The following is a 250,405-nucleotide window of genomic DNA, read 5'->3' as shown; positions in this document are numbered from 1 at the left end:
AAAGTAACGTGCGAAAGTTACTTCATACTATGATTACTAAATATAAAGAAAAACAAGTGGAGCGGGAAGGTGTTTGCAAGCAGAAAAAAACATATTTACATACGTATTAATTAAATTTTTATTGAATTGATATTCAATTATTTTTTGTGAAATTACTCCACTAGTTTGTTATAATTATTAATACAAAGATCGAACACTCAGAAAAAATTCCTTCGGAAAATCCGACCGGATCGAAGGAATTTTTTCTGAGTGTTTTTTCTGAGTGTTCGATCTTTGTATTAATAATTATATTTACATACATACGGTTTTGGACTTTTTAGGTTAGTATGACGGGTTATTTTGATACTTTGTTGGTTGTGTAATTTGGATAACGGAGCATATAAAGATTTTACAGTTTTTGATAACCTTGTAATATTTTCTTTTAGTGCAAAACATGGAACATGTGCCAGGAGTTGCTGAAATTGTACAAACTGTGGAAAAGCTTAAGGAACTGGAACAACACATGTTATTAATGACCCAAAATGAATAACTGGAAGAAATTGCATCACTTACTGGTATGCGACGTGTTCACACCGTTTTAAAACTTTAGTTGGTTGATTTTGAGAATATTTTGCTCACTAAGATTTTAAAACATATTTAATGTTCCTATTTTGATTTGCAGAAGTTAGTGTCTCCACACTTAAAAGGATTAAACACGGCGGGACAGTTAATGCAGGTGTATGGAACACTCCAGGGACAAAGCGTCCACATAAGGCCACAGTTTCAAATCTGGATAGGTTTGATTTTGATGCAATTCGCAACAAAACTATTTCTTTGTGATACACAGGTTATAAAGTTGTTACAAGAATGAATTTTGAACCACTGTGATCCGCCTTATGGCATACAAAGTTTTCTTAGTTTTAGTGATTCTCATGCAATAATTTGTAATATTATTATAAACATGCATTCCAATTAATGCAACCTAATACTAATGAATCATAATAATTAATGAAAAATTAATTTTACATTGTAAAAAAAGAAGTTCCAACACTGCATAGCCTGTTAGTTGACTTGCAAGCAAGTATTGGATTTACTGGTTGCCGAGAAACTCTTAGACATATCCTATTGTCTAATGGATACGAGTTCAAAAAAAAATAAAAATGAACGTTAATTGAGCGTCATGAAATTGCTGCATGGAGGCATAGATATCTTCGAGAAATTGCAGCGAAACGTGCTGCGGGAAAACAAATTGTCTATTTAGATGAGACATATGTTCACAAGAACTACAAACTCAAAAAATCTTGGCAGGGGCCATCAACCAGCGATGCAATTGAAAGTATATCATTTGGAAAAAGGTATATAATTGTGCATGCTGGACACGAGAATGGTTTTGTGCCAAATGCTCTTCTGGTTTTTAGTACGAAATCAAAATCAGCGGACTATCATCATGATATGAATTCACAGAATTTTAACTTTTAAATTTAATTTTTTTTAATTACCCAAAAACTTCTACCCAATTGACTGTTCGCAAGAATAAAGCCCCAACAACTGCTAATGTTAAGACTGAATTAAAAGAGTGGCTCAATTCGCACAACATTCACTTTGAGTAGTATTATACGAAAGCAGAACTTTTGTGCTTAGTACATAAGCACAGTCTATGAAGCTGATGAACTTCTCAGGACAAAATGGTCACGAAGTTCTGTGTCTACCTCCATATCATTGCGAGTTAAACCCCATTGAGCTCATATGGATTTTAGCTAAAAGAAAGGTGGCAAAGAAGAACATCAATCTTTCTGCAGCTGACACAGAAAAGCTTATTAGTGAATGCTTTACAAGCATAACGGCTGAGGACTGGAAAAAAATGACAAATGATGTTGTTCACATAGAAAATTAATACAAAGAAAGGGATCACATAACAGAAAATGAGATGGAAAGAATGTGGGAGAAAGTGAAACAAATGATTCTGAAGAATCGTTACTGACTGAATTTTTGAACAGTGACTTCGATTATGTTTCTTAAATAAATAAATGAATGTTTCTTCACAAATTTATTTTATTTATATGCCTAGATATGTCTCAAGGTTATTGTCATACACGTGGGATTACAAATTTCAGTCGAAGTATTGTAATTGCACGGACATCAGTGAATTGTCTCCATTTTATTTAAAATCAGAACATTGCAATTTCACTAAGCACATTCAGTGACATTGTAACTACTCTGATTAAATTGATAATTTAACTAGGGCAGTTAGCAAGGGTAATTATAATGTCACTAAATATTACCTTTTCAATACTCTAACTTTTATCGTTTTACAAATAAACGGCGTTATCGTTTAATGAAATCTCTAATCCTTATTTGTCCACAATGTCACTGAATACATCTAGGGAAATTATGGTGTAACTAAGATTGTCCCGTTATAGTATGAAAGGCAGACGATTGACAAAAGTCCGTGCAATTTAAAAAAAATCACTAGTGAAATTACAATATCACGGTTTTTACAATGCACCGGAAATTACTACAGTAGTATCAATTTATAAAAATATAACGATACCTCATACGTAATTTGTTGTAAGTCAAAATACCATTTTCTGCTTTTTAACTTAAATATTATAACCATCTTTTTTATGTATATTACAGGTACCATATTTGAAAGTAAACATAACACTAAGTGATTTTCTACTTTTAAATAAGGAACTTATAATTTACATAAGAAAGGATATATATAAGTTAAAAAGCAAAAAAAATATTTTGACTTGCAACAACTTACGAGCGAGGTATCGATAAATTTCATCGATAAGCACCGTCGATGATTCCGCCTGTGTAGTTTTGTCCGCGTTTTCATTTTTGGCAAGAAAATATTACCACAGGAAGCATCAAAGCATGTTCCTTTTACATAATATTAAGAGGGATAGTAAAAATCTGTTCAAGTATCAAGTGAGTTTTTTCACAGTTCAAATTGAGTTGTAACACGCAGATTTTTTTGAATTTGCCGCTATTTCTCAGTCTCAACTTTCGTTTGCTAGACTCTATCGTTTTTAATGGCCATTTCCCGAAAGTTGAGTTTATCTTTTAGTGATGGTATTGGTTTACTTTAACAAATTTAATAGCACAACCAGGGTTCGAAATGATAATAATGATTACCACGATAATTATCTTGATAATTTATCTTGATATTTATATAATTAATTGTAACAACAAAATTGTACCGCTAGCAATGCCCTGGTATGTGTTTGTATGAGAGATGTTTCCAAACGATCTCAAAAGTACGTGCAATTACATCTATTTGCCAAGTTTTATTGACATATCCCCTAGTTCGCCACGTATACAGGACTTGACACAGGAGATAATAAAAATCGGTTCTCACTGCTCAAAGTATATTGAGAGAGAAAAACGCCTTGAAAGGAGAATAGCCAAACCAACCAATAAAATAATTGCTCCTTAAGTAAAATTTAGGCGCTATTTATAAAAATAATTGTACATGCGTGATCAGCCACTCTTAGAGGTGGATGATTTTCTTCAAAACGAAATTCAAAACCACCATGGAGCTACCCTCTTTCCAACAAAAAAAGAATCATGAAAATCGGTTCACAAATTCCGGAGTTATCGCGTAACATACATAAACATACAGTCGAATTAAGAACTTCCTCCTTTTTTTGAAGTGGGTTAAAAAAGTCACAAACCATATCGTTTTCCCGAAGATTTGCCTTCATATTTGTTTAGTTTTCTCACAGTTTGTTAATTAAAGAGACAAAAGTATGCACGGCTAATTATCAAAGATAATTAGATAGATATTTCCGGTTTTGAAGGGTAAGGGCGTTGGTGAAATTGCAATCAGTTGGGACTTGTCAAGTAACGTCTCAGGGTGACAGGGGCAGTGGCAGTGCTCCACGCATCTTTGCGATTTGAAGCTCTAACTAGCCCTGCAACTGTTATGGCCAGGCGTGGAGCTTACCATCAGGCACAACACAACTTGTGCGACCCGCAAGTGGATATTATAAAAATAAAATAAAAATTAGAATACAACATAGATACGAATGAACGGCAGGCTTGAATATCATTTCATAATATAATATTTTAAACATACGCTAAACATTAAACAATAATACAAACGTAATGATAACGTTTACTTCTTTGAGAAGGAAAAAATTCAGGCAAATAATAATACGACGTAGTAAGGAAATGAATGAAAGGATAGAGAGGAAATACGATAGTTAGGAGTTGAGGAAGTGATCCTTCACAAATCGTTTCAGGGAATCGTGAAAAGGGTTCTTTATAGCAGGATGGTACCGATTTACTTTGCAATTGTTTTTATGATCTATATTCGGACATAGTTATGCAAACTAGAACCAACCCACAAAATGTCACTTTCGAGATGACGAACTAGACTTTTGTAAAAACAGTGTGAAGAAATAAATAGGCAAGTTGGTAAGTTATTTGAGACAAACAACGGGAGTTATGTGTAGCATTGAGAATGATATAAGGAAACTATTTTATATTATATAGCAATAGATAGAAAACATTATGTATCTTTTTATTTAGTTAACGCTAAAACAACTAAAACGCTGAAGATCTACAGTACTTCAGTACATGTGACATGGATCCACTTAACATATTTAAAAAAATACGTTATATGAAGTTAATCAGCATGGGTCTTTTTAACTATTAAAAAGTTACTTATTTGGGTTGGTACCCTGAAGGACTTTTATTTTCTCCGTTTTGATATATTGTCAGGATCTTTTGTGAGCGGGTAAAGGACACGTCTGGTGTTCTGCTTAAATACATAATACTATTTCACTCGAGGTGTGGGTTGGTTCTTGTTTGCATAACTATGTCCATTTGTATTAGGAAGCAAGTTTTTTCAACATGTAGTGTGTATAGCCTTTTGTCTACTGACGTTCTATTCTTCGCTTAAATTTATACATTTTTTTCTATTCTCTTCCAATAAATAAAATAAGTCACAGCCCTGGATCTTAAAATTTGATCGTAAACTTTGATGGCTTTAAATATATGTTACATCTTTGGACGATATACGACAGGTGTAAAATAAAGCACCTAAAGAGGAATTAATTTATACCCACGGCCATTTTTAAGGTATAAACTACTTCCAGGCTATCGATAAGCGCCTTCTAGATATAAAACGCCATTTTGACCATTTTCAGAGTTACGATCGTTAGTTATTGGTACCTACTTAACAATAGTGTTTCTTAATATCAAATTTTTTTTTTGAGAGATGCTTATTAAGCAAATTTTAGTTTATATTTTGAATTTGGAATAAAGTAGGTACTGATAACTATGTAACAAATTTTTATGAGGTTTTGTTTCTGGTTTGACGGTAACCTATCACAAACTAGATTTTTTTTCCGAATAACGTTTGTTCGAATTTTCATTACACCGAAAACCGAATTATAACGAAACCGTTGTTCTTTCAAGATACGTTGGGTGTTTATCGCAAAGACGCGATTAGGTTCGGTTAGGTTAGGTTTAAAAGAAAAAACGTTTTCCTCTCAAAATTACTTTCGAGCTTAAGAAAATTCGAGCAATTATTTCTGGAAAATGTTATTTCGGACTACTGATAGGTAAGTAAGGTAGACATAAAGTGCGAGATATTAACTACATTCGTGGCCAAACGGTTACCATGCCGGACTGCCACGCAGAGGTCCCAGGTTCGATTCCAGGGCCGGGAGAAATATTTTTATGGCCTACATTTATTTCTCTCGTGAATTTGGGTGTAATTTGTGGTTGTCTATGTGTGTGTCCATGGCACCCGCGACACAGGGTTTCCTTAGTGCGGGGCTATGCGAGAACAGCAGTATTTCGCGTTTTATGTCGCTCTCGACAAAACATTTTGGTTAAAAAGTATATTACTGAATTGAAAAATAATGTCACTTTTTGTCTTTAAAGAAAGAGTGTGTGGTACACAAATTACAACTTTTGATTTTTATCACCATAAAAGTAAGGGTTTTCAAGGTAATAAAGTTTTTTCAACCAATTGAAAATGATAAATGGACCACTCAGAAACAAAAATCGTATTACATAAGTGCTCTTAATCTTTTTAACACTAAGTGTACTAAACAGTAACAAAAACTGTTTACTTTATATTTAATAAGCAGTAAACATCTTATCCTAAAAAAATTCGCACGAAAATAAACACTTAATACTGGGAGTACATAAAAAATCCATTCTACTTTCCCAAGTTCAGAAAAGTTAAATTTAAAATCAACTGGCAACATCCCTCGAAGAAAATCAAATTATATACGCCACCGTGAAAAATGGGAAAACATTTTTTTCCTTTGATCTTTGAAAACAACTTGCCCTCTATGTTTTGGGTAAACATCAATTTTGCGTAATGACTTGTATCAGGAAATGGTTTGGTACTTCCTCTAATCAGTTAAGTGCTTTAGATGGAAATTTCAAATGTATTAAGATACTTTACTCTGCAAATCTCAATGCTTCTTCAATTTAAACATCTATCTTTTCGCAAACAGAAAGAGAGCTCACATACACGTGTTTCACGTTCGTTCCTAGTTGCTTGTAACAAAGATACGCCTTCAGACGCATTACATTACAAAGAGCGCAAAACGCTTTCTGTTTGCGAAGTCATTTATTTCAGGGATTATAAAAACCGAGTTCATATAGTAATCGGGACAAATGAACGTCAAGAAAATGTCGGATACGATTTTTTTTACAATACCACGTGATGAACCGAACAAGTGCATAGCAGCTGCACTGCGCTGTGTCACTCAGAGCTTTAAAACGCAAAGATCTAATGGGTACTGCGCCCGTCACCGTAATACATAAGCTGACAAGGTCCGTGTGCCTGTAGTTTCACCAGCACCCTTCAAAATTTACGCACTAATGCTCACATTACTGCTTGGCGGCAGAAACAGGTAAGCTGGCAGTACTTCCCTAGACGAACACTTTCACTAGGAGCTGTACTGCTACTTATCTTGTCTATTAAACTAGGTAAAATTGTTGAGTCAATCTAATGTAGTTATTGTTGTTTCGATTATGTAGCAAAATAGTGCACTGTATGAAACGCAATAATATACAGAAAGGAGAGAATTTTCACCCAAAGTTTAAGTATTAAGTATTCGAATGTATAACTGCGAGTATATGAGGTGGGGTGTGTGTCGCTTACTACTTGTTCGTCTGATCTACTTGGGTAAATTTTAAACAGTGGAAGTTTTTAATTTCAAAAGGCTCATATTATGTTCTACGTTTAGAAATATCTTTTGTAGTTTTATTTAGCGTGAATTATAAAATAAATGTGCATAGCTATAAGCCACTTAGAGAAAAACGAGTTTTGAACTGATTTCACAACAGCGAAAAAATTTTAATGGCTCCATCGTTTTCGTTCAGTAACTTCAACTTTTGACAGGTGTCAACGTTAAATGTGGAAAATTAAAGGAAAAATATGCTGAAAAATATGTTTTTTTCCAAAATAGAAATTTTTCCATGACCTGATGTGACTAGTCACGTATAATATCTCGTCTAATCTCTTTCTGTATGTCTATAATTTGTAAAAATAAATAAATTATAATTAATAAGAATGTGTGTATTCAAATTATATCGGCTTGCATGAACAGGCTTTTCAATTAGGTTTGCCTCAATTGAATAATAAACAGTATACTATCAGTCAATCGTGCATATGTAGTAACTGGAGTTTCATTAGAGTAATACACAGTACCGCAGTGGCATTAGTATTCTATAAATACCCTATTCAGATTAGTAAAATTGTAAAAGTGCTTGTGTTGCCAGTAGGCAGACACAGCTATTTTGTTTGACCACATTCTTACCTAACGGTGACTTTGTCATCAAGGACAGAACTTGCTTACTTGGAAGGTGCCTATTCACACTTCCCTTAAACAGGCCTATGACATAACACTTAAATTAAAGTTTAAAAAACATTCCATACAGTACAGTATACTTCAAAAAGTCAATAAACTCATCATCTGTAAGCTGGCAACTCGTAGCGATTAATTTAGTAAATTAATTAAATATTGGACTAAAAAAATGTGGTTGTTTGAATAAATAACTACTTTGGATATCTGTTTTAGACTCGCTTATCCCATGGTCTAAAAATTAATTAACAATTTTTGAATGGGAGAGGCGTTATTCCCCGGCAGTGACACAGTCGGCCGGGGTCAGGAACTCAGGTTCCAAAAACGGCGAACAATACGTGCCGTATCAAGTACAATGGATTTCTGCGTTTATGCTGGAAGCGAAACGCCACAGAAATGTAACCGCCTCAAGCTACTAACGAGACTGATTGGAATTAATCCGCTTGCGGATAAAATAATTGGGATTATTTCAGTAGAAGCCGCTATCATTATTATTATTATTAATGGTCCAAAACTAGATAATTCTTCTGTATACTAGTTTGTATTTATACAAGATCGAACAAACTCCCAAGAAAAATTCCTTCGATCTGACTGGACTGCAACCAGCGACATTTTAGCCTAACACGGGCTATTGATCTTCTAACTGAGCTACGGAACGAATCAGTAGACCTTCCGAATTTCTCTATTTGCTTGGAGTAGATCTTTGTTTTTACTTTTAAAAGTTTTTTTTTAATAGCGCCACCTGTGAGATGACTATGAAAGTTTTTTTTTTCACTCTGGTACTTTTACAGCTACCAGCGCTTGACTATTGTACGGAGTAAAAGGGAGTTAGGTACTCTGCAGACAATCCTGGTTGCAGAATCAATTCAAGATTACCTATTGTTATTATAATGTCATAGGATTTACTGTATGAAATTTCAAGTCTATCGGACATTTTATGACTGAGATCCCTATATTTTAGTAGCAATAGAGCTCCTTGTGAAAGAGTTCGTCCAGGGCAGTAATGCCACCTTACCTATTTCTGCCGCCAAGCAGTAGTGTGAGCATTACTGCGTTCCGGTTTCGAAGGATTAAGAGTGCTGGTGAAATTACAGGCACATGGGACTTGTCAACTTATGTTTCAAGGTGTCGAGCGCAGTGGAAGTGCCCCTCGGGTCTTTGTGATCTAAAGCTCTGAGAGGTACTGCTACTGTTACAGATAGGAGTGTCGCTTACCATCAGGCGCACGACTTGTTCGTCCCGTCACTTAGTTATCATAAAAAATAAAAATTCTGGCACAAGAATCGATGATATTGAAATAGCTGAATAGTTAGTGAGAACCATCCGGATTAAATAAGCCTCCAAATAAAAAACGCTTTGAGATCAGTATATCTGTATGGAAACTATGCCACAGACAGGCACACAAGCACACACGCATGCACAGAAGGAAGCAAGCACACGCACACACATACACCCACACCCACAAACCCAACACACACACACACACACACACACACACACACACACACACACACACAAACACACTCCCGCGTACACGCGCGCACACACACACACACACACACACACACACACAAAGCTTCAACCTTGTAACTGCCCTCATTTGCGTCGGAGGTTAACAAGTACATATTATTGATGGAACGCGATGGCAGGCTAATAATAGGTTTAAAATTAAACAAGGTTCTATCAATCCGTAAACATAATTTTGTAGACCTACTTCAAAATGTCGATGTTTTCTTATCAAAACCCCACCTCGGAAATTAAAAAGGATGAGTAATATTAAAATTCGTAAATTGACTTCTTATACAAAAGTGATCATGTAAACGTAAATAGATCAACTGTATACACACAGGAAGAAAAACGTAAATACACACAAGAAGATGAATAATCGAGATCTACAGTATATCAATACAAAAAAACAGGATCCGATGACGCTGAATTTGGCAATAAACTGCGTTAAACTATATATCCCAAACTATATAGGTACCTTTCTATGGCTTTAATTATCAACGTGGCTACACGGGCGAATCTTTAGAAGTACAAAGTCAAAGTCAAATAAGCTTTATTTCATAGGTAAGCAAGTTATATTTGAAATTGTCATATTGATTAAAACTTTACTGCTCGTTCGTAAGGCAAATTCCCTTGAGAAGAATGAACAAGAAACTCTAGGAGCTGCTCTTTGTAAATAAACATATTTATACATTTATAATTTAGAATATTTATATGAAACATCATAGAACGCCCTTTTTTTTTTTTTTAACCCGCAAGAGTTAACACCTGTTTAGCTACCACGGACCCGCAAGAGTTAACACCTGTTTAGCTACCACGGATTTGTGAAAACGACTGTCAAGAACAAGTTGGTTATTTTTATGCCTCGTATTAATGCTATATCTGTCACTATTTTTTATAAAAAAATCTCTATTCTTCTAGACATAAATTACATTTTCAGAAATGTATGGATGCAAATACATGCCGTACTAGCTCCGCGCTTTTCCTAGCACGCACTTTCTGTATTTTCTAGATTTTTTCAGAGAACATTCTTCCGTGTTGTGTGTTGCCCAAGAGGTGGACTAGTAATGCGTTCAGTCCCAGTCCTCTGTCTGCTATCTTCTTTCTCTTCCTTAGCTACTGAATATAAATTGCATTGATGACGGACTTATGTACGCATGTTTCAATACAATGCGGTGAACACACTTTTATTCCAATTTATTAATCCTGTGCGTCAGTGTGCGACAGTAAAAACTATTATCAGTTTAGCCTATTAAAATGAAACCCTAGAGGCAGTCATCTACGTCACGTTTCATATTATTAAATTATAAATCCAAAGTTAAAAGCTATAATTTTCTACCTGTACTTATTTTAAAAAAAGGCATAACCATTAGCAATCACGTCTTGCTTGATTATTCTGAAGTGTTACTAACCACTTTAATACGAGAATTTCTGTTCTACTCTTTTATTCAACTAGAATTCTAGTGCTCATTTATAAAGCTCACTTTACAGTGGTAGAATATATATATACGATGATATAGAAACGATGACGGTTATAGCGGGCAGCTATTTCATTTTCCACGCCAGTGGAACCATGCGAACCCGCGTTATTTGCATGCTCATAATGGAGCAATAAAAGAATTTTTTTATCAGCAAGCTTATTTTAGAGTATGTTTCGAAAAATGTAGTATCACAAGGCGAGAAGTTTCTTTTTGTAGTAATACAGAAAACAGAAGTAAAGAAAACACATATTATGTGAGAATGGCTGCAGATATATAGTTTTGTACATTCTGTCTACTCGTACAAGCATGATCATTAAATTTTTCGCTGCTGTGGTGCAGTGCTGCATGCCGCAGATGATGCGTGGGACGGGATTACCCGAGATACCACTTTCCTTTTCTTTCTTGCACTAGCTATGCACTCTCCATAACAAAACAAAAAACAAAAAAAACGAATTCTAAAGCAGCAGATGATTTATAAACAAAACAGAAGACGACAACTGATGAAACATTTATAAAACAACTTGGAACGTAAAGGTTCAAAAAGTTGAATTTTATGCGAAAGGAGGCTGAAACGAGGTTGCGGTAAATATGTGGCAACTGCCACAGTGAATAATGAATGCACAGGAATCCTCCGCAGGTTTCTGCTTTTGTTAAGAATCGTCCGAATCTAGACTGTCTTAAAGACAGTGCGTTAACTCTTGATATATGAGCTAAGTACACTTAATGAAATTAAAAGAAGTAGGATCAACTTGTGTGGTTTGTCGTTTCATCATTGTTTCTTATACTTTTGTTATTGAAATCTACTGGTATCATAATCTACATATTTTAGTTTTGTTTGGGAATTAAGATCTTCATGCAAGAAAGTGATTTTATCACGAATTTATTAACGAAACCTAGGGCTGATCTCTAGGTTGTAACTTGGTGAATTTTTTATATCTTTTTTTATGATAAGGTGACGGGACGAACTGCGCCTGGTGGTAAGCGACACGCCAGTCCATATCAATTGCAGTGCCACTCAGTGCTTTAAATCTCAAAGATCTGAGAGCACTGCCACAACACCGGTCACCCTGAGACAAAGTTGACAAGTCCCATGTGCCTGTAATTTCACCAGCATCCTCACCCTTCCAAACGGACACACAATAATGTTCACAGTACTGCTTGGCGGCAGAAATAGGTAAGGTGTAATCTGTTTTTATTCATAAAACTTTATAATTACACTTCAAACACAACATTGTGTACTTTTGTGTATAATTTAATACTAAACTTCTGGAAAAGATCTTGCTACTTTGCTTTTTTGTGATGATCCTAACACAGTTGCTAAACAATTGACAGGAAAACTAGCTGAAACACTACAAGAAAGTAAATTGATAATAAATGTATCAAAAAGTAAGCGTGTGATTAAGCCGTGGATCGCTCCAGGTATTCTTCGCTGTATCAGAAACAGGAATAATATGCAAAGTAAGTTACGATTCGATTCTAAAAATAAAATTCTTAAAATTACATACAAAAGATACCGCAATTATAGTAATAATTTATAAAAGAAATTAAAACACAAATACGAAAGAGAACAATTGGATAAAACTACGAAAAATTCCATAAATACTTTGGAAAACAATAACCAATTTAAGATCTAGCAAAACACCCGGTACTGATTTGTTAAATGTAACTCCGCTCCATACTACTCAATTAACTATGTAAATGACTTTTTTGCAAATATTGGAAGCAGACTCGCCGAAGTTTGTTGCTAGTATATCACTAGCAAAAAATATCACTCCCCGGGTTGACAATATCTCGCCTCTGCCAAGCACACAACTATCATCTTTTGTTCTGTTGGGGACTGATCCTATAGAAGTAGATAATGTTCTCACTGGCCTTACATCTGAGGGTGCGCCTGAGTGGGACAATATCTCAACAAATTTTCTAAGAATCTCGAGATCCATTGTGGTTCCTATAATTTTAAAAAACTACTAATAAAACAACTAATTTTAAAAACTTTTCCTGCATTCCTCAAAAAATCTTTAATCACGCCGGTGTCCAAGAATGGGCAGTGCAGAAGTGACGTCAATAATTACAGCCCTATTTCAGTATTGCCTGTCATATCAAAAAATATTGAAAAATTAATAAACACTCGACTCATTTCTTACCTAGAGGACTACAATATTCTTTCACATTCTCAGTTCGGTTTTAGACGCGGAAAATCTACAGAGTATGCGGTATCCGCTTTACCATAGTCCAACATAACTGAAGAACTAGATAAAGGACGAAAATGTTTATCCGCTTTTCTTGATCTCTAAAAGGCCTTTGATACGTTTCACATCCCATTCTTGTACAAAAGCTAGAATCAATTGGTAAAAGAGATGTTCCATTAAACTTACTGAAGGGCTTATGTGACTTATGTGACCGAAGACAGAGAGTAAAAATTGATAGTTACATTAGCAAAGACTCAAGGATCTCTTTGGTATCCCTCAAGATACCGTGCTGGGCCCTACATTGTTCTTAATTTATATTAACGATTTAACGAACTTACATATAGAAGGTGGCCGCCTTTTCTCATATGCTGACGATACTGCAATCATGTTTGCGAGCTCAACGTGGAATATAGTTTTTAGAGATGCCAAATCTGCACTTACAAAAGTAGCAACTTGGCTTTAATATAATCTGCTCACATTGAACACCGCAAAATCAAACAACATATGTTCCACCGTCACTATTGTAATACTGATCATAGTAATTGTGAATGTCCTGCTATTAATAGAGTTATATCTACCAAGTATTGTCATGTATTGGCGTTTGAGTTGGCATTCTCAGGTGGAATTTATGTGTGATAAAATAAGAAAATTAATGTAGATATTTAGGAAATTGCAACATGTTACCAGTAAAGAATTAATTAATCAAATATATATCGCCCTCGCTCTATCGGTAATGGGACATTGTATTACTGTTTGGGGAGGTTCAAATAAAACAAAATTTCTAGAAATTGAAAGAAGTCAGCGATGTTTGCTGAAAATAATGCATTTCAAACCTTTTAGGTTCCCCACAGACGAACTTTACAAATCCTGTGATCTTGTGTCAGAAAGCTGTATGTAATGTCAACAGTTCTTCGACTTCACAAGTATTCGCTTTTTTTCCCCTGAAGTAATGACTAGAAGGAGGAAAGACAGAGTTGTGAAAATATCACAAACAAAAACGAAATTTGCCCAAAGACAATACACATCACAATCCACATATATCTAAAAGAAATTGAATAAAAAATTAGAAATATACCACCTAACTTCCCGTAAAAAGAAAAGTGGCTAGTAACCATAAATTACAACGATACGGAAGTACACTTACAAGAAGCATCATGCTTTGAAATAGGACAGAAAATTATGAAAATAATAATAATTACAAAAATAAATAAAACAATAATAAGATTGATATTAGATTATAACCACAGTAGAAATAATCTCAGAATTAGAATATAACCACATTAAAAATACTATTAGAATCAGAACATAGTTATCATACGACACACACACACAATTCTTTTAGACGTAAGGTAAAAATTAATTAGAAATCTTTTGTTTTATTGTTTACCGTCGTTACTAAAATATGTTTTAGTTAGGGAAGAGCGGGACCTCTTGACACAAGTATTCAATGACATAATAGGATGGTCTCAACCTCTGTTTTCTTTGTTATGTCGATTGTACTTCAATAAAAACTTTTAGAATTTTTTTATTTAATAACTGAAGTACGACTTACGGTGACAGCAAAAATCGTTACAAAAGTCATATGTCAAGAAAGGTTAGAACTTATCGACGACGTGTGAAGTCCCCGAGCACTAAGTATTAAAGAATACTGCAATAATAGGCAATGAGACAAATATGGTTTGACATAAGTACATACTATACATTTACTGTTTAGTAATTTTGAAATGCTGTATATAAAAAAAGGCTTACTGTTATTCTATAACATCTATAGAATCGTGACACTACTCTAGCAAACCATAAATATTTTAATGTCTGGGTCTGTCATTTAAAAAAAATAAACAACTTCAAAAATACGTCACGACAATCGTGTGTGTTATTGTTTGGGCTGGTGATGTTGGTGTTTATTTATTGAAAACATACCGTAAGTTACGTTTTTTAAGTTTACCCTGAATATAAATGTTTATAAACTATACTTTAAGGAGTAATTTCATGGTAAACATTAGAACCACTCAAACGGAATATTGTCATATTTACCCAAGTACACCAAAAATTTCATTAGTACTTTTTAAGTGCAGGATTTGCGGTGTATTACTGCATTTTATTTGAGATGTTTTTGTTGTAGTACGGAGGGTATTTATTTAGCAATGGAGAAAAATAATTTTTATTTTTAAAAACTTGTATTTAAACTGAATCTTTTTCTAATTTGCGAAACCAAATAGCCGCCATTTTGCGGTAGAATGAGCGCATCGCGTGAGCGGTTAGAGTGGTATGTAATGTTTAGTACAGTTATATTAATAGATTTAATAATAATAATAAGTTTATTTTCTCCATATAATATAACCATAGATTGGCCTTGAAGTATTGGAGACGAGACAAAAACAAAAATACATCTGTGTGCGTATAATGTGCATGTGTGCAAGATAAATAGTGTTGCGCCATCCACTGATTTAACTTTAATATCGATTAACATATTACACCGGCATTTCACTTCGTCGTATTCACCAAAATGTCTTATCGTAAAACGCCGAAACGTAAATTAATTAATGATTCAATACAAAATTAAGAAACCTACTATCACCTTCTGGCAGTGCCATAGGATGGTAGGTAAACAATGGGGACTTTCACCCTAGATAACACTATGGCTCTATGAAACGATGATAAGACCCATGATCAGTTATGGTACGATAGTATGGTGGCCACGAACCTAGCTGACGACCGCAACCGACAAGCTGGACAAATTCCAAAGACTAACCTGCATGGCGACGATTGGCTGCATGAGGACAACTCCAACTGCGGCTCTCGAAGCGATGCTGGACATGCGACCCCTCGCACTGTGCATTAGACAGGAAATAAATAATGAATAATGAATAATATGGGTACAGAACCAGAACGTAGCTAAAGCTACGAAAGAGTGAACTCTTTGCTTGCCTCTAAAGGAAAAGCATTTTTCCTCAAAGTGTTTGATGCATATTTTTGAAAACTTTTTGGGAACCCAGTTTTCTCTCTTTAGCATTATAAGCCATTTCTGTCGTACTTCAATGTTTTGAGGAAATCCGAATCAACAACAATAATTAACATTAAAAAAATGGGTGCCTCAACTACGCTATTAAAAGAAATTTTCGTTTTAATGTAGACAAAAAATAATGCACTAATGCAATATCAATTAAATATAAAGTACTAAAACCAGAAATATCTGATTCAATAATATTAGGTAATATTAGATGATTTCGACTGTATGTAAGCCACGCTTTTGCCTTTCTCTTTTTCAGTTAATGAAATCACGATAACATATTATCGATTGCGTCAATCTCTATGAAAGTGTGGTTATGAAATTATTTCAGAAATTCACGTATTTGATATATTTTTTAATTGAATTCGTATACATTTGGGTTATTAATGCACTTGCATAGTATAATTTTACGGATATATTTATGTACAAAACTTTTGTGGTAGTGCGTTTAGACAGCTAAAAATTTAAATAGTACTTACATGTGAAATGTACAATTCTGCGAGTTTTCCTTTTTAGGTGAGTTACATCCGGGCACTGAACACGCTATCATGACTAATAAAAGTCCGTTTAACAGTATTTCACAATTTTATACCAATTATTTTACGAAAATAAACGAAATTTGTTTCGTTGTCAGCTGACCCTTCAGGTTCATACAGGCTCATAGCGTATAATGAAGTGGTCTCGTCTACCCATCTCGCTCTAACATACGTGTATACTAACGCTCTTTCACTTGCATTGCCAATCTATGGGTTACCTATATACTAAATGTATGGTTATATTGTTATGTAACAAAATTTAATGTTATTTAGTAACATCTACAAAATCACGGTCTTGTCTATACCTGCCGGCTATAGAAATATGAAGTGACATAGATGTAAATACTTACTGTTTAGTGATTTTGTATTGTTGTGTAACAAAAAATAGCTTACATTATTTTGTAACATCTGTAGAATCACGACCTAGTCTGCACCACCATATCCTTAGAGGATGCACGGTTATGAGAATATGTGTTGACACAGATGTAAATACTCTTAAGGCTGGTGTTACAGCTGTGCGTACGATCCGTACGGACTGTCCACCTGCGGGTCATCCGCATGCGTAAAATCCGCAGTGCTCCGATCGAGTATTTAATTTAGTGCGGATATTCACGGAAAACAGTCGCCTACAATGAACGCGCGCGTGACTTGTGCGATGTTCACTCGGAGCGTGTTCCGTACGGAGTAATCCGCTGTAAAACAATGTTCTAACGCCACATGTGTTACTCCGCTCCGGTGCTCCGAGCGGACGGACCGCAGATAAATCCGCACTGCTCTCAAACCGGCCTTAGTGATGTTGTGTTGCTGCGTAACAGAAAATAGCTTACATTACATTGTAAAATCTGCAGAATTACGGACTTGTCTACACCACCGTGCTCTCAGAGGACACTCGGCTATAAATATGAATACAGTGTAGTAATTTTGTATTGATGTGTAAAAAATAGCTTACTGTTATTTTGTAACATCTGTAAAATCTCAGTTTTGTTCGCGCTACCGTGGTCTTAGAGGATACCAGGCAAACAAAACATGGGTCGACATTGATGTATATGCTGTTAAGTATTTTTTATTGCTCAGTAACAAAGAATGGCTTACTGTTATTCTATAACATCTGTAGAATCACGATCTTGTCTGCGCCACCGTGCTCAGGGGATATTCCGTAAATTCAAAATGCCATTCCGTAGAAATGTAGACATTGCTTTGTTCAAAGCCAACGTATGTTTGTTATGCTAAGAAAATCCACAAATGAAGCACATTTCAAATTACTGCGTTATTTGATAACAATAATGCAAGTTATCTTTAGACAATTAAAATCTGTATAAATGGAGCGGCCAAGACATGTCTTGTGTGAAGACACCTTGCACATTCAGGATTGAGTTATAATCACAGTTTTGTTTTTAAGTTCACAAATATTTATATACTTTTGAATTAGGAATGTGATTTTAAGCTGGGTTTTGGTAGTACTAATGTTGGGTCATGGAAAAATTTCCACTGTGAAAGAATCATATTTTTCAGAAAAAATAATATTTTTCCAATGTTTTTCTTTTTATTTTCCACATTTGACGTTGACACCTATCAAAAGTTGAAGTTACTGAACGAAAACGACACCAAGTATTGGTGGTGTAGTTGTTGGAGGTTTTTTCGCTATTGAGAAATCATTTTAAATGTTGTTTTTCATTTAGTTTACACAAGTTTATTATATATTTCACGTTAAATAAAACTTCAAATATATTTATAAACTTAGAACATAATATCAGCCTTCCAAATTATATTTTTTGAATTTTTCAACTTTTTCGGAATATTTTTCCGGAAACATTTCCATTGTTTAAATTTTTCGGAAAATTACGCAACAGTAGGTAGCATTGAAAGAGTTTTCCATATAATCTAAGATTATTTTAAATATCACTCGCGTAGAGATGGCAGGAAGTGGGGAAAGTCTTCTTCTTAATACATCTTCATTAGGCCATCTACTAGCAACAAGCTATGCACGTTGAAGGCAGGACGATACACTGGTCGTCCTAAGTTTTTGATTGTTGTGTTTTTTTTTTTCATTCTGTCCGTAATGGAAAAGCTAAAGTTTTGAAATCATACAGTCAAGTCTTGGTGAATTTTCCTTTTGTTATTTTTATATAAAAGCAAAGGCAAACGCCAAGACTTCAGAACATCAATTATTTTATAGGCATTAAGCGTCGTTTTCGGTATATTCGGTATATTTCGGTTGGGGTCGATTCAGGGTATAATGTAGCAACTCCGGTTGATGTTAAATGGCACAGGACTCGCACTATCACTCACATGTCACTCATCCCAGTCGGTTGTGTTCCAGGTACCTGCTCCGCTCTGCTCGTCCGACCGCTCGCCTAGTCGTGTCCCGCCTTTCGTCCATCCCGCCGCTGCCGCGGTCTACCTGCGCTCACCTGGTCGCACGTGTTCTTTTCAGAACGCCGGCCCGGTGTTCCATTACTAAGTATTTCTTCACTTATTTCATTTTCCGTATTTGTTTTATCGACATTTACTAATTTCAAAAGTCTATTTTCTCTTCCAGTTTACCTAGCCGCGTGTTCTTTTCAGAACGCCGACTCTAAGTTTCATAGATAGTGTGTAAGTTTCATAGAGTGTTTCGCATCTCGGTTCACTTTCCGATGGATACGTAATGGTACCGTCGCCTGCGTCCCCCGACGACTCTAGGCCCCCTTGCCCCTTCCTTTAGGAGATGGACATTGTTCCTCAGTCCTCTGAGAAATCCGACTCACTGACCATCCAATCATCGTCGGACCATCGCCGCCTTACCCGTCTACTAAACGCACTTACGCGCGTCCCGAAGAACGCGTCCTCCGCGTTGTTATCCGCGGGCACCCGAAGGACCTAGATACAATGTCATCGCCGCGGACCTCAAATCTCAGAACCTCTCCGTACATAAGGTCCACAGAACTATACGACATGGTGCTCGCCGTCCTCCACCTTACGCCCGAAGGTAAGAAGGTCTTCAACCTGACTACCTGTTGCCAACTCACCGGCCTAACCGCGATGGTCCAGGCCATGGCGGAGTGGGGGGTTGCGGTGGCTGCTGTGGCGGAGCCCTACTTTATCCCCCCGCGGGGGAACTGGGGGGGTTCGGGAGGAGACGGTGGCCATAGTGGCGTCGACTGCCGGAAACTCCCCCCCCTCTAGTGGTGAAGGAACGCGGGTCAGGATTCGTGGCAGCGAGGTGGGGAGAAATCACCCTGATTGGGGGGTACTTCTCTCCAAAACGCTCCCTGGCCCAATTTCAGGCGTTTCTGGAGACCCTAGGGCGGTGAGGAGGGCAGCTCCGGCGCCGGTGTTGATGATGGGGGACCTCAACATCAAGAGCGCTGCGTGGGGTTCCCCGGTCAGCAATGCCAGGGGGCCAGAGTTGGAGAATTGGGCGGCAGTCTTAGGGCTAGCCATCCTCAACCGGGGCCATGCCAACACGTGCGTTCGGCGAAATGGGGGGTCAATCGTGGACGTCAGGTTTGCGACCCATAACCCCTGAGTCTGCCTGGGCTCAGGGATATCCATAACGAATTCCCCCCCGTCAAAAAAAAAGGCCTAAAGATAGACCCCAGTGCACCGAGCCTCCTCAGTGTGTTCTGTGCGGGTAGTCCCACACCGCGATCTATCGCGGCTATGTTAAGGTCCCCCGCCCTAACCACATGGCCCATAAGAAGGCTAGGGCACTACCGCAGCCGCTTATGTTCATTCGCGACTTCCCGGCCATTAGTCCTGCTCACGTAGCCCCACAATCGCCCCAATCGCCATGGGTAATCCCTGGCGCCAACGCCCCTGCGCCCGTCGCTCCGAAGCTGGCAAGCCCCATCACCGCCGCGGCCCCTTAGGCAAAATTACCGCCAGCGCCTTCTGCGCAACCACCTCTCGCGAACGCTTCACGCGCCCCCGCGCCGGTACCACCTCCGACTCACTCCCTTAAGGAAGACACTTTGTTAGCATTTTCGACGTTTTCGAAGTTTAAAATCTAGGCAATCTCCTCCGGGCCACCGACAGAAACGGCACCGCGTGTCTTCAAGGTATGTGGCGTTTCAGCTCGCTCGTAGAGTCCCTGAGCAAATTTTCCGTCTCTTCCTTCTCCCTCTAAAAGGATTTTTGTTGACCAGTAGGAGTAGAGTCAAGACGCGATCATAAAAACTAGGCTTTTTCAACGCGGATGGCTTATCGAACCAACGCGAGGAAGTTCAAACCTTCCTCACAGACCACCATCTCGATGTCTTATTAATTCAAGAAACCTTTTTAAAACCCTCCTCTCGAACCCCCATGTTTGCCAACTATTACGCGGTCCGCAACAATAGATTAAACTCGCCGGTACCATTATATACTACAAACGTTCACTTCACTGCATCCCTCTCAACCCACCCCCTACAACGTACATCGAGGCATAGGCGAGTCGACTCGGCTTCACTGGCCACCCACTGATCACCCTCATTTCGGCCTACCCGTCCCCTGATATTTCCCGATCGCTAATTCATGAAGATCTTCAAGCCCTCTTATCCCTAGGAGATTCTGTAATTCTGACTGGCGACCTTAACGCCAGAAATACTGTATGGAATTGTAATTTCCTCGAGTCTGAACACCTAGCTCAGATTTCGAACGAGATTTCTTCAGTCGTAGACGCCAAGCGCTATTGACCGTCTAAAGGAACACATACGAACCGCTGTTTGTAACAGCTCCCGGCCGACACCGGCGACAGACTAACATTGCTGGAGCCTACCGGAGGATATGCGTGCCCTTCTAACGGAAAAGAACGCAGCTACACGTGCTTACGACTCTTACCCTACCGACGAAAACCGCCGTTTCCTGCGGGCCTTACAGAGGGCCAAAAAAATGCGTATGGACGAGGTACGTCAAAGTCGATGGAAAAAGCTCCTAGAAGGGCTCAAACCCACCCACTAAGCCTTCTGGCAACTAACCCGTTCTCTCAAGTGTTGCGCAAATGCCTCCCCTCAACCGACCCAACCGCACCCCAGCATTTGACGACGAGGAAAAGGAGGAATGCGTGGCCGACTGCCCCGAAACCCAGTGCTCCCCCAGTTTAGAGCCGATCGACCCAACCCACCTCCTCCATGTGGACTCCAAGGTCGAATTCAGAGCAACCCTCTCGCCCTCCGACCCTCCTCTGCGCCGGTCACCTCAAAGGAAGTAGAATCGCTCATAAAGGGCTTTAAGCCCCGCAAAGCCGTGTCAGGCCCTGACGGTATATCCAACAAGGTGTTTAAACAGCTTTCTGCACCCTTCATCTGTCTCCTGGCTGCAATTTTTAACGCCGCTCTGACCAATTGCATCATTCCGCAAAAGTGGAAAAACTGCACAATCTCGTAGTGCCTGATTGTCTCGTGCACATCATTCGAGACTTTTTATCGAATCGCTCTTTCCTCTACCAAGTCGTGGGCGCACTCTCCTTCCCTCACCCCGTAAGAGCTGGAGTCCCGCAAGGCTCTGTCCTCTCGCCCCACCTATTCTCCCTATACACTAGCGATATCCCGAAGTATCAGTCAGTAAATCTCGCCCATTTTTGCCGACGATACTGCGCTGTATTATTCGGCACGTAGCTCTCCCATCTACCACAACACGTTTAGGCAAGTGGTTTCGCAGATGGAGAATCGAAGTCAATCCCTTTTATTTTACGGGTTATGAGCCTTCATCTCGCCCTTTGTTAGATGGCATTAACTGCGTCCAACCCCATCGGGTTGGTGGCGCAGTTAAGGCCATCAGCGGCCAACTGTAAAATATCCTTGACAAAAAAAGTTAAATGGTAAAGTACGTCAATTACAAGGATCGCCAATTCCGAGTATTTCGTCAATTCCGATTATATCCAAATCCATTCTAAGGATGTTTTATAGTAGAACAAATAAAATTTTAAATATGTATGCAAGTTTCAGTGTTCTTGAGAAGCTCTTGAGTACCGGGATCGACTCGAAGATTGGTAAATATAGATATAAGCTTGTCAATTAAAGCTGAGCGCTGAATATTACAATTGGAGTAAACAAATAAATGTGGTCCAGTGTTTGATCCGACATTGAAGTGTGTTGATAAGACAACATTTTCTCCCTGTATATTACTGAGGTTTGCAGAACCAAGTTTTTTCCCAATAACTTGATTAATTGAAGCATACCAGGAGCCTTTGTGTATTTTAGTTTTGTCCCAAAGAGCAGACCACACAAAGAGAATTTTTGACCATAGAAAACTCACAGGCTGATTTTTTTATCAATAGCCAAATTTTTACATTATGATCGTTGATGAAAATATGACTTAAGTGTTTTTTTTTTTATTTTAGTATCACCCAGTACTGAAGTGTTAAAATGTAACCTCACAAACTTATCCAAAAAAAAAAACGGCCACACTTTAGACACTCTAACGGACAACACTTCGGCCAATGCAATTGTAACATAACCCCGCGCCTCAGCTCCGCCGATCGCCCGCCCGCCACTCGCTACGTACTCGAGGTCAGTGCGGCAAGGGATCAATAGCGCGTGCTAATTATTCTTAATTAAAAACTTAATAACCTATAACATAACACCTTCAATTGTTTAAAAAAGAAATACGTAAATAACATCTGCATTACGTATTTGTTTTTCAAGACTTAGGAAAGAAATTAAAATAGCCAAATCGACTTACTTTTATTTCTACACCACAGCAATTAGAACTTATTTTCGATCTTTGAGATACGTGAGACAAAAGTACAATTTGACGACCTCGGCGGCCAAACGATTCTCGATAGGACCAATTTGAGAAAACTTCTCTGGTACATTATTATTATTTAATCTGTCTTCCGTCAATAAATTCGAAAAGGTTTTCGTATTCACCGCCATTCCCCTAATAACCTATGATGCCCTTGACCTGAGTTGACCCCTCGCTTCAGCACGGCTTACCAATTTCTTGTTTTGATTTCGCGTAATTAGTAAGTAGTCTTGTACCGCCCGCCACCACGTACCGTTGTTGATAAGAAACATAAGTTGCAAATTTTCCCTTCATAATTTTACGAACTTAGGCCCGTCGTATTGTTTTTAATTTGACGGCTAACAGAACAGGACATGCTTGTGCTTTTTTAAAAAATATAATCCGTTATTAACCGAGTATAAGTCAATGGATGGACAAGTTATTTGGTTTTTAACGTGTGAAGATGTTACAAATTAGGGATAGCCTAGCCGTTGCATAACATTTAAATTCGTTTGAATATTGAGTGTCCTTGCGTTTTCGACTCCCAAATTGTGAAGGTGTGGAACACTTTCTACTCGGTAGTCTCTGGGCTCCTCGTAGACATCACTACTTAAAATGTAACATTGTATTGAACACGTGAGACGGAAATAGAGAGAGATGACACGCGAGCGTGACGTCTGAGCTCGCGACTGAAAATGAATGCGGTTGCGCTGCGGGATTCTCTCCTCGGGTGAAGCGGGGAGAATATTTCTATTCATCTGCCTGACTAACGTGTTGTATTGACTAGGTAATCAAACATTATCGATTACTATTTAAAAAAATAACTTTAATGTGAAAATTTGCCCCATATTTTTTTTTAAACATTTTTCAGTCTTTTTTTGAGTCTTTGAATGATATATGATGCGTATAAAAAGAATTTAGCTACTGATAAAAACACATCCTGTATAATGGACGCCATATGAGACAGATGTCCCCTCAACTCGTGACCATAGTTTTGAGGTAGCGAGAGAGGGCGGAAGGGAAGCTAGTATTGCCAGAATGTAAAAATGAAAGCGTTTTTAGTTGCGTTTTGTGTGCGTTGAAAAATAATTGAGATAAATGTTATTACATAAATAAATATAGACCTCTATATTTATTTATATAATAACATTTATTTCAATTACCTTTCCAGTTAACTAACTTGTATAATGAATAATAGCGCAACCAATTTAAAACGTTAATCCCTGTTTTCGCTTTATCTGATAAAAATTTATATGCCTATTGTCAACGTAAAAAACCAAATACCTAATTTTCGCTGTCGTTCTTTCTACATTTTTGTTTCAATCATTTGACAGAAAAAGAAAACAGAAAATCATTAGTATTTCATCGCGGTGTTCCTCTATTCATTTTTCTTCACAAAAAGGAACAAAAGTTTCGTATCAAACAATCCGTAACAAAAGGGGCCGTTTCTAATTACCCCCATTTTTAGATAAAATTTTTCGTGTGACCACTTGACTATATTAACTTTTACAGACACACCAGAGGTATATCTACTGTTAATATGATCGTAATTGCGATTATTTTTACCCCGACGGATTTTCTTTCTCAAATTTCGGCTATAAGCAAAAAAAAAAGAAAATCAGGTTTGTTATATTTCAGGCACGTACAGTTTAGGCTGTATTTGTAGAACCTTTAACAAATACCATCGAAGTTGCGCTAAAACAACATTTCTATAAAAAAAAGAGTTATATGTGTTATATGAAATCATTACGATATTTCAAATGTGATTGATTTTGAATAATTACTTACGAGTTTGCCTCACAAGCAACATGCAACCCTATGTGAAGAACCATAGAACTCTATACCCATGCTCGCAACAACGATTGCAAAAAAAATATAGTGAAACTTTTTAGTTTTTTATTGATAGATCAGAGAAATAAACAATAAAGATAACGATAGAAGAGCCAAATTTTTTTTTTTTCTAAAAGTTAGATCGTATAATCTGACTGATTTTTCAACACAGTCATGAGGAAAAATAGGTTTACTGCTGATAAGAAAAGGTTTTTTAAGACAATTTCACCGGTGAAGGTTTGAAGAAAACTTTTCCTTGAGTCTTGAACTAAATTAGGCCAATGTGCTTAGTTTTTTTAAGGATTGTGTTTTTAAAGCGAAAAAAATGTTCATCGCATTTTTTGTGCACAGGCAAATTAAGGTATGCTTGAAGTTGATGAGTCTTAAAAATGTTTTTTTTGTAATAATATCTTTGCTTTCATGATTATAACCACCAGTTTTATCTCTAGAAGTAAGATTATTTGTGCAGAACTCACCATTGTGGTAACCATGGATCTTCAAAACGGTTATCATTTTTAAGAGTCTATACAACTGGCTTTGGTTGATTCCGCATAACAATGAAAGTATTGAATCAATCAATTTAAAAAAAATATATAGTAAAATTGAGAATGTACACTGATTACTATATGGTGTGAAAATTGGATTCCTAAAAGTTTTCACGGTAAAAAAAAACACAAATTTACATCGAAATTTTACAGGAAAACCGCTATATTCAATACATGCTTTACCTATACCAATGATTTTTTTAATGTCACTTGAAGTAAATAGAGCACATACTGTATATAATATACATTTCGAGCTATTATCATTGACATACCTAATTATACAGAATGATGGTAACTTTTTAATTCCACATATTAAGTAAACACAGGAATCAAAGGTGACAATAATAATGTGCCAGACAACATTATTGCCTGGTCTCAAACTAGGGAATCCCCGTACCATGATGCTGCTCATGATGAGCAACGGAATTCACTCTGATGTACTTCCCAGTAGACTCAGACCAGAATCAATTTAGGAAAGTCCATTTCCCAAATTGATGCTACCGGGAAGCAAATCCGCAACCTCTGCATCCAGCGCCCACAGTGTAAACCATTTTGCCACCTAGAGCGTGAAAGATTCGTAAAGGTTTATAAAACGTCCTGTTATTTAAAAAAGTGTGACAAATCTCAGAAATTTCACCCATTTTGCACTGAAAGCACAACACAAGAAGATGAAACGTTAGAACATGTCATTTTCTTTTCATGTCCTCCATTTAACATTCAGCGACTGCTACTAATAGAGCGGCTCTTGAAAAAATATCAGACTATCCCGCTTTATTACAGGATATCTTTGCTTGACTAGGAAATTTGTATCCGAAATGAGTATATTTTTTGAAATCTTAAGTCCTTTTAGTATTTGTTATTACTATTTAATCCGTATCGTCGGTACGGTACTTGTTGTTTAGTAGCATAGTTTTGTTTTCTGTATATTTTCTTTCGTAATGACTGTTTGTACCAAATCAATAGAAAATAAAAACAGAACTGTTCACTGTTACTCACAAAGGTAGACACCGCATATTACGTACAATTATGTGCACGTACACGTAGCAAAATTGCAATAGACTGATTTTATTGATGTTATTTCACAGCACACCGCGTCTCATCTTGAGTAACTTGTGTAGCAGGCCATGTGGGCTGCCGGTGGGACACCTCCAAGCTTTACCAATAGACTGCTTGGTACGCCGTAATCCGACCAAAAATCAGACGGTTGTCACCACTAGGGACGAGATTTCGATTACGACCTGGATCAGTTGTTAGCAGAAGAGCCAAACAATTCGCTGTGTTCGCCGAACGCATTACTTATACTGTAGGCCTGCTGATGCAACCTTTGACTGGTCAGTAGTGCGATTCATGTAAGTTCAAGCTATCAAAGTATCGTTGAAGTTACGTAGTCGTTCGATCGAAGTCCTATCCAAAATGGGTATTCCCGTATCACTAGAACGAACGTTGATATGAGTAGAATCGAAACGTAACGACCAATGAACGACATCTTGGATTGTAAAATTTTACATTTAGTCGTCGAAAGTCTATTGAAGGAATTGTCAAAATTTTAGCAGAATACGTATGACTTGTGGATAAAAATATATAACAAAATACCTACTGACATAAAAAATGAACCAAATGACGATCTGTTCTTTAAAAGTTTAAAAAAATATTTAATGGATAAAAATTATTATACAATTGACTACTACATAAAGTATTAAATAATATAAATAATGTGTGTGACATTCACATACTAATTTAACGTAACGAATCAAGCTAGAAATGCTTACCTAATAATTAATTGATATTGAGTTTACTTTACATGAGTTTAATTACATGTCATTTCTGAAAAATCCTTGACTTATATGCATATTATATCCTCTCGACCTGCTAAATAAATTGACAAGTTTGTTTTCTCGTTTATCAATACTACTTTAAAATGTTTTTTACTATATAAATTAACTTGCAGTGCCCTATTCAGGGTCATGTACTACTCTAGTCGTAATGCCTGTAAACATTGTAACACCTGACTATGTACATGAGTCAATAAATGAATACAATACAATACAAATTCATATACCAAAATACGCTTTAACGACATTTGGATCGAACGACTTTAAATTTTGACTCGTTGACGTTCACAGTCACACATGAATACGAAAAAGCAGTTCAACAACTAAATCGCTACGATATAGTAACGGTTTCATTACGTGAATCACCCCCCAGGACTAGAAAAATCGATAATAAATTTTGATTCATACTTTTGGTACGCTGGCAATTCACATGGCCTGCTAGGTAAAATTCGATAATACATGGTGGCCTGCTGCACTTGGATTTTTATTGCCGGCGACCCATATGGTGCTGAGAGTGTAAATATTCTTATTTTTGTATGAAAGTAAAATGTGATGAATTATTAGAAATCATGAAACAAAAGTTGCTGTATATTAGTAATAAGGTCCTGCAAGTTTGTCAATATTTTACGAATAACCCTGTACCTATACATATTGTAACACTAGTCGAAGTGAAGAGAGTAAAGCTTTCTTGGCACCGACACGAATTGCAATCTAAGAACAAAATTACTCGATCCTTCCTCGACCGGTATACATGAAATTTGAAACTAGCTTAAAAATAATAACGCACACACTAACGTAACGTACTAGGGAACCCTGTGTCGTGGGTGTCACGGACACACGCATAGACAACAACTCACGAGAGACACAAATGTAGGCCATACAACTATTTCTCCCGGCCCGGGAATCGAACCCGGAACCCCTGCGCGGCAGTCCGGCGTGGCAACCGTTCGGCCACTGAGGCAGTTAACTGTACAGGTCATTTTAATTCATATTTTTAATTTCGACCTGTGTATTGAAATAATTGAGGTCAAATGTCACTAGTCCCATGTGCCTGTAATTCCATCAGCACCCTTAACCTTAAATACCGGAACGCAGTAATGCTCACATTACAACTTGGCGGCAGAAATAGGTAAGGTGGCAGTATTTCCCTAGACGAACTCTTTTACAAGGAGCTCTAGCGCTACTGAAATATCTGTTATATAAATAACTATAATATGTGTAAATAAATGCAGATCTATGATAAAAAATAAGCTAAATAAGAATAACTGCTGCGCTTCGGCAAAGAATCGATATTCCGCCCTGTATTATTATTAAGATTGCATATTGTATATCATTCTATCTAATATATACTAATTTATGTAGTGTTCGCTTGAGCAGGTGTTAAGATTATCCGATATACCTATGAGCGAACAGGGATCTAGTTCCCATTGCAATACGATTCTGCGTCAGCCCATTATATGTTTGGGTATAAGTCCCTAAGGGTTTAGACCACGTTGCTCCAAGGAAGGTTGTAGAATTACAAGCGATTGAATACGAACAATAGGAACTTGATAGAGTTGAAGCCAAAGCCAAACTGTAATGTAAGTAAGTATCACTGCTAATCATCTTGTAATCCTAAAAAAACAAAGGGCTGAGCGCCTTTGCTTGATATACTGGCAATCGCACTTTAGTGGCGAATTGCTTATCACTTAAGACAGGCGTTTATTTTTAATCATACATGTGAAAGATCATTCAAAAGTGTTTTCTTGATGTACTTTTTTTATAACGGGGCTGACATGTTCAATAACGATCAAAGCACCTAAATAAATAAAGATTAAGAAAAAAAAATAGAATTCTCTAATATTAGGTATGGAGGTTAGTTTTTTCTTGTAATATTATTCAGATATTTTCTGAACTTTGACAAATATGGGTGTCAATAAATAGCATTGTATATTACAACTAATTTATAAATGATATATATTTAATATGGGTAGTTGGCGCCTATCCTAAATAAAATAAGAGAAAAGTCGGCACTATCCATGCAGTATCCATAAAAATCTGTGTAGTAAGCGCCATCTAGTTGGTTTGTTTGTTATCACTTGAAATTAGAGTAGCTTTGATAAATTGCAGCTTGTTAAAAATAAATTAGTTATAAATTAGATTTTTTTTCCATTCCTCTAAGGTTATTTTGTACTCGTCGCGACATCGCCATCGGGCGTACCAAAAGCAGAAAACAAATAAGTAATGAGAATAGACACTCGCCTCCCCTCCCTAGCTTTATATACCGCACCACGCCCCGCACATTGACAGAACGAGAACAAGGCTATCGACGAGCCGTTTTCGCTCTAAGACGGCTTTGATATTTGAATATAGTTTTCATTTTTTCATTACGAAATTTGTACGTTAATATATAACATCATTTTACGTTACTATTTATAATAGTCGTGAATTGTGCAATGTACGGCTGTTTATAATATAATCATCTAAACGGGATAAAGAGAGGGTTTCTTTAGTTTTTTGAAAGATGAAACAAAGTAAGTAAAAAAAACTTATGTCTGAGATTCATTCAGTTATTGTTTTCTTTAATGCAGATATATAATACAGATTTATTTTATCAATATAATAAGACGCCATAACTTGACTAGACGTGAGCTAGAGAAGGGTTCTCGAATTTTCAATTTGTATTGCCGATAAAATATTACGTAGTGAATATACCTAATTATTAACTAGATAATGATAAACTAGGACGTGCAATTTCATATACTTTGGTTACCTTATTTAAAGGTACCTGTCCAAAATATAACATTTTAAGTACTTTAAATTTTTAAAATAAATCTTCAATATTATTCCAGTTAGTGAATTAATGAAAAATATAATATTATATCGATATGAATACGTAATGAACATGTGTAATTGTTAGGATTCTATAATTGAATTTTAGATAACTATTGCCGCCCGGACCACGTAACGTAAATAAATAGTACTAGCAAGTGATGGGTAACCCTACCACTTCACGCACACATTTGCGCGTGTGCAGATAGCGCCTTGCTGTATGTGGTAGTAGTAGGTAAATAATTTTTGACTGTTGTATGGAGTGTCCGGGGTGTGCCAATAGATGCTAAATACCCGATTATGCTGTCTTATATCGCGATTAGCAGTCGTCTTGAGTTATTGCCTCGAACTGCCTCCGTAGCAGAACGTGACTACCACGCAGAGGTCCCAGGTTCGATTCCTATCCCATCGAATATTTGTATGGCCTACATTTATTTCTCTCGTGAGTTTGGTTGTGATTTGTGGTTGTCTATGTGTGTGTCCATGTCACCCGCGATACAGGGTCTCCCTAGTGTGGAGCTATATTGAGTGTGTGCGTTATTATTATTTTTCAGAGTCTACATCGCACATATTTGGTTTTTTTTTCAAACAAATCAACGTTTAGGGACGCGTAGAGTTGCTTGCATTAATATTAGATATAACTGTTTGATGTCTTTATTATCTCAGGCAGCCTTGTAATGACATGTAAATTATCATGTATATAAATTGCAATGTCAATTATGAAAAAAACATCAATTTATACCTTAGACTATGGAATTTTTTTTTCCATCCTCTAAGATTTACACACATAAAAACATCATTGTCTTATACAATTGATTTTTCGATATTCTCAATACTAGAGCTGTGAAGGAAATTCTTAAAAATCGAAACACAATTTTTCTTCAAACAAGGAATAAATGGGTTTTTTCAATTCGCTTGCTTCGTGTGTGCGTTTTTTTTATTCTTCCATCCCGGTAGTATGATTGTTCAATCCCAAAACACTATCATAAAATCTATTCATAATCATTCCAATTCTATTGATTACAGTTAGAATTTTATAGAACAATGTAACAAGACAATAGTGTCTATCTCATCTCAATCTCAGTAGTACTTGAACAAGTACGAATCTGATAGTTCGATTGCAATCTAAAACTTGATATCGTATCTGAATCTATTAGATAACAATTGTTGAACATGAACAATTTTGTAACAATTACAAACAATGGATTACTATACTAAAAGTATTCATAATGTCGTACCCTTTGGTATTATAAATCACATGACTGTGATCATACATTAAAAGCTTTTATCACATGAAAGTCATAAAAAATAATATGAACTTTATGAAACATATTATTATATATAATTATGTTTTGACACTGCTCGAATACTCACTCATTATGGTCTTCAGAAAGTCTTAGTCTCAAGATGCCATCGCACTTCACTTCGTTTTACGATTCTTCTTTCTCTGTGCACGCTGTTCGTCTCTGGAACTCTCTCCCAGTTACGATTGGACAAGCGCAATCGTTAAACATATTTAAAAACCAAGTTAAGAAGTAAATATAATGTGTTATTTAACAATTTCTATGTATAAATGTGTAAATGTAAATGTGTATGTGTAAATGTTTAGCGCTTTTATTCATTAGTCTCTCTCCATCCGAAGGCTGCCTGGAAGAAATCGCTGTAAGCGATAAGAACGCTAATTGTTACCCTGCTAATGTGTTTAATGTTTGTCCTATAATCTCTCTTTGCCTGTGGTGCTAACAATGAAGAATGTTCTATCTATCTATGTCAAATTTTATAACTGCCCTCTTTAAGCATAAAAACAATTATTGACTAATTTCGCTCAAAGAATCTTTAAACCTCTTTCCTGAAAAGTTGTCATTTTGCAGATGTGACCTAATTACATAAAGGGATATTAAAAAGCTATTGTTATTGTTATTGTTGACTTCAAAAAAGGAGGAGGTTCATAATTCGTCTGCAATTTTTTTTTGTTTGTGTGTTATGCGATTACTCCGATATTTGTGAACCTCAGTATTGATCCCATTCAAATTTAACAAATATTCCACCTCTAAGGGCGAAAAATTAGGGGATGAATCCGGTTTATACCCACTTTTCGTTAACCGATTCGATAAAAATTTGGCACATAAATGTAATTCCAATGAAAATAAAAGACAGCAGACTTTTGAGATCCGATTTTTTTTAAGTTATAAATATTTGTAATCAAGTAATTAATAAATGAGGCAGATCAATACAGCCGCTTTGTTATATCATTTCTAAATACTGGTTTAGTTTTGAAATATGTTTTGTTTACTGTATTTTTTTTACGATAAAGTGACGAGCCGAACAAGTCGTGCGCGTGGTGGTAAGCGACACGCCTGAGACGATGTGACCTTTTACATCGTCATCCCACCTTTTTATCGCCTTTTCTCAGATTCGTGGCCACTTCATTTTTAAATTTTGAATCGCTCTTTAGTAATTAATTTTGCCTCGCCATTCTAATTTTGTTTCGTTCCATCGTCACTCTCTGCTCGAACGCGGCAGCGTACAGTGTTGTTTAAATTTCAATTGCATCTAATTTTGATTCCTTTACCAGACTTGTAATAGGTACTACTGATCATGTGTCAATTGTAATATTAATTTTAATTCAGTATAACTCGGTACTTTTGGGGTAAGTGTCTACTTTATATTCATCCATAAGCATATCCGTATGTAATTAAGTTAGGGTGTGTTTTGTAGAATTGTACCTGTTTTTATATTCCTTTTTTGTTACAGCCTTTTTTCTCTTTACCAACAACTTAATAAACTTCCATGGACATGAAGTTTTCTTATTTTATTGGCGTGAGCTTGGTCACGGCTTATTAAAACCGGAAGGCATTAACGCTCACATTATTGTGTACTGACGGAAAATTTAGGTAAGGTGGCAGTGCTACTGCTAGTGTTTTACTTCTTGTATCGTACAGTATATCGACGTGAGAAGAAACCTCTTAGTAAACGATGTTTTGATAGACACCACGTCATATATCATAATAATTCCGCCTCATGGAAAGTACGTGTTCTGAAATAAAAACCATCTCTGTCCGCCGTCGCATGACGTAAAAAAGAACATACCCTGGTAATCCGTTACCGTTAGGATAAGCGAGATTAATATATTATGAATAAAATGTTAAAAGAAGCCATCCCATTGTACATGTTTAACGCTTTTAAGCACGTCTCTATGAATCCAGTGTCATTTTATATATTTCTGTGAAAGACAAAAGTTCAGGTACAATCCTTTTGATAATAATCCATTACCCAGACAATTTAAAGGATTACGTGAAGTTTGTTAAAAATACAAATTTCATTCATCCCTGGATTTATAATGAATGGCTAACAGCTTTTATTTCATATTTTAAACTTTAATAATGACTTCGGTGTATTATGGAGTTTACAAATAATACTTTTTCCGACTGTCTGTATAAATCTGAATCAAAAGTGTATTGGTTCCTATTGCAAATCACAAACAAATCTCCAAAAGTAATAAAACTAAAACCGTGTTAAGAGGCTTCGGAGTTATAATAGTATTTTATCAACATACATATCATAAACCCTCTATGATGCGTTCAAAAACTGCAAATTACGACCAGGGTAAAGTTAAACTGTTTTGTTAAAAAAAATCTTATCTGTGAAAATGTTATTGTTGTACAAATTCGATTTTATTATTATATTCAAATTTGGAACCTCTGAAAGACAAAACAATTTGATTTGACCTCAATTCTAATATCAGTCGAGATAAAGTTGTATTCGAAATGTAATGTCTACAGCAAACAATTTTGACAAATTTCAGTTACTTGACATCGAACGATATGATAGTTGGGCCGACTCTAGTTTGTCTATGAATTAAAAAAAAACTACGGTTGCGTGACACACGTGAGAAAACTTTTTATAAGCCGCCATTTCGCCAGTCGTAACATGCGGTTCCCGAACACATCATAGAGATCTTATACTGGCTTATAATATGTGTATAGATAAAACAGTACATAATTAGGCATTAAAACACTCGTGTGATGTTTTTATAACCCACACTCGTATTTTAATGTCTTTCATTATGTAACAGTCACATAAACTACTATTATGCAATCTTTTCATAATAAGGGTCCTTAAAGTCGATTACCGTGTTAACCTAAGTAAGAGATACGAGATTTTAAGACCTAATTATGTAATGATTGCATACAATACTTTGTAACGAGTAAATTAAAATAATGAAATAAAACCAATATTAAAGATTATTTTGTTAACAATTCACGACATCAAATTCAAACGCAAGCCAAACAAACGCTACAAAGCAAAACCAAAAAGATTTTATTCTATCTCTTTGGTTTTTAATCAATCAGTAGAGCATTTGAGTAGCGTCATAATTGATATTTTATATTGTTTTAAAAGAATTCTTTTATGCCAAATGGTTACGCCTTTGTAGCTTTTAAGTAATATTTTGAGATATCATTTAATAAAATAATTTGAATTTTAATAATTTCTCAAATATAATGATGTGATTCTGTTCACTAACACAATGACTCGTTTATGGATACTCTTTTAATTCATGTTTAATGTGCAAAAATACGACGTTCTTTTTTTGAAATTTATTATAGTTCTATGTACAGAACAAGAATGAAATTTTTCACTTCAATAGCGAGTAAATAGACAATTTTGGTTCAGAACTAAAAAGAGGTCCTTTGTGATATGGTATATTAAATCATAATTAAAAGTCAACCGTGACCATGGGACCTGTAAAGGGCCCGAAACGTCGGTTTGTTTGAAAAAACAAATATACGCGATTTAAATCCGGAAAAATAGTTTCATTTCATAATTAAAAGATTAAAGTACAGGAGTAGAAAAAAACATTTTCTCAAATAAGCTCGGTAATGTTTGCATTAATGTCAAAAAAAGAACAGGGAAAGTTTGCAAAGTATGTATGAAAATCCATTACTGGGCATTTCTCTAAACTTTTAAATATATCTACTAATAAATGAACTATGTAAATAAGCAAAAGGAAAACTCATACAGCCAACTGCTAAGTGTTTGTAATTGCATCGTAAATTTATCGCATTTTTTTAAAAAGGCGGTAAAATAAACTAAAATGCTTTTGTATTCCTTTCTGTTTTTTGGATTGTTTTCCATGTTGATCGCAAAAATAAATTCTAGTGAGAAGAGCGCTAACGAAAATACCTACAAATGCTATGTCCAATATTACTTGTAATTTTAATTAATATATATTTATATAATATACTTCTATTATTTTCTCACAACGTTTGAGAAAATCGGAAGCTTCGGCGGGAACGGGGATTGCTTGACTCGTATAAAACACGGCCTCGCTGGCGCTCGGCCTTGTTACTTATACCTACTCGTCCAGCAATCCCTTATTTTCCGGCCTCTGCAATAATGTACTATTATGCTACTTACATTACGCGAGTAGAAATCGAAGATTTCACTTTGAACTTTTACGTCAAATATACAAAAATTAATAATAATTTACAGTACCACTTACGTAGTCACAAAAAGTTAATGAAAAGAAATAAAAGCAATTACGTAGCAGAGTTCATTTCGGCCCAGGGTTGCCTCATATTTTTTAATTTATTCGATACATCCAGCGCTGTGGGCGGCCGATAGGCCCCACTGGGGTGGTTTATTTATCACTACACAAAATGCTACGCTTTATTCTTAAATTAAAGAATCCATAGGTAGTTGTGCACGATGGTGACAAGCGGTTAACTACAAGTATTATGGATAAATTTTCCGAGCGACTCCCGGATAAACCAAGTTAGGAAACGCTTGTTTTTAGTTTATTTTTGGCCTGTGTGTTCTGAGTGATGCTCTTAAATTTTAATTTCGTGACTCTAGCTACCTACTCAAAATATTTGGCTATTGCTTTTTATGACCGTAAGTAATGGGACGAACAAGCTGTGCGCCTGGTGATAAAAGACACGCTTGTCCATAGCAGTTGCAGTGCCACTCAGAGCAGAAAGTCGCAAAGAACTAAGGGACACTACCACTGTGCCTGTCATTCTGAGAAATACGTTGACAAGTTTCATGTGCGTCACTCCGAGTCTATACAAATATAAAAAACTCGGACCCATTTCGGATGTCGCTTGTGCACTAAGCCCGATTCGAATCCGAGAAAATGCGAATATCGTTTGTACGCCAATAGATACAATAATCCCTGTGACATTTCGGACCGTCATTTCTCGGATTTGGAACTAGATACGAATTGGACGTACTGCGCAATCGCTCTGGGGCATTACCATGAACTGTTATTACGATTCAGTTTAGGACCTAAAATGAATCGTTGTGAGACAGCGCTACATGAAGTGTATATCACTATCCCGCTTTTTTGCCGTTACGAACCTATAGGTACTGAAATTTTAATAAGAGTTCGTGGTAAGGCCCCTGTTTATCCTTCAAAACCGGAACGCAATAATGCTTATATTACTGCTTAGTGGCAAGAATAGGTAAGGTTTATTTATTTATTTATTGCTCGAAATCAAATAATCAATGTGTTTAGCTAATACGAAATTTTTATTGTAAACTTTTGCACTCTTTTTGCTAAATCGACGCGTTTCTGGTAAATTATTGTTAGCACTCAAAGAAAGTGATATTTCTCGGGGAAGACGTAACAAATCTCCAACCTTAAACCCTTATGCATTCTAGACGAATAACTTAAACGCAAATGGTGAAGAAAAAAAAGATCCTCAACTTTACAAGGTCGTATTTTTGTTACAGTACTCTACCGTGTGGTAATTCCCACACTTTACACGCATACTTGAGAAAGCTTGAGGTGTGTAAATAAAATAAAACCTGGTAATGGCGTCGTTACATTTACTTATTTATTGTCGACTATGAAGACAGGACGTAACGTGGCGGTGAAGGGATGGAATTATTTTTTGTTTAGAATTTGAATATTGCTTATATATGTTGTGGGTGTGGAACAAGTTCTAGCTGACGTCTCAGCAAAAATCGCTGACATATTGTTAAATGACTTCAAAAAAAGAGGAGGGTATCAATTCGCATGTATATTTATGTGTGTATGTTAGGCGATTACTTTGACATTTGTGATTTCAATAATTCTTTGTTTGTTGGAAAGGGGAGACCTAAGTAGTGGTTCCATTCAAATTTGGAGAAAATATTCCACCACACTTTCCGTTAATCGATTTCAATAAAATTCCACGAACTTTTGTGGTTTGTTCTTTTATGACAAAGTTATAATAATTTCTCATCATTCTATGTAATCAAAGTTGATGACCCTGGAAATGGTCCTATCGGTTTCTAATTTATTAATTAACTTCCGAAACTTTTAAAATACTTATAAATTTATGACATGCGTAAAACGGTCATTATCGAGTAAGTGTTTACTGCCTAAGCCATTCCAGGTTTTATTATTTCAGTATTCAATTCATGAAATATTTTATTTTATGATACCTTGGTATAGCGACGGGACGAACAAGTCGTGTGCCTAGTGGTAAGCGACATACCTGTCCGTAACAGTTGCAGTGCCACTCAAAGCTTTAAAGATCTAGCTCTAAAGATCTGAGGGGCACTACCACTGCGTCCGTCACCTTAAAACATAAGTTGTCATGTCCCAAATGCCTGTAATTTCCCCAGCAACCTTGCCCATTAAAATCGGATCGCACATTACTGCTTGACGGTAGAAATAGGTAAGGTGGCAGTACTTCACTGGACGTAATCTCACAAGGAGCTCTACTGCTACTAAACTACAATTCAAGCATTTTCATTGTGTGATATTTATTTTATTATTATTATAAAACACTAAACACATAAGTAGGTACATAAATAATCATAGCCATAAATAATGTAATTGTCAACATTTATCTCAGAATAAATCATGTCTCAAAACAAAACGATACCTGGAATCCATTTCATATCGAATACTATCATATTACCATTCGAACCGATCAGTAATCTACAATCAATATGAATCATTGAACATGACTGAATCTCTTATGAGTCCAATCATTCCGTACGTGCTCACACATTGCGTCCAAGGGAATGATTTTGTAATGGACGTTATGTGCCTAGACTCCCCTGCCAATTGCGCCTGAGGCGTCGGAATCCCTATTCTGATATTATTCGTCATACATTGACGAGTTTTTTAAAATTTAGATGCATATTAAGTATAAAGATTTAGTAATGTGCAATAATATTTAGATCGCATAATAATAAAGACAGATTAGTAGGTATGTGAATTGTATATATTATGTGCTGCTATGGAGTTCTTAGGTTTTTGCGATTGTTACTTAAAGGACATAAATCTATTTTATCAAATCTTAATCGCGTTTATTTGTTTTTTTTTAAACATGACTGACATGGTGAAGCAGTTAGCCATGATCTTGGGACCTGCGAAATTGAGTTATTAACATATCTGAGATCATTGAAGCGAGATTTACAACCTCCTCTATGACTTTTTTTAAATATCTTATTTAGTTAGTTATAATTATTAATACAAAAATCGAATACTTAGAAAAAATTCCTACGATCCGGCCGGATTCCAACCGACGTTTTCTAGCGAAGCGTGTCATACGCTATGCCAACTAAGCCACGGAACGAACTAGCGGATCTCACGAATTTTTCCATGGGTTTGTTTGTTGGATATTTTGTATTTGGTTTTCAACGGCTTTTTAGCCGTAGCGCCACCTATGAGAAAATATTTCGTCACTCACTTAGATACCTTTACAGCTACCAGCCCTGGCTAGAGATGTCGCTATTAACTTCTTATTATATCGCTATTATCTTATTTACTTTGTTTTATTTAAAAATCAGCGTAATTGACTTTTACCAGCAAAACACTTTAGGTGCCAATATCTCGAAAATTACCGACATACAAATGCGTTAGTTATGATAAGGAAAACAGTATAGCCACAGATTACTTATGGTATAGCCGACGATGTGGTCATGCGTACTTGATTTTTTTTCAAATCACCAAAAACATCAAAAGCATTAAAATTCTCCGATAGTCGAATGTTAACCAACGAGCGGATATTTGGCAGGAGAATAGGAGCCATCGATTCGAACATCGAGGTCGAGTGGTTCTGAATCGGGCAGGACGGTACGAGACAGGACGCGACAGACGTGCCCTGAGTGCGATACTGCGCAGATCGCATTTATTCGATGACGTGCCATCAGGGAACTGGACACGTGGCCCGAGAGACTAAATTTATTAGTCTAATAGACACTAGGTACATTTATTTTCTTTCTAATTATATATTAGTCAGATAGTTTCCCAATAATAATAAATAAAAATCGTAACATAACACCTACGAGTTCAAGTTATTTTAAGACACAAAAGAACATTGATTTACCACATAATTCATCATCAGCTTACACGCATCCACATAAGCCTCTCCTTGAGCACGCTAATTCCCCCGGACCTGTGCCTCCCGCATCCAGCTGCTGCCAGCCACCTTTCTCGGGTTGTCAGTCCATTTCGCCGCAGGGCGTCCTACATTACGTTTCCTTTGACATGGTCGCCACTCTACAACAAGTTTGCTCCATGGGCCATCAGCCCTCGTGCAAGTATAAAGCGCTGTATCCGACCAAACATTAAAGCATACATAGGAAATGAAACTATTTTTCCGGATTTAAATCGCGTATATTTGCTTTTTCAAACAAACCGACGTTTCGGGCCCTTTACAGGTCCCATGGTCACGGTTGACTGAGGTGGTACAGTCTTCAACCAGTTATGTCTAATATTAATGCAAACCACCCTATTTTTTCACTATAGTTACAATAGTTATTAATTAAATACCTTATTTTTAATTTTACAACGAAAACATTCCAATTTACGCTACATTAAGTTTTACAAATTATTTTATTGAATGAATTTTTATTAAGTTTAATTTATTATTAATTATTAATAGAAATTAGAATAAACTAAAACATATTAATTAGTACTGCAGTCTTATGTCTGTTTGGGATTTTTCATTAGAGGAAATACTGGATCCCAAACTGGTGGTACGGAGAAACCATCTTCCCTGTTGAAATTTAGGATGTTTTTTAATTTCAATGGCCTCTCGCAGCATCCTGGGTAGATAACGGACTTCTTTTGCAAGGACCTGGGGTTTGTCAAACTTCATTGAATGTCTAGGTTTATCCATGACAAGCTCGCAGACTGCAGACTTGTTTACGCGACGGTGTTTGATATCAGCTATATGTTCTATGACGCGGGTACAAATACTTCGCTTGGGAACATGACCATGACCATGGGACATGTAAATGGCCCGAAACGTCGGTTTGTTTGAAAAAACAAATATACGCGATTTAAATCCGGAAAAATAGTTTCATTTCCTATGTGTAACAATCGGGAAAACCCAAGAACTCGATATTAAAGCATACAATTATATTGAAGATATATTATACATTTACTCATATGCGGCTTAACGAATTAAACTAAGTGGAAGTTTTTTGATAATATCGTGCACACATGAGTTTAATAAGTCTGTTATTTCTTTTCTTTCTTCCGTGGCTATAGTCAATTTCATTGACAATAATTGTCAAATGTAACTAGATGTCAAGACACTGGCGACCATCGCCATTATTTTTATATTATTCTTACGAAATTGACACTGGCATAAGCCTAATGACCGCCTTTACAGAAATAATAATATTAATTTGAATAATGTCAGTACTGTACACTATGCATGTTATATTATTATTATGGCAAATAAATTTATTATTTATTTATTTAAAATAAAGACAAATATCAAATATAAGATGAAGTTAGGGATTATTGAATTCGAATACTGTACAGTATATTTTGCCTTCAATTTGTTCAATTGTTATATTTGTATCTCCAATATGTGCCCCTTTATATTTTACGTTTATTTTATTAGCTGTTTTTATCAACCTAAAATTCATGACTTTTGTTTTAGCTAATTTGATTTTTAAAATTATTTTCTTCAAGCCATTCTATTAATGATTTTACGCTGCTATTTATTTCGTTTTATTTCTTCCATTGGGTGATGGGGTGCTATAGGCATTAATATGCATACATTAAGAAAAGCAATGGTCCCAAAATACTGCCTTGCAGTACTCCATACAATATGACAACAGTACGCTTTACCCTTTTATCAGATATAATACATCCATTGTGCACCTTAAAGCTCATAAATCTTTTTTCCAAAATCACAACGTTATGTACGATAAACCGTCGTTAAAAACAGCTCCCAAAAATTTTGTGCTCAGCTTTTCGTTTGTATTTTTTGTACAACTATACAATTGTTTGTCATGTATCCGGTTACAGATTTATGGCAGTGGAGCCGTGACCGCCGAAACGCAGTCGGAAACGATTCCTACGTAAATAAGGGCAAAACGGCAGCAATCTCGTAAAAAATATTATCTCTGTTATAGTTTGAATATTGAAAAGAAAAGGCCAATAGTTGGAAATATTTGATTCTGTTCCGAAATGAAACAGTGTTGTTTTAAAACGTGGCTTTGTTGAATTGTTGGAAAATATTGTTCGATTTTTGGATACTAATCGGATAAAAACAACAATGTTAAAAAAGATAAAGCTAATCATAAGACTGATTGTGTAAGAGTAGTTTTATAAAAAAAGCCGAGTAAGATATTCGATCAATTAGAGTTAGAAGCACTTTAAACAGCTTTAATCAGAGACTCGGGAAAAGAACAGTTTTATTTAAAGAAACAAAAAAGAAATGCTTATTGATCTCTTTTCTACCCGTTCAAACCGCGTTTTGTTATACAAACTAAAAGAAACCGATCTCCGGTAAGAGAGCAAACCCAATAAAGTTCGGTTTTGTCGGAGGCGGCACACAAACCAAACCAGACTTATTTCACCATTTCGCCGTAACGTGAAAATCGAGTTTCAAGTGTTCGCATCTACGTCAGCATATTGCAGGTTCGCCTTTTATTATGAAGTCCTATTTTGCACTGACATTTTTCGAACGAACGTCGTCGATTGGATTTTTGAAATGTGTAAATTCGATAACAGTGACCCCGTGTGATGTGAATGTTCTATATTGGGAACTGGATTTTCGAGATTTAAATGCTGTTTATTTATTATCTGTTTCAATTATTGCACGTTTGATTACTCTTTATGTCGCTAGAAAAATTTTAAAGGGTCATCCTACTTATTTTTCTAAATTCAAAATGGATTCATTAGTTTTTGCGCTCAATTTTGTGAATGCGCTGAACCGATTTTATAACGATGTTTTAGAAAAATAACAAGTCCGAGTAAGTATTTTATTTACTGATTATTTTCTTTCAATTTTAAAATTTTATAGCTCTATAAATATAAAGCACCTATTTATATGTACTTTTTGAGTTTTTTTGATTTTTGAGTTTATGTAATTAGTTAAACTGAACGAGTCGTAGTATTAAACATTTAACAATTTTATCTATTTTATCCTTTTATGAAAGTACTCTATTCGTTTGTTGTTATAATTGACACAAAGATTGAATAAACTCAATGGAAAATTGGATTTGAAACAGCGATTTTTTTCGCCTAACGCGCTAATCGCTCTCCCATCTGAACTACGGAGCGAGTCAGCAGACCTTAAGAATTTCTCTATGTGCTTGTTTCAGATCCTTGTTTTGGTTTTAATGGCTTTGCAGTAGACCCACTTAAATTATCTAATTCAAGCTGAGCCGGTTCGAAGGATTTTTTAGTTTGTTCGATCTTTGTATCAATGATTGCCTCCGCATCCGAACGGTTATCACGCTGGTTTACACGATACACGGTTTCCCTAGTGCGGGCCTATGAGTATGTGCGTCATTATTATTAATTATAATTTATCTGTATTATTTCTTAGAAAACTCTGTAATGAGAATTGAGGTACAGTAAAAAAAGTTACACCTTTCAAGAGATATATAGCTGTGTTTATATACACTTATCTACTTGAATGGCTAGTTCACACTTTGCTTATCAATAAATATTGTACGGCTCATGTCCACTTGGTAAAAATGTGTATTAATTGAAATATACTATAAATATTGTTGTTGTTTCCTTTTTAAAAATAACTATATTTTTGGATTCATCGCTGACTGACCAGGAGACATTCTCTTGATTTAAAAATATGTCTTCACAAAATATCACTAAAATATCTACGTCGAAAAAAGAACATTCTCGTCATTTGTACAGTTGCCACGTTTTTAAGTCTCAATTCGATTCTTTCATAATTTCGAAGTCGGTTAAAAACATAGTCGAAAAAAATTATTACACTTGTCTAGCGCTGTCAAATATGTTCGATTTGATGATTAAATGAACCTAATGAAACTTATAGTTGTATCATCGTATTATCAAAATTCAGTTTTCGTCAAAAATCTAATTCGTCGCATTAATGTCGAATATCATAACGTGCGTGGATATTGCTTTTGAGATAATATGCTTGTAAGTATTGGACAAAATTATACCATTTAATGTCAGTTACTTGTAATATTAATTGTGACAAAAAATAGTATATAGCATCATAAAACTATATAACATTTCATTTATTGGTTCTAGAGATATCAGTGGAATAAGCTACTCAGAAGTAATTTTGTCCTTTTGTAGATAGCGTTTGTTATCAAAGTGACGAATTTAGTCCACATTAGGCCACACTGCCTCGTTTTCACCCGATTTCGTAAGCGACATTCTGATCTCTACTGCTTCTGACCCCTCGTTGCTTGTTAAGTGCTTAAAGTTTATGCCGATCTTGAGTTACTGAGAATAACAAAAACCGTGCGCTATTTTCATCCGCCATGATTTTTCGAGATTACCATTACTTTATCTATATTGCAGTCGCTATAGTGTACTGGTTTCCATCCCATGTCAAGCTATCGATGTATTTTAAGCATTTATATTTCCGTTGTTTGGTTTGCTGGTGAGTAAACTATACTGAAGAAGGAGTATATAAAGTTAATTTTCTCTGATAGAACCCGGGTACTACTGTTATCAAAATATATTAATACATACATTTACGTATTTCACGGTTTCTTCCCGTTGCGGTTAGCTGAGACACGCCTTTCAATAGCTATGATCCTAACACACATCTTTCGTCTCATTAACACGCATCAATGCTTTCATATATGCTTGTCTGTCCCTTGTACTCTTGACCTGGCCTTTCTTTAGGACGTCATCGAATTTCGTCATGGTAAGTTCGCCTTAGTTGTTAAGCGACTTACCGTCTCACTATCACCTTTTAAATCTGTTTCGTCAATATTTTTTAATTTATTCTCTCTACATGTTCGAACCATCTAAGCATCCCTTTCTTTATCTTTGTCACTGCATCTTTTTCCAAATACACATAGTAAAAATTGAGTTCCATTTGAATTAATTAGACGAGTATGAAACAAAATATCGTCGTTGTAAACCAAATTTATCATGTATCTTTCAGAAACATGTTCTTTCGCTATAGGAGAAATTGCAAAGTAATAACTTTGATTTGGTACGGTACATCGCTTACCAACTTGCCGTCTCACTCTCGCCTTATAAATCTGTTTCGTCAATATTGTTGAATTTATTCTCGTCGTCAATATTCTTTAATGTATTGTCTCTACATTTCGAAGCATCTAAGCATCCCTTTCTCTATCTTTGTCACTACGTCTTCCAAATAAACATAGTGAAATTAGAGCTTCATTTTCATTAATTAGACGGATACAAAACAAAATATCGTCTTTGTAATCTAATTTTATCATATATTTCAAAAACATGTTCTAAGGTGCTACTTTCGCCATGGGAGAAATTGCAAAGTAATAACTTTGATTTAGTACAGCGCATCGCATTGTGTATTTAAAATTTAAATTCAACTGTATGTCACTATCGAAAGACGGTCCACAATCTAAATTATAAAGCCCATCGTTCTATTGACTGCACTTCTCGAACTAAAATCTAATACGGGAACCCTTTTTTCAGATCTACTGTACCAAAGTTTATGCATGAAGTAGCTGATTTTATTCTTTATTTGAAATGGGTTGTTTATTGTAATGTCAGTACTATTACCACTTAAATTTATTCAGAGACCATAGAAATGTTCTTTATTAAAAAATAAAGCGAGTTGAAATGTTTACCCAAAAATTCCCCTTGACAAAACACAACGCATTACGGTTATACGGTATTACACGGTTCGTAAAACGTAATCTATCAGGTGTCGCCGTACAAGATACACAATATCGTTGCGAAAATGAAATTGCACGGGACCGAAAGCATCATCAGCGGTAAATGCAACGAGCGAATTCCGCAGGACACGTGAGATTTTCTTACGTTGAACTAAGAAAACTGTAGAGATGATATTTTTATTATCGGTTGTATTTTATTTTAGAAACATAGTGCATGGGATAATGTACACTAAAACATAAACACTAAGGTTAAATTTATATTACTTGTCTCGTTCGACTCAAAAAGACTCACGTAGTCTCCCCAGTGAAATTTATATTGATCATTGAAAATAAATTACCTGAGGTGGGAAATTGGAATGTATCTCCATAGGGAAATCCAACTATTTTCTTACTTTGAACAAGGAAAGATATGGAGTTTCTTATTTTGTTCTATAATAAGGAAATTTTAATTGGGCGTCATTGATAAATATATACGACTAATCTTATTAAAATTAATAAAATGCATATGAGCGGTTTCTAAGATAATATTGTAAGCATCTCCATTTCTTTCATAGTTCTCAACAATGCTACGGTAATACATTTGAAAATTTTCCAGTTATATGAAAACGTTACGTGATCTCGAGTCTGGTTTCCGTCTGAAGAGAAACAACCTCCTTTTTATGACAGTGCCAACTGTACATCGATTTTAAAATGAAAATCGGTGTTTGTTTTAATAATGACTCTGCTGAACATACTTTTTCATTGTTTGAAATGTATCTATCTTATAAAGTACCAACCTATCAGGAAAAATTGTTTTTAATAGTTTGTACTATTACCCAATAAACTACTACTCAATATGATTTGTAACTTCTTCACAAAATAATGACATAATAGACACAGCTTTGAGAGTATATTTATTTCTACAATTTTTAGGCAATTGTTTAAGTTAACTGAGCAATGACTTAATTATGTAGATATATTTACTATGTACATATAATACGTTTGAAAAAGGAAACTGAAATTAAGTTGAGCGAAACGTGAAAGGTTCAAAAATTGCATTCTAAAATTAAAAACCTTGCATCAACATTCAACGAAACAGACCGACCCCAGATATTAAATATAACCACAATGAATTTTACAGCTATTCTACGTAAAGTGGCATTAAAGCTCGTAATTTACTTGATATATTAGTCTATTTAAATTTTAAATGTCACTTTCTAGTATATTAAATAAAAGGGGACCGCTTTTTAGAACATTTCCAGTTATATTACCACTTAATTTTGATTTGCGTTGCGCTTAAAGTGGAAAAGGAATATTTGCAGACGCTATTTTAAGACCGAAGTCTTTTCCATAGAAGTGATGTATGTTAACATAATATCTTCGCTAGCATAAATCTCCAACACAATAATCCTGTTTCTCCTAATTTTTATCACATTAACTTTAATATTATATCAAATCCCCATCACCCTGAAACATTTCTATTGTTTGTTTATTAAAATAATACGTCCTTTTCTATAACTAGATCTATCTATCTATGCCTATTCCTATAACTAGAATGTGCCAACCTTACAATGATTATTTACGTCAAGGCGTGTTTACAGTGGGTCGACTGTCGCCTTTGGCAGACTGCGTCGCCTTGTCGACATAACATTTCTTAAAGTTCGTAATCTCACTTTTTTATTTAGTCCCTACACCAAGATGTTTACGCTTTGCATAATAGTTTTAGGTTTACGTTCTAGATTAAGAACATAAATTTAAAATATGTACCACTGATTGTAAAATTGTATGTAATTGTATGTACATCTAATAAAAAAAAATAATTTGGAAGTACATTATGGCGGAGTCTTAAGTTCTTGCACTAAACGAATGAGTACAAGTCCATATGCTAGAAGTGCTTCACCTCGCTAACCAATCACAAACTCGAATTAACGCGAAACGGGAAATCCGCACTAGAGAGATCCTGCGTCGCGAGTGACATAGACACTCACATAGACAACCACAAATTACACCCAAACTCACGAGAAACTATTTACAGTATTTTTCATCACTTATATTTTTCACCATTCTAAGTAGAAAATGTCACTTTGACATTATAGTTTTAAACTAATTAGCAAATTATTTAAAATCCAATAGACACAAAAGTAACAGAACAGAATTTAGCAGATATTGTAAATAGTAAATATAGAGATAGGTTTTTAGAATACTGTAGCAAAATAATTACGTCGTAATAAAAAGAAATAAATAGCCTAAGTAATCGTGATGAAAAACAGATAAATCAACTAATGCTAGTTAGACTACAATATATAACACAAAATATAACAATCGTAGAATATATTCAGTGGCAGTAGAGCTCCTTGTGAAAGCGTTCGTCCAGGGAAGTACTGCCACCTTGTCTATTTCTGCCGCTAAGCAGTAATGTCAGCATTACTGTATTCCGGTTTTGAAGGGTAAGGGTGCTGGTGAAATTAAAGGCACATTGGACTTGTCAACTTATGTCTCAGGGTGACGGGCGCTGTAGCAGGACCCCTCAAATCTTTGGGATTTAAAGCTCTAAGTGGCACTGCAACTGTTATGGACAGGCATGTAGCTTACCATCAGGTGCACGACTTGTTCGTTTCGTCACTTGATATTATAAAAAAAAAAACTAAAAAAAAAACATTAAATGGTGTATAAAAAAAACCGTATCGTGTTTTTGGACGTATGAAACAAATCTATAAAAGTCATAGCTTTTTGGAGAAACAAAATTCTGTAAATCATGTTTGTAGCTTCTGATAGTTAACCCTTTTAACATATTATATGGTAGAGAACAAATAACTTGCTAACAAATTTAAATGAGTACGGACAATTTTAGAGTAGTCAATTCGCATCAGAAGGATCAATTTAAAATACACAATAAAAGGTCTTTTTAGGCGATTTTAAAATTTTACTTGCCCTAACAAAAAACAATTTATAATTCTGTCCAAACCTGTGCATTAAGAAAGAAATTACATTTTTTTGATACTTAAAAGATTTCAAATGATTATGTTAAAAAGGTTATCGCCGTTAAATAGGAATGTTATTATATTAATAGACTTTATGTAGTATTTTACTTATTTTCATAAATTTCTCGATATAGCGACATAACACTTCAATGTTGTTATTATAAGGTCAATAATTTTCTTTAAAATTATCCGTGCATAATTAGAACCCTAACTATAAAGAACGGGGTCTCCTAGCGCAATTATTTTGCTTAAGAGGGTATTCTTAGCCAACTCGCTGTATACTAGGTTTAAGTGAACTCAAATAAATACCTTTTATTATTATAATAACCTATTTTAGACTCTCGCGTCTCCCAAAGCCTAAAAGATTAATTTTGAATTTTTAAATGGGTAGCGTAGCGTAGTGAAGCGGTATATCCCGGCAATGGCACAGTCGGCCGGGGTCACGGACTCAGGTTCAAGAATCGCCGAACAATACGTGCCGTGTTGAGCAGGACCGCCTTCTGCTTTTTGTGTTGGAAGCAACACGCTACAGAAATCGAAGCGCTTCAAGCTGTTAGCAAGGCTGATTGGCATTAACCCGTGTGTGGACAAAACAATTGGGATTATTTCAGTGGAGGCCACATATCGGTGATCTTGTGCGCCAGGTCGAGATACTTCACAATTTTTAATCTTGTATTAACCTTAAGTTCCTTACTCTTAACTCTGTTTTGTGATTGAGAAATAAATAAAACATCATTCATTCATTCATTCACTTCCCGGCGTTTCTCGGTTTCGGCTTTCACGGGACCCTCGTCATGCGGGATGGTAACGTCCACAAGAAATGCTCTCGACTGCGATCGATCCAATATCACAATATCAGGCTCATTCGTAATAATAGTCCTGTCCGTGATAATGGATCGATCCCAATAGATTTTGGTGCGGTCATCTTCGAGTATTGGCTCCGGTGAATATTTGTAATAAGGTATCCTCCTAAGGCATCCATATTGCACGAGTCCGTACTTCAGAGCGAGCTCTTGGTGTAATATTTTGGCTGCCTGGTTGTGTCTGTGCAAGTACTCAGTGTTAGCAAGAGCGGAACACCAGGAAACAATATGCCTGACTCTCCGGGACGGCCACATGCCCGACAAATGTCTACTGTACCGTTCTTTGGTATAATTTCCGATAGTTCCGCATCTTGATAACCTGTTCCTGTATTGGACAGACAAAACCTTCGGTTTCCCCAAAAATCTCTCCGAAATGCAGCTAATGGAAGGAGGCTTTACGGTCCACAAAGGACGTGGAAAACCTTGAAGAAATATTATTATTATGTATATAAGCACCCTGCATATTATTACGTTAATAAGCCCGCATGTACACGGAACATTTTATTTTAGTAGCAGTAGAGTTCCTTGTGAAAAAGTTCGTCGAGCGAAGCACTACCGCCTTGTCTATTTTTGCCTCCAAGTAGTAGTATGAGCATTACTGCGTTCCTGTTTTGAAGGGTATGGGTACTAGTGAAATTACAGGCTCATGGGACTGTCTCAAGTTTGTCTCATGTCTCAAGGTGAAAGATGAAGTGACGGTGGCCCTCAGATCTTTGTGATTTAAAATTTCGAAAGGCATTGCCACAGTTATCAATAGGCATTTTAACCACTTTTCGTTCGTCCCATTACTTTACATGATAAACTTTTTTTTATGATACTGAGTGATGAGACAGAAAAGTCGTGCGCCGGATGGTAAACGACACGCCTGTCCATAATAGTCACTCTGAGCTTTATATTGCAAAGGTCGAAGGTGCCTCTGTGTCCATCATACTGAGACATAAGTTAAAAAGTCCCATGTGCCTGTAATTTCACCAGCACCTTCAAAACTTCAAAAAAACGCATTAATGTTCACATTACTTCTTCGCGCCATAAATAGGTAACATATAGGGTCTTCAAATGTTAAATATAGCAAACATCACTACTTGACCGTTCAAATTTTGGCCTGAGAATAGTAATAATATTAGACCTGAAGATAATTCTCATTTACTCGAGTATGCTATACATGCTATATGTCCAGACTCTGACTGTAGCTAATTACAACGCAAATACTGCAGAAGCTATTAACAGGGAAGTTTTATATTTACATGCATTAACATTTATTCACTTCAAACACTGAATAATTTATATCATAAAATAAAATAAAAAAATGTTTTCAAATAAGTAAAAAATCTTCACGATGAAAACGTGAGGTTACGTGTCATTATTTATTTCGTATAAATTTTCTGTTCCTGATTCATATTTGTTTATCTTTTGGCTTTCACTCATAAAATTTACTTTATATCCGCTCACGCGATGCGCTACCCTTACCTACTCGGCCCTTAAAGGATACCTACTGTGCAATTTAAACCAACCGCAAAATGGCGGCTATCTGATTTCGCAAGTTAGAAAAGCATTCAGTTTTAATACAAGTTTTTATAAATAAAAATTACTATTCTGCATTGCTAAAAAATACCCTCCGTACTACCAACAAAAACATCTCAAATAAAATGCAGTAATACACCGCAAATCCTGCACTTAAAAACACTAATGAAATTTTTGGTGTACTTGGATAAATATGATAATATTCCGTTTGAGTGGTTCTAACGTTTACCATGAAATTACTCCTTAAAGTATAGTTTATAAACAATTATACTCAAGGTAAACTTAAAAACCGCTACTTATGGTATGTTTTCAATAAATAAACACCGAAATCACCAGCCCAAACAATAACACACACGATAGTCGTGACGTATTTTTGAAGTTGTTTATTTTTTTTAAATGACAGACCCAGGCATTAAAAACTTTATGCTTTGCTAGAGTAGTTACCGAAATAGCAATTAATATTAGTTCTTTTACCTGTTATAACTTCGATATCCGATAAATCGGTATAAAATCATCACCGGCACCTCTAGGTGTGGTATCGCGTGAGCGGTTAATATAGAACATACTGTCTACTAAATAAAGTATATATTGCTTCTATCGAAAGAGATTTTGGTTGGCTTGCAAAGAAATATCAACTTTGTTTAGTATATTATGTATATAATATTATATACTACTACGCAATCTGCCTTTCAAACAAATATACCTTATTGTAGAGCAGCTAAGTTACACTTTGTGTTGTCAGAGAGGCGAGTCAAGTGTGCGTAGTCGTGACGCACGACGCCGCGCGGCTTTACTCTTTTGTTTTTTGTTGTTTGAAGAAATGTATACCTTATTAAATAAAGAATATTATGTTCTATAGTATATTGCATTTTATAAAGTGCGCCCGCCACACCTCTCTGCAGCCCGCTGCCGCTTGAAGCAGCTTCGTTTTTATGTGTTTGTTTAATGAAATGTTGCCTTATTTTGTTGAGGATACAATTTATGTTGCATTGCTCGCTTGAATGCAACGCCGCGCCCCGCCGCGCCGCGCCGCGCCGCGTCGCGTAGCGTCTCCACTGTGTGAATCAACGCTTAGGAGCGTGGAAATTATAGTTAAGTAAGACAGATTGGAAAATAAAGTGTGATTTATTCCTGATCGAGAGTATCACTACAAAGAACACCAACCACTAAAAACAAATAATTTTTTTTACGTAAAGCTCATATTAACTAGCATTTTGAGTGTAGTTTTAGTTACATGCTTTTATATACGAAGTATGAACTTTTATTTTACACACAAAATTAATCACCCATTTCACATAAAATATAAAAATTATCAAATACAAATGGGTTTGTAACCGGCCTTATTTCCAAAAATGGCCGTCACGTTTTTTCATACAAAATGACGAAACTCGGAAACATCAATGGAACCTGCTTGTAATGAAAACGTAATGTGTTATTCTAGTGTATAATTGATTTAAAATTTGTAATATAATTTTATTTTGTACAAAATGAAATTAATATTTATATAATGTAATCATGAACAGGACCGGCAATGGCCTGATTGAGTAGCATCAAGTTTCGAAGCTGCTTTCTTTTCGAAATATTTATGTTAGATTATGTCTTATTCTACGACGCATTATTATATTATCAACGAATTAATCAAATTCATAAAAAAACGCTACTTATGGTATGTTTTCAATAAAGAAACACCGAAATCACCAGCCCAAACAATAACACTCACACGGTTGGGAATTGGCATTGGGAATTTTGGGAATTTTTTTTTAAATGACAGACCCAGGCATTAAAAACTTTATGGTTGGCTAGAGTAGTTACCGAAATAGCAATTAATATTAGTTTTTTACCTGTTATAACTTCGATATCCGATAAATCGGTATAAAATCATCACCTCATCACGGCACCTCTAGGTGTGCTACGCTTCCAGAAACACTCTGTGGCAGCATGCGTCCACGACTGCATGTATCGCGTGAGCGGATTATGTACAGATGCAAATTTTGCTGTAATGACTATCAATACTGGTACTGGTAGCCTATAATATATTAATAGCCTGTACGACCTGAATGCTTTTGCATCTCTCCCATACCTACCTAAATCCTTATTTACAATCAACTAGCCGTACCCGGTATGCATTGAAATACCACTGAAAACGTGTTAAGTTTTCCCTTTCCTTTCCATCAGCGGACCACCCGTGCCGGACTGCGTTGCCACAGTTGGACGGTCAGTTCAATACCGTCCTGCACTAAAAAGTTTGGCAATTCGTTTTTATGCCGAACCATCAAATTGTGGAACCAACTCCCGGCGCATGTATTCCCTCCCCTCTATAACATCGGGTCCTTCAAACGTAGTGTGAAGAAGCATTTGGCCAGACCGGCAAAATGATAGTGACGGAGTGAAGATATTTGTGTTTTCCATCCGTTACTCTCATCTCTGGACTGTATTCGCACTTTCCATCAGGCGCGGTGCAGTCATTTTGCCGAGTCACAATAAAAAAAAAAAATAAAAAAAAAAAAAAAGTTCCGCATTAGGTCAGCGTGGTGTATTATGACCATAATAGAAGACCCGTGCACAGCAGTGGTATCTAATAGTTTAGAAACGTTGACGGAGATTTTCAGGGTATATAACTCACGAAAGTTTTATCAAAATAGAATAAATCATAATGGGATCCATACGCGACAAACAGAGATTCATTTTTTATAATCCATTGTGACTCTCACTACTACACGTTTCGATCACGAGCTTCCGATCGAAGAACTATTATTGTTCCGAAAGCTTCGGAGTACGCTGTTGTATTTTGAAGTTTGAAGGAATACTTCCACCGTGTACTGAAACTGCAAAAGACGTAGCAGTTTGGTTTTGCAGCTTGCAAGTACTTCACATGTTGAGGTAAGCTTCTTTGTTTGAAAGGAATCTAGAACTACTTACAAGAGTGTGTTCGTACATAGACTAATCTACAACAGATGATTAAATTTGCTAAGCTTTCAAATATTTGGCTTTGATTTTGCCTAGTCACTCACTGCTGAGTATAGGCCTCCTCATTTACTTTCCTTCTGACCTTGGCTTATTTGCGTCTAAGTTTTTCCGGTTACTTTATCTGTATCACCCATTTATCTCGTCTTCTGGTCGTCAACGCTTCTAGTATCGATCCATTCTAGCACTCTTCTACCCACTATAATTCTAAAAAATGATATGGTGTTCTATAATCTCTAATTAAAGATCTTAATAATATCGTTTATTTAAAAGCCACGCAAAGATGCAAACTGTATTTGGACTAAAAGTAGTTGTCGTATAAATATACATAAATTTCAAGTGTTACATAAATATGTAACACTTGATCCTTTACAATTGTTGTCCACATTATGAACTACTGGGCGGAAGTTATATTATTAAGTTATATATTAAGTTAGATTTTAGGCCTCCTCTGACTGTAACTGCGTTGGTATTTTGTATCCCGAAACCTGTGATACACCACTGCTATTTTGCGGTAAACGTAGCTAGGGGGACATCTAGAAAGGCGGATTCTACACAAAGAATCAGAAAAAAATGTTTTAGCATACTGTTTTCAATGCAACTGTGTGTATATCGATTCAGGTAAACAGGCACTACCCCGTTCCACTGTCTATTTGCATAATAAACAAGTGTTTCAGGGCTCATCAAAGCGACTTTAATCAATAGAAACAAGCCAAAATGCATTTTATTGTATGAATAGGTAGGTATATTATCGAAAAACGATTGTATCCCCTAATTTCCGATTAATTAATTATAATATTGAGTTCGTAGGTTTTTGGAAACGACTGATAAAGGTGTACATATGAAGTATTGTATGATAGTGAGACATGGACAATAACGCAGGGAGATAGAGAACGATTCGAAGCATTTGAGATGTGGTGCTGGAAAAGAATGAGGAGGATAGGGAGGAGTACTGAGACGAAGTGATTTAGAAAAGATAAGGAAAAAAGCTAACGTCGTGTCAGGAAATCAAAGTTAGGGCGTTGAACAGAGAAGGTTGGCGATTACTCCATCAACAAGAGCCTTTTAAATAAGAAGAAGAAGGCACAATGGAAATGAAACTATATTTTTTCGGATTTAAAATTGCGTATATTTGGTACTCTGTGTATGTTTCATGGTCATAGCTAACATCCATCATTTCTGTATAAGGTGAGATCGTTCATGATAAACAAAAAGTTTTGACCAAAAATAAAATATTCAGCTCTCAGTCCTGTATACAATACAATTTCAGACGTCAAACTGACGTCACCATTCTAGCGTACATATTGAAATTCTATTTATAATTAACTACTTACATAACAAGGAACCAAAGTTTACTATTCAAAAGGATACAATAGCCATCGTATAAACGAGCTCGAACATTGTGAGGCAATAAATGCTTCTCGTAGTGATAGAATTTGTATTGTGAGCCGACGCACAATTGTTGCTGGTAACGACTCTTATGGCTAAGTATGGAGTTAAATAGACAATGGAATAAACCATATAGTTAAAAATTATAACCTTGTAAATGAGGTGGTATAATATGAAACTTTGGATATAACATTGCATGGCTAATTCCTTGTTCGGACAAATTCAGGATTCTGCTTTAAATTCTTTCTGGTCTGGATTTTGTGGATACCTCCCCCTAAAGTTTTTTTAAGTTTAAGTTTTTGGGGTTCCCTGTGTCCCCGTTATTATAGTGATTAGCTGTCGCATTCACAATTTATTCAACCTCAAACTCGAATTATCTTTATTTATATGAAATAATCAAAAAACTTTAAATTGCCACATTGATTAAACTCTACTACTAATGAGTAGTCATTCGCAAGGCATATTCCCCTGAAGTGAATGAGTAAGAAACTTTAGAAGTTGCTCTTTGTAAATAAACATTTATACACGTTGACTATTTTCATTTTAAATATCATACATAGAGACAACCTGAAAGAGCTAAATGTATGCTTACAAGCAATATCGTGTCACCCAATATGATCATAGTTTTGCGAAAATGGCACCTTAGCGCCCATTTACACGACGCAATAGATTTCTACCTTTTTTTATTTTTGATTTGCCACCCCCAGTTACCACGCTTTCATGTACATTAATAGCGAACCTGAATTTATTTATTAGGCAACAATATTAAATTTTTTCTGAGTAATACAACCGCGCGGCCGCCTCGAAGTTCAAATTCAAGGCAGCCTCGCCCGCGTCCGGGACGCTCATTTAAGTTAAAACGTAAAAGCTAAACAAATGGAGCGTATTTTAACCGACTTCAAAAAAGGAGGAGGTTCTCAATTCGACTGTATGTTCTTTTTTTCTTTTTTTTTTTGTATGTATGTTACGCGATAACTCCGGTATTTGTGAACCGATTTTCATGATTCTTTTTTTGATGGAAAGGGGGTACTTCCACAGTGGTCCCATTTCATTTTGAAGAAAATCATCCACCTCGAAGGGTGGCTGCTCACGCATGAAGATTCATTTTTATAAATAGCGCCTAACTTTAATTTAGGAGCAATTACTTTAATGGTTGATTTTGCTATTTCTCCAATTCAAGGCGTTTTTCTCTCAATATACTTTGAGTAGTGAGAACCGATTTTTATTATCTCCAGTGTCAGAACTAGGGGATATTTCAATAAAACTTAGCCAATAGACGTAATTCCACGTAGTTTTGAGGTCGGTTTTTTTAGTTCTCTGTACTGAGATTATGCCATGATAGTTAGATTCACGCGGTCGCTGCGCGGTGGCAACGCCGTCTCCGGCCGCGCGAGGTGAGCGCGATAAAATTCGTGTGGAATAAATGCTCCCTTAAGGCGCCGGGTATGTTATTCAGAGGAATTTAAACATTGTTGCCTAGTAAATAGAATTCAGATTCGCCATTAATGTACATGAAAGCTTGGTAACTGGGCGCACTAGAGTTTTTCGTTGTTTTTGATAATTTTTAAAAGTTTTAAAATTTACTTACAAAATGAAAATTTTTGCTGTTGTGCTTGTTGTTGTTGGGGAATGATAATAATGAATCACAACAATTCGTTATTTCTTAAGTGACAACAGCAAAAGTTTTCATTTTACAAGTAAATTTTAGAACAACCAAAAACAACGAAAAAATCTTTAGGTGCCATTTTCGCAAAAATATAATTATGTTGTTATGGTGGTTGGTTGGTTGGTTGGTTAGCATCTAACTATCCTTAGTAATGATCACTGACCCACCAAGGATATTTGTCATTTAAGTACGCAGACTCACTATTTTTCATCAAAAAATATTAACGTAGATTCACATAAATGTACTGGTGACGCTAATGTTAAGAATGTTAATTTCTTTAAACTTCCTTTTCAAAATTACTCTTGGGCCCATATTGTAAATTCATTATTTATATTATGTGCTGGTTCTTAATTTCCTAATTTTAATGATTAATAAAACCAACTTAGGTCGTTTCAAATGTTTGTTGATTGTGTTTGCCTTAGCTTCGTTAAGCCATTCAAATCCCGACAAATAAACTCAGGGGTCGGATATAAAGTTTTGTTCTACGTTTGTATTGTTTTGGATTTGTCTTGTCAATAATTCGACATTGTTATTGTCTACGAATGAATTAGAGGAACTCATTAGAATTTGAAGAACTTCTTTACTAACTATAGAAGTACAATTATATGTATGTTCTTTTATTATAGAAAAATCGATATCACTTTATTAGAACAAAGAGTCATAAAAATTTGTGCCACACAACCACACTAATAACCTGGCCTTAAACTAAGTACCCTGTATTATGAGTACTAGAGCAATAAAATTAATACCGAGGCATTTACTGGAACCTAATCTAGCCTGTAGACTACAGAGGATGAAGAAAATTATCTTTCGTTCTATTTACTGAGATTTTTTCTGAAATATTCCACTAGTTTTGTTATGATTATGAATACAAAAATCCAACACACGGAAAAAAAATTCTCTACCCAGTGGTACTTGAACTCACGTCCATACCTCGTAGCATTGCTCTTTATCAACTGAGCTACGGGTCCAGTTACCGAGCCGACGAAATTCTCCTAAGTGTTTTTGGTATAGATCTTTGTACTGGCATTCGGCATTCGTCTCAAGAGATTCTTGAATAATCTTCGCACCGCAGCCGATACCTTTACAGGTATCACAACTGACGTAGATGTCGCCTTTCGACCAAATGTATTTATTGAAATTTTTGTGAAATACTCCACTAGTTTTGTTATGATTATGTATACTACTATGATTATGAATGCTACGGTGCAGCAATAGACGTGGGTTCAAGTCCCACTGGATCGACAAAAAAATATTCTGGGTTTTCGATCGTTGTATCGATTATCTCTCGTTCTTTTCTTTCTTTTTCTTAAATGGCGCCAGACAAACCTGTTCCATTCACAGATTTTTAATTACCACAGACTTTTATCCGACAATAGTTAGTCGGGTTGGGCTGTATCACACACTCTGGGCCAATTAAACAGTCTAGCAGGAGCACACACCGCCAATGGAATGGTGAGTGCTCCTGCCAGCAAACAGTCGGTCGAGTTTGGTCGGACGAACAAAAAATTTTTGCTAGTTTGTAAAACTGCTCTTGAAGATCGATTTCTCAATGAAAACTGAATTATCGGGAAATATTATTATTGCTTTTGTACAACGGAGGAAAAGCATTTTATACTAAAGACTTTTAATTGCCTAATGGGAGAAGGCTATACCTTTAACATCGAGTATATAACCAGAAATAGAGACGAAATGTTGTTTAATTTGGTTGAAAAATATTCTGCCATATCATTACTGTGACAACTGCGCTCCGATTGGCCAGCCCGAATTCAAAACAATTGACGGGTGTCGTGAATGGGTGTAGTCAATTGTTTCACTTCAAATCGACCAGTTAACTTGAACTTTGCTATAATGGACGAAAATTGCAAAATTACATATTTAATATTTAATTTCCGAAGAAATGTGATTCCGTTTGTTTTGTAATTAGATGTTTTGCTGTTTTTCCCACACCACCTAATAGAACAGCACGGCATTGCTAGAGATAGAGCAGATATTATCTTTATTACAATAAATACATAATATTTTTTGGAATATGCGGAGACGTACACACAGGTCATTAGTTGGTCTGTCTATATTTCAGTGCAAACGGGAGTTGATATTTATAAGAGCTGTATCGCTAATGTGTTACCAGGAATATATGGCCCTTATTTCATCTCTATTTCTGGTTATATACTCGATGACCTTTAATTTCTAAGTTACGTACATTTAAAAAAAAACACAGTGTTTACTTCTCGTTATTACTGAAGAGTAACATCGTGGCGAAATATATACGCCGAAGAAGGGCCCCTCATTCCTGGACAACATCTGAAGTCCTAAACTCGCATATGGACACTAAAAAACAAAATATAATTTAATCAAGATAACCTGTCCAGTGGTAGTTGAAGGAAGATGCTCTTTTTACAATGTTTTTGATTTTGACATATTCTCTTGTTTTGTGGTCTCAGCTAGGAACTCAGTAAGAAAATGTTTTATGTGCTGATTGCAAAATGGGCTTTAATTGTCTGTTTTTTTTACAGCTAGTGGATGTAAATTTTAAGTTACTACTTACAATTTCGTTTAAGCATTTTTTTGTTTGTTTAGATACAAAATGTACACACACATACACTCCTCTCGCCTTATAATGTTAACCGATCACTTGTATTTTACTTAAGAATTTGTATCCAGTTTTGTGAACCAATAATAAAAATAAAAATAAAATAAACATATTTCTAGACAAAAACATAAATTTTATTCTAGTCATACCTATTAACAACAATCAGCATAAATATTGTATACAAAAGTCAAACAGCGCTGATGTTCTGCTAGTAATAACCATATGGTCGTCGCTCCATACGATCATTCCAGTACATCATGCCACCAAAGTGCATCAGATGCTGAAATTATACATATGTATCAAGTATGTTAAATACGGTTGAAAGTGGTAATATAGCAGATCGTATTGCTATACTCATTTTCACAGCAGGTTTTCCTGGTACTATGCAGTTCCCTCCACTCAACTCTAATGAGCCCGTTCCATCCATTAAGCTATTTAGTAATTAGGTGAGAGCGCGAGATGCGAATGGACCGCAATGTGGAACAACACGGCTTTGCTATTTCTCTGGCAGCATTTCAAATGTGGAGAAATTCAACTGCCCCATTTCCATTTCTCGTTTAATAAGCGACGTATAACTGAAATGTGCTATAAATACTGCAATGCATGGCGATGTAAACAATGGTACCTTTGTTATAAGTAGTACTAGAGGGTTTAATGAACAAATCAATATTTACGGATATGCGTAATCAGAAGCCAAAATGACGATAACGCTGCCTATTTGCAACACATTTGTTTTAGGTTATACACTGGTAAGTATACTAATTTTAGATCTAATATTTTGAGGGGTTCTACTACTGAAAAGTTACTCACCGCGCCACATTGACTTTTCTCGGAGTTCTATAAATAGTGGTGAAAAGAGGTTTAAGTGAGTTACATGAGTCAGGCGTGACCATGGGACCTATAAAGAACTCATTGGTGTGCTTGAAAAAACAATAATATTTCATTTTACATCCGACAAAATGGTTTTAATTCCAATGTGTAGCAATCATAAAAACCAAATAACTCGATGATTATGATGTTAACCCGTTCCTTGCCAGTACTTTTAAATGGTACCACATCGAAAAATGTCGTAGTGCTCATATTGATTCAATTTAAAATGTTTAATGTAAATCATTAAATTATGTCAGTACGTTATTAATACTTCTCTATGAAGAAGCAGTAAGTGGCAACTACACAGAAAGCACTTAGGAATCGCACTGTAAAACCAGTAGTTGGAAGCAAGCTTGTAAAATAAGAAGTCTACGGTTCAAATCACACTGGTGGCATGTAACCTATGACTTTAAATTACATTTGTGAATGTTAATACCTCTCGATGAACCTGACACGGCACAGAAGGTTCACGACCTTTCGAGAATGTGTGAAAACCGCTGCCCCCATTAAGCATGTGTTCGGGACTAAGGCCTAAATCGTCACTCTCTTCTTAGATGAAACCCGTGCTAGCAGTGGGTGAGTTATAATGAGTTAATGGTGGATATACAGGTTGATGGGTGACTTTTGGATATTGAAATGATACATAAGACTCAGCATGCTATAACGGGAATGGCATACACTCCCAATGTACATTAAAATGTATTAAATAATTCAAGCGCTTGAAGCTATATTAAAGAGAAGAAGCTGTATATGTCCTCAGTTTTGTATGAAATATGTATGTTTCTAGATATCTTATGATCATATAGAATATACAGCGATTAATTTTAATGCGATATTTTCATTGTAATGTACACTAAGGCAGCTTGTATACATTTAGATGTACAGGGGGGCCTTAGGAGGATAATAAAAATAAAAATGTCTGTCAATCTTTTCAATTAAGGTATATTCTGCTCTATGGGTACCAGATAATTTAATTTCGGGGGTATTACCATGAACCCCATACAAAAAACCAATTAAGGAAAGTTCATTTCATAACATAAGTCCTGTCGGGTACAGCACTTGTAACCTGAGTATATAGCACTTGTAACAAGGTTCAAGAGTATTAATCGCTAAGCTACCGAAACGTCAATTTACTTTCTAATTTTGCTGCAGTTCGAGTCAGCGGACACAAATAATTTTTCTATGTGTTTGTTACAGATCTTTGCCTTTGTATTTTAACGGATTTTACTTCTAGTACTACTTTTAGTAGCAGTAGAGCTCCTTGGGAAAGAGTTTGTCCAGGGAAGTACTGCCACCCTACGTATTTCTGCCGCCAAGCAGCAATGTGAGCATTACTGCGTTCTGAAGGGTTAGGGTGAAATTGAAACTACAGGCACATGGGACTTATCAACTTATGTCTCAAGTTGTCAGGCGCAGTGGCAGTGCCCCTTAGATCTTTATAATTTAAAGCTCTGATTGGTACTGCAACTGTTATGGACAGGCGTGTCGCTTACCACCAAGAGTACAATTTGTTCGTCCCGTCACTTGGTATTATAAAAAAAAATCTGTGAAAACTCTATGAAACATTTTCTTCACTCAATTAGGTACCTTTACAGCTACCAAAGGCTAACAAAAGATGTCGCTTTATAAATTGTAATATTGATTGTAATTTTATGACGTATTACTACCAATGATATTACGAAAATCTGCTATATGATATTCATTTTTTTAATTACTCCACTAGTGCTTGTACCCTCGTAGCACAAATATTCCATTTAACTATAGCTTTACAAAAAACATGAAATCCAAGACTTTCTCGTATCTAAATCAAAAGGGATAAATTATAAGGGTAGGATATACGAATATACATATAGGGGCCGCGGCATAACATCAAAACCCCATCATGACCAACATGGTTGATCGGAATTCGATTGGCCAGCTTTACTACAATTCACGTGCACGAAGATGATGTGTGATATATACAAACACAGTAAGGTACATGTAAACGATGACTTAAAATAGAAGAATGTTCATACATTCATTTAGTTTTAGAGATAAAATAAAATGTTGATTTTTGAGACCGAAGTAACTGAAGGAACGGATATAAGATAGTCCATGTAATTTCTACAGTTCTTAAAAAAAGATTCAGTAGCAGTAGAGTTCCTTGTGAAAGAGTTCGTCCAGGAAAGTACTGCTACCGTACCTGTTTCTGCCGCCAAGCAGTCATATCAGTATTACTGTGTTCCGGTTTTGAAGGGTAAAGGTGCTGGTGAAATTACAGGCACATGGGACTTGCCACTCAGAGTGACGGGCGCAGTGGAAATGTCCATCATATCTTTGCGAAGTAAAACTCCGAGTGGCACTGCAATTGTTACGAACACACGTGTAGCTTACCATCAGGCGCACGACTTGTCCCGTCACTAGATGTTTAAAAAAAAGAGTAGTTTTACTTAATGAAAAATTAACAACATTAAACGCGTATACCTCGCTTCGAGTTAAAGAACAACCTATGAATAATAAAAAACCCGCCAAGTGCAAGTAGACCTTTCCTTTCTAATGAACACTGTTAAACTTTGACTTTCAGTAAGGAACGATGAGCTAAGCAAGCTTTTCGTATTTAAAAAACGAACTTTGCCATTTTTAACCCGCTCATTGACAGTAACGGCGTTTATCGTAAAATTGAAAATCAGAATATGATGTACGAGTTGTTCCGTTCCGCTACATGGATCTCAAAAAACCAATTATGACGGGCTTTACTTTCTGTGTAGTTGCCGCCTACTGCTTCTTCAAAGAGAAGTATCAACAAAGCACTGACAAAATTCAATGATTCACGTGGAATATTTTATATTAAATTATTGTAAGCTGCGGCACAAAGAAAAATAGTGTAATTTTTGTGTGCGATACTATTTAAGTACTGTCCATGAACGGGTTAAGCAAGAAATTAAATTAAAGTTTGAGTTTACTCCATAATTTCTTGCTCAAACTTAGGCAAGTTCGTTTTGTAAATACGAAGAACTTGCTTAGCTCGTTATTTTTGCTTAGTCAACGTCAAAGTTTATTTTAAAAATATGTCACGTTATGACTTTCTCAATGAGTAAGTAAGTATTTTTTAATCAAAAGCTTCCAAAATTAGGCACATCACTTTATTTTGCCAGTAACAGATACTTTAACAAACTGGTGACACCTCAAAATTTAAGCAAGCAGAATCTCAAATTCGGTTGATAAATAAATTAGATTTAGAGTGTTATATACTTTTAATATACGGAACTATACGTTTTTTTCTTTAGTATAAAGTATTTTATTCATTTATTATTGTTTTTAAATTTTTTCACTAGTGCAACATGTGTGTTAAATACGCATTCTGTTGCGTCCTCAATTACTTATTATATTATTATTTATTCCTGTAATCCGAAGGTTGTCCAGAAGTGATTGCTATCTTGCTAGATATTGCTATAAGGCTGCCTATTGTACCTGTCTTTATTTTGTATTATTGTGTATTTGTTTTAGTGTGCAATAAAGAATATTTTTATTGTGTTGTATTTGTAACGGAATATTAAGAAAACCCATTACTGGTCTGGACTGACGATACGAGAATTAATGTCAAAGGTCACATGCCAGCGTCAATGTTTCGTAGACCAAAGGTGAAGTCACTATTTGGGTGAAATGTCAGCTTAATATATGTTCAGCTAGATTTCCATGTAGACGAATTCGACTATGACGAACTGGTGATACACAAACTCCATCAAGGAGCACGAAGTCCTGCTTAACATTCTACCAGCGTATTGCCTTTCCGGTATAGTATATACAGATACTCTGGCTGTTTTCCACGAATATCTACCATATATCAATCGGGAGGAAATAAATAACTGTCGCTCCATCGTTGGTACGGTAAATGTACATTTGATAGGTTTTTCTTATATATTGACTGAGTTCTGGTTTATGTTGGAATTCTTTTGCTAGGTTCCATTTGCCCTGTTCTTTCAAGTTATTACTAAAAATAGAATAAACAAGCATCTACTATGTAAAAGTGCAAATAAATAATACATAATAAAATCTCATTAAAAAATAAATAATAAATGAAAAATAAAAATAAATAATAAATTGTCGTCCATTTCACTTTCTAGAAGCAAGATTGTCGAAAAACGTGAGATACCATTAAAAGTACTATTTCAATTTGTTTATGAGTAACTATTTGTTTAAAATTCTTATAATTACATCAGCCTATGTATGAAATAAAAAACGATCATGGCTCCTTTTTTTCAATAATTATGAAATGTTTAAAGGAACCGTAAACAGGAAATGTACTTATTATGTATTTGTTAGAAAAGGACAAAAAGTTGTTAATTTTTAAACTTGCCTTTTCTTTCCGTAAAAATAATAAACAACGAATGCGTTACGATAGTTACTTGTATTATTTTTAAATTAATAATCTCAGTACAGAGTACTAAAAAAACCGACCTCAAAAGTACATGGAATTACATCTATTTGCCAACTTTTTTTGAAATCGGTTACCGAAAAGTGCGCTAATCCGGATTCATCCCCTAGTTCGCCACTATACGGAACTTGACACAGGAGATAATAAAAATCGGTTCTCACTACTCAAAGTATATTGAGAGAAAAACGCCTTGAATTAGAGAGTAGCAAAATCAACCATTAAAATAATTGCTCCTTATAAAAAATTTAGGCGCTATTTATAAAAGTGAATCTTCATGCGTAAACAGCCACCCTTAGAGGTGGATAATTTTCTTCAAAATTAAATGGGACCACTATGGAGGTACCCTCTTTCCAACAATAAAAGAATCATGAAAATCTGTGCCCGAATACCGAAGTTATCACGTAACATACATACAAAAAAACATAAAGTAGATTTGAGAACCTCCTCTTTTTTTGAAGTCGGTTAAAAATAGTTAAAAGATGTTCCTTTTCAGCCGCCGGTCGTATTTACTCGTAAATTAATTTAAATTTTTTTCAAGAAATTAATAGCTATGATAATGACGAAAGCAGTTTCAGTTTTATTTTGATTTTAGTCAAGCTTAGGACTTACACTGCTGGATACAGGACTTTGGTGTAATGGTAATATGTCAAGGCCTTGTTTTGTAGGTACAAAAGTTTTTTCACGTTCGTGTTCAACGTCAGTAATTCGTACTAAAGTATTAATTTCCTTTGATCAGTCACGTGGCTTATTTTCCTGGAATATAAAAATAATAATACAATTTGAACCAAATAGACGGCTTCTCTGAACAAAATTATATTTTTAGAAAATTTTATACTCCGTATAATTTTTTTATGATATCAAGTGACTGGATGAACAAGTCGTGGACCTAAGTAAGGGACATGCCTATCCATAGCTGTTGCAGTGCCATTCGATGCTTTAAATCGCAAAGATTTGAGGGGTACTGCCACTGCGTCGGTCACTTTGAGACATACAATTAATAATATAATAATAATAATAACGCACACACTCAACATAGCCCCGCACTAGGGAAACCCTGTGTCGCGGGTGCCATGGACACACACATAGACAACCACAAATTACACCCAAACTCACGAGAGAAATAAATGTAGGCCATACAAACATTTCTCCCGACCCGGGAATCGAACCTGGGACCTCTGCGTGGCAGTCCGGCATGGTAACCGTTCGGCCACGGAGGCAGTTAATTGACAAGTCCTACCTACCTGTAGTTTCACTAGCAACTTTATTACCCTTCAAAATGGAAACACAGTAATGCTCACATGTTTGGAAATAGATAAGGTAGCAGTACTTTCCCTGGACGAATTCTTGCATAAGAAGCTCTACTGCTACTAACATAATAATCATATCATATTCATACCACGTTAATATTTTATAAAGACTAGCTTGCGGAACAGGTTCCATATTCCAAATTCTTTATTTGTATTCCACAATGGTGTACAAGGTGTTACATAGTAAAAGAATCACATCGTGAACACTTTCGTGCAACAAAATAGTAGAAAAGAGAGTAGAGTAGACCTTTTCCAATTGTTCCTTTGGGTTAAAAGCTTTCGTTTCAAAAAATTATTAATATTATTAAAACTTTTTTATTGAAAACACTTTTTGTTTTTTTTTATCATTTGTTTAATATTTTAACAGATCAGGCAATTTGTTGTACATTTTTGTGGGCATGAGTCAAACATTCGTCTAATTTTGTTTGACATTTGTAGAGCAAATTTAGGTCTAGATAGAATTAATCAATTTTTTCAATTAATTGATTTTACAATTAATTAATTATCTCGTAATACATATTTTGCTTGGATGTCCTGACGGCAGTCAAGTCAAGACAAGTCACAAAGAGTATATTGAAGGTAGCGTGAGAACATTGTGGTTTTGGAAATGAAGTTTGCAGCTATCGGTTTGTTTAGGGTATAACTCGGTTTTTTTTCCATTACAAAGAGATGATACATCGGTGCGGTTTAGACAAGAATGAGCAAAAAAATTTGAAATGAAAACAGAACGGTACTCTTAGGAGCCACCTTGAGATTTTTTAGGTTGACAAGCAATTTTAGACCCTGAATTAGCATCTTCATAAGAGAAAATTCCCAATTTTTATAGTGACAATAGAAAAAAATCTTAAGGATATAGGCTTCTATTCTGACCTTAGAGGGTGGAAAAAATAAAGGATTCTGACCAAGCATTACATTTAAAACCATAATGGTATCTAATACTTACGAAAAAAAAACTTAGGAAAAAGATGGACACATAAATAAGGCAAATGGGAAATGGAAAAAGTGTGTTTACAGAAATGGCAACATCAAAAGGCCCTACATTATTCAATGCATTTCCCTTCAGTTTATATTTTCAAAGTTTAAACTTTCTAATCTAGAGGTCTTTCTTTATATTGCTGCTGCCATAAAAAGCCGTGAGCCAACAAATTATGAGTGAATGCAACTTCTGAAAGGAATTTTTATTTGCTCCTTCGAAACTGAAGTTCTTTGTAGGGTTTCTCTGAACTTCGCAGTCGGTAGCTGTTATTTTTTTCTTTAAAAACATTTTTATTTTAGCCTGCTAATAATTTTTATTTACAGAGAATAGAAGTTACGTCTAAAGAGCGGTAGCTATATTTCAATAAGTTTAATTCCCACTTCATTGTATAATGCTCTTTGAAATGTGCGTGGGAGTGATTGATGGATCGTATCTATGGGCTGACGATGACGTGTTATTAAAACTAAGGACTGATAACGACATTTGCGTCTTAGGACTCAGAACTGACTATAACACGTGTGTCTCAGGACTACCACCTCTATGCCCCTAGCCGTTGCCTTTTTGCGGATTTTAAAACCAACCCATATCCCCAATAGCAGTCCTCAAAGCCAAAAACCAAAATCCCCGACGTAATATTTAAAAAAAACAACTAAAAAATATAAAGAAATAACTAAAAGATATCACCCTACGTCACTGTTGGTGGTTTGTTAAGTTTTATAACGTCCCCTCCAATATTGCATTATTTTTACTTATGAACGGAATTCGACAAATGAGGATGTGTTACAGTACTTTTTATACCGCACTATTTTCAATTAGAGCAATATAGATGATTTGAAACAAAAATTAAACTTGTTGTATTTCTTGTTACTACACTATTATTGAATCATGCAAATGGAAATGAAAAAAAAAAAGATATTTAATACATTTTTCTTTATTTACTTAGGATTTTTAGACTTGATATAGTTTTGTTGAAGTATTGTTTTTTTTTCGGTTTCGTAGTATTTGAAATTGTAAATTTGATCACGTGTAAATAAAAAATAAACAATTCAATTCAATTACAGAATGTTCAGTTAAAGCATTCTAGTTGACTAGTCTAGTTTTTAAATTTTTATTGAAAAGATATTATTATATTATTTTTATGTGAAATTACTCCACTAGTTTCTTATAATTATTAATACAAAGATCGAACACTCAGAAAAAATTCCTTTGATCCGCTGGTTCGTTCCGTGACTCGGTTGGTATAGCGTCTGGCACGGTATGCTAGAAGACGTCGGTTCGAATCCGGCCGGATCGATGAAATTTTTTCTGAGTGTTCGATCTTTGTATTAATAATGATAACAAAGTGGTAGTCTAGTTTTGACTAGGAAATTTTTTTGTACAAAAACTATGAACCGTGGGCGATTGTTTATGGAGATGGCCACGGAAATTTATGTGATCTGTGGAGATGGCGACGCGTGTTATCAATAAATAATACTCATAATTATCAGCCAGAGAAGGAAAACAAAGAAAATTTTTTACAGAAGCGTCGGCTTCCGCTTAACTTTTAATTAATTCATTACTTCAAGAAATTAATATTAACAGTGTATTAGTTCGAATAGCGAGAAAAAGCAAATCAAACACTATATTTCGCCTATGCAAACCGACTTTGAGGAGTAATTTTAATATATTTTTTGGTATTATGATAAGAAGTACATAATTACTGGGAGAAAATCTGTGTTTTGTGATAAATTATTAATTCTTTGATGGTTGTATTTATTTATTTTCTGTTTTAACTCCCGCCGTGGCGGAACGGTTAAGACCCGGGACCTCTGCCACGCAGAGGTCCCGGGTTCGATTCCCGGGCCGGGAGAAATATTTGTATGGCCTACATTTATGTCTCTCGCGAATAATTGGGAGTAATTTGTGGTTGTTTATGTGTGTGTCCATGACACGCGCAACACAGGGTTTCCCTGGTGCGGGGCTATGAATGTGAATTATTATATATATATATATAGCGTTAGACGGCTTTTACACAAATTCGTTATATTGAAAATAGTGTAAGACTCAACATTACAATGTTCTTAATTATTATCAGAACATAATAATTATGTTAGTATAATTTAATCCCGAAGTACTTTTTATTTACTTGTAGTAAATTTACTATTACTTTGAATAGTAACGGCTGCTGTTATTAATGCAGTTTTATAAATTTAATTATCTGCTTGTTGAAAATTATTTTATTTCTGCATTGAAGATTACGTCAATTGACATTTTAGACGAATTTATTGACGAATTTTAGATTTACTTTGCAATTTTTATCCGCCTTATGTCCACTTGCACTAAACTTAGATACGTCATAAACAAATGTATAAATTGATAAGATCTTATCGCAATGCGTTAAGAGTGTTTTTTGCATTACAAGCATTGATTTGTGGTTGTCTATGTGTATGTCTATGGTAACTGCAACACAGGGTGTCCCTGGTGCAGGGCTATGTTGAGTGTGTGCGTCGTTTATTAAGTTCAACAGTGGACATTTATAAGTGTATTAATATTGAAGCTAGTTAATAAAATACTCTTTCACCTCACTTGTTTGGAAAGGATTTCTTTCTCATTAGAAATCTGCGCACAAAAGCGTTTTTGAAATTCGAACTTGACGTTGGATTGTGGAGCACCTAACTTTTTCTTTCGATGAAAAAAATACATATCACGTCCAACTTCGCGATTTGTCGTACATTAATTATGTAATATAAATCCTTTAGTATATTTTAGTCTTATTATTGTTGATATTAAATTGACAACGTAACTAATTTTGTTTCTTAAAACTGCTTAGTTCAACTGTTTTTCTTTCACCCACCATTTTCCTCGCTATGGTGAGTTGAAAAGTTGTGTTTCGCTCGACAGCAAAGTTGTTTCGCGTCTCGTACCTTGAAACCCTCGCTGCACTCAGGATTCTATTTTTGAACCATTCGCTTCCCTCGGTTTAATTTTAGGTTCCTTCGAATGCTTTCAATATAAGCATTTGCGTCAAACAACACCTTTGCAGCCTTGCATAACAAACAACTATTATAGTTGACACTATCCATCATCTCCTTTATCTCGTCCGACCTCTTCTCTTATTGTTATCCCTAATAAAGGGCTCATATGTGTAGCATTATTTTAATTTAAAGATATGTATGTACCATATGAATGCAGTAAATATCGAGTATTATGTATTAAGTACTGCCACCTTAACTACATCTGCTGACAAGCAGTAATGTGAGCATTACTGCGTTTCGGTTTTGATGGCTAAGAGTTCTGATGAAATTACAGGCACATGGGACTCGTCAACTTATGTTTCAGGGTGACGGGCGCAGTGGCAATGCCCCTCAGATATTTGCGCTTAAAACTCTGAGTGGCACTGCGACTGTTATGGACAGACGTGTTACTCAACAACAGGCGCACGACTTGTTCGTCCTGTCACTTGATGTTATGAAAAAAGAAACATATTTCTCTAAACATTGTAAATTATATCCATTCGTGCCAAAGCAGACGATGTTAATGTCAAGGGAGCCTTACTTTTGAATATATATGCTAAATATTATTCAAAATGTAGCGGTACCTAAAGCTTTAGAAAACATGAGCTTTTTTAATAAGCATCTTTCAAAACTTTAAATCTATTTTACAAAAGAAAAGCAATACAGTGTCCCGTAAAAGTTTCCCGCCAGAAAAATGGTCTCATTTATTTTACCTAGTTGCCACAATAAGGCAAAGGCAGTGGAACAGAAATGAAGTTGAAACTTGGTCTGTTGGAAACTTTTGGATTTCCCATCGCTATTATTTTCTCAATTGCGCAGTTTATTTTGTATTTTTGTAAGCTGAAATTCCACTATTGCGAGGAAATTGGTATTTTTTTATAAAAAAAAAGTCGTACGTACGTAATTAACGTACATAAAACATCGATCAGAAAAAACAGACTTGGAGTTCCACAACCATAAACAAGGTTTAGTAGGTCAATACGGTGTTCGCAGTTGTATGTTCAAATGTTCAATGTTCACTATGGAAAGATAAACACAAGGTAAGGCTCACGTGTCACAATTTACAGTATTTATAAAATGGCATCTCAAATACTACAGTTATTGTACGCACATAAACTTTAATAGCAGTAGAGCTCCTTGTGAAAGAGTTCGTCCAGGGAAGTACTGCCTCCTTATCTATTTCTGCCAGTAATGTGAGCATTAGTGCTGGTGAAATTACAAGCACATGGGACTTGTCAACTTATGTCTCAGGGTGATGGGCGCAATAGCAGTGCCCCTAAGATCTTTGAAATTTAACTTAGCTCTGAGTGGCATTGCAACTGTTATGGATAGGCGTGTCGCTTACCAGCAGGTGTACAACTTGTTCATCCCGTCACTTGGTATTTAAAAAAAATAAACACACTCGATGTATCGAGTACTTATATGCTAGTTATGTCAAATGTAATATTAATATTTGACATAATGGATTGATGACTTTACCATCTCCATGCCCAGAACATTGGTTTGTTTGAAAAAACAAATAATACGCGATTTAGATCCGAAAAAAGTTACATATCCTATACTTGTTGTACTTCTCTTACTGTATTCTTTATAAAAAAATACAAGTGTCTGTACCAAGCTCACCTTGTAGTATGTGCAGCACCAAGATTGAACCCCATTATATCATTGAAGCCATCAATAGCTTTTCATTTTGAATATGCTGCGTAAAGATGTCAAAATAAAGTCGGTCCGCTACGGAAAATAATGGATTTGAGAAAATGATATTAATGTCAAATACAAAATAACTTTATAGTTTTTTTAAATATACAAGGGGGACTTGAAGGAAACCCTAAAAGAGATCTCTCTATTGATTAATCCATAGGTTCCCGTACGTATTAGTATTGTAATTGCATATACATATAGTGGTGTGTCGCTCGCATAAAAATCACAAATACTACAGAACAATAAATACGAAGAAGTGGGTGGACGTCTGACTCGTGCCAACTATAGACCTCGAAAGACCTATGTGAGCTCAGTCAGTCAGTCAGCAATAGTATGGTTCTGTCACTCTTTCGTGCAAATTCATTAAAATCCTAGAAAAATGCCTAATTGTGCTGTTTTAGAGCGCAAAAATGATAGGCGCGCCAAAAATATTACCCGTGGTGGTATTTCATAACATCGGAAAGTCTTATTTAAATACATTTTCGTTTATCGAAATATTTATTTTGTTACAAGAAACGAAAGTAAAGCTTACACCCCTGCAATATGGTCGCTTCTTTTTGGAGAACTAAATGAATAACTCCAATTCGTCGTCGCTCAGCAATTAACCGATAGATGGCAGCATATTATAATATTAAAACGTCGTAACTTGCAATAATAGGTATTGATGGTATCGAAATTTCAACGATATGCCAACAAGGTAAAGTTGAAATAATATTAACGATCCAGAATTTGTTATTTCTTTTTAAATTTGAAACTACAACCAATCAATGTTTTTGTAGTGTTTCAAATTAAGAATGTGTGAGTTTTGGCGTCATCGGTTCTGATAATAATCGAGGCATATGGCACTTCCATTGTTTTTTTTCTCCTGGGACAAACACAACTACAAATTCTTCTGTAAATACATATCACTATATAATGCAATTCCAAGCTCTCGCTAATATCACTATAGTAGTAGCTTGTGTATTAGTAAGCTAAGGGAGCCCGTTTTATTAATGTACCAAGCGGCGTGTCTTGAACGATATAAGTATAGATATCGTTCAAGACACGTCACACATCAGTTCCAAACAAAACACGAAATATACAAAAGGTTAGGTTGATTTAGTTATCAGTGAAACAGCTCCAACATTAGTTTATGCGGTCAAAGTTTCATAATTATGTATGGGAAGAAAGGGCGTAAAAATCAACCACTAAACTATAAACTAGCATAGTTAAAATTTTTTTTGTATTAATTCATATTGTAATACAGTTTGTACCAAAAGAAAAAAAAAGAAAAAATGACTTTTTTGCTAATGACAAATCTAGTACACAGATACAGCACCAATATTTTATCGTTTACCTACAATAATACTTCAATTTTGATAAATTTACCATTATGCTCTATGTTTCTTAAACTGTCGGTATGTTAAATTTAAAAACTCTTCTATTATAAGGAGTGAAATTCTAGCCGTGTATTCAAGCTGTTTTCTGAATTTCCTGAGCTACAGTATCTGGATTACGATCCGATTCACCAGGTACCGTCTAGTTGAGAATGTGCTATCCTTGTCCAAATCTCCACTTACCATTAGGCGAGATAATGGCCAAATGTAAGTATATCGACCTTAATAATAATGTAAGAAAGTTCAAATTAAATTTGGAGTCTGTTTTAGTTTTAATTAAATTTCTTTGTTCTAGTAATTACAAACCTCTAACTCTATAATTTTGACGTCCTAATCTCTTATAGTTGTAGCATTATTTAGAGAAATCCCACTTTATGAATATATAGTAGTTTATAATAAAATACCAGATCCACTTAAGAAAGAAGAAAGTAACAACATAATATTCAAAACCAAATTAAAGTCACTCTGGATAAATGAATGCTACTACAGTGTGAGACTTCATAACTCTCCTTTATGATGATGTGAAAGAGCTGGTAAAACTTTTCAACTCTTCCATAATGTAATAATATATTTTCCTGTTAATTTTGTGTGCATTTTAAGTACTTTAAAGTCTATGTTTCTTTTTCTTAGTTATTAACGCGTACACACTCATAACCTCGCACTATGAAAACCTTGTATCGCGGGGCCATGGACACACACATAGACAACCATAAATTACACCCAACCTCACGAGAGAAATAAATTTAGGCCATACAAATATATCCACCGGCCCGAGAATCGAACCCTGGATCTCTGCGTAGCAGTCCAGCATGGTAACCGATCGGCCACAGAGGCAGCTAAAACTAGAGTTTAAATTAGAGGGAACTGATTATTTGCTATTATACCCCAACGGGGTATGTTCGTACTTGGCAATTACTTGTCAATAACTGTATTAACATTGTTTGCAATAAATAAATAAACACAACTCTTTAAAAAACAACGTACCTTTTGTGATTGTTTTCCTTTAACAAAGCTTTTGTTATTGTTAGAGAGCTTATTTAATTGTACGCAACGTTATTTTTAGATTATTTCTTTCTTTACTCGCTTACAAAGTAATAAATATTATTAACAATCAATGAATTGGCAACACATAGTGTAATATATATGAAAGGGAATTCAAATCCTGTAATTGTAAGAGTTCGTAAATTAATAAACAATCAACTAGAATTCTGTTACCTGCAATATATTATTAAATAAATAATACGTAATTTACTGCTTTCCCAAGAAGTCTACTGTGCCCCAAGGAAAGATTAGGGTCTCGGTAGCAAATGAGTTTATGGCGTGATAATAATTTACCCCCATTGTATCATTAGGGATCAAACTTAAGCTTCACTGTTTGTATAATTCTTTTGTAAAAAAGTAAATAAAAGATGTTTTATGTTCGCCTTACCGTATTTTAGCCGTACACGTCATTATTTTCATGCCATAATAAAATCGTCCGGGGAAATATAGTGAAGGCTAATTTTCTTAAAAATTACCTTGTCACTGGTATAATGACATGACAGAATTAAGCCCCGAAAATGCTTTACCTTATTAACTACTTTGCCTTAATCTACGATGAAAGCATTCTCAACAGAATTTTATATACTTAACCTTAAAATGTATGTAGCATTGCTGATATCTTTATATCACAAGAATAATTTAAGTCGTTGTCAGCTATGATCCCAATTTCTTACCATTATATAGGTATAAGTATATATACTCAAATGAGGTCGACTCTTGTGTAATCAATGTTTTGCAAAGTAAGTGTGGTGTAAATTCTATTTTGTAAAGTGACGCTTATAATATTTTCACACTAAAATAATGAAAAGAGTTTTTAATTAAAATTGTCAATTTGAATTTTTATTACAATTTAAAAAAGGTCTTGCAAACTAAGTTTCACAGGAAATTGTTTAACGGAAAAAGGAAATTAATCTTTCCCTTAATTAGCAAAGTTGGACGTTACGCTGGGGAATTCAAGGTCGATAAATCAAGGTGTTCCCTTCAAACGGTTCTTTTGGATTTTAAGACTTCAATATTTTACGTCAACCTGGCCGATATTTCAAGCACCTTTGGCAAAGGATTCATACCGACGCCGCCTACACAGAAATTGAGTGGGCTGAATTCAGAAGTACCAGACTATTAGGAATTCGTGTACATATCAAGTTCATAGGTTTTTGTGAATTCTATAAGTTGGAAATGAAACTAGTCAGCTGTGACTATAGAACCTCCAAGGAACCCAAAATCATAAATTTAGTTGATAAAACAAATATAAGGTCACATGGAGTAAGAGGATCATACTTTAATGCTTTGAATAAAATATTTTGAGCTCCAAGAAGAACAGATAGTCTTAAGAATTATGAAATACACTATACTTGTCGTTGTTTATCAGTTTTAACTACATGTTTAAACAATCATTACGCTAAACTATTTTTTTATGACACCAAGTGACGACGAGCAAGTCGCCAAACTGGTGATAAGTGACACTGGTCTATCCATATCAGTTCTAGTACCACTTAGTGCTTTAAATCACAAAGATCTGAAAGGCACTGCCACTGCGCCCGTCACCATAAGACTTATGTTGACAAGTCACATGTGTCTGTAATTTCACCACAACCCTTACTGTTAACATTACTGCTTGACGGCAGAAATCGGTAAGGTGTCCTACTGGCACTAAAATATATATTATGTATACAATACAATTTGATAAGAACTTACAAATTCTGCTAACATTTCTCTTTTCCCAAAAGATGGCAGAAATAATATATCGTATTTCTTATAAAGATAATAAATAACTCGTTTTCTTAACATTTCATAACTGTCAAATTTGTTTTTTCCGCCATTTGGATTTGGAGCATCATAGCGACATCTGTTTAAAATCGTTTGAACTAATTTGTTTGACTGTTTTATCTACTGAAAGACTATAATGTTAAACTCCTCTCTTCCTCCGGTGTTCTTATCATCAGAATATTTTTACAAATATTGCTTTGTAGGACCATGCACTTAAGCATCAAATATCAGGATAATTGATCCAGCATTTGATTTGGGATCCAGCCCTTTAAGCAATTTTTCGTAAATTCAGTTTTACTATTTTCCATCCCATTTCAAGATTATAATCGGATTATGAGCAAATCATTAGCGCTACACAATATCACGTTGACGTTCAGAATTGCGATATGCGCTCGAGCAGACAATTATGTAATTGGAAAGTGACCCTTCGGTTTTAACGGATTACTGGTTAGGACTGTCAAGGGTCCCGGCCCAACTTTAGCAAGAGCCCCTGTATTCGGGTATACAAAGATATGGTATTGTCACATGATGTGTCAGGTATAGAAGTGGTATGTTGAAAATCTGTTTGAGTTCATTAAAAAAATCGACTAGTGGATAACTCCATACAATGGTCGACAGCATCTTCTTTTGTCTCAAATACAGCAGGCACATGCGATCAGGCGATTACCAACCCACTTGAGTGTTGATCGTGACAAGTATTTCTTATTTGGGAAGACGTACGTCCAGCAGTTATAATAATGATAACCATCTTATATTATACAATGTAGTGATAAGAAGCAACGTATGAAAACCATGTATATTTAGACGCCATTAAATGTAATATACTACCTTGAACTCTTTTTTCTATTTTATTTTCCATACGAGCAACTACATTATTTTGATTATTTAATATCAGTAAATAGTCAGTAATGCTATAATTATAAACTCCTTTTTGGATGAAATCATTAATAATATATGTACTACATACCACGATACAAGCTTATTGTTAAAAACAAAACGCTTACATGCGCTTTATTTCACTATTTACTTACAGATTTCAAGAATAAAATTTGATAGTATCGTGGTTTTTCCATACTCACAGACTAGCTTTATATCGTTGGCCCCAAGTACAGTGTACGTCTCACACATTTGACATTTCGCAAGGGGAGGTGAAATTAATTTTACGGTTATAAGGGAGCTTTTGTGCGGACGCATTAGTGTTTTAACGGATCATATTGGGGAGTCTTATAAAATTCAATTCTGTTAACGACGCGTGTTACAGATAGTTGATGGGGAAAGGGTCTCCTTTAGTGAATGTCATTGATACGACACCGGCTTAGTTTGGATTTAATGATGAGTTTTGTAGTTGAAAACTGATAGAGATTTGAATGTTTGTAAGGGTGCTGATCCAGCTGAGACCTAGGTTAGTGATATAATAATACCAATTTATAATTTAAAGAAAGTTTGGAGCATTGTAATATGTTTTAAAAGCGTAAGGCTCCTGACTTTGCCTGATACCGGAGTCTCCTCAGAGAAGATCGTTTACATAATGAAAATGGAAGTAAATTCATTTACTACTCCGCTTCTAGTGAATGTTGTATTTGTTTGAATTGTGCAAAATAGCTGCGCTTGTGTTGAAGATTTTTTCATAAACTTTGTCGCCCTTCCTCCGCATAAAATTTATAAAGTAAAATAATACAAGCGCAACTACATTCACAACCACTAGCACCAAAAATATATTTGACACGTGTTTCGCCTCTTTACGAGGCATCCTCAGGAGTTTTAGATTATTCTACGTTCGGCCCAAGAATGAGCTCGCTCAGAACGGTTGGTCATATGTATACCAAATTACCACTACCACAGATATAATGTAAAAATACCCTCAACTAAACGTGACTGTTACGGACACCGAGCTACATACTCAGCGCCCCGCGCCGAACAAGAGCTAGAACACCAACAGTGACGATGTAACATTAAATTTTATTATACATGCCATTTTTGTACCAAACCATTTTTATCTGTTCTAAAATAATATACGTAATGAGTAAAAAGTGAAAGTAAGTATGTATTTATAGATCGATACGTACCTCCTGTAATTAAATGTTTGCTATCAAGTACCTGTAATAGTAAATAAAGTACCTAAAACGAAATAACAAAATCTAACTCCACATTATCCTGACTCTTATAAAAAAGAAATTCTAAAAACCACAATTTGCAAAAAGAAATCTTTTAAAAATCAGACCCTCTTTCATTAAGTTAAAAATAAGAGACATGACGAAGATGGGAAGTGAAAAGGATCGGCAAGAAGTAATTGGGGTGGAATAGATAATTATAATTCCGTTTCGGGGTCCGACATTTCCCGAGGGCTAATGTTAAAATAGATAATTGAAAATGTGATAGTGCTCGCTAAGTAATCCGCTAGTTGAAAGACTTTCGGGGGCAAGAATTTATTTATGTGTGAAATTGTGTGGTTTGAGTACAAACATAGTAAACTCTCCCTTCGTAATAAGGTGAGATTGAACACGACCTGCATTATGACTGCAGGACGGGTACCAGATTAACGGCTCCCCACAATACCCCAATTCTTGAAGTAGGCATCGAGGAAGTACTTCGACCCTTCTCCTCAGCACCCCAACCCCCGTATAGTGACTGCATCCAAGTACTTTCCTCTCAGGAACATCGGCACAGAGTACGTAGAACTCGTCGGCGAAGGGAAGCCTTCAACGACCCTGATGACCCTGTCACTCTCGCCACTTTAAGGGCCAACAAAACGGCTCCTTGTGAAAGAGTTCGTCCAGGTTAGTACTGCCACCTTACCTATTTCTGCCGCCAAGCAGTAATGTCAGCATTACTGTGTTCCGGTTTTGAAGGATAAGGGTACTGGTGAAATTACTGGCACATGGAATTTGTCAACTTATGTCTCAGGATGACAAGCGCAGTGGTAGTGCCCCTCAGATCTTTGCAATTTAAAGTTCTGAGTGGCATTGTAACTGTTATGGACAGGCATGTAGCTTACCATCAGGCGCATGACTTGTTCGTCCCGTCATTTGACGTTATACAAAAAAACCAGATCGCTAGTAAGTCACACTCCACATATAACAATCGTCCTGGCCGGCGAGGTCGTAGAGCCCCCTATTTCAGCACGTACACTAGTAGATTAACTCCTACAGCACGCTCTTCTGGCGGAAGTCCTCAGTAGCGCCATAAGCCGAGCTTAGGCGAACACTTGGGCGCCCTCAGGCCCGCTACTTAGTTTTAAGTTTAGTTTTATTTTATTTTCAATGGGTTAAGAGCCTTCAGTTCGCCCTCTTATCCGGTGGCGTAGTCAAGGCCATCAGCGGCCAACTGCAAAGTGTTCTTTAGATAAAAAAATAGTGTGATTTATGCAAATGAATATAATTATTAATACAAAGATAGAAAACTCAGAAAAAATCCTTCGATCCGGCTGGAAACCGTGTCTAGACACTATGCCAACTAAGCCACGGAACGAACCACCAGATCTCTCGAATTTTTCTATGTGTGTTGTCGGACTTTGTATTTGCTTTTTTAACGACGTTTTTGGACTTATTTCGTCACCCAGTTAAGTTACTTTACAGCTACTTTATCTGCAAAAACTTTATTCGATCCGGCCGGATTCCAACCGACGTCTTCTAGCAAACCGAACCGTACCAGACGCTATGCCAACAACGAATCTGGCCGGATCTAAGAAAAGTTTTCTGAGTGTTCGATCTTTGTATTAATAATTATAGCAAACTAGTGGAGTAATATCACAAAAAAAATTGAGTATTAATTCAATATAAATTGAATAGAGTAGTTGTTAATTTTTTTATGTAAAAAGCTCTGGACACGGTCACCTGATTCTTCAGTCATCAGATCTCTATATATTCGACCGTGTTCGGTCATGGCGACCACTTTATAACTAATGTAGCCAATCTTCGCGGCGATCCCTCGTGCACATTGAGGGCACGTGAGTATACTGCCAACGTAATAAAGAAATAGCCTCGAATAGCACTGGTTTGTAGCTTCTGGAAACACAGATGCCGTGTATTAAATCATTGCTGGTGTAGCCTCCTCCACTCTTCATAACCAGCTAGTTGACGTCTTTATAGCTACTTACTTTGTTGTTCTTGTTTATTTTTCCACTGTTTGCTATTCTTGATCTTCCTCTCTATCTTTTTATTTCCATTATCCCCTGAATTGGTATTATCGCCTTAATTGTCACAAATTTGTCATCACGTAACAAATGTCGAAAAATTTTCCCCAAGTCCCATGAGCCTGTAATTTCACCAGCACCATTACCATTTATAACCGGAACGCAGTAATGTTCATATTACTACTTGATGGCAGAAATTGGTAAGGTGGTAGTACTTAACGGGATAAACTCTTTCACAAGGAGCTCTACTAGTATCAAAATGTATCTATGTGTGCATGCATCGTAGAAATAGACTAAAATGTAAAAATTTGGCAGCGTTTGTGCATTAGATTGCAGCTAGCTAGCTATATATTACTATTCTCCGTCTATCGTCTATCGTAACGAAGCAATGGCAGGAACATATGCGTCTAGTGTAAAGGGGTCAGGTTTTCCAAACAGTTTCCATTTTATTGCAATTTATATCTTATTACCGTTGAAAGTTATTACGTGAAATCGTAAAACGATGTCAAAGCAACTAATTAATAATAATTATAACAACTAAATAATATAAAAAATTCTTAAACACAACTCTTCCTCGCTCTGGATTGCTAAATATATTATATATAGGCTTAAGTAATTTCTAATTTAAGGCACCTCGTCGGAGGGACCTAATATTATCCACATAATCTAACCCTTCCCCTGTATTAACTTGTTAATTTATCTTATTAGTTTGTCTCGACAAACATGTTTTAACTCGCGTAAGACAGTGTACGTAACAACGGTGTCATTAATTTCTGTTAATTATTCGAAATTTCAAAAAAGCCAAATGAAGTCCTATACATTCTTTCCAACCTTGACGAGAGCGAGAGATACTATATGCTTAAAAAAGATACCAAAATGACGGGACAAACAAGCCGTGCACCTTACGGTAAGCGTCACTCCTGTCCATAACAGTTGTAGTGCCATTCAGAGCTTTAAATCGCAAAGATCTGAGGGGAGCAACGACTGCGCCGGTCACCCTGAGAAGTCGTTAAAAGTCCCATGTGCCTGTAATTTCACCAGCACCCTCCCCCTTTAAAACCGAAACTTAGTAATGCTCACATTATTGCTTGGCGGCAAAATAGGCAAGGTAACAATATTTCCCTGGATGAACTTTTTTACAAGGAGCTCTACTGCTACTAAAATATGAGGTAACGCAGTTTGCATTACTAACGATAAAATCTGTTATCAAATAGGATTCGTATAGTCTTTGTAATATGGTCACCATCCCCAGATACCTTTCTATAGTTACATCAAAATTCGACCGGAGTGGTCACCTCACAGTCTTAACAATTAGTGTTTAGCGTTAAATCGATCAACCCTATCTAGGCGTCTTTTGAGAGCACAGCATAAACGCGTATTGTTGGATATCTATCGCATTAAGGTGTTGTATTACTGCACATCATTTTACACACGCACCCTGTAGGTCAAGTATACGCAGAGGACATATAGCCATCAATAAGACAACGCCTTCAGGTTTCAATTAGGGCCGTTGTGGCGTTGTTGTGCGTCCGGGATATAAGCGGACGTCCGGTTCCTCCCTAGCGCCAACCGACTCCTGAGGGTTTTTTATAGTACCAAGTAATTGGACGAATAAGTCGTGCGCCTGGTGATAAGCAACAGCCTGTCCATAGCAGTTGCAGTGCCATTTTGAGCTTTAAATCGCAAAGATCTGAGGGACACTGCCACTGCACCTTTCATCCTGAGATATAAGTATACATGTGTCTATAATTTCACCAGCACCCTTCAAGACCGGAACCGGACCGAAAATAGTATGTAGTGACGTGTTACACTGCGGATACATGCGGGATCGTTGGGTTAGTTATTATTGTATAAAAGTTGTAGTGCATCTATACTCCCTCCTCTCTGCCTCATCTCAACTGCCTCGGTGGCCGAACGGTTACCATGCCGTACTGCCATGCAGAGGTCACAGGTTCGATTCCCGGGTCGGGAGAAATATTTGTGTAGCCTACATTTATTTATCTCGTGAGTTTGGGTGCAACTTGTGGCTGTCTACGTGTGTGTCCATGACACCTGCGACACAGGGTTTCCCTAGTCTATGTTGAGTGTGTTGTTGTCGTTGCCGTTGCCGTTGCCGTTGCCGTTGCCGTTGCCGTTGCCGTTGCCGTTGTCGTAGCCGTTGTCGTAAAAAGAATTTATTTCAGACCTTGTTCATATCATGTTAGTTACAGAAAACGTACAGCCTATGTTAGTAAAATAGATTGTCAGAGAAAAAAATAAAATTACATTAGGTTATACACCAAGCCTCTGGAACCCATGTGCGCAGTTCTAGTGCTTAAATATATCACAGATCTGATACTCCCAGACCAACCGCATGAGGCTGCTGAAACTGTCACACACACGCCACTGGTCTGAAATGCAGTGGTCCCGGGGTCCATTCGCGGGCCGGGAGAAATATTTGGCCTACATTCATTTCTCTCGTGAGTTTGGGCGTAATTTGTGGTTTCCTATGTGTGTGTTCATGGCATCTGCGACACAGGATTTCCCTAATGCGGGGCATTGGGGAATGAATGTGTTGATTATTTATTTAGTTGTTTTTTAATAATATCACATGGGCGGTGACAGTTTTACTTTTAACGATAAAGCGATTGAGAAACCAATAGATAGTCCTCGTATCATATACAATCGATCCGCGAGCCTTATGATTTGAAACATATACTAACAGTTGATTACCTCAAACATTTACATCAAATCCCCCACTGAAGTTTGAAATTGAATCTCTCTCAGTTAGTTCCTACACGGTTTGTATTTTAGCGTTCAACTGCTAATAAAAGCAATTTAACATTTGGATCCCATTTGGCACTGTATTTCATGGCTTTGTTTACATCTATCTTGATAAGTTAAATGAAGTTTGGATTTAAAAGGAAATAGCAACACCAAGTCTGCGGATATTGTGGAGTACAGTATTGTGGAGTGCGAGTGAAGGCCAACGCAAACCTGATGACGCGACAATGTGAATTTTAATTCATTTGTGGTGAGAGTACCAACTCAACACCTGTCGACCTTCATGAGAGAAGACTTTTGGCCGAAGGGTGTCATGTACCGGCGTTTCCGAGGACGGCTACCGGACACCCACGTTGCGTCACACGTCGAAGTACATACGTGTAAATAAATAGTGTTATATGTATATTATCATGTTATATTGTATTTATGATTAGTCCGTAAGGTATTTATTTAATACTTCTGTGATTGTTTTATTATGTTATATGTATGTTAGTCTGTAAGGTATGTATCTATGGGTCCTAATTGCCTGAAATAAATTAAAAAAATATATAAAAAAATACAGACACTTTTACCGCTTATTCCTTACTTTGGACTGTGAATTGGAGGAATTTCTAAATTGTATCGACTACGCACACGTGCCATTGAAATTCCAAGAAATTGCAACACATAACCTTTTTTCGGCACATAGTAAAAGTGATTATTATGAACAAGAACAATAATCAAGAATTTTAATCTTTCTTAGAAATGGTACCAATATTTTTGGCGCCTAGTTTTATTAAAGTATTATACCATTTTGGAATCTTGGTTAGTTGCGTCAATTTTTAAAAAAACTTGCCGCAGTGGTGTCCATACTTTTTTTTTACAAAACGATGAGTGAAAGTCGACTGAAGGTAAAAATATTTCAAAATTTTAAGGAAAAAAATATTTTGATGGATTTTTGTGTAAAACTGCAGGCATTCTAGGGTTTTTAAGAGTTGTGGTAGACAGCAGTACTACTTAGGTGGCCGTTAAAATTAAAACATCAGAAATATCTGAAAAAATGTGGTCGTGGTGATTCAAAATATCATTAAGGGAGTAAATTTTCGTAGAATAACAATTTTTTTATCGTAATTGAAAAAAAAAAATGAGATAGATTTTTTTTCTTATTTTTCCTCAAGTAGTCATGCGCAGGTCCACCCTCCAGCGCCCGCTTATCGTTGAATTTTGGGACACGCTGTATATATTAATAATTATTTTATTTCTATATATATATTAATTTACACATATAATTTAGTTTTAAAATAAACGTGCAACGTTACAATCACGTGACGGGAGGTACAAGTTGTGATTCTGGTGGTAAGCGACTTGTCTACCCATAACAATTGCAGTGTTACTCACAGCTTTAACTTGCAAAGTTTTGAAGGGCCTCTGCCACTGCGCCCGTCAGCCTAAAACATAGATTGCAAGTCCCAAGTGCTTTAAACAAGAAGATCCGAGGGGCACTACCACTGCATTATTACACCGTCACAATAAGTTGACAAGTCCCGTATGCCTGTAATTTCACCAGCACCCTTATCCTTCAAAACCGGAACGCAGTAATAGGTGAGCTGGCAGAACTTCTCTAAACGAACTCTTTCACAAGGAACTCTACTGGTACTAAAATATTAAAAAAATGCAAACACATTGTTTTATTTACGATTAAAAAATATCTAACAAAATTTGAGTAAAAGTAAAATAACGAAAAAGCATATATTTTTATACAGATCGGCGTTCACGCGCTTTCTTCCGTGAAGTTGAAATAGAGGTTCACATTACAACAGATGTTTCTCTTTAACCTACTTGTAAATACAAGTGCTACAAACTGTATCAGATAGCATGCATCGTCTACTTTAAATAAATGAACACTAATTACTAAGTCACCCACAACAAAGACATACCTTGTTTAGTTGCTACCTATAAATCAGCACCTAATCCACACGCAATAGCGTTCGGAACATAAATCCCTTCTAACTATAGCGCATTCATTAAAATTTCTTCCAACGTGCGTGCGATAAACCGTGGAAATACCTTCCATGCCGAAACTTCGACTTATCTCTCTCACGTAGAAGGTCGTTACCCTGAAATTATGGCCGTGGTTAAACACATGCTACATTTACTCGAAAGTTCATGTTACGCCCGAACAAACTTCTGGTTAGTCGAAAAGGGTTGCAAAAACTTGATAGCGTTGATGTCGATTTTGCGAGATTCTGATTAGCGTGTTGCAAAGGGATAAAGGTTTTTTTATAAGGACTGTTTTTGTGTATTTTTTACAACACTATATTCCCTGCTTTTTGCTGGCATCTGTTCTCGTGTTGTCGTCGTATCGGTAATGAAGGGTACTTTATATTTGTAGTCAAAGATCACAATTTTACATACTCTTCGGACCAATCCGTTATTATGGAGCGTGTAATTGTCATGAAATACCGAGAAAATGAAAAGAAATCATACCGCAGCAAGAAACCTAGTATCGTGAAAGAGTTCGTCCAAGGAAGTACTGCCAGCTTAACTTTTTTCCTTGCCAAGCAGAAATTTTAGTACTACGTTCCGATTTCGAAGGGTAGCGGTGCTGGTGAAATTACAGGCACATTGGACTTGTCAACTTATGTCTCAGAGAGGCGGACGCGATGGCATGACCCTTCGATTTAAAGCTCTGCATGGAACTTCAACACTGGTCACTTGGCATCATAAAAAATACAATCCAGAAAAAACGTATTCACATAATTTTAGCATATGATAGAATTCTCAGGTTTTTATGATTGTTACACGTTGAAAATGAACTATTTCATTGGATCTCAATCGTATATATTTGTTTTTTCATACAAACCAACAGTAGACAGCCGTGACCACGGGATCTCCAAAGGATTCCAAAACCTGGTTCGTAATAGGTCCGAAAAAGGTCTTTTTATCTATTAAATTAAACTTAAAATGTTCAATGTTATGATAATAATTCATTTTTTCCGAATTCATTTCTGGCTCAGTTATAACAGTACGGTTCTGTAGATTTACCAAGCCCATAACATTACTATAAATTAAAATAGAGGTTACCCATCGTACACATATATGTACGGAGTAATGAAGACAAATTATAAATGTATAACGAATGTCATCAAATAACTGAAAACATGAAAACACTAGTATACTAATTTCGTGAATGCTATTTAGATCATAACTTTAAAGGTGGGTCCACATTAACGACATTTCAACGCACTGACTTCGTAACCGTAACAGTTACACGTGATAAAAACTGCAGTGCGAACGGTTTCATCTTGTGGACAAAAGGTACGATTCAATGTAACGCAGCAATTTACGAGTCGGAGCTTTTGAGAGGATACGTACATTTTGCCGTATCATAACATTTATGGGGTGACAAGAACCTACGACACCGCGTAACATTGTTGCAAGTATGGCCGGTGATTTTATACTGTCACGCTCCGATGTCATGTCACGATTTAATCCGTCAGAGGGCCGTTTATTCAAAGGATTTTCTGTCTTTGTCCATTTGTGAGCAACCCTTCAGACTTTTTGTCTTTGCCACACGTAACAGACATGCCACAATTTTGTTCCGCAAGCGTAGCAAATACAAACAACACACAGAGACGTGAGACGTCACAGAGTCTCGGTGTGTTGAAATGTCACAAATGTATACCCACCATAAGGCTCCATTTACATTGCCACAGAACAGAATGCAGGCATATTTTTGTAGTGAAATTGTACATAGCATAATAACTTTATAATAATGTTACACGATTGACGTTAGGTACATTAGGCAATGATTATAAAAATTCACTTTTATTATGCAGAGTGTTAAATTAAGCCTAAAATGCAAATGCATTTAAAAACGCTACATGCACCTTATTAGAAGAATGAATAAAAATCATTATAATTGCCAATTATTTTTTAATGAAAGCACGAAACTGCGGCATTAAAAATATCATTATGACACGCGCTGACTAACGGAAATTAACAGACCGCAGTTGGATCGCATCGTTTGTAATTAACGGAATATGCATTTAACAGCGATATCAAAGAGAAATATTATTCAATTTTGTTGAGCCATGGTACGCAATGAAAGGATTCGTACTTAATATGGAGTTTAATATGAACATAATATGTTTACATATTCTGTTTCTGAGGAATTCAATATGCATTGAATTTATTTTTTATTAAAATTTGCAAGTAAATAAGAAAAGATAGGAAAAAATACACATCCATTTAATTTTTTTCACAATAATCTCAAAACACAATACAAAAAAAACCGACCTCAAAATTTCGTGGAATTATATTTACTTGCCAAGTTTTATTGAAATCGGTTACCAGAAAGTACGCGAAACCAAATTCATCCCCTAGTTTGCCACCCTTAGAGGTGGAATATTTTCTTAAAATTTATTTGAAACCACATCACATGAGGCACCCTCTTTCCAACAAAATAAGAATCATCAAAATCGATTCACAAAGTTATCGCGTAACATACATACAAAAAAAAACATACAGTGGAATTGAGAACCCATTCCTTTTTTTAAAGTCGGTTAAAAAAATGAGTGCGCATTTGACCTCCATTATACCAAATGGAAAGTAACGATGAGGTCGACGATGTAGCATGCACACCTAAATAATGCCTATTCACTCTCGCCTTGAAATGAACTCAAGTTATAGCGTTCAAGGAATAAGTCTGCAGACAGGGAATTCTTCTCCTTACGGCGTTTGTCATATAAATGTGGAAGCGAAACGCTACGTGTGAATCGTTGGAATATCTACAACATAGGGGTGAGGCCCCCACCCTACGTCTAGTCCCCCGACGCCAACGATGGAACGGGGAAGGCAAAATGAAATCCTTTTAAAAAGTTCATAATTATTTAATGAAAACAATAAGGACGTGTCAGACAACTGCCTCCGTTACCGAACGGTTACGGAGGCAGTTGTACGGTACTGCCACGTAGAGGTCCCGGGTTTGAATCTATTCGCGGAGATGGGTATATCAGCAGCAGACCTATATCCAAATATATAAGATATCTAATAGAATTTATTTCGATTGAATATTTTAAGAGTTCACATTCCATCAAGATGTCTCGAAGAAGGTTTCTAGAAAATTTAAAGTAAAAGTGGGCACAACTTTATTAGTAGATCACAAGAGTGCTTCGAGAAATTATCTGTAAGTAGTGTTAAGAATGGTTCTTACCTTTCTTCTCAAGTAACCCTTCTAGAATGTTACAAGACCATTTGTAGAACAGGATTATTATGAAGATAGTCTTGTAGACAGTTTTTAGATAATTTATAGTCTATGATAGTTTTCTTGGTAATGCTATTTTAAAACCAAAATAACTAAAGCGTTACAAACATAAGAGGCAATTCTCTTAATACTAATAGATTTCAAGTTTAATGGCTTACAAAATACAAACTATCAAAATTGTAACATGGCGAAATGAAATATAATATTTCTGACTTTTTCGCGCATTGTTTAATCGTTTAGAAAGCGCGAATTGACGTGCGACTTTAAATACATTGTGAAAAGTAATGAAAAACCTGTCATAAAACTAATGCACTCGCTGAATTTTAAATATTTATGTCTAAATATAAACTTAATAAAAATACAGTTATCGATTTTCGGTTTTAAATATTTATAGAAAGCTTAAATATACAAAATAACTCGCAAAAAAAACCATTTCCAAGAAGTTCTAGGCTTCTTCAAGCTAATTTCAAATTAGATTTACTTTTTGAAAAGAAAAGAAATTTTTCTCGGCTACTTCATAGTCATTCTTTGAAAATAAAAATGGCGATGGGAATTTAAAGCTTTTTTCAAAACACTGCTGCGAGCATTTTGTCTATAGCTTTATCTATAGAAAAACTTTAAAATACGAAAAGACTATTTTTACTTGCTTTAGTGTAGTTGATCTTGTAGAAGAATATTCACTCCTATGAAGCTTTGATGATTGAGCTTTAGACAGTATTACAAAACCTTTATAAGGAGTAAAAGTTGTAGAGAATGGTGAGCGTTTTATGCAATAAATAACCTTTCACACGTCACCCAAGGTCAAAAGAACAATTGAAAAAATCCAATTTGTCACATTAAACATTACTATATATAATAATATGGAATAATTATATGGAATGTGTTATATATGACTAGAAAGGTATAGATAAATACCCTATCAGATAAGGTATATTTCAATGACATACCTATGTTGGAAGAAATAAAATTTTCATTACAAAATTGAAGTTATTTCTTCACGCCAACCACATTTCACACAATGATTTCACTGTATTCTATTGATAGACGGCACAATACACATGCACAACATGGAAGTATAGTAGTTTACGCGCACATTTCAATTGTTTTTATCACTTCAGAACACGGAATTACTTAACAATGTTTATTTATTTGTCAACAAACTAAAATGCCGGCTCGCGCGCGAATTACCGACTAATGTATTGAATGATGTGACATAATTAGAGATGGTTAATATAATTTATAGCTTAAATTATAACGTTAAATTAAAAAATAGTTGTAGCAATTATAATTTGAAAGAAATAAAGGTGCTAAAATTATAATGTACTTTTTTCACTTTGGATTGAAGTACGTTAATAAAATTAAACTAAATGCCATCTAGCGACATAATTTTACAATATTTCAATGCGTCGATTTACTTACACAGCTAACAAACAAAATCCTTCTTCGTCCTGAGTTATCTCCTTTAATATTTCAAAGATGGCACTATATTCTATGTGAAAATGGGGAGCTAATTAATATCAAATTGCGGCTCTTGTCATATTGGTTAAAACAATTATAACGTGAAATACTTTCACATAGTACAAATACAAATACAAATTATTATTTACAACACAATACAAAATATTAATTATGTTAAATGCTACATAGTATTTGTAGCATTTAACATTTGGTGCGAAACGCGAAATAGCTGATTGGTTTATTGATCTTAAATTTCACGTCTAGCGTGACGCGTACACGTACGCTAAATGCTAATGCTATATTTAGCACTTAGCAAGTATTATAGTTGTAGTTATGTTATAAATTATAATTTTGGTTACGTTTTAATACTATTTTGAGCTAATGGTGGAACGTTAGCAAAATTTTGTCTGGTGAAGCGATTTAAATTAAGATATAATTACTTGGATTTATTTAGTTAGTTTAGCGTTTGTTTAATTAATAAGTTGTTGTAATATTTATATATAAAAGTAGAAGAAATAATTATTATAAGTGTAATTTACTGTAAATAACCAGTGTAAAGTTTTATGCAAATTGTATATAGTAAATTGTTTAACCGCTCACGGGATGCGCTCCTCCTACCGCAAAATGGCGGCTATTTGGTTTCGCAAATTAGAAAAGCATTCAGTTTAAATACAAGTTTTTATAAATAAAAATTATTATTCTGCATTGCTAAATAAGTACCCTCCGTAATACCAACAAAAACATCTCAAATAAAATGCAGAAATACACCGCAATTCCTGCACTTAAAAAGCACTAATTAAATTTTTGGTGTACTTGGATAAATATGATAATATTCCGTTTGAGTGGTTCTAACGTTTATCATGAAATTACTCCTTAAAGTATAGTTTATAAACATTTATATTCAGGGTAAACTTAAAAAACGCTACTTACGGTATGTTTTCAATAAATAAGCACCGAAATCACCAGCCCAAACAATAACACACACGATTGTCGTGACGTATTTTTGAAGTTGTTTACTTTTTTGAAATGACAGACCCAGGCATTAAAAACTTTATGGTTTGCTAGAGTAGTTACCGAAACAGCAATTAATATTAGTTCTTTAACCTGTTGTAACTTCGATATCCGATAAATCGGTTTAAAATCATCACCGGCACCTCGAGGTGTGGTATGCGTCTACGGCTGCATGTATCGCGTGAGCGGTGCGGTGAAGTATGAAGGGAAGCTCATTGATTTAACTTCTATAACCTGTAACCACCATATGTAATAGTTACAAAACAAATGAAGCCAGTCGTCATTAACCATAAAAAACTGTAGACTATTCTATAGATAGTTAGCAAGTTAGCACGCGCCAATTATTTCGCGTTTCTTTCCATTCGTTACATTATCACACGACCTTGAGTTGCTAAAAATTATAATTTTAGCACTTTAAATAGCGTGCTATAAAAACTTAGCATTTAGCGCGCTATGCGAAAATAGCAGTTAATCTCATCTCTAGACATAATATCCAAGGTTCACCATCTACACCAGATCTTTTAATATTCTTTATTGTTTGTTACTAAGTATAAACACTACGGAATGTCTATAAATGAATATCTAGAATAAACTTAACAACACTAGTTTTTAGAGTATTAATAGACTTTACTGGATGTGTACAGAACAATTTTACTTAAAGTAATCAGTTGATCTACAAATGAACTTAAAATAAGTACTCTAAGAGTAAATCTTAAGAGAGATCGCACTTAATTAAATTGTTTGGATTAAGGAAGGTTTTAAAATTTTGACTTGATTGAAATAAGTCTACAAGAACATTTTCTTTTTTCTAAAACAATTTATAGAGAACTATTATCTAGACCTATATCATATTAAGACTGTTTATAGATATAATAGTTTTGAGGCGTATAAAGTGTGCTCCTTGGGTATTTGCATGCCTACGTTTATTTCTCTCGTGAGTTGGGGTGTAATTTTTGGTTGTCTATGTATGTATCCATGGCACCCACTATACGGAGTTCCCACAGTGCGGAACTGTGTGTTAGTGCGTTAAAAAACACGATATTTATAGAAAAAGTAAGTTCTGAAATTGCTCCTACCGGGAATTGATCGATTGGGTCACGGAGATTATCAAATGTCTCATATTTCCAGGTAAATAGGTAAAAATCATATTACATTCGAAAATTCTTAAGAATAACTTGAGTACACAAAAGTGTTTGAAAGTGACAGGTGCTCGTTCTGAAACATTGAAAGTAATTTCATTTTCCTTCAGCCTTTGTCACGAGAGGAAAATACGGACCTAGTTCCCCGATTATTATTCACAAAACATTTTCTGAATGAGCTCGAATCCAGAAAGGACTTTATTAAATTTTGACAAGGAAAAAAATTAAAGGCATTCTACTGAAATTTTTGTTTTCCAACCGAATTGAGATGAGAAAATATTAATTTTCGAAATGAAACACGGCCTACCCTCAGTAACGAGGCTAGCTCCTTATTTCTTTAGAATCAAAATGTTTTCAATTTCTTCTTCTTCTATTGATATTATCATAATTACAGATATGTTACTTATGTCAGTTCGAAGATTTAAAATACTCCATAAGAATCACATTAAATTACTATACTTACATTTACACTCACACCAGCACCGACATTACCTAATAGGTTATTTTAGGTTCACTATTAACTTTTGTAACTGTAGTGTAACATACCACTCTAAACAAACAAACAATATCAAACACGTTATTCCGATCTCAAATTAAGTAGCTGAAATGAGAAGAAACCTTTTAATAAAGCCGCCAAGAAGTGCAAAAGAGTGTTACGCAGGCAAGTTCGACCATTTGCGCCGCATAGAAGCCAAACTTGCCTCTTTTCCAGTAGGCAGCAAGTCTTTTTGGTCCCTTGCCAAAGCAGTCGAATCAAATTTTAGCCTCTCTATTTTACCACCTCTGCTGAGGCCGGATGGCTCGCTGGCTCATACTGCGGAAGAGTTCACAGTTCACATACGCCAAAAAGAGGTACTTAGAACGCTGCGAAGTTTAGACGTGAATAAAGCCAGCGGGCCAGATGGGATTCCAGCTATAGTCCTGCGTAACTGTGCGCCAGAGTTGTCTCCTGTTCACACACGCTTGTATTGCCTCTCACTTGAGACTGGTGTGGTTCGCAGGTAGTGGAAGCTTGCGAACGTGCAACCTGTGCCCAAAATAGGATGCAGAGCTGACTCTGTCAACTATCTCAGTCACCTCCATACTCTGCAAGACTATGGAACGTGTACTTAACAACCGTATCCTGTCGTACCTTGAATACAACGACCTCCTTTGTGATCGCCAGTACGGATTCCGACGAGGGCGATCTAATGGGGATCTTCTTGTGTACGCATCTCATGTATGGAGCGAGGTTATAGAAAGATATGGCGAAGCCCTTGCGGTGTCTTTAGATATTTCTAAAGTCTTTGACAGGGTCTAGCACGCAAGCCTTTTAAGCAAGCTTCCCTCTTATGGACTTCCCACTGACCTTTGCAATTGGTTTTAGGATTTCGTGAGTGAACGTTTGATTCGAGTGGTCTTAGAAAGCCTCTCTTCGGAACATCGGGCGATAGAAAGGAACTCCGTGCTGTCCGCAAATCTCTTTCTGCTGCATACCAATATGTTAATTCCAGGTGCCTTTGGGTATGCTGATGACAGCACAGTTGTGGACAGGTACTTGACCAATGCAAGGGTCAGTGGAGAAGAAATCCAGTCTTAGTCGTTTGAATTTGACACTTAAGGCAGTCTCCGATTGGGGCAATGCTAATCTTGTCAAATTTAATGCTACCAAAATGCAAGCGTGTCTATTCTCCACAAAACGGAGTCCCTTTCACCTGACTCCGACTTTTCGTGATATATCCATAACAATAGCCGACCGTCTCCAGCTCCTTGGAATGGACCTGTCGTCCAATCTGAACTTCGGTAGATACATTGAATCCATGGCCAAAAATGCAGCCAGGAAGCTTGGCATCCTTTCCAAGGTGAGTCGTTACTTCACACCGGGATAGTTGCTTTAGCTGTACCAAGCACAAGTACAGTCGTCTATGGAGTACTGCTGCCACTTATGGGATGGCTCTACTAAATACCAACTAGCTACCTTGGATTCAATTGACAAGCGTGTCACGAGGCTTAATTATAGGTGACTCGAAAATAGTGGAGGCGAAGCTGCAGGGCCTTGAACACCGCCGTAAAGTTGCCTGCTTATCGGTATTCTACAGGATATATCACAGAGAGTGTGCGAAGGAATTGTATAATTTGATTCCGCGTTCCCCTTTCCATCATCGGGGGACTAGACATGGGCTGGGGTTCCACTCCTATATTGTGGATATTCCCAGGATTCGCACGAAGCGTTTCGTTTTCACATTTATATGGCGAGCGGCTAGAGGGTGGAATTCCCTGCTTGCGGACATTCGGTATGTATTTCTCGAACACTATAACTTGGACCTTTTCAAGGCTAGAGTGAATAGGCACTTTCCATCGGGTGAGATGGAGGTAAAATACGCACTTATTTTTTATAAAAAAGAAAGCACTTGTGTTATGAAAATCGGAAACAACGATGGGTACCACATAAACCGAGACCCCAGACTGTATAGAAAAGTTACTTTTCTACATTGACCCGGTTGAGAATCGAACCCGGGACCCAGGAGGATGGCAACACCATGAAAACCGGTGTGCAAGCCACTCGACCACGGAGGCCGTCCAATGGATATAATTAGTTGATGACTTTACCATCTCAGCCGGGACCATACACGGTAAAAATAGATTACTTAGAAAAAGACAAAATTCTTTTAATGGAGACAAATTTATTAAATACAACAAAACGATCCTCTCCCTATAGACACTAGAGAATAATTACTTGATAATAGTAAAAAAACATCTCAAAAGTGTATTTTAGTTATAAGAGAGAAATATTTAATCCAAGAGCAAATTAATTTACTTCACAATACCACTCTAGATTCAACAAAATATTTATTAGTTATTAGAAATGTCCGATTTTGACTTGAAAAAAAAAAGAATGAAAAATTGAGAGGTACTTAATTATTTGACTGAAGATTCATGTTTTCTAATATCACAAAGGGTAAATTTACAGGGTTATGGACCCAACAGTACAGTTCAGTGCCAAACCTTAAAGTAGCAGAAATAGAACGGAATCTTCTCAACTACTTGAGTACCGTTCAGTGCCATATAAATGCTATAGCGGCAGAAAGCACTAACAATAACAATTTAAAATATATGAGATGATTTATACTATTGAAGTTAACAAAACGATAGCGTGTTTCAGTGTACAACTAATGCCATCTAGCAGTGGCGTGATGGAACTAATTGCATTCGTTACAAGTATAGTTTGATTTCATGCTGAAACCAAATTTCTTAAATTATGACTACAAATAACACCTTAACAAACTAGAGATACTACGTATTGTTTCTTTGGATAAATGACAGTTTCTGATTTTTATGATTACAAGCGCAAGTAAAAGTAACTGCCTCCGTGGCCGAACGGTTACCATGCCGGACTGCCACGCAGAGGTCCCAGGTTCGATTCCCAGGGGAGAAATATTTGTATGGCCTACATTTATTTCTCTCCTGAGTTTGGGTGTAATTTGTGGTTGTCCATGGCACCCGCGACACAGGGTTTCCCTAGTGCGGGGCTATGTTGAATGTGAGCGTTATTATTTAAAAAAAAAGTAATCATTACCGCGTGCGCCTTCGGCGACATGTCACGACAAGATTGACTATGAAAACGCAACGAAATGTTGGTTTAAGAATGTACTCGAGAATTTAGAATATTAATCTGAATAGCAAACTACTTCCTTCTATTGTTTAAGAATATATTTTCTTAAAATACACCCAAGAAATTTTGAATTCGTTTAAGATTATTTAAATTTGATGTAAGAGGTAAAAATTTCTTGATGTAAGTAATGTCCAATTAATCGATTAGAAACATTGACTTACAAATAAATGGACGACGGGTCTAATACAAAAACCACGAAAAAAATGTCCCAAGTCAACCTATTTAAACGTAGTGACATGTAAAGGAATATGAAAAAGCTAAAACGTTGAATTGAAGTTGTAGTGTCATCGCAGTACTGTCTAATTTTGCTTGCTTCGCTGTCAGTCGAACAAACGAAGACTAAAGCGTGAATGACGCTCTGTATACGATTTTAACGCCCTATAAGTTCGGACACTTTTTAGCGCGGACCCGACGTCCATATAATTGTAAGTCTATGATTAGAAATGAAATAAAATCTTGAAGTGAACGTATTTGTCTACAAGTTAGAATAAAGTTAAGAGTAAAATTGTATCAGAAAAAGATAAGCAGTATTTTTGTAATGACAATATTTTATAACTTTTAATTAATATTTTTTCAGAATTAGCAAATATACTGAGAAATTGCTCTTTATTATTAATAAAAATCCTTTTTTTCTGTGTAGGACCTGTGAAGGGCCCCAAACGTTGATTTATTCGAAAATAACATGTGTATATGTACGCGATTTAGATTTGAAATCAATTAAATAATAAACGCTCTTAATTTTGAATTCAGTACGAATATAATGTACATGGACTGGAACGTAATTCAATTTAATTTTGTGAAAATATTGTACTGAAATATAGTATTTTTTTTATAACAAGTGACGGGACGAATAAGTCGTGCGCGTGATAGTAAGCTACACACCTATCCATAACAGTTGCAGTGTCACTCAGTGCTTTAAATCGCAAATATCTGACGGGCATTGCCATTGCGCCTGTCACCCTGAGATGTAAGTTGACAAGTCCCATGTGTCTGTAATGTGACCAGCACCTTTACTCTTCAAAACCGAAACGAAGCAAGGGTCACATTACTGCTTCGCGGCTGAAATAGGTAATGTGGCAGTACTTCCCTGGACGAACTCTTTCGCAAGGAGCTCTACTGCCACTAAAGTTTATAATTAACAAAGAAATTGATACTTCATTAAAATAAAACAAATTTTCACTACGTCGAATTTACGGCAAATACATCGGTGGCGGTGACGCAGCGTACATATCTAGTCCTTAGTGAAAACCAGTGCCACAACGCCCATTCACTGCTAGGATAAAAATTGTATATTTATACTATACAGTTATTGAATATATATTCTGTATTTAATAACCGTGCTATTTTAATGAGTAAAGTGTTTATCTGTTTCTCTACAATGGGTATTTGATTAAACCTAAAAACAATTTTGTATCCAAACATATTCCAAGACCACTATAAATCAACACAATAAACCATTCTGAACCTTCCATTTCTATCTTCAATCCATATTGAATCGACGAACCACTTGCTTGATTAAGTTCTATACCCGTATCTACCCCACGATCGTTAGTGAAATTGTAAAAACATGATGTCAGTGACTAAGTTTCGTGTACAGATACGTCACCTATAGACTGTATTTAAATGTGTATAATTTTAAATGTTGTGTCGTAATCTTGGTGTGTTAAGGCCACACCCGCAAAATGACAATCTATCAGGAAAGAGGTTTAAAGATTTTATGGACAAAGTTAGTTCATAACTTGTATGCTTACATAAGAGAGTTATAAAATTTCACATATACATAGTTTGTTTCGCGTAGTTAATATTATTATCATGACATTCATGTGATAAAAGCAGTTTTGTCATATAATCAACGTATGGATTTATAATATACTACAGGTACAATATGTCGGGTTCTTGGATGTGAATTAAAGAACACTGATCTCATAGTAATTTGTATATTCACTAAAAAAGACGCAAGATTGTTTTACAAGTTTGAAACCAAGTTTTTCACACACAGAGCCGCCATGACATTCTCTCTTTTTCACCTCTCTTCTCTTATTGGTCAGCGGTGATCGCAGGCGCCGTCCCACAGTGGAATGAACTTGAGGGAATGAACGTGCGAATTTAAATGTGGTTCGCTACAAATATATTATTTGCTATTTAGGATCAATTTCGACGACCTCTGTGGCCCAATAAAAAAAATTAGGAGGGCGCAGGTTCTGGATGATGCTTCACGTGGAATTCCGTTGGTAGTACTCGTAGAATTCTCTAGTTTAAGACCAGGAAATTGGAATGGTCCTCTGGCACATTGTTATCACATTCTTAATTTAGAATTAGTTAACTTAAATGGAATAATTTGTAATTTGAAAAAGCTACCGTTGTCGTAAACTGATAAACCGTTTGTTTTTTATGAATAAAGAGTTACGCCAGCGAATTTTAGTTTAATTTAAAACCGTAAACTCTTTAGTTAATACCCGTGTAATTTTACTGGTTTTATGAGATAAAATAGTCCTTGAAAGTTCTGCACTATTGCAAACTTTAAAACTTAAGTGCCCTTACGAATCCTGTAGCAAATCTATAAACTGTTAAAAGTTGCTGCCTAAAACTAAGTGGATAGGCTTCGAAGAATGCTATGATAGCAATAAAATTTAGCCTGTAGCCGTTTTAGTTTCGATTATAATAATGAATTTTGTTGGACTGTGATTTTCAGTCAATTGAAATTATTTCATTGTGAACAAAACGGCGTATTTAAATACTTTTCATATTTATCATCTGAATTGCCTGAGTAGACTTTGAAAGAACGATATTGATTCAGCAACAGAAACTCAAAAAGGACTATGTATAATGTATAATGCGTTATTTTTAATCACAGAAATATCAATGGCCCAGCGGTTAGCACTTTGAGCGCTGGAAAGGTTCCGGGTTCGATTCTCTACCAATTTAGGAAACAGATTTTTCTGTATTAGTACTAGTCTCGGTGATCTAAGTAGTGCTAAAAAGTAATTTCATTACTCTGGTGCTCGTAATATAGCAAATTTTAAGAGTAATTGGTTTGGTTGTCCCGCACATCATATTTATTCTAAACAAATCTAAGTATAAAATGAAATAACGGTTTGTTCTCTATACTCAACATTATGTGTGATGTTCAGCATTCATAAGATTATGTATGCTGAACATATGATAATAATAAATAATAAAGATAAATATTAGACAACATCACGTACTTTGCTCCGAAGCCAAAGTAAGTAAGTAACTAAAGCACTTGTGTTATGGAAATTAGAAACCACGACAGTACCATAAACATCTAAACCCGAGACAATATTAGGAATATTTTTCTACATTGTCTCGATTATAATAATGAATAACAAAAAAGTAAAATAACATTGATCGAACCCGAGAAGTCAGAGATAAATAAATAACGCACACACTCGTAGACCCTCACTAGGAAGACGAACGGTCACCATGTTGGACTGACACGCAGAGGTCCCGGGTTCGATTTCCGGGCCGGGAGATATATTTGTGTGGCTTACATTTATTTCTCTCCTGAGTTTGGATGTAATTTGTGGTTGTCTGTGTATGTGTACATGGCACCCACGATACAGGGTTTCCCTAATGCGGGGTCATGAGTATGTGCGTTATTATTATTACAATTATTATTATTATACCAAGTTAACAATATAGGGATTGAGTAACAATAATTTTGAATTTTCGAGGATTTTCGGTTGAGAACCTCCTTTCGAATCGACGAATTCGATTGTATTATTATTATTTTCGTATGTATGTTACGCGATAACTCCGATATATGTGAAACGATTTTGATGTTTCTTTTTTGTTGGATAGAGCGTACCTCAGTATTGGTTCCATTTCAATTTGAAGAAAGTATTCCACCTCTAAGGGTGGCAAACTACGGATGAATTCGGTTTCGCGCACTTTCCGGTAACCGATTTCAATAAAACTTGGCAAATAGATGTAATTCCACGAACTTTTGAGGACGGCTTTTTTAGTAATCTATACCGGGATTATAATTAAGTATACTCTATAAATAGCTGACTATAGAATATTGCCGCATGGTTTATTATATACAGCAAAATATAACAGCGTAAAGATTACGCATCGATTAATATATTGAACAACAAGTAATAAATTATGACACAATTTATTAATATACACAGGGTAATGAAATAAGAAGAATATTTTTGAAAATCGTTGAAATACGATACAGAAAAAATCTCTACTTAAGAGATAATCGTATTAATTAACAGTAATCCAAAGTAACAATGTGAGAACTGAATTTTTATCTGAATTAAAAGAAAAACAAACAAAGTACCAGAACTATTAACCGAACATTTCTCTTCAATGAAAATGGCGGACAAAACAAAGAAACCTACTCTCTATACAGGTGCACCCACTTCAAATGGAATGTGGGTACAAAATTGATTGTCGAGGGCCGTTTTCCATTTAGATATGGAAATTTTGGCGGTGTGTACGACACCGCTTCATGTCATGCCACTAAAATATTCCAAAGCGCTTCTGCTTTTTTTGCACTATTATTCTGATCGTAGGTTTCATTTTATCTTAGTTCTACGTAATTTCAAAGGTTGAGGACCTTGCTACAGATATTCGACTTTCATTGTTTTTTTTTTCTTGAGACTGTTAACTTCGATAACCTGAACTCAATTTAAAAAAACTTTTTTTTATGATAACAAGTGACAGGTCGAAAAGTTCGAGCACACCAGTCCATAGTATGTCCATAGTCACTCAGACTTTAAATTGCAAATATCTGCGCCCGCCACCCTGAGACATAAGCTGACAAGTCCCAGGTGCCTGTGGTTTCACCAGTACCCTTATCTTTTAAAACCGGAACGCAATAATGCTCACAGTACTGCTTGGCGGCAGAAATACGTGGTATATATTTCCCTGGACCAACTCTTTCTCGAGGAGATCTACTGCTACTATTTTTGGTAATAAGCACAGACATCAGTTATTTTCGTTAAAATAAGAGATTTTAATAATACATTTTTAAATTTTAGTGTATATATTTTTATCTATATAATATATATTCTGGTATTTTATTATAAGTGTTTAGCACCATTACAAAGGAATCAGAGTGAATTAACGCTCCCTGTATGTGACCAGAGAAAATTTGGGATCGCAACCCGTAACTGAAATTATATACAATAAGATTGTTTCCTAAATTGACCCTAGTTAGTACCTCTGCTAACCATTGGGTCGCCAAGGTCGTCAAAGTTAATGTTTATGTTGTCAGTAGCAAATATTAGTTCTTTAATATTTTGCAATCTTACCCATATTATCATCCGTATTAAGTATACGGAGTGCTCAACTGTATTAAAAAGGTGCTTTTGAATGAACTTCGGGTTTGAAACCAAATTAATTACGGGTATCTATATGGATTCATAACTGTGTAAGAGCGTGCTCGCCACATATCACATAAGTGCTCGCCAACAAACTGGTTCCAGTATGTCGTGAGACTTTTGTAAAATACATAGTTTTTGAAAAAATAAATTTTAAAAAGGTGGTTATTCTCTTTCGTATCTTCTTCATTTGTTGTGAGTTCTGCAAGCTCTCCAGTTACTCGATATACCTGGAATTAACTAAAGTAGAGGTGACTTTAGTTACTTCCAGGCATCGCGTATAACCAGAAATAGAGACGAAATGTCATTTAATTTGTTTGAAAACTATTCTGCCATATCATTACGGTGACTACTGCGCTCCGATTGGCCAACCCGAATTCGAAGCAATTGACGGGTGTCGTCAATTGTTTCATTTCAAAACGACTAGTTTAACTTGAGCTTTGCTATAATGGACGTAAATTGAAAAATTACATATTTAATATTTAATTACCGATGAAATGTGATTCCGTTCGATTTGTAATTATATGTTTTGCTGTTTTTCCCACACCACCGAACGGAACAGCCCCCCATAGTTGTATTTTCTTTATTGCAATAAATACGGAATATTTTTGGAATATACGGAGGAATATACACAGATCAGTTCTTGGCGCTGTACTATTTCAGCTTTCTAATTTGTGATTTCAGTGCAAATCAAAAAAAGTTGATATTTAAAAGTGATATAAGGCCCATTTGCCTGATGAGTTTCCAGGGATGGATGGCCCTTATTGCGTCTCGATTTCTGGTTAAATACTCGATACTTCCCGGTATGTAGATGACTTACAGTGACACTCAATATTTTCTACATACACATATGAAAACATTTTACACCCAACATACTTATGTATTTGTACATTACAGTACCTAATTAAGTTTACTCATAGTCCAATGACAAGGTACGGCCATCAATGCACTGTGTTAATCTTATGCAAATTACATATACTGCAATTAAGGCAAACGTTCTCAAACAAATGTTATAGATATTGTGTTAGTTTACTCATATAATAATAGTGTTGTCGAATGTTCTAACTCATAATGCGCGCGGCATTTTTTGGATGTGCACGGACAATTTTTGATCTCGTATTTCATTTAATTTAATTTGGTTAAAAGGTTTATAAACATAATATCAGACAATGCCGTCATAAGCAACAAATAAACATTTACATGTTAATATACATGCATGAGACAATTAGTCCTGACAGACGCATTTTATGCAAAAATAAGTGCGCATTTGACTTCTATCTCTCCTGATGGAAAGTGACGATGAGGTCGTCGATGTAGCATGCACAGTTAAATAATGCCTATTGACTGTCGCCTTCCAAATTATAGTTTTCGGGGAATAAGTTCGCAGGCAGGGAATTCCACTCCCAAGCCGCTCGCCATATAAATGTCGAGGCAAAACGCTTTGTGCCAATCCTGGGAATATCCACAACATAAGGGTGGACCCCAGCCTACGTCTTGTCCCCCAATGATGGAAAGGGGAAGGCGGAATTAAATCATGCAATTCCGTCGCACACTCTTCGTGATATACATAGAATACTGATAAACAGACAACTTTACGACGATGTTCAAGGCTCTGCAGCTTCGCCTCTACTAAATCCGAGTCATCTATACGCAACTTGGCACACTTTTCAACTGAATCCATGGTGGCCAGTTGGTATTTAACAAAGCCACCCCGTATGTGGCATCAGTACTCTATATACGACCGGACTTGTGGTTGGTACCGCTGAAGTATTAATGCACGATTCAAATTGCTGAAGCTAAAATATGAAATATGCGCTATTGGTTGCTTTTAATGACGTCGATTACTCGACGGTAAAATCACTTCTTAAGAAAGTATTTTACCAAATATATAATAAGAGACACAAAAACATGTATTTGTACTCAATCCCTTAATTAGAGTTGAAATTTTGTATGAGACTGTCGTAATTTTGCAAACTAGGATCAAATAAATTATTCGTTAAACTCTGTGTTGAAAATAATTAAATATTTAATTGTTGTTATTTAATCAACGTGAACTAAAGAGTGTGAAATTTGGGGATGAAAGATTATGTAGACAGATTTGCTCTCCAAAATCAAAATATTTTATCATAAATTTCTAATTATAATTATTAACAAAATCACACCTGATACATTCAGGCTGATAGAATAGTCGAACACATAAATTCTTAAGATTGAGATGTGTCTCTTAAGATTGACAATTTCTTTCTGTAATAGACTGGGTAGGCTGTATATGTTTGTGTTGTCTGTGGTTGTGGGCAAATTCTGAATAATAAACGCTTGTCTTCCTTAATTTGACGTTGGCGGAATCATCTATTGTATCGATGAAGCTATAACACTTTAAAAAAGAAGAAAGTGGTCTTCGAGGTAGCGTAAAATTGAGAAACATGGTAGACATTCCCAAATTAGAGCAAAGAAAGACAGTTAGGTGGAGCTTTACTAACATCATTGTAACGAACATTTGAATACATTAGAAGTCATGACATTTGCGTAAGTTGAGGAACGTAATAAACGTCTTTAGTGTTGTTCTCATTCTTTTATATGAATTGTGCTGCACTAAAAAATGGCATAATATACTATATTTAAATAAAAGGTACGAAGAATAACGGAAACACAAATTTCAAATATTATGACGTCAGCTTTTCGCTTGTTGTCCAACCCGACGCTTTAATTAGTTCATCAGATAACTGAGTTTGCTAGCGCTCGTTAGCCAAGGAAGTGTACAGGCTAATGCAGCTTGAGCCTATAATCTACTTATTCGACGAGACAAATACAATACAATTAGTGACGATGCGATTAAGTAACTGCTTTGTGTTCTGTTATTTACACTCTTTTAAACATGACACTAACTACTTTATACACTACTTAATACGAAATAGAGAATATCGATTCAAGAACAATGACTCAATTTTAAATTGACCTTTTTATGATACCAAGTGACGGGACGAACATGTCGGGCGCCTGGTGGAAAGCGAGACGCCTGTCCATAACAGTTGCATTGCCACGTCGTAATCTGAGCGGCACTGACACTGCGCCCGTGATCCTGTGACGTAAGTTGACAAATCCCATGTATCTATAATTTCACCAGCACATTTACCCTTCCAATCCGGAACGCAGCACACATTACTGTTTGGCGACAGAAATAGATAAGGTAATAAGTATTGCCATACTTCCCTGGACGTACGGATACTGGACTTCCCTTGACTTATTACTTACATTTATAAAGGTAACGCTAAATTTTGTTGTAATTGTCATTCAAATCTTTTCATTCGTTAAAATAATCACATTATAACATTTTGAGCCATCGTCCTGATTAACTAGACCATTTTGAGGTAGGCCACTGTTCTAGAAAGCCATAGATAGAAATTTTGTTAAATTACATTTACTTGTTATTCATTAGTGTAGAGCCAAACAAATTTGAGTTTTAACTTTTAATAAAACTCTAGGTTTAACAAAATCTATCGTTTAGTATATTTCCAGTTCACAACTAAAAAGTACCAGTCATTTTCTCTATTTTACTTAGTACTACAGAATAATTACCTTTATAAAAACTAAATTAAAACGCTACATGTAGAAAAATGTTGACAATATTTAAGGTATATAGATAACTTGAATTTATATAATATGGATAAATAATAACTTACCTGTTCAATTACATCCAGTGTTGTTATCCTGCTATATTCAAAGGGAAATTTCTCATCTCTACCTCTTCATACTTATCTCTTAATTTTTATTCGTATAAATCATAATTCGCTTTATATATTTTTCAACGTGCACATAACAGTCTCGTTAAGCTCGAACAATTATTTATACTTATTCACACCTGAGGTAATAACAAACAGGCGGCTCATTCTTTAATTTAAAAACACGACAAGAAGCGTTCCAAGTTTGCCACCCCTGAATGGCGACCTCGCGGAAATGGGCCTCATTTTTTGTATACTAAATAAAAATATTTCAGTGTCGTGAACGAACTTTCTTTTCACATTAGTCTCTTTTTATGTTTTATTGCCCAAGCCGCACAGTATGAAGGTTTAATTGCGGAAAGCTAAAGTAGCAAGTTCTGTTTTGGCTCTTATTCTCAACTTTATAAGGTAGCGGGGGAGTCAGTAATTTTGTATCATTATGACTAGATTTACGCGAAGAATTTTTGTTTTTCTTTAAGATCTAAGTTTGTAACGACTGTTTAAAACTTTAGAATGTTTATAAATGCCTTAGATTTTTTTTATTCTGAGAATTATTACTTAATTTCTGCGAAAGTTACAACTGTTTTATAAAAAAAAAATTAGTCTGATTTTAATAAAATTTACACATTTTATATTTTGTTATTCTTTCTTTTATATGATTTAATAATGTCATATTAATTTTTTATTGTTTTTTCCCAACACATGTTTTAATTTATGTGGTTTGCGAAACTACATACTTTTTATATTTGTGTCAATATTTTATAGTCATGTACTGAATAATTAATATTTCATAGAATAGTTTAATATCGAACGAAAAAAAGGTGTTCGAAAAGGCATGTAGCCTGAGTAACATAACTCATTATGTTAGTTCATGTGTTTCTTAACTGTAAGTTTTAAAGAAAGAAATCTTAAATTAAATGAATAAAATTAACACTGTGATTTTTAGAAATGAAATTTAATTTTCCTTTTACCCGGAAATAATTACAGACTTTAAAAATCTTATTCTATAATTTATGTACAACCAATAATTATTAGTTACATTTACTGCAATATTATACACAAATGAAATTACTTTACCTAATCAAGTTACGAGTTATACAGTTAGTGAACGCTTAAATACTTTTTTTACATTCTATATCACATTTCATTTTATATCTATATTGCATTAAATTTGTGATTATCCATAATAAATACTTGATGTATTGCCAAGTTTTAAAAGCACCCATATGAATAAGGGCTTTCCAAGTATTCCGGTTTTATACAACATTAAATTGTTATTCAGACGAAATTCCGTACAATTAAGTCGTTCCAGCAACACATGTCGATAATGATGTTTATTTGTATTTTAAAATCGTATTGTCAAGCCTTTTATATACATTTTAGATATGTTATTTGATGAGACAATGTTAACCCAAGAAGTTGTAACAGATTCTGATATAACTTGAGCAGTAACTGTAGTTTTAGTATTGTTCTATTTACAAATTACCTACAATGCGGAGGACGATATTTTCAACAAAGTGTAGGTATGTATATAATATAAAAGCCAACTACTATTGAGAGCAAATCTGTAACGTTCTGGCTGAACACAGTCGTTAAAACAGCTTATTTTTTTTACAATTTCTACTTGATCTAACCAAAAATATTAGGGAGGCACTTTTGCCAAATTCAGTCTTCACTCTAATATTTCACATTAAACACAAATCATTAGATAATAACGATTATTTCCGGAATGTCTCCGAAATTCCCAAATTGCTAGACGGTCGTTTCTAAAAGATCCGGAGAGGGTCAACAAAAGCCATCTTTGAGGTCCGGATATCCTAGATCGGGCATAGCTCTCCGAGATCCGTTCGCTCTATTATTTTCAACTCGTAAACCTCGACCGCCTCGACCTAAACTAGCGTACCTTGTATCCGCAAGCTTATCCCTTTGTGCAACCTCATCGTAGTACCTAGCGTCATTCAATCCAGCACTATACTTTTGACTTAAGCTGTACTTATCTATAGTAGCGTACTTTTGCACTGTAGCGTATTGTTGAGCAGCTTCAGGCACAGCGGTTCCATTTGCTTTAGCACGATCATAAGGTCTTTCCTCTGGAGGCAATGCTCCATCTAACCTCGCTTTAAACTCTTTGTCTTTTCTTCGATGTCTTCGGCAAGCACACAAAGCTACGGAGATAGCGCATATCAGAAGACCAGCTCCAGCTGCTGCAGCGACGTATGGCGGTGGCAATGATATCCTGAATGAACAGTTAGCGTCGTCTTCGTCATAGCCCGACGGGCAATGGGGGCTACCATCGCACCACAATGCAAGTGGTATGCAGGCGTTGAGTTCAGGACAGCTAAGTAAAAGAACAAATACGTTATTTTCCGGAAAATATAAATAAACTTTAATTAACTTGTTTTGTTTGTGTAATAAAATATACATACCTCTGATGACATTCTAAGCTGAACGACGCTGGTAGAAGGTTTGCATCTGGATCGTGTTCAAAAATAGGTTTCTTCATAATTTCTATCCATTTTATAGAATAATCTGCTTGTTCATGTTGCAAGAAATCAATCACGTAACTTCTGGCATTTGGTTTTAAGGACGACTCAATAGGGGTTTGAGGAGATTTCCATCCAGGAGAGAACAGTTCTATAATGTTTGATCCTTCTGGACAGATTTCCCGAAGTTTAGAAGTGTCTCGAGCTTCATAAATAAACAGTCTATTTGGTGTCGAGCAAAATGGTGACGAAGAGGTTACTTCATATCCAGGAACTTTTATGTATAAATATCGCCCTTGAACTGGTGTTACATCGTCACCTCCTGGCTCTATTAACCATGGTCTATGAACACAGGCAACCTCTGCTCTGACACTTTCCGATATAACATTCCTATCTCCAACAATTTCCGGTGATATTGGTGTATGCCTTTTATCAAAAAGTCTAATTTCTCCACTACTACCTCTTAGTTTACGATCGCCCCACCCCGATGAGCAAACACTTTCGTCACCCGGTCCGGTTGGAATAAATTTATATTCACCCTCAAAAGCAAAGTCGTCGTAATCTTCTGTTATATTCATCATTGTTATCGTAAAATTAACTTCAACAACGGGAGCTGTTAAAGTGTGTATATTCAATGGTTCGGATCTGTTAGTACAAAGACAGTCTCTTTGTATTGGTACCCCTTCCCACGGATACTCAGTAATGATAATTTGAGCAAAGCCTTCGCCACCAACGGTGGTTCGTTTCGCAAGCCTATCGCATTTCCAACGTCCCATTCGAGAGTCTTTGTGTGTACTACAATGTTTGTTCCCAAAATAGCTATTTGTGAACGTCAGTTGCACCCTTTCGCCTTGTTTCGCTTCGAATCTGCAGAAAACGGAAAACATACTTTAGTTTGAATGCATCTCGGTAAACGAAATGCCTTAATTGAATTTTCTTGTAATCCTTACCTCAGAATGCACGTTAGATTCTGTGCACCGCCTCTTCCGTAGTAAAATATTGCTCTAGGTGCTTGGAATCTACCAGAGTAAGTTTGAGCAGACTTGAAAACTCTATCACAAGCTGATTGCGAGCCCGCGAGTGGTTGTCCTTGCTCGCTCACGTCCACAAACTCATAGCGCAGAACGAACGAAACGGGGTATAGAGCTGAGCCTTGACGCAACTCCTGCGGGAAAAGAAAAATCTTATTTTGACCGTCCTGGTTACATAAATATTGGAATAAGATCGGGTCAATATAACTTAGAAAACATACAATAATATCTCAATTTGTTCACGTTTGTATTGTACAGATGTACAGAGTTGTTTTTTTAAGTACGTATATTAGTTTAAAAAATTCCTATAGTCTACATCTTGAGTAAATCATTTAAATTTCAACAAAATCTTGACTATGACTTGTTAAAACATTGTTAGTCAGGTTAAATACTTATAACAAAATAATATGGTATACTGCGAAATTCTCAACTTTCCAAGGTCGTTTGAACACAGCGAGTCCGCGCGGTGTAGTAAAACTTGAAATATTTAGTTAGGAAACTTGCTTCAGTTCGTTCTCTGCTGAATTTAATATTTAATAATAAAGCAGTACTCAACTTGTGACTTTAACAACTTGATGAATACCAGGTTTACCTTTATTAACAAGAACGCTTACTAGGGATACGCTTTCAGAATATTGATCATAGTAATAAATTTATAACCTATATCATTATCCTTTATTATATCCATATCCATAGTAAAATATGAAATGACCCAGTGCACTTTTAATTGCTATCAAAGTACCTACTTTACCAGTACTATCCACTGTCGTGTACTGGTCTCCTGTTTGATAGGATCTGAGAAGCTGTCAAAAGTATTTGCTATTTAATTACATTTCAAGATAAATATGACCATGAAATATCGTCCTGAGTAATTAAGCAGTACTTAACTTTTTAAATGCAAAGTCTCGTGTCTCAAAGACTTTTTATAACCAAGTTTATTAATAAAGATTCTGTAAATGCCTATGCATAAACAAGTTATTGTTCGTCCTCGTATACAAAATTTATTAATAGATACAACGTACCACTTAAACCTTACGTTACCATCAGTTTTAAACTTTGAAACTTTTTATCTTTATTGTTCATTCGTTTATTTATGAAATCACCGTCTATAGAAGCGCTGAAAAGAGCTCTAGTAATTCTGAAAATTTGACGCATCAACTCAAAACAAATTGTAAAAAAAAGAAGTACATAATCGTTATACACAATATTTCTTCATCACGCTACGTCATCCTTCAGTAAAAAATCATAACCACAAACAAAAGTAAAAAGTACAAACTTATTATTCTGTAGTTACAGTTTCTTAAAAGTTATTATCAGTATAATCATGTCAGTACTTGTCAGTATAATTACGTTAGTAATTACCAGTATATTTTCTAAAGTAAGTATCAGTATAATTATGAAAGTAATTATCATAAAGGAAATTAAACTATTTTTCTGGATTTAAATAACATATATTTGTTTTTTCATATAAACCGATGTTTTGTGCCCTATACAGGTCCCATGGTCACGTTTGAATAAAATTCGGAAAAATAGTTTCATTTCCTATGTGTAACAATCGCGAAAACCTAAGAACTCGATAATTATCATAAAGTTACTAGCACAGTCCTTTCGGTGAAATTGGCAGCTTCCCACTGATAATGTTTTATGCAAATTTTCAAAATGTATTATGTGTAATTTATGCTTATAGTTAAAGAACTGAAAATATTAAAATAGCAATAAAATGACTTGTCGTAAACTGAAAACGTGAAATAACAAGTCATCTGATGTAACTGAAATTAAAAGAACAAAATTATACTACAGTGTGTTTTAATTCTTGGGTTTGTTCTAAAATCATTATGTGTTATCAAACTTGTATTACCTACGTACTTTGTTTTTTTAAAATAGTGTTCAGGGAAAAGCGTTTTATTAGTTATTTTTTAGAATTCTACGACACATTTATTACACCACAAGTATTGGGAAAATTGCTAACAATTTTAATTAAACTGATTTGTTATAAACTTTAGCATAACAAGACATAATCCATAAGTTTGAATGTAAGCCTAACTATCCAATTCGTGTAAAAAGCAGGTTGTTCAAAATGCTTATGGAATCTGTGTCACTCTGTCACTATTTGGGTCGCGAAGCTAATAAATCCGTGTTAAATTTTCATAGCTATGTCACATTGAGTGCCAGCCATACAGGTCGCGATAAGGGCCCTCTTACACTTGTTCATCCGGTGAACGACAGAAAGGGCTCGAACGAAACATACGGCCAATGCTTTTTTAAACTGAGGTTGAATACAGTGAAAATAAATAACTAAGACTACAAACTTACTTTTAACGCGAAAGTGTATAATTACATAAACTTAAAAAGCCACAGCTTAGATTATTTTAGTAAAAACTTTTCTAAGTGCCAGACGGGTATACGATTTAAAAGATTTGAATAAATCTGTACACTTACTTCAACTTACTAACTTTGAGTTTAGTTATTACTTGTTATATGTAAAAAGTAAGTAAGTAAAGGTATTCGTGAATATTAAATTGAAAGAATGATGAAATAGGATGTTAATACGTTGTTTAGAATTTAGAAATTGAAGAAACATTGGCCGCCAATTGTTAACTGACCACATTAAAAATTTGTGGTCACTAGCCGAAACGTGGTGGTTGACTAAATGTAAACGAGTCCTAACGCGACACTAAAGCATTCCATCATGGCTGGCGTGGAGTGGAGTTGAGCGCACGTACTCTTTGCATTATTCACTATGGCAAATGCAATGTTCTGAGAGCACGTGACTTATCTCTCTGGACGACCGATGTTTCACTGGGCAGAAAAAGCATGTAACTGAGCGGGGAACTAGGAAGGCTATTCTACACTGCTGATTGTGTTTGGTTTCTATGAATAGTGCGATCACAAAGTAGTAGGTAAATAGGTAATTCGTGTAATAAAATGGCTCTTGTCTGTGCGGGAATCGAGTAGCAATTGGTCCTTGGTAAAACACTAGGCAACACTAAATAAATAAATTTTTACAACTTTTATATATAGTTCCGCCTGGTGCAGCAAGTGAATAGCTATAGAATAGAATAGAATAAACATTTATTGCATAGGTGAATACTGAAAATATAGGTGAATACTGAAAATCAGCAATGCTGAGTTTTCGTCCTTTTGTCCACATTACAGTTTATTTGTGGTTGTCTATGTGTGTGCCCATGGCTATATTGAGTGTGTACGTTATTATTGTTATTGTTTTATTTTCAAATTGTTCGCCTATATTATATAGTTTGTTTTTGGAGGATAAATAAATGTTTTTTTTATTTATTTTATTTTGAAATGTAACAAATGGGAAATTTTGTGTTTAAAACTTGTTCTTAGTATCACTTAATTGGAATTAAATATCGTACTACATTACTAGTAATTACGTATTAATTTAATTTATTCTACATTGTATAACTTATTACAGTATGATAATAACTTTCAACACAAATCTTTAAATAGCAAATTTGGTAATACGTATTTAATATAACGTATCTAATAAAATATAGTTACCTGTAAGATAGTCAACGCGGGTCCACTAGTGATGTAGCTCTCAGACGGAGCGCAGGGTCTTGTGGCCCTTGTTGCGTTGGATAGAAGTGCGTGGTCACACAGTTTCGGCGATTCTTCACGGCAGAAAGAACCGAGAAGTGACTTTTTGTCACTCATATCCAACTGTGAAAGAAATATTGAAATTAGAAAAAATATTGAACACGGTTATTTCAAATTAATCCCTAAACATCACGGGTCAGGCGTTATTAATCCAATATATCTTAAACACGTCAATTTTGTCACTAGAAAAAATAAAATTTTGTTGTATGACTTTTGTGAGTTTACATATTTATTTACTTTCCATACAAGTCAGGTTTGCATAGGAAAAAATGTTGTAACGTCATAATTTCTAAAACACACAACAAAAGTTGTTAGGTTTAATGGTCGAAATGCTGTGTTATGAGGTTTCGGGTTAATTTGAAATTATAACTCAATTGTATGGGGTATTCGGGTTACTGAGCCTCGAAAGTTGGTTAACCTTAAGTACACTGCTAGACATAATCAAAAAAGGAAGCGTCTCAACAGTGATGGTTTTGCCATAAACGTTACGCTAACAAAAACGTTATAAAATAAGTTGGATAAATCCGTTGAATTCAAATCATACAATTTATACAACTACTATATACTATTACAATTTATATCGTCAATACAATTTATTAATAAATGGAACACATTAATTGAGTCTATGGTTCAAGTACATAGCCTTATCTGATATTCTTCCATAGTCCACCACGATTAGGAATTTACCAAATATACCAAAATTCAACGTAACCATGGGATATACAAAGGGCCTGTAACGCTGGTTTTTTTGCAAACTCCAATATATGCGATATAGATTCGAAAGAATAGTATTATATCCTATGTGTAACAATTGCAAAAATCTAAGAGCTCTATATAAGCTATACGCCTATCAATAACAGTTGCAGTGCCACTCAGAGCTTCAAATCGCAAAGATCTGAGGGGCACTGCCACTGCGCCGTCACCCTGAGACATAAGTTGACAAGTCCCATGTGCCAGTAACTTCACCAGCACCTTTACCCTTCAAAATCGGAAGGTAGTAATGCTCACATGCTCGCTTGGTGGCAGAAATACGTAAGGTAGAAGTAGGTAACGCAGAACTTCCCTGGACGAACTCTTTAACAAGGAACTCTACTGCTACTAAACTCGTTGTTGTTATAAGTTGACGAAAAAGTTTACATTGGCTATTTGACAGGCAATCCCAGGATTCTTGTAATTTGTGTCTTATGCATTGTTTAGTTCTTGAATATTATTATAATAAATTTTACTTTATATCGAGTATAAAAGTTCCATACTTTTCAACTCATGTCTCAGGCTGACGGGCGCAGAAGCAGTGCACCTCAGATCTTTGAGATTTAAAGCTCTGAGTGGCACTGCACCTGTTAATGACAGGCGTGTCGTTTACCATCAGGCACACTTGTTCGTCCCATAACTTAGTATTATAAAAAAAACGATTGAATCGCTGCCTCTCTTATAGAAGACAGGAAATGGTTCCACGACATAAACCCGCACAAGAAGTGTAGGTAATAGGAGTAAATATAATCATATGAGTTATTTCCAAGAATAACATTATAACGGAGGAAATTACAACGTAATGTTTCAAGCACATTCCGGTACTAGTATTTGCTTTTACGGTGGTATTGCTTTACAATGTATATCAAGTAATGCAAACAATGGTAGTGTTTCCCCCAATTAGTTTGAATAGGCCGTTTACATTTTGCCATGTGGCCGTCGGTTACACGCGAAAGAGGCACCTAGACGTCCAGTAACAGACACTAGGCCATTACACCATATCACATCATTTCATGGTTTTCGGTTAGGACCTACATCTATAAGCACAGTCGGCGCCAAAGTGATCTCTACAATTATATTGACCAAAAATATGTAATGCCTATTCCATTCAAATAAAAATCAACATTATATTTATGAATATAAGGTGTAAGTTTTCAATTTACGTTTCTATCTGTAGATACGGCGACATTTAGCAGTATTTAAACGCGCGATTGCATCGCCTATAAATCCCAAGTGTAGCGTTGCAATCGCGCGTTTATATCGATGCAGTCGCGCGTTTATATCGATGCAGACGCGCGATTGCATCGCTGCTTAAAATCGCGCGCTTATGATAAAGGTAGACTAACGACTGCATCGCGTGTGCATCGTTGCTAAAAGTCGCGTTGTGTAACCGCTCTTAACTACATATTAAAAGTCGTTTACATTGTAGATTTACTAAGACAGTCAAATTTCGTTTCAAGCTTGTTGACAACCTCTGGTAAAGTTACCATTTGTGAAAATAGCTTTATTGGATTCTGTCAGTGTGGTTTTGTACCTAAAATTAATGAAAACAAAGAAGTCAGTTAGACTGATTTTGCAAAAACACTCTTTAGTCGGCTTATATTATGTCGTTGAGGGAAACAACCTCGTAACGCGACGGGAATTATTTGACAATTGGCCTATTCGTTATCAGTTCTTTCAGCCGGCGGTGAAATAATAACGTTAGTTGATTGCAATTAATTCGTTTATACACTTTTCACAGTAATTAGTTCGAAAGTACAAAAGATCAGGTTCAAACGAATTTTAAATGCCATGCGGCAAGTTCACAGGAATAGCCCAGCCTCGGATGTTCACTTTCTAAGCAAAGGTGTATTTCCACTGGCGTGACGGGGCGAGGGGAGACGAGGACAATATCAATTCTCTCCTGGCGCATCTTCGGTGGAAATGGTCTGGATTGACGAGGATGGGCGAGGCTAAAATTGAAATATTCATTTTGTATGAAAAAATAGTTTATGAAATTTTACCAACTTCTGCAGTCTCGATTTTTTTCTTTCCATACAATGAAATAATCCCTTCAAAAAAGTTAGTCGATCAACACAAAAAAATGTTGATAAATTTATTCACTTTTATTGATAACTCACGCTTGACCAAAAAACTGACTGTGCCAAAATTGTTTACACAAAAAAAAAACAATGGTTCCTAAGACAGTTTCCTTATACCTTGTATGGTTTCGGAATTCCCCATATTGTCCCATTGAAAACAAAAAAAAAACACTGTTTAAATATGCATTCAATGTGTCTTTTTAACTCATTTATTTTATTTATTTTTTGTTAACGCAAGTTTGGCATAGTCAATTTTGTCAAGCGTGAGTTGTCCATAAATATGAATTAAAACCATTATTTTTTTAGTGCAGATCGACTCAGTTTCATGTAAAAATCTATTCATTGTATTGGAAGAAAAAAATCGGGCGGGCGGGATAGAAGTTGGATAAATTTAATAATTTTTTCTTCATTCAAAATCGTTTTCACAAAAAAAAAAGACTTAATGGTTCCTAAGACAGTTTTCCTGTACCTCCTTTAGTTTGGAATTTCCCCATACTGTCCCAATTAAAACTAACACATTGTATATATGCTTAATTGACTAAAAACGGATGACGTGTATTGCTAAAATACAAAGCCAATTTACAAGCGGACTATTTAAAAAGAACATTCCCAAGAACTTTTCTTATTAAAGTGCCAGCAAAAAATAACAAGTTGAAAACGCTTATCCATTCTTAATGCAAGCGGAGGAATGCCGAATGAATGAAACGAAACACCGCACTGCAGTTGGATAGAAGTCAGTAAGAGTGCTCAGACACATTAAAGAAAATTAATGTTTGGCTCCCGCCGTCAAGAGGGAGGTAGGTAGGAGGCAACGGTAGTTGCCAGTATAGAATAGCAGAGGTAGACGTTGGCAAAGTGAAATGGTACAGAATATAGGCGAAAACGCCACCCAATTTTATATCGCTTCTGTATTTGTATTATCACATTAGTTTCCCGCACTGCGAAAGTTTTACATACTACGCTTAAGTTAATCCACAATTCATTACTCTACTCGGTTCACGCGGAACTTTTTGCCATTTAAATTTCTGTGCTAAAGTTTTACTTGCAATTTCTGTCATAAAACTGTGCTGTTCCGAGGCAAACAACGGTAATATAGAGAATCTGAACAACATTATGGTTTGTGCTGCTTCCTATCTTATTTTAGTTGAAAAAGCACCTTTTAAATGCAACAAGGCATTTTAAAATTTTATGGAAGACATAATTTTTTAGCATTATTTTCTTTACTTCGAAAGGTGTTTTTTGTTCTCAAACAGTTTTCCATTCCTAAGTCACCATTTTGCTGATTGGTTTGGTACAAATTTCCGCAAACACAAGACTATCGGTTAAACGTTTTATTGGTAGTAAAATATACCTTTTTGTCGAGGTCGGCATCGGGTGCCGCGCCGTCCCATATGGTGAGCTGGGAGGAGCAGTCCTTCTGTTGATCGAAACCAGCTGGCTCCGTCCCTGCTGAGTGGTACTTCACGAATGACACCCATACTATTTCGTTGGGACGGCCCTGAGAAACCATAAATCATTTTTAATAGAACTAAAAGGTCGTTATCACACGCCATCGCGTTTCAAGTTTGAAACGACAGCTACTTATTAATTTAGGCTGAAATGCAATTCGCGTGCTTGCTCCGGGGTTGTTTGTTCCGGTTTTGTTTTAACCGCTTAGAAATCTTTTCGTTACTTGATAATTGCTTGATACTGGTAATTAGATAGTCCAGTTGAAGAAATATAAAGCAGTTAAGGTTTAATTACGTGCAAATACCTACGGTATCGTTTTTACAAAGTCGAAAGTATTATTGTTGTAAACTAAAATGTTGTTTTTAAATAACACAGTCTTGGATACAATAAGATTTATTTATTTATTTCCACTTTGTAAATAGTGAAAACAATACAACACAGAACAAATGGTGTAAATAATGCCACAAAGCATTCTCTGCCAGCAGCATAACACTCTATCATTCTCATTCTATTAATTATCGTGATTTTTTGTTACATATTTTTATTATTTATATTAGATATTAAAATAATAGCGTAGAATATATAATAAAACAAACGGATTTATAAAAGACGCGCCTTTGGTGTAATAAGACCACATTTGCAAAAATGTCAACTGGTAGATACAATCAATCTTAGTAATAAAGAAGACAAAAACACATTAAATTCTAAATGAACTACCTGTTTGTGCCGCAGCATATAATGAAAACACAAAAAAAAATGGCAGGGCCTAGAAAAAAAAGTTTTTAGTTTATATTAAATAAGGAAAAACAAAAATTATGAGTTACGATTATTATTATTACTTACGTTATTATTGATTGTTATTATATTGATATGATTGTTATTAATTACGTTAGAAGGCGAAATTGAACATAAAGATTCGTATTATTTTCAAGTCTCATGTATTATCACATGTGGCTTTATTATACCAAAAGCACGAAGTGCTTCAAAACAGTTATCGGTTCTCTAGTAGTTTCAGAAATAAGCATTTCTCTCATATTTTAGCTTGCAAAAGACCTTACTGCATTCTTACCTGAAAGTAGTATACACACGAGGTATTTGGGGGTAGAGAGTGCCTAGGATTTCTGAGCACACCGCTCGTTTTGTCTGAGGAGCGCAGCACAAAGCGGCAACGTCCGTCGGAGCGCACGTACGAGTGAGATTCTTTGTCCACGTACAGCACCTGCCAAGCGAAATATTTACTGCTAATATCAAAGAAAACGTCTTAATCTGTAACGTGCCATGCGGAAAGAATAGCGAGTCGGGTTCTGTATATTAGATTACATGCTTTCTAGCGGATTAAGATTGCAAGAATTTATTTGTGCTATAAATTCACATGTGGAATCTAGAATTTATTTCTGTTTGTCTAACTGGTAGCGTTAGTTCGTTTCTCACAGAAGCGCACTTGAAACTATTTATTGCGGTACCTCAATGATGAAAACAAAATCCTTTTGCCTTATCATACATATATGTATATCTTAATTTAATCTCGTTTGTAATATTTCAAACCTTGCCTCTTTTTAGTACCAATGCCCAAAATATCTGTCAATGTAATTTTTACTCCAATAGCTCAATTTATGTGGCCGGACATTGATTTCCAAGATACAGGCATGTGCCTAGTTTGGATGATCAGAGTTTGAACAAATCACTCTGTACAACTAGTATTTAATTACCGTTTATCTCAATTTTGTGATACAATCTTTTTAGGAATAAATTATTATTATTATTATATCATGACTCATGCCTCCCACCGGAGTAGACTCCTGACAATTCCCTTTCACCTCCACATCCCATCAGTATCTTCATATATGCCCGTTTATTCTTAGTACTTTTAATCCGGACTTACTTAAGGACATCCCCAATCTCATTGAGATATGTACGCCGAGGCCTACCTGTCCCCACGCATCCATCCACAATCGCTCTGTAAATTTGTGCAGTTAATCTACCAATATTCATTCTTTCTACATGACCGAAACATAGAAGAATCCCACTCTCAGCCTCTATAGCCAAACAGTTACCATCCTGGTCTGCCCCACAAAGGTATCGGATTGGATTTCCGGGCCGGGAGAAATACGTAAGGCCTACATTCATTTCTCTCGTGAGCTTGGATGTATTTTGTGGTTGTCTATGTGTGTGTCAATGGCACCAACGATACAGGGTTTCCCTTGTGCAGGGCTTCGAGTGTGTGTTTTTGTCTCTATCCTGTAGGGTAAGCACGATAAAGCGCGACTTGCGTGACAGCGTCATAAAGCACGAGATATTGCTATACTTCCATAGATAACAGCAATATCTCACGCTTTAATGTCGCTCTCGCGCTCTATCATGCTAGCCCTGCGGTGACCACCCCACATCATCTTTCATACTACCACAACGTATGAACAAAAAAGTTAATCTTTTATACTACGATAAGGCACGACTTGCGCGAGAGGGATATAAAGCGCAAGAACTCTGTGCGAGAATAGAAGTATATCGCGCTTTATGTCGCTCTTGTGCTAGTAGCACCTTGTTATGCTAGCCTTACTAGTCTCAAAATAAAGAATTCCCTGCACCTATCCAGAACAACCAGACCAGTTTAGAAAAGCTCCCCGTAAAGAGTCGAAATAAATATAACTAAAAACATATCTACGTCAAATAATATTACATGTTTCTCACCTGAACTTCCAACTCAAAACCAGGCAAATAGCTCAATGGCACCGGATGGAAAGGGTTGTCGTACGGTGAAGTGTGAAACTCGAGCAGCATGTTAGGCCCTCTACTGACAATATCAGGAACAGCGTCACCACCACACAATCGGACTAACACAGGCGAGTCTCGTGTAGGTCCATCCCATACGGTTAGATAGTCTTGCACCACGTTACATTGGTCCCATATCCTGAAAAATAAGGTTTTATTACCCTCAAAAATAAGGCTAAATTGAGGCTACATCGCCACACGTTTTCTTTCAAATTAAAATTAATTAATGTATGTGTGCTGTTGTTATTGTTCGTGCCTTTATTTCAGTTTTTATTGAAAATAAAGCCAGGAAGTTTAAGTACAGTTTTACATCAGATGGAATGGAGTTATCTGCCTGTCATGTATAAAAAAAAGTAATTTTAATAATAAAAGACAATAGAAATCCATAAAGTCACAAATTCAGCTAATGCTAAATTTATGAAAACATGAATGATTCGTTTTGATTTTTTTTTAATTGAAATCAAGGGGACGAATAAGTCTTGCGCCTAGTGGTACGCGTCACGCCTGTCCATAACCGTTGCTATGCCACTCAGAGCTTTAAATCGCAAAGATCTAACTGCCACTGCACCCGTCACCCTGATATATAAATTGAAAAGGGCCATGTACCTGTATTTTACCATCTTTAAATCCAAAACGCAATATAATATAATAATACTCAAGTTACGAGCTCTTTCACAAGAAACTCTACCGCTACAAACAATTGATATTGTAAACTGCCTCTGTGGCCGAACGGTTACCATGCCGGAGTGCCACGCAGAGGTCCGAGGGAGAAATATTTGTATGGCCTACATTTATTTGTCTTGTGAGTTTGGGTGTAATTTGTGATTGCCTATATGTGTGTCCATGGCACCCGTGACACAGAGTTTCCCTAGTGCGGTGCTATGTTGAGTGTGTGCGTTATTATTATTATTATACTCAATAGTTTTTTTTTATTAGCACGTTAACCATAGACTACTACAGATATCCATAGAATGTAACTCATATTTTGCATTCATTGTTATACAATCCCTATAATATTCGCCAACATAGTTGAAATTTGAAGCTAGGGCTTAGCGCACGTATAAAATTTACTAACAAAATTTGTTCTACGACTATATACTATATTTTTTTGTATGTACATTCGATACGTTTAAATTCGCTCGTTACACTGTACTACTCAACGTTTCATATGTAGAGAAAAACTTTGTAATAAAAGTTCACCCATTTGGGAAATAAAAAAGATACTCGCTCTTAAAGCAATGTAAAAAACATTTACTATATCACAATGGTTTTCTTTTATTCCTTTTAGAAACAAACATTTCTAAAATTCGTTTCGGGTACACAAAAGCACTTCAAAACTTTTGTAGTGTAACAGAAAGCATCTCATATAGTAGACGTAGTAAACTAATATGAAAGTACATATAAACATTCTAAAACGTAGAACTCCGTCAACAATATTGCCCTTCGTTGAATGGTCTCGTATTTTGACTAATATAGTTTGTAGACAGGATACATAGTCGTAAAAAGTATGTGGTAAAAGAAGCTGTCACTTTTGCATTATACAATTAAGGCCAAAATTTGGCATACACGAAAGAAGCCTCCTAGTATTGACGTACTACTAAAAAAAAGAAAGAAAAATTGTTTCTTCCGTTAATAAATTACAGCACAGTACACACATATTTTATGATTTAACACACTATACAAGACTTATTAATAAATAATTCGAATAATTCACTTGTAGGGGCCAATACTACGCTATAGTATTGACGCCTAATTGTTTAAATTGATAGATGATAAAAGTATAAAGTTTATTAATAAAGTAAGAAGATACAAGGCTCGTTGAGGATGTGTATCTCTTACGCTGTTGTTACGTTAAGACATCTGAATGTTCGTTAAACACTCAAGATGTCTAGATGAAGTGAATGCTCGTTTAACACTAAAATTACTTGCCTACTTATGTGCCCATGTAATGTATGTAAGCCACGGACAGTAGGCCACGGACAGTAGGGCACAAAGTAGAGTGCAAGGTAAGCGGAAGAAAAATGTGCGGTTGTAAACCGTACATCACTAAAATTATTTAATTATCAAAATGAGAATAATAGAGTATGCGCTGTGCTATTACGGAATCCGCCATCTACTCAGCACACTGTCGTTTTACTGAAAATACTATTACGCGGATTTTCAATGGACCTGGTAACAGCATTCATAATATCCTTTGCAAGCCAGGTGCATTCTTTGACACGATTGGCAAGTACGTTACGCCAATTATCGCCTAATTAAGTAATTATTGCCGTCGTGATAAAATCCCTTTATTTCATTAATAGTCTGAGGCTTAAGGTGCACGGTTATATTCTATCAGATTGTTTGAAACGCATCAAACAAAAACCACAGCACTATCTACAAATTTAAAACATCATTGTTCACGGATGAGATTTGCAATTACAAATAAGTATAATAGCGAAATATTTTATTTATTATTACAAATTTACAATACCATCACTTTTATTGTCGATTATAATTATATATTCTATAGAATGTTCAAACGGCAATACGAAATATAATATGTATGTTACGGAAAAGGAAAATATATATGATTTGTATATAGAGAATATTAAAATATATCAAATATAAAATATATTAACGTCACAATGTAGACGGAGATTGCTATCAAAGTAAGTTATTGGTATTTTACTACGGTGTTCTTATAACAAATAATGCTTAAAAATGTAAGCATACAACGTTGGCCTATTCGGCCGCCCATAGTACTCCGGTTTTCTCCTTCTCCGGTTTCTTATGTGCTTGTACTTCATGTAATAATGAGTATTTGTATTGTAATGTAAGTAATGTACGTACATTTTATAGCTTGATAAATGCGATTTGGTACTTCGTAATTTTGCAATGTTTTTATACTGACATCATGACCGTCAACGAATGTCGTTTGTAACATTTTCGGGATTCAAAATTAATGATAACATTCTGCTTCATCATCATCATCATCATTTCAGCCGGAAGATATCTAATACTGGACATTGACCTTCCCTAAAGATCGCCACAATGACAGCTCAAGAGCTGTGGTCGATTTCCGCAACCATCACCAGGTCTTTGGTTGCATTGTGGGTGGTCTGCTCACGTTGCGTCTTCCGGTACGAAAACCCATTCAAATAATAATGTTAATTCATTATAATTGTATTTTTTCATAAAATTACTACAAATTGCATTATATATTGCAATTTCAATTATTAATAATTATTATTACAATTACAGAAAACGAAATGACCAAAAGGGGTAACATTTCTTATCTGTACGCGCAACCTAGGCAATAATCGACGAGTGCCATAAGCCAATTGGTATATCCTTTAACCACAATGACAAGCATTTTAGTGTATACGATAAGAAGAATTTCAGCAGGAGGCTAAAATAAGGTAAGCAGCGAAATCAAATACTGAAATGTACTCAGAACAAGTCCTGAAGGATAAAATAATCTATACTATTAAAATTTACTTACTTCAAAACACGTTGACTTCTGTCGTACTTGACTATTTGGTCTTTGATATGTATTTTATGACTGTTCGTCTGCCGTACGGCGAGAAGCACGTGTTTATCTGCTGGTATCTGAAAAAAGAACGTTTAGTGAAATAAACTGAAAGAAACAGACAAAGTTCAATCAAATGGAAGCAAACCGAAATACCACAAAACCAAACATTCGGCAAAACACGCGTGAATGTTGAATTTAAACTCGATTTATAAAACGTCTTCATATCGAAATTAAATACACGAAATGCGTCAAAAATAATATTAATTTTATGATACAAAGTGACGGGACAAAATAGTAGTGTACCTGTCGCTGTTGCAGTGCCACTCAGAGCTTTAAAAAGTTAGCAACAGCAGATGAGAATAATGATTTTTTAAATCACATTGTTATGTCGAGCTTTTATTTAAAAGTGTTATAAACTGTTAAAATTTTATCACTATAATAGCACGATTATCATTTAATTTTTATCCACATCTTCTGATTTATTTTATTTATTAACTAGATGGTGCATGCAAAGACGTGTACCATGAGGCGCCGCGCAAACGTGTCTTGTGTTGGATTCAAGCATCCTCGTTCTTTTTTACATAAGTTTTGAATCTAGTGATCCTTCTTACCGACCCTTAGGCACAGATTACTTAACCATTGGCCATTGGGTATTTTTTTATGATGCTAAGTCGTCGCCTGATGGTAAGCGACACGCCTGTTCATAATTGTAGTGCCACTTAGAGCTTTAAATCGCAAAGATCTGATGTGCACTGCTTGTGCGCCCATCACCCTGAGACATGTTGAAAAGTCTTATGTGCCTGTAATTTCACCAGCACCCTTACCCTTCACAACCGGAATGCAGTAATGCTCACATCACACTTGGCGGCAGAAATAGGTCAGGTGGCAGTACTTCTCTGGACGAACTCTTTCACAAGGAGATCTACTGCTATTGAAATATACGAGAAGGGTACTATAATCAGTGCAAGCAAGCCCACGCAGCGACCTTCTCAGTCAGACCCTGACCCCAGGTCAGTCAGTTTGCACTGGCAGATAGGTACTGGCTGTTGGCACGTCCACTTCGCGTTATTTATCATATTATTATGTTTTTAGGTTGCCACCACTAAGCCGTTGACTGTAAAGTCCAGTACCAAATCTCCTCTTTGGTGATGGAGCTGTAGGTATGCTCACCTACCGACACCGAAGCGTCTCTCCAGTTTCCAAACACTTACGCGGCTGTAGGGATCAGAGGATGTCTAGCTTATATACAATTGATATGAAATCGACACGGACATAGGCGGCGTCGTCGGTGTTCGACGCCGGTTGCGGCAGTCGGACACTGATGAGTCGCCGGTTGCCGTAACAGCAATTAGAATGAAAATAGAATATTTGCTTGCCGGTTGCTTGTATTCAACACAAGATACACGTTTACGCGGCTCCTAAACCAAAACAGGTTTTTTATTCACATTTGGCAGTCTCGATTTAAGTTTTCTTTGTACCTGTTTTGAAATAAATAAATATCTCGTCAATAAGTAAATAATTCGTAAATTTCTTAGAAAGTAATAATTCAAGAACCTAAACAAAAATCAAGTCACTTTTCTGAACAAACTAAATACAATTTACAAAACGGAGATAGTCCCTCCTCTAAGGTCCTGAGAACCAAACTAAGTTGAAAAGATAATTCTGCATCAAAATGTCCACAGACTGTGTAAACAAACAAACAAGCCCTAAGCTTTGACCCTTAACCAGGAATAACAAAAAGGGACAAAACTGTTCCTCATTGTAAAAAATTATACACTTAACAAACGCAGTACGGTATGAATTTTAATTTAAAAATTAACCAGATACCTACATAGGTTAACCTGAAATTTAAATACTAGAAATTTATCGTTTTAAAAATGTGGCCGTGTAAATAAAATCAGATCTCAATGTCACTTCACTTTATTTGATGACGTATTCAAACTGACAAATTCACAAGTATTCTCTAAAGGTTACTTCACTAGTATACAGCTGGATCAAGACCAAACTGCTCCGCCCATATCGCGGCTCTTTTATAACTTCCGTTGAGGTGGTAGTACTAACTTCACAAAGTTAGGCGTGAATATCATTGGGCGGTCCAAAATGGTACTAAAGTAGTCAATACAACAACTAAATAGTAGTGCGTGAAGTTAGGTGCGAATACCATAGAGGGATCCATAGTGGTACTAAAATAGTCAACAGACGAGCTAAATGGATAAAATGTAACAAAAAGGGTACATCAAACAGTATACTATAGCAGACCTTCGCATATTTATATATTATGACTACATATCTTATTACATAAATAGAACAGAATTTTCTTCAAGTGATGCTCTCAACGTATATGTTACGCGATTACTTTGTCACGATTACAGCCGGTTTCGATGATTCTTTTTTTTTTTGTTGGAAAGAGGGTACCTCAGAAGTTGTTCCATTCAAAATTGAAGAAGATATTCCACCTTTAAGGTTGGCAAATTAGGGGATGAATCCAGTAATTGAATAAAAGTGAAACGTAATGGTGACCTAGAGCTGATAAACAAATCATATATACATAATTAGTTTTATGCACTTTGTATTATTTCATAATTTTCATGTGATAAAAATACTTTTAGTGTAAGAAAACATGTGGTTTCATTGTACCAAAGGTACGATATATTTTAAGTCTGAAGACGTACTTGTAGTCATTAACGTTTGTAACATGCAGTTGTCAAAGTGATACTTAAAACTCATTTTATCAGTAGTTTTAGGGCAAACGTGGAAGCTATTAGTAGACTCAGTACTTCGAAAGTCATTGCAAGTGGTCTCCAATTTCAGGTATTCGTAATTAAATTACAAAACTTAGTACAAGGTAGGTGCTTCTCCTTCAAGTTACCTCAGTTTAACAATAATTAAATTACTCGAAACCTTCAATATTAATTCTTCTGTGGAAGAACACTTCAAAATTTGAGAGCTTGTTTAGTAAAATATGTTTTTAAGTGAATGGACTTGCTCTTGACCACTACCTAGACCTGGAGCAAAAATAGGATCTACGACGGAACTAGCTCGTCCAAAAGATGCCTATTTAGTCGCACTTTTTAGATGCTTAGGTTGTATATGATCGGAAAGGCAGCCGTAGGCAGGGAATTCTAATTAATATAATTAATACCTGGGCTGTAAGCATAACAAAAGATGATGATAAACGCCTAGTATGTTTGAAGGTAATATCAACCAAGTAAGGATGATAATCCCGCCATATGTTTGGATATCCGATGGTAAAAGAGGGCGGGCGGGATAAACAGATGGAACTCATGGGCTCTCACACTCGCTGAAATATATTCTGTAGAAAACTGACAGTTAGGCAATTTTGAGCTGGTGGGCTGATCCATGAAGTTTAGATTCGAGTTTATCGTCGCCAATAAGTCTCCTGGCTCTGCAAGAATCAAGAGCATAAAGTTGATATTTCGTTGAGCCATCACACAGGTGACTGCAATACTCCATGCAAGATCGGATTTGTGGTTCGTACAGAGTAAGAGTCCAGTCATGAAATATCGCTTCACTTTATTAACAATATTCAGTTTTTGGTTGCAGTTTGTGCTTTAGATTTTATTGTAGATTAATAATCGGTTTCTATAGTGAGACACATACTAAGTGCATTATTAATTGTACAAGATATTTTAACCTCCAAAATGCACGTACTATGTGAAGTGGTTCAGACCCAGACAATATTATTCCTATGGTTACGAGTGTTTAGCTCAATTGTGATATCGCATTCTAATTTGGTGTTACATATTCTATATCACCATAGAGTATCTAAAATACGTTTTTTTTTCATTCCAAACCGAAGGGCCTACTTCCCCGGACCTGAAGCAATTAATTATATTTTGTACATTTTAGTGTATATTGTAGTTTGTTGGGTTTTAAGAAATTAGTGAATTAATAGGATATAATTATTATTGTAAATGACGATGCTAGTGATCTATTTCAAATTCATTAGTTTCATAACTTCTAAAAACTCTAATCAAATTTTTAATCATATGATCTCATTAATTAAAAAAGTACATTTTATTTTATCTGATATTATTGCTATCTTAGTTTGTATACAAACTAAGATTGTGAGACTAAGACTTGTAACTTGTAGCTGATACAATTACAAAGCAGAATCTTACCTTAGTATGTTCAATGCGGTAAGTACACGTCGCGTTTCGAGGATAGACACCAGGAAAGTTCGGCGACTGAATGCGACAAGCGCGTAAATCGCAGTCGCTGAGGATGCGGTCGCAGTACGTCCCAGGCACCCTGTCCCCCCTCCAAGCCCCCACAGTGGCGTTCCCATACCGCAGCCGAGCTTCACTCCGTCTTAGAAACTTGTAAGCCAACTTGAAGTCGAAATTGTATCCCACACCCTGAAACCAAACGGAGCTGTCAACTAACTTGGGTTATTGCATTCAGTTTATTATTACAGATTAATGGACTATTATAATAACCGATACTACAGAGTTATTTGTAAAATACGAAAGTATTAGTGTTTCTATAATTTACATTTGATATCTAATCAATTTATATGTGTATTTATTGATTACGTAACATAATTTTTTTATTGCCACCCTAGAACACAATTTTCCTCTCAGTTTTTCAAAGGCTAGCTGGAAGAAATCTATTTATGGGATAAGTTCACCTCATAAAATTTGTAATTTGTTTTGTAGTACAATCATGTGTTTGCATACTTACGTACTTACAATTTTGCAAGACTATAATTACTGACATCATAAACAAAAACTGTTATTCCACGACTTTAATAATTCATCAGATTTCACTTTCTTACAAAAATAAAAATATTTAAATAGGTCTGTCTAAACGATGATAACTCTGTGCGGTAACAAAAGAAAGCGCAGTGTAAATACATTTACTACCAAATAGAGATCTAAAAAGATCAGATAGTACAAAAAAATTAAGTCCATTGTTGGTAAATGTATTATGTTTTGTAAAAAGCTATGGGAACAAAAGTTGTGGTTTCTGATATTAGTAATATAGTCCTGTGAGGTTGTTAGTTTTTTACAAATAACCCTGTATATAAAAACGCAGTCAATTAATTCCACAATCTGTGGATGGCTTTATTAATATTGAACAGGGAAATTCATATTCAATTTATTTGTGAAAACACAGGTTGTACAGAAGTGTGTAACAAAATAAATGTAGTTTCACTGTGTCCGACCAAACATTAGGCACACAAAAATATTTAAAGGAACATACGACTCATCCGAAGAACAGAGTCCGATGTGATTATATAGCGAAAAGAGAAATAACGTTACGAGAATAATTTCGTTATTCAAACTAAGGCCTATGTAAAGATGTTTTGAGAATGTATATACCTTATTTCGTTTCGGAAATATAAAATCGAACAACAGTCGATCTGACATCCACAGCGAAGAAGGAACGAACGAAATGTACTATGTCCTGAGAACAAGTAGTCTTGCACATAGATCTTTGTTCTACGGATGAGTCGATACATGATTCTATTGAGACTTATGGTATGAGAGCTCACGTAACTTGAAATGAATCGTCATGTTTACGGTGAAATATAACAAAACATTTTAAATGTAACAAAGCCTGTATCATTCAGGGCCATTCTAAATATATTTTGCACATTCAACGTTTTGTAGCTGTAGAGCTCTAATTGTGAAAGAGTTCATCTTAGGAAGTACTGCCACCAAGCAGTAATGTGAGCATTACTGTGTTCCGGTTTTGAAGGGTAAGGATGCTGGTGAAATTACAGGCTCATGGGAGTTGTCAACTTATGTCCCAGGGTGACGGGCGCAGTGGCAGTGTCTGTCAAATCTTTGCGATTTAAAGCTCTGAGTGGGTTGAAACTATTATGGACAGGTATGTTGCTTACTACTAGGTGCACTACTTGTTCGTCCCGTCACTTAGTATTATAAAAAGAATGCAAATATTCACACTTCATGGTACTAAACTAAGGGTAGCATGACACACGGATTTCATAGTCAGTCACTAACTTAAATGCGGTGGTAGTAGTTCGGGTCAATTGTAATGATAAAATCATTGTAAAATGTAACGTAACAATAATAAATATTTCACAAGGAAAAAACAATACTAAGATTTATAATAAACACATAGAGGACTTTGTAAGATCTGTAGCTCTGTTGACAGAGCACGGTCCTGGTCTAGCATGATCACAATTTCGAATCCTGTCAGATCGAAGGAATTTTTCTTTACGTTCGATCTTTGTATTAATAATTGTAACTAAATGTCAATCTACGTTCATAAATTTTTTATTATCTGGGCCCGAAAGTGTCTTTGAGAGGTAAGTTTAAAGAGATTAACATTCCTACACTAACGTCACAGTACATTTGTGAGAATGTCATTTATGTTAAAAAAAATATTAATTTTTTCATGAAAAATAGTGACAGACATAATATTAATACGAGGAATAAAAATAAACTAGCTGTTCTTGACAGTCGTCTTTATAAAGTATCAAATTCATTTAAGTGGGAAATTTATATGCTTCTATAATAAGATTCCGATTGACATTCAAAATTTGCCATTTACGAGGCTTAAAACTATTGTGAAGCAAAACTTTATATTAAAAGGTTATTATACAACTTCTGAGTACTTGGAACTCAAAAATTCGTGGTAGTGACCCCTTTAGCTCTCTTCAGATGTTTAAATTAAATATTGTAATGATAAATGTAATCAAATGAATATTTACAAAGAGCAATCCCTAGAGTTTGTTGTTCATCGTCTCAGGGGAAACTGCAATACGAACAAGCAGTAGAGTTTAATCAATACGACTATTTCAAGTCTAATTTGCTTACCTATGAAATAAAGATTATTTGACAATTGAAAATTCGGACACTATAATATATTATATAAAATTATGTAAGGTAATAAATAATTTAATTACAGTTTTAAATAACATAAGGTTTGGTTTAGTAAGGAACTGATAGTAATTAATCAACGAACATTTCTATCTTGACGACTGTGCTGTGGTCACCCTCCAAACAAAACAAAGGAAGCTTGTCCTCTAATAAAATTTTAGTAGGTGCAATTCAAAACCGAATTGTAGTGATTAGACAGTTCTCTTCAGACTATATAAAATAACTTCGACTTTCGGCCAAAAGATCAAAGATTTAAATAATTACAAGTTGAACTAACAGGATGAATTTGCTCCAATAAGTTCAATTTTTTGAAAAGTTGTACCTAGTTGAACTTATTGGAATATTTGTGTCCGATTAGTTCAACTAATTGAACTTATAGTTGAACTTAGTGGAATAGACCAAAAAAAAGATCGATCCAACTTAAATTTTTTAAGACGATAGAAAATTTTCTTAAGGTTCTGAAGGTTGGAAAAATTATGAAATACTAATACTGAAAAATTATAACTACACGTTTACTATATTATCATCATATTACATCATGGCGTGGTATTGCTTAAACTTCATTACCTAATCATTGAGAGATCCCAGCGATCAGTTCTAAAGGTTTCTACTTACCGCCCTTTCCTTTACCCCACTGACCTTCTGTATAAGTCATGTAAGGTACTAACTGTAAAACAAATATTTATTAAGTCCACTGTCCTCAAACAGTATGTTGCACTCCCATATAAATAGTACTGAAAACACTAACAAAAGACGGAAAGATATTGTCTGCCCCTTTGTATCATCAAAACATGTGTTTATTTCTAGATTTGTGTTTCTTGGACCATTTTCGTACAAAAATTAAACGCCAAATTGGCATATATAATTTTTGTTATCTAAAGGTTAAGAATTCTCCAAGAATTCCTTCAAAATATGTCCTATGACGATACAGAGAATTTATTAATAATTCCAAAATAAATGTTGTCTATATCGAGTTCTTAGGTTTTCGCGATTGTTACACATAGGAAATGAAACTATGTATTTTACCGGATTTGAAATCGCGTATATTTCAAACAAACCGACGTACGACGTCAACCGTGACCATGAGACCTGTAAAGGACCCGAAACGTCTATAATATAAATATAATATTTATATTTTATTGTTTAATTATTCTTTTTTCTTTCCTTTTTTTAAATTTAATAATGTTATATCCACCCGTAAAATTAGTATTTTGTACATCAAATACAGGATTCTCCTAGTTCTGGTATATGTGATATATTTTATATTGATTCGCATAATTAGTCCTTAGTCATTCATTTGTACAATAAATTATTTAATAAACAATTTTATTATTATTTATGATTATTATTATTTGGACGAATATCAAATTACGAAAGTTTATAATGTAAAAGTGTTTTTAAACATTTCAAAACAGGGATAAACGCGATTAAACAATTTAATAGGTATAGGGTCCTATATGCTCTAAGGGTATAGGTATAGGTATATCTCACAGATAGCGCTACGGCAAAAACAGTCATTAAAAACCGTAAACAAAGATCTGCAATAAGCACATAGAAAAATTCGTAAGGTCTGCTAGTTCGTTCCGTGGCTTACTTGGCGTAGCGTCTGAGACGGTAAACTAGTGGAGTGATTTCACAAATATCATGGTGGTCAAACATCATGGCATTCAATAAAAACTTTAAAATGTACCATTTCAATTATTTAATCGCGTTTGTTTCCATTTCGAAATGTTAATATAACGCAACGCGAAAATTCAAAAGTGTATAATTATCATCAACCTATTTATACGTCCACTTTTGCTTAGGCCACAGTAAGCCACGCTCGCCCAATATGGGATCGGGACTTCCCACGTTTTCAGAGGGTTGTGAAGCTTCTTCGACATGCAGAAACCCTCGATGATTCCCTTCACCAAAAAGTTCATAGTAAATTTCAAATTTAATTTCGCATATAAATTCCGAAACTATGTGAGAGTCCGGATTCGAACCTACGACCTCTGCCTGAAAGGCGGCAGATCAAACCATTAGACTACCACGGCTGTTTAAATTGTGATTTGTGCAAAAGTGTATATATTTTGAATTAGTTATGTATTTCAAGTTTTGATTAATATCCTCGATATAACAGCGAATAATATACGTAATGTCCAATAAAACAACTTATAGCCGGTTAAATCCTAATAATTAATCGCAAAATTTCCTATCTAAGACGACAATGGCGCTGAATAAAATTTCCGTAACGATATAATAACATTAATTACGATAATTGCAAGGTAAGACCTCATCCTGCGGCACCCGAGGGCGCGGGCATCCCTAATCGTCGACTAATTAATTGATTGAAACTTCAACCCTTGGTGTACGTAATATGTCTGCTAACACCAGATAAAGGAAAGTCGGCGAGCCGTTAAAAGCGGGGACGATGTGAAATATTAGCTAAGTCACAGGCGCAAACATGTAGTCAAGTTACGTGACGTCAGTGAAACACAAAGGGATGCTTGGTAAGAGTATCTTAATGAAGATAAATATGGTTGTTCATTTACACGGATTAACTTTGTTATGTACAAAAACTGTAAATTAACGTGTCAGCGTGATGCTAACAAGAATCAGGGGTTTGTTTAACAAACATTTTGTTTCTCGCAATTAGATTAGATGCGTTAAAATGTACGGTTGTTCACCGTATAAGCTTTTAAGCTCATAAGGGTTTAAGGTATGAAATTGTGATTCTAAAATTCTGGCGTCTTTGAAATGAAAGTAGACATAAATTGAGTGACTTCTTTGAGTTCTCCGGTAAAAATGGGTGTTCCGCAGGGCTCAATACTTGGACCTTTCTTATTGCTGATTTATATTAATGATCTGCCATACTTTGTCAAGGACCATTGCGAAATAATATTGTTGCATCCTTGATTTTTAAAACAGACAGACATGACATTAACTATGACCATATTAATGATACCCTCTCTAAGGTAGTTTATTGGTTTAATGCTAACAATTTATTGCTTAATGCCAAGAAGACAAAATGTGTTAAATTTGAATTACCTAACGTAAAATCGACTAGTCCGAGCATAGAAATAAACGGAGAAAAATTACACCTTGTTAATAAAGCAGTCTTCTTGGGAGTAACCTTAGATAGTAAACTTCAATGGTTTTCTCTTCCCTGGCCAGCAAATTAAGCTCCGCTGCATATGCAGTCCGCAGAATACGTGAGCTTACCGATGTTAGTACTGCTAGACTAGTTTACTTTAGTTACTTCCATAGTATAATTTCCTACGGGATTCTCATCTGCCGTCTGCTGCGTCATGCTGCATATACCGTCTAGGCTCTCGGGTTTCTCTCAGTGAAAAGTTTAAGGAGACTGTTTTCATGACTGTGGTATCACAGTACATTTACTCAAATATTTTATATGCCCGTAAAAATATACATAATTTCAATAAGAAAGAAGATATCCATAATATTAACCTTAGAGCTAAGTAAGTAAAGTAAGTAAAGTAAATTAAGTAAGTAAGTAAGCTATCAAACTCATGGTACCACGATTTCGTTTAACCAAGGTGAACAACTATTTTATGGGTAACTGTATACGTTTTTACAATAAGATTCCGGAGCATATATTAAGATTATCATTTCCTAACTTTAAAAACTACATAAAAAATATTTTGATTGAAAAGTCATATTAAAAAACTTGAAGACTACGTGTTAGATAAAGATGTATGGAAAGACGACACGGCTCCAGAATTCACACAAATTTGATTCAAAGAGTATTCCATAGCATTTAAGTTTATTTGAAAAGAGCAATCCCTAGAGTTTCTTGCTCATTCTTTTCAGGGAAGTCAGCGTAGTGAACGAGCAGTAGCTTAAATGTGACGTTTTCAAGTGTAAATTTATTTTACGTATGGAATAAATGATCTTTGGCTTTGACTTTGACTTTGAAATAAAGTCATTTTAGCGTAAGATATATCTCACATTAAAAGGACTTAATTCATTATGTAGCTTATACTAAAGGCTTGTACATAAAATGTATTTTACACAGGAAATGAAACTATTTTTCCGGATTTAAATCGCGTTTATTTGTTTTTTCAAACAAACCGACATTTACAGGTCCCATGGTCACGGTTGACTGATCGATTTAAATCCGGAAAAATACTTTCATTTCCTATATGTAACAATCGCGAAAACCTAAGAACTCGATATATATTTTACACTAAAAGGATTTAATTACGGAGTTTATAATCTGTGGATTAGAAACTTTGGTCAAATAAAATCTTACAAATGTTTACTTCTAAATTTGAATTCAACTAACGACACTTGAAAATTGAAATTTGAAATGTATGTGCTATATATTCGATAAATAAACAACTATATAAAGTGCCTTAATTGTGTGCATTTTTATTAAAGTCTCAGAATAAGGGTTATTTTTTAGTCCTGGCTTTGCCCACACCACACTTTTTTTTTATTGTCACTTGACCTAAGACGAAAGAAGTTTCTTTCACCTTTGCATGGTTTTTAAAACGTTCTTTAAGAACGTCCCTTTTTCGAAAGTTCAGTCGATGCTTGAAAAGGCCCTTGGTTTGTTAAATAAATCACTTCAAATAAAAGACTGGACCGAATGATTCCTTTTACAAAAACGATCGTTACCAGTGTACTTAATTGACTGTAAAACAAAAGACAATCGATATTGTTATGGCAACTATCACTGTTGTAACAGTAATTGCGCGACTGCTGTGACCGTAGATGCCATAAACCCATGAATTATCCATCAATGTGAATCGTCCTTCAATAGCAGTTTGTTCACGTAAAACTAGTGTAATTAACGGTTATTATTTGAATATGTAAGTTTGTAATTGTAGTTTTACTTTAAGGTTTCATGTTTGATGTTTGAAATATTGGAAAGTTGGTCTTTTGACGAACGTACCGTATAATTGCGGGTAACCAATTTACAAATCTGTAGGATTAATAAAATAGTCATAAGTGTACCTATACAGTATTTTATTTTATGTTAGTTTTAGTATGCGTTACTTATATATTATTGAATGTGTATCCCAAGTGGCGGGATGAACAAGTCGTGCGATTGGTGGTACGCGACAAAACAAGTCCATAGCAGTTGTAGTGCCATTCAGAGCTTTTAAACCGAATAGATCTGGGGGCATTGCCAAAGTGCCCGTCACCCTGAGACTTAAATTGATTAGTCCCACGTGCCTCTAATTTTACCAGCACCCTTCGAAACCGGAACGTAGTAATGCTCATATTACTGCTTAGCGGCAGAAATAGGAAAGGTGGCAATACTTGTCCAGACGAACTTTTTCACAAAGAGCTCTACAGTTATATTTATGACACTAAGAAAGTACCTTTAGGGGGTTACCACACTTAACGACACGAAATGGTATTAAGCCGATCATAAAAAGCCTTGTGTCCAATGTAATACGAGTGAAAAAGCGTTTTGTACGTCTAGAGATAAAATAATCCCCGTGACATTTCGAACCGTCATTACTCGTATTCGAAACTAATACGAATTGGACGTTGTGTGCAAACCCTGTAAACATTTTTCGCTCTTACTGTATGGACAAGCTTTTTCTGACCGGCTCAAGACAACTCTGCGTTAGTAAATGTGGTAACTACCTTAACCACAAATGTGTTGCCGGCTATAGAATGTAACATTTTAAGTCCCTTATATCTGTAATTGTGTTGACACTCCCCACCATTGAATCGTGAACCACAGCAGAGCTCTTACGGTCGAAATTGGGATTCATGCAAGGTTATCTATGCCGCTAGTAATATTTCAAATACAAACTCACCTGCTGGCTCAATCTATCCAACCTTAACGTCATATTAATAGAGTCTGATTCACTGAAGTACACCGTGTAACCCCACGCCGAGCCACACCATTGCCCGGTGGGAGGTGAAGGACTTCTCTCTACTATGGTCATATGACCGTCGGGACAGCCGTCTGATGTGAATGACACGAACTTCCCGACGGTGAAAGTGTCGAAGGTAAGCTGCAATGGAAATTATGATTTAGTATTTCGCTCAAGGCGATTACGATCCGGACTTGTCCAGATATGACGGAGTCCCGCCTTTATATATTTCTGCTCATTTTTTCATTATGAAAATGTAAAAAAATTGAGCCGGAATAGGATAAAACCACCTCTCAAGGAAGACTGGCATAAGTGGAGTTTCTTTTAATATATGTATAATGGACACACGCTTGGCCACAATCTCACCTGATGTTAAACGACGATGCAACTGACGATGGAACGCGTTTGCCTAAAAATGCCTATTCACTACTGAGTTACGTCAGTTTATTGCAGCTACTAATATTGTAATATTCGAGTAATATTGTAAGACAGAGCTACAAGAATTCGAGAGGAAGTGGGTTATATTTTTAACCGATTTCAAAAAAGGAGGTTCTCAATTCGACTGCATGTTTTTTTGTATGTATGTTACGCGATAACTCCGGTCATTTATGAACCGATTTTGATGATTCTTTTTTGTTGGAAAGAGGGCACCTCAAAAGTAGTCCCATTTATATTTGAAGAAAATATTCCACGTCTAAGTTAGGGGATAAATGACTATTGAGGTCGGTTTTTTAGTACTCTGTACTAAGATTATTTCTATATCTAACGGAGCAATAAACATTTTTACGTAACTTGAGGGGTGCTTATCCACATTTAAATATGACTTTTATAAGAAAATTATATCAGTTGGTTCACCACGATGATAGCAAAGAACATAAAAAGAAGAAAATGTTTTTTTTTGCACTAAAAACACATCAATTGCCTGATCCTTCGCATCGAGCGCCCACAATATAAGCCGTCAGGTCATCGAGATCGTCGTAACTAACTCAATTAGATGAACAACGTCCTAATTGAATAGGAAGTTAAAAATACCCACAATCGCGTACTTATAAATATGAATAATTAAAGAGACTGGAGAATGCAAATGAAATAACCAAGATCGTACCTGTATAATATCCCCGTAGTTTCCCCCATTAGCAGTGAAGTTAAGATGGCAGACAAAGGGCAAATGATCCTCTCTGGGTCTCCTTACTTCCAGTTCGTAAGTACGTCCCACGTCACCAAAGTATGTTCTGTTGCACGCTGTGGACAAAAAGATACATTCATTTTTATCTATAATACGTACATTATTATAATGAACACGAATATTTTATAGAATTCCAATAAAAGTGGTAAGAACACATGAATAAAGAGTCATGATGCCCACTGTAATAGGTAGTCTTATTGTGTATGTACATTTTTTATAGCCCCGTACTAGGGTAACCCTTTATTGCAGGTACCATGTATACACACATAGACAACCACAAATTACACCCAAACTCACGAGAGAAATAAATGTAGGCCATTCAAATACTTCTCCCGGCCCTGGAATCAAACCCGGGACCTCTGCGTGTCAATCCAGTGTGGTAACCTTTTAACAGGAATAAGGGACCATCACCAAAAAAAGCAAAAACGCTTCACATACCGCTGAGAACGTATAGATTAAAAAAGATAGTTTTATCGTAGACGATCCTAACCAATGAGAGAAGGACAAACAGAGATAGCGTCTGTGCAAATATGCTCTATATTTTCTATAAAATATAAGTAAAATGTTTTCAAAAAATAGCACAAAGCTAGTAGCAATAAATAACGCACGCCACGTGTATTAATCCTTTCAGCAAGAAAATAAGGAAATGAGAAAGAAAAAGACCTGAAAGCGTACAATGGGAGCGGCCATATTTTTACAATCTTTTTAAAAAATCCCTTTTGTCTGCCCTGACAGCGCATTACAAGACAAGTGTTCACTTTGCCGTAGAATCATTGTTCGCTTTAATGCTTCTTTTGTTTTGTTTGCCCAACTACACTAACGGCTTCTGTTTCTTTTTAAATTTTGATACAATGCTATTAAAAAAAGAAAACTCACTTTTTTGTTTTGTTATAGGTTCGCTTTTCACGAAAAGTTTGACAAGTCGAAATTAAAATGTATTTTAAGGAAATTAGTGAGTATCTGTTGTTCACGGACAGGCGGTTTCTTAACTTTAAAATTTTGTATTTGCTTTATCCCTCTCATCCGACGTGAATTGTAATTCGGAAAGAAAGTGACAGAGCAAGTGCAAAGTCTGAAGGTACCTTCCTCGGCTTGTACTTAATAAAAAAAGCGAAACAAACTTTTGTTTTTTATGAACATACTAAGGCGAAGTTTATTCTCAAAACGTTCGATGCAAGAACATTTCGATGCGAGCCCGGAAAACGTAAATATTCGCAATGTTTTTTACCAGGCCCATTTTCAGGCGGTCAGGGGTTTTTTTCATTTTCCCCAATGCCTGGCAACGTGAAACAAATGGTCCATTTTGTTGAAGTAATGGCATACTTAGACACGCGTGCGTACGTTAGTATATGTTCGTCTTAGAGAAACAGTTGTACGCATTACTCCCTCATAATTTATTCGCAAGCTATAGTATGGTGGTACCAACTGAAACACCAATTAGTTACGTATCATAAAACTTCTTATGAAGCTATTATGAGCTGTAAATGTGTAACACTCAACATATTAGTGTTTCTTATTTTGTACAAGAAATCTCTGCAGAAGCATAAATGTATAGAAACGGACCAAATTCAGTACAATCAAAAAAATTGTTAGACAATCGCCTAAACATTTTTTTATGACAAAGTGTAAGTACCCGTGGCAGTACAAAGGTTGTTTAAGAAGTATAAAGGTATTAAACCTTAGTGAACCCGTCACTAGTGTTTTTTTTTATGATACCAAGTGATGGGACGAACAAGTCGTGCGCCTGGTGGCAAGCGATACGCCTTTCCATAACAGTTGCAGTGCCACTCAGAGTTTAAGCTTGCAAAAATTCGAGGGGAACTGCCTCTGCGCCCGTCACCTTGAGACTTAAGTTGACAAATCCCACGTGACTGTAATTTCACCATCACCCTTAAAAATATTGAGTTTTGCCAGATTATATAAATATCCTAATTTATTTAATCAACCGTTCACCTTCTGCCTTGAATCCGGGTGGGTTCGAATCTGAGCTTGCACCTCTGTATTTTTCGGAATTATATGCGAAATATTATTTCCAATTTACAATGAGTTTTTCGGCGAAGGAAAACACTGTGAAAAAACCTGTTCGGCTAACACGACGACGTGCCGGAGATACTATTATTGTCGCAAAAAGAATAGCAATATCTTGCGCTTTGCTCTTTTTTCTTCACGCTTTATGTCGTTCTCGCGCATGTCGCGTCTTGTCGTGCTAGCCCTACTGCACACAGCTGCAAAACAATTTGTATGTGTGAACTCTTATTGTGAGAAGATGCCTGTGCCCAGTAGTGGGACCATATAGACTAACTATTATCATTGTTATATTTTTAAAGATGGGCTACACTATTTGCGACTAGTGAAAAATGTCACTCACATAAAAATAGATATTAATTAAAAATTATAATGTAAAAATTCCCCGGTACATTGCATAGTTGAGATCATTACCTAAACTGTGAAAATAAAAAATTATCTTTAAACAGCTGAGTAGATAATTTTCAAACGTAGCCAAGAACCATCCCCATCAAAACAGCGTTTGAAAACTTGCTAGATACAGACAAAGGCATCAAACTCATATCTCCCCTATTTTTGAGTCGCCGGTCAATAAAAAAATAAATTAAAAAACATCAATGAAGACTCACATAATTTAAACTTCCACGATTTAAATACATTTAATAAGAGTCGGTGTAAGTACCAAAATGTATAATCTGACAAGTAGGTAGTACGTAAGTATACACAACGTTACGTTCTTAACATGATATTGATGCGCATTTTGGGGAAGTTTTGCCCGCAAAATTACATTTTGCTGCCAAATATCTTTTTAATGTGTCCCAATTCCCTTCAGTATCTCAGACTTGAAATATCTTTTTGGGTGTTTTTTTAATAAAGTAAGACTTGCTTTTACGCCTTAGGGCAAAGTAGAGTAGGATTTTTTAAGCTTTGGCTAATTAAAAAAGACAGACCTTCTCGACGACTATGTCAAGAAAGTTATCTTACTATTATCATATTTCGTCTCTCAATTTTTTTTAAATGAAGCAGTATCACACCATCGGATTCCACAAAGCGAACAGTTTCGGAAAGCTTACTTACTGCTTTTGTGCTATTTTCTTGAACTAAAACAAAGTAAAGACTGTCCAATTAGATTTGAACCTTTACCATGCACGGAATTTTAATTTAATGAGGACATCTGAACAGGGCGTTAGTGTTTCACGATACAAAAGTAACTTTATTTATTTGTACAAGTGTAAAAAGTATAGTCCATAGTGTAAGTATAGAACAAACAAGACAGAGAACAAAAGTATTTGCAGACGTTCAGTGCACATAATTGAGACACCAACAGGGGACGCTAATAGGACTCCAAGCTTTCTCTGAATGTGGACGAATTCGTACTTCCCCAACTCGCTTTGGGAAAATCCTACTAAGTGTTTTCGATCGGCATTCAATTGAGACAAAGTGAATTTGATAATAGGTAGTAACCATTTTATCAATTACGATAAAGGAAAAATTATTTTAAATTTGGTATATAAAGAGATCGAACGATTAAAGTTTTAGGAGGAACTCGAAAATTACTTAAAATTGTTTATTTTTTACAAAAAAAAGAGATGAAATGTTCGTGGAATTACATTTATTTGCCAACTTTTATTGAAATCGGTTACCGGAAAGTGAAAACAGGATCCATACCCTAGTTTGCCACATTTAGAGGTGGAATATTTCCTTCAAATTTAAATGGGACCAATACTGGGGTACCCTCTTTCCAATAAAAAACGAATCGTCAAAATCGCTTCACAAATGATATTATAATTATGAGTATTCGCGTAATATACACACACAAAAAATACAGTCAAATTAAGAACCTCCTCCTTTTTTAAAGTCGGTTAAAAAAAGAAAAATATATGCAGAGAATAATTTAAATTTTGACCAAGCTTGTTAAGGTAGACATGAAAATGAACAAAACTGTTTGAACGACATGAGAAGATGGTACTTATAACTAGATAAAGTAACACAAACAAAACAATATAAGCAATATCATAACAGGCTAACTTTCCTCATCAAATATTCAATTGGACCAATTGCTAGTTCATTTATTCTATTATTCAAATAGATTAAGATGGATCTAGATCGATGAATAAATCATACAAGCACTGAGCTAAATTGGTATTGAATTTGTGGAAGCAAATACGAATCATATTAAGACTAGAGATGGATTGGTTGTTTCTTATACCTTGAATAATAGATTAACACATAAGTGAAATAAAAGATAAGTAACTACTTATATATATATATTATCTTTTATTTCACTTATGTGTTAATTTATTATAAAAAGGAGTGGCAATGTCAGATCATCGGATTCTAAAACTGATAAGAGATTTAGCATTTGTAAAAATTACAACTTTCTCTCTACTATAAGTTCGATTTTATAAATTATTTTGTTATAACTCACGAGCAAACGACAATAAGTTTGTAATTATAAAAAGTTCTTTTTTTTTTAAATTAGGTTTACTGCAGACAGCAGATAATTTTTGACGAATTTATTTTCAAATAAACTAAATAACGTTTCTGCTCTTACGGATGTATACAATGATAAAATTATTTGGTAATAATAATAATACCGTCTCTTCCATTTAAAAATTCAAAATTAATCTTTTAGGCCTTGGGAGACGCGAGAGTCTAAAATAGATACAATAATATTAATAATAATTTACTATCTTAACACACTTTAGTCTACTTTCTAGTGGGAGGAGTCCCCTTTTAAGCATACAATGACTGTGCCTGGAAACTCTGCTCAAATAATACTTTATACAAGAGATGTACAAAAGAAATATAAATATAAAATTTTAAACAATCGACGTTATTCAAAAGACGCCACGATACAAGATATTCATTATGAACAAACTTCTACAAAGTACTGTAACTTCTAGTATATATATTATAAAGGAGCGAACTCTAAGAGGTATATAAAGTTATTTTAAAGAAATTATGCAATCAGTTGTATTTGAAATAAAAACAAAGATAGTAAATATGTAGTGGACAGTTCATGTCCTAAATACCGACTACCTTTTAAATAACATGGGGCGATCTGTTATTGTTAACAAATATAATTTATTTTTGTTACATATTAATTACGAAACGCCGTTGATTGTCTGAAATAAATAATCAATCAATCAGCCTATTGCAGTCCACTGCTGGACATAAGCCTCCCCAAGTGTACGCCACTATGGCAAAATAGATAAAATAAAATAAAAAAATACTTAAATCTTCAAAATATGATTTGCAATCTTATCAAAACAAATTTAATAAATCCCGTTCATCTTTTAGATTTTATAAATGTCGACAAAAATAACTTTTAGTTTGTCCACGAAGTCAGCGGAAGCAATGTGTGGGTGACGAGAAAGTTTCTGGAGCAGCTGTAGAAGATGTTAAGTAGATTTTTTTATTGATTTAAACATCGTTTAGTATATGTTACTTTTAAAATTAGCACAATAGCATTACATAAAGTGCGTAAGTCAATATATAATATACTTTCGATCCTTTTTAAAAACTTACTTGGTTCTTTTCTTTATCAGCCAAATCTTAAGTGCTTTGTTGTATATATTTATGTATGTATAATATGTTATATATTTTTAAACAAGAAAGCACTTAATTTTTTAACTTAAGTCTCTTGTCAAGTCTGCTAAAGAGAAAATAAAAAGTTGTTTTTGTAACTAAAACAAAGAGTGCCGCCAAACTCTTTGACATCGGCAAAGTTATAAAACAAGAACAAAGAACCTGTCAACCTTCAACTAACTGTATATTATATACCAAATATTTCAAAATTTTTATAATTTATAATTAAAAATTGAGGCTACGTAATGCAAATGTATGACAACCCATGTAAAAATAAATTCGTAGTTGTACTAATTTTATTTTTATTTTGTTTATAATATCAGATAACAGGACGAATAAGTTGTGCTCCTGATGGTAAGCCTGTCCATAGCAGTTGCAGTGCCACTCAAAGCCTTAAATCGCAAAGATCTCAGGGTGATTACCTCTGCACCCGTCACCCTGGAACATAAGTTGACAAGTTCTACGTGCCTGTAATTTTACCAGCACCCTTTCCCTTCAAATCCGGAATACATTCATGCTGACATTACTGCTTGGCGGCAGAAATAGGTAAGGTGGCAATACTTCCATGGACGAAATCCTTCACAAGGACCTCTACGGCTACTAAAATCTATTTTACAATAAAATAGAATGTGACAATAGTGTAAGTCAGCTTTAAGAACGAATTAATAAAATATTATTGAATTCACACAAAAATGGTAATGCAATTACGTAATAGTAATTATTTTACAATAAGCTAATGTACAGTATACTTTAAAAGTAGTGATATTTTCATGAAATTACAGGCGCGTGGGACTTGTCAACTTATGTCACAGAAAGACGAGCTCAGTCACAATGGCCCTCAAATCTTTGCGATTTAAAGCTCTGAGCTCTGCAACTGCTATGGACAGGTGTGTCGCTTACCAATAAAGCACGACTCTTTCATCCCATCATCATCACTTGGTAACATAAAAAAAGGTAAGGGATCTTATTAGCAAGTTGCAATTTCTATTCGGACACCAGCCTCGTTGCAGGCATTCTTTTCCTTTGTGAGTGGTATATTTGTTTTTGGTTTGATGACAGCCTTATTTTTAAAGTGAGAATGCAACTAGAACATTTGGTAGCGAGTTTTTGTATGTCAGCAAACACATGCGCGTATATTGCACTAATTATGTGCAAACTCGTCCGTTGTGACGCGGCAGTTGCATTAGTAAAATGGAAATTATTCGTAAACTTCCGTACTTAATGACTGTTTGTCGAGGCATGTATGAATTTTGAGAGGTTAATTTCTGAGAAATGAGGACCAAAGAATTATGAACGTGTTAAATGTTAGTTATAATTCCAAAGTGTTCTTCTTATTCAATTATTGTTTTAAAAAAATCAGGTATGAATTGAGAAACAGCTGACAGCTTATAAATATCTAGTTTTAAATAAATCTAAGCGGAATATCGTTTCCCTACAACAGGGCAGCAGTTTTTCAGGTTTTCAGTTTTTCAGGGAAGCTGATTATTCTTATTTTTGTTTTATCACGATTCTGTACATTTGTGCGCACAAATATTTTTCCTTTTTCTCAATTGTGCACATTTATGAGTGCATAGTTTTACAATCGAATACTTTTCCCATCAACTTAATCTTTGACTACAATTATCTCATGTTTTAAGTTGATGGAATACATGCATGAAGCATGAAAATGTCATGCTAGTTTTTAATGTCATGTAATAATTACATTCAGATATTATGTAATTTGAACGGGTGCCAAGAAAACTTCACTCGCCATCTTCAATTATACAAAACTGTAATAATAATAATAATAATGTACCAAACAACCACACCAATTGACTGGTCTCAAACTAGGGAATTCCCTGTACTATGAGTACCAGAGCAACGGAATTCACCCTGGGGCACTTTCCAAAACACCCAGTCCGAAATCAATTTAGAAAAGTTCACTTCTCAAATTGATCCTACCGGGTATCGAATCCGGAACCTCCTCATCCTGTGCTTTATGGGTCATATTACGGTTTTGTGATACCGACTATTTGAGTGAGTGACTGGCTCCGTGGTTTGAAAAGCCTATATTACGGGCCGTATAACTTTTTGCCAAGATTGCCTTAACCAAATATAATTATTTCTATACATAATTATATACTATGTATGCACATTATTATGTAGTGATATCCTTATAATATATCCAAAGGAACTGGAAACGGCGTTGTATGTTTTCAAAACATTGTTATGTACGTAAATCAACTCAAAAAACTAAATTGTATTAAAACCAAAATACAAAACCTAAAAGGTTACTTCATCAAAACAGTTGAAAGAAAACTACAAAAGTAAATCACCACACCATACCTCACATCGTACCTACATCACTGCGAATTTCCAAAGAAAATTCCTTAACTGCCGAAACTGACCAATGTACCTTTTGTAATTAGTACGGTGCCTGTAGACGAGCTTTCACTTTTATCAACCCCGCTTTGGTAGCAATTAACCCGAAATATAGGTGCAATTAACGAAAAAACCCACGTTAACGCATTTAATAAGGTGTTAACTTTACTCGAGGTGTTTACTAAACGGATTGTCATTTGTCATGAAACCACACTATGCGTTAGAATTAATGTGCGTAGTCGCTTGTACAAGTCTATTGAAAATGTTTACTTTTTAATGATACTGTCTAGTCTTGCGCATTGTGTTAAGTGACACGCCACGACAGGCGTCCAAAGGTTGCGATGCGGCGTCGCATCGCAGTAATCTCAAGCTATAATCACAAGCTCGCATGACGTATCATAAGAATTGCGAATTGCTCCGAATCGCGCATTCATACAATGTTAATTGTCTTTGGTTTTTTTTATATATTTTGTTGTCAATAACAGCAGTGCAACACTTTTTTACGAGCCATGTCGCTACTTAGTTTAAAAATACGTTCAGTACGGTTGGCGATGATCGAAGGAATGGTCCCCCAAACCGTGGCAGTGACACGCCTTGCCACACGAAATCGCATCTCAGCAATTTGCATCGCAGTTTTCTGCGTTGTAAATTCGCATCTCGCCGATTCGCAGTTTTATGTTTCGACCCAAAACGCAAGGATTTAAGGGACACTGGCACTGCGCCTGTCACCCTGAGACATAAGTTGACAAGTCCCATGTGCCTGTAATTTCACCATCACCCTTACCGTTCAAAACCAGAGCGCAGTAATATTCACATTTTTTTTATATAATATCAAGTGACGGGACGAACAAGTTGGGTCCGCCTGTCCATAACAGTTGCAGTGCCACTTAGAGCTTTAAATCGCAAAGATCTGAGGGGCACTGCCACTGCGCCCGTCACCCTGTGATATAAGTTGACAAGTCCCTTGTGCCTGTAATTTCACCAGCACTTTTAACCTTCAAAATAGGAACACAGTAATGCTGATATTGCTGCTTGACAGCCGAAATAATTAAGGCTGCCTCAGACGATATATTTGACAAGGAGTTCTACTGCTACGTTTTATTTTGTTTTATTATATACATTTTACCCTCGAAGGCAGATAAACACGTAACTAGACACATTACATGTATACATATTACATGTATACACAGTTGCGTCCTTTACATCGTGAAAAAATAATAAAAATTGCCTCCAATCAGACCCAAGTTCTTAAATCCCTTGGGCCAGCAGTGTACTTTGTGAAAGAAATACGTAGGGTGATAGTATCTAGTCTGGCGGGCTCAATACAAATAGTGAACCGTTCCAGCGATTGTTGAAACACAGGTTTTATCCGCTCCGCTTTTATAGATAAGGGCGGTGCGTAATGATCGATTTTCCAAAAAAAAAAGAACATTTTCACTCATTATGTTGATATTTTATATAATTTCCGAGGATATTAGAATCACTGGGATATAATACAATATTGTAGTATTGATTGTGGTAAACATGATTATATTTTATTACCACGATATTCAATATTTTTTTGTGAAATTGCTCCACTAGTTTGTTATAATTATTAATAAAACGATCGAACACAACGAAAAATTCCTTTGATCTGACAGTACTTGTTACGTCTGTGCCATACCAAGCCCTGTACTCTCGTTCTACGTGTAACATCCGTCCGAAACATACTGTCAAATAAGTAATACTCGACCACATTAAAACACGCATTACGCGAATGGAGCTTCATAGTTCACATTATTTTTTTTAATTTGGTCGAGTATTAATTATTTGACAGTAATTATTTCGGACGGAGAACGAGAGTAAAGCCCCGGGCGACATTCGTCCTATAAATCGGAAGATTTTTCTTTGTGTTCGATCTTTGTATAATTAATTATTATAATATAATATTATTTCGATATAAAAATAGTGGAAGCATGTAAGTAAATAAAATTAGGGAATATTATACCAAAAATACTGAATACACATCGAAATTTAGTATGGGCGCTTTGCCAGCCGCTACCGCAGCTTGTTCGCTGTGCTCATTCGGCTCGTGGACCGTTTGTGGTTGCAGTAACCGAACCTTGTGGAAGTGTCGTTTTACATAATTTTGATGTGGAACAAATGTTTTTGATATAAAAACATATTTTAGTCGCCAGTGAGCAATGGAGCGAGCTATGCTTAGAGTGTCTCTGAAGGACAAGTCACGAAATGAGGTTATCTGACGTAGAACCAAGGTCACCGGTGGCAGAATAAGCAAGCTGAAGTGGTAAGGTAAACTTGCCTAATTCGTACCCGTTAAGAGAAAACCATCATATTTAGAAAACTAGGAATGATAAGTTAGTTTTAAATAAAAGTAATTTTTGTTTGTTAAATACTTTATTGTTTCTATAATCAAATTTAACATAAACCTTATAAACTTCTCAGAAATAAACAATAAAAAAAAAACTAAAAAAGTACGATTTAAGACCATTCATCCCAAATCGTACTGCTATATTCTTAATTCGTACTTTGAGATCTAGTCATTGAGAATCAGCATCACAAATAAAAAATTAAAACATTAAACGTTATTAAAAAATTCGGCGGATGGTCTTCGCCAATTCTCGGCAATCATCGCAGTTATAATCTTTGGTTTTTTTATTAGTTCCTGCACAAAGTTCATGTACCCACATCTCACATTGTGTGCACTGGATCATGGTTTCTTTAAGATCTTCTTGACACAATGTGCAGTACCAACTGCCATTTTCATCTTTTTCTTGTTTCTTTTTCTTATTTTCCTTTTGTGTTTTAGTTTTCATAGCACTTAGATTCTTCGATACATTCTTCTTCTTCGACTCTTCTATTTTACCCTCTAGCTCTTTTTTATAAGGACTTTCTGTTATAATAATAGCACCTGTAGTTTTTCTTTTCAGTGGCCTTGAATTTCCAGGAATAGCCCGTAATGGAGATATAGTTTCGAGGGTCGTTCTAACGGACTGTGCTTTAAAATCCTCTACTTTCGTCTCTGAAGAACATTCTTTCTTTTTCTCTTCTAGACATTGATCTTGCTGTTCCAAAGGGTGGATTCTCGATACCTCAAGAAGATTTGGGGGCATAGCTTCCTCAGTCTGTTCTTGCACAGAAATCTCGTTAGATTGTGGCACATCCGTGAAAGCCCTTGTTTGTTCTTGTTGTATTTCAGTTGTTAAATTTTGGGAGACTTCAGCCAATTCAGAGCGGGAAGATTCCGGAAGACTAAGATTATCTTCTTCAAGTATGACATATTCCTCATCCCTGATCTTATAGCGATTGCAAGGCCATAAACCGCAACATTCGAAGCCATGTATTCCAGTTTCCATACAAACTGCTCGAAGATAAGCCTCTTTCAAAATTTCTGCAATATTTGTTTGTTTTATGACAGATCCAGGATGATTTCGCATCCATGACACGCAGGCAGCGTTAAAATTCTGTTTTAGAGTTTTAAAAAATGATCTATCTAATGGTTGCAACTTGTGTGTGGTATGGGCCGGAAGAGATAACATAATTATTCCATAGTCCCTAGCAAGATTAATTGCATCAATGTTCTTCGTGTGCGTCGAATGACCATCTAGGATGAGAAGAATTTGATTTTCTTGCGATTTTTGCAGTCTTAGACATTTTATAAAATGTTTAAGCCATTTGGTAAATAAGATGCTGACGATCCAACCGCTTTCTGAACAATCATACAAAGTATTCGATGGCCCTCCTCGCATCAAGCTCTCTGTCATCCTTTTACGTTTAAATATCAGCATGGGAGGCACAAATTCTCCAGCTGCGTTCATACAACAAATGCATGTTGTGTTAACACCACGTTCACCGCTAGTGACAGCTCCAACCTGGTGCTTCCCTTTTTGAGCCAAAATTTTTGAAGGCTTATGAACTGTGCTCAATCCTGTCTCATCCATATTGTAAATTTTTTCGGCTGTAAATTGACCTTCGTCTAAGATGGACTCATATTTGTTGAAGAACGCCATCACCATTTCTTTGTTAAATCCTTTACAGCGAGCCATAGATGTGGGTTCTGGGGTTCGTAAGGATATTTCTGGATGATTCTTCATAAATGTGTAATACCATTTCCAACCAGCTAATTGCGATTCATTATTGAATCTGTGTTTCAGTCCGTATTTACCTGCTAATTGATAAGCTAAGCGCCGTAAATCGGTAATGGTCAAGCCGAAAAATCTAGATTCCAACAAAAGAACATGTCTGACTAGTTCTGCTTCCATTTCCTCCGTTAAATCACTCGGACGTCCAATTCTTTTACGTGTATTCAAGCCTTTTAAATGTCGTCTAAATGTCGGTTTCGGTATTTTAAATACACGGCAAACTTCGTTGAATTTTAAGTCCCCATTGTTATATTTTCTAATCGCTTCTTCCATATCTTCTTTACTCCAAGAATAATATTTTCTTTTTATCATGGTGTTCTAAAATAGAAAATAATTATGTTTAATATGTTTTTATGTGGTTATTTTTCCAATCAAAAATCTAATAAAACAACTTGTAATAAACAATTTAAGAAATGGTAAATTATCAAATTCAGATTCATAAATAGTTTTCCTAAATCGTACCAGTACGTTTTAAGAACTTAACTCGAGTACGAAATAGGAGCAAGGGCCAAACAAATTTTAAATTTACCGCCAAAAAAATTGACAACAGTTACGAGTATGATAAAAAATCATATGAAATCGCAAAGACACATATTAATACGTATCGAATCGTAAAATAGGTTATACACGGTCTTATTTGAATAAAACTCTTACGAAATGTGTAAAAATATTACAATAATAGTTGAAAAAAACTTACTTTTTCAATATTTTTGTCGAGAGCACAGGTGTTATCTGTCAGGTGGTAAAATGGCCGACTGTTATTTCTATTTTGTGACACTAGAGGCGCTGATAGCTGTTACCAAAGGCGAGTTATAAGTGGAGTACGAATTTGGCGTAAGTACGAATTAGGCAAGTTTACCCTAGTGGGCTGGCCAAATCTGTAACCGATAACCGATGGGAGAAGCGAGTTCTTGAGCGGAGATCACGGCTCAGCAAACGTAATGTAGGCTCTTTGGCCAGATGGAGTGACGATCTGCGAAAGGCTGCTGGGCAGCAGATAGATGCGATAAGCTGAAGATCGGTCGAAAAGGCGCGCATTGAGAGTGGCATAATGATGATGACACATTAGATAATACGTATATAGCTCGTTTATTACATCAAAAAGTTATAAATATAATACGAATTACACGAAACAAAATATGTGTGAAATTTTGTCTCTCCTGTTATAAGCACACACAACAGTTACAGTGCCACTCAGAGCTAATTAAATTATTTTGACTAAGAATAGGTTATTTGTTGCTATTAAGGACGTTTCTGTTTATCTTTAAGAATAAAGGTATATCTACATGCCTACAGCTTGCATCACGAATATCAATCAATAAGAGAAAATACACCGAAGCTATTTTCCCATAAGAATCAGAAATTTCAGAAATGAATCATTTCCTATCGTGACTGTAGAAGACACTCGGTATTTCCCCCGATAAGTTCCCCATAAGGATAATAATCAAGTCGGTAACATCATCACGAGCATATCCTCTTGGGAGCAGAAGAGTAATCTAGTTCCTTCAAAAGCCTTTGTCGGGACTTTACGGAGGTCCTTTGTGTAAGACAATTATCGTTCTGAAGGAATCCGGCGTAAAAACGTATTTTATGAGAACCGAATAAGTCGGAAAAAGTCCAAGAGGAGATTATGGCACGGTTTTAATTAAGACTTTACTAGATGTAATTTAATTGGCTGTGTAGTCTCATTAGCTTTTGTTAAAGAAAATCTACTTCTTTTTTATCTAAATTGATTCTAGAACGTTATTCTAGAATCAATTTAGCGATTAGAATAAATATCTCATATGACAATTAACATATTAATATGTTAGAAATTGCATTATATGTCCATAAGGGCGCATTATAAGTTTCCGGAACTGGCCACTTACATAAACAATATTTAAAAAGTAATTGCAACATTTGAAAATGGAACTCTTTGGCTGTAGATTACAGTTTGTTTCATCTGACTGTCACTTGTTTTTACATTGTGGCGTCATTTTACAAATTGGTTGTCTACATCACCATGGATTTAACTCGTGAAAATTTTCGTAGTATGAGTTTCTACGACTTTAAGTGTAATGTAACAGCTCAGCGGAGCTTCGCCCGGCTTCAAACTGCTTTTGGCGATGAAGCACCATGCTAGACGACTATTTATAGCTAGTTTACAGAATTCTAACGCGGTCGTGTGAATCTCAGTGACGAATTTCGTGATGGTCGCCCGTCCACCGCTGTGAACAACAAAAACATCGATATAGCATCGATGATCAAAACAGACATATTATTTAGGGGAATGCTAAAAAAAGGTTGAATTATTACAACAATCACTGTCACTGGCCACGCAATATACCAGAACGTTTATTTTGAGAAAAAAATCTAAATGTTATGGCATATATGACAAGTAATTCATGTGGACATTGTTGTCTTAAATAATTATCAATAATTACAGGTTTCTTACCACGATATGATTTATTATTATTTTCCCGATATTTCGGAATGGTTACACGCTCTATAACAAGTGGATTTTTCCACTCTTCCCTACCACACAGTCACTAGTTGCGATGAGTGAAAATGAAATTCCTCTTAGTGATAATCATTTAGTGAATAACCACGAAAGCTAAAATATAGCTTAAAATCTATATTGTTTCGAGTTCTTAGGTTTTCGCGATTGTTACACATAGGAAATGAAACTATTTTTCCGGATTTCCGGACAAACCGACGTTTCGGACCCTTTACAGGTCCCATGGTCACGGTTGACGGTTGACCAGGGGACCTGTAAAGGGCCCGAAACGTCGGTTTGTTTGAAAAAACAAATTATACGCGATTTAAACCCGGAAAAATAGTTTCATTTCCTATCTATATTGTTGTCATAATTCTTAGCTCGAGTTGTAAATACTCGGTAAAGCTCCTTAAATTTAGAATAAAAAAGAAAAGAAGCTCGAGACACGGATGTCTTCGAAATCCAGATTGAGGGCACTCCGTTTTGTTGAAAAGAGACCCATCTGTGTTTTAACGGCATTAAAGCTGACCCTGTTCGCGTCTCCACAGTCGAAAGTCGCTTTTACGGTCAGGTTCAACCGTGTGACCATCACCTCTCGTACTCACCATTGTGCTGTCGTCTGTACACCCAAGGATACCGAGCATCAGCAGCAGGTCATTGATATGCAGCAAGAATAGGCAGAGAGAACAGATTTTGGAGGTACGAAAGCATTAATACCATGAAGAGCAGACGAGTTGCCATTTACAACTAAAGGTATCTAACCCTCAGAAAATCTACTATCCATGCACAAAAGCCAACAGGAATTCCGTAAGCTCAAAACTTGAAAAACAGGATATCATGTCAACTCTGGAAATTTATGGTAGGGGTGCTGGGCTTCTTTTTTCCAAATCTATGGTTTCAAATAAATGAATATTAAATATCACTTAGCGTAATTGCTACTCGGAAAACTTCCATAATTAAGGCTGTCCATTTAATATTTCCAACTTCAATTTTCTGTAATAAATTCCAAACAATGTTTTCGGAGACCCCCTTTAAAACGAACAAACTTTGCCGATTTAAAACGTACTTCAGGACTATAGAAAATCAGTTCAGAGAGCCGCGATTACGTAAAATGAGGAAATATTAAAAATATTTTAACAGCTTTTCAGGCTCAAAGGCGCACCATAACAAATTTAAAAACCAGTCAAGAGCGTTCCAGCATTGATTTATTTTTATTTTTGGATCGCTTCATGAGCCTTCACGTCATACTTTACAACAAAAAACGTACGTAGTAAACCTATCTGCACAGATATCATGATAAAACTATTCCCGGTTTCTTGTTTACTATGACTGCATAATTTCGTCAATAATTTCATAGTATTGTTAGTTTCAATATTTGAAAATACTAAAGGTCTAAACCGTCGTTTAAAATTAAGCAAATTAAATAAAATTGAACATCGTCCATAATTTCATTGGTAGTAAAATTTGTCAACACTAAGTAATTTGTTTTACTAATCATATTTTAAGAAATTATGACCATACTTGATTTTTAATTCGAAGATTTCTGGTTTTTTGTGTTTGAACTCAAAACCTACGTTTGTTTTGTACCTAAAGATTTATTTACATACGGACGAAGTGACTGTCAAAAGTCGGTACATTGTATAATGTATTTTACGTAATGGATGAGTGAGGAAACTGCGGGGGATGCAAGGGAAACTGGGGGGAGGGAAGTCCACCGCTGACACAGCCACTCGGCCGCCATGTTGGAGTATCTTCAAACCTTTTTTCTTTTGTGACAGACGTCAGCTCTAAACGAAAAGGGAAGCATATTAAAATGCGTTTGAATGACCCAAAAAAGTATTTTGGTAGCAAATGAGCATTCTTCGTGTAGTTGACATATAATAGGTTCGGCAACGACATATTTTAATTATGCGCATATTTAATTTATTGTTAGTTTTTACTATTGCTACATATTAATTTAAATTAAAAATGTTTTAATGCAACCTTGTATAAACATATCAAACATAATAATAATACAGATTTTATCTATTACATAACAAATGTAATGCAAATAAGGTTTTAAAACTCCCTCTAAATAGCGTCATAATTTAAGTGCACAATTTTTTAAACTATTATTTATCCACATTCAGTAATAGAAAAATATCATAAAAATATCATAATAACACATATTTTTATTTAACTCCGTTCAAAACTAAGCACTAACAAAGTCTATAGAGAAAAAGAAAAAATAGTTGGGATCACAACTGCAGTCTTCTAGAACGGCGTGCAACATAGTATATATTATGTACTATATACTGCACGCCGTATATATAATAAGACAAGTGATGTCACTTCATATAAACGTAACGCGCCGCTTATATATATATCGACCGTGGAAATTTGAAATGTCGTAAGGAATATTTTGTCGTAATGGAAAATATTTCTTACTACGAAATGTCGCTTACGATTTTTCAAAATCCTATACATTGACGAAATTACTTTTACCATTATATCGACAGTGGAAATTTGAAATGTCCCAAGAGACATTTTGTCGGAAGGTCAATTTCTCCGACAACAAAATGTCCCTTACGACATTTAAAATTTCCACCATCGATATGTGCACGCCCTCGCCGCGCGCTGTGTGCCGACACATCCGTATAATTTCACACGACACTCGCGTTGCACGGCGCTGGTCGTCGCACTTACAGAATATGTTTAACATAATTTTCTGAGTCAAATCAAAATATTATATTTAAATTATAAATGTATTGCTAAGTATATACAAACTCGCAGTACATTTCTATTTCATGATACTGCTCCCGTAATTGCGATACTTGCTTGACAAAAGCGATGCTTGTATAAAAATATCAATGTCTATGTACAGCATTTGACAAAGATTATTACAATAGAACACGACAATACTGTGAAGAATACCTTAATTTTATCAAATTATGTTTTGTAATTTGTATGTACGACTAAAATTAATAATAACGTGACAACCCTATGCTCCGAGTGGCGTGTAGGCATTGACGCGTCGAACAGGCGGAAGTTGGATTACTTGACATATTTATGGTGCAGTCAACGTGTTGTGGGCGTGCAGTCGCGCCCACCGCATTCAAATTGCTTTCAGACGGCATTCCGTTTGCTATTTTGCAGATGCGTCACAGTCATAATGCAGTAAGTATCTCTATACTCTAACTACAAAATTAGGTCAAACTTACGTGAACAAGACTTTGGTTCGTCGCTCTTATCTCCACAGTCGTCTTCTCCATTACAATACTTGTCCAAAGATATGCACTGTCCAGTGTCACACAATAACTCACTCAATCTGCAAGGACTTGCTACGTTTCTCGCCACTTTCTTCACTACCATAGTCTGTATTTCACTTATATCATCATTACTAAACTCCTCATTCAAGTCTTGAGGACTACACAGTTTTAGCGACAGCAGCACTATGAACAATAGAGTTCTATTTACATTTTGGTAAGAATACATTTTCGTCCCGTTCTCTCGATGTCGACGTCACAACATTTTGTCTGTACCTGTAACAATGAAGGGGCGAAATTACTTTTCTGAAATAAGTATGCACGGGATAAGATCCCCTTTTAATTACGAATTAATGCTTTTGTTACAAAAGGTTCAAAACGAGAATTTTAGATTAGCTCATTGAGGTAAGAGTGCAAAGAAAAGCTGTATTACGAATTTTGAATGAATGTATATATGTAAATGAAACGAGTTTTTTTTTCGTTTTTAGCTGGAGATAATATAAATTAAACCCTATTGTAAGTTCATCTTCAAATTACATACTTGTAGAAGCACTGCAGTAGCGTTTCTGTGGCGTAGGCAGTTACGCCGCTACTAATTTTCATACAATATCTGCGATAAGTCTGCGAAAGTGGCGCGCTCGTGACGCTTCAGCTGCGCTTCTAAATATTGTACGAAAATTAGTAGTGGCGCGGCTGCTGCGCTTCTAAAAGTATCTAATTTGAAGGCGTCCTCAGAATCATAAGTTTTATCTGCTCCGGAGAAGTCCAGAGGGCCTACCACAACCCTTTAAAGCAATATTACTTTAACCTTAAATTGACTTTTCGTACCATAACACGCTTAAAGTAAGCTTATTGCAATGTTAAAACTATGATGTTTAATTGGCAGCTTTGTGACTATTCATTCACTCAGTTCGTGCTATGACGCGACTTTAACATTAAAATAATATTCCTCTTGTCAAATTTAGACCCGAGGGATAGGGAGTTCAGGCGAGACTACGGACTGCCCGGTAAGACCAGTGCTACGCTTTCACGGGCGTCTCAGGTGGACCCGGACTTGAGTATTAACTAGCTGGGGTTTATGGTTAGTTGTAGTGATGGACGCGTTCATCTACTCCGGTAGCATGTGACCGGAGCGTTCATTGCGACCGATATCTCCGGCACTTGCCCGGAGAGCTAGTAGAGGATGAGTTTGATGTCCTCCGGTCCCACCAGCCGCTTAGGTTACTGGGAACTGAACAAACGCTTCGGCTTTGGAATGTGAGCGTGCCTACAGCTTCACCACCCAAGAAGAAATTTGGTAGTGGACTTTAGAATCAACGGCTTAGCGGTGACAACCATTAGTTGTGCAATACATCTCCGGTACCTATCTGCAAAATGGAAAGGGCATTGTACCTGCACCCGGAGCAGCTCACCCAAGGTACTAGCCTTTTGAGAACCGGACGAAGTCTGTACAAACGGGCTGATCTGGGGTCAGGACATGATTGTGCAGGCTCACTTGCACAGGTTAAAGTGCCCTTTATAAACAAAACTTATATGGAAATATATGGGACTAGTCTGGAAAAGCTTTCCGAACTACACAGTTATCTCTCTGTCTTATTAATTGGATCGGTAAAGGTTGTCAAGTTACTGTAGTAGCTCATGACTTTGCAATGTTATTAGTCGTTACGGAAAGCGTCAAATATTTGACAATTATTTAAGGCAAAATTTACAACGTCCCTAGCGATCATAAGTTCTAAAATTTCTTAAACAAATATTGTACGCGGTTGCTAGCGACAGTTGACATTGTAAGTTCATGGTACAGGCCCCTGAGAGTTCGGCGCAATAGAATTGAACTTTTGAAATCTGACATGTTTTCTGTATAAGAAATTTCTTTAAAAGTTCGCGACATGGCGTAACTTAGAAGCCTTTATATTTTAGACGTAATGTTATACATATTTTTTCATAGTGATATATATGTAATTATGTATATATCTACACACTTTTACAAGCATACATATTATTATCATTCATTGCAACATTCACCCTATACATAGGTTGATATTTAAATTGACAGCAATCCATTAATGGAAGAAAAAAAAGAATCGGAAAAAATAGTATTTCCTTTAATAGATTGCTTCATTATTTATTTGACTTTCTAATTAAATTTTGAATATTTAGTCTACTAACATGTTTTGTTTGTGATCAAAGAACCTCTTTGAAGATCAATTACTTGAGAACTTGTGAATATACTAAACAGTGATCGGTATATATTTCAAGTAATAATAATAATAATTCATTTATTCGCTTCAAAAATAAAAGTAAAAATTAAATCAGAACTTAAACCTATTCGGCCTTCTAAAATAAAAGCATGCAAATACAATAATAAAATAAATACATTGGTGGATTGAGATTCGATTTTAAAACAATAATTAGGCAACAAATTGATAAATTTAAGATAATTGATTTAATTTGATATGTCAGAATCGTGTATGTCATAATTTAATAATAATAATAGTATTTTTTTTAAAGATGGGAAAAATGTATGCATCAATTAATTATTCTTTATGATTCATGAATTCGTCAATAGAGTAAAACAAATGATCAAAGAGCCACATGCGCAATTCCTTTTTAAAATTAGTCAATGGTAGAGGCTTAATGCGATCTGGTATACGATTAAAAATGTTTCCACACATTACATACGAGTTATTTAGAAAACGATTTGTTTTGGGTATTGTATTTAGTACGACTTTATTGGGCTTCCTTAGGCTTCTGTATGTTACGTCCTTCGCTATTAAGAATTTCGATAGATTTCGTTTCACGAATATACCAACTTCGAAAATGTACAGGCACGGGAGGGGCAATACTCTTAGTGTTTTAAAGTGAGGACGACATGAGACATACGAGTACAGTGCTACATTGCTTGTGGCACGTATACATCGCTTTTGAGCAATAAAAACCTTCGCAAAATCTGTTCCGTTGCCCCAAATTACGATACCGTATCTGAGTACAGACTCAACACACGCAAAATAGGCAGTCCTGGCTGTGCATTTATTCGCTACTTTTGACAATTAGTAAAGAGCAAACGCAACCTATTTATTTTAGCACATACTTTGTCCGTTTGATCCCTCCAATTCATCTTTTGGTCTATAATTAATCCTAGAAATGTCACATTGGTTTCGTTTCGCAAGATTTGTCCTTTGTAATCCATGTCAATTGTCTGTGTTCGTAAGTTATTAAAATTCATTATATTAGTTTTAGTTAAACTAATTTGAAGATTGTGTTTTTGTAGGTAGTCAATTAGTGATGTCATTGTTTTTTTCAATTCGTTTTTATGATATTCTAATGTTGAATTTATTGGAGAAGTGACAACCACTGAAATATCATCTGGGAAAAGAATTATTTCGTGTTCCGTGCTATCACATACGTCATTAATATATAATAGGAATAGCAGGGGACCAAGTATACTCCCTTGAGGAACTCTGTAATTATTACTTTTAAAGTGAGATTTATTATATTTCGGTACAATTTTTTGTGTTTAGTTGGGTTATTTGTACGCATTGTGACCTATTTGTAAGGTAGGATTTTAACCAACTTAGTGCTGGACCTCGAACTCCGTTATGCTCTAATTTCGTCAAAAATAAGTCGTGTGAAACGAAATCAAAAGCCCTAGACATGCCCAAAAATAGTCCCGTTGTGTACAACTTTCTATTTATATTTTGTAAAATCTCGTTAACTATGTGAAACGCTGCGTGTGCTGTGGATTTGTTTTTTTGAAACCCATGTTGATTCTCGTGTATAATTTTAAATCGATTATAGTATGATAAAAGCTTGTGGTACATGACTTTTTCAAATATTTTTGATAATACTGGAATCAAAGTGTTAGGTCTATAGTTAGTAATATCTGTAGTGTCTCCTTTTTTGTGTAATGGTTTTACGATTGAGAGTTTTAATTTCTCTGGAAAACGTCCAGTTTCTAAGGAGAGATTTACTAAAAAGGCAAGTACTCCGCCTATCTGATTCTACATGTCATATCTTACATGCTTTAATAACTTTAGTACATATAGAGTCATAACCTTCAGATGGAGTATTATTCAGTGACAAAATTAATTTTTTAATGTCATTTTCGTCTACAGGAGTTAGAAAGATAGAATTTAAGTTTTTTTGTTAGGTATCGTATTTTGTATGTCATTATTTAATTCGGTAATTGATTCTATGAAATAATTATTTATTTTGGTTGCAATTTTTATTGGTTCCATTATTTCAGTGTCTTTGTCTTTAATTTTTTGTATATAATTTTTAACGTAGCTACTACTAGTTTCATTCTTAATTATTGTCCATGTAACTTTGCAAATATTCTTGCTATTTACAACGAATTTTTTCTTCGCCATTTTCTTAGAATAATGAATACACCTTTTGAGTAATTTCTTGTAAGTCTGATAGATATGTTGACCGTTGTTTGTTTTGTGTGTGTAATAGTTAAAACGGAGTTTTCTATTTGTAGCACAGTTTTTTTTGAGGCCTCTTGTTAACCACGGTGATTTTAATGTTGATATCTATTTAACTTTTACTAATGGAAAGCAGAGTTTGTATAAGAGACAAAATAATTCGTAGAACTCGTCAAAGGCTTTGTTCAAGATTTGGTGTTTGTATATGTCCGAAAATGAGAGATTGCCTATGTGACCTACAAACCTTAACATGTCTTCTGTAGAATAACATCATTTATAGGTAAATATAATTTTTGGAAATATAGACTTTTTGTTAACTTGGAATTGTAGGACCTGTGCTGTGTTATGATCGGATAGTCATAGTTCTGAAACCGAACCTATCGCATCGGTGATATTACTGATTATAAGATCTAGACATGATTTTCCTCTAGTAGGCTCAGTAATATGTAGGATTAGATTGTAGTTTTTTAAAATGTCGAACAATCTTTTAGTGTGTGTAATGCATATAGAGTGAATAATACCCCCTCGGAAATTGGAAAAATTCAAAAGAAAATAATTAATTTTAACTTACAATCACAACACTACTATTCCATACACTAATTTCTTTTCTACTTTATCTTTCGAAATTGGTTACGGTTTGGATGTCCTGGGAAGTGCCCCAGAGTGAATTCCGTTGCTCTGGTACTCATAATCTGGTAATCAGGGAATTTCCTAGTTGAGTTGACTCCTAGCCCGAGACCAGGCGTTGGAGTAGTTGCCTGGTACATTATTAATTGCTAGTTGACACATCAATAAAAAAACCGACCTCAAAAGTCATTCATCCCCTAGTTTGCCACCCTTAGAGAACTACTTTCTTCAAATTCAAATGGAACTACATCTAAGGTACTCCTTCCAACAAAAACAAAATCTTCAAAATCCGTTCACAAATGCCGCAGAGTTACCGCGTAACATACATACAAAAAAAACATACCGTCGAATTGAGAACCTCCCGCTTTTTTTGAAGTTGGTTAAAAATGGAACGAAGTAGTATACATTCCGGGATTTTAGATGGAGGTATTATCCGCTTTATACGTATTGCGTCTTTAAAGTTTAAGTAAGTATGCAGTACCTGTTCCGATCTCTGATAATAAAAATACGGGGAAAAAAAGAACGAACAAGTAAGTACCTATCGTTAACACCATAATATAGGAAGTCATCAAGAGCCCACGAAAACGTAAAGATCGATATTGAGATAGTGATCTACTAGGCCAATGTTCATAATGTGTGTGAAATAAAAGAATTTGTTTTTGAAGAATACCTAAAAACACCTTTCTGCTTTTCTAATAAGTTGAAACAAAATATATATGTTTTTGTAACTATGTATATTCAATTCTTTTTTTGCTATAATTTTGAGTTTAGTCTCCTTGTAGAACATTGATATTAGTAGTAGCAGAAAACTTGTGACAGAATTTGTTCAGGGATGTACTGCCGCCTTACCTATTTCTGCCGCCAAGAAGTAATGTGAGCATTACTGCGTTCCGGTTTTGAAGGGTCGCAAACCCTTAAAACCGTTTAAAGCTCTGAATGACACTACAACTGTTATGGGGAGACGTGTCGCTTATCACCAGGTGCACGACATACTCGTCCCTTCACTTGCTATTATCTCACTTAGAACTGCATGTCACTTGGTATTATGACTCATAAGAGATACTCGTATCATCAATGACATTAAGGAAAATTGGTTTCTTTCTAATATGTACACTTTGTTATTACACCCCGATATAACCACGAAAATTAATAACTTGAGGTTTAAATTACGTATATTTAGTGTCAGATGTAACGTAGACAGTGTAGACCTCACATCTTTCCCTCTGAATCCTTCTCAAACGTAAGTGATAGTACCTGCCTCGCTAGGACGAAACTAATTAATTATATCCGCTTGTACGGTCTTATAACGTTCTTCGTTAGATGCCGAGTTCGTATGCGTTCTTATTATGTTGTTAGTGTAACCAAAATGCTTTTCAATAGTGCACTAATTTTATCTAAATTAAGTGCCTGTAGCTCCATATTAACCTTTTGTTTACAATTTTCTTAATAAAAGATAAAGAGATAGATACTTTAAAAAAATTAAAACATAAACAAAAAACGACAAAACGTGAGTTACAGAACCAAATTGGCGGATATATCGAAACCGGAACATTAATAACTTAATCAGGGCAATTTACACGATGGACGATCGGCTATTCGGCACTGCCTGCGTTAATAATTGATTTTTCAATTTGCTCAACTAAATTATCCCTGGGCGATAGGAGGTCCATCAAATTTATTTATTCACTTACTATGGTTGTAAAAATTGCATTTTTTGATTGATAATTACATTGAAAGTTTCAGTGTATTGTAATTTCTTACCGCAATCTACGTTTTGTTTAAAAAATTGTATGAGACGAGTGCAAAAATCTTTTTTATTATTTTATTTAAATCTGTAAAGGATGAGGGTTCTCTCTTCTGTGGGATGAGTTTACGCAGCTCCAGTCAAGTGAATAATCCAAGTTGTTGTTAGAAGATTTATTTTCACATTGTATGACGCCAATACAATTGCACCCTATATGCCGAATGTCCGGGCAGTTGTTCCCAAGAAGGAACTCGACTGCTGGAAACCGTTCCGCGAGATGATGAATTTCACCCTATGCAATATCAGAAGGTCCGGGTAGCAGTTCCCAAGAAGGGACTCAACTACTGGTTAGCCTAACTGAACTCTCGGTATTCTCAGATTTCTCCCCACGTAAACAATATTGTGTTACAATAGTCACCATTCGGGGGAAAAACTTAACACCGCGATTCAGAAATAACGCCAAATGGGTCAATGTTATCTAGCCGATTCTTAGTGAACTAAAAGTAAACATTCTGGCTTAAGGCCTTCTAATACATAAGGTAGGTTTGTTACAAATCTTTATTTATATATGAACCATTTATGCAATATATGTCAGTTTCATCGTAACATAAACTATAGTTTACATGTTTGGGCGGCTTTACGATTAATACGATTAATACGTTTATGACATAAATAAAATATTTGAGGATTACTTTCCTCCTTTTCCTTCTTTTTATCTTTATTGTCTTACTACCTATCCTCAAATTCTAAGAACTTAATCCTATTTTCGAAATTCAATTTCAATTAGTAAAATAATACAAAATTCTGGAAACACAACTCAACAGAACCCAATCCCATCTAAAAGCCTGTTCTGAAATAGGTACTGCTCTTAAATCACGCATTTCGTTAAAATTCTCCCACACGTCAAAGTTCCTATAATCCTATTGTTTAACCCAACAGGCTCTGACAAAGCGGATGCCGTAAATCTCGGTATGTGCAGATACATTAAATTTCTTTATCTATGCGCCATCTAGCCACTTACAGGTGCGCATTATTTATGGGCTCCACACATGTTGGAAGGGCTGTTATACTGTGACCAAACTTTATGTTCAATAAGGGCGTGTTTTTTGTTTTCTAATTTCTTGGTACTTGTGTATATACATCAGTTTATATCTAAGCAATATACTACCTTTGGGTCAGACAAAGAATATAGATCGCCACTTCGAAACATACTCCATTCGTGCATTCATTCATTCTTTTCATGTAAGTCCTCTTATTCTTTTCACTACGCGCTCCAACTTTCCAAGAACATTCTCAGTTTGATTTCAGATCAATTCATTTCAGGGTTTCCAATGGTGTAATCACACAAAGCTGCATTCCAACTGCATCGCATTTATAAAGCATTTCGGGTGAAAAATGCGCAACTGCACACGGACTGCACGCCAGCTGTTTCAGACGTCGGGACTTGTGATGCACTTGGCGTGCTATGGCAATGCAGTGTATAGTCGTGCCGACTGTATCGAAAATACCTTTCGATTGTTATTTTGCACTTGTAATGCAGTTTGAATGCTCGTGCTCGCAACTTGTGTAACGAACTAGATAATGGGAAGTTGGCTAATTTTTTGGATGAAAGATTATTTTTTCCTTAAAAAAATTAATTAAATATATATTAATTAAAATTAAAAGTATATATCGTGACTAACTAAATAACATTTCACAAAATCAAAAAACCTTTATTCTTTCCCATCTAAATCGCTCATATACTTAATTAAATTTTATATTGAATTAATATTCAATTTTTTTTTTGTGAAATTACTCCACTAGTTTGTTATAATTATTAATACAAAGATCGAACACTCAGAAAAAATTCCTTCGATCCGATCGGATTCGAACCGACGTCTTCTTGCATACCGTGCCATATACTTGTTCCTTTACATATTCCATGGTCACGGTTGACTGAAACGGTATAGTTATCAACCAGTTATGTCTACAATATTAACGCAAACCAACGCAATTATAAAAACTACAACACAAATATACGTCATTTAGATATGAAAAAAGTTTCATTTCCAATATTACAAACTTTTCAAATATTATAACTTTAGCATTTGACAGAGTTTGCAAATACAAACAAGAAAAAATACTTTTTCAAAGTATTAACCCGTTGGTACCGAAATTCTCAATCAACTGCGATTGCATTGTCACTCTAAGCATTGCCCTACTTAGAGAACTGAGGGTCGATGCTTTCACGCCATGCCATCTGATTGTGTTTGTAGTTGAGTGCTACTGTTAAGTTGAAAACAGATTACCTATCTATCCACTACTGTAAAGTAAGGCGTGTCGTGGGACACAAGGGCTTTTACTTCAATTTTCTTTACTGACAACATAAATCATTTAGTATCTAGTAACTTTTTAGGCGAGCGAAAAATGGCTTTGGATTATTTTTTGCTGGTGCACTGAACATATTTAACGTAAGTAATGTATATATAACTGTATTTTTTATATGTAACTCAGAAGGTTTTTCTTTAAGAATTCTTTACAACAATCAGAAAATATGATGTTTTTAGAACAAAATAAAATCATTAATAATAAAGTCTTATTTATCGGCGTTAACAATTTGGTGACAAAAATCTGAGGGGTAATGCCATTGCACCCGTAACACTGAGACATAAGTTGGTAAGTCCAATGTGTCTGTAATTTTACCAACCTCTTTACAAATCAAAACCGGAAAGAAGTAATGCTCACGTTACTGCTTGGCGGCATTAATTGATAAGGTGGCAGTGGTTTCTCTGGGCGCATTTAATGTCTTTAGGCATTCTCTACCAGTCAACCTGAGAGCTGAACATGACAAATAAAAACAGATAAGATCAAAGTTTACAAATACCTATGACACTTTAATGGATTTGTTGACTTTTTAGAACACAATTGTCATAGTTTCTCTAACGCTGTCCATGTATAAACTTATAATGTCATAGATATAACGAACTGAAGAAACTGGGTCACTTCACAATGCTTTTATTTCTAAGAAAATCTGCAATGGCAGCTATAAGTTTATACAAATGCAGACAATAAAACTAACCGTGTGACCTACTAAAATTTTGAATATCTAAAGTTGCTTGTTATGTTTAAAACGGAAAATTGGATTGCGGAATGCAAAAGTATAATTTACCGAGAAATTGTTCAGTTTGCGTAGTGTCGTCGTTAATACGATTCATGCGAGCTATCAAAAGCTCGAAACAAATAATACCTTCATTGTTTTTAACCGAGTTCAAAAAAGGGAGGAGATTGTCAATTCGACAATGTTTTTTTTTTATGTATGTTACGCGATAATTTGTGAACCGATTTTGATGATTCTTTTTTTATTGGAAAGAGGGCACCTCAGAAATGGTTCCATTTTAATTTGAAAAAAATATTTCACCTCTAAGGGTGGCAAACTAGGGAATGAACGACGTTAGAGGTCGGTTTTTAGTACTCTGTACTGAGATTATTGTTGTCCAACTTTTCTATCGAAGGGCAGATTTTAGTTTTGAACTGTTTAAAAAATCTTTGTATGTCATTATATTAATTATAATACTATGCGTTTACTAGCAGTGGAGCTCTTTGTGATAGATTTCAGCCAAGCAGTAATATGAGCATTACTGCGTTCCGGTTTTGAAGGGTTTGCGATTTAAAGCTCTTAATGACACTACAATTGTTATGGGGAGGCGTGTCGCTTACCATCAGGCGCACGACTTACTCGTCCCGTCACTTGCTATTATCTCTCTTATAACTTCATGTCAATTGGTATTATGACTCATAAGAGATACTCGTGAACACTGCACTATCATCAATGACATTAAGGAAATTGTTTTTTTTCTAATATGTACATTTTGTTATTACACCCCGATATAAGTAGCAGTAGAGCTCCTTGTGAAAGAGTTCATCCAGGGTAGCACTGCTACCTTACCTATTTCTGCCGCCAAGCAATAATGTCAGCGTTACTGCGTTCTGGTTTTAAAGGCTAGGGGTGTTGGTGAAATTTCATGCATGACTTGTCAACTTAAGTCTCAGGGTAACAGGCGCAGTGGCAATGTCCCTCAGACCTTTGCGATTTAAAGCTCTGAGTGGCAATGCAACTGCTATGGACAGGCGTGTCGCTTAACATCAGGCGCACGACTTGTTCATCCCGTCACTTGCTATCAGAAAAAAAATGCATTTTAAGGTTATGGTTTCACACATTTTGTATAAAATCTAGTAAACTAACAACTAAATAAATACACTATCGAAAACTAGAAATGTGCAATATTTTGACAAACCTGCGTATAAAAAAAGATTTTATAGAAATACTGCAAAATCTATCAAAAATATTTATCACAATTACACAATAAACTGGCTTAAATAAAATCATATAAAATAAGAGTGTAAACAGAATATCACAATCTGGTTCCGAAAAGGCATCAACTACGTTAGCCCTCATACTTATTCGAACAACCATAATGCGAGTACAAATTTTCATAAGCGCCTGTAATCCGGACCCCTTTGACGTTCAAATGCAAATTTTGAGTATTCCACCATTTCAATCCTTTCGTAAAATCAGGAATTCAAATCGCGATTCCAATTTTGGAGTCCTCTTTTGCAAGAAAATTTTCTGAGTACCTACTCACCCCCTAGTCATGATTAAGCTTTTGGTTCGAGGAAATGAAGAACACCGGTTCAAATTGTACTCTTTTTCATCAAATTGATTTTGGAATAGATTTATTTTATTTGAAAATAAAATATTATTGTCGAGAATGAATACTTTTTAACCGACTTGCAAAAACAGGAGGACGTTCTCAATTTGAGTGTTTTTTTTTTGTGTGTCGTATTACGCGATTAATACAACATTTGTAAACCGATTTCGATTATTATTTTTTTGTTGGAAAGAGAAATACTTCGGTAGTCGTCCTATTGAAATTTTTAAAAAATCTTCCACCCGGATCCGATTCATTGGATTTCACCCACTTTCCGTTAACCAATTTCAATAAAATTTGACAAATAGATGTCACAAACTGTTGAGGGAATCGAACCCAGTATCATTCAGCATGGTAATCGTTCGGTCACTGAGGCAGTTCATGTTATTGCGATAGTTTCTAAAAAAGTTGCAGTATGCGAAATGGGGACGGGACGGGAACGGGACAGGAACGGGCACAATATCGTCAACGTCGATATTATTCACGTCCTTTCCCATTTCCGTCACGTATACTTAAATACTATGTTTTTATATGTAACGATGTTAACAATAAATCCCGTCACGCGACCGCGTTCGGCCGATTGTCGTTCATATAAATACACGGAATTAGACCGGCAGCGGTCCCGACCCGAACAGCGCCCGACTCGCACCCGCTCTCGGTATGTTTCACGCTTAAAATATTTTGTCATTTGTAACCACATAATTTGAAATTTAGCTGGATGCGTATACGCGTTCGTAAAGAATTACGTAAAAAATATTTGTGTTTTTTTTGCTTAGCGTTCCAGACGTATATAATATATTATATATTGAACGCTTTAAAAGAAAACTCAGCAGGAATTATCATTACGTTTCTAACTTTACTGGATCTCAAATAGGTATTTCTACGAATAATAATACGTGATTTCAACTATGTAAATTTTACCACTTACGGTGTCAATGCTCTATATTGCCAATTTAGGGAACAGTTCTCTCGAAATATCAGAGTATATTTATTAGTACTATATTAACAGAAACACCAAGACATCAAAGTAACTCGTGGGTTTATAGATTAGATGATAAGATTATAGTGGAAGACGGTGTGAATAAATTCAGTGTTCAATATTTAATCAAATAAAAATAAAATTTGTATCACATGTACCCAGTTAGTATGTAGGTAAAAACTTAAAAATAGGAAACTAAGCAAAGTAATAAACAAAGATAAAAATATAAATAAAAAATTAGTAAATAAAAAATTTAAATTATTTCAAATAATAATATCACTAGAAAATAAAACAAACTTTTAATAAAATAATGAATTTATACATCAATTTATTGTTACTAAAATAGGAACTAATTCAGAGAGACCACATGGATCAGATCATATCATATCATATTTAGGTTTATGTTCAGCAGTGGACGTCTTCCGAGTGATATGATGATGATATTTTTTTTAATATTTAAAAATTAGTCTATTGTGTAAGATAGCTCTTTTGTGTGATTAATATACTTTTTGTGTTCTAATTTTTTTTAATAAAACACAAAATTGGCTGCAGAGATGGTTTAAAATTTTTCCTTGTCTTTCGTTTTAGCTTTAAAAAAATGTAGGGGCAGAAAAGAAACAGCATTTGCGGCGTCGATGCAAAGGCGTTTACATAATATCAAAACAGCCTAGAGCAGGCTGCTTGCATTGTGCGGCATTGAATGTAACAGCCGGCACCTGTCTTGCTACTCTAAGGTTGCTTCAAGTTGTTTCTATCTATGATATTTTTATGTGTGCAAATATCTATTAACAGACAAACCCCTAGAGTATCTTTTTCAAATGAGCAATGAAGTTTAAAATTCTTCACTAATGAATATAAACGAGAGAGGACATGGATGCAGGAAGAGACCTACCTATCGTACCTTAACAACTAAAGCTAATGTTCAATGGGCTACGTCGTTGTTTCGTGCAATTGTCTTTAGGTAGTTCCAGTCTTAAAGGTCTATTAAAAATTGAATAGAAACAGTCACTTGAAGGGAAGAAGATGAAATAAAGAAATGGTAACGGTTAGCGACACGCCTGTCTCAATCACAATTTTCTGACGAACACTGCCACTGTGACTGTCACACTGAGACATAAGTACCCTTCAAAATTGTATGCCGACATTACTGCTTGGTGGCAGAAATAGGTAAGGTAGCAGTACTTCCCTGCACGAACTTTTTCTTATAATATCAAGTGACGGGATGAACAAGTCGTGGACCTGATGGTAAGCTTTACGCCTGTCCCTAACAGTTGCAGTGCCACTAACGAGCTTTAAATCGTAAAGATCTGGGCCTCTCGCTCTGAGACATAAGTTGACAAGTCCCGTGTGCCTGTAATTTCATCAGCACCCTCACCCTTCAAAACCGAAACACAATAATGCTGACATTACTGCTTGGCGGCAGAAACAGGGATGACGGCAGTACTACCCTGGACGAACTGTTTCACAGGAAGCTCTACTGCTACATTTATTTCTCAATTTGGTACAATAATAGTGGATCTGGTTCTCAAATTAAGCAAATGTGTTGGAAAACCTTCCCAACTTCCTTAGCATAAAACTGCGACACTATATCAAATCAATGGCTTAGTTATGATAAAAACAAGATAAATTTAAAAACAAATCTGTGGTTGAAAAGTGAAGGATCGTAACTTTATATTTTAGAATTAAGATGTTTTTACAAACATTGCTTTAGAATGTTAAAGATTACGCAATCGTAAAAGGTTTTAAGTCTTGGCGTCGTTTGTTTGTTATTTAACGTTTTTTTTAACCTAGCGATTGTTTTTAAATGCCTAAATTAAAAGCCTCAATCTTTTCAAAATATTCTGAAAATGACTATTAGGCACTTAAGGTCGTTTCCCTCACATCTGCGGAAATAAGTGTTCAGTATATAATGTGTACATGAATTATATGTATAAATATATGTGAACGTGCGAGTGTATAACAATGTATGTGGGTGTGTATGTATGTGATATGTGATTGTGAAACTAGATATAGAATAGATTTTCCATTTCCACAAAGGTACGTAAGGATTTTCTTCTAGCGATTTTAATGATTTAATATAAATATTACCATAAATATAATACACATGTGTGGATGCATGATGCAAATGATAGAAAGTCGCCACAAATGCGACACAGCAGCATGCAAATCAACGTAAAAGCGAATTTGTGTTCAAACCCACTGCATCTACAAACGGTTTAAATTCAGTTAAAATTTGCAATTCTATAAACCGAGACAACACGTCAAAGTATAACCGTTCTATAGTTCAAACTACCGATGAATTGGTTTTAGAATTGCTATTTCTGTTTGAAAGTTTGAATTGTTTTGGAACTTTGTTAACGGTTCATGGGATACTATTGAGTGACCTACACTTACTTTAATAGAACAGAATATCATATCATATTAGTGCAATCCTGGTAAATACAGTTGTTACACGTAAATAATAGTATCACATGAACCCTGGTAGGGTATAGCAAATTGTATTTAAAACTAGTTAGTATTATAATAACATGTAATATTAATTTCTGCCATTGAAATGTATGTTTGGATTAGGTATTATAAATACAGGTTGTTTATTTACTTTTACTTTGTAGCAAAAGCTAAACTCACGGAAGAAAAAAACAATGGAAGTACCTTTAGCCTCGATTACTATTGGAACCGCTATCGCCAAAACGCACACGAACATAATTGATAAACACTACGAAATCTTGATAATGATTGGTCATAGTTTCTAATTTATAAAGAAGTAACAAATTCTGGAGTGTTAATATAATTTAAAATTTACCCAGTCACTATATAGTTGAAAATTCAATACCTTTATTGCAAGTTACGACGTTTTGATTTTATATTGAAATTTTATTCAACGTGCTGCCATCTTGCGGCCAGTAGCTGAACTACAACGATGAAGATCCGAATCAATTCGATAAACAGAACATTGGAATAAAATACTACTATTACCCGTAGTATTTTTGTTGCAGCTATCATTTTTGCACTCCAAAGCAGCACAATAACACATTTTTTTGCGATTTTAGAGAATTTACGCGAAAGAATGACACAACCATACCATACAGTAGGTCTTTCGAGACCTAATGTTGGCTCGCGTCAGAAGCTAACTAATCACTTCTGCTGTAGTCATTGTTCTGTTCTGTGGCTAAATCTATTTAATAAATTGTACAAATTAATTAATAGGTTCTGGGCTTAGCCCAGTAATTACCTCAATTCTTATGGATAATATAAATATATCTCATTGGCAACATTTTGTTTGGTACCTCAAGAAATAATTTTGTCGTAATCATTTAATAATAAATTAATCCGGTCCCTTTTCAGCAGATTAATATATTGTACATGTATTATTACAGCCAGCTACAGGCGAAGACTGAAAATCAGCCATGCTGAGTTTTTAACCTTTTTATCAACATCAGTCAATTATTTTTCGTTTTTAAGTATTGCGTTTCTTATGTTTTGTTCAAAATTAAATGTCTTTTAATTTAATTTAATTTTATTTCTTTACTTATTAACGTGTTAATGTACAATGCATTGAATTAATGTACCGTACATTAATCTGCTTTGAACAAACGTTGACTACAAAAGACTTGTGCCCGGCAGAAATATGTAGATGTAAAATCTCACTGCAATAGCAACAGTAAGCCCCGGCTTTCCGGAATATTCCTGAACTGATCTACCCAGATCTTATCCACAAACTTGCCTGACATTTTATACTAACTTTTGTCCATCGTCTGTCTCACCGTTTTGACAATTGACCCATACACCCCGCATATACATAGTTCATATATACATAGTTCTCTTTCACTAAGTACCACTTACGTTAACTTTCTTTTTCACTTTTTATCTTGTTAGTTGCAGTAGAGGTCCTTATGAAAGAGTTTGTCCAGGGAAGTACTACCACCTTACCTATGTCTGCCGTCAAGCAGTAATGGGAGGATTACTGCGTTTCGGTTTTGAAGGGTAAGGGAGCTGGTGAAATGACAGGCACATAGGACTTTTCAATTTATGTCTCAGGATGATGGGCGCAGTAGCAATGCCCCTAAGGTCTTTGCAATTTAAAGCTCTGAGTGGCACTGCAACTGTTGTGGAGACAGGCGTGTCGTTTACCATCAGGCGACCAACTTGTTCGTCCCATCACTTAGTATCATAAAAAAGTAACAATAAAAAGCATTGTATATATTATAATATTTTTGCTTATAGAAAGAGAAAGCACCTACTGATAAGCTCCCCACAACCATAAAGACAGACATTGATAAATTAAAGAATAAACAAATGACAGTTTCAACCCAAATATCACATTATGGCAACGAACCCGTACTGTACCCAGAAGTATGTGCAGTAGATTAACCTATGATACCGTTGATTGATGTTTGTATTGCCGTCTTCAATATACGGATACGATTATCTTGCTCCACGTAGACGGAAATCCACGGTAGGAAGTAATTAATAATGTCTCGAGTACTTCTTCAGACACGTAAGTTTGTGTGTATATATATATATTACAGTCATATATATATAAATATATATATATGACTGTAATAAATTAATTTTTAGATGTACGTTATTACCCTGGTTAATTTAGAGAAGTTAATAAAAAATATACCTACCTTGAATAAAGGTTTAATGTCGCTAACAAGTTTTGTTTAACTTTGGAAAGTTGACTTTGTTGCAAACATTTACAGTCTCTGCCACTACAGCACTGATTCCCCTGGCTTATAAAATATTCAGTATAATAATATCACTAACGCATTAACGCGTTATCAACTGCTAGAATCGATTAATAAAATAAATAAATCACCCAATTGTTAACAAAAAGCCAATGATACTTCTCAGATCCACTGGCAGTGAACTAAAGAGTCCTCCGCCCCTTTAAGGAGACAGGATAATTTGCCGGACAGTGACAAATTAATGAGTAAATAAGCGACGATATCGATCTAAGTACAAAAACCGCAGGCCGTGTCGACAAAACGTGCTGTGACAAATGAACGCGATCTTGGAAAAAATAATTGAGCCATTTGAATGCCGGCCGCTTTGAAGCCAAACAAATTGACTTTTTCTATTTAAACCTTTCAACATTTAGAGATTTAGAATGCTACTGAGAGAAGGGAATTATATAATTATATATGTAATTTTTATACAAATTATTTTTAATACGTACTTACATATCTACAAAAGTATATACCAACACGCCTACCTTTACTTTAAACTGCCTAGTGTTTTGCCAAAAAGCGTAGTTATAAGTTAGCCTATTATTATGTATCAGTTTGTCTGTCAGAATGTGGCATCTTACCTTTACTTTACTTTCCAAACGGCTGGACTGACCTTAGTGTTTTTTTTTATATTTGAAGGCTAATTTAATCGGGACGGTTTTTAGCTAGTTTGATGAACATCTATTAACCGGTTTAAACATCACCAGCTCTGCTACTGTTATTTGAAAGGGCGCTTGTAACATTTTTTCAAAATGTTTGGTTTTGCGAATGTTATTAATGCATGCCTTGAAGTACTGGGTGATATTTTAGTTTAATGTACCTACGCGTCCTATGGGCACTATCACCCTATTTCAATTCCCTTAGCGAGGACTAATTATAGAAAAAACAGTTTTCAATGTAGAGCTAGCAAGAGCTTGGATAGTGTGCTGAGCAATCATGACCTGGATGTTGATATATTTAATTGTAATGTTGATGCGGTAAAGCGTAAAATCGTGGACGTTTTATTTGATTTTATTGAATATTTTGTGACTGTTGGCGTTGACGTAGGTATTGGGATGTTATATTTATGTAAGTGCATATTGTTAACAAATACTTTGATTCGTCTCTCCTGCTTCTGCTGTATAAGAGAAGCAGCGCACAATGGCGAGCAATATGTACATGTTGCTCGCCATGGAACCTCTCAATGCGCTAGTCGTATCAACGCAACATAGATCCGGCTCGATGGGCCAAATGTACTAACTGCTTTTCTCTTACAGCAATATGTCAGGTGGTATCAGCGAGATGATGCAAGAAGATGTCAAAGATGCTGTAAAAATAATACTCGACCGATACCACGGAGTAACTTTATTGTACTAAAAATTATAATTTACAAATTTTGCACGTACCCAACGCAGGGCGCGACGTTGCACATCGTCAGTTGCACAATAATGTATGTTGACCCTTACAAATTACATGGTTACCGTTATGTAAGAATGTGGTCAAACAAAAGAACTTTGTCAGCTTATTGGCAATAGAAGCAGTTCATGCAGCCTATAACCCGATATATTTAGAATACACACATATGTATCATGTTTTCTTTTTATATTATTATTTGTTGAAATGTAATAATTCGGTCGTAATGCAAATACGGGCTTTAAATGAGTAATTTTTGGTAATTTTTATTTTATTTCTTATTTACAATATACATATATAGGAAATATTCGATATGAAATTAATGACTGGATCAGTTCGAAAAGGCTAGTCAACTGAAAAAAATATTCATGGCGGCACTTTTTAAATATATAAATACAATAGATACACGCTTGCCCACAATCTCACCTGATGTTAAGCGACGTCGTGATCAAAGTTATTTTGAAGGTACACCAGACGAAGAAGACAATATAATTCACCATTTATATAAGTAGATACAGCAGCGATTCCTATCATCAAACAGATGTAGCATTTTAATACGGCGTTCCCCAAAAGAGTCATTCGACCCCTTTTACAAATAACCTGTCGTTTGCAACACGTGTACCGTCGAGTAACTTTTATACGCGTTTTCTTTGTATTCGTATAGTTATAAATTTATAGGACACGAAACGACAGAAGAGCAATATTTCTTAAAACGCCCAACGTTTCTTTACTCTGCCCTAGAATAACGGTAATGTTTTGGTAATTAATTGTTATCTAAATGACAACTACTCAATAGAAAACCATGTAAATATAGCCTTTAGAGGACTATGGTCAATATTATTAATGTGGTTTCATTGAGGGCCCAAACAGGCCCTCATCACTGCGACCTTTAACTGATCTATTGTGATCACCACTAATTACATCTGGGAGCCAAAGCCAACAGCTGAAGAAAGAACTGAAGTATCTTTCTGGCTTCGACGGTTTTGATGTCCTGTGGATGTTTTTTATGATACCAAGTAGCGGGACGAAGAAGTCGTGCCTGGTAGTAATCACACTAGTTGTAGTACCGCTCAGTGTTTTAAATCACAGAGATCTGAGGGGCAGTGCCACTGCGCCAGCCACTGTGAAACATAAGTTGAAAAGTCCCATGTAGCTGTTTCACCAGCACCCTTACTGTTCACAAGCTAAACGCAGCAATGCTCACATTACTGCTTGGCGGTGGAAATAGGGAAAGTCGCAGTACCTCCCTGGACGAACTCTTTCACAAAGAGCTCTGCTGCTACTAAAATTGTGTTTCGTGCCTTCCCAGTAAGGAGCTTCGTACGCCCATCAAGAGGCGGCATTGGTTAACAAGATGTAGAGGAGTTTCATCCGCCTCGTGACAGAATCTACACTCTCTGTTTTCTATCAGCCCAAGATGTCACATGTGTTCAAGCCACAACGTGTGTGCTATTAAGACTATACTCAGCATTCTGTTGTCGTCTCTACCTAGATCCAAAGATTCTCTACAGGGCTCGCTCAAGACAAGGATTTTAAGCTTTGCCAGCTGTATGCTATCATTATAAAGGGTTCGAGACCAATAAAGGCGTCCCTAGCACCAGTCAACTATAGTCATAACGGTGTATCTAATAAAGTACATAACCACAGAACAAGTCTTGCGGCGCTACTTTAGTTGCTACAAATACATTATTCATAAGAGGCTAACACGTGACATGAAAGTAAATAATTTATTCTTTTCATAGTTTGTTCATGCAATCTCTGTACTCATTGTAATTATTTATTAAATTCTTTTAACATGTTGTATTCGTATACTTACCACAATATTTTTACTTCTTAATTGCAAAATTTGCTATTGTAGTACGCATATTTAAATATACTAGGTTGATGCACTATCAGAAGGCATTGGTTTAAAAAAAATATTTTTCATCTAAGTTATATCATTTTTTTTAAATCTCTCTACACTTTAACAAAGCAGAAAATCTGTCAAAGGTCTTTGACGTGAAAATTTCAGAAATAAAGCCTAATTCAATTTATAGCTGGAAATCGATGAAAAGTAAGCACTCAGAAATTGGATTACTACATTGGTACTATATAAGTAATATTATAAAGTAGAATCACAGTTTTATGCGATAGAGATTCAAGTCGAAAACTAATATTCTGACAAAGATTTACGACTTACACCCTTTACTATACAATAATAATACAAAACAATAATAGTTAGCCTATGTATAGTTCCCCTGCTGGGCACAGGCCTGCTCGTAATGAGGGCGCATGGTCTGTGTTCCGACACGGGCCCTTACAGATTGGGAACTTCACACCACATCACGATGTGTTCCTTCACCGAAAAGCTCATGGTAAATTTCAAATTAAATTTTCAGATTCGAATCCACGACCCTCTGGTTGAGAGGCGCTAGGTCGACGGCAGTATTCTTTCGGTGACCCAACGATTTATAATGTGGGTGCTGGAAGTGGAGGTTCCGGGTTCGATTCCCGGTAGGACCAATTTGGGAAATGAACTTTACTAAATTAGTTCTGATCTAGGTGTTCTGGAAAAGTCCCCAGAGTGAATTCCGTTGCTCTGGTACTCATGGTGCAGGGAATTCTATAGTTAAGATCAGGAAATTGGTGTCCACTAAAAAAACTGTGTTATAAAGAAATGACTGAATTGAAAAGTTTGAAACATATATTATCATTGACGCACTCTTGTCGGTATACCGTTCTCTACATATATATTTGCAGTTTAAGAAATGATAGTCCGTATCTTGGAATATACAAACAAATCAGTAAAAATGGTATCAAGCCGGTTTTACATACTAAGATAACATAGTCTTCATAGATTTAATAGTTTTCATAGACAATAGTCAAACGAAATTAGACAACTATAAGTATAGGTGATATTTTTTTTAATTACCTCATTTGAATACAATAACATTTTACTATTTATTACCAATGTCAAAACTGATCATACTACATATAAGGGTGCGTTCCCATTATGTTATGACGACAGATAGTCGTGCAGTTTAAAGTGTCGTGGGTTGTACATTTAAATGAAGTTGTTCATATTATAGTAAAACATGATTAACTGTCGTTCACGACATTTTTGTCGTTACGACGACAAACTGTCGTGACAACGGAATGTGCTAGACCGACAGTCATCCGACGATAAATAAAACGTCACGATAAAAATGTGACAACAAATAATCGCAGCTTCAAACGTTTCTGTCGCGCAAACAACAAGGCGGCTGCTGTGAACCGATAAACTGTCGTCACCATCTAGTGAGAACAGCTAGACACGACAGTCGTTCAACGATAAAATAACCGTCCACGACAGATGATCGTGGTTTGGGAACAAGCTAGACGCGACAGTCGTTCCACGATAAACAAAACGTTACGTCCTAACGGGAACGCGCCCTAAGAGCAAAGCCACACGAGCGCTGCCAGTGCGTTGCATCGTCGTAGTCGGAATGCTACACTTTCAACGCACCGAAGGCCACACAGGCAATACTATATCTTAATGAAACCGCTTACTTACGCAGCAACCCTCCCCGCTTCGTCTCCTGGTCCCTTGTCCGATGCGCACTTTTTCCGTAGCCACGCGCCGTTTCAACGCACCATGGGGCATGTAATTGTAATTTATATGTAGTACATCAGCGAGCATATATGTAAAATATCATTGTAGTACATACAACGCAGCATCGTGTGGCATCGCTCTAAAATGGCACTATATTTAATGGAAAGGTAGAAATCATATAAACATCAATTTGATTTTGTTATGTTTTCTGGATTTTGTTCTATAGAACAAAAATATGGCTTCAAGAGAACGACCACTTCACACTTTCACTAAGTTTTGTACCTGAGATAGTATGGTTTCTTTATGTGTGACTACCCTGCATTCACCTTCCGTGTATGTGCCATATATATATATATTGTTATACTTTTTTTATGGATTCACCGGTAAATAAGAATCCAACTACTATCACATGACGTCTAAAGTGTTTACCAAATTCGAACATCGAGGTTGCCAAATGACCAACATATTTTCAAACGAACGTAAAATGAAAACCGCTTTCCTGGATTTACTACGTCTAAGAATATACATCGTGTAGTATGTAATATCGTACAGGTTACTGTGGGTGTCTAAATATACTAAGTTGGTGCATCATCAAAATTGATATTGCATCCATCTTGTTTTTTGTTTTTTTTTTTTCAATTCATTTACATAGTATAACAAAGCGGATAATTACTTAAATATCTTTAGAATTTATAACATTTCAATAAATAAGCCATAATGAAATCGCTAGCTGAAAATAGAAGAAAAATCGATACCGTAACACCTGAAACAGAACGAACCAAATGAACAATACAATTTTTTTTCATCAATGTGCTTTCCACGTATTTAAGAGCTGTTTTATGTAGATTTTTGCAGAGTAAAACTTCTTTTTTGCAAAATAAACTACTGTCTTTGATTTGTTATCACTAGTATCTACGATCATCAGTTGAAATTACATACATCAGCTTTCTTCCGTAATATCCTTTCTTGTTATGGAAACAAAAGACGCTAGAAACATCAACGTACGTATTTGTAATTTGGAGAGTACTCTGCAAATAAACAACGTTAAGGTAAATTTTCAACAAAGAATGTCAACAGTATAAATAGGTGTTTATACAACTTGATCTCGTGCTTGTATAAATACATCGTAAGTTAGGGAAATGAAATTTTAAAAGGTAATATTGGGTGTAATTTAGTAATATTTAATATTTACCTGGATATATTTACCAAAGTAAGTAAGTATACGTAAAATTTAAGATTTAATTTTTTTATTTACACCTGCGTCCCTAAGGCATATAAAATTAATTTTCCACGAAAATAGTATCATTTTACACCAGACGAAGTTAAAGTTCAGATGTTTTTTTTTAATATAGGCGATAGATATTATAATACAGCACTGTTCAATTCAGTAAAACCGGTCATGTATGGATTACTGCTGCCACCTATGGGACAGTTCTGCTAAATACTAACTGGCCATGCTGGATATACTAGAAAAGTGTGCCAAGAGGCTTATAGGTGACTTGGATTTAGTAGAGACCATGGTCTGTGGTAGAGACCAAGCTGCAGAGTCTTGAACACCGCCGTAAAGTTGCCTGCTTATCAGTATTCTACAGTATATGCGATGGAATTGCATGATTTAATTCCGCCTTCCCCATTCCATCATCGTGGGACTAGACGCAGACACTAGTCACAATATAGAACCCTATATTGTGACTAGTGCAAAGATTCACACGAAGCATTCCGCTTCCACATTTATATGGCGAACGGCAAAGGAATGGAATTCCCTGCCTGCAGACTTGTTCCCCGAACACTATAACTTGGGCCTTTTCAAGGCGATAGTGAATAGGCACTATTTAGGTGTGCATTGCATCGTCGACCTCATCGTCGTGAGATGGAGGTCACATGTGCACTTATTCACTTATTAAAAAATGTTCACTCTTTCATCTGCGGCTTCCTCTGTATAATATCAGCCATTAACAGGGGTTCATTCGTTCAATGGTTCCATTACAAATAATAGGATGATTTCGCGCGAGCTTCAGATGTACATAGTGATACCTAAGTTTGTTTTAAAATAAATGATCGACTATATAAAATTAACAGAGATACTTTTCATCCTTCACTTAGGTCCCTTTTTACGTCTTCTAATAAGAAAGACTACAAAAGAGATTTGAAGTAATTGGATGAAAAACTTAAAACTCTAGAAATAATATGAAAATGTATTCAACCAATATGATACTAAGTCACCTATTATGTAAGTATATTTTACAAACTTTGTATTGAATAGTGCATCTGTGTCAACCTTTAATAAGAAAATATAGTAGTTGCAGCAGTAGAGCTCTTTATGAAAGATTCATCCTATTTCTGCAGCTAAGCAGTAACGTGAGCATTATTACGTTCCGTTTTTGAAGGGTAAAGTTGATTCATCCCGCCTTTTGGTGTCAAAAATAAAAATGCTTGCCGTGAAACAAGGAGCGCAGAGAGTATGTACAAGGGGATATAATTTATTAACTCCCTCCTCGCAAGACAAGCATTATCACTTAGGATTGAGGGATTGGGATGAAAAGACATGACTGCACTGTCTACGTTAAACTGCCGCTAATTAAGGTAAGAGTATATATTAATACTTGTAGTTAAATTATCTCTTGTCAATATTCTCATAATTATCTATTTTTAACATGAAAATGCCTTTTCATCTGCAGCCTTTAAAGTATAATCACGTAACATATGTGGAAGCTATTAATTGCCATGTGATTGTTTAGATGGAAATTCAATTGTTTAATATAGTTGTAAGACCGCCAAGTATAATAAACACATGACTATGACATTTATATTATTACGTATATTCGTAAAAAAACTTTATATTTGAAAAAGTTAACTTAAAACAGGATTTTATTGTGAGCTTATTTAAATTCAACTCATAAATTAAACGTGGCATATAATTTACATAATACCAGATAAACCCTACTATTTAATTTAGGTACGCAATTATTAGGAGGGTTCTGCTACATACAAGCATAAATAAAACCAGCTAGGCAAGCTATGTATTAATGTGATAGAAAATAATAATTCGGGTGTATCCATACCGAACAAGACCATCATCATCGTCATCATCATCCACAGGATCGTTCACACACTGCGGTTTCTACAGCCTATGCCATTCATCAGGATCCTGCGCTTATCTACGTGTGGCGATTTTCATGATGTTGACTACCCACCTCACAGTAGGATATATACACTTCAGGATCTATACACTTGGGGCTGCATTTTGGGATGTATAATAAATACACTTTGCGATGTATACACTTCGGAATGTATGCATAAATAAAGTATTAGATCTATTAAAATGTCACTTACCAAACAAATCTGTTATTATTGGAAACCGAAATAAATAGATAAAATAAAAATTAAGACAGGCTTTTTTAAGAGGGAGCAGAGGAAAAATTCCTAATCTTCAATTTGATTTTAGAGGGGTAAATTTACTTTAAAGTTTAAAATAAAATCTTGTACGAGTAACTACACGATATATTCAAGTACAAACCTTAATCAGAAACATAAAACAATGAAGTTTCCTTGATAGATAAAAATCACGAAATCACCTCTAATTTTCACATTTTTTCGATTTATTCTGGAAATACTACGGGTTATTAGGGCAAAAATTAGATATTTAATGATGTTTATGCATGATTGCCTACTGTAGTTACTGATTTTTTAAATCCCTTTAGTTTTAGAGTTATCCCGCTAAAACGTATTTGGCACTTACGGCATTTTTAATGCGCAAAAGACAACATCTCCTGTCGCATGTCACGGGAACTTCAAGCATATATTTGTTTCACAAATTAGTCACTATCGCTCCTCTCAAACATAGAGTGTATGATCTATGATCGCTCCGTTGAGACGAGAAGACGTTGACAAAATTTGCGGCTGAGCTGTTTAATTGTCATCGTAAATTATCAATATTGATGCCTAACTGTCGAAGGTAAGTTTGTGAATTACCTACCGATGTTGAACGGTAAAATAAAAAAATATTATTTTCATCTGCATAAGCGCACTTAGAACTTACGAATTTTGATTTCATCAGTAATAGGATTGAAAATTCACCGGTATAAGAGTGAAGGCCATGCAGATGATTTTAGTTCTTATTACGTGCACAATAACATTTAAATTAGTTTATTCCCGCTTTCGCGAGTCAATCGATTGATATGACGATACCATTTACATGTTTTACATTACATATTATAAATATATAATATTTGTAAAAATGACACTATGATTTTGATCTAATTGATTGTTAGGTTACCTCTGCAAAACACACACAAAATACAGAAAGGACTTAGTACAGACAGAGAATAAATAGTTGTTATTTTTTTATTACGAGAACTGATTTTGTTATTGAACAAAATAATTACACATAATGGTAAGTATTTCACATTACAGCAAAATAAATTTAAATTAAATAATTAAATTTCAAATTTAAAGGAATTTAACACATTGATATCACAATTATTGCATTGGTTTTTGTCTTTGACTCGACAAGAAGAAGATTAGAGCAATCTGTTAATTTTCGTGTTTATTCTATTTACCAAACAAATACGAGTATAATAGGTATCGTACTTTATAAAATTTCATTGCAGATACAAATTTTGTGTGGAACAGAAAAAACTGTGGAGTCGCCAATAGGACTAATAAATTTACAACCGGTTCCAGTACAGTGAGTATAGTATTATGTTTATACAGGGTGATAAAAAAACCACCATTTTAAAGGAGCACACTGCATAATGGAAATAAAAAATACATGTTCGGTTTTTTTTAAACACCTAACACATAAATAAGTTATGACGTCTCAAAGTTTTATATCATTATTTTATTTAAGATCCTAAATTTTCATAAATTTCGTGGAAACATTCTAGAAGTTCACAGTTTCCAGAATATATCGGAAATAAAGCATAAATCATACTGTCACTTTTACAAATATTATATGTTTATAATATGTAATGTAATTAATACATGTAAATGGTATCGTCGTATCAATCGAGTGGCTTGCGAAAGCGGGAAAACAAATTTAAATGTTATTCTGCACATAAGAAGAAATAAAATCGTCTGCACGGCCTTCACTCTTATACCGGTGAATTTTCAATCTTATTCCTGATGAAATCAAAACTCGTAAGTTCTAAGTACGCTTATGCACATGAAAATAATATTTTTTATTGTACCGGTCAACGTAGGTAGATAATTCACAAACTTACCTTCGAAAATTGGCCATCACTTTAATGTTGAACTTATTTTTCTTGTTTCTTCAGTCGTTATAACGAATTTAGTTTGTTTCCCGTATTGATAATTTACGATGACGATTAAACAGCTCAGCCGCAAATTTTTCCAACGACCTCTCATCTCAACGGTGTGATAGTGACTAATTTGTGAAACAAATATATGCTTGAAGTTCCCGTGACATGAGACAGGAGATGTTGCCTTTTGCGCATTAAAATGTCGTAAGTGCTTAATTCGTTTTAGCGGAATAACTCTAAAACTAAAGGGATTAAAAAAATCTATAACGACAATAGTCGATCATGCATAGATATCATTAATTATCTAATTTTTGTCCTAGCAACCTGTAGCATTTCGAGAATAAATCAAAAAAATGTGTAAATTAGAGATAATTTCGTGATTTTTATCTATCAAGGAAACTTTATTGTTTTTTATTTCAGATTAATATCTATGCTTGAATATGTCGTGTAGTTACTCATACAATATTTTATTTTTAACTTTAAAGTGAATTTACCCCTCTAAAATCAAATCGAAGATTAGGAATTTTTCCAGAAACGAATTCAAGAAGTTTTGGATATAAAGAAATGGCGCTGATGCAGAAAATCGACAGATTAATTATAGTTCTGTGTACAGAACTACGATGAATCAGTAGCGAGTGCCATAGACAATAGAAATTTGGTTAAAACTAAAAAGAGCCCTTTGTGATATGGTTTATGAAATTATAATCACGCACAGTGACACTTTTTTTCTAAATAATTCGAATCCAGTTATGTAAATATTCCATTAATAAAGGATTGACATTGTAGCAGTTTGCACTCGAACTTCAAATGTGGATCATTTCCCAAGGTTTAAGACCCTGAATGTCTAGTCGAGAAGTTAGTTATAAAATTAAGTCATTCGTTCCAGTCTGATTTCATACAACGTTCCGAAAATCTGGTGCAAAGAGTGTTACCGGTTCTCCAATGCCTTTCTTTCCATATTTAAAGCATACTATTTCATGCGGTTGTTTACAATTCGTAAGAATATGGAAATTAGTGGGACATCTAAGACATAATCTTTTTTCCAAATATAGATACAAAAGCCCTAATGTATATTTTACGCACAAATATACTCCTTAGGTGAACTCTGTTGAGCGCTATAACAAAACCATCATGGCAGCTGTCTCCACGTTTATAGACGAGGATCACAGTCACAGATCTTGGGATCTGAATATCCCAACAAATCAATATTGTGGTCCTTATAATCTTCGTCGAAAAAAGTATGACTTTAATGTTGGTTATATTGTTCGGCGAAAAACTTATTATCAGAGTGACAAGGGAAAGCGATTCTCTAAAAAAACTATCTCCTAAGCATATGAAACGTTGCATTAAAGGTAAATTATCACCTTTAATTAATGAATTTGTCCATATGCAGGGGCCTGGGCTCTTGGCAAATTAAAGATTTTAAATTGAGATATAATACTTATTAAATTGTAGTAAATTAAATTGTAGAACATATTTTCTCTTCCTTTTCTTCAATGTTTACATTGAACCTAGTTTATTTTCATATGCTAATAGGTTGACATTTTTTGCATGGCTTCAATCAATTTATATATTAATTGAAAACGACGACGAATTAAATTATTTCAGCCTTGCCACTTGGCTTGCCTAAAAAAATAAAAAAAAATTAAAAACTATCAAAAAAATGAAAACACTTGCAGAAATTTGTCAGATATTTACACATACACACATTCACACATATACACATACACCTTCACACATGTAGACACACAAATGCGCATACTCTACTATAGTCCATTTGATTACGAGTCCCTCACTTTAAAAAATATAGTAATTAAAAACTAATGTCTAAATCTATTAATACAACGGAATTCAGTTATAATATGTTTTCAATTTGTTACATTGTTCTTTGATAAACAATATTTTAAGTCGCTTCGTTCTGACATCGTATTAGTTTTTTATATAACGTAAAAAAATAAATTGTCTGTCTGACAAACTTTGTAATTGGCCATGTAAGTAGATTATTCAGAATTGTAAACCAAATTTAAAAGCTGTAAAGTTTGCAAACAAATAAATAAATAAATTTAAAATTTAGCGGTGTATTCACTCATTTTCTTCATATTGTACTTTAGAATTAGGGTTAGATATTTAAATAAGTAATACGTTTATTTGAATAAAGAAGTGTAATAAAAATTTTAAGTAGTAGAATACGACTCTATGGCTTCAACGTTTACGGGTCGACGATAAGCGCGCGAAAACTACTTTTGATCGGTTTGCTGTGCGACGAACTGGTAGCGGGCGGCGAATGACAGATAGGTGCGGGTAGCCGGGAGTGTGGGCGGAACCAACGTCAAAACATTTTTGGCATGAGGGCTCTTAAGGTCGCTGATTATCATAGATATTTCTTCAATATAATGAGTTTTTTTAAGTAGATATTAAGAACTTTAAATTTGTTACACTGATAAGTCTTTTAACTGGTTTGATTTTCTTTTCTTTAATCAATAATAGAAAATCTTTAGATTAACGTCACAATTGTGTGTAGCGTACGTGACACCAAACTTTTCTATAACAGGCGTTCTACCCATTCACGTACGGTACACAACACGGTTTATAGCATCATTGGGGCTCCCAAAACTTTCTTCGTTAGATTCGCTCCCTATAGTATTGGCATGTAAATTTTCTAAATGCCGTACCGTTATCCCCCAAGCGGGTAAACTACTCAGTAGTAGTTTTCCCGCTTGGGGGAGGCACTGGCCTGCTGTAAGTTGAATCCCTGATGTAAGCCAATCTGCAAACTACTCGATTGAACTGTCGCTATATTCGCTATTGTTAGAAACTCGATAAAAGCTGTGATCGCTTTGTAACTCAACGTAATAGGTGGTTATTACATGGTGAAATGGCACATCCAATACATTATGCCCAGTATATCACGCAAAGCTTTTCTTAATAACAAGTTTAATGTTTTAAGCCCAATTATAGACAGTAACAACGTTTATATTAAATTTAACATTAGAGTACAGGGTACTTCGTTTCTTTGATGGATCTCAAAAAACCAACTACGGGCTTCACAGTGCGATTTCCAAGTGCCTTCTTTGTAGTTACCGCCTAGTACTTTTCTATAGAGAAGTATCAACAACGTACTGGCAAGATTCAATGATTTATATTAATTCAATTATACATCAAGAGGGATCGAGCCTGGTGATCTGTAACACGGGTTTTCAACCCAGTACAGACTCCAGCTCTCACTAAAGAACTTGTACTTTGATTTTGTAACAAAATTTGTTATACTTCTTCTTTTTTGAGAGAAATAAAGCATATATTGTATTGTATAATTGAATGTTTTCAATTGAATCAATATAAGCGATGCGACAAAAAAGTATTGAAAATTTTGAGTGCGGTGCTATTTAAGTTCTGTCCATGAAAGGGTTATTAATTAGTAAAGTAGCAATGGGTAATATTTAGCAAAGCATCAGATTTTGTGCTCATTCTTAGAGAAACCTTCCGAATGAATTGATATAAGATAGATTGACTCTTGTTAAAACTTTCAAGAGGTGTTTAAACTAACCATATTATATATAACAATACCATTTTATTCAATTAAAGGTTTTCAAGTTCATAAATAATGTTTTAAAGTAAATTCAAAACAGTGGCCGCGCCATTGATACTACATGTCAACGAGGAACACGTGACCTTGGTAGGTAAACTTTCACTTGGGAGAATTTTACGTATTGATTAACTAACATCCTAAATCCCGTTTCGAAATAAAAAGTGTTTAAACGGAGAAAAAAAGGTGATTTTTTCTTTTCTACGTATGACGTCATGTGGTGTGGTTGATATTTGCGTTATGCGCTTAGAAACATTACAATTTTCAGATTTTATTTATTGATTTAAAAATTATTATTATTTCACAAAAAAAATATTGTTTAAATGACCGTTTTTATTACATAAATATTATTTCTAACAACATTTCAGATTGTTTTCCCATTATAGTCCGATTGCCCATTTTAAGCATGTGAATATTACAGTATTAGTCAATTAACAACACCAGAATATCAAGTACATTTTTTTTGGTCTATAAGTAGGGCTAAATATTACTTTATTGGGCTTCGAAATATAAAATTACGGTACAGTCAATTGCCACTATAGCAAAAATAAAAAGTTTATGTCCGGGTCGAAGGACCAATGTTGGATTCTTGTTTTAGTGGACTGGTCGTTACGGAAAACGCAATTTACAGACACAAACTTTCATATTATTTTTGCATACGACAAATGTAGTACTTGCAACTCACCTCAGAGGACAGGTTGAAAATAGAGAGATATAGGAAAAAAACAAAAGATTATAACATGATTAAATCTAAACAAACTTTTATTTGCCACAAACTGTCGTGAACGGGCTTGAGACGTCTATATTACTTTTTTTTGTTTGCACATCGTAGTATTTTGTTATTAATAATATTGTTACATAAATATGATGAAAAATTATACAAATATGCGAGCTTTATGAAAACCCAACGAGGGAAGCCTTTTTTTAATGACACCAAGTGACGGGACAAACAAGTCGTGAAGTCGGTGGTAAGCGACACGCCTGTTCATAACAGTTGCAGTGCCACTCACAGCTTTAAAACGCAAAGATCTAAGGGGCACTGCCACTGTATCCGTCCCCATGAGACATAAGTTTACAAGTTACCCTTCAGAACCAAAATGCAACAATGCTTACGTTACTGCTTGGCGGCAGTAACAAAGCTGTCTTGATTTCCAAATAGAATTCTAACTCGGCGGTTCCTCAGCCAATATGCAGGAAACTAGTATAAATAATCTCAGTACAGAGTACTAAAAAAACTAACCTCAAAAGTTCGTGGAACTACATCTATTTGCCAAGTTTTATAACCGGAAAGTGCGCGAAGTTTTCTTCAAATTTAAATGTAACCACCACTGGGTACCCTCTTTCCAACAAAAAAGAACCATCAAAACCGGTTCACGGTACATACAAAAAAAATAGATGAATTGATAACCTTCTCCTTTTTTGAAGTCGGTTAAAAATACAGCTCCATCCTCAATATTTTTGTAAGTAAGACCTTGTAAAATTTTGAAAAACATGCAGATCTGCGAAAACAGAAAAAAATATGAAAAATATGATTAACATAAGGAAGCTGTGCTTGGTGGGAATCGGCATTCCGGCAAGCAAATTTAAGATTTTTCTCTAAATCTTAGTCCTTTTATGTTGGTGATTTAAATTCTTTCATTCTTTCTACTTTGAAACTATGCTGCGGTGTACAATAACTACATAAAAATATACAGCATCAGTAAAAAGTGCGTATGTTAAAACATTTTTGGAATTTTTTTTATGAGGTACCAAGTGACGGAAAAAACAATCCGCGCGCCGCCTAAGCGAAACGCCTGTCCATAACAAAGTCCATAAAAGTCTGCCGATATTGTGGAGTATATACGGGTGAAAGCCAATGCTACACTGAGGGTCGAGCAGTTGGTGTCCCACCACTATGTAAATTTTAATTCATTTATAGGGAGAGTACCAACTCAACATCTGTCGACCTTCATGAAAGATGAGCTTTGGTTGAAGGGGGTCATGAACCGAAGTTTCCGAGGCCGGGTATCGGACACCCACGTTACAACGCATACGTGTAAATAATAATTAGTCAGTAGTGTTGTTATTATATTATTATGTACATATGTTAGTCTATAAGGTTTGTATGTATGGGCCTTTGTTACCTGAATGCAAATAAATAAATAAATAAATAAAATAGCAATTGCAGCGCCACTCAGAGCTTTAAATCGCAAAGATCTGAAGGGCACTGCCACTGTGCCCGTCACTCTGAGACATAAGTTGATAAGACCCACGTGTCAGTAATTTCACCAGCACCCTTACCCGTCAAAACCAGAACGCAGTAATAACGCAAATTCCCACTTCGCGGCAGATATAGATAAGGTGGCAGTACTTCGCTGGAGGAACTCGTGAGCCCTACTGCTGGTAAAATACTTAAATGCAGTGAGAAATGAAGGCATAATCATTTATAATGGATCCGGTAAGGAGTAATTTGTATCCATTGGGGAATACAACGTGTCGGGTTTCCCGGATAGACACGATAGACGAGGAAGCATTTTGAATTAATCATATATTATGTAGCAACTTATTAGTCTCGTAATACGGATAAAAACTAGATAAACGTACAATTTTTTTCGTTATTTAGGAGACTTGAGGAGTAACTTTCAATACATTCATTTGCGTCTAGCAATATTGTATTAATTGTTTTAAAATTTTGGATGTCAAGTCCAGTTTCCTAAAGCCGTAGCACAAACGTTCCTTTATAATTCTATACAATATGTTCTTTAACTTTTCTATCACTCTGGTATAGTCAATACGATGGTGTAATTTTTACCTACGATAAAGATTTTTATATCTTCGAAAACGATGTCTTTAATATCCTTACCCTTGTTCATATTTCATAACCCCCCAGATATTAAGAAAGATAATAATAATGTCTATTTCCCAAATATGCGCGATAAGGAAAAACTAGCAGTCTATACATCGTACAGATGCAAATGAATTGATCGTATAAAGCAATTTGTGATGAATACATGCATACTAATAGGAACATGAGATATAGACTTTTATTTGCGAACCAATAAGCCTAAATGAGATTCTTGTCTTCAAAGAACTGAAGTCGTTTTTATAAAGTTTTGCTGTCTAGACAATTTCCTGTGATCTTAAAATACCTCATTTCTCCGCGTAGGATTTCCCTATATTTGGGCAACAAATTCAACTCCCCCTTTCACAGACAATTTATCAAAAATAGAACTTTTTAAATTGTTCTTTTGTTCTAAAAATGTAAATGGATGGAGCGTGTTTTCCTCCGAATTCTTCTATAGGATTTTATAAAATTAATGGCTTTGCAGACTGTTCTAACTTTATTATAATCTCTTCATTGCCCAATCGTGCACCCAGCCACATGAACCGAATTATACGGACGACGGGGAAAAATAGATCGGCATTTTTCTCCAGAAAACTTTGCTTGGCAACTTCGTTTCAGTCGTATCGTCTATATTTAACATGATAGCTATAAAAATGAGAAATGTTTATAACTATGTTAATATTGATAGATGTAATTCGTCATAAATATACTGCAGTTGTGGTCAATAGGAAAAGAGTATAAACGTTCTTGACAGTTTTCTTCACAAGGTCACAAATTCGTTTCAAGGCAAAGTTAATAAAATGCAAAAATAAACTCTTCTATTAACTTTTCGGTGAAGGAAAACATCGTGATGAAACCTGTATATCCAAGAAGGTCTTCAACTCTCGAAAAACGTGTCCATAATCCCTAACCCGCATTAGCCGAGCGTGGTCGACTACGGCCTAAACCCTTGCCTAAGAGGAGACGCGTGCCCAACAGTGGGACATATAAATAGGTTGATTTGTTGATTGATGATGATGATACGCTTCTTTAACAAGATTCCGGTTGATATTCAAAATTTGCCATTTATGAGGTTTAAAACTATAACGAAATAGACACACAGCTTCTGCATACTTGGATGACGAATGTCCAGGGTAGTAACTCGTTTAACTCTTTCATGGTTGTCTAGATATATGAAATGAAAATTGTGAATGATACACGCGTACAAATTTTTATTTACAAAGAGCAGCTTTTAAAGTTTCTTACTCGTTTATCTCAGGGAAATCCGCCTTACGAATGAGTAGAAGAGTTTAATCTGTATGACGATCAAATCTGATTTGCTTACTTATGAAACAAAAACATATACAGAGTGCCCTGTAATGAATGGATAAGCCTGAAGTGCCTAATAACATAGCTTATGTCTGTTAATAAAAAAAATATACATATATCCCAAGTAGTATCTAAGAAATTTTAGTAAAAAAGAAAAAGTTTTTTACTTTAAAGCGAATTATTTTTACCTTATTATAGATTTTGAATTAATCATATTAAACAAATTAATTAATTTTTCGGGTTTCTTAGTGTTACAATATTCTGTACGTTAACTGAAAAATATGCAATAAATAGTTTGACTAACTATTGCACTGTTAATTTTTAATTGTTAGTACTTAAAAGTTAACAATTGAAAAATGTTCAATCCGATTTTTGCATTAGTTTGCTGTAAATTAATTTTAAATTTATGTTTAATACGTGAGGCGCACTATAAGTTTCCGGAATGAATAAGAAAAAAATACTATAAATGGTCAGAAATGAATTTATTGTTTCTCAAAACAATCTCTGTTAGCTTTAATGCACTTTTTTTATGAATGAACCAATTTTGAAAACATTTATGCCACTCCTCCGTGACAATCTCTGAAACATATTTTTCATACTCTTCGACAGCCTCTTCAGGTGATGAAAATCGTTGACCGCGTAACTGGTTCTTAATTTTTGGAAATAAATAAAAGTCACAAGGTGCCACGTCGGGACTGTACGCTGGGTGGCTCATAAGGTCAACGTTGTTCACCTTCAAAAATTCATTTGTCTGTCTGGCCGTGTGAGAACTGGCATTATCGTGCAAGATGATACGGCGTTTACGGTTATTTTTACGGAGTTTGTCAATAATTTCCGGCAAACAGATGGACGTGTACCAATTCACGGTACAACGATTCTCCAAAGTAACAGTAGCCACGTGTCCAATTTTTATTAAAAAAGAAGCAATCATTCGCTTAGAGGCACTTTATACGCGCGCGACTACGGTTGGTTTCGGCTCATCTCGATAGATATGCTCGATTGCTGTTTTGTTTTAGGATAGTAACTATAAATCCATGTTTCGTCACCTGTTACTATGTCTCACACCAAATTTGACGCCCCTTCGTTGAATCGGGTAAACATGGCATTGCACCAAGTGACGCTATCCGTTTTTTGAGCCTCAATTAAATTGTGTGGGATCCACCGAGAGCATAGCTTTTTCACACCTAAATGTTTGTGTAGAATTTTTTGTATTTGTTTTTGACTCATGCCTATGTCTAAAGATGCCCGAATCTCATGGTATGTCACATGCCTGTCTGTTTTGATCATACAGCGCACAGCATCAATGTTTTTGTTGTTCACAGCAGTGGACGGCGACCATCACGAAATTCAACACTGAGATTCACACGACCGCGTTTGAATTCTGCAAACCAGCTATAAATAGTCGTCTAGCATGGTTCTTCGTCGCCAAAAGCAGTTTGAAGCCGGGCGAAGCTCCGCTGAGCTGTTACATTACACTTAAACTCGTAGAAAATCATACTACGAAAATTTTCACGAGTTAAATCTATGGAGATGTAGACAATCAATTTCTAAAATGACGCCATAATGTAAAAACAAGTGACAGTCAGATGAAACAAACTGTATTCTACAGCCAAAGATTTCCATTTTTCAAGTGTTATAATTACTTTTTAAATATTGTTTATGTAAGTGGCCAGTTCCGAAACTAATAGTGCACCCTATGTATTATTTTTTATCCAACCTCAATTTACAAGTACAATTGAGGACAAAAACTGTTCCAATTTTGAAAATATGTTAGTTTAGTGTAAAATGAACTTCTTTGGGACATTAATAGCAATAATTTCCCATTTACATTGGATACAATAATAAATTATACTATTTGAATCTACTTTGAACATTACTTTGGAATAGCTGGACACGCAGTTGGACGCTTAAACTTTATGGAAAAAAAAGTCTTTTGAAAAACCAATAGCAAGATCTGTAACAGACACATAGAAGAATATCGTCGACTAGCTGACTCGACATGTAGCTCGGTTGGCAGAGCCCCGCTACGGTACAACGTAGTCGCAGGTTCAAGCGAGTTGAAGGATCTCGTGTTCAATCTTCGTGATTTATAATGGTTCCGTTTTTCTTTAATTGCTGAAGATTAATAATTTTTAATCAATTCCATAACACACACTCGTAAATTTAAGAAATAAAATAAATATAATATGCACAGTCAACAGCACATCAAGCTACACATTGACTTATCTTGTTCCGTTGCACTGGAGGCGATTTGCGAACAAAAATGTGTATGTAGTATGATGCGCTGTTGTCCGTACATTCGTATGCATCTAATACAGTTACTCCCTTTGGTAACCTTAAACGAAACATATTTTATTTTCATTTTTATTGAGTGTATTTACGCACTTTATTTTCCAAACTCACTGACCTAAAAAGCCTTCTTTTCTCAGAACCTTTTCGATTCTCATCTTGAAACACTAAACCTTCACCACAACGAACAGTCGGCTATTACAAAACAAACAACACTCAAAAGGAGAAAAAGAAAAACATGAAACTCACAATTTTCCCAACAAACAGAATATGTTGGACACGGTTCACTTGTTCTGAGCAGTATTGTATTTTGTCTGCGACCATCATCGTGTTTATTGTGTTTTCGAGCATTTTGTTTCCTTACACAACGGCAGTTAGGAATATTTATTGGATAAACTTGCGGCGTGACGCCACTTTTAAGCCAATTGTAGCCACTTTTGTATCGCTATCCTATGTGCCGTTTGATGAACCGTAGGTAATAAAAGTTTAGATGAGGTTACGCTTAAATCTATTTTCAACTTTTAAAACCATTCTTCGGTGGATTTAGTATTGTCCATTTCGACTTTATTGTCGAAAGATGATCTCAAATGTTTTTGAACTAGTATGAAAATTTATATTTTTCATCGTTCTATTTTTCTTTTTAATTATTTTTTTTTATAAATCGAGTGAGACGGGACGAACACGTCGTGCACCTGATGGTAAGCTACACGCCTGTCCATAACAGTTGCAGTGTCACTCAGAGCTTTAATCGCAAAGACCTGAAGAAAAAAGAAACACAAATTGACAAGTCCCATGTGCCTGTAATGTCATCAGCACCCTTACCTTTCAAAACCGGAACACAGTAATGCTGACATTACTGCTTGGCGGCAGAAATAGGCAAGGTGGCGAACGAACTGTTTCACAAGGAGCTCTCTCTACTGCTACAAAAAGCAAATAAATCAAACCGCATCTTCGGTGTACAAAGGTCACATCGATTACTTTTTTATGCTTGAAACGGAGAACTATAATTTTTTTCATGAAGTTATTATTATTTAAAATGAGTTTCATGTGAAAAACCCACAATGAGTGTTTAATCAATATATCCTCTTATATATGTTTACTAGCTGGTGCCCCACGACATCGTCTGCGTAGAATAAGTAATTCGAGCCTGCTGTACTATACTAACACAAAATTTCATTATAAAAGGCATACATATGAATTTTCTGATCCCTTACTAGAGAAATGATTGGTTCTCCCTCAGATTACAAAACAATAGGCAGATGGAGCGCGCCGAACACGAAAGTGAAGCCTCCAAAGCGAATACAAACCCGCGTCAATACTAAACTGCGTCGCACTGTTTGCACGTCACGAGTGGTTAGTTTTGTTGTGTTTAAAAATGTTGTATTGTGTCTTTGAACATTGTAAAAGTTGTTCCCAAAAAATAAGATGGAATATCTTTTCACAGGGAACTATTGATTATTTAACTGTTTTAAAATTTATTTACCCACTATTTTTTGAGATTCACTCGGAACACAAAACCTCGACATAAAGTCGTATGTATTGCCAGTTTATACCGAAATAGGTTTCCTTAAATTAGGTAAATATGCATGGGTGGCAGGAGCATCGATTAAGTTATACTTGTATACAGAAATCAAACAATGCATGCATGTACATACAGGATATTCCATTAACAGTGATCCAAAATTGTTTTTTAGGTAACTCAGATTTACCTAAATTATTCTCAAACCAATGCCTAATAGCTATAATGTACACAAAAGAAAATGTTCAAAAACAGCTAAAATTTTACCCCTATAGATAGATACAGAGAACTTTTATACTTGTGTACACGTGTCAATGAAAACATGTCAAAAATATAAAAAATATAATTACAATGTACATAACTTCACAAGTTCTAAACATTTTGTAACACAATAAATGAACGCAGCTTCACGTCGTTTGTTGCGTATGCTCTATCTGCCTATTGGTTTGTAATCTGAGTCTTCTCCATACAAAATTACATCTATTTCAAACAAATTAAGATTTATTTTTGTGACAACAAGTAGCCTATGTCCTTCTCCTAGGTCCCATCTGTCTCTATACCAAAATACACCGGATTTGGTTTAGTGGTTTAGGCGTGAAAACGTAACATACAGATGTACTTTCGCATTAATAATATTAGTTTGGATAAGACATATATACAAACTCATAAGCATTCATCGGAACAATCCGTACTTGAAACAAAAATCCCCACCAATTCACACTGTCCCTCAACATCACAGAACCCACATTACAGCCTCATAAACCTTTTCAATTATTATAATCCCGCGCACGCATAATAAAATCTGAGTGGTCTGGCATCAGAAAGTCTTATTAAAGTTTACGACCCATCTTGTTCGGACGGACAGGACTTATGCAAATGAGTGAAGGGTATTCTAACCGGCTGTGTATCCAGGATTAAAGGGGCTGCGCCTCGGTCTGTTTTTACAACGCCACATGGTGTCGGGTTTAAAACGAAACAAGCCGAAGCTGCTGGATGTTGAAACAAGGCCGTGTCATGTCATTGCTTATAACTTTGAGAACCCTTGAGATGTTTGTTGTTCTGCTGGATTTTGTTATACATGCGTGACGCGATTATGTAACTGAATTACTACGTTTTCGATGAGCAACACCAGCGTAACGCGACACTAAAATGAAGCTATTCTCTTAGAATATTTAAAAAATGGAACAAATTTAAAAAAACGCGCTTTTTTTTTACAGCTAAGAGTGGATTACACACGGTGCCTTTTACCAGTAACACAAATGCGCGTTTATAAAACGCGCAACGCGGTTGCATCGATGCAGTCGCTTATGTTAAAACATTATGTACGAAACGAATCGATATAGGTTTGCACATTGTTTTGTTTGGTTAATTGTGAATTCAAAAGTCGAATAGATAATTTAAATAAATTAATTAATTAAAAACATCGCATAGAATCGCATACAATCGCATAGCAATTGTATCGTAAGTCGCGCGTGTGTGTAAAGGTAGACAATTAGCGACTGCAACGCGACTATATTGCTGCAGACCACTGCTAAACGACGCCATGTGTAACCGCTCTAAAACGTTCACTTTGGTCACTTATTATGGTGTGACTTACTGCGATGTTGAACACCGCGCTGGCTCGTGATTGTGCGGAAATTATGCGCTATAAAACACGATAATTATGGAACTTCAAAGCAAATTGCTGACATATCTTAGATTCCATCTTTAAAAACACTAGAATAATGTGACTTTTCTACTTTTATTTTCAGAAACAAAGCAAAAAATTTCAACTATCTTTGAAAAAATATATTATTACTTTTGTGTAATCTCTTCCATTTAGGTTCAATTTTGAATTATGAAAAGAACATGTGTAAAAAAATATTATTATGTGAACTCTACTGCGTTCCAGGTTCAATTTCGAATATTTATATAAGTGTAAAAGTGTATTATTATTACCTTGCATGTTTCAACGCACATAAAGTGACTGCAATGCGGCAACATTACTCAAAATAAATCAGAAAATATTTACACAACAACAATTTTATGAATTATACTACAGAAATTTAATGAGAGTGTTGTTTTTTGACATGACGGTTACTTTCCCATTTCATACAAATATTAAATCTTCCATAATCACGCAAAACAGTAATATCTTGCACAGTGCCATGTTTATCTGTCCTCAGTCGCAAAGTTCAAATAAAAAAATATACCCGCACTGCAGGATCGGATTAATCTGGGTCTCCATCTAACATTGCTGTTATAAAATTAAACAGGGAAATATTTTTATAAAGGACGCAATATATTTATCCAGGGTGGTATCTTGGACTTTTCCCAACGTCGCCTCAGACGAAAGATATTTTCTATATACCCGCCTTTGACCGTAAAAAGGATCATGGAACGCGGTCTATATTTATGGACTTCGTCTTGTATCATGTTTTTATGATACTTCAGCTACATAATGCCAGCAAGCAGGTAATTCAATATAGAGTTTTTGAATCATATAAAATAGTTAAAATAAAGTTACAAATTTTATCCATTTCACTGTTAGTAAATTAATAATAAGATAATTAAAACAAAAAAAAAAGGAAAATTGCTGATAATCTCAACTCTTCTATCATAGAATAAATTGATTTGAGGAATTGGGTTGACCCAACTTTGCTGCGGATCTTAAATGTGAAGGTCCCGGATTCAATTCCCGATGGGACCAATTTGGCAAATGACCTTTTCAAAATTGGTTCTGGTCTGGGTATTCTGGATATTACCCTGGAATGAGACCCATTGCTCTGGTAGTCATAGTACAGGGAATTTCCTAGTCTAAGACCTGGTAATAATATAGCATAACTTCATTAAAGAAGTATTTCCTCTAGACGAGGAAATTAACCAAGTTCGAATAAGTGTCTAGAAGGAGAGACGGAGCATCACTCATTCTGCTGACGGAGCATCTCCCTCCTGAGCATGATCTTCTAGTAGCAGAAGAGCTTCTTGTAAAAGAGTTCGTCCAGAGTAGTACTGCCACCTTACCAATTTCTGTCGTCAAGCAGTAATGTCAGCATTACCGTGTTCCGTTTTCGAAGGGTAAGAGTGCTGGTGAAATTCCAGGCACATGAGACATGTCAACTTACATCTCAGGGTGTGACGGCCGCCACTGCGGCCGAAGGCAGTGCCTCTCAAATCTTTGCGATTTAAAGCTCTGAGTGGCACTGCAACTGTTATGGATAAGCGTCTAGCTTACCATCAGGCGCACGTTCATCAGACATTATTTTAAAAAGTCTACCTCGGCAAAATTGGAAGTCTCTAAATAGCTTGCGGACCTAAGTCGGTTGAAGCAAGGGAGCATGCACAAGTGGGGTTATAGAGCATGCTCGGACAGCACATGTGTGTGTGTGGTGTTTCTCTCCAGACAATGGCACCTCTTTTGTTTTGCCCTGCGTGTCCCTACACCTGCACATGCCAGGACCTGTACAACGCCACTGATAATGTTGTGTCAGTCGCTTAGTAATATTTAGCAAAATTTAAACGTCAGAGTCGACACGCTAAAAATAAGACCCGGTAATATTATATCAATAAAATATATTATGATAATATTATAATAATATAACAATAACACTTTTTAACCATTTGTTACAAGAAAATTATCGACGATTTTTATGTCCAGGAAGCTTGCGATTTTGTGCAACACAGCTTAGGAAATAGCTCCAAAGCGTTTCAAAACAAAAATCAATAAAAACTTCTAGTGCAAGAACAGTTTCATTAAACAAACTTTAGCTTTAGAACGTTAATACTTTGTCTCAGGGACTAGTTTTCGTTGCCACCACGTCTTTGATAAGTGTACATCGTTTCAAATTTTCTCTCTATGTCTTTGTTTTGGAAAACCTCCCTTGGGTGAAGGCGAGCGCGTCGATGCCTTAAGAGTACTGTCGCTTATAAAAGTGCATTACCAATTTTGAGACTAATACAGTGCAACTTTTAGGGTTGAACCATTGTATAGTTATCAGCACATAACATCGATACATCTATATCAAATGTGTGTTTTATCCAGGGTGTGAACAACACGTTTTTAGCATGGTGATAATTAATAATCCTAAAATACGACTCATTCGTCGCATTCAGTGTGGTGTGTACTCTCAATTTTGCAAGTATTTTTAAAAGAAAGATGAAACTAAAATTGCTGGCTGCTACGTGACTTTTATAAGTGATCGTACCTATATTATCTGTATCAATACTGTGAAATGGAGGAAACACTTTACGAAACCATTTTGGTACAACGCATGTATTCTTAAAATAAGGAGTCGTGTGGGACCCATTACGTAGAGATTTCTGTTCCAAAAAGCTGATAGGGTAGCAATAAATAAAGGTTTTTTTTCTTTTAGAAGACAGCTTTATCATTTCTGGAGAGCCTGTTATTTGGGAAAGGACTATTTGAGGGATATTGAATCTTTTACCTCGTTCCTGAGAGGCATTCTTTATCCATTGTTTTTAGTTTAGTGTACATATTACACTGTTCCAATTTTTTCTAAATTATTATTGACACAAAGTTTAATGTTAGCATTACTGTATTGCGGATTTGAAGGGTAAGAGGGTGATGGTGAAATTACAGACGCATCTTTTCAACTTATGTCTCAGGGTGATGGGTGCAATGGCAATGCCCCACAAATGTTTGCGATTTATGGCTCTGAGTGGCACTAACTCACGTATTATGGACTGACTCCGGAAAAAAGTTTTCCGTTGTTTTTAAATAACAATCCTCTAAATGCAATTACATATACGTATATTTATTTATTATATTTTCCTTTAAAGGCAAATAATACTAGCGTTATAGTGAAATAAAAAAAGCAGTGTAGTACTAGTATTTGACGACCTCCGTGGTCGAGTAGATTGCACACCGGTTTTCATGCTTTCGCCACCTCTGAGGTCCCAAGTTCGATCCTTGGCCGGATCAATGTAGAAAAACTAACTTTTCCATAGGTGTTCTATATGTCTCAGGTCTGGGTGTGTGTGGTACCGTCGTTGTTTCTGATTTCTTTAACACAAATTATAGAAATCAGAATAATTCATATTATATACATATAATACATATATGATATAAACAAAAAATGAATTTGTCGCAAGATAAACTTAGAAATTTTAATAATAGTTTTTTTTTTTAATTTTTAATTAATTTTTCATAGTGAACAGGCATGTCCTAGTTGAAGTTGAATATCATCAATTCGAACCTTTCTTTGAAATTGTGGACAAAATGAAGCCAATTTTAAATAATTATAACTTTTTTGTAAAAAAAGCCACCCTCAATACTTTGTGAAATTACATCTATTTGCCAAGTTTTATTATAATCGGTAAACGGAAAGTGGTTGAAATCCAATAAACCGGATTCATCCTCTAATTTACCATTCTTAGAGGTGGAATATTCTCTTTAAATTTAAACGGGACCACTACTGAGGTACTCCCTTTCAAATAAAAAATAAACATCGATATCGATTCACATATATCTGACTAATCGCGTAATATACATACAAAACGAAAAAATACAGTCAAATTGACAACCTCCTCCATTTTTGAAGTCGGTTGAAAATAGTAATTCATACATGTTATAATTACTATCCAAAGACGACTAATTTTGGTCCCGAACTGACCAAAGGCTACTTACAGTCAAACTAATCCAGTTAAGCTGGTACAAAGTAACTGCCTCTAATATGGGCACTATTTTACGTAGATAATTGCTTGCCGAGCGACGCCAGGATTACGGCACCGTGAGAGTATGTAGCGCCAACGCTCCTTTAATTTGAGGCATTTGCTGGTCGAAAAGAAACTGTTTTATTTGAGAATAGCGTCGTTTATCTGTGTCGTAAATTTAGGTTTTAAGATTCGTGGTTATTCACTAAATAATTATCACCAATGGCAGGTTTCTTGCCACGGTATTATTTTTTTACATGTTACCAAGTGTCAGGACGACCAAGTCAAGACACAAGTCTGATCTGATGCTTCACGATACGACACGTCAAACAAATGTATATCCGTCCATCATGATGATGATGATGACCAAGTGTCAGGACGACCAAGTGTCAGGACGACCAAGTCACGACACAAGTCCGATCTGACGCTTCACGACACGACACGTCAGACAAATCTATATCCGGCTTAACAACCTCGCAGCACTATTAATATTACTAATATCATAAACAACAAATTTAATTTCTTGTCTTTTAAAAATCCATCACATTTTACTTTCATAAAAAAATAAAAATATTTAAATAGATAAACGTGATAACTTTGTGGAAACACAAGAGCGCGGGTGGGGGTCGATAGTCAGGGAGGACGCTTGCACGTTTGAACTTACTACCTTAATACCCGACACACATCTAAAAAGTGTCAGATGGTACAATAAAAACTAATAAAATATTTATGTTTTGTTAAAAGTCATGGAACAAAAGTTATTGTTTATGATGTTTGTAAACAATCCTGGGAGGTTGTTAGTATTTTACTAAGAACCCTATATAAAGATTATTTGATTTTATGTACCTACAACATAATTTATTTATATATATCCTATTGATCTAGCTAATATACCATAAACCGTCCATCTAAATCTCTAACAATTTAATCTTAAATGCGTGATCTGATAACATTTTAAACTTTATTTAAAATTTGAACTACAAAGTTCACTTTCGTCGTCACAAAACACTCGTAAACTGTTCACAGTATACACGCTTATGTACATAACAAAGTGTTGAACATAACAGATGTATTCGTACAACATTTTGTTAACCTCTAGAGAATTCAAAACACAAAATGACACTTTTGGCCAGATGGGTTAATAAAACCCCAATCAAATTAATTCAAAAAAAGGGTAACATTTGAATAAGCAAAACTTCTACTCCAAAAATAATCCCCTACTAACTGTGCCCATTAATACGGAGCTATAAAAAGAAATGGAGTTGTTAGAAGTTATAAATATGTAAAAAAATCAAAACATCATAATCTTTACTACTGCCTTACCCGCTTCTACCGTCAAGCAGTAATATGAGCATTACTGCATTCCGGTTTCGAAGGGTAAAGACGGTGATGAAATTACTGGCACATGAGACTGTGAACTTATACTTTAGGGTAAAGGGCCAGTGGCGGTGCCCCTCGGATATTTGCGATTAAAAACTCTGAGTGGCTCTGCAACTGTTATGGACAGGCGTGTCGGTTACAACCAGGCGCACGACTTGTTCGTCGCGTCACTTGGTATCATAAAAAAAATCTATTCATATGTAAATTTATATATATTATATATATATTTATATTTATATATATTTATATTATCAATCAAAAAAATTACGTACAAGTCTGATCTTGGATTATTGTATTCGAAACGTTGTGGAAATTTTTTAATTTAATTAATTTATTCTATTAGTTCACCAGATTAAATAAATAAAGTAAATTTTATTGACAAAAAATGTCAATCCTATAAGTCGTCAAGCTCGTGCGTGACACGCCTGTGGGGTACAGACGTTGGCGGGGACGAAGCAGAATGACGCGTGCGTGCACGGAAATACGCGATCAAAATACATGAGATCTGTTTTAAGATAATATGCAGCAAATAGAAGAAAGTGTAATTAATTTTTTTTTGTTTAATTATGTTGATAGTGAAACCATGAAACTATCTTTATGTAAATTCAGTTTAAACTGTATTTGTTTCAATTAAAAATTTTTTTATTATTTTTTTTGTATGTAGGGTGATCTCGAGACCGAAGTTGACTAACGCATTTACATTTTGATAAGTAACGAAAATTTTTTTCTTTCAAAAATATCAATTACGCTGATTTTGCTTAGCAATAAAACTGAAACTAAATAAGATATTTAAAAAAAACGCTATGGGTTTATAGATTTGGTTTTGCTGATTATAGATATCTTAATAAATTTATTTCGCTAAAAATGTCGACTACGTTAGTTATCTTTATCTCGTTCTTTCACAGTTAAAAGTAACTTTTCAGAATATATGTATAATTCCAAGGACGATGTGACAATGTCTAAAAAAATCTCGAAAATTTATGATTCGACTCAACATAAGACGTGCGTGAAAATATTGTATTTTCGACTTAAAGTCGTATCGTACTTTAAATTTTAATATTCAGTCTGATACGTGTGATGCGGAATTGTATCACTGTTTTGTATTGTGATTCCCAAAAACCACAGTCTAAGACTATTCAAGACTAGAATTAATAAGCATGTAGGTACTACAAACTTTTGTTTCCGTGGCCGACACCACACAAAATGTCTCTATACCTAGTGTCCTTGTCTATGTGAATAGTTTGTGTTTTAATTTAATTATTTAATTTTTATATATTTTTTTAATTTTCTTTGTATCCTAGTTTCGAAATTATTAATGTATGTTTACGTCTGAATGTTATGTTTAGTTTTTTTCTTTTGTGGTATCACTGGTAGTATATTTAGTAGTGTATTTTCTTTCTGCCTTTCTTTCTTCGTGAGAGGGCGAAATTCATTTTTCATAAAAAAATTGAATCTGTGATTAAACTCACATGTTAATAGATTTCTCTTGATCCAACCAACCAATTGTAAATCCATTCGCATTTGCTGCGGGCATATTTAAAATTCAAATAGAGTTTCGACTGGCACCCCATTCATACCGTTTCATTACTGTTTTGATTACAGAGGGGTCTATAGTCCGAACTAGGGGTACGCATGGTCAGATGATCGATAATCATTTACCCTTAGTAAATTTGCACGGTTTTTGATCTGTGCAATGTGCCCTGTCTTGTGACTGCAAAAACGGTACGGACACAAAGGCGGTGAAATCATATTCTCCGCGTTTGTGAACCCTATTTAAAGGCTCACAAATTAGATTTTCCCGTCCCATTATTGCAAAACTTTAAAGTACTGTGATATCTTCAACACGAATATTGCCTTTAATAGTGACAAAATTTTGTCGTCATAAGGTAAAATTATCCTTTAATGGTAACTTATTTTTGATTCCACGTAACATGCCTGTCCATATCAGTTGATCTGAGGAGCACTGCCGCTTCGCCCGTCACCTTCACCCGTCGTCACCCGACACATTGTATCTCTCTCTGTATCTCTCTCTCTAACTCTATCTCTTTCTCTCTAAAAGTAGAGAGAAAGATTAATGTTTACTATGAACTCATCTTTTCGTACTAGTCAAATGTTTCTACTGTGCCAAAATGCCCCGGGTTAACTTTCCACAGCTTTCATGTTGATCAAAGACTAATTTATACTGAATTAATTACTTATATAAATGGACTGAATGACGAGGTCGAATTTAATTAGTTATTTGTAGAATAATGAATTATATAATTTTTTTATAACGATCTAATATTTATAGGTAATAGTACTAATGGTAATAGCAAGGAGTTAAGATAAGTAAAATACCTTAAATATTAGGACTAGAACAACTTAACGTAAATGATGAATTTGGATCCCCGCGTCAGAATGCCCGTAAAGCTGGTAGAGTTCACCTTTTTGTATGTTTATGTTAATATGTTAGGCAAGGTAGTTTGTCAACCTTTGGCTGTCTCAGGCAATCCAAAAAATAGTTTGTAATATCTATCTATAGATTATAAATTCGTGTTAATTTCTGAGTTTGGGGGTTTCGGAGTTTCTGAGCTTCTACATGGCTTTAGGCTGTGCGTCAATAAAAAATAATAAAAAGGTAAAAAAATACTTATAAAGTATATATATAGAACATAGATTGGGCTCAACATACAAAGTACTATTTTTTTTTAATTTTGATGAGTGAATATAATATATTCATAAAATCCCTTTTTTATCGCATAAATGATGAAGATTTATACAGTAACAACAAAATATTTTTCTTTGTTGTGTGCGGAACACAACATTCTGTTCCAGTCCGCAGAGACCAATCTGTTTTTAATTACAAAGTAAATGAGGGACAAAAAACTCGTAACAAATATAATATTTACGAAAATTACTTGTTTCGCGCCAACCTCGGCAACACGCATAAATACATTATTAATACAATCTTAGGGATGTTACCACATTTCTAAATGAGAGCAGGAAGTGGTACAATGTCATTATTATTAATCGAAATATTCACTATAAACCTACATGTGCCTACTATGATGTACGTAAATACCATGATCTCACACTTTTTAAAATAAGGCAAAACCAAATTAAAAGTTAATATCAATATTTAAGAAGCATTTTTATTATTCAACCCTAAAAAAATTCTTTATTGTTCCAATATTTTTTCAACTTTTCGTTTACTTTTCAAGATTTAATATAAGCGATGCCTAGGTGTTCACCGGCATTATAAGTTGCTTACACGTGTCAACCTTATAGACAATATTACTACCCGTACATACATTGAGTTGACTGGAGTGTTTTTTCTTACGTGTGAGGTTCGTAGTATTATTTCGAAATATTTTGTGTTGTTATTGTTGTTTTGCTAGGTAGTACCAGTTCAAATTCAAACTATCAAATGGCCAACAAAGCTACTAGAGTTTCCGAGTAACATCATTTCTCGTTACATTTTGGGGAATCCGTCAACCGAATCGGACTTCCAAATTGAACATGAATTCCGGACCGCTTATGGAACAAGACATGAATCTTTCAGGTCAGTCAATTTGTAGGTCAAACGAAATTGTACCATGCCGCTTAGTCTCTAGGTACAATATTAGGTATAGGTATACAAATAATTCAAGAGGACTGCTAATCGCGATACAAGACGTCATAGTCGAGTATTTAGTATCTATTGGCACACCTCCACTGACACCACAAATAGGTATTTTTGTAATTAATTTCTTTTACATTGACAAACTGTAATTTGTCAAAGCTATTCTAATTTCTAGTAATAAGGGGATTAACATACTGCACCGCGCCCTGCGTTATACTGTCTATTTGGTTTTTGTTTACTCATATAAAAAGACACCGAAGATAACATTCAACTTCATTACAAAGATTTAAGAAAATATGAAGATAAATTTGGTCGATTTTCAATAGCAAATATAAATTTATCGACGTCAAGATCCATTGTACAAAACTGAACTCGTCCTTACACTTATAAATCTGCGCGGTAGTGCGGAGCGCAGTGTGCCGTACCCTGCGGTTCGCCGGGCCCTCGGCGCGGAAGCGCGGTAAAACCGCGCGCCCCGCGCTCCCGCCTGGTTAAGCGTTGTCAGTGTGTTGGACGGCGCGTGTTTTCCATACGAATTGAGGCACTTCAGTACAACGTTAAAAACGCAGCTTTGCGCAACCGTTGCGGGGAACGTTGCAATGTGCTAAACGAATAACAAACAAATCAACTAGGTGGCGCTTATTGCACAGGATTTTTATGGATACAGCTGACTATTCTTTTATTTTGTTTAGGATTTGCGCCATCTACCCATATAAGGAAATATTAATTTATAAATTAGCTTGTAACACACAATACCATGTATTGACACGTATATTTGTCGAAGTTCACAAAACGATGTAAGCTCATGATAAATATTAGAATAATATTACAAGGATAAAAACTGACTCCTTTTATTTCATATTAAGGAGGAATTAATTGATATCCACGGCCATTACATCATATAAACTACTTCTTGGCTATCGATCAGCGCCATCTAGGTATAAGACGGAGAGTTTCAGAATTACGATCTGTAAGTATGCAGATTAGCAGTCGTCTTGAGTTATAATAGGTCCATAGTCATGTACCAATACAAAGTGGATAGTAATCTAAGAATATCGAGGTACCTATTTCTGTTATTATTATATATTATATATTATTTTATCATAACTAACCCACTGACTTGATTACCTATCAGTAGTCCGAAATAACATTTTCCAGAAGTAACGTTTGCTCGAATTTTTCTTTAAAACCTTTTTTTTTCTTTTAAACCTAACTTAACCTATCCTAACCGAACCTAATCGTGTCTTTGCGATAAACATCCATATATCCTGAAAGAACAACGGTTTCGTTGTAATTCGGCTTTCAGTGAATGAAAATTCGAACAAACGTTATTTCGGAAAAAAAATTCGAGTTTGTGATAGGTTACCCACTGACTTGTTACAAGATCTCAGTTTTACGCTTAGGGAAGTTGCGAGGCTTTGCCAACACAAGTATACATTTGCTAAACGGAAGAACCTGATCTTCTATTGGTGTACAGTCAAGAGCACGTCAAGTTTAACACTTTGTATAGGGTCAAGAGCACGTCAAGCTTGACACTTAAGACTTAATTCCAACTCTATGCCGCTTACGATATTAACGGTCCAAAGTACAAAGTGTCAAGCGTGATATGCTCTTGACTGTTCTTAGGGCCGTTCTTATCGTAAGCGGCATAGAGTTGGATTTAAATCATAAGTGTCAAGCTTGACGTGCTATTGACCCTGCACTAAATTGAGAAATGAATTTAGTAGTAGTGCAGCTGCTTGTGAAAGACTTACCTATTTCTGCCGCCAAGCAGTAATGTGAGAGTTTCAGTTTTGAAGGGATGCTGATGACGACGCAGTGGCTGTGCCCCTCAGGTCTTTGTGATTTAAAACTCTGAGTGGCAATTATGGGTAGGTGTATTGGTCACCACCAGGTGTACAACTTATTCGTCCCGTTATTTGACATCAAAAAAATGGTACAATCGGTATGTAAATATCTGTAAAAAGGTGGGTGAAAACGTACAAAGGATAACATGATAGGTGGAGTAAAAATGCTCGAATTGAGTTTCTGTACCTGTAGTTACAATGTTAGCAAGCAACTGATGTGAAATACAGCTGTCTACTTCGTTATTCCTTACGTAGCTTTCGAAAAGAAATAAAGTTGTCGTTATTTGTAAAGAGGAACCAAACAAAAAAACCAAAGGAACGAACGACTTGCCTATAAAGACGGATATGAAACAACACGTTGCAAAAACTGGCCATTTCGTCCGTGACAGATGTTTTAAAATTTAAAGCTAAACTTTATCACTTTTCTGGAACTACGCTTTTATGAGTTGACTTGAGAAATGTTATTCGAACTGTGAAGAATAAAGAAAGTCAGGTCATTTATATTGAATATCGCATAAGTTTTTTTGAAGCTCAGCTTTATTTTGTTTCAGATTATGAAATGTTACATCGAATTCGATCTTGTTGGACCAACGTTTTTCACTGCGGAGGCTAGATGAAGAGGTTCCGGGTTCTATTCGATGTAAGATCAATTTGGGAAATTAAACTGGCTCTGGTCTGAATATTCTGAGAAGTGCCCCAGATTGAATTCCATTACACTGGTACTCATAATACAGGAAATTCCCTAGTTTGAGAACAGTCAATTAGTGTGGTTTTCTGGCACATGGTTTTTTTAATTTTTTTTTTATTTAACACACATATCAATGACATTACTAAAGCATACAGTGTTGTAAAAACCATAGCTGGTTTGATTCAATACTGGTGAGCTCATATTCTATCCTTACGCTTAATATTTATTTCACACACTTAATTCTAGCATATACCTAATTAGACCATATTGACATATAATACAACATGTGGATATAATACATCATGTGTGGTGTGTAAAATATTATTTTGTACGAGTATATTTATTTTAGACTCTCGCTTCTCTCATGACGTAAAATATTAATTATGAATTTTTAAATAGAAGAGGCGTAATTCCTCTGCAAGGCACAGTCAGCCGGGGTCAGAGACTCCGGTTCAAGAGCCGGCGAACAATACGTGCCGTATCGAGTAGGACCGCTTTCTGCATTTGTGCTGGAAACGACACGTCACAGAAATCCAACCACTTCAACCTCGCGATTTAGATCCGAAAAAAATAGTTTAATTTCCTAGATTTATATTTATTTACAGAATAACGCTCTCTGCCCTTCTTTACAATGCCTTTACGGGGCATCATATTATTATAATAAGGGCTTATATCTTTTATGTACCTGATATGGAGCAATAAATTTAATTGTACTCATTTATAGTAAATTTGGAAATTAAAACGCTTTGGGCCACCGTGGCGGACTACGGCCTAAACCCTCGTCTGAAAGGAGACCCGAAGGAGACAGTGGGACGTATAAAAGGGTCGATGATGATGATGATAGTTAATATATAATATACAACAAAACAACCGTGGCAGCCTAAGCTCCCAGTTACACGAGGAGAAAGTTTTCGCGCGGCTGCCGGGCGGCGACCGCCCAGTTACCGCGCCTTCGTGTACATTAATGGCGAATCTGAATTCTATTTACTACTACTAATACAACCGCGCGGGCCGCCGCGTGGACAAAATTCCAGCCAGAGAGGCCCGCGTGCTCAGGACGCTCTTTTAAGTTAAAACGTAAAGGCTATTTAAATAGAGCATATTTTGCCATGACGCGCTGCGCGGCGGCAACAAGAACTCCGCTCGGCCAGAGCTAGTTGGGTGTGAGCGCGATGAAATTCGTATCGAATAAATGCTACCTGATGGTTTGACCTACCGCCTCTCAATCAGAGGCCGTGGCTTTGAATCGCACCTCTGAGTTTCTCGGAATTTATGTGCGAAATTTAATTTGAAATTTACGGTGAGCTTTTCGGCTAAGGAAAATATCGCGATGAAACCTTGTACGGGTATCAAACGCAACAACGCGCGCGGCGGGGCGGCCATAGGCAGGGTCGTCATGTACTGGGCGACTCTGGAGATGAATAAAACGGCTGAGTGTCGGTAATTAACTGACGTATATTTTATAATAAATGCGATTATATAAAGTTGCCTATATTAGACATGCTTACTTACTACAATATGAACGTCAAAGAAGGTACACAACACTTGGGACACGTGTGATGTTCTCAACCCGTATTGAGCCAACATGGCGGACTATGACCTAAGCCATCGCCTTAGAGGAGACCTGGCGCACCAGTGGGATGTATAAATGGGTTGATGATGAAATATATACATATTTCATATTTCGTTTTTGTACAGTATGTTTGTGTAATAAAGTATATGTCAATTCAATTTAATTAACCATTTATTAAATGTTCTTGAATTACGGGACCGTTAAGCCATTAACCGTTTTATAAAACCATTTTGTTTAACAACTCAAAACGAGATTACTTATATGAAAATTTGCAATTGGTAAACCGTGTAATCTACCTACTTCATAATTTAACATAAAATAAATTACGTATAACGAAGCTCAAACGAACACGACGAAAAATTCCTTCGATGCGACTGAACTCGAACCAGCTTATGTTGCCTCGACGTGGCTGCACGTTGAGAATATATAGAATTGAATTAATTTTTCTTTGTCTTTTTTTGTATCAATAATAATAACAAATTCGTGGAGTTTTTAAAAAACGTATATCATTGTGGTAAAAACATCTCGATATTCTATAAAATATTATGTAAATAACGTAAATATTTGTATCCATCATAAATCCATTTATACGCCCACTGCTGGGCACGGGTCTCCTCTCAGGTAAGTGTTTAATCTACCCGTATTGAGCCCGCCACGCTTATGCAATTGCTCCATTAAATATTAGTTAATCATGTGTTAATAATTTATCATTCAAAATATTATATAGATATTATTTTTATAATATCAAGGGACGAACGAAGAAGTCCTGCACCTGGTGGTACACGCCATAATAGTTCCAGTGCTACCCCGAGCTTTAAATCGCAAAGATCTGAGGGGCACCGCCACTGCGCCCGTCACCTTGAGACATAAGTTGACAAGTCCCAATTTCACCAGCACCCTTATCTTTCATAACCGGACGCAGTAATGCTTACATTACTGCTTGGCGGCAGAAATAGATAAGGTGGCAGTACATCCCTGGACGAAGTTTTCCACAAAGAGCTCTACTGCGACCAAATTTCCGAGCGTTGCGAACCTTCACCGAAAAGCTCAATGTAAATTTCGCACATATATTTCGAAAATTCAGATTTGCGGGACCGGATTCGAACACACAACGTCTACTTGAGAGGCAGTATGTCAAACCATAAGACTATATATTTATAAATATGTATATTTATAAATTGTTTTCAAAGATATTTTAATATCATCTTACTAATGTTGATTGTTTGTTGTTGTTGTTATTTTAAAGTTAGAAAGAAATGGCAATTAAGAACGACGTTATGTAGCTACGTAACAATACATTTGCAGTAAAAACAAACAAAAAAAATCATGCAAAACGTGCAAAACTGAAAGGAAAGCTTTCTTCAGTAGATATAAACGGTATAACATGCTCATAAAGAGTAATAAAAGGACTCTATCTTTCCGTTATTGCCATACCCGGCGGCTAAACAAATTCTCTTGCTAGAAACCGTGTCGCATAGGCCAATTTCACAAGTAGTGACAATGGGCTTAATTTACTAGATAGCAAGACAAGTAAGTGCTGAGAAGAAGACTGTTTTATTAACAATAATTCCTTCTATTACCTTACCTCGAATTCAATTTTTTCCCGTACTAATACGGTTCATTTTGCTTGGGTTGGGCAGCAGGAACACTTAGGGCTTATTTCAGAATTTTTTTTTTACAAACGTAATTAAAGCCATTCGAAAAATGTATATCGTATAGTAAATGTTCCATTCAGTTCAGTTGATATTTAAAAAATCATTGGTATACGTAAAACTTCGAGGTAAGTTTGTGCTTTTTGTATCGTGAAAATTTTTAGAAATCATGTTTTCACATAGTATGTATCCTCAATTTTACTACACATTTTTTCCAAAGTGATTGGTTGAACACTTTCACAGTTATGAGGAATTAACCAAAGCTATTTGAGGTTATTACCTGAACTCTTTCACAAGAAGTTCGACTGCATCTAAAAATTGTACTGCTTCTCTGTTGAGAGATCAATAATTTGAATTGCTTAATGAGACGACATGCGTGACTATACCTTGAATGTGGCAGATACATTCTAAATCCTTTCTTTATATTGACCCGTGCTCAGTAGTGTGATGAATAATGGATTGCCAATGAAGATGTAATTATACTCATTAAAAATTATATTAGACAACATCACATGCGTTGCTCTGATCTCAAAGTAAGCAACTAAAGCACTTGTGTTATGGAAATCGGAAACACAAGACAATACAGGAAAGTTAGTTTTTTACATTGACCCAACCGGGAATCGAATCCGGGACCTCAAAGATGGCGACACCTTGAAAACCAGTGTGCAAGCCACTCGACACAGAGGTGGTCCAAAATAATATTGAACATTTCCACATTATGTTTTTAGCGTATCTTCACTGTTATTATAATGTTTTAATTCATAATTATGTTCATTATAATATCATACGTGTTTGACATTCTAATCCACAAAAAATATGTGTAATTAAATCACACCCTACAATATTGTATCAACTTGAAAATTGTAATCCTGCGCAATCAACTTTTGGTACGCTTCAAGTCATTTGATGCCAACGACAGCACCCCTATGGACTATTTTCTTTTTTTTGTTACTGGCAATATAAAGCCGTTTTTGGCTATAATCACAGATCTGTATGCAAATCTCAATGGACAGCCGTAGAGCTTTAATTGCGTAACTGATGGTCGTTTATGCTCGTAACTGGCGGGGAAATTATGTCTATATAAATAACAGTCTCGGCTATTCCACATTCGTTATTTTATTATAGGAAATATTAAATAAAACAGCAGTGATATAGAATTCCGTGCAAATTGCTAGCGCGACCTTTTTATTACAAATTTTCTATATGTATAAACAAGCAAACATACAATAGTAGCAGTAGAGCCCCTTGTAAATATGTTCGTCCAGGGAAGTACTGCCACCTTACCTACTTTTGCCGCTAAGCAGTACTAGGCTAGTTTTAAAGGGCAAGATTATGGTGTCTGGTAAATGTCAACTTATGTCTCATTATGAGAGGCGCAGTGACAGCGTCCCTCAGATCTTAGCTATTTAAAGCTCAGAGTAGCATTGCAACTGTTATGGCGTCCACTTCCCCTCATCATGTAAAAAAAAACATTATAACACTACATTTGCTTTAGAAGCGCATACTCTAGGGCTCTAGAGTGTATTTGTGTGTAAAATAACCTACCAAATAACATAAATGTTTTAGATGGTACGATATTTGAGAAACCATAAAAGACAAGACATTTGACTAATTTAGAATTATAATAACATGTAGCAGGTAGATTGTGACTAACGACGTCATATGTGCAAGATCTTGGCATTCACCACAATCAAACAACAAATGTTTGTTGTTTGATTATTGTTGTTGTGCCTCTCAATATAAAAAAATGCACTTTCTTTTATTTAGGATAGTAAGAATATTTAGATTATTGTTGTTATGCCTGATGCGTATAGAAAAAACACTTTAATTTATTTAAGACAATCATTTGCATCCTGTTTGCACCGACTGCTGAGTATAGACCTTTCTATTGCGCCATTCTTTCCGGTCCCTTGCGAGTCATGTCCAGTGGTTTTCAACTATGGCCTTAATGTCATCAATCCATCTCTTTAGGGCGGTTACCTACATTTATACTATTTGATACTTTCGGCTTGAAGGACCAAGTCGTCAGCGAAGCGCAGTTGTGTTAAATTGCGGCCATCGATGTGTACTCCTGTTTCGTCTCACTCGGGTGTTTTCATGATGTCCTCGAGCACAGTAGTGAATAGCTTGGGTGAGATAGTATCGCCTTGACGGACACCTCGTTGGATTTGGACGAAATCGGTAAGTCTGTGCATTCGGACCTGGAGTGTTGCGTTTTTGTATAGCTCCCGGGGAATATCCACATACTTTTTGTCTATGTTACAACGATGTAGAGAATGGAACACGGCCCAGTGCTCAACGCTGTCGAAAGCCTTTTCGTAATCTACGAATGCTAAGCACTTGGGCCGGTCATACTCTCGGCATCTTTCCATCAGTTGTTTGACAGTATGGCTGTGGTCTTTGGTGGTGTATCCACTCCGGAAGCCAGACTGGTCTATGGGTTGGTATTCATCTAGGGATTGGGTTAATTTATTGCACAGGACTTTAGCAAACACTTTATACATTTGGGAGAGGAAGCTGATGGGGCGGTAATTTCTAGTTTGCATTTGTCTCCCTTTTTAAGCTATATCATGACAATGGCATTTTCCCATGCTTTGGGAGTGACTCCAATATGCAATACTCTGTTGTAAAGTTTTGTGAGAGGTTTTAGGATAATTGGAGAACTTGCTTGTAGCATTTCCACGCAAACTCCATCGTCGCCTCATGCTTTGCCACGTTTCATTTGCTTCAAAGCAAAACCAACCTCGTGTTGTGTTACCTGAGGTAATCGGTCATAAACGAGTCGCTCAACTGGCTTTGCTCTTGGATCTTGGATATTCGACGATTCAGGCTCCTCAAATTTTGAGGCATAGAGCTCTGCGTAAAACTCTTCAACAACACGTGTAATATTGTCCCGATCTGCTATCAACCGACCCGTACCATCTTTAAGACTATTTATTTTTGTGTTATTTTTTGCTTGTTTTTTCTTATAAACGTTAGGTCGTTTGTTTAATGATTTCTATTATTATATTTGTATTGTGTATTCTAATGTCTGTTTTATTAGCTTTTCGAATACTTTTATTTAGATAGTTGACTTTTTAGTTTTAAATATCATCTCTGAGCTAATAGAGATAACGTGTCAACAGAAAGATTTTTGTCTTTGACTTTGTTACCACCGAGATGTTTCCTTGTTATCTCTACAACTATACTGCAGAGTTTCTCGTTTAGCGAGTCCACACCCAAGTTTTCTTCTGACAGAGCGTCAAATTGGTTTTTGCGGTCCAAGCGAAACTCTTAAAATCTCGAAAAGTAAGCCGTACTTTCATATTTTCGGTGTTGTTTTGTAACCGTATTTGACATCACTTTGTGTAGGTTATACTTAAAAGAAGCTCTCACTAGACGGTGGTCGCTGCTGGATTTGGAACGACTTAAGACGCTCACATTGGTGATGTTGTTCTTCTGAGCAGTAATGATATAGTAGTAGGGCACTGCTACTGCGCCTGTCACCCTGAGACGTGACTTGACATCATGTGCCTGTAATTTCACCAGCACCCTTAACCCTTCAAAATTGAAATGCTCACATGGTAAGGTGGCAGTATTTCCCTGGACAATATCTTCCATAAGGAGTTCTACTTCTGCTATTAAGTCCTACTAGATCAGAGAAAAGATATTTCAGCAACCAATATTATATAATATATATAATAATAATAGCAGTTTGCCATTTTGATATCTCAGTCCCGCTTACCTATGGGAAGCGAAATGGGCAGAAATTAACGGCATACTAAAGAATAAACCCTATAATAGTCAGCTGGTAGTAATATATTAAGACAGATAGATTAGAGCGACTCCACTGAATCCGTAGGTCATTTCCACAGAACCCTATTCGGTTGAACGTTTTTATGAAATTAATAATTTACGAAAATTAATGTTTCGTGAAATTAAATTGGGGGTTTTTTGAAATAAATTCCAATGTTTCATTAACTTTGTTCGTAGTTACAATACAATATCTCTTAGTTAACGCCTACGAAAATTTCATAATGTCCGTGAACTGGATTTATCCTTAAATAATGAAATCAGTCATCTTTGACGTGGCGGCGACGCGAGCCGTCGACGAAGTAAATCGAGGTAATCCTCCATTCGCCTTTAACTTTATATTTTGAGAACAAAGAAATGTTTCCATTTTCTTTGAAATGATTTGTGCGAAATTCTTTTGACACTTTTGCAAAACTTACTGTTCTAATCCCTGCCTTTATAAAGAACAAACTGCGTCCTAACTGCTTTATGCCAAATTTCTATTACGGTAATTCGTTCGTCTGCGATAATTTTCGAAGGATTTTATTTAGAGACGTACTATTTCACTGTTTTGATATTTACTCATACACCCCTCGCCGTACTGAGGAACAATATCATCATTTTCCTCACACCGATCCATTCATCAAACAATTTAGATCATTAAGGGTGCCTTCAAATTAGACGTTTATAGAATAGCTGCAGTGGCGCCATTGTGGCGCTGCAGCCGCTCAACTATTTTCATACAATATTTAGAAGCCCAGTTGCAGCAGACGGTCGAGGAGCAATCTTATCATTTTTCTCACACCGATCCATTCATAAAACTTTATATTGCACAGTTCTAAGGGCACTGCCACTGCTCCAGTAACTTTCAGACATAAGTTAACAAGTCTCATGTGCCTGTAATTTCCACCAACTTGCTTGGCAGCAGAAATAGGTAAGTGACAGTACTTTCCTGGACGAACTCTTACACAAGGACCTCTACTGCAAATAAAAGCGTGGTGGAGCGCCACTACAGTGCTTCTACAAGCGTGTACTTTGAAGACTCCCTAAGGTATCTCTAGGGTATGTAAGGTACCTCTACATTTTTAAGTTTTTAAGTCTCTCTCTCAAATTAAACATTCACAAAAATCGACACTGTAACTATGTTATTTATAAGTGTCGTGTCGTCAAACGTCGAAAGCATAATGCTCGTGGCCTTTTGTGTCGACGCTCTGGGATGTGATACGTAGAATTAGAGCGAATATGGATGAATATGTAGGAAGAGAAAATATCGACAGGCAACCCATCGTAGGTAGGTCTATGCTACACGATCTTCACAATAGGGTTACCAGAAATTTATTCCGTAATTAAAAGTTAATTGAGTTTACTTTACAAAGCTTTTGTGTTACGGATGCCGGGACCCTAACGGCTAAAGCTGTGTTTAGACAGAACTATTTATATAATACTTTCAAGGATATTTTCAAAAATTTAATTCACGCATCTAAATTCAATTTCCTAGTACGGAGATGGGATTGTACGAAATATGTAAACTATACAGCGACAATGGGTCGAGTGCAACATGGTACGTTTGGTTCCGTAGAGATAATGGAGTTATCAGTTTGTCACAAACGTGAGAAGCGTTTTCATATACAAGTGTTTCAAATATATATTTCAAAGATATAACTTTAGTTTCTTTTACATCAAACACCTTTAAGTTGATACTGGACGCAGTATTTTTACCTATGTGGCTCTCTGTGATGAGTGATAACGCTTTTGGTAAAATTGCTATCAAAGCCATAAAGCCAATTGAGAAAAGTTCATTGATCAAATTGCAAACGAATTGCACATCAAAATGGTATCGAACCCGGGTCCTCCGTATACTTCGCCCACAGAATATACGTCGATGGCTATGTTCTTAAAGGCGAACACTTCTCAACAGTGTTATAAAAAAAATAAAGTCCAAGTCTGTATTGAAGGTCCGTAGGCATGATGTTGTTTATGTAAAGTTTTGATTTATTTTTTTTATAAAGAATACGTTATTATTTTAGTGTAATGAATGTTCAACATGTATCACAGGTGTCCAATTATAATAATAATAACGCGCACACACTCATAGCCCCGAACTAGGGAAACCCTGTATCGCGGGTGCCATGGTCACACACATAGACAACCACTAATTACAATGAAACTCACGAGAGAAATAAATGTGTACAAATATTTCTCCCGGCACGGGTATCGAACCCGGGACCTCTTGTGTGGCAGTCCAGCATGGTAACCATTCGGCCACAGAGGCAGTTAATTTGGTCTTACAATAATTAACAAAGTTCAACGATCTTTTGTACGGAAATACTTATAGCAGTAGAGCTACTTGTGAAAGAGTTCGTCCAGGGAAGTACTGCCATATTAGCTATTCATACTGCGAAGGAGTAATGTGGGCATTACTGCGTTTCAGTTTTGAAAGGTAAGGTTGCTGGTGAAATTACAAGCACCTGGGACTTGTCAACTTATGTCTCAGATCTTTGCGATTTAAAACTCTGAGCGGCATTGCAACTGTCATGGACAGGCATTTCGCTTATAACTAGGCCCACGATTGTTCGCCCTGTCACTTGCTATATAAAAAAAAAAACAAGATATACATACAACTACGAGTTACAGAGCGAATGTAATTTTGAAATTGTACGATTTAACAGAAAACTGAGAAACTCTCGACCCTCCACATTAGTATCCAGATAGTATCTACTGAACGTCATTGACTTTGGTTGGTAGATATCTAAAACAGGAGCTAATTTTAGTTTGAATGGAACTCGCTCGCTTTACTGCTACTTTTTGTAATTCAAAGGTTCCCAAACGTTTTGGCTCACCGCCCACTTAGGAAAGGCAAAAAAATTTCAACGCCCACCACCACAAAAAATAAATAATTGAAAGCACGTATTTTTTACATTAACTTGACACAAAATTCAGAAGGAAAATAAAATATACGTCGGAGACAATAATAAGTACGGACACTAAACGGAACGCAAGCGCGCCACCTGGCGGTGTAGTCCGCACGACGACCATACAGAGTAGTCGCCAAGTACAGAGTAGAAGTACAAGTTGTTGTTTGATTTCAAAGTGATTAAAATGTGTTACAGGTTTTCTTTAAGCGTAATCGCATTCCACGATTCCTAAATTTGCCCAAACGATGTCTGAAGATTCAGTTATATACCATGTAGGTTCCGACATCAGTAGTGGGATCGCAACCCACCTGCCCATCACTCCAAGGCGTTGATGAAAATGACAACGAATTCTGGAGCGACGACGCGAACATGCTATGAGAACCCCGACATGAAAGAACCACGTACATAAATGCGGAGAAAATTGTTAAACAAACTTAATCTTTAACCTGTGAACCGTAAAATTTATTTTGGTATGACTCCCTGGTCGTCTCATTAGTGAATGACATTTTAAGACAGTTTTTAAGCGAGTTTTTATCTTTAACGTATGGTTCTTACTTAAATACAGAACACAAATTTCAACCAGCTTTGGTAACGCCGTCGTGGCCAAACGGTATAAGGATTGCTTTGCAAATTGAGGCAAGCATCCGTTCCGAGTCCTTTAAAAATAAAATGTTGTTTAGCTATGACTATATATTGTTTTTTGTTTTTAACGTCTGGATAGGTGTAAGGAATGTCTAAGTCATGTTCTTATAGAACAATAATTTCTAATTTTAATAATTCCGTTAAGTGCGACATATTAAAACAAGAAAGAAAACTTTGAAAGTCAGTAAAACATTGAAAGTAATTAACACTGATTACACAAATAGGAACGAAACGTGTAACAATGCGTAATCACAGAAGTCACGATCGTATGCAAACTACAGAGCGATTTCGTGATTTGTTAATTTATCCATACCCACCCTACGCTTTATCAATAATATCTACGCACCCACCTTAGCAATTTCTAGTGAACAAAAATTGTGATTTGTCGTTAACGTTAACATCAAAAAGTGAAACAATGCTGTTAAAAATATATGTTAAAACAAAACAGTGCTCGTGGAATCGAACCACGGTTATTGTAACTGGGAGTCGATACAAAAAGCTCCAATTTACTTGGAAGTTAAATGACGAAATTTAGTATTGGTTTTAAAGATATGTTGATTATCTTCAAGCAACACGGCTCTGTATTGATTACAAGATAAAGTTGAAATTTTGCTTGATGAAAATTACTTTAATTTTCTTTGTTTAATACGTAAGATGGCTCTCAGAACCAAAAGATCGGTTGGGGCATGTTAGAGGGTCGGGTATCTCATGTATATGACTGTACAAGCATGTGCATTGCGGACCAGCCGTCACATGGCGCACCTTTAAATTCATGATTGCATTGAACAAGATTTCTAGGATTATTATGTTCTCATGTGAACTCATACACAAAATTATTGCAGCACACCCGATAAATTTCTTATTAATCCGGTGAGATACATCCATTTTGTTTGTTTAAAAGATTTTGATAGTAAATTTAACTCGCTACACTATAAAGCATACATACCCAACCTTTTTGGTTTTCTTTGAAAATAAGTAATAAAAAAAAATTGTCTTTCTATTTAGTATTGTTGTGACTGCACAAGTTGTACTTTATTGTTTACTATTTTTTTTATAATAAGAAAATCTCATAACCCCTCACGCGATGCGCTCCTCCTACCGCAAAATGGCGGCTATTTGGTTTCGCAAATTAGAAAACCAAGTAGTTTAAATACAAGTTTTTGTAAATAAAAATTATTGTTCTGCATTGCTAAATATATACCCTCCGTACTACCAACAAAAACATCTCAAATAAAATGCAGTAATACACCGCAAATCCTGCACTTAAAAAGCACTAATGAAATTTTTGGTGTACTTGGATAAATATGATAATATTCCGTTTGAGTGGTTCTAACGTTTACCATGAAATTATTCCTTAAAGTATAGTTTATAAACATTTATATTCAGGGTAAATTTAAAAAACGCTACTTACGGTATGTTTTCAATAAGTAAACACCGAAATCACCAGCCCAAACAATAACACACACGATTCTCGTGACGTATTTTTGAAGTTGTTTATTTTTTTTAAATGACAGACCCAGGCTTTAAAAACTTTATGGTTTGCTAGAGTAGTTACCGAAATAGCAATTAATATTAGTTGTTTTACCTGTTATAACTTCGATATCCGATAAATCGGTATCATCAAAAAAAAAAAAACAAAAAAATCATCACCGGCACCTCTAGGTGTGGTATGCGTCTACGGCTGCATGTATCGTGTGAGCGGATAAGTACCTACCATAAAATTATATTTGCTAGTGCATTCCCGCATACAATATGCTTTCAAGCATTCCTTTGATAGTTGGAATATAAGGACGATTTAATGCTGGGAAATTACATTTCAGGTTCTGGTGAATTACTTGGGAAGAGCTTGCGTTACTATGATGGAAAGGAAAAGGAGTGGAGTGAAATCAAGTTATTGCTGTGTCTCTCGTAACAAATGGAAGTCATATTATAACATCTTTGTTGTTTTCATTTTTGCGATGTTTCTACTAACGTTTCTGAGGCTAGGTAATCGTTTGCGATAATTTAAATTACTACCGTCGTTACTCCGAATATTTATGTTGGACATTTAATTTGAAAAACGTAGTACATAGTACAAACACTGACACATTGTGATCAGTAGTAAAAGTAGTTTTAAAAACAATTTGTATTTACCAGTCAGCGAGTATTTTACCATGGTTATTTTGGTCTACTATGAGCAGCCGTACCACTGTAGGTAGAATATTTTGAAATTTAGTGCAACTTGACTGTTATGCAATACCTACTGCTTACCTTTGGCTGCCACTGTGGCCGAAAGGTTACCGTGCCGGACTGCCATGCAGAGGTTCCAGGTTCGATTCCCGGGCCGGGAGAAATATTTGTATGGCCTACATTTATTTATCACGTGAGTTTGGGAGTAATTTTTTTTGGGTGTAATTGTCAAAATTAAGACTCTGTATAAAGTTGCTTTAGGTTCATATATCATATTATTTATTATTATAATATATATATGTAAGTTTATTATGTATGTATAATAAGTATGTTTATAGTATGTTATTTATTTATACCATACAAATTATCGATTAGTTTTCTAGTATGTTGTTCTTCTTGTTTAGCACCAACCTATTGTGTTTTTTTTCTGTTTGGCCCAATGGTTGAGTGGTAAAGAATGCCTTATGGCATTAAGTCCGCCATTTGTACTTCAGTGTATTGTACAATAAAAATTTAAATAAATAAATAAGTGATTCGTGTTTGACTATGTATGTGTCCATAGCACCCCAGTGACGCGCACTGAGTTTCTCTAGTGCGGGGCTATGTTGAGTGTTGAATTTGTGTGTTTTACCCATGTGGTGAAAACATGTGTGGTAACAACCTGGCTTGTATTGCATTATAATTTATATAATTATGCGGATTTAATAACAAAATGAACGTAGATTCAGGGGAAACTTATAAAAAATTTGTGATTACCTAAAATGTAATCTTTTAGTGGTGTAAATACTTAACGTGTAATTTATGGACGTAGCTCGAAACCATTACTTAGAGTGAGTCGTTGATTTACTCATAGCCTTTTAGAAATTAAAACCTCGGACAATGGTTAAATTTTAATGACAGGTAATGACTTATTTTGTTTAGTGTTAAGAGATACATTTAGAATGTTTTCATTACTTATTAAGCTAAGCTAATTAAGAGTGTTGTACGTGATCTAAATTAAGTCAATGTTAAGTTTTTAATTCTTTGAGGCTTAGAAGTATTTTTGTTATGCTGACGTTCGTTGATGCTAGTGAGCGATCATGCCAGGACGCTCTAGGAGAAGTGGAATTGGCTATTAATAGTATTGAGATTGCGAATGAATGAAGATATAAGATAACGAAGTAACGTCTAGTTAATGACATGCACAGGTTCTCGATTCGTTAGGCCGGGACTGCCAGATTATCGTAGCCGTAGCCTAATAGAAGTCGGTGTCTGCTCATTGAGTAGTCCGTGGGTGCGCGGTGGGCGGTAAATCTGGGTGGTACAGACTTCCCGTGGGAAAGTGTTTGTAGTAACTGTTGTGATAGCTGTGGGCCGCGATTGTGACACCTGGTGCTTGCTTGATCTATGATGATTGACTTCAAAGAGTTTTGTTTTGTTCTGTAAAATTAATGATGCTCAATGGTACCTGGTCTCAGTAATCTTAAGTGTCGTTTATTCATAGCTGTTTATTCATAGTTTCCTAGCAGTAGCTGGATAGAAATTGATAAGCTATGGCCGCTAATCGATTTTCTATCGTAGAAAGTAAACAGAATAGACTTTGTGTTAATACAAAACGAAGAACGCAATCAAAACAAAATTGGATGTGAAGTATAGGGGACCGTTTAGGGTAATCGAGGTACTTGACGGAAATCGTTACACCTTAAGCGCATTGAGTTCTAAGCGTACATGCAAATATGTTCACGACAGATTGAAAAAATGCCAGTGAGCCAAACACCGTTTGAGCTAGAGAAAGTGAATTGAGATAGTAGTCTCAGTTCGGTTGGTCGGACCGTACCAGTAGCTATTTCGTAGCCGTAGTCCGTTAGAAGTCGGTATCTACTATAAGTAGCTAGTGAATGCGTAGTGCTGCCCGCATTAGCGGAGGTCGGGTCGTAAGGTCCATAAAGTGCAAAGAAACAAACAGAGGTTTGTTGTTGTAGAGAAAGCTGTAGAGCTATAGGCCACGAATTAGATACTATTGTTGTAATCCAATTACTAGTAATGTTATTTTCTTTTTTTGTTACCGTTTTGTACATAGAGAAAACAGGGTGCTAGGTTGCTCTAGTGTTTGGTTTTTGCGCTTCATTTAGTTATAATCTGAAAGACGAAAAAAAATGGTTTTTCTTGATTCCCAAATAAAAACAAAACGCGTAAACATGGTGTTAATTTTTATTTTACTGATAGGACTAGAGACCGAATTTTCATGTCAGAGTGGACCAAACATGTACTACCTATGCTTTGTTTCCATTGTTACATAATAAAACAAGACAAATGAGGACGTGTGTTGCGCAGGATGGCCGTGGAGACAGTAATAAGTACGGATACTAAACGGAACGCAAGTGCGCCACCTGGCGGTGTAATCCGCACCACTAGGTTTCCCGCGCTACGACAGAGTCGTGATGTTGTTGGCGAGCACGATCGGACGCTTTCGATGATCGCCATACGGAGTAGTCGTCGTCACGGAACTGTCCTCCGTTTCGCCTAGTGCTAATTTTGATCATCAAAATTAATAGAAAATACAAGTTGTTGTTCGATTTCAAAGTGATTAAAATATACAGTATTACTTTAAACGTAATCGCATTGCCCGATTCCTAAATCTGCCCAAACGATGTCTGAAGATTCAGTTCTAAATCATGAAGGTTCCGACACATATATATATATGTCGGAACCTTCATAATAGTATAGTTTATATAGATAATTCAGGTTTTTTTGTTCAAATGCGGTAGCACCCCCTGGACAGCGTCAATGCCCTCCAATTGCCTCTGCGGCCCCTGCCGCCCCCTTAGGTCTCTTCAGCGCTCAATGGGGGGCGGTAGGGATCACCTAGGGAAACTATGCTGTAATTTAATCCCGCTTAACATCACAGATGTCACCAAATGCTCGAAATGCCGATTGTAACCAATACTAGTATCGACTTAATACCAAACGAGTACATTTATTCCATTCGACAAAAAAGAAAATGCAGCAAAATCGCACACATTTTTTTGCAGTTAAAATATTCTGTATTGGAGAGTATCGAGGGCAAATTGCGAGCGGTCGACAGCGCTAGAGTAATATAGACTAAGTACTCGCAAACAGTAGTTACTCGCATTGTAACGAATTTCATTTCCTCGCAAAGGAGGCTTTGTAAAAAAGCTATTCAATATTAACATTTATTATTACAATCTTCGCATCTTGATCTTGCTACGCAAACTATATATGATGTAGACAAATATGTTAATGATGTTGACAAATAAAGATCCTTGTTGATTTTAAAATGGTATTTGTTTCGTAAACTTGATTACAAAATGAAACACGCGCTTGCTTATGACAATGCCGTGATTGCAAATGTGTATAAAGTGTAATTTGACTTTGTTTGGTCTAATCATGTTTGTTATACTGTCTGTTTTCATATAATTTGGATTGCTGAAAATTTGTTTCGACAAAATTATTAAATGCCATGTAATTTTGCCGTATAGGTCCAAAATTCTAGACTGTACTTTCCTGGTACACAGTAAAGTCCACTTACGTAATTTTCATCATACCATTGTGATATGTTTTTGCTGTCATCTGAAATGTAATTTAAAAACTATGGTTTTGAGTATTCAATAAATAACTTATAATTGAATCGAGAAGATTACCAGGACCGAATTTGTTTGCATTTCCTAGCTAGGTTGACCCCCTCCTGTGGGTTTAGGTTAGGTTAGTATATGAAACAGCCGCACGAGCCGAGTGAGCGAATCAAGCGTGTCGCGGCAGCGGCCGGCGAGTGCCAGAGCCGAATTCGTTTGCATTACCTAGACGGTACGACATCCTCCTGTAGGTTTAGGTTAGGTTAGTATATGAAAAAGCAGTACGATCCGAACGAGCGAAGTGAGCGACTGCAACTCGATCAAATTAAGTTGCATCTCGTATACCATATTTTCTAAAGATGCGAGGTGCTTTAATTTGACGAGTTGTATTGTGCGACACTGTGTAATAAGAATAATATAACAAAAATGTATCACATGGATATCGTTTTTTTACAAAATAAAAATATTCAATTAGATACATTGGTCAAACAGTTTGTTGGGGAAATAAAAATCGGGAAAAGAACAACTTATCAATATTTCACAATAGTGAAACATTAAATGGTGTAATGAAAAAAACCGTAACGTGTTTTCGGACAAATGAAACAAAATCTATTCAATAAAAATCGAAAGGTTTTCGGAAAAACAAAATTCTGTAAATCATGTGTCTAGCTTGTGTTCCTTTTACAGGATGAAGAAAATAATTGTTTGCGTCATTTATGTGGCAGCTGGTTAGAAGTTAATACACGGTGAATGAAGTCGATTCTGGCGCCAAAATTAAATGTATCTGAGATGGAATTTCTTGCAACGCTGTGGAGTATAAAATAGTGTGAAATGGTATGGTAAAATGGTATTAAAAAGTTAAACCTTTAGAAAATTGAGATAGTAGCGGTTGCCAGTTCACAGTCGAAATGCTAACGCGATGACAGCGACTGTGAACTGGCAATCGGTACTATCTCAATTTTGACAACTTTACAGGATGAAGAAAAATATTGTTTGCGTCATTTATAAAGCATCTGGCTTACTCTAAGGCATCTGGCTTATTAAATAAAAATACGTAGTTTTTAAATATTTTTATTACACATGTATGTATGTACACTACATATTTATTTATATTTAATAAACCAGATGCTATATAAATGATTTTTTCTTCATCCTGGAAAGTTGTCAAAACTGAGATAGTGCCGGTTGCCAGTTCACATTCAATATTTGATTTGCTGTGTTAACCGTACAAACAGTAGCAGAGAGTTAAGTAGCAGTAGCGCTTCTTGTGAAAAAGTTCGACCAGGAAAGTATTGCCGCCTTACCTATTTCTACCACCAAGTACGTAATGTGAGCATCACTGCGTTTCGGTTTTAAAGGGTAAGGGTGCTGGTGAATTTATACAATGGTGATGTTATGTTTGCACATAGGACTTTTCAGCTAATGTCTCCAAGTGACGGGCGCCATGACATTGTCCCCCAGATCTTTACGATTTAAAACTCTGAGTGACACTGCAACTGTTACAATAGGTGTGTCGCTTACCACCAGGCGCACGACTTGTTCATCTCATCACTTAGTATCCTATAAAACTTGCACGTTCCACGAAAATTGTTGAGTATATGAAATATAAGGCATTGAATTTGTAAAAGACCTAAGTAGCTCTACAAATTTAGTAGGATGTAACAAAAATGTGCAAACATAACATTAAACATAACAAATACAAATCATCAAAAACTAGTTTTAATTACAGTCAGTCATAAAACATGTCACTGGAGGCATGGATGATCGCAAGTAAACAATCTACAGTTCAGAGGGACACTGCAACTGTTATGGGTAGGCGTGTTGCCTATCACCAGGCGCATGACTTATTCATTCCGTCAGAGCGATGCCACACGGGAGATGCCGTACGTTGCGTCGTCGCAACGCTATGATTTCAACGCACCGAGGTCCACACTAGCAGCGCAGTGCCGTAATGTAACGCTGCTTACTTACGCACAGCGGCATCCCTCCCCGCTTCGACTCTTGGCCCCTTGTCCGATGATGCGCACACATTTCAACGCACCATGTGGCATGTAATTCTAATGTACATGTACTAAAACGTAGCATCACCGCTCAGTCGTCGACGCAACGCATCGTGTGGCACCGCTCTTACTTGATAGCATAACAAAATACACACAAACGTATTTTTATATCGTTGGTGTTTTGTAAAAAGGGCGAAAGCGCTATTTTGAAACTTTTTTTGGGTGGGTAGGTTTTAGTTTTGCATAACTATTTAAAAATATTTACGTCCTGTTTTAAATTCAATTTTAGAACTTAAACTTAATTAAAACCAAAATCGAATTTTAAAACAGGACTAAAATAGTTTAAAACAGTCGTTAAAACCTGAAACATGCTCTTCTGAAAAATTCTTCAAAATGGCGCCTCCCTATTTTCATAATTATAAAAAGTAAATAGGGTAACCACATTCAGCAAAGTGTGAATTGTTGAGCTTGTATAACAAAACAAAAATAAATCCAACGTGGCAAACGTTTACGTTGGCAAAGTTTAAAAATAAATGATTTTAACACACCAAACCCAAAGATTACTTAATCAACATAGGTATTAACATATTCTGTTGAGAATATTCAATAAGCTTTAGATTACTGTGTACAAACTTAATCGAAAATCAAACAGAATAGTGTAATTACAGAGAACTGATTGAATGGATCCAGACCATTAATCATAAACATTAATTACACACATTGGTAGTTTGAGAATAGAAATCAATGTAAATAATAATCTTCTTTTGCTAAAGTACATACGGAGTATCAACGATAATGTCATAAGTTTTCCTAACAAAAGAAAATTGGATTTTTTACAATTTTTTACCTAATACAACTTAGGCTGCTAACACATTGACTGCATGTGTGCAGTAAATGCGTGAAGTAATCAACTTCATGTAGCTGAAACCACGAATGCACGTGGTCTACCAGACAAAAAAGTTAGAGAACCTCTGCTGTAATCAATGATTTATCATTAATGATTTATGTACGTGTAATAATCTTGCTCAAATATTTATAAATAGACGTCTTGTCTATAAGTACCGATTGTACTTACATTTGTAAAGAAATACCGCCGATTGACCTGGCGTGCAAAAGAGAAGGCCTATACACAACGGTGAGTATGAACTGGGTTAAGATGATGGTGATGATGATAGAAACAATAAGTCTACTAACAGAAAAACCAAATTTACGTATGTATTTCAGGAGCAAGCAGTTCTGCGCTTATGGTATAGTCGTAAATAACCATGTAGTCTAAATTCTAGTTAAAACTAAAATATTCTAGATATATATACGCAACAGAGATCAGGATGAATGTTAGACAATTAAACGGTATCAGTGTGGAATAACAGTTAGAGTTAGTCCTTACCGTCTGAATTGAAAGCCAATCTGTCATTTCACGAGAACTGTAACATTTATAAAAATCATTTAATGGACTTCAGAAATTGAAACGGGAGAATCGAGCGGAATTTCGAAATGTTTAGAATTTGACATGATACACGCATTCGTGATAAAGTCAGCATGTGAAATTGTAATTTAAGCCCATTGACATAAATTACGATTTGAAAGAAATAAGTTAGTTTCATATTTCTGAATCTGAAATATTTGATTCAGAATCTATTATTCTATGCCGTAAAGAAAATAATTTGTCAATATTAAAAGTTACGTTTGAAACGGTAGTTCCTCTGAATGTCAGGTTGACTGTTGAGGTAGACAATTAAATCATAGATGTAAATGTTCAATACTTTTGATTTCTTAAATACTTCTCTGCCTTCCTCATGCAGTCTTTTCCAGCTACCTATTTTCAAGTCGTTTCGGACTCATGGTTTAGGACGTCCACCACGTAAATTAGATTGCCTTAATTAATAAGTACAAACACTAAATTACAAATTATAAAAAAACATGAAAAAAACTTGCTTAAAATTTTCAGATATGAACAAAATATTTGAAACGCAATTATCCGAGGCCGTGCGGCCGCTTAGTTTGATGTTTAGTCAAATAATACAGTATATTAATTATCTTTAATACAAGGCATTTAATTGCTTTACTACCGTTAATTATTGTTCTATTGTCTTAGAGAAAGAACAAACTGACTGGTTGTTTCTCAAAATCACGTTTTGAGCCTGCATAATTGCGAAAGTATATAATTTAACGAGAAATTGACCAACAACGACCTTTCCTTTTATATTCTTTATCACTATCTAGCGCTGGAGCAAAAATAAGCCGATGGAACAAGCTGGACCAGAAGATGACTACTTCAGTCACATACTACGACCATGTTGCTTAAAAGTACCATTAATGCCCAAAAAAGGACCATATTTCTATCACGACGAAACTTCACACGTCTTCTTAGAGAGTCGTAATCCTTAATATGATTATTTTAATGAAAAGTCTGGTAGTAAGCGGCATGCCTGTCCTTAACAGTTGCAGTGTCACTCTGTGTTTTAAATCAGAAAGATCTGAGGAGCATTGCCACTGCGCCCGTCACACCAAGACGTAAGTTGACAAGTCCCATAGGCTTGTAATTTCACCAACACCCTTCCAAACCGTATCACAGTAATGCTTACATTACTGTTTGATGGCAAAAATAGATAAGATGGCAGTACTTGTACCCTGGACGAACTCTGTCACAAGGAGCTCCACTGTATCCATAATAACAGATATAGAGCGAATGTCACTTCTAAACCAACGTATATCTGTGCGTTTTAACACGTCGAAACCCTGATGCATACCTCCTCGCCTATGAAACCTGCACGAACAAAGTGCCTTCGGCCATGTATATACGACAGAACATCTGTATTGTATAACGTTTTGCCCACAATAGAGCTACGGTTGCCCACGTCAAACAATGCTAGTCAATCGTTGTATCTCACTCTTCAAACATATGTCCTCATAGTTCGAGTAACAAAAGAAATAAGTATACAATATGTAACAAGGTACTTGATATATTTTTGAAGTTCTGTAGTGCGACAGAGAACCTTTATCAAGACGTTATACCCAGAAATTACTGCCTCAATAGTAACTTTAGTGTTTTGTAATGAAAGTGAAAACCTAGTGAAATGCAAGTGCAATCTTATGAAATTAGTCCTCCGTTAATAATTGACACTTAATTACTATTGTTAATTAAGTGTCAATTATTTATCATTCAAATTATATATATATATACATATATATATATATATATATATGTATATATAATGTACAGTTACATTGTCACTCAAAACTTTAAATCGCAAAGATCTGAGTTATTAGTTGATAAGTCCCATGTCCCTGTAATTTCACCAGCACCCTTGTCCTTCAAAACCGGAACGCTGTAATACTCACATTATTGCCTGGCGACAGAAAAAGGTAATGTGCAGTGGAATGGAAGGTGGCAGTACTTTCCTGGACGAACTCTTTCACAAGAAGCTCTACTCATACTATACATTACATATTATCGAGAATATTCAAATGTTTTTTTTTAATTGAATACATTTTATTTTCTGAGAGATTAAGGGAATAGGAACTAATACAATACAAATTGGCGGCCCAATGAAAGTCGCGTAGTATTGCAATATAAAAAACATACAAATATGACGTGGTAAAATTTTTATTTTCATGATTAGCTTTATCGAGTAAAATAGAAGGATTTTTTTTGAAAATGTTGTCCAGTACTATGACAATTAAAAGTTTCTAAATGTACGAGTTTAAAAATGTCTAACATGTGTCACTTTTCACATACTTCTCTACAAAAATGCATGTTTAAAAATACTCATAAAATTAAAAAATTTGAAACATTTACTTTAAATTATTTTTACTCCAAAATTACGACGACAAATCTTTGGAGGTTTGTCTTACATATAAAACGATGAAAACAAAAAAATCTCTACCTCTAATTTGTATGCATAAAAGGCAACATTCGACCAATGTTCAAAAGTAATTTTAAACTTAAAATTTCATAAAATTTATATCATGACATTATTTTGAATAAAGTTTAAATTTCTATATAAAAATGAATTCGTTAAAAAAACATTTAATTAAAATTATATTTATTGATACTAAATAAATTGGATACCCGGAATGTGAAATCAACATTTGATTACGAATTATTGTTAAGGTTTTGTACATAACCACTGACACTTTACTTTCGACACCAGAAAGGGTGATTCTAATATTCACCTTTCACCTTAAATTGTTTTAATCCGTAATATTTCTTCTACCGATAACACGAACTGTCTACTCAGAGAAACTGTCTCGAATTTATGTCTATTTAACTATAACTTTTTTTATAAAACAAAAAACCGATCTCAAAGCTTTGCTTATCCGCTTTATGTGTGTTTTTTATCTATTTGCCAAGTTTTATTGAAATCTGTTAACGGAAAGTAGGTGACGTTCAATAAACCGGATTCATGCCCTAATTTGTCGCCATTAGAGGTGGTATATTTTCTTGAAATTCGAATGGAACCACTACTAGGATACCCTCTGTCCAAGAAAAAAATTATCAAAATCTCGGAATAATCGCGTAAAGTACCAACAAATACAGTCGAATTGAGAACCGCCTCCTTTTGTCCTTTTTATGAAGTTGGTTAAAAACACATCTCAGATATGACTTTAAAATTGAAATTACAATACACATTTTATTTATATCTACTTGACCTCAAATAAGGAAATTCTCAATCACATGACAGACCGATATCGGACACGGCCTTTCCTTCAACTCCGAAGTTGGCAACGTACGTTAGCTAGCATGTGGTTTACATAGCCAATGTTCTGTGTGAAGAATTTCGCGCACCCAGAAAGGTGTGAGATTATAATTGATCACCGCCTATGATCGAGTATTCAATTCCAGCTTCAAGTGCCATTCATGTTCAAAATCATAGACTTTACTTTTGAGTACCAGAGCAACGAAATAACCGCCAGGGACAGAACCCGGAAAACTCAAACTAAAACTAATTTAAAAAGTTCGTTTACTAGTTTAACCCTACCGGGAATCAAAGCCCGGTAGCTTAAGATCTAATGTCATAATAACAAATCTCACATTGTTGTGTGATAGGGGCAATAAATATGGCATTAATGTGAAGGAAGTTTTTTTTATAATTTTCGATTATTCGAGTCATTACAAGTTTATGTAGTAGTAGAGCCCCTTGTTAAATAGTTCGCCCAGTGACCTTACCTATTTCTGCCGCCAAGCAGTAAAATGAACATTATTGCTTTCCAGTTTTCAAAGGTGCTATTGAAATTACAGGCGGATGGGTCTTGTCAACTTATGTCTTAGGGTGACGGGCACACTGGCAGTATCCCTCAGAACTGTTATGGACAGGCGTATTGCCACCACCAGGCGCACGACTTGTTCATCCGAAAAAAAACAGGTTGCTTAATTTTCACGATGGTTTTTCAGTTCAATCTGTCATATTCACCAATTCATGGTCCTTAGCCGCTCAATGGCGGCCTACCGCAAAATGGCGGCTATTTGGTTTCACAAATTAGAAAAGCATTCACTTTAAATACAAGTTTTTATAAATAAATACCCTCCGTACTACAACAAAAACATCTCAAATAAATAGCAGTAATACACCGCAAATCCTGCACTTAAAAAGCACTAATGAAATTTTTGGTGTACTTGGGTAAATACGATAATATTCCGTTTGAGTGGTTCTAACGTATACCCTGAAATTACTCCTTAAAGTATAGTTTATAAACATTTATATTCAGGGTAAACTTAAAAAACGCTACTTACGGTATGTTTTCAATAAATAAACACCGAAATCACCAGCCCAAACAATAACACACACGATTGTCGTGACGTATTTTTGAAGTTGTTTATTTTTTTTAAATGACAGACCCAGGCATTAAAAACTTTATGATTTGCTAGAGTAGTTACCGAAATAGCAATTAATAGTAGTTCTTTTACCTGTTATAACTTCGATATCCGATAAATCGGTATAAAATCATCACCGGCACCTCTAGGTGTGGTATGCGTCTACGGCTGCATGTATCGCGTGAGCGTATAAATAAAAAATTGATAGTGGTGTTGACATGTTTATTTCTTTTCATATTTGAAATAGCACTATTTGCACGAATGTAGCGTCAATCATATGGTTACAATCAAATTCTGTACAAAGGTTTTCCATTACCCCGAGCAATATTCATCACCGTCATGGTACCAAGTCAAGTAATTCTAAGAAGTGAAGTGAAATTATATTCCATCTATGTTAAGATAATCTTTTTTATATTATGTTAATGCATAATAAGGCCACCATGTGGTGGTATTTTATAAAGTAAATAATCTATTAGGCCTTAGCTGAACACCAATGATAAGGGACTGTGAGCTTAGTAGTAGATTAGTAGCTTGACAACAATCAGTGTTAGCACCGATTGTAGGGTATACAGGGTTTTTTATAAAATATTATCAACCTTGCAGACTATACTCTTATAACTAACATCGTAAACAAAAAAATTTGTTCCATGACTTTTAACAATCCTTAAGATTTTACTTTCGTACCAAAATACAAATATTTTAATAGATCCGTCTAAACCACGTAAGAAGAAAAATTGGAAGTGCCTTAAGCTTCGATTATCAGCACCGATGTCGCCAAAACTCACACATTCATAATTTGAAGCACTACTTTCGTTCTGTGGTCTAATCGGTTATAGCTCTGTGCGGTAGCAAAAACACCTGGCCAGCATCTACCATCAAAGTTGTATTGTGAATATTTTATAAATGTTTGTTTTATGACAGACAGAATGGGAGACGAGTTGCTAAACAACTAACTACCAAATACAGACATAAAAAGTGTCAGATAGTACAACAAAAACTTAAAAGTTTTGTATGGGCCACCTTACTCCATACGTGGACTGTTGTTGCTGACGCAGAGAATGACTTGCAAATAAAAAAGTAAAATTATATTGATATTAAATACAGGTGTTATGGTGGCAAATCTTTCCTTGATATAGTGTATCAGTGGTAACCATTGGTAACGTACTACGTAAAATAAAGTGTGAATTGCGTGTTTAAATTAAACTACGGCACGTGACTAAAGTAGATCACCGCGTACGCAGAGTTATATCGTTATTAGTTACATACATATTTATTTTTGGTAAATTTATTTTGTTATATAATAAGTCATGGAACAAAAATTGCTGTTTATTATTATAGTTCGGCGAGGATGTTAGTTTTTTACAAAATTTCCTATATATCTTAATTTAAAAGTCCAAACAGTCTTTCCACTACAGCGAGTCATCATGTCAACTCGGAATTGCATTAAACCGGTCAGAAAAAGCTTTATGTCCGTGTAATAAGATCGAAAGAGCGTGTTTCGCGTCGACGATCTTTATTAAAGTGAAACTCACGACGTCTTTTTAGCTCTTATTGAAAGGATTTAATACTTTGTCTGACCGGTTCAAATCAATTCTGTGCCTTTATAATTATTTATTTATTTAGTTTATAGACAAGGTACATCAATAGTAGTACAAAAAGAACTTATGAAATTACTGGGGAAGGGGAAAAATCTATTCGAACGTTAATTTGGTTGTAAGTAGAGGTTAAATTAGATAGTGAGCTGCACAGAGCTGCGTTAGTCCTGCATCGTGAGACATTAAATATTTAGGTTATTTTATGACGGGGTATTTATAAGTTAATATTTATTTGATTCAGAATATTGCAACATTTTATTGTATTATTTATTTATACCATGTAAAAATCAGTCAGATCGGTCAGAATCGGTCAGATAATATTCGGCGATCTCTAAGACTTATTCATTTTTAAGTAATCTTTGAACGTATACTTTAAGGGTAGTTTTTTTAAAGTTTGAACGACATGGAAAAACGTCACAGCTCTTTCCTATACAGTGACCTCGGTTAGGCAACAGTTAACATTGTGCGCGCTGGATATAAAGGTCCAGGGTTAGATTCCCGGTAGAACCAATTTAGGAAATTGACTTTTCTAAATTGGTTCTGGTCTGGGTGTTCTGGGAATCGCCCCACAGTGACGTTTGTTGCTCTGGTACTCATAATACGGGGCGTTCCCTAGAGACCAGGCAGTTGATGTGTTTGTCTGGCACATATTATTATTATACATCCCTATTATTATTCCTCTATAAAAACAAAAAAAGCTGCGACCAGGTTTTAAAAAGCAATCAGACACAAAAGATAAAACTCTATAGCACCTTTACCCACGGTTTACTGACACATCGATGGTGATTACAGCGATGTGATTGATCAGTTTGAAATTACTACTACATTCCACGTGATATTAAAGCCCTGCAATTGGTCAATTGCATTTAGAACTGCTTTTAAAAACGAATCAATGTTTTTATTTTAAATTGCGAAGGATCCAAAGTCTCGTCAATTATTGCACACCAAAATCGATTTCCTGTGGACAGATACAATCCTTGTACATAGTTGAGTAAGTTTAGTTCTCCACGGTATGACTTTTAACAACAGTAAATACAAATTCTTTGGCATTTTTTTTATTATACCAAGTGACGGGGCGAACAAGTCGTGCGCCTGGTGGTAAGCAAAAAAAGCCCGTCCATAACAAATTCAATACCACTCAGAGCTTTTAAATCGCAACGATTTGAGCGGCACTACCATTGCGCCCGTCACCTTGAGACGTAAGTTGTTAAGGCCCACGTGCCTGTAATTTCATCAGCACCCATATCCTACTAAACCAAATGCAGTAATGCTCACATTACTGCTTGTCGGCAGAAATACTTAAGGTGACAATACTTCCCTCTAACGAACTCTTTCACAAGGAGCCTTGGTTCTTCTAAATCTACGCCTTTGAGTTTTTTTATCGACCAATGTATACTGTTAGAAAATTTTAATTTCAAAAACATTTATTAACGAATAAATGAAATCAATTTAGTAAATATTTATTTATCTTTATCCTACAGTCTAACTAAATAGTGTACGGAAACACTACATTAACAGTGTTGACAAAATTGAGATTAGAACCAATTAGAGAAAGTTTGTTGCGTAAATTGGTCCAGCAGGAAATAAAATCCAAGACCTCGTCGTGCAAAATTTACAGTGTTGGAGATTTGAGGTATTGAGGAAATAATATGTTTTATATAAATTCGCTGCATTCTGTTTGTGTAAATTGTACATATACAATAAATTTTGCATTGGAAAAGTGGTAGTGTTAAAACATTCATTCATGAAATTACTTGTCTCTCTTCACACTCAAGCTCTATCTAAATATATTTGCTTTAACTATACCATGTAATTAAGTACGTAAATAGAAACTAAATTGAAATAGAAATTATTATTTACCTTAGAGCTGAAAATCAGTTGACGGAAACCGAAATTCCATGTTCCACCCACTATTTAATTGTCTGATATTAATTACGTTCCACTAACACTACCGTCACATGGGTTACAAACACGATTTGGGCCTTATTTATAATACACAACATCTAGTTGCGGATCCTTTACACGCCATTCAGTCTACCGCAACACTAAACCGTCCAATCTGTAACATCATGCTCCAAATTAATGTTCAAAAACCATTAACTGTAGTTTTGGATACAATGCCGTCCGAGCATACTTTTGGTTTTCAAGTTTCCACTCACAAAGGGCCTTTATTCACATTCTAACAAAAAATAACAAAACGGTGCGAACGGTCGTCTGTGGTATTGTTCGGAGGTTACACAAGAATCTACGCGACGTAGCCACGTTGTAGCGATGCTACGGCCGGCTCGCCACTGGCGGGGGCTACGAAAGTCCCGGAGCTCACCTACACAGCAACGACGAGCTCTTGTACCTATCCGCACACCCCGTCTCACCCACACACTCGCATTTATTACACGAACCTTGTAGGTGCAAGAGAGAGGGTAACATTTTTGGGGCTGTAAATGATGTACACACTAATGGTGATTTACTCACACACCCTAACCTACGCACAACTTCTCTCTGCCCATACACATAGAAGCGATTTAAACTTGTAATCCCTCACGATGATTTGAATTTAAGGGATTTGGTTTATCCCTAAACAGTATACAAGTGTGAAACTGTACATTTGTAATGAATTTCGTATTAAATGTCCGTTACAAGCTTATCATGTAGTAATACCTACGTGTAAGCATGTAATACTATTCACTGTCAGGTTTAAATTGTGCTTTATCTGTTGTTTTGTGAGCTACGTTGAAAAACATATGTAATTAAAATAGGTAGCCCGGTGCGGTCACGGTTGTTTTTTAATTGAGAGATTATTGGTTCAAGTCTAAAATGCTTAATTTTAACTTTAATATCTTAGCTGTACATTTGTGAGTGTTTCATAAAATTACGTTTCGATAATGGTGAAGAAAGACATCATGCTGAAACTTGCATGTAGGAGAAGGTTCATGCACTTAGGATGAGGACCAAAATGGAGGACTATGCATGCTACTTAGATCTGCTTAGATGAGACTTATGGGACTGCGGTGAAACCTGTAGAACGTGAACATCAAGTAAAATATGTGAGAATATCAACTGATGAAAGCTTATTTAGAACTCCATTTTTCAGTTAATTCAGAATCAGAAATTTTTTAACAGCAAATCTGTTAAAATATTTTGTTAAAATCATTTATTTTTCCAATTAAATTTTTTTGCTATATAACTCCGCATGATGAGATTTATTTGCCAAAAATATGATTTAAAAATGTACTACATTTTGACCACGTAGTATTCCCAATTATTTGCACTATGGATGGGGAGATCCGGGGTTCGATTCCAGGTAGGACAAATTTGGAAAATAAACGTTTTGGTTTTGGTCTGGGTGTCCAGGGTAGAATCCCGGGATTTACTTTGCTCCGGTAGTTGTATTTTATGTGGTAGTTGGATGTGGTTGTCTGGTACATTATTATTATTCATTATGTCGACTAGTCCGAAACACTAGTGTGTGAATTTGCAGGAAATTGGTTATCTACGTTCATAGTGTTAATAATACTTTTCATGCACTTTTCAATGATATAGTATAAAGGGCTTGTAAGAAGTCGTTTCGAAAGAGTTCGTTCAGTGAAGTAGGTACTGCCACCTTACCTATTTTAGCCGCCAAGCAGTAATGTGAGCATTATTATTACTGAGTTTCGAGTAAGGGTGCTGGTGAAATTACGGGCACATGGGAATTGTCAACTTATGTCTCAGGGTGACGGGCACAGTGGCGGTGCCTCTAAGATATTTGCTATTAAAAGCTCTGAGTGACACTGCAACTGTTATGGATATACGTGTCTCTTACCATCAGGCGCAAGTCTTGTTCGGCCCGTCGCTTAGTATTATAAAAAAATGACACTCATAAATCTGCTTATTGAATTCCATCATAGAAAGGAATACAACGGGTCATATAACTCATTTTAAGAAAATTCGCACTTGCTGGGTTTTGACTTCGACCTCCGACCCCGCGACATATACTTAAAAATGCAAATCTATTGTTCCTTGTATTTTAGAAATCAAATAATTCCAAAACAAATAGAAAATGAAACAACTTTTCGAATCTAAATCGCATATATTTATTAACACAACAAGCTGACCGAGCCGGTATAGTCATCAATCAGATTTGTCTAAAACAAACAACCTTAATTTTCACTATAGTCATAATACAAAATTTAATAATTTAAATACCTAGTTTGTAATTTACTAAGGAATAATCCAATTCCAAATAATTACACAATCTCAGTCAGCCGAGACCATGGTATCTGTACCTTTTTTTTGTTTGAAATTTTTCATTTTTCATTTTTTTTAAACATTTGTTTGAAAAAAATATAGATATGAAAAACCGTTTCATTTCTTATCTGCAACTGCATTTGCGCACTGCATCCCAATCGTATTCATTCCGAATCCGAGACTTTTTTCAAAATATCAAGTGACGGTACAAACAAGTCGTGTGCCTAATGATAAGATACACGCCTGTTCATAACAGTTGCAGTGCCACTCAGAGCTTTAAATCGCAAAGATCTGAGGGGTACTTCCACTGCCCACCCTGAGACATAAGTTGACAAGTCTCATCTGCCTGTAATTTCACCAGCACACTTACCCCTCAAAACTGGAACACAATAATGCTGACTTTACTGTTTGGCGGCAGAAATAGGTAAGGTGGCAGTACTTCCCTGGACGAACTCTTTCACAAGGAGCTCTACTGCTACTAAGACTATACAACTATAGAGACTATCAATCAGACTATAATCTAGAAATGTCGGACCTACTTCAGATGTCGCTTGCGCACTAAGTCCAATCGAATCCGAGAAAATATGAATATCGCTTGTACACTTAGAGATAAAATAATACGAATCGGACATAGCGCGCAAACGCGCGTATACATAGGAAATGAAACAATCTTTCACATTTAAATCGCCTATATTTGCTTTTTTTTTCAAACAAATCGTTCGCGAAAACTTAAGAGTTCGATAATTCCAATACAATTCTAACAAAATTTTGAGAATTATAAATTGTATTATTATTATAATAGTAAGTTATTGCCAAGTCACAAAGAGGTGAACATTAATCTCCTCCTATTTACAGACATTGAGAACTTCCAAATACATAAAGAAAGTTATGTTGTTTTGTTCCCAGTTTAATTAAAGCAAATCAATAGAGTTACAGCTTACCAAAGAGGACAGTTTAATTAACTTTCAGCTTACGAACGACTGAGGATGTATGGGCTTGTCTCTTTACCTGTCTTGCTACTTTGTTAAAGGGTGCAAGTCTTCGATGTAGGTTAGTTTAAAGTAAAGTATTTAGCGATTATTATACAGGGTTAATTGTGATATACTTACAACCTCTCAGGACTGTATTACTAACATTATAAACAACAACTTTTGTTACATAATATTTAATGATGCAGCAAATTTTACTTTCGTACAAAACTAAAAATATTTAAAGTGACCGCCCTAAGAGTGGTTACACACGGCGTCATTGCATCGCTATACCAGCGATTCATAGGCAATTTAGGATACACACGCGAGATTATATCAATACGAACGCGCGAATGCATGAATTCTATCCCCTATAAAACCCAAGTGTAGCGATGCAATCGCGCGTTTGCATCGATGCAGTCTCACGCTTACATCGCGTTTGTATCGCTGCTTAAAGGTAGACGATTAGCGACTGCATAGCGTTTGCATCGCTGCTACAAAAGTCGCCGTATGTAACCGCTCTAAATGGTGATAACTTTGTGCGGTAGCAAAAAAAAAGAATGCGGGAGGCATTACTAAAGAACTTCTACCAAATACAGATGTAAAAAGGTTAGCTATCACAAGCTAGAAACATAATTTACAGAATTTTGTTTCTCCGAAAACCTTTAGACTTTTATTGAATGGATTTTGTTTCATTTGTCCGAAAACACGTTACGGTTTTTTTCATTACACCATTTAAAGTTTCACTATTTTGACATATAGACAAGTTATTAGTTTCCAAATTTTTATTTCCCCAACAAACCGTTTGACCAATGTATCTAATTAAATATTTTTATTTTGTAAAAAAACGATATCCATAATAAATGTTTGTTATATTATTTCTTATTATAGATATTAAATGTATTAGAACGTGTCGCACAATACAATTCGTCAATTTAATACACCTCGCATCTTTAGAAAATGTGGTAAACGAGGTGCAAGTTAATTTGATCGAGTTGTAGACGCTCGCTTCGCTCATTCGGAACGTACCGCGTTTTCATATACTAACCTAACCTAAACCCACAGGAGGGGATCGACCTAGCTAGGAAACGCAACCAAATTGCGTTCTGGTACTCGCCTCGATTCAGTTGTACGTTATTTATTGAACACTCAAGACTATTGTTTTTAAATTACATTTCAGATAACAGCAAAAACAAAGCACAATAATATGATGAAAATTGCGTAAGTGGACTTGCAGTGCACCAGCAGAGTAGAGTCCAGAATTTTGGAGCTGTACGGTAAAATTGTATGGCGGTACAATTTTATCTAAGAATAATAATTTTGTCCAAACAAATTTTCAGCAATCTAAATTATATGGAAAACAGACAGTATAACAAACATGATTAGACTAAACAAACTTCTGCCCAAAAAATACGTATGTGTAATAATTATTGTAATAACAGGTTTTCGGACAAACGATACTTCTGCTATAAGACATTTCTGTTGCAAATTTATACCAAAACTGTCATCGCACCAATGAAAAAAAAATGTAATCGTTTTCGGAGCAATGAAATTCGGAAAAAAGAAATTCGAGTTTTTGATAGGCTCAAAAGTGTCAGATAGTACAACAAAACTTGTAAAAAGTCATGGAACAGAAGTTGTTGTTTACGGTGTTAGTAATATAGTCCTGCGAGATTACAAATATTTTACAAATAACCCTGTATATAAAAAAACAATGATTCTTTTTTTCTAAATAAATCAGAATAATCTTGTTTCTAACTCATTTGAAACTTATTCTTCTAATCAACTCACACAAACAAATACACATACGTACACAAAGACCCATGCGTTCATACACACATACGCATACAACAAATTTATTTTTTTAATACTAGTAATAACAAATTACCATTTTTGAGTATTATTAAGGTAAGACTTTGATCGTTTGATTTTTGTTACCCATAGTAAAAGCGAATCAACTGTTCACCTTGTGTACTAAGATTTATTTGAATCGAAACATTTCTATACCTCCAATGAACACTACATAACTTATTTTTTCTGATCTGTTCTGTTTTTACTCTGGTTTGTTTTTTATTTATTTTTTTCACAAAATTCGTTTCTTTTTTCGATTTTTGTTTTGTTTTTTGTTTTTTTTTTACAAAATTCGGGAAGCATAATATTAATACTCAATAAGAAACAATAGAAAGTGACCAAAAAATAAAGTTGGCGTAATGTTCATTGGAGGTATCGATTTATGATAACAAACATAAGTGTAACGCAAATGCGCCCTTATTGCGTGCAGCGTATATGTACATTCTAGCCTTTTGAAATCAGCTAAGATTTAGAGTCCTATCACAATGGAGCGCTGGGAACTAGGCCGGTAGCCAAATATGTAACTTATGACAGACCGTTGGTAGTCACGGAGAAGTTTGCAACTGCTGTCGACGTAACATTTTATCTAGCTATATTTTAGCCATAATGCCTGACCCTTTTACCAAAACTTGGTAACGTTACGGCTCTACATAGCGTGGCTGCTGATAATTTATCTTTAGATAACTTTTTCGCAAAAAACAATTGAATAAATTCCTTTTCATTGATAGCTATATTAACAATTCTATGGCATTATTACCTGAGTTTATGAAGCAGTAATTTTTGGATTCAATTGTGTTTTATGTTAATAATACAATATAATATAATTTAATTTATAATATATAATGCCACCTTACCTATTTCTGCCGCCAAGCGGTAATGTTAGCAGTACTGCGTTCCGGTTTAGAAGGGTAAGGGTGCTGGTGAAATCACAGGCACATGGGACTTGTCAACTTATGTCTCAGGGTGACGGGCGCTGTGGTAGTGCTCCTCAGATATTTGCGATTTAAACTCAAATTCAACTGTTATGGACAGGCGTGTAGCTTATCATCAGGCGCACGATTTGTTCGTCCTGTCACTTGATATTATGAAAAAATAATAATAATAATACAAATCTCCATTAAGTAAACTTTTTAATATTCCCTCATGCTGAACCAATTTAGATTTCCATCACTCACTTTATAGAATGTTAAATGTTTTCCCGTTACAATCGTTTATCTGTAAAACAACCAGAGTTGGATATCTTCAAAGATACCTTTAAAATATTGAAAACAAAACTATTGTCAATACTTTGATGCCACATCTTAATTTGTAATTCCGTGTTTCTTTTAAGTTTTTTACGTTTATTTTTGTTTTGTTTCAAAAAAAAGGAGCGATCTTTTGTTTTGCACTAATTATATTCAACAAAGTTATGTGTAACACTAATAGGCGTATGTTTAAGAACAATTCCTGTTACCGTAACCTTTTTCTACAAAGCTATATATATTGGTATACCTTTTCAGATATGAAATAAATAAAATCGCGAATGAGGTCTTCCGATTACGCATACCATATTAAACTTACATTAGAAAACAGGTTTAGACACGAAAGAGCCAATAACTTTTATCACAAAACAGGACCGTAACAACTATCAAATGTATTATTACTGCCGTCCCATGAAGTTTGTTTATGTATTAAACTTTAGAGAGGCAAATTGTTATAAAATATAGATAGTGACTTTTAATGTATGGATGATTAAATGAAAACAAAATTAAAAGTTTTTCAAATGCGATATTTTCTTTTTATTGACTTTTTATATCGGATTATATTATTTTGACCTTAACTGTAGGTATATAATTTCAATTTCATTGTAAGTTATTTTGGTATTGGTCATTGTCGCCCAAAGTAAGTGATTTTTGTTTTTCATTTTTTTATAAATTAACAAACTATTATTATGATTTATTATCTTATTATCCTCCTTCCTAATAATATGATAACCTCGGTGGCCCATCGGTTTGTGCTTTGGAAGCTAGACGAGATGATCCCGGGTTCGATTCCCGGTAGAATCAATTTAGGAAACGATTCTTTCTGAGCTATACCAGATTGTGTATTGATAATAAAAGGAATTCAGTTTGAGATAATGTAATTGGTGTGGTTGTATGGTACATTTTTATTATTGTTATAATGCCTACGAGAAAGAAATGTAATACACTATCGGTATCTGGTTCTCGAAAGAGTAGACTAAATAGGATTTGCTTTAGAAATACTCGTACAAGTGTCGGTCACATCGTCATTAAACATTATTTGCGGTTGTGGCAAAGCATGTGTTTATTTGATATAAACACGAGTAAAATCGTTTAATCTATGTTGTATTTTATGTACATATTTATGTATTTCATATAAGATATCCTGTCACCCCTCACCAAGTTTCACGGTAGACGCACTGCATTGTAAAACTTTCCGAAGAAAATTTCAGATATCAAAGTTGGGTGAAAACTTTTCAATGAAGATGTCGCAATTAATTTTCGATAAAATTTAGCTCGTTAACGTTGGAAAATTACAGCCTTTTGTAGCGACCCTAATTGAAATATACAAAAGTTTTTTCATTAAGGCCCCCGTCGTTCTAATCCTCTGTATAGCAAGCCATATTCGCGTGGTTTCCTTTACATGGGATCCGCGTGCAGTCGTAATGCAGTTGTGCCGATTTCATTAAAATTCCTTCCCATTTTATGTCATGTGACGTCAATTAATTACCTGTTGTAAACACAGAGACATGAAAATGAGTATACAATATTTACACTGCTTACAAACGTAGCGCCTTATACTGTGTGCACTCACACCATGCCCCTTGCACCGACGCACACATTAGTAAAATCTCGCGGTGCGCTCACGTTGCATCGCACGGGTCGTCATACGCCCCCATTCATTAGAGAATTGAATGGTGGCTATTTGTATTCCCTATTGGGTATTTGTTGTACTTGGAAAAATATTTGACGTACAGATAAACATTGAAAGACTGACACATGTGCCTGTCTACACTAGGAACCTAATAAGGCGTTAAAATAATGAATGTGATTATAGGGTGGACACTGGACAGTTTAGTTGCGTATTTGCCAATTTGATGTGTGTCGAGAAACCGACCAGCGTATATCGCGAGTTTTTTTTAAATTTTTTTTATGTAAAGAATGAGGCAAACGAGCCGACGAGGCACTTGATGGGAGGTGGTCATCGTCGCCCATGAACATTTGCAACATCAGATGAGCCTATGCGTTGCCAGCCTTTGAGAGCCCTATAAACACGCTTTTTGAAGAACCCCACATCATAGCGCAAAGGGAACACTTCAGCAGGAAGATCATTCCAAATCTTGCAGGTTCGAGGAAGGAACGTACAAGATGCCCGTGTGGTCTTACAATGCCAGGCACCTAAGATGTGGGGATGGATTCTACTCCTTTGGCGGGAGGTGCGATAGTAGAAACGAGGCGGTGGCACCGGTTCGAAAAGTTCCTCAGAGCACTCTCATTATAAAGACGGTAGATCACACATAGAGACACAACGTCTCTCCGTAAGCTAAGGGGCTCCATACTGACTGTGAGTTTGGGATCATTGATAATACGAACAGCCCTACGTTGGATACAGTCAAGTGGATCAAGCTGGTATTTTGGAGCTCCTGACCCGAGATGCGAGCAATACTCCATATGGACGGAAGGGCCCCCGGTCCAACCTAAGTTTGTCCGACGGGTTCCACTCCGGGGTCCCAGTCCGGCACGAAGACCAACTCACAGGCTTTTATCACTGGCGGCAGGATAGCCTCACTGGCTGGGACAAGCCCGGGTTCGGATCCTCTACGTACCAGCGGGCGGCCAGCGGACAACCGTTTCACCGGGTCTCCCTGACCCCCACGTCAAAGCGGCACGATCACCGCAGCAGAGCAGGGATGCAGGACCATACGAGCCGAGAACTGGTGAGACTGTGGCAATCGGGAGGGAGGAGCTGGTTCTCGCGCGCACAGTCGGAACACACCCAAAGGTGCTTTGCGACAGATTCCGACGCGAGGGTGGTCGCTAACCAGTCGAGTCCTATGAGGGCTCTGCCGCCAAGGTAGGCGATATTTGGATATTACATGAGACCATCTTAAGGAATCAGCTGTTCATTTGGCACTACCCAGGAGTCACGTGTAGGGAACCTAGAGTCACAGCCTACGGACGCAAACAACACCGGCTAGTAACTCCCGAGTCTGTTCTATAAGTATTTATCAAATAGGCGAAAAAGACAAATACTTTGTCACGTATGATATCTGCACATGGTGATTCTTTGGAAAATATATCAAATACGCAAACGGCCAAATAAACGGCCATGTGAAATGCCACCATAAGCGTTATGTCATGTAAGTACAAATTCTCTAATGTTAAATTTTTGTATATTTATGTATATATTTTAAAATATTACGTTAGAAGTTTGTTTATTTCCTCTCAATGGCATATTATTATAATTACTACGACAGTTTATAGAATTATAAATATTTAAAAGGCTAAAGTTAATTTACTGTAACCGTGTTAATTTACTGTAATATTTTAAATCGCTTCATTAAATTCCTTTATGCGCTACAGAGTCTGTATTTTCCATTTAAAAGTTATAAAATGTTTATGATAATTATAATTTTATGCATTTAACCGTCGTTTAGGCAGTTTACTTCATAGTCTCTAGAGACGGGAGACCTTTAGGAGATTTTGTTTGTTACTCAAGACAAACATACTATAATGTCATTTCCTTAATTATTTTCACATTTAAGAGAGGTTACACGCGGCGAATTAGCAGCGATGCAAACGCGATGCAGTAACGATGCAATCGCTAATCGTCTACCTTTATACATACTCGCGATTTTAAGCAGCGATGCAAACACGATGCAAGCAAGCGACTTTGTATCGATGCAGTCGCGCATTTGCATCGACGCAATCGCCTATCAATAGCAAATGTAGTGATGCAATCGCGCGTTTCACGAGCGCGCCTTTGCATCGCTGCTAAAGTCGCCGTATGTAACCAATCCAATATTAGAAAAGTCCTGAAATATAACAAAAAAAACCATATGTTACTATAGGAATAACCAACATATAGCATGCATAGTTAGATCTTTGCTTTTCTACATACGTACATTTAAAAAAGGGAGAAAGAAAGAGAACCACGTGTAAACCGCGAGTGGTTAGCATGACTACCTATACAGAATAGGAAATTAAGCTATTTTTTTCATATCAGCTGTGACCATCGGACCTGTAAAGGGGTGTTTGAAGAAACAAATATACGTGATTTAAATCCAGAAAAAAATGGTTATTTGTTAAGTTAGCTGCAAACTTGTTTGACGCGAGTGCTTGTATTGAAACCTGAGCAAGCAAAGAAGTCTTAGATTGAAGCAGGAGCGAAGCGAGTGGTTAAAAAATAGAATCCCGAACGTTGCGAGAGTTTCAAGACACGAGTCGCAAAACAACTTTGCTGCCGCCCGAAACACACAACTTCACCTATAACGAGGAAAATGGTAGATGAAAGAAAAACAGTTGAACTATAATAAATCAATTCAGTTCTTGGATAAATTAAAATAATTTAATAAACAAAATTAGTTATGACTGTCTTTTTAACGTCAACCATAATAAGAGTACAATATACCAACGGATTTATATTACATAAATAATGTACGACAAATCGCGTAGTTGAACGTGTAATTACGTTTTTTTCATCAAAAAAAAAGTTACGTTCACTACAGTCCATCGTCATGTTCGAATTTTAAAAACCTTTTCCACGCTAGAATGGAAAAAACGCTATTACGCGCATAGTTCTAATGAGAAAGAAAACCTTTTCGAGCTAGTGAGGCGAAAAAAATCATTTCCTATGTGTAACAATCGCGAAAGAACTCGATACCTGTACACAAGTGTTACATGCCTATATCATTATTGCACTAGTCTATTCATAAATGAAATAGCGATCTCAACGACAACAATACCATATTGTAATAAGTATTTTTATGTAAAAAAATAAACTATTTATTAGTTTACACTTGGACTTTGCTTCTTTGCGGACATTTCACGAATTCAGGTTAAATAGTGAAATTCTAAAAGTGGTATACGCTTTCTGTGACTCTTTAGTAGCGGATTGAATGAATATGGATCGTGTTCTAACGATGTGTGAGTAAGATTCAAGAAAGGGTTTTTACAGAGTATATTTCAATTTTTTCAATTTCAATGTAATAATCAGAGCACGAACGTAAATGCCTAACTTCGCTCAGAGTGTTGAGTTGTTACTTTATTATACTATGTAGTTGTAAAATAAGGTGTTCATCAAAGCATTCTCGTGCTATATTGAAACAACCTGTGTTAAATGCGGTAGGTGCTTACATATTGATATTTTTATACTTTGTTATCCTGATTCTATTTTTGTAGAGCTCCTTGTAAAAGAGTTCGTCCAGGTAAGTACTAACTACTAAGCTACCTTACCTATTTCTGCCGCCAAATAGTAATGTGTTCCGGTTTTAGAGGACTTGTCAACTTATGTCTCAGGGTGACGGACGCAGAGGCAGTGCCCTTAAGATCTTTGCGATTTGAAGCTCTGACTGGCACTGAAACTGTTCTGTTTAAGCGTGGCGCGTACCACCAGTGCGCCTGGTGCGCACAATATGTTCGTCTCGGCACTTGATATCATAACAAAAAATCCTAAGTGAAAGTGAAAGTACTTTTTACTTCCATGTGTTATAAGATATCTATGTAGCAATAAGTACATATTTGACTACCTTCATGGCTCCATGTTCGTCCCGTCACTTGGTATTATAAAAAAGAAGTACTAGCTGGTGCCCGTGAATTCGTCTCCGTAGAATAAGTACTTCGAGTAGCCAGTACTAATCTCCTATTTTACCTTGAAGGGTAATTGGTCAAAAACGCTGAAACATTATTTCTTACGAAAGGCATAAACATGAATTTTCAAATCCTTTACTTGAGAAATTATTGGTTCTTCATACAAATTTTCATCCTCTATTTCACTTCCTTTAAGATTTGCTTTTGTGACAAAAAGTAGCCAGGTCCTTCGCCTAGGTCCCATCTACCTCTATAGTAAAATTTATCAAATTTGGTTCAGCGGTTTAGGCGTGAAAATGTAACAGATAGAGTTTACTTTCGCAATGAAATGCTGAATAATTTTGAATTTGAGGCACTCTTGTTCACGCCAACATAAACATAAAATTAAACACGTCTACTATTTGATGATGATCATTTTTGAAACACCGAGCGCCACTTCAATTCTTTAATGAATGGCGTGTGAATTAAGTAACTGAGACGAATTTTGATAAAAAATACTTTTATTCTAATACATATAAATAATAAAAAATACTTTTAGCCTAACTACATTAAGTTCTAAATACAAAATCGTCTTATTTTAACTTAAAGTATGTTATATATAAAAATTCTAGAGCGTTGTCAGCTATGGGTGCCGTGGCGCTTATCCTACTTCGTTGCATGCTGTCGCGGCGGCTTGGAAGAGCTAACGGAGTTAGTAAATGAGGGATTCTTGCACTTAACACGTGGTGCGCTAGCTAGATTATGCGAATGTGTGCTAGACAATACGACGCGCGGCAGACTTGCACTCATACAAGCCAGTCGCGCTTCTACGTTTGTATGGAGTTAGCCGTAGAGCTCATAGCCTGGCACTAGGGAAGTCCAGTGTCACGGGTACCATGAACACAAAGATAGACTACCATAAATTACAACCAAACTCAGGAGAGAAGTAAACGTAAGCCATACATATATTTCTCCTTGCCTGGGGGTCGAACCCAAGACCTCTGCGTGGTAGACCAACATGGTAACCGTTCGGCCACAGAGGCAGATTATTATTTTTAGTGCTTGTGAGAATATATACAATATACCTTAAGTGTATTTGTGTACCTAATGTATGGCTGCGCGCAATGAAAGTATTTTTTTTATTTTATAAATAATAGACACACGTTTGGACACAATCTCACCTGATGTAAAGCGACTATGTGACCAACGATAGTACGCCGCGTACCATCGTCGATCACAAACGCGTACCGTACGCGTTTGTCTAAAAAACGCCTATTCACTTTAGCCTTCAATAGCCCCAAACCAAAAATAAACGGGATAGTAATTAGTATATGCACACAAACTGCGTTTTCAGGAATAAATGGGTTAGTAATTATATTTACGTCGTGCTTCTTTTACTTGTATTTTCTAGGTGAGCAATTTAAACTGCAACTATTCAAAATACGAAAGTCGAAAATAAACAATATTTTATTTAAACCATTACAAACTAAAATAAAGGTTAAAATATAAATTAGTAATAACTAGGAACTAGACCGAAACGGACTAAAGAGGACGCTTGTGGAGATCTGAAGCTTTTACCTAAAGCAGTCCAAAAAATTAAAACTGTCTAACAAACTATTTCAAGATGATAAGACGTATGTATTTAATTATATCGCATAAAAGTACCCTGCGGGTAGCTATAATAAGTGGAGTAAAAAGACCCTTATTCCAGTATTACTCGCCAGTCAGTTGCCTGTTACGGTCCACGCTTCCTGCCTTAACAGTTTCCCACATTCCCTCTCGGATCGTTTCCTTTACGGACCGTTTACATGAATGGATGTCCGTGTGCGTTTCATCGCCCAAGCCTTTGTTAATATAAGATATATAAATATAAAATATATACATGAATATAAAGGTTTCTTTTTGTCTTGTTTAAAGATCGGAGTCTCGGATTTCTTTTGGAAAAAATCGATACCTCCTAGGAATCCTACTTCAACATATTTTTTTGGTCCTTTTCTGTTTCTAATGTAACCAGCCTTATTTTATTTACTAAAAAATAAAGAAACAAAACGACGAATTTTATGAAAAAAAAAAACAAAACAACAAAATGAAAACAGAGATGAATAAAAAATTAAGATGGCGTAGTGTTCATTGGAGGTATCGAAATAAAGGCAAAGAACATACTTTAATTGACTTCGTAAGTACATAGGCGATAATAATTTTATACCAGACTGTCATACTTGTTCATTTATCTTAAACTATGGAATTAATTACCTGGTTGTACAGTACGCACTGAGTCTAAAATCCGTAAATGTATACCAACTACTAATCCATTTATAAATATTTTGTAATCCTCTAAAGATTTACTTTCGCAAAGAATTTTCACAAGTCTAAGTGGCTATGGGTAAATGCCTTTCTTAGAAAACGATTAAGGGCACCGATATACCGTAGATCGTGAGGTGCCGTTCATCAAACGACCTCTTACTTAGTTTCGGAGACCCGGTTAAGTGTTATGAGCAACCCATGTAATGTTAGCCGACGGCCAATCGCTGCGTCATTTTAATTACGAGAAAATAGACGACTATAAATACTTTCACTGTGTTTTTGGTATGACTACAAAGAAAAGTGATGCTGTGTGTATACGAAATTGGCTTTAAAATTTCTCTCGTCATGCTTCTAGAGATACTGTAGATACACGGTATCTCTAAAGATTTTGATAAGAAAAAAATGTAATTTTTTTCATGAGTTTCAAATTTAGAAAATAATGAATTTAGGATTGGCGTTGCGACGCCTGAGCGATGACACTGCGTTGTATTACATATAAATAAGAACTACATGCCACATGCTGCGTTAAAACGGTCCGAGGCGACGGAAGGCGTCCACATCGGACAAAGAGCCAGGAGACGAAGCGGAGAGTGGTTCCTGCGGTGCGTGCATTGCTCGTGTGGCACTCGGTGCATCGAAATCACGTCATTTTAGGACGAGGCGCAACGCACCACCAGCGCCCAAGTAGCATCTCTCTTAGAGACACCGTGAGACGCGTTCATAGGCTTCATCTGGACATCAAAACTAACAATTTTCGCTAATATTAAGACTACGAATTTTATGGAAACGGTCCCTGGGTAGCTTGAGAATTGGCCAGTAAGTGCGACGCCGAAAGAATGATCGCCTGCTAATGTTCAATGCGATACTGAATGGCCCAGCCATGCAGTTTTATTGCAACTTTTCCACTGAATTGAGGGGTGAATGGGTGAATGCTCGTCTACTCGAACGTGTTGGAATTTTCGGCGAGAATTGAATTTAGTGGAAGAAATTATCCCTGCAAGCTGTTAACGTAGCGTTCTATTTTGTTTCCAACTATATCGCTAATTGGATTCTCTTTCATTTTGGATTTGTTTGGAATATCTCAAAGGCTAAATCGATTAATAAGTACAAAAAAAATAACGAAAAAAATTTACACATTTTAATCGATCTAGTAGTCAACATATCTTAAGTCTATTTAACAAGAACTTACGATGGTCCATCTCAGACTACGATACTTGACACCGTCTGTTGTGGTTCATAGTGAAAATGTATTATACATTTTTGGAATTCTGAGTAATCAGATCTGAAATCTGAATTTCAGAGTGATGTTTAAATTACACAGATCTTGCTATCTCAATGTTATACTAGATAATTGTAAAATGAAATTCTTGGTCAAAGTTAAATTATCGATTCTTTGTCCATGTATTTGCCAAGTTTTATTGAAATCGGTTACCGGGAAGTGTGTGAAACCGGATTCATCAAAGTAGGGGTACTTTGCTACCCTTAGAAGTGGAATATTTTCTTTAAACTTAAATAGGATCAATATTGAGGTACCCTCTTTTCAATAAAAAAATAATAACAAATGCCGCAAATGGAGTAATAGTGTAACATAAACACAAAAAAAAGTCCAATTGAGGACCTCTTCTTTTGTTTAAGTCGGTAAAAAGAATACAAAACGTAATTGTTACTATCAAGTATGTAAATTATAACAGTCATATACAACTAAGTACAATGTGAAGTTTACAATTATAGCATACGGTGTTCGCCAGTAATAAACTATTGCACTTAGCATTATGCAATGTTATAGTAGTTTTAGTTTTAGTGCAAGCAGTTGTTAATGAGCTTCTGAAAAAAAAAAGGAAAAAAGAATAATAATAATAACGCGCACACACTGATAGCCCTGTACTCGGGAAACCCTGTATCGTGGGTGGCATGGACACATACACAGACAACCACAAATTACATGCAAACTCACGAAAAAAATAAATGTAGGACATACGTCTTCTATACGACCACTATGGAGGTACCCTCTTTCCAACAAAAAAATAATCATGAAAATCGGTTCACAAATACCGGAGTTATCGCGTAACATACATAAAAAAAACGTGCAGTCGAATTGAGAACCTCCTCCTTTTTTTGAACTTTGTTAAAAAAGTACTTTTGACGGATTGTAATTTACCAATTAACTAAGTTATCATTTTACGTGTACACTAATCGATTGCAGTACTTCTATACAAACGACATTACAAAAAAATATGCTCCCGAATCTATTACTCAATCTATCAATACCTAATGAAGCCTTTATAAATACCGTCTAAAGACGTTAACCTCCGCACTCCACTATGTAAAAATACCATCTTATGTAAGGCTATGAGTAAACGAAAAGGCAAAAGCGGTTGGGTACGCGACCGACCGCTATCGCTGGACCTTTAAGCGCACTACACGCGAACTGATACGATGTTTTTAATGCAGGAATACCTTTTTAAGAAAATATTTTTTCCTGATTGAATTTGCAAGGAATACTGTTAGAGACTATCAATTTTAGTATTTTACATCCGACAAATTTACAGCTAAATAGCTTTCAACACTTCATAATTATTCATCTAATCACTATCCCAGTTACATCTTTTTTTATAACGGTATAACTCTTTATTCGTTACTGTATTCGACAGCCGTTAAGTTTACAGCTATTTTACAAGGTTTACATACGGATAAACAACTAAATGGCAATAAAAACCTTCCCTATGTAAACATAAAAAATAACACAGTATAAGGGCCCTTACACACGGCGTATTTTTTCACGCGATGACGAGCCTCCTGGACGCCGTAAACGCGGGCTTAATAATGCCCCATGTGTATA

The 250,405-nt window shown here is 35.5% G+C and overlaps 1 protein-coding gene across 1 annotated transcript; it reads right to left on the bottom strand.

The window, feature by feature from the left end:
• Positions 1-105,550: 105,550 nt before the first annotated feature.
• LOC113235647 lies at positions 105,551-233,710 on the bottom strand. Its single transcript, XM_026471468.1, has 13 exons — positions 233,289-233,710; positions 153,570-153,890; positions 135,715-135,851; positions 134,550-134,750; positions 126,040-126,276; positions 121,868-121,974; positions 118,303-118,522; positions 116,684-116,833; positions 115,517-115,663; positions 111,236-111,397; positions 107,633-107,847; positions 106,626-107,549; positions 105,551-106,537 (listed from the first exon to the last, which is right to left on the bottom strand). Exons 2-13 carry the CDS (start codon positions 153,841-153,843, stop codon positions 105,985-105,987), a joined length of 3,327 nt encoding a protein of 1,108 aa, XP_026327253.1. The 5' UTR covers positions 153,844-153,890; positions 233,289-233,710; the 3' UTR covers positions 105,551-105,984.
• Positions 233,711-250,405: the final 16,695 nt, after the last annotated feature.

The sequence above is a fragment of the Hyposmocoma kahamanoa genome, unplaced genomic scaffold (genome assembly GCF_003589595.1).
Source record: "Hyposmocoma kahamanoa isolate Upper Pololo Valley unplaced genomic scaffold, ASM358959v1 88, whole genome shotgun sequence".
Classification (NCBI taxonomy): Eukaryota; Metazoa; Arthropoda; class Insecta; order Lepidoptera; family Cosmopterigidae; genus Hyposmocoma; species Hyposmocoma kahamanoa.
Note: the sequence above shows the minus strand (reverse complement) of the source record. Positions and strands in the feature narration are given on the sequence as shown.

Excerpts from the sequence above, each read along its gene's own strand:
- LOC113235647 (XM_026471468.1), bottom strand. The coding sequence starts at position 153,843 with ATGTATTCTTACCAAAATGTAAATAGAACTCTATTGTTCATAGTGCTG. Across the intron at positions 126,277-134,549 it reads TGGATAGATTGAGCCAGCAG|GGTGTGGGATACAATTTCGA; the intron begins GTGAGTTTGTAT and ends GTTTGGTTTCAG. Across the intron at positions 111,398-115,516 it reads ATGCCGACCTCGACAAAAAG|TTGGATATGAGTGACAAAAA; the intron begins GTATATTTTACT and ends TTTCTTTCACAG.